General features: G+C 43.8%; 4 protein-coding genes across 4 annotated transcripts in view; 2 read left to right on the top strand and 2 right to left on the bottom strand.

Annotated features, from left to right (window-relative positions):
• Positions 1-4,689, bottom strand: part of LOC310868633 (acidic mammalian chitinase-like) — a gene marked incomplete at both ends in the record, with an annotated part of 6,950 nt that extends 2,261 nt beyond the window's left edge. Inside the window, 8 exons of the mRNA XM_083779090.1 lie at positions 1,246-1,431; positions 2,570-2,693; positions 3,097-3,221; positions 3,316-3,481; positions 3,851-3,904; positions 4,018-4,222; positions 4,308-4,337; positions 4,665-4,689. Coding sequence (XP_083635216.1) covers positions 1,246-1,431; positions 2,570-2,693; positions 3,097-3,221; positions 3,316-3,481; positions 3,851-3,904; positions 4,018-4,222; positions 4,308-4,337; positions 4,665-4,689 — 915 coding nt within the window. The remainder of the gene's footprint in view (positions 1-1,245; positions 1,432-2,569; positions 2,694-3,096; positions 3,222-3,315; positions 3,482-3,850; positions 3,905-4,017; positions 4,223-4,307; positions 4,338-4,664) is intronic.
• A 16,733-nt stretch (positions 4,690-21,422) lies between these two features.
• LOC310868632 (uncharacterized protein) lies at positions 21,423-30,762 on the top strand (the record flags this gene model as incomplete). The annotated part of the gene is made up of 3 exons (XM_083779089.1): positions 21,423-21,544; positions 26,458-27,435; positions 30,629-30,762. Exons 1-3 carry the CDS (start codon positions 21,487-21,489, stop codon positions 30,760-30,762), a joined length of 1,170 nt encoding a protein of 389 aa, XP_083635215.1. The 5' UTR covers positions 21,423-21,486.
• Positions 30,763-89,038: 58,276 nt separating this feature from the next.
• tbc1d16 (TBC1 domain family, member 16) lies at positions 89,039-216,922 on the top strand (the record flags this gene model as incomplete). Its single annotated transcript, XM_083779976.1, has 14 exons — positions 89,039-89,114; positions 116,206-116,427; positions 129,051-129,213; positions 131,508-131,655; positions 132,520-132,695; positions 148,283-148,477; positions 164,274-164,421; positions 167,126-167,290; positions 169,820-169,968; positions 187,137-187,271; positions 198,966-199,152; positions 200,406-200,585; positions 210,537-210,683; positions 216,605-216,922. The coding sequence occupies exons 2-14, from the start codon at positions 116,241-116,243 to the stop codon at positions 216,920-216,922; spliced, it is 2,298 nt and encodes a 765-aa protein (XP_083636102.1). The 5' UTR covers positions 89,039-89,114; positions 116,206-116,240.
• LOC310869563 (E3 ubiquitin-protein ligase RNF216-like) lies at positions 152,282-158,312 on the bottom strand (the record flags this gene model as incomplete). Its single annotated transcript, XM_083780375.1, has 3 exons — positions 152,282-152,290; positions 154,341-155,661; positions 158,287-158,312. 3 exons carry the CDS (start codon positions 158,310-158,312, stop codon positions 152,282-152,284), a joined length of 1,356 nt encoding a protein of 451 aa, XP_083636501.1.
• Positions 216,923-288,358: the final 71,436 nt, after the last annotated feature.

The raw sequence follows: 288,358 nt of genomic DNA, 5'->3' as shown, positions 1-288,358 counted from the left end.
CAGGTTCCAGGGTGAGTTAAATACCTCATAGTAGGCCCAGGTTCCAGGGTGAGTTAAATACCTCATAGTAGGCCCAGGTTCCAGGGTGAGTTAAATACCTCATAGTAGGCCCAGGTTCCAGGGTGAGTTAAATACCTCATATTAGGCCCAGGTTCCAGGGTGAGTTAAATACCTCATAGTAGGCCCAGGTTCCAGGGTGAGTTAAATACCTCATAGTAGGCCCAGGTTCCAGGGTGAGTTAAATACATCATAGTAGGCCCAGGTTCCAGGGTGAGTTAAATATCTCATAGTAGGCCCAGGTTCCAGGGTGAGTTAAATACCTCATAGTAGGCCCAGGTTCCAGGGTGAGTTAAATACCTCATATTAGGCCCAGGTTCCAGGGTGAGTTAAATACCTCATATTAGGCCCAGGTTCCAGGGTGAGTTAAATACCTCATAGTAGGCCCAGGTTCCAGGGAGAGTTAAATACCTCATATTAGGCCCAGGTTCCAGGGTGAGTTAAATACCTCATATTAGGCCCAGGTTCCAGGGTGAGTTAAATACCTCATATTAGGCCCAGGTTCCAGGGTGAGTTAAATACCTCATAGTAGGCCCAGGTTCCAGGGAGAGTTAAATACCTCATATTAGGCCCAGGTTCCAGGGAGAGTTAAATATCTCATAGTAGGCCCAGGTTCCAGGGTGAGTTAAATACCTCATAGTAGGCCCAGGTTCCAGGGTGAGTTAAATACCTCATAGTAGGCCCAGGTTCCAGGGTGAGTTAAATACCTCATATTAGGCCCAGGTTCCAGGGTGAGTTAAATACCTCATAGTAGGCCCAGGTTCCAGGGAGAGTTAAATTCCTCATATTAGGCCCAGGTTCCAGGGTGAGTTAAATACCTCATAGTAGGCCCAGGTTCCAGGGTGAGTTAAATACCTCATAGTAGGCCCAGGTTCCAGGCTGAGTTAAATATCTCATAGTAGGCCCAGGTTCCAGGGTGAGTTAAATACCTCATAGTAGGCCCAGGTTCCAGGGTGAGTTAAATACCTCATAGTAGGCCCAGGTTCCAGGCTGAGTTAAATATCTCATAGTAGGCCCAGGTTCCAGGGTGAGTTAAATACCTCATATTAGGCCCAGGTTCCAGGGTGAGTTAAATACCTCATAGTAGGCCCAGGTTCCAGGGTGAGTTAAATACCTCATAGTAGGCCCAGGTTCCAGGGTGAGTTAAATACCTCATAGTAGGCCCAGGTTCCAGGGTGAGTTAAATACCTCATAGTAGGCCCAGGTTCCAGGCGTGGCGGTGAATTGACCGGCAGGTCCAGGTCCAGTGCTTGGAGCACCGATACCGGTGTTGGAAGAGGAAGCCAGTTTGAAGGTGTTACCGTAGGTGGCGAAACCAACCAGCAGCTTCTCAGCTGGGGCGCCCTGGTTCTTCCAGTAGTTCATAGCGTAGTTCTATAATATGGACAAGGAAACAATATACAGCATACAGTAGCCTTTCAGCACACATTTATTGTCCCCGTGCTGTCCTTGAACACAGTGGTGAGTTGTCTACTACCATCTTCCATCCTTGTATTCTGACATTATCTGACCGACACTCCAGAGCGAGTGAAAATCTTTTATAACCACCAGCAGTCCAGCAGCACCTATCCCCTTTCCTTCAGCACACCCGCGAGTGTGTGCGTGTGTGTGTGTGCGTGCGCGCGTGCATGTGTGTGAGTTTGCATGTGTGTGGATTGTATAGGCTAAGTGAGGAGTTGGACAACGTTAACAACAAACGTTTTCAAATAGTTTTTCTCAGGTCTTTTCTTTTCTTTTCTTTCAGCGTCTGTGTCTCCAGTCCTGTTGTTGGCATAACTCTACTGTACTGTCTATGTCTGCGACGCACGGGTGAGTCAAATTATCAACCCATTCTGACCGGGCACCCATTTTGGTGTCGGCATCATGTTATGCTTTAGCTATTTAAAAATAGCAGATCTACAAGCTCATAGCGCGCCACCGAGTGGCGCGATATGAGCTTGTAGGTCTGCTATTTTTGAATAATCGAAGAACGACTGACATTTTTAGAATCTGATCTCAGGTCAGAATGGGTTCGTCAGACCAGTGTGTGTCCAGCGGAAACCTCGTATGAATCTGATCTCAGGTCAGAATGGGTTAATTAATGCGGGACCTGCGTGTCATAAAAAAACACTGACCCGTGCAACACTAGTGCACACGCATTTCGCCTTGTGCCTGGAGGGACACTGAACCATTTCGCCTTGTGCCTGGAGGGACACTGAAGGTTGCCTATAGCAACCTGGGCGAGGTATAGAGGTTAAAGAGGTATGTGCTTGGCTTCTGCCGGTCCATTTTGATATAAAGGTTCGGCTATCAAAGGGTAATTATGATAACCCGCGGTGCCGCGGTTTCATGGCGACGAGGTTAATTATGAAATTCGGTATGTTTCTCAGGATTCTGCTCTGAAGATGCCCGCCGCCATCGGATTTAATTTCGCAGAAAACGTGTCTTCAAAGCGGTCTGTCGCGGTCCGGGTCTGTACTAGAAACCAATGGGGTTCACTGTGTTTTGAATGTGGAGGAACCTCCACACTCACCACGTTGAAGTACATCATGGCACCCTTGTCAGCTGGGCCCTGCCACACAGGACTGTTCTCTCCAGTAACGTGCGCCCAGGGGCCGTGGAAGTCGTAGGTCATCACATGGAAGTAGTCCAGGATACTGGTGATGAAAGGATGTACAGGAGTCAGGGGGATTTGAAGAAAGTATTAGTGAAAGTGCATAGGACAACCAGGAAGGTCCCAATTGTTCCGAAATCTATGATATCATTTTCTTTTTTTTCTTTCTTTTTTTAAGGTCCCGCACCGACCGCACACTGTCTGGGGAAACTGCTTAAAGGATGCTATTTATTAAATTGTCATTTCTGATTCTGAGCGACTGTAAAGACGAATCGTATCAGCGGGGAAGGAGGCGTCACATCATATTCAGAGCTTTCGTTGCACCAGACTGTATGATGGAAGCATTTGAAAATTGTAGGAGCTCAACAGACACAAATAATCATATAGCCTATAATGCCCATGCAGACAAATACTTGTTTGTATGTTTGTGTGTTATCTATACTGACGCTCCGAGCTGGGAAACTTCGTATCCAGCGTCGATCACTCCCTTGTCGGCAGCTACGGCAGCGGTGAGCATCAGACGAGGTTGGCCGTTCTGCTGACTTTCAGCCTCGAAGGCAGCCAACAGCTCCTGCAGAGAGACAGGAGGTGGTGAAGAGAAAGATTTCCAACATTTCAAGGTGCCATTAAGGTGGTTATGTCTTGTAACATGATAGAAGGCTGACCGCACACAGGACGGTGAAGCGAGACTTGTCCTCAGGTGGGGAGCCACGAGAGCCTGGGTACTCCCAGTCGATGTCCAGACCATCAAAGCCGTACTTACGCAGGAACTGGATCGTGCTTTGGATGAAGGTCTGACGGTTAGCAGGACTGGAGACCATGGATGTGAACCTGGGGGGAGGGGGGGGGGGGAGAGAGAGAGAGAGAGAGAGAGAGAGAGAGAGAGAGAGAGAGAGAGAGAGAGAGAGAGAGAGAGAGATTCATCCAAAAGAGTAAAAGAAAGAGTGCCTTTACAGTAAGTATGTGAGAACTGTTTAAGTGCCAGGGACGTAATCCCGTAACCCCGACGTCTTTGCAAAGAGTGCCAAAGACGACAAGACGTAATAAAAAATAAAAAAAAATATTTTCTTTTCTTTTTTTACATTTTATTTTTATTTTTATTATTTTTTAAACGCCCTCTCTTTTTTATAATGGGAGAATTGGCACTCAGAGCCTAAACTGGTGACCACCAGGTGGCGCTGAAGGAGTTTTAATACTCACTGAGAAGTTCCTACGTTCCATCCACCAACAGCCAGCAGGGTCTTCAGATCGTTGCTAATATTTTCTGAAAATCTAAAATGACATGCACATTTTATGATAAAATATAATGTTTACACTTTCAGAACGTGTGTGTGTGTGTGTGTGTGTGTGTGTGTGTGTGCGCTCACAGGTTTATCTTGAGATTTTGGAGCTGTCCATAGAGCGACTCATCGTTCCACTCAGTGGTCGTGATCATGTTGTTGTCTATTCCAGCGAAGGCATAGACGATGTGGTTACAGAGACACGGGTCGATGTCCATGGGCATGAACTTCCCAGCACCGTGACGGTACTGTCCCCAGTTGGTGACGTAACATGAGAGGATGTAGGAGGATCCTGCAAGGGACGAGTGTCAAAATAAGGGCTTGTTGTTGATGTTTTTGCCGTTTGAGAGCAACACACCAAGTGGACAAAGTCTTACCTAGCTGCACGTGCAGCAGGAGAGCCAGTCCTGCAGAGAGAGAGAGAGAGAGAGAGAGAGAGAGAGAGAGAGTGAGAGAGAGAGAGAGAGAGAGAGAGAGAGAGGAAAAGGAGTGGTGGTTGGGTCAGTAAGGACAAGCACTAAGATTTATCCTCCGGTTATTAATCTATATGACACATACATCCTTCTACTTATTATTATAATCATCAGTTACTATATGGATCATAGCCTACTGTTAAACAACAGTTTGGAACAGAAAAGTAGATCCGTTTCATGGTAAATCTAAAGATACAGTTCATTTCCTCTGCTGCTCGGCACAGAAAAATGTTTTCCTCGATAGCAATTAACTCGACTTACCAACGCAGATGAGAAGCTTGCCCATGGTGCGTCTGTACAACTAACTGAAGGCCAGAAGCCTCTTATATACCTTATATTCCTCTCCATATCTGTAAAACGGTTTGATCTGTTTGATCATGTTTGATAATCTTCGTTATTCTGATAAATCATTTGTTTGGTCAGGAGTTAATTGCCCCTTTCAGTTTTCCACTGGCGTTGTTAATTGTGCCGATAACTTTCAAGTGTTATTCAACAATGATATGATTTGCAGACATTTAGAAGTCAAATGAAGGTTATACAGGTTTGTACACATTCCACCGCACGCACTTTTACAAGGCTGTGAAAGATGATGATGATTCAAGTTTCTTTATTAGGAAAAAAAGACGCCTTGAGATGTAGCATCTCGTTTTCGAGGGGCTCCCAACACAGATACATGTCACAATAATTATTGTACATGTAAACAATAAAACAAAACAAATGACATACAACATACATGGACGAGACAAAACACTAAACATTGCAGACCACATTACGGCATTAAATAAAATAAAATAATGAAATAAAGAAATAAACATATGGCATATTTACCGATAGCAAGAACATACAACATTAAAGTAACACTTTTAAAAACTGTGAATGTTGGGATGGATCTAATGTTAGCTGGTAAATTATTCCAGTCTGTAGGGGCTTTAAAAGAAAAGGAATGTTTACCAAATTCAATACTAACCAAAGGAACAGTAAAGTTTCTGTCCTACAGTGGAGAATAACTATAAATTAGACTAAAGTAGACATGGAAAGGCTACTGATGCACATTAACACAAATGTGGTCAATCTTTTGTTTCATGTTCTTTTTATCTGGATGATAAGAAAAGATAAGCAACACACACACACACACACACACGCACACACGCACGGTGGAGGTTGGGGTGGAGGACGATGGCAAATTTGAAGAATAGCGAAAATAGCCAATCTACAAGTGCAGCTGTACTCAAAACCCATGCTTGGTCTGTCGTGGAGCAGAACAAACAAAATCGTGGGATAAAAAATCTTAAAAAAAAGAGTTTATAAATGAGATTAAAGTAGACATGGAAAGGCTACTGATAACACAAATGTAGTCAATATTTGCTTATCATCCAGAAGCAAAGATAAGCAAACAACACACAATTCAGAAACCACGCCTCATTTGACTGCAGAGTTAATGAAAAAAAGGTCTAGGATTAAATGAAGAAAATATGATAAAACTGGCTCTTACATAATAAATTACTGCTTAATACGTCAAAGTGGTTTATTATGATCTTTGGTACTAGTCCTAAACTCAAATCCATAACAGATTCCTTTACTATAACCAGTGATGATGGCACGGCTTTGCAAAAAGCTGACAACATTAAATATCTCACCGTATGGTTGGACCCAGAACTCGCATTCAAATCTCATATTAACCATGTTTTAAAAAAAGGTTAACTTCGGAATAAATGCGTTATTTAGATCCAGAAACTGCTTTTCACTCAGTGTACGCAAGAAACTGGCTTTATTAGTACTTCCACTATTCGACTATTGTGATGTGGTTTATCAAAATGCCTCGAAATCTGATCTTGTTCCACTTAACACGGCATACAATAGACTGTCGATTTGTCCTTGGCTGTCCTTTTCTCACACACCATTGCATAATGTATGGCAGACTTCAATGGACACCTTTACAGTATCAGAAGACACAAGCACTGGCTTCAACTGGTTTTTAAATGTATTTATTTAAATTATCCTATTTACCTCAAATGCTATTTAACTTTTATTCCTTCAACACAGTTGAAGGAGTTAGATGTGTAGATGACCGTATTATCGGCAAAAAGCTGGGGAAAACTGTGTCTAAAAAATGATGGCAGATTGTTCACATAAATAGAAAAAAGAAGGGGTCCTAAAGTTGACCCCTGGGGCACACCTTTAACACCTAAAAAAGGTTGAACTTCTAGAAGTAATGTTTCTCAACGGGCGGTACAGTCCCGCAGGGGCACAGGTGGTGGTGTGTGCGTGTGGGCTAGAGTTCTCATCTCATCACCCGATGAGAACTCTAGTCCACAGAGGCTGGCAGAAGGACTATGGGAATGGAGTAAATGTTCCCTGCTGGTTCATTCATGGTAATGGAACAGGCCTCCTAGATGGAGATGCCTCAGAGTACATCGTGTCTGGCCTGTTTAAGACTTACTGATAACCTCAGAGTACATTGTGTCTGGCCTGCTTTCTTTTCTAGCTTTTTTTGGTGAGAACGGGGCTTTACGTCAGGGATATTCAATTGGCGGCCCGCGGAGCGCCCCCTTGTGGCCCCTGGAAGAATTTTGAAAAAAAAAAAAAAAACTTTTTTTTTTTTTTTTTTTTTTGAGAATAATAAGAGGGATAATAAAAGTTACAGGTATGGTGTGTGCGATATTAATTGTTTGATTACCATAATGACGGTAATCATTAAAGGACCACTTTTCAACCTATCTTCATATAATAGGTCCTCACTAATAATCATGATAAAATGACACGTTTTTTTCTACTCGGTCTGTGTCACATAGGAGGGCTGTGGGCAGTTCAGAAACCCACCCAACAGTGACATCAATGGAGAATCCAAGCTAATAGAAACTGCAGGCTTTCTAGTCCTGAAAAGTTGCAATGCGAAAATGGAAGCCATCATTCTCACAATAATAAACCCTGTTAGGGTCCATTTGGTTCCATTTGTACACAGTTACAGTTACAGACCCATAAGGGTCCATTTGGTTCCAAACCATCATTTCCCTGGGGACCCCCTGGAACTGCCTCCAGGACCCTGGGGGTCCCCGGACCCCGAACCCCACTTTGGGAATCACTGCTCTATGTAATCTGATCTTTATAGTCTGATAAACTATTCTCACGTAAATAAATCTTGTTTAAAAAACAATCTGCCTAACGATGATGTCACTGGTGGTCGTGGACGGGTTTCTGAACTGCCCACAGCAGAGTGAGTGTGTGTGTGTCTGTTTGTGTGTGTGTGTGTGTGTGTGTGTGTCCGTCCAGTCGTTAATGTCAAAGCAATGCTGTTTATGCACTGTCAAATAGGTCTAGGCCTACATCTATTCTAAGGTGGCATATACCTGTATAGACATATTATCCTGCTCATTACTGTGCGGAAATATACATAAATCTTCGTGTTTGAGCACAAAAAGCATTTTGAGAACCCACAAATTTCCGCGCTTCGCGCGCACACTGTGCGGCCCCCCACACACAATAATTCTACAGTTGTGGCCCCCGGCCTAATCTAATTGAATACCCCTGCTTTACGTCTTCATGTTTCTGGCGTGGAGCATCTGTTGCAGCAACGCAGCGGTCACAGGTACAGTTAACCCTTCATTTACTTTACAGTGGCGTTGAGGACAGCATGGGTTAACTTAGCTCCGTTTGTAACGCTTTTATTTAGCTCCGAGATGAGGTTCCGTGTCAGGATAGTCGAGTCGTCCACAAAGCACAAACAGTGGATTAAACCCTTTTCACAGTATCGTTTCCCTAAACTAATAAAGGTATCAGAACCAATTACAGTTGATTGGGTGAAACAACCACTTACAATACATTTATTTATTTTATGTTTGTATATTCAATTTTGTTCTTTGCCATTGTTCTATCATTTTAACTACTTGTGTTTTATTGTATTATATTTTTGTGTCCTGCCCTGTGAAGCCCTTTGAGCTGCATTTATGTATGAAAGGTGCTATACAAATAAAGTTTATTATTATTATTATTATTATTATTATTACAAAGCAGTCAGAGACTCAGAGTAGACAGTACCATGTTTTCACAATGCATTTTACGGAAGCAGAACTGCGCTTGCGGACGAGGGTTGACTGGACTGCATTTAGAAACGTTTAGCTGTCAGACTTATTATTACACACTGGCGAATTAGCGACGCGATGTGAATAAGCGATCCTAAAAATGCGAAATATTTGCCCGGCGAATTTAGTCGCGTCTGTACACATATAAATGCGACGCGTATTGTGCGATTATATTCGCCACCCCTCCACTCTAGCCCAAACATTTAGATTCTCGTAGAGGTTTTTTTTCGATTCTGGCGAATCTCTCTCTACAAATGCAAAATCTAAGCTGCTTTAAATGTTGCCCCACTTGTTTGTGAGGTGTTCGCAATCAGATTAAACACAGCACAGCTTATATTTCAATAAAAAAGGTATTTTAATCAACTCTGTCTCGGAATCTGGCGGACATCTTGCTTTTCTCTCCATTGTAAATGCGCAAGAGAACCCTGGCCGCTAGGGGCGCGGGCAATATTCTGTTGCGCCGTTTACCGCATTTACAATGGAGGATTCAGAAACAGAGTGGATTAAAATACCTTTTTTATTGAAAAATAAGCATGTGCGGTGTTTAATCTGATTGCGAACACCTCACAAACAAGTGGGGCAACATTTAAAGCAGCTTAGATTTTGCATTTGTACAAGGTAAGAGTGAGTTTGAGGCACAAACGTTCCTTTTCGACGTTAGGGGCGGGGTTATCTTTTAGACTCTCGTAGAGAAAAAAACCTCTACGAGAATCTAAATGTTTGGGCTACCTCCACTCCAGTCTCTTCTCCTCCTCTCCTCTCCTCTCCTCTCCTCTCCTCTCCTCTCCTCTCCTCTCCTCTCCTCTCCTCTCCTCTCCTCTCCTCTCCTCTCCAGTCTATTCTCCTCTCTTCTCCAGTCTATTCTCCTCTCCTCCTCCTCTCCTCTCCTCTCCTCTCCTCTCCTCTCCTCTCCTCTCCTCTCCTCTCCTCTCCTCTCCTCTCCTCTCCTCTCCTCTCCTCTCCTCTCCTCTCCTCTCCTCTCCTCTCCTCTCCTCTCCTCTCCTCTCCTCTCCAGTCTATTCTCCTCTCCTCCTCCTCTCCTCTCCTCTCCTCTCCTCCTCCACACTACTCCTCTTCTCCTGCGTTGTCATTATATTGGTATCCTTTCTTTCATACCCTGAAGAGAAGGCACTCAGGTGCCGAAACGTTGGTCTTTAATAGAAGTGTTTTGTATCGTGATTCGTGACTACGAGCTGTGCAACCGATCCTTCCTACAAGTTTGTCTCCCGTCCCGTGGTCAGCATGCACCTCGATCCTCACTATTGGTGTGCAGCGTGCGCTAATACCTCTTTTGTTTGTATTGGTATTATCCTACTATGTACTATCCTTTATAGTACTTATTCCTTTCCACCACTTCTTGTCTTCTTCACTCCCGTGATGTGGAGTCCAGAGTCATTTGGGATCGACGGCCGGTCGGCTGCTCACCCGTGCCGTCGATAAAATAAAATTATAAATAGGGGGATGTCAGCTAATTTGGGCCACTTTTTGGTAATTTGGTAATTAAACTGAGAAAAAGCAATGCATGACACTAAATTGGGTTTATATGATTATTATTGACTGTTTAATATGTTTAAGTTAAATTTATTTAATAACAAATAATAGTTTAGTCCCAACAGCTTCTGTGTGTGTGTGTGTGTGTGTGTGTGTGTGTGTGTGTGTGTGTGTGTGTGTGTGTGTGTGTGTGTGTGTGTGTGTGTGTGTGTGTGTGCGTGCGTGCGTGCGTGCGTGCGTCTCTCACTGACTCTCTTCCTCTCTTCTCTCTCTCATCGCTCACAATAGTTTTCTAAAGTCTATTTTTTGTACTAGAAAACAAGTTCAAACTTCAACAAGTTCAGCTTCATGCAGGTATTTCTCATTTTGCAAATATTTATTTTGTAAACGTTTTTGCATGAGGCCCGGTCAGATCTTTCTATAGGTTCACACAGAGGTGCTATCTGTGGTTGGTATAAAAAGCATATAGCATTTGCTATAACAACACATTCAAACCTGGACTGAATCAGGGAATTTACTGTACATAAATACATTGCAGGTTTTCAGAGAGCCCACGCAGTTTCTGCAGTTTTGTCTTAGATATTCTCTTTATCTTGTATACTTGCTACTTCTTTGTCTTATCCATACTTTAACCCATTCTGACCTGAGATCAGATTCTAAAAATGTCTTCTTCTACATCCTGACAGTTTTCCATTCTGATCTGAGATCAGATTCTAAAAATGTTGATTTTTCAAAAATAGCAGATCTACAAGCTCGTAGCGCGCCACCGAGTTGCGCGCTACGAGCTTGTAGATCTGCTATTTTTCAATAGCTAAAGCATAACATGATGCCAACACCAAAATGGGTTAAATTAAAGTTTAAACACACTTCATCTACAGAGAAAACCTCAGGTTGACTTTGTTTGTGTACGTTATGTATATTTCAGCTTGGAGTTCCAGATATAAACACAAAACCATATGAAAAGGGTTTCATACTCTGCCTTGACTAAATTAAACGTTAATAGTCAAACTAAAATCGGATTGTGATTAAATCCGATTAAAAAAAACGACTCACATGATATTACGCAGGTTGATGTAAACTTCATCTTGACAAGTGACTGAATGATAAGTTTGATCTGTTTCTTGTTGGCTGCAACGTGCACTTCCTGTTTGGCAAGATGCCTGTCAACAGAACGTAGGAAGTTCACACTGTCTTTTCTACTCAGTCTGTGTCTCATAGGAGGGCTGTGGGCAGTTTAGAAACTGTCCTCCAGTGACATCATCATTAGGCAGATTTTCTTTTTAAACAAGTTTTTTTTAGATTTTCATTATCGTGAGAACGCTGGCTTCAATTTTCGCATTGCAACTTTTCAGGACTAGAAAGCCTGCCGTTTCTATTAGCTTGTATTCCCCATCGATGATGTCACTGGAGGACGGCTTCTAAACTGCCCACAGCCCTCCTATGAGATACAGACCAAGTAGAAAGAAAATTGCGCCATTGTTTTCATGATTATTAGTGAGGACCGATTATATGAAGATAGGTTGAAGTGGTGAAGTGGTCCTTTAATGCTGTATACCCTGATAGCTTGTTTGGCTTGCTTTGAATGTTTTTGTTTTGATTGAATGTGTTATCCTGCTCCCTTTGCGCTTTTCGTTTAATGTTATTTAGTTTCTCTTCATTTCTTTATGATGTTCTTGTTGTACTTTGGTTCGACCTTGGTCATTGTAAAAGTGCTATAAATAAACTTTTGATTTGATTTGATTTGATTTGATTTGATTTGATTTGACTAACTGGGCCCAGTTAGGGCTTTCATTTTTCGGGCCTGTTGAGAACTCTGGGCTGAGACATTGATGCTCAGATAGTACAGCAGGAAAAGGCCCTGGATGGAGTCTACACAAGAATGCTACGAATGACCATAGCTCACATCGGAGAACCACATCAGAAATGTGGACCTGTACAGTATATTTAGGTCAGAGTAATCTAGTAAGAGAGTGGCGACACGCTTTGATCTCGCTGCAAAGCAGGGCTCTATGGGCTATAGTTACAAACATCGAGACAGAATGAGCACTTCCACGTTCCATTACAATGGGAGTCAACGCTAGTGTCGCCACTCTCTTACTAGATTCTGGTCAGACAGGCAGACAGAACTGGTAGTGAGGAAACTATACCACTGTAACCCAATGCACAGCTAGGAGGGGAAAGAGGTGCACCACATGTGCACATAGTCAGAGGCACGCACGCACACACCCACCCACACACAGACACACAAACATACACCCCCACACAGAACCACAGATATAGTAGACTTTTAGGTCATCAGGCTGCAGCTTCATGAATGTTCAATGAGTTAAAATGGGATCATAATACATATTTTATTTGTTCATTTAACAGAGACAAAGACAGTAAATATATGGCATGAGAAATTGTTATAAGATAGTCTATATGTGGTCCATGGGTGGGTTGTCGGTATAGTCCTTAAATTCAGAGCAAAGATCCAAATAAATAGCTAATGTGTAAGCCGAATCACAGTACTACAATATACAGTATATATATATATAAACACACTGCAAAAGTTACAACAAATTAATCTCTGTGTCACCTAGTTCATAACATTATCAATATTATTGGTTGTGGTTGCTGTAGGCAACACACTATTGTTCTACAGTAGGTGTATAGGTCCGAGAACTTTTGTCACCTAAAGTAAACCTGTTTTCCAACCAGACAGGATAAATTATTACATTTATGTGTATGGATTTGCACAATTCATAAAAAGGAAACACACTGTACACACGGTACATATGTAACGGGTATAAGAAATACTCTGATTATTGTAGTGAAATTCCTGCTAAGATATGTGTGTATAGACCGATTCCGTAGCGGTTTCATGGTCGCAGCCTACGTATTTCCTGTAGGCGGAGCCGCCATAGCTGCGGGGGAGACCAGCACGTCTTTCATTACAGTGAATGTAAAGTGTCTTGTTTCCGTTGGCTCACGTTACGCTAATTGATAACTCTACAACGTTACAAAGATGCCCAAAAGATCGGGACGAACGTGTGCAGTTCATGGCTGCTCCAACAGTAGTGGCAAAATCCAACTCTGGAAAGAAACTGAATGTCAAAAACACAAACCTCTACATCATGACGATTGTCCATGCCAAAAGCCATACGGTTTCCACAGATTCCCTGGGCGTGCAGAGGACAATGAAGTGCGCCAGATGTGGATCAAAAACATCAACATAAAGGACTTTGTTCCCACAAAGAACAGCAGGGTAACTTTTGGATACTTTTTGTTAGTTATACCATTAATGCTAGCATGCAGCCCCCATTGAGGAGTGAAATATGTTATCTCAACTAGTTCATCATTGTTAGTAAATAAGTCACCTGTGACGTGACATTATTGTGATTAAATACTAGGTTATTTGCACAAACTATGACAGTCTAATGAACACAAATACTGCAGGACACAGTTGTATGGTAGGGTTCTACACATAAACAAACTTCATGGAAAGTTGGAAACATCTGGGTCTAAATTAGACCCAAGTAGTGAGTCACAACAGTGGCTGAATGTTGACAATCTAGTCTATCCCCTATGAAATGGTGCAAAGCAATGTCCACTCTATGAAATGGCTATGCCACCATTTAGTGGACAGTATTTTCTGAATCAGAATAAATCTTTATCACATCACAAGGTGGGTAAAATTATTAGTTGAGAAGGCGTTTTTGCAGTCAAGATAGAGAGGCATAAAGTGCATAATATAACTAATTGCATAACATGAAACCATTTAGTGGACAGTATTTTAATGCATTATGAGTTATATCTGGTAGCCTAATGAGCATTTGCGCCTGTCGTAGACATGCGCAGAGCAAGTTCAGTCAGGGAACCTCAGTCAGCGCGCCGGCTGTTAATTGGGCCACCGCAGCATCACGCTCTCATCCACATGATTCACTCAGCCAATCACACACTCACCACATCTCATACCGGCTACTTGAACCAGAGGTTTGCATTCCTCTGCCTTCTTGCTTGCTTACACTGCTGCTGTATCAGCGTGCTGCTGTCATACAACCTGCGCTCAATTCTGCTGCTGCTGCTGCTATACTGTATACTCGTGCTGCTGTATACAAGTGCTCAATTCTACTGTCACCAGTCTCGCCACTGCTACAGTGGCGTCCGGGCGAGTAGGCTTGCTTGCTGCTGCTTTTTGTATACTGTGCGCTGCTGTATACAAAGCGCTCAATTCTACTACTGCTGCTAATGTCAACAGTCTCGCCACTGCTGTGGCGTCTGGGCGATTAGGCTATGCACTAAACGTTGCTTCATACATTCTGGTAAGTCAGTGAGTTTAATTGGTTGGAAGAACGTGCACTGCTTTTGTTCACCGACGGAAATAACTAGATCAAGTTGAAGCTGCTGCCTAAATGTCCTCTTCTGTTGCCATTTTTATCGTTGTGCCTCGATCACACCGAGATCGTTTTTTTTTGTTAGCCAATGATTTCACGTCGGGTCCTGTCCTGCTCACAGCACTAGTCAAGGAAGCAGCTTACCTGCGTCTGCTCTGCTTTCCGCCGTTCTTCACATGTAAATCCAGTCCAAAGTTTATAATCAGTTTTATGACTGGTCACGCTTGGTGCGCATTCTTGTCTTGGCTGCTACTAGTCAATATGTGGACGTAATATAGATTCAAGGCAACGGGATTAAAAGCATGCATTTGTCCACAGTGTAGAGTAGGAGAGTGGCAACACGCTTTGTATAGTTCCAACATTGTTCCTTGGCTGGAACTATCCCTTGAGATAGAACGGGCACTTCCGCATTCCATTGTTGCCAAGTGAGTCAACACTAATGTCGCCACTATTACTAGATTACTCTGAGTATGTCCGCATCACGTCTGTCAGGCATGTTGCCACGTCTGCACATTAAAAGCGTCTTGGGCTTGTTTTTTAAGTCACTTGCCGGGTCAACGTTGTTGTTTAAACCCGCGGTTCATTCGAGGCACCCTCAATTTTATATGATGATAAACTTATTTGATGTTGTTGGATTGTTTTCATAATGATTCAAGATAGTTTTGTGGCTTGTTTTCGTTGACCCAGCTGCTTGTCTCTTCCAATATGGCAACACAAGTTCTCTGATCAGAATGATCTGAGAGAGCTCTTGGTTGCATAGGCCCACATGGCACCTGGGTCCCAAGGAATATTTCAGTGTGAATTGTACCGTATCATGCACCTAATGTTGGGCAGAGCCATGCTGGATATTATTATTTTTATTTTGGCTGGAGGAATCAATATCATGCCATTGTTTCATGCTAACTACCTATAAACTAATTGATCCTGCTGTTCAAATAAATGATTTACCTGGCTATAAGGTGGATGCTTGCACATTCAGGAATCTCAATTATTTTTAGTAGGCCTATTATGAGGTATTTAGGATGCTAATTGATAGTGATAGTGGGTGCCCCCCCGCCCCACTGGCCCCAGTGCGGGAGCGCACTCGTCCATTTGTTTGCATTGCACAGTGCGCTATTTCCGAACGCGCCCATTGTGTCAGTGGGTGCTTCAGGCCTCAAGCACCCCCGACTCGATGCCGATGCCTATGCTTGGAGAAATAGGCGGCATGGGTTACAGCAGAGCCATCTAATAGAAGAGTTACGATGAGCGGGCAGAAACCGAGCACTGTTCATGCAGCCTGAAAGGCGGACAAGTGGAGTTTCGAATACATTGTTTTCAACGACGGCAGTGCAAATAAGAAGCTATTTAGGCATGTGTGCAACATGACATGTTTTAAAAGTATTATTCAGGACGACTAAAGTCTCTGTAATGTGTTTGTCTTACGATTACTACAAACAATCTAAAATAAGGGATTTAAGAATACTAAAGCTGGGCTGTTGCCTGGGTCAGGCATTTCTGCCTACTTCCGTCCTTCTACCCATTTGTAGAAGAAGAGCCACGCCATTGAACTGGCCCCATGAAGTGAACTGAGTTTCGTAACTCCGTCTTACTCTATGGGTCTGTTTTAAAGGTAAGTACTTTGGTGCGCCAGGGAAGTGTTTAACTTTAAATAAAATGCACAGTCTGTCTTTAAAGACAGGAATTGGCTCTTGCTAACATTTCTGCTATGCTTAGCCCAGGAACAGAGGCGTGGTGTTTTTCCTATGCTCAGCCAGGTAAGAGGTATGGCGTTACCACGCTGCTAACACTGCTGCTAAATGATTGATTTGAATTCTATCAGTGTTACGGCTTAGATGATACTACACCGTGACTGAAGCTAATTTGCCTTAAAGTCAACTTTAGCTATATCCATGGCATTTTAAAGCGATTCATAGCTGTTCTCATGCTGCTTCTGTCCATTTCCTGAGCGACAGCCCTTTATTCTGATGAGATGAACCTTGGATGCTGGGAAGGTCCTCCCTGTGGGTTGCTGCATACAGTCTTCATCGCAGCTGCAGCCATTATCGGATAGGCTCAAATTGGTGGTATACGTGGATCTGCTGCTACTGAAACCATGAGGCAGGTCATCAGTTAATCAATCCGCATCTTCACCTAGGCTGCTTTTGTTCTATTAATTCTATATTCACATGCAGTCGCTCAGCCACCTAAGTAGTGTTTCGGTTGAAACATCTGTATCCTTGATATGTTGACATGGACGCAGCTCCTTCTACAGTCTTGGGGGAAGAGTATGAAGGGAGATGGGTTGCAGATAAATGGCTGAATTTAATACTTGCCGGCAGATGCAAGTCTTCCGTGTTATTTGAGCTACCTTATAAGCAGCGGTAGCATGCTTTTGGTCGGATAAAAACCTGGAATGGGAAACAGATCAGTCATAATGAAGGAATCTGCATCACCCATCAATAAGGACGCTCCTCTGTTCCATCTATCGACACGTTACTCAGTGGTATAACTTGGACCTGTGTTATGGATTATTTCATTCTAAGAGCTGTTCTAATTCCAGGTTTGTCAACGTAGAGATGCTTGTCTGTTTAATTTCATGTTCTAGCTCAGAGGCCATGCTGATGGTTTCGAAGCTGCCTGGTAACCTTAAATCAAACCATGGTAAATTATTCCTGCCTTCTCTTAATTGCAGCTGCAAGCTCATGAGGTTAAAGTATGTTGCAGGGTCCTATTCATCTTTCCAAGTTGCTTTCCGTGTATCCTATCCTAGTAGTGCTTTTAGTTAATTGTTTTAAATCTCAAGGCATTATAACTGGCGTTCAGCTTTACTCCAGAGCTTCAGTGAGTAATCTACTGGCATCCTATAATATATATATATATATATTATTTTTTATACTTTCTATGTGGTGAATCCTATGCATGATATTTCCACTTCTGACTTTGCTTGGATGCCCACCATAAAATCACTCAAAACAACTAATTTCATTAAGGTATATCTGTGACAGCAACTAACACTGGTCTTGCCCTTTCTCTTCCATGCCTCGTTTTCTGCCATGCTGTCCATCCGCAATGTCATGAGCCCCTATTCATGATGGATTCCGGGAAGCCATGGCCGGTCCTGCAAAAGCTGCTTCTTCTGTGTCAAAGCCTCCTAATCGCTACACGTCACTCTTTAGGATCGGCACAGCAGCACCGAAGTTCCAAATGCTACACTCTACAGCTTTGGGCTGGTGGTCTTCTGCAGCTGTTGAAAGCTATGCTCTGCTAAACTCGAATGCTTTTTCAGGCTCAGAACTAATGAGCTCTGAATTATGTTGGTTACATTGCTGCTGCTACATATATTCATTATTTTGCTCCTTATGCTGCAGGATATTATTAATACTCTTAAAACTGTTTTTCTGCATGATTTTCTGTTTCTTAGGCCGGTGGTCTCTGCTGCTTACGAAAGCTATGTTAGACTAGTCTTGAAAGATATTTTACAGGCTCAAATACTAACTAGTCGCGAATAGTGTGTTATTTGCTACAGATTTTTTCTTTTTTCTTACTTACTACAGAAGTACAATTATTCTTAAAACTGTATTTTGCATATTACTGTGGCAGAACTTGCCGCATTGCAGCGTTGCCGCCGCATCATGATCATGCATGCGATCATGTTGCAAGCTAAAATTTGAAGCTCCAGGTGGTAGACTACTGGGTACTGATTTCAGATATTAATGATAATGATAGAATGTCCCTTTCGGTGATCCTGGTTGAGTTGGGTTATTTGTGCAGTGGGTCATGTTGGTTTTGCAGCGCGCAGCGAACCAGGACTCCGTTTAGGACTCCTGAATTTCAGGGATCAACAGGCGCTGTACTGTTGAACACATTGACCTAGTCATCACATAATGCTAGAACAGCCGCTGTACTGTCGAACACATCGACTAGTCATCACATAATGCTAGCATGACCTATGTCTGATCCATGTCCTATGACCCTTGTCGCTGCGCGGAATGGATATCGGTATGGTCTTCCTGTTACAGGAAACAACAGGTGCTCTGTTGTACACATGTATAGCTTAGGGTTGGTGATGATCTGCTTTTTGGGGGTTTCGGATGTTTTGCGCTGTTGGGGGATTCAGAGTCCCTATGGTTGGGACTGATGCGCTTGACCTGAGTACCTAAAAGCAGATCCAATACATCACCAAACCATAATAAATATATTGCATTGATTATCTTATATTCAATAAATATATATTACATCCTCCTTGAGTTGTCTGACTGAAATGAGCATTTGCGCCTGTCGTAGACATGCGCAGAGCAAGTTCAGTCAGGGAACCTCAGTCAGCGCGCCGGCTGTTAATTGGGCCACCGCAGCATCACGCTCTCATCCACATGATTCACTCAGCCAATCACACACTCACCACATCTCATACCGGCTACTTGAACCAGAGGTTTGCATTCCTCTGCCTTCTTGCTTGCTTACACTGCTGCTGTATCAGCGTGCTGCTGTCATACAACCTGCGCTCAATTCTGCTGCTGCTGCTGCTATACTGTACACTCGTGCTGCTGTATACAAGTGCGCTCCCACCTCCACCCCAGCTACCACCTGTCGTTTTGGATCTACTATTTAGGTACGGGGGATTCAGAGTCCCTATGGTTGGGACTGATGCGCTTGACCTGAGTACCTAAAAGCAGATCCAATACATCGCCAAACCATAATAAATATATTGCATTGATTATCTTATATTCAATAAATATATATTACATCCTCCTTGAGTTGTCTGACTGAACCAGTATTTACTATTCATCCTAATTATTCTATCTTTAGGTGTGTGGAGTACACTTCCCAGATGGGAGGCCAACAAAAGAACACCCGTATCCAGTTCTGCAACTAGGATATAAACATGTACGTTTGATTCTCCCCTTCAAATTGACAGTTTGATGTGATTGTTTTTGGTTCAACAGATTAGGTTTATTTTGAATAAAACAATAACTTGTAGTGCATCGTTTATTTTCCTTTCACAGGGGAGAATGACATCTGGTAGAGCCCCCCCTAAGAGAAGAGGCCTTCAGTCATCAAGCAGCAGCAGCACACAAAACGCAACAACATCAACAACAACAGAATTAAGAGCAGGACCTGAAGACACCAGTGATATCGGAATGGAACATATTGCAGACCACAATTACTTCTGTATCAACTCAAGGGCAAACAGTGCAACACAAACTGATCCTACAGAAAAGGTCATGCCTCTGAAGCGTGATATTGGAATCCAGTGTCCAGAACTTATTACAGATCACAGCTACTCTACCATAAAGTTAACAAACAGTGCAACACAAACTGATCCTACACCATCATTGTCAGCCTATGACCTAGATGACAGAGATGCAAGGTTTCACATGGGCATAGGTATTGCAAGTTTTTGGCAGCTTTTACATTCCCTCATAGCTTTTCACCCACCTCCAAAGATGACCATATTAGCAGTCCATGACCAGCTGTTACTCGTTTTAACTAGGCTACGTCTTTGTTTGATGTTCACAGACTTGGCTAAAAGATTTGGAATAAGCAAGACCTCAGCATGTGTGATCTTTTCACTTTGGAGACCAATACTTGCTAGGTTTATGAGGGAAAATGTGATTGCGTGGTTGCCTAGGGATACTCTCAGAAGAATAATGCCATCATGTTTCAGTAAAAGTTATCCCAAAGCAACCTGCATAATAGACTGTACAGAAATATTTGTCCAAAGGCCAAAACACTGGAACAGTTCCACGTGTGACAATGTGATGCCTGATTAGTCGAGAACATCAGGGGGCCAGACCAGGGACCTCGGAAAAAAATGAAAATAAAGTCAACAGCATTTGAGAAAGATGCAGATGTCATTCAGCACCTCACATCCCCTGAGATGGCTGGTCTATCCAACATACCTGGTACCCTTTTGCATGATCTGTTGACTGCACAGCCACAAACCAAAGAGGTTACTGATAAACTGCATGCCCACATGTCACGAGCAATGTGCTCGACAAAAATGTCAACTTTGCAAATGTATTATTTTGTATTATTATGTGTTATGTGGGAAATGTGAGAGGGAGAGAATTATTGTACAATCCAAGGGCCAGAATAATCAATTTTGGCTAGATCAACGGAAAATAAGAATCACAAGTAGTGAGGCCTCTCAAGTGCCCAAAATGCATTCTCCTCTGTGAAAGAAAAATAAACAGTGCTTACCTTTCTTTTTTTAAGTTATTGGTTTTCAAAAGAAACCAAATATTACATGAAAACAATCACACCAGACAGTACATTTGAAGGGGAAAATTATATTTTTATCCTAGTTGCAGAACTATGGGTGTTCTTTCAATGGCCTCCCACCTGGGAAGTGTACTCAACATACTGTAAAGATAGAACGATGAGGATGAATAGCTGGTACCACATATAACAGACTCAATAACGCATAAAACATATTTTCCACTAAATGGTTTCATAGGCATTTTGGGCAGATTAGTCATATGATGCACTTTATTCCTCTATCTTTTTACTCCCCAGACATTGTTTGGGGATATTTTGGCAGAGATGGGTCTTTTTTCTCAAGTCTCAAGTCAGTGTGGAGATTACCCAGCGGTGTTGCTGCCCAGTGCCCCTCCCCTCCCCTCCCCTCCCGGCTCATGGCTCTACAGACAGCAGCCTCTCCGTTAGAGTGTGAGAGTTAGAGTGTGTGTGTGTGTGTGTGTGTGTGTGTGTGTGTGTGTGTGTGTGTGTGTGTGTGTGTGTGTGTGTTGTGTGTGTGGGTGTGACGTGCATGTGTGTGTGTGTGTGTGTGTGTGTGTGTGTGGAGGGGCGTTTAAGGTTGATCAATGGGGCCCCATGAAGGTTGCTATGACAACCATGCAGCCCTAACCCAAACCAGCTGCTGCTGCTGTGTTCATAAATCAACCCCTCCCCCTCTCTCTCTCTCTCTGTGTCCCTAAGCCCCACCCCTCTCTCTCTCTCTGCCTCTATCTCTGTGTGTGTCTCTCTCTCTCTCTCTCTCTCTCTCTCTCTCTCTGCCTCTCATTGAGGAGTAGTGCTGCAGTGCAGCATAGAGTGAACAGAGTTTGTTACAGACAGACAGACAGACAGACAGACAGACAGACAGACAGACAGACAGACAGACAGACAGACAGACAGACAACACATCAGAGGAGGATGGAGGGAGCAGTGATGCTGAACTTTACTCCAGTGATCAAGTTACACCGAATACCAGGTTTGTTCTGTTTTACTGTTAATATGTTAATGTTACTATATTACTGTTATACCAGGTTTGTTCTGTTTTACTGTCAACATGTTAATGTCACTACATAACTGTTTAATTATTAATAGCAATGGTATAGTTTGAGTTATCGTGTTATGAGTATGTATGTAAATAGCCTTGCCGAGCCATGAGGCCCATAGGGGCAGGAGCCTATCTCCTGTTTCTGTAGCGTGAGGCAGCTTGATGTGAAAGCACACCCCCTGGACATGACGCTAGTATGTCACAAGGACTTACCCCCAATCCAACCCTTGATGCTGAGCAGTGTTGTTTTTGGCGACAAATTTGGTTTTAGTTTTACTTAGACTCTTGAATAGTTTTCATTTCGTTTTAGTCACATTTTATAGTCACCTGGAACGTTTCAGTGTTAGTCTAGTTTTAGTCGACTAAATGTCATGAGATTTTAGTCGACTAAATCTATAGTTGATTTAGTCGACTAAAACTTTTTTTGGCAGGCCTGTTTTTACTCTTGCTGAAATTAGCCGATCTATGGCGCATTGTGATCTTGTAGATCTGCTATTTTCAGCATGCAACTAATTGTAGAATAACTTATGACTTATACTAGATCTCTTGTCCATGTCCACTAGTCCCTTCCAGACCATTGTCAGTATATTTAGTCTTAGTTTTAGTCACCATAGCTTAGTTTTCATTTAGTTTTCGTCGGTGAAAAAAGGTAGTCGACGAACATTTTTCGTCTTAATTTTAGTCGACGAAAACAACACTGATGCTGTGCTGAGTGTCAAGCAGGGAGGCACTGGGTCACATTTTTACAGTCTTTGGTATGACCCGGCCGGGGATCGAACCGCGACCTCCCAGTCTCAGGGCGGACACTCTAACCACAAGGCCTCTGAGCTGGTCCTTATGCTGTTATACTGTTCCATTATTGTTTCAACATTAATTTTAGTCTGATAACTGCAGTGTTTCATTCAGTTTATTCAGTTCACTGCCATATAAATCTATAGTTTTAATTAATGTCAGATATTATATGGAAACTTTGACAGGAAAAGACTCGCCCACCGTATATAGAGTATAGGGTTTCGGTCCTAAGACCCTCGTCAGTGCTATATCACTGACAAAGGTCTTAGGACCGAAACGTTTGCTTTTTAATTGCACTTTGAGCACAGAGCACTTTAAGAGCATGATAAAATAAAAATATATTTTTCCAAGTCTCAGTCTAAGGAGTTTTTACTTCTATGTTCTATACGGTGAGCGAGTCTTTTCCTGTCAAAGTTTCCCTTATGTTTTTGAGACCACCGCTACCGTAGTCAAGTTAGAAAAAAAGCCAGAGAGATCCCATCCTGAGCAAACAGTTTTGTGATTTTACTGTCATTAATATACCTTAGAGCTGTTGTGTGGAGTCCCCCCATTCTGTGTTTCTATACTTTTTATTAGCCTACAGCTGCTACTGCCCACAGAGCACACATGAACGGTAAAGATTGGACAGTGCTATGCAACATGGAAGTAACACTGACTCGAAGCCGTTTATAAATCAGTCAGTGAACGGAGTCCATTTCAATAAACAGGGGCGGACAAGTCAACTTTTCACCGCCGTCGTCCGTCCGCCCCCCACAATCACAATCAGAACCGTTTTCAAAGAGACGAGTAGGATATAAAGGCAGCCTGAAAGGCAAGCATTTGCATTCCAATGGGTGATTGAGAGTATATGGGCACTAAAGGGACACACACAGACAGACGGTTAAATCAGGTGCTATGACAACAGAAATAGTGCGTATTGCATACTAAGGTGGGGGTATACTAGCATTATGCATTCGCAACTTGCATCGTTCCCAAGTAGGCCGGTGCCCGATGGACACAGGTGTCATTATACTAGAGCAGTGGTTTTCAACCAGTGGTCCGGGGACCACCAGTGGGCCTTGAGGAGGTTCCAGGTGGTCCCCAGTTAAATGATGGAGAGTTGGTAACCAAATGGACCCTTATAGTTATTTATCTCTGGAGAGAGTGAAATTAATTTATTTCATTACACTCTCAAGAGTTTTATTATTGTTAGAACTCTGCATTACTTAATTTAAAAAAATGTAGAAGATTAATGTAAAGATACATGAAATGTCTGCCTGTTATCTCTCTAATGGTGCACACCAATACAGCATGGAAATGTGGGCACAATCTGATCCAAAGACAACAACATATTGTTGTTTTGAGTCTGAGAGATATCTGTGTATGTCAGTCTCTGTCCTTTCATGCCCATATATGGAGTTATCTGTATCCGTCTGTCTACCTGTGTCTCCATATATGGAGATATCTGTGTATGTCAGTCTCTGTCCTTTTATGCCCATATATGGAGTTATCTGTATCCGTCTGTCTACCTGTGTCTCCATATATGGAGATATCTGTGTATGTCAGTCTCTGTCCTTTTATGCCCATATATGGAGTTATCTGTATCCGTCTGTCTACCTGTGTCTCCATATATGGAGATATCTGTGTATGTCAGTCTCTGTCCTTTTATGCCCATATATGGAGTTATCTGTATCCGTCTGTCTACCTGTGTCTCCATATATGGAGATATCTGTGTATGTCAGTCTCTGTCCTTTTATGCCCATATATGGAGTTATCTGTATCCGTCTGTCTACCTGTGTCTCCATATATGGAGATATCTGTGTATGTCAGTCTCTGTCCTTTTATGCCCATATATGGAGTTATCTGTATCCGTCTGTCTACCTGTGTCTCCATATATGGAGATATCTGTGTATGTCAGTCTCTGTCCTTTTATGCCCATATATGGAGTTATCTGTATCCGTCTGTCTACCTGTGTCTCCATATATGGAGTTATCTGTATCTGTCTGTCTACCTGTGTCTCCATATATGGAGATATCTGTATCCGTCTGTCTACCTGTGTCTCCATATATGGAGATATCTGTGTATGTCAGTCTCTGTCCTTTCATGCCCATATGGAGTTATCTGTATCCGTCTGTCTACCTGTGTCTCCATATATGGAGTTATCTGTATCCGTCTGTCTACCTGTGTCTCCATATATGGAGATATCTGTGTATGTCAGTCTCTGTCCTTTTATGCCCATATATGGACATTTTGGTGGATTTAACTACTTAGTGACGGGCAGCGCACTCCCCTGACAGGAAACGCTGCCAGAAATCACGCTTCTAGTGGAAGTGGGCGGAGGGAAACATTTAATTGACGGACCACAGTGGAAGCGAGCGTTGTCTAGCGACGGGGTAGATATTAGCGAGGCCAATCTGACTCAATAAAAACCCTAAAATCACGTTAAGTCATGTCAATGGCAACCAATGAGCTTAACATTGAAGTGAAGGGAACCTTTTCACCGACGGACCATTTCCTGTTTATCGATTGCCAGTGGTGGAAAAAGTACTCAATTGTTTTACTTGAGTAAAAGTACCAATACTGCAATTTAGAACTACTCCTTTACAAGTAAAAGTACGGAATTGAAAATGTACTTGAGTAAAAGTGCAAAAGTATCGGCATCAAAATGTACTTAAAGTACTAAAAGTAAAAGTACTCATATTGCAGAATGTCCCACTTCACAAGTTCAAAATGTGTACAAAGTCTATTGAAAATAGCCGATCTACAAGCTCTCAATGCGTCGCGTTGCGACGCATTGTGAGCTTGTAGATCGGCTATTTTCAAATGGCCAAAATGTATTGGGTTGAAGTGGTTAATGTATGTTTTCTAATCAAAATTAAAATCGCCAAAGTAACTAAAGTAACTAAAGTTTTCATATAATTGTAGTGGAGTAAAAGTACAAATGTTGGCTCTGAGATGTAGTGGAGTAGAAGTAAAAGTACTGGAAATTGGAAATACTCAAGTAAAGCACAAATACCTCAAAATTGTACTTAAGTACAGTACTTAAGTAAAAGTACTTAGTTACTTTCCACCACTGTCGATTGCCTAGCAACCGAGGGTCGTTCAGATGGTAGCGACCAGCGTGATGTAACTCAATGTGATTATTGATCATGAAGCTCTAACCAGGTGTGTTATTATTGATCATGAAGCTCTAACCAGGTGTGTTATTATTGATCATGAAGCTCTAACCAGGTGTTATTATTGATCATGAAGCTCTAACCAGGTGTGTTATTATTGATCATGAAGCTCTAACCAGGTGTTATTATTGATCATGAAGCTCTAACCAGGTGTGTGATTATTGATCATGAAGCTCTAACCAGGTGTTATAATTGATCATGAAGCTCTAACCAGGTGTGTGATTATTGATCATGAAGCTCTAACCAGGTGTGTTATAATTGATCATGAAGCTCTAACCAGGTGTGTGATTATTGATCATGAAGCTCTAACCAGGTGTGTTATTATTGATCATGAAGCTCTAACCAGGTGTGTTATAATTGATCATGAAGCTCTAACCAGGTGTTATTATTGATCATGAAGCTCTAACCAGGTGTTATTATTGATCATGAAGCTCTAACCAGGTGTTATTATTGATCATGAAGCTCTAACCAGGTGTTATTATTGATCATGAAGCTCTAACCAGGTGTTATTATTGATCATGAAGCTCTAACCAGGTGTTATTATTGATCATGAAGCTCTAACCAGGTGTTATAATTGATCATGAAGCTCTAACCAGGTGTTATTATTGATCATGAAGCTCTAACCAGGTGTTATTATTGATCATGAAGCTCTAACCAGGTGTTATTATTGATCATGAAGCTCTAACCAGGTGTGTTATTATTGATCATGAAGCTCTAACCAGGTGTTATTATTGATCATGAAGCTCTAACCAGGTGTTATTATTGATCATGAAGCTCTAACCAGGTGTGTTATTATTGATCATGAAGCTCTAACCAGGTGTTATTATTGATCATGAAGCTCTAACCAGGTGTTATAATTGATCATGAAGCTCTAACCGGGTGTGTTTTCTGTTTCAGAAACCTGTCCTACTCTGTCCTCAGTTAAACCAAAACGTTACTGCTGCGACCAGTGTGGAAAAAGCTTCCTTTATCTTTCCGGACTCAAACGACACCAGAGAATTCACACTGGAGAGAAGCCTTACAGCTGTGACCAGTGTGGGAAAAGCTTCACTGAACTTTCCACTTTCAAACAACACCAGAGGATTCACACTGGAGAAAAGCCTTACAGCTGTGACCAATGTGGAAAAAGCTTCCCTAAACTTTCCTGTCTTAAAGTACACCAGAGAATGCACACTGGAGAAAAGCCTTACAGCTGTGACCAATGTGGAAAAAGCTTCCCTAAACTTTCCAGTCTTAAAGCACACCAGAGAATTCACACTGGAGAGAAGCCTTACAGCTGTGACCAATGTGGGAAAAGCTTCACTGAACTTTCCACTTTCAAACGACACCAAAGGATTCACACTGGAGAAAAGCCTTTCAGCTGTGACCAATGTGGAAAAAGCTTCACCCAAGTTTCCAATCTAAAAGTACACCAGAGAATGCACACTGGAGAAAAGCCTTTCAGCTGTGACCAATGTGGAAAAAGCTTCACTTCATATATGAGTCTCAAAGTACACCAGAGAATTCACACTGGAGAAAAGCCTTACAGCTGTGACCAATGTGGAAAAAGATTCACTGAACTTTCATCTTTAAAACGACACCAGAGCATTCACACTGGAGAAAAGCCTTTCAGTTGTGACCAATGTGGGAAAAGGTTCACCATTATGTCTTATCTAATAAAACACCATAGAATTCACACTGGAGAAAAGCCTTACAGCTGCGACCAATGTGGAAAGAGCTTCACCAGAGATTCCCATCTCAAAGTACACCAGATAATTCACACTGGAGAGAAGCCTTACAGCTGTGACCATTGTGGAAAAAGCTTCATTCATATGTGTAATCTAACAACACACCAGAGAATTCACACTGGAGAAAAGCCTTTTGGTTGTGAAACATGTGGGAAGTGTTTTAATCAGAGTAGCAGCTTAAATATTCACCAGAGAATTCACACTGGAGAGAAGCCTTACAGCTGTGACCAATGTGGGAAAGGGTTCAGCAATAGGGGTGATCTAACAAAACACCATATAATTCACACTGGTGAAAAGCCTTTCAGGTGTGACCAATGTGGGAAAAGGTTCGGCAGAAGGTCTGAACTAACAACACACCATAGAATTCACACTGGAGAAAAGCCTTACAGCTGTGACCAATGTGGGAAAAGCTTCAACAATAGAGGTGATCTAACAAAACACCATAGAATAAAAAAACACAAGAAGATCCAGCACTAGGGGTGTAACGAAACATTTGAACAGCGATACGATACGTATCACGATACATGGTTGACGATACGATACATGGACGATATTGGTTCATTATGATACGATACTATACGATTCAATGATTTGAAATTGATACAGTAACTATTTAAAATACATTGACATTATTTTAAACTAAGTAATTAAACCCCTTTTTTCTTCTAAAAATTGCTAAATACCACCCACACACAAACGATTATTTGCATAACAAAACGATTCGATACAGATTGTTTGCATTGCAAAACGATACATTACATAGTCAATGTTGCCGTTTTCATTTCGATATGCTTCGATTCTTGGAATTAAAATCGATTTTCCGATGCAGTTACTATATCGTTACACCCATAGTCAGCCCACTCTATAGTAGGGAGGATTATCCACAAAATAAAGTGATATTTGAATTAAGTGAAATCACTGAATATACATACATATAGACATACTCAACAACTTTATTTTCTCAACCCACATCATCTAATCTTTTCAGTTTAAAGCTCCATCTGATTGGAACAACTTGTCTGTTTCAATTACATCATTTAACATTTTCAAGGCTTCTTTGCTTGTAGACCTGAAACCCATTTTTACTTTGGAGAGAGGTGTGTACTTTAATGCTTGATTCTTCTTTTTATCTTTAACTTTATCTTTATTTCTTATTATTGTCATTATCACTATTATTAGTATTTTGTTAGGTGTTTCAGTTGCTTCTGGTCTTGATGTAGTGTTTGAGTGGTTTGGAGAGCATCTATGTTTTGTTGATGTTGTAAATGTATTGTTCTGTGTCCCCTCTCTAACGAGATGATACATCTCAAGGGGCTATCCTCTATACCGAGATGATACATCTCAAGAGGCTATCCTCTATACCGAGATGATACATCTCAAGAGGCTATCCTCTATACCGAGATGATACATCTCAAGAGGCTATCCTCTATACCGAGATGATACATCTCAAGGGGCTATCCTCTATAACGAGATGATACATCTCAAGGTGCTATCCTCTATAACGAGATGATACATCTCAAGAGGCTATCCTCTATACCGAGATGATACATCTCAAGAGGCTATCCTCTAAAACGAGATGATACATCTCAAGGAGCTATCCTCTATAACGAGATGATACATCTCAAGAAGCTATCCTCTAAAACGAGATGATACCCTTTTGGTTCCATTTCCATTGAATATACCTCTAACTCTGAGCGACTTGGACGTTGCTCTCTCCCCGGTTGGCGGAGCGTGTGTAGAGCCCAGGATTACATTAGATAATTGACACAGGGGTGATAAATGGGTTACAAAATCGTGGGATAAAAATTATAAAGACAAAAAAAGTACTCATATTGCAGAATGTCCCATTTCACAAGTTCAAAATGTGTGCAAAATCTTTTGAAAATAGATAATCTACAAGCTTGTAGATCGGCTATTTTCAAATGGCCAAAATATATAGGGTTGAAGTGGTTAATTATTATTGAACAAACTTTATTATTTGTCATTCATTCGTTAATTCGTTAATTCGTTAATTTGTTGATTCAGTGATTAATTCATTATAAGACCAACATTGGTCACCATGACCAGGCTGAATGCTGAAAGTTCTTATTGTACCTTTATGAATACGACAAATAAATCCCTCTTGATTCTGAATTCCTGTCATTTATTAATTACTGCTACATCTGAGACAATTTATTATTATTATTACATGTAGCCTATGTATAAAATCATGAACTAGAAAGGTGCATATCTCCACCAGGGCGGGTTTGCTACCCGGGACAGTGCGTGAGTGCAATCTGGAACATGTGATAGTATTTTACTGTGAAAAGGTTATACCATACCATACCATACCATCTTTATTTCTATAGCACATTTAAATAACAACAAGTTGTACCAAAGTGCTTTACAATAAAATAATAAAAATCACAACTTCATTTAAAAACAAACAACATACAGTACACAGTGTCACTTTCAACATCAAAAAGCTCATACTATGCTAGGAAAAGCCAAAGAATAAAAATATGTCTTGAGGCGTGATTTAAACACCTGAAGAGTGAGGGCCTGTCTTATGTGCAGAGGCAGCTCATTCCAGAGCTTGGGAGCTGCGACTGCAAAAGCCTGGTTCCCTCTAAGCTTCAGCCTTGATTTAGGCACCACCAGGAGAAGCTGGTCAGAGGACCTGAGGGTCCTTGTGGGAACATACGGTTTGAGTAGTTCAGAGAGATAAATGGGTGCCAAACCATTTAAACATTTAAAAACAAAAAGCAAAACTTTGAAATCAATCCTGTATCGCACAGGAAGCCAATGGAGGGAGGCTAGTACAGGACTAATATGGTCACGCTTACGTGTACCTGTAAGCAACCGTGCGGCGGCATTCTGGACTAACTGTAAGCGAGATATGGAGACCTGGTTGACTCCAATATACAGGGCATTACAGTAGTCGAGGAGGGATGTCATAAAGGCATGGATAACAGTTTTGAACACAGGGCGGGAAAGACAAGATTTAATCTTTGCCAGCCTTCTCAGCTGGAAGAAGCTCTTTCTGACTGTTTTATTGACCTGTTTGTCCATTTTTAGATCAGAGTCTATTTTAACGCCTAGATTGGTGGCAATTGGCTTTAAGAAAGGCTGAAGGGGACCTAAATCACCGGGAGGAAACACATTGTTGTTTGGCCCAAACACCATAACTTCGGTCTTGCCGTCGTTAAAGTTTAAAAAGTTTAAAGCCAGCCATGCTTTTACATCCTCCAGGCAAGCGAGCAAGGGTTTTAAGGAGTCAGGGTTGTTACGTTTCAGAGGCAGGTAGATTTGGCTGTCATCAGCGTAACAGTGGAAGGAAACACCGTGTTTTCTAAAAATAGATCCTAGGGGGAGCAGGTACAACATAAACAAGATTGGACCTAAGATCGAGCCCTGTGGCACCCCGCAGTTGAGGGATGCTGTGGAGGATGTAGCGTCTCCTAGGGTGACACAGAGACTTCTCCCTGACAGGTAGGATCTGAAAAACTCCAGTGCTGACCCTCTAATGCCAACCCAGTGCTCCAAGCGAGAGAGCAAAATGCTGTAATCTACCGTGTCGAAAGCGGCAGTCAGGTCCAAGAGCACCAAAATAAGAGATTCACCAGAGTCCGTAGCCAAAAATATATCATTAAAAATTCGTATGAGTGCAGTCTCAGTACTATGGAGGGTTTTGTACCCAGACTGGAACACTTCTAGGATGCCATGGGCGTTCAGATGGGGCATCAGTTGGGCCAGGACGCATTTTTCCATAACTTTCGAGTTAAACGGGAGCTTGGAAATAGGCCTGAAGTTGGATGGGACAGAGGGATCGAGGTTGTGCTTTTTAAGCAACGGCTGTACCACAGCATGTTTAAAAACAGCTGGTACATCACCTGCTAGGCACCGGTTTAAGATCGATAGGAGATCCGGCCCTGTAGCACCACTGGTCTCTTTAGCCAGCCGAGGGGGAAGGACGTCTACGGGGGAGCCAGTCGGTTTTATTTGGGAAATAATTTCCTCTAGCTGAATAAGAGACACAGGCTCAAAGTGGCTCAAAATGGCAGGGCAGATGACAGCAGTAGACGGGTCATGTGTCGGAGTAGGGATGCTAGCCCTAATGTTAGCTACTTTTTCCATAAAAAACTTTAAAAAGAGCTCACATCTTTCAGGGGAAGCATCTAGACAGACAGGCTGGGGGACGTCAAGAATGTCGTTTATAGTTTTAAATAAAACCTGAGGTTTGTGACAGTTTGTCACAATGATATCTGAAAAATATTTAATTTTTTCAGTTTTGACAATTAGCTGGTATTTACGCCAACTATCACGCAAAATGTCAAACGACACCGTTAGCTTATCTTTTTTCCACTGACGTTAAGCTCGCCTGCATTCTTTTCGGACCTTCCGTGTGCTGTCATTTAACCAGGGCTCAGTTTTAGGTTTAGCTCGCCTGGTTTTAATGGGAGCAACAGTATCAAGTATATAATTATTGTATCACTGTTAAGACATATTTTTCTGCATCAAATTTGAGAAATCTCACTTCAAAATCACCTGCACAGCTCATCACAACTTCACAATCACCTACACAGCTCATCACAACTTCACAATCACCTACACAGCTCCTCACAACTTAACAATCACCTACACAGATCATCACGACTTCACAATCAATTTATTTATGTATATTTCCCCCAGATGGTCTAAAAATTAGTGACTTATCATGATTTGACCCGATTTGACCAATGTATTACCAATCTCGTACACCATTGCTCACGAAAGCAAGATCCCTGACCCAATTATAGCCTGCACTGCATCTAGCTTTTAATTAAAGTAAAAGTAGGCTATATCCATTTTGCTTTTTGCTGTCTTCCAAAACAAACCAGCGCGCGCTACTGTTTGCTACAAAGCGACGGAAGGACGAGGTTTACAGACATACCAAGTAGCCAATCATATGCTGATTAGGCCAGTTGCTATAGCCTACCCGATCAGCGATCACCATAGGGGGCAGCGACAACACACACACACACACACACACACACACACACACACACACACACACACACACACACACACACACACACACACAGAGAGTGGTAGTGTATTGTATAGTGTAGTTGCCATGGTAACAGACCTTGTTGTCATCCATCCCAGTGTTCAGACAGACAGGAGTGGTAGTGTATAGTGTAGTTGCCATGGTAACAGACCTTGTTGTCGTCCATTCCGGTGTTCAGACAAACAAAGTATGTGGTAGTGTATATAGTGTAGTTGCCATGGTAACAGACCTTGTTGTCATCCATCACGGTGTTCAGGGATGTCTCCGTCCAGAACGATCCACTTGGCTCCGTCATGGGCGACCGAGGCCAGCTCCCTCATCGTGGACGAGAACAGACCTGGTAGAGACACACCGACAGAGAGAGAGAGAGAGAGAGAGAGAGAGAGAGAGAAAGTTAAGCACTTTGTGACTCTGCTCTAAACACATTGACTGCCAGCTGCATGTTTTCAGTGATTACGCTAGAGGGCGCTCTTTGTATGAGCGACGCTAGGTTGCTAGGAGACGGATAGGACCGGAGATTAACCGGAAGTTGAAAACGTTTTAGACAGAAACGACGCCATCTGACATAATAATATATTATTATGTCATATCTAGCCTCGGTACCAGGCTTTCATTTTTGTTGGTGCAAAAATTGAAAGCCTGGAGGAACGCATTGGCCGCTCTGGTCTAAAAGTGGGAGTCAACCCTTCCGGGTGGGCGTCGCTCCAAATGATGTGACGTAGCGCTGCACTAGGGGGGAGAGGAGGGGCCGGGGGTGACGGACAGATCGATGAGATCCAATCAGGGTGCGCGTTTTTCTGAGCCGCGACCCTCCCATCTAGGCCAGAAATGTCTAGCGTTAGCTCAGGCTATGTCATATCATATAATCATATAATGACAATTATATGATTGAACACTTTGAAATAGCCGGCGATGTGTTCTTTTAAGTTTCTCACCGTCCGTCCACTCCCTGGTGGCCGGATGCAGGAAACCAAACAGCTCGTCTGTGGTCACAGCCTTCGGGTTGATGTCGTTCCACACTGGCTTCATCTTCAGGTTAGCATACATTCTGTGTAGCGTCTTCAGGATGTGGAGCACAGGTTTGCATAGGTAAGCATAGCTTAGCATAGGTTAGCATACATTCTGTGTAGCGTCTTCAGGATCTGTAGCATAGGTTAGCATACGTTCTGTGTAGCGTCTTCAGGATGTGGAGCACAGGTTTGCATAGCTTAGCATAGGTTAGCATACATTCTGTGTAGCGTCTTCAGGATCTGTAGCATAGGTTAGCATACATTCTGTGTAGCGTCTTCAGGATCTGTAGCATAGGTTAGCATTGGTTCTGTGTAGCATCTTCAGACTATTTAGCATAGGTTAGCACAGTTTAGCATAGGTTAGCATGGCAGGGCTCATTCATTCAGGAAACAGCGCACATGTGTCATATTGATTGTCTTTCCTTTATGGCAACAGAAAGAACACTTTGTGTTAATGGAACCTAACAGTTTATTAATAGGCTACTCACCAAAGTCACTCGCACAGAATGCCTGGAGCAGCTCTGTATCCTATTCTGCTACTTATAACCCCTATGTGTCAGGATACTCCATGACACATTTTAGACTACAACGTCGATTTATGTAATTTTAGTTTATTAATGTATGCCTTTACACAATTTCGCCAGAGCCATAATACCAAAAAGGTTTTTTTTAGGTGATAACAATTTACAATTTACAATTTAGGCATTTAGCAGACGCTCTTAATCCAGAGCGACTTACAATAATCAAGAACAAAAGCATGGGAATACATCACAAAAGCATATATCATAAAACATGCGTAAGCTAAGAAAGTAACAGTGGAATATCTATATTATGAGACTATACATATAAACTATATATATATACTACTATGCTATACATATGTACTATGGCGTGCTATGACTATATACAATGCAATTATAGTGCCGTCTACATAACATGCTATAAGTCTGTATCAGATGCTATCTAAGTCTACAGAAATGCTATCTAAGGGGGTAGGGTAAGTGCTATGGGCCATGATGAAGTCTAAAAAGGTGGGTTTTCAGACTACGGCGGAAGATTGGGAGTGATGCTGCAGTTCTGACTTCAATGGGAAGTGCATTCCACAGTTTTGGAGCCAGAAGGGAGAAGAGTTTGGGACGTGTGGAGCGTTGTCCCGGAGTTTTTAGTGAGGGTACTTCCAGCTTCCCTGCGTTGGCTGATCTGAGTGCGCGGGAGGGTTTGTAGGGTTCAATCATACTTGCAAGATATGGGGGAGCCATACCTAACATACATAACTACTATAAACCTGCCAGTCAGCAAGGTCTATCATATCAAAACCTAATCTAGGGAAGTATAGAAATAAAAAAATCACAACTAGAATGTGCCGCCCCAGGTGGGGACTTGGCCCAAAGACTAGTGTCAGAGTGTTGATGCAGAAAGCAGCACAGGGAAACCTGATTCTGCACCAAATGGATGTTAAAACTGCCTACTTGAATGCACCTTATAGACTGTGAGATCTATATGGAACAACCAGAGGGTAACGAGGTCAAATCCAACAGCAATGAATTTTTTTTTTGTAAACTAAGGATCATTGTATGGGCTAAAACAATCTGGCAGAAATTGGAAACAAGGTTCTACATGGTTCTTCATTTTATACATTATCAAGCCGAGAGATGTGGAGAACAAGCTTGCATCAAGGTTCAAAATGAAGGATTTGGGCAGACTTAGACATTTTCTAGGTATTGATTTTAAGGCATGACAATAACGTAAATGACGACGTCAACGCCCATTTTACCAGGACTAAGACGGACTAAAACGAAAATGTTAGTGGATTGACGAACAAAGTTTTAAATGCATGAAAAAAATGTTCCACCAATAATGTCACAACTCACAAATGCTGCTCTCACTGGCTGCGATCCTCCTCTCCTTTCCTTGTTGGTCAAGCCCATCATGCATGCACGCACACACACACACACACACACACACACACACACACACACACACACACACACACACACACACACACACACACACACACGTCGAAAACGAGAAGACTTGTGGGCATATTTTAAATATAATGTCACAGAGAATAAAACAATGTGCCTCGTACCGGGAGTCGGGGACAAACCATGTGGCTTCAAGTTAGGTGGGAAGAATACCACCAACTTAAAGCGACACCTCAATGCTCTCCACAAAGAGATATATGCGACGGTAAGTTTGCAAACTTTGCAACACAGCCTGTTAACGAAGCATACCTGTATGCATGCACAATGCTAGCATGTTAATATTCTGAATAAAACGTTTAGGGATTTCATGTTTGTGTGACTTCTTGACTGGGAAAAAGACCTGTTGCTGTTACGTTAGGTTCCCTTGAATCCCTTCCCTAATGTGTCTCTGGATAAACAGTAGCAACACACGTGTCTGCTGTAACATTAGCAGCATATGTTTAGCTGTCGTCTATTTGTGTTTATGTTAAATCGCCACGTTGCAATATGTTATGCTCATGAACATTATGAACATCATAAGCTTCACTTTGTTAATTAATGAATTATTAGTAGTCTGCCAGCTTTTAGGCTAAAGCCAAAGCCACAAGGGCAGGGCAGTGACATCACACAGCCCCAGTCAATATACACTGTCTTCCGTATCAAGGTGACGTCACATTCAAATCCAGTTGACTGTGTTGGCGTCTATATCGTGTTTCTACGTAACAGTATGCCAGAGCAATGTAGCTCCAAAGTAACGTGTCGTTTTCTGATTTTACCCGCGTTTCCCCATTGACTTTGAATGGGGATTTTTCGCGTCGTTTATTGCGAATTACGTCGGCACGGTAACGCGAATCGGAAAGAAAAGCACAAGCACACCATTCCCGGCCGAGCCGCACGTTTTGATGTTCATATTGCAGGGCTTTGGTAAATCGTGTGGCCGGCCATAGAGGTCAAAGTTTCTGAACATATATTACGATAATTAAGTATGTGTTGCGGATTTAAACCTGTGTTTCTGCCATTGCATGGCAGTCACCCAGAATGTTTCTAGTTAAGTATGTGTTGCGGATTTCAACCCGTGTTTCTGCCATTGCATGGCAGGCACCCAGAAATAGGGATAGAGAAGGAAATGTAGACAGAAGAGAAGAGAGAGTGACAGGGGCCTCAATCATTCAGTGAGTAGGGATTAGATGGAGGGGAGTCAAGAAAGGATTCCAGATCCAGATTGAATATCCAATTATTATTATTTTTTTAAGATGGTTTTTTTGCGGCTTACGCCTTTTATTGGTTTTTTTGAAGGGACAGACAGTAGGCTGACAGGAAACGGGAGAGAGAGATGGGGGAAGACATGCAGTAAAGGCCGTGTCGGGCTCGGGAGTCGAACCCGCGGCACACTGCGACTGGATTACCAGTCTGGTGCCCAGACGGTTACGCCACCACCTGGGCCATTATCCAATTATTTCTAAGACATTATTTCTCTCAACCATTGGGTGGCTACCCAATGTTTGAGAGAAGTAATGTCCTAGAAATAATACTAGGGTGGTTTAGGTAGACTTCCACTGGAGAGGAAGATGGTAAAAGCAAAAACCCCAAAGTTTGGGAGTGAACCTTGCATAGTCTTCTGGAACTCCAAAGATGGCATCAGTGCTCAGTATGTGGGGAAATATTTGAGATTGTAAATATTTTGGACATTGTGTGAAAGTAATTATTCCAGAACGGACACGACTAAAACATGTGGGTTAAATTCCAGTGTCAAGAATAACGTTTCTCACAAGTATCAGTCACATTAGGATATATTAACAGTTAAGCTTGATACTCTGAACAACATGGCACCCTCAAGGGGAAACCCCCACACCATTTACACAAAGAGCAAAGAGGCATAGAAAATCAGCCAACACCTGTATGATTCAAAAGTCGTGTTTTAATTTGTCACATCCCATACACGGTACACAAGAGTACAATTCTTGCCATTTCGCTACAGTGTAAACATGTCAGATTGCTAATGATCACCTCAGGACAGTGATTACACTCTGCTCAATGCTGATGGAGCATGTGACATTGATTGGCAGTGTAGAAATGCACCATCAATTGACTTTGGTATAGGGTTGAACTTACACAACTTACACAAACTACTACACAATGAGGGATAAATGCATCACATCAATAAAGACAAATATTGCCTCAGTAAACTAGGAACACAGGTAAAGCAAAGACAGTCTACTCTAAACAATATAGCCTACTATCCAAATTATAATTTGTACTTTAAAACCATAGGATAATGTAAACAATGAACCCAGCATCTGTCTAAATAACATTGTTAATAGCATTAACCTTTGCAGAAGTCTGCATGTCCAGACTAGGTCAAGAGCCACAAGAAGGGTTATGTTTTGTGGGCCCTAAAAAAACAAGTGTAAAGTGAGGAGCACTATCATCATACATTTTCACGTCCTCACTTTTCTGTCCTCACTTTATCCTCACATTCCATGCTCAGCCAATCAAATAATCGCTATGGGGTACACAGACACAACATTGAGCATAGGAGGGGCTAGCACCCCTAAAAAATACACACTTATGTGAAGTGAACGGTGTCTTTGGGGGCACCCACAAACAATGCCACAAGTTGCCAGGCACAAAAGCAAACATAACAAGTCCATAGACCTGGCTGCCACATCACGGGGGCATACTTAACCCATTTAGGCCTAAGGCCGATTCTAAAAACGCCTCTAAATCTTGACCTAAGGTTTCTGAAAAACTTCAAATATTTATATAGCAGCATCAAAAAAATTGCATTTTTGAATACTGTACATACTGTCTACACAAAGACGCCTCCTTGCGAGCAAACCGGGACCCTCCCTCCCCTGAGACATGCAGGGGGGGGAGTGAGAAACAGTAGCTGGCGCTGCCTAGCTGGATACGATCGGATTCGGATGTAATGAAATGTGATCTGGCTAAGGGCTAGCTAGTAGCTACGCTCGCAATGGGGCCCGCCATTGTGTGATAGTGAGAATTTGAGCCCCTCCCGTCCCGAGTTTTCAGGAAGGGAGGGGGAAGAGGCATCTTTTTTTGGGGGGGGGGGATCACGTGATCAGAGTGTTGTGCTACCATCCAGTGCTAGTAGGTAAAGTGCTCGGGTGTGTAGAAAGGCGATTGAAAGTTATCAATAAAATAACAGTAAACGTAAATCTCCCGTTCCCGCATCGGACCACTGGGAATCGAACCACGTGAATCTCCCGTTCCCGCATTCAGACGGTTAACAGAATATTCTCCGTTTTCTGCACATGCAATATAAACAACGAATAAAGCACCAAGGGGTCGATGGCTGTCAAGGAGTTTAATCCTTAAATTGGCACCCTGTGTCAAAGAATTGATTTCAAAATACTGCTGGTATATTATACGAAATACAAAATAAATGTCTGATCTTGTACATGAATCACCCAGACACCTCAGGTCTGGTCAGCCTGCATGGTAAACCATCCTGCTCCAGTGAATTCACGCGTCTTCTGTGAAAACGTGGAAGACGCTCAGGTCCCTGTGATTGACAGACGCTGTCTGAATTCACATGACTGGGATGGTTTACCAGGCTAGGAAAGGTCTGCTTGAATGTGGGGAAGCATTCATTAATGTTTAGGCACCACATATCTGGAACAAACACCCAGAAAACAGCATGTGTGCTGCCACAATTTCAATTGACTTGTGTCGTTGTCCCTAGAGCCAATCCATGTGTTGATTGGCAGCTGTGTTCACCTGTGTCTGGTTGTCCCTAGAGCCAATCCATGTGTTGATTGGCAGCTGTGTTCACCTGTGTCTGGTTGTCCCTAGAGCCAATCCCTGTGTTGATTGGCAGCTGTGTTCACCTGTGTCTGGTTATCCCCGTGTCTATATAAACCCAGTTCTTTGTGTTCTCTGTGTTTGCCACTTCTCTAATCCCTGCTGCAGCTCTCTGTTCTCCTGGTGTTTCCAGCATTCACTCCTGCAAAATTTTATTCTCCTATGTGGGGGGATAAGGTTTATTCTCCTATGTGGGGGGATAAGGTTTATTCTCCTATGTGGGGGGATAAGGTTTATTCTCCTATGTGGGGGGGATAAGGTTTATTCTCCTATGTGGGGGGGATAAGGTTTATTCTCCTATGTGGGGGGATAAGGTTTATTCTCCTATGTGGGGGATAAGGTTTATTCTCCTATGTGGGGGATAAGGTTTATTCTCCTATGTGGGGGGATAAGGTTTATTCTCCTATGTGGGGGGATAAGGTTTATTCTCCTATGTGGGGGATAAGGTTTATTCTCCTATGTGGGGGATAAGGTTTATTCTCCTATGTGGGGGGATAAGGTTTATTCTCCTATGTGGGGGGATAAGGTTTATTCTCCTATGTGGGGGGATAAGGTTTATTCTCCTATGTGGGGGGATAAGGTTTATTCTCCTATGTGGGGGGATAAGTTTTATTCTCCTATGTGGGGGGATAAGGTTAAGGTTTATTCATGTGGGGGGATAAGGTTAAGGTTTATTCTCCTATGTGGGGGAATAAAATCTTTGTTGTTTCCAATTCCTGCCATGGCTCAGCCATATATATGTTTTAATTATATATATGTGAATGCTGGTGTTTCCGGTAACGTGTCATTACTCAGAAGGTTCATTGTTCCGAAATGACTATCCCCATCTCTAACCCTAACCTAAACCTAACCGCAAGCACGGGAACAAACCTAAACCTAACCGCAAGCACGGGAGCAGTGCATGTTCGGACTAACGGGACTTCGGATCTATGGGCAGTTCCCGTTGTTTCCAGCATTCTCCTGCAAAGTTTTATTCTCCTATGTGGGGGGATAATGTTTATTCTCCTATGTGGGGGGGATAAGGTTTATTCTCCTATGTGGGGGGGATAAGGTTTATTCTCCTATGTGGGGGGATAAGGTTTATTCTCCTATGTGGGGGGTAAGGTTTATTCTCCTATGTGGGGGGTAAGGTTTATTCTCCTATGTGGGGGGATAAGGATAAGGTTTATTCTCCTATGTGGGGGGATAAGGTTTATTCTCCTATGTGGGGGATAACATCTTTGTTGTTTCCAATTCCTGCTGTGGCTCAGACATATATCTTTTTTAGCTTGACATGCATTAGCCTACGGACCCCTAATTGCATTTGTTTTCTAACTCTGGGACGGTGGGACCCCCAGTTTATAATCAATGTTAATTTAACTCTGAGAGTGTACAAATGGACCCGGCCGTTAGGGTCAATTTGGTTCCATTTGTACACCATCTGAGTTACAAGACCCCATAAGGGTCCATTTGGTTCCTAACGATCATTTAGCTGGTCCCCCTTGAAAGGGAGGGAGGGAGGCTGTCATTACAAGCCATTATCATAGAGAAGAAATCTTTCCCACTTCAGTGGAACTGGTCTGTTGATCTGTTGTTCATTCATCATCATGGAACTGGTCTGTTGATCTGTTGTTCATTCATCATCATGGAACTGGTCTATTGATCTGTTGTTCATTCATCATCATGGAACTGGTCTATTTATTGATCATGTATTTTTGTACGTTTGGGTCCCATGATAGAGACCAAACGTCAGGATGTGTTTTATTGTGTAGTGATATTCACGCTCTGTAGTAGCTATACGGTTAATTAGGATATTAGTTTTTACTTCACTGTTGTGTTCCTTTTATTTTGTAGTATTGCTCCTATAGCAGGTTCCTGTTGTCTGCCCTATAGTTACTGTTACCTGCATTGTCTCGCCTCCCTGTGATTATTATCAGTTATCTCCACCTGTGTCTGGTTGTCCCTAGAGCCAATCCCTGTGTTGATTGACGGCTGTGTTCACCTGTGTCTGGTTATCCCCGTGTCTATATAAACCCAGTTCTTTGTGTTCTCTGTGTTTGCCACTTCTCTAATGTCCTGCTGCAGCTCTCTGTTCTCCTGGTGTTTCCAGCATTCTCCTGCAAAATGTTATTCTCCTATGTGGGGGGATAAGGTTTATTCTCCTATGTGGGGGGGATAAGGTTTATTCTCCTATGTGGGGGGATAAGGTTCATTCTCCTATGTGGCGGGATAAGGTTCATTCTCCTATGTGGGGGGGATAAGGTTTATTCTCCCATGTGGGGGGATAAGGTTTATTCTCCTATGTGGGGGGATAAGGTTTATTCTCCTATGTGGGGGGATAAGGTTTATTCTCCTATGTGGGGGGATAAGGTTTATTCTCCTATGTGGGGGGGATAACATCTTTGTTGTTTCCAATTCCTGTCGTGCCTCCATGCCCAAAAGAACAGTGTGTGGCGGCTGCGTGCGTAGAGAGAGAGAGAGAGAGAGAGGGGGGGGGGGGTCCCAGACGGCACGACACATGCACGTTATGAGTGTAATTTTATCACCATAGATTTCACTGTGTAGGCTATAGTTTATGAATGGAACACATTGATAAAGGTCCCCTCTGCTGCGTTTCCAATTGCTGCGAATGACAGTGTGAAGGCAAACCCCAGCCAATTAAAAATGCAATAATCCCAATTCCCCGCCCATACGGATCTGAGTCTACCGAAGTATTAGGTGAGAATGTGACCTAAGTTACTAAGCCAAGGTCAAACGAGACTGATAACACAGCAGCTGCATGTTGAATTAAAAACAGCGCCGCCTACCGTATCCTAACTCAATGACTGAGAATACACCGCATGGAGACTGAACAAGATATTAAATGGGACAGATGAAAACATATTTTGGCCATAAACATGGATGATCTGACATTAATGATGAAAAGGGGAACAACGCTGTGTAAACAGGCAGTAGGCTAAGAGTAAAATGATGATATGGGAGAATAAGGTGACAATATGAATGACCCGGCCTGGATCAAAGTTCAGGAGGATATGGGACATTGGCCACTGGGCATTAGTTTGTAAACAGATAAGACCTATTTATCTAACACTCCTGCAAAGTTTTATTCTCCTATGTGGGGGGATAACATCTTTGTTGTTTCCAATTCCTGCCGGCTCAGACATATATATATATATTTAATTATATATGTGTGAATGCGTCAGGATGTGTTTTATTGTGTAGTGATATTCACGCCCTGTAGTAGCTATACGGTCAATTAGGATAATAGTTTTTACTTCACTGTTGTGTTCCTTTTATTTTGTAGTATTGCTCCTAGCAGGTTCCTGGTGTCTGCCCTATAGTTACTGTTACCTGTGTTGTCTCGCCTCCCTGTGATTATTATCAGTTATCTCCACCTGTGTCTGGTTATCCCCAGAGCAAATCCCTGTGTTGATTGGCAGCTGTGTTCACCTGTGTCTGGTTATCCCCAGAGCAAATCCCTGTGTTGATTGACGGCTGTGTTCACCTGTGTCTGGTTATCCCCGTGTCTATATAAACCCAGTTCTTTGTTCTCTGTGTTTGCCACTTCTCTAATGTCCTGCTGCAGCTCTCTGTTCTCCTGGTGTTTCCAGCATTCTCCTGCAAAATGTTATTCTCCTATGTGGGGGGATAAGGTTTATTCTCCTATGTGGGGGGGTAAGGTTTATTCTCCTATGTGGGGGGTAAGGTTTATTCTCCTATGTGGGGGGATAAGGTTTATTCTCCTATGTGGCGGGATAAGGTTTATTCTCCTATGTGGGGGGATAAGGTTTATTCTCCTATGTGGGGGGATAAGGTTTATTCTCCTATGTGGGGGGTAAGGTTTATTCTCCTATGTGGGGGGATAAGGTTTATTCTCCTATGTGGGGGGGATAACATCTTTGTTGTTTCCAATTCCTGCCGTGGCTCAGACATATATATTTTTTAATTATATATGTGTGAATGCTGGTGTTTCCACTTTCCATGAGCATTCTCCTTGATGGAAATAAAAATAGGATCCATATTTAATAATGATAATCTAGACTGTAAGGACTGTATAATTTGGAAAAACTGTAAATCTATACCTTCAATAACCCAGCAGGGAGACCAAATACCGTGCTGTATTTACCTTAAAAATGAATTGGGACAGTCACTGTACCAAAAATAGAAAGACCTTAAAAATGATTTGGAGGCAGATGAAATAAAGTTCGAAGAAAGTTTAAGGTTTAACCATTATGTTAGTAGGTATAAAGTCAATTTACATAGAGAATGTGCTACATGGTTCAGAATATTTTAGTATACATCAATATAATTTAGAATAATCAATTGTTGATTCCAAATGAACCACCGAAGCTGAACCCCTCTTCACAGTATTGTTCCAGGCTAAATACTGCAGATCACGTCAGATTTGTTGATATAAAGTTAATTGGCTGTAGCACTGGTTGTCGAGTGCTCATTGGACCAGCACATAGATGATGAGACGCAGAATCCATCTCCCCTGTCCCGCACATGGATGCCCATTGAGGCCTGGGGGGATAAGGTTTATTCTCCTATGTGGGGGGGGGGGGGGGGGGGGGGTGTAAGGTTTATTCTCCTATGTGGGGGGTAAGGTTTATTCTCCTATGTGGGGGATAAGGTTTATTCTCCTATGTGGGGGATAAGGTTTATTCTCCTATGTGGGGGATAAGGTTTATTCTCCTATGTGGGGGATAAGGTTTATTCTCCTATGTGGCGGGATAAGGTTTATTCTCCTATGTGGCGGGATAAGGTTTATTCTCCTATGTGGGGGGATAACATCTTTGTTGTTTCCAATTCCTGCCGTGGCTCAGACATATATATTTTTTAGCTTGACATGCATTAGCCTACGGACCATTGCATTTGTTTTCTAACTCTGGGACGGTGGGACCCCCAGTTTATAATCAATGTTAATTTAACTCTGAGTGTACAAATGGACCCGGTGTATCCGATTTGGATGAAATCAGATCAAAATGAAATGACGTCTTCCGTCGCCGTGGAAACGGCGTCTTCGGCGCAGATGTTCTAACGGCGACAGAATGCGTAGCTGTCCTCGCAAATGCCACTTTTTTTCTGTCACAATGCCAACACATACCCAATCCGTTATCCGATCCGATTCTTGGGCAGACGGACACTCACATTGCGATAGCCACAGATCAGTATAAGCCTGGGACCGAGGCTACTCAGGCTAGCCGTATGTTTTGTTGTTATTAAAACAGGAAGACAACCCCGTCTTCCTGTGACTGTCTATCTCCAACAATACTATAGCTTACCTACGTTTTAGAAATGCACCTATCACCATTGTTGGAGTAGCCTATAGTATGCAGCCCATGTAATGCGTAACAATAAACGCATGAATGAATAAATAAATAAATGAATAAACGTTTGTTTCTGACGGGGTTCGAACTTGGTCCTCCGTTTGTCGGCATAAAGTTCCCCAGTCATGGAGCATATGCCTACTACAGTGAGCCATTCTAGCCATGACAATTTGTAATCGTAATCAAATCATAGGTTATAAAAGCAGCCATCACAACTCAAAACGAACTGGGAATTAGATCAACTTGAAATCTCATTCAGATTCACACCGATTTCCAAAACTGTTTAATAAGCCTACAGATTTGTTTTTAACATCACCATCTCACCATCATCACCTATATAAGTTCACCTTATGGTAATTAATGTTATACAGGCCACATAGAAATAGTAAATATGATGCATGATAGGTTAAAGTAACAATTTCTTTATAACATGACCTAAATATGCCCAAAAGCCACATTACACTGACGTGACTTGGTCAGTCAATGTGCTCCAAATTATCAAAGCGAATGGTGCTAATGTTTCAGTTTCACACACAATATTCTGCCCAATTAAAGCGTCAAAATAAACGCATCAATGGATGACTGAATAAATAAATAATTGTCAACATCTCACAGGATTCGAACTCCTCCCAATGTCAGCAGGAGCACACAGTCTGAAGCATAGCCCAGTGTGCCATTATGTGCACTTCATCTCTGAACAGTAAATAATTCATAGAGTACAAATCCAGTTATCACAACTCAAAACAACAGACAACAGAATAGATTAACTTGAGATATCAACAACACTGAATGACTGAGGCCCCTGGCTTAGGGTGCATACTTAGTTTAGACTAGTCAATGGTCTACTCTAACCAATGACTAGTCTAAACCAAAAACTGTCTAAACTAAGTACTGCACCCCCCTGGCTCCTCTGTCTACCTTTATTCCTTCTATCCCTATTTCTATTTGGTCTTTGGCATCGTTTTTGTTTTCAAAAAGCAAGATTCTGTAGTTTTCAATGTTTTTTTAATATTTTATTTGTTCTCACTTTCTGATTGATTGATTGATTGCAATATTTATTTCAGTTTGCAGAAACTCTGTCGTCGATCCTAAGCCATTCCAGCCTGTCAATGGGCAGGGGTGAGGTGGGTTCAGGGGGTGAGGCCAAGTAGGAGTCTGACCTGTTTTGGGAAGTCTGGAGCCTAGTTTGTGAAGGGATTCGAACCCCTCCCTTTGGCAGCATAACGTTTACTAGACCTGGAGCATAATCCAGCACACCGTTCCTAGCAACAATATTGTGCAATCATATTCAAATGATAGAGTATAAAACCGTGCAGCCATGAAAAAAAATGGGACATGGACCTGTAGATTAAGGTGAGATCTCATTCACCACAGGCACATTTATTTCCAACAAGACTGTTTAATAGCCTACAGATTGGTTGCATATCTCCAACCATCATCATCACCTAAATTCACCATTGGCCTATAGTCATTGTTATACAGGCTGCTCAGAAATAGTAAATAATAAATATGACACGATAGGTTAGATTTGTTTTCAAACATGATACTAAATATGCATGGCAAAGTGTTTGAGAAGCCAATGTGGTACCATTTACAAATGATTGAATATTGACCAAATTATTAAAACTAATGTTAAATTTGTTCTTTGAAAAAATTAAATATTTGTAGACCTATTACAAGTCAAGCACAAAATCAGTGTCAATTCACATCTGCATACTGCACATATCAAGCCAATTCAAGGTACACACGACAACTTTCAATCACCAACACAGGATTGTACTATATTCTTGCCTATTATTTATTATTATTATTCCTAAAGGAGTTTTTAAAAACATTTGTCCATTTAACAGTCCATAGACTTTGGCTGGGATGTACATTTATATACGGGCTCTTTTTTAACAAACATTTAAAGTACATACACTTGGCTGGCCTATGATGTAATTTCGGAAAGCCAGGCATTGGAGTGTCCATCAGAAAGTGAGAATAAATTAAATATAAAAAACATTGTAGCCTACATAATCTTGCTTTTTGAAAACAAAGAATATGCCAAAGACCAAATAGAAATAGGGATAGAGAAGGAAATGTAGACAGGAGAAGAGAGAGTGCCAGGGGCCTCAATCATTCAGTGAGTGGGGATTAGATGGAGGGGAGTCAAGAAAGGATTCCAGATCCAGATTGAATATCCAATTATTTCTAGGACATTATTTCTCTCAACCATTGGGTGGCTACCCAATGTTTGAGAGAAGTAATGTCCTAGAAATAATACTAGGGTGGTTTAGGTAGACTTCCACTGGAGAGGAAGATGGTAAAAGCCCCAAAAACCATAAAGTTTGGGAGTGAACCTCGCATAGTCTTCTGGAACGCCAAAGATGGCATCAGTGCTCAGTATGTGGGGAAATATTTGAGATTGTAAATATTTTGGAAATTGTGTCAAAGTAATTATTCCAGAACGGACACGACTAAAACATGTGGGTTAAATTCCAGTGTGAAGAATAACGTTTCTCACAACTATCAGTCACATTAGGATATATTAACAGTTAAGCTTGAATCTAATGTAATCACACAGACATAGTAGGTTTTAAGATGCAGTTGCAGCATCTTCAAAGGCATTAAGGCAACAACATGTTCACTTAGCCTACAGAGACTTAACAGTTCAGGACGGCACTAAATAAAATCTATCTCAGATACTCTGAACAAACCCCCACACCATTTACACAAAGAGTGAAGAGGCATAGTAAATCAGCCAACACCTGTATGATTCAAAAGTTGTGTTTTAATGTTTCACATCCCATACATGCAAATAGCCTCACCAAAATCAGTGATCGATGTATGGCTCCAGATTTGGTCAAGGTTTTGGGCCAAACAATTGACTTCCATTCGAAAATGAAAGTTATATTCTGTATATAAACATAATGTGAAAAGGTTCTTCTGTGGCCTGCTGGCAGTATCAGCATGCATACGCATTTTGGTGGTACTGATTGGTCCAGCGGTTTGTGAGATTAGGTCCATACAGCGCACACGCACACTGTGAAGTTTTGAACTGTCAGCATCTGTGCACCAGTCAGAAGCAATTTGCAATTTAGGCATTTAGCAGACGCTCTTAATCCAGAGCGACTTACATTAAGCAAGAACAAAAAGCATGGGAATACATCACAAAAAAGCATTTATCATAAAACATGCGTAAGCTAAGAAAGTAACAGTGGAATATCTATAGGCTATTATGAGACTATACATATAAACTACTATGCTATACATATGTACTATGGCGTGCTATGACTATATACAATGCAATTATAGTGCTGTCTACATAACATGCTATAAGTCTCTATCACTATCAGATGCTATCTAAGTCTACAGAATTGCTATCTAAGGGGGTAGGGTAAGTGCTATGGGCCATGATGGAGTCTGAAAAGGTGCAGGGTTTTCAGACTACGGCGGAAGATTGGGACTTTGGGAGTGATGCTGCAGTTCTGACTGCAATGGGAAGTGCATTCCACAGTTGGAGCCAGAAGGGAGAAGAGAGAAGCAACATGTGCATTGTGATTCCACTGGGTTATGTGCAGGCTGGGCACAACCACAAGTGGTCACTTGTGGTTTCAATTCCTACACACACCCAGTAGAACCACAATGCACATGTATCGCATTGAATCTGAAAGAAGATGGATGTTTTGGTTAAAGAAAGCATGTGCTCTCCATGTAAAGAACTGTAATGGTTTCCTACCCAATTATCTATAGATGCTGTCCCCGTGTGGAGTTCCCCACAAAAGCGACACAGATGTGTCAGATCATCTATTCAAAAATATTTAAATTGCACATTCAGTTAATTGAAGTAAAATATTTTGGTTTGATGAAGATGAAATACATTTGATTTAACTCTACCAGAATTCTCCATGAGAATGACCCCCATGCTGCATCTGACTGCATCAATGTCCTGCAGCAGGTCCTCCTCCACCCTGGTGCCCAACACCAACATCTCTGCAAGCTTAAATAATAATAAAGTTAGTGTTAGCCGTGTTCTTTAACAATGCATTACATTGTTAGGAGATATAATCTTACTTTGCACACAAACACCCCACAGGATGTGGGATCCCTTTGGCGGGGATGGGGGATGGTTTCACATCGCCAACGCCCCATGGTTACCCCACGCATCCGGCGCATATAAGCTCTGAAGAAGAAAAAGTTTGTTACTTGCATATCAGAAAACATTGAACATTACAATGAATCTTGATTTACTTGCCTTGTTGCGTTTGCAGCCTGTTTAAGCCCTTTTTCTTGGGCACCCATTGGGTCAATGAAGACCGCGCGGTCCTCTTTGGGATACAGGACCTTCAGCAGATAGGATACTTTATGCAACTATATTTACAACTAAGCCTTTGAAGTTTTAATTTGAATTGATTAATTAAAGGTCACTTACTAGCAGTGTATAGTGGCCTTGCTCACACACTACCCCCAGAATCATCTCCCATTCCAGGGCATCAATCTGCAAGTGATCATTGAATTTGTTAACATGGTGTGATTGTAAGCAACACTTTTAAAAGCAACCATTTATCCTTACTTTTTTCACCCCCTTGGTGGAACTCTTCCACATCTTTGTGGTCTCCTCCACGGATAGGACCTTTATTTGCCTGTTGGCCATTCGGGCCACCCACATCAAATAAGCGTTCAGAATCTACAAAAAACAAACAATCAATTTAATATTACTTTAATATCAAAGAGAGCACTTTGCAAAACAAGACTTACTTCACTGTGTAATCTCTCTCCGGGTGCCAGGCTGTGGAGATCCAAAGTAAGGACCTTGAAATTTGAGAACTTGGCCCACAGAATCTGGCCCTTTGTCGTCCCCTGATCCTCCCTGATGTTCTTTTTGAGGACCCTATCCCCAACTGCCATGACGTCATCCCAGCCCTGCGCGAGCTTCCTCTTCCTGACCTTGTCCTGTTGCACTTGGACATTGCCCTGCACAGCCTCATAATGGCAGGTTGCTTTTTCAGCCCCTCCGAGACCTCCTCTCTCATCATGAGGCCCTCCACTTCTTCTGGACTCACCTATAGTACAAAAACACCAGGTGGGGTTATTGACAGTATATGTTCAACATATTTTCATTTAAGTTCATAAAGTCAAGTATAACTAAATGTGTTTGAAATAAAATAAGTTACTTTTCAGGATTCCAATTAAATAGTAAAACAATAATTCAGGAAATAGCTGATCTATAAGCTTAAAGCTTGTGGAAATATAGTGGCCCGCTCCATCGTCAAAGTTGCCCACCCCTGAAAATCAATATGCAACTGGCATTGACACACCAGAACACCATTTCACAATGCGTTGAGAGACTGTATATTGTCCATTTGTATAAAGGAGGTTAAACTGAGTTGGTGCAATTGAGCCACTTACATTATAGTCCTCCAGGACCTCAGAGGGATACCTGGCCTCCCTGCCAAACATGAGGTAGTATGGTGAGAATTTTGTTGTTAGCTGTTTTTTTGTCCTCAGGGCGAACATTATTGGTTGTAAGTGTTTGTCCCACAGTGTGGGGTGCTTGTTGCACAGTGCAGTAAGAGACCTGAAAATAGCCACATAACATAAGAGCAGACATTCAGACGCTTTTAATGTACACCAGTCATGTTGTAGAGGTGTATCTGACAAGTTGACAGTATGCAATGCACCTCTGGATGGTGCCATTCATCTTCTCTACTAGCCCATTGGTTTGGGGGTGGTACGGGGCGGAAAAGCTCCGCTTTATTCCGAGTGCTTGGCACAGCCCATAATTCACCTTAAATTACATTTTCCATTAAGAATAAATGGGGATTCATAACATTTGACACATTTAAATACATAACACTACAATTAACAACATTCCGATCAACGGTTTGAGTCCCTCCCCAACTATACACAGAAAAAAATGATAGTTTACCAATACAAATGTAAAGTAGCTATAAACATTTTGATGCCATTTAGTCACCATTCAGACAGCGAGCAATTGATTTTACACAGGCACTAGGATGCCATCACAATAATAAAAACTGTAATAGTGGAATAGTGAAATAGTGGAATAAGTGCAATAGCCCTAATAGCGTAATGTGCCAAATTTGGCACATACCTAAATATATATCTGTTGTTTGTGCTAAATTACTTTAATGCTTTGAGTGTTGTACCTGGTTCCGGAACTCGGTCACCTGGTCTGTCAACAGACGCTGGGGGGCCCCGAATTTGTAGACCCAGTCCAGTATGCAGTCTGTCACCACCTGATTGAAATTGGATTAACAGTTTGTAGATTTTTATTTTTTTTGGATTTTATTGCGAACGCAGTGAGCACTAACTATGAGACCCTGCAGATCATGTCTGTCTGTGTGTGTGTGTGTGTGTGTGTGTGTGTGTGTGTGTGTGTGTGTGTGTGTGTGTGTGTGTGTGTGTGTGTCTGTCCTGCTGTGACACCACCCACCCACCACCAGAGGGCGCAGCTGTAGCACACACACACACACAACCACACACACACTCAAACAACCACACACACACAAGCTGCGTTCGCTTCCCGCGTTTGCGCGTCTTACTTGTTGTAGAATGGGTGAAATTCATCAGGAAATTTAAAGACATACAGAAGCAGATACACTTGGGGAAAGAAAAAAAAATATTCATTTTACCTCTGCTTTTTTGTTTGGCAGTGGATATGCCTCCGACCACTTGGTAAAATAATCCACCATTACGCATACATAGGTGTTGCCAGAGGTTGAGGTCTTTAATTTGATTAGGTCCATACCGACCAACTCAAATGGCTCCTTAACCTGAAAAATAAAGAAATTAGACATATGTTGGTAGCCCATCTCAGCAAATGTAGATGCATGCTATATTCAGTTGAACACTCACAGAGATTGGCTGATATTGGACCTTCTCCTTAAGGTTCCCCCTCTTCACCTGGCACTCAGGACACTCCTTTATCTTAAATCAAATTATATGAACATTAATGTATATCACAGGCCTTATTGGTCAAGCACAAACAGTAAGTGAAGGTGATCTACAAGCACATGAATTTAAATTGATGCTTCAATTTGACATTGTTTTCCTAAATTGGCCAGCATGTACAAAGAATATTAATTTGGATGAAACTTGACCCTTCCAACTTACCCATTTGCGGATGTCATTCTGCATTCCAGGCCAGTAATATCGGCGGATCACTGCGTCATGGGTCTTCTCCACACCGCAGTGACCACCGATATCACTGGCATGGAATTCCCTAAAGAGGGCAGAGGCCTCAGCAGCCGATGACACCACCTGCATAGGTAAATAGCATATAGAGATGAGATAGACAGATACTGAAAGGACCACTTCACCACTTTTCAACCCATCTTCATATGATTTATATATAGCCTAATTGCATTCATCCTCACTATATGAAGACAGGTTTAAAAGTGGTTTAGTGGTCCTTTTAGTACGGTAGCTTAGCAAAAAAATGTGGACACGGCTGACAAAAGCGCCACATTTTTTCCACATGTTCTCCATAACCATACGTTTCATTTTGGAAGGGGAGCCACGTCATCAAGATGTCAGAAGGCGGCCATCTTGGCGTTCAAAGATGGCCGCCATGTAATATCTATAAGTGCCACTATCTCAGCTTCTAAGCCACTTAGAAGGTCAATCTTGGTGTCAAAATATACATTATCTGGGTCAAGGAATGCAATAAGGTCATTGAGAATATCACTAGATGTTTATTTGTGCCAATATCAAATAAATAGGTCATTCTAGCAACATATTTACATCATCTTCAACTCTTTTAGCATTCAGATACATTGAAAAATGGAGCATGAAGTGAATGATAACAACATTCAAATTATCTGTTACATTTACAACTGCAAAGAGCTGTGCAATTCCAGTGTGCCTTTTACATGAGCACCTGTAACCTGTCACAGGACTGGCTCTCCTGTGAGAGCCAGTCAGGGCACACTTAAAGTCACACTTAAAGACACATAAGGTTGTGGCGTCTTTAAGTGTTCTTTAAGACCTTCTCAGACTCCTCCCTGCCAGTGGCGGGAGGTTTTCGTTCCGAAACCGAGGTACAGAATTTCATTTATGAACTCAGCACAGGGCATCATTAATGTCCTGTGGGTTTAAGAGTGGTGACGTCAGACGCCCAAAGCCTCAGGGTTTATAAGGCCTGTGTCTGCGTCACCGCCTCACTCGAACACTTTTCCTTCTGCCAAGAGCAAGATAAAAGGGTGTTCAGCGAAATATTTTGCTCACTTACTTAAAGAACCATTGTTACTAAAGTAACCTTCATGTTCTTTTAAGTTGTGTTCGCGAAATATTTCGCTCTATGGGACCTTATGAACTCCCGTATCCTGAACTAGCCAGTGAGTCCTAGGACTTGAGGATAAATAAGGGCTGGGGATAAACCTTAGGTTTGTAGCCCGGTCCCACAGGGTGGAAAGGTGACAGTCTTAGACTGTCAGTGTCTTCCCGGAGCGGCTAACTGGGGTAGGGCGGAGACTGCCCCAGGCAGCCTGGGTTTTATAGAGGGAGGAGGGACGTTGCCTCATTTCCTCTAGAGCTCTTGTGGGATGGACTTATTCGGAGTCCATTTATGGGCAGCTCCCAAGACCGCGTGCGCTAAAGAGGGCACTGCCACATCTAGGTTATAGTAGGCCTATGTGGCGGAGGGGGAGGACCAGCTTGCCGCTGTGCAGACATCCTGGATTGAGACACCCTTGTGGAGTGCCCAGGATGCTGCCATGCCTCTTGTGGAATGAGCCTTTAGCGTTAGCGGGGGCTCCACTCCCTGAGTGGTGTAGGCCAGGCGAATGGCCTGCACTATCCAGTTTGAGATAGTAACCTTTGTGACAGGTTTTCCCATGGTTCTGTCACCCCAGGATATGAACAGTTGATGACCTATCCTTGAGGGGCCTGTTCTGTCCATGTAAGTGCGGAGCACTCTCACTGGGCAAAGGCAGTTCAGCCTCCTGTCCTCTTCAGTAGCGAAGGGAGGGGGGTGGAAAGCCTGTAGAGGTCCACCGGTACGCAAACTGAGAAAGCGGGCCATTGTTGATTGGGCTCTGGCCTTCTGAATTGTTGCAACAACATTCGGAGGGAGACCGGCCTCAGTCAGCATTAGCCTCTCACGGGCCAGACCCATAGGTCTAGGTCCTTGGGGAAGGGGTGGAAGATTTCTCGTCCCGCCTGCGTGAGAAGATCCGCCCGTAGAGGGAGCTGTAGAGGAGGGGGGCTATCTCCGTCCTCCAGACGCCCCAGGCTGGTGCTACTAGTAGTACCGTCAGACCTCGAATCCTCACTCTGTCCAGAGTGGGAAGAATGAGACTCAGTGGGGCGTATAGGAGGGACCTGGGCCATTGGTGTGCTAGAGCGTCTAGCCCCAATGTCGATGGTCCTCCCATGGCGAAGAAGAGAGGGCACTTCGTGTCCTGCTCTAATGAGGCAAAAAGGTCCACCTTGGGTGTCCCGAACCTGTCCCAGATCTGGTTCACTACCTGGGGATGTAACGACCAGTCTGCGTAGCGGAGGGGTCCTCTGGACAGGAGGTCCGCCCCTGTGTTTAGAACACCCGGGACGTGACACGCTGTGATGGATAGTAGACGAGCGTCGCACCACATCGTGAGTCTCAGAGCCAGCTGGTGTAAGCAAGGGGACCTGAGTCCCCCTTGCTTGTTGATGTAGCACATAGTTGTTGTGTTGTCCGTCCTGACCAGGACGTGACAACCTCGGATGCGCGGTTCGAAATCCCTCAGAGCGAGGAATACCGCCATCAGCTCCAGATAGTTGATGTAGCAGGACCGTAGTTGTTCTGTCCACATCCCTCTGGTTGTAGTGCCCTCCAGTGTGGCTCCCCAGCCAGTCATGCTGGCGTCTGTGGTGACGACTTTCCTGGTCAGAGGTCTGCCCATAGAGACGCCCTCTGAGAGAGCCCGTCTGTCTGCCCACCATTTCAGGGCCAGCACGTATTGTGACGTCACTGTTACCCTCTGGTGGCGATGGTGCATAGGTATGCGTCATCCAACGTTGAAAAGGTCTCATATTCAGCCTGGCTAGGCTTATTATTGGTTATGTGAACCACTGAGGCCATAAGCCCCGCCATCCGGAGGCATGCATGAAAAGGAATCGAACGATCCCTCTTGAATGATGCCGCGGAATGTATTATTGCCTCTATTCTCTCTTGGCTCGGGCGAGCTGTGAAAGAGATTGGTATAGTGTTATACCGATGAAGTCTAGACTGTGTCGGAGTTAACATGCTCTTCTCCTGGTTGATTTGAAACCCGAGAGAGGTTGGTGGCAGACGCGGGTCCCTCTGTAATCTGTCCACCATCACTTACATGAGCACCAAAACCAAACAGAATAGGAATACATCAAAGTAAAGTCCAAAAACGAACCATAATTGTGTACATATATTGCCAGAATGAACAAAATTATCTATTATTGGCAGATTTAGTCACTTATTGATAGTCCCTATAGTTATATTGCATTCCTTGACAAAGAAAATTTATATATTGACACCAAGTTTGACCTTTTAGGTGGCTTAGAAGCTGAGATAGCTGCACTTATAGATATTACATGGCGGCCATCTTTGAACGCCAAGATGGCCGCCTTCTGACATCTTGATGACGTGGCTCCCCTTCCAAAATGAAACGTATGGTTATGGAGAACATGTGGAAAAAATTTGGCGCTTTTGTCAGCCGTGTCCACATTTCTCTAAAATATGGCCCTAAGCTACCATACTATTTAAGATTCCTCTTTTGATCAATTCAATTGTTTGAGCACTAAAAGTAACCATGAAACACATTTACCTTTGCGTAGTGGTTCTCCACGTTCTTGCGGCGTTAGCAAAGATAATGAAGGACTCCATCTAGTACAGATGAATGAGAAATGTAAAGCAGAGCTTTCCAAGATACTTTAAGACATTTGATCATCTATGTGAACACCAGTTTTAGAGTTGATCAATTCTGTATTTATACATTTGATATTCTAATCATTACATTTCTAATTTTATAAGACAAATATATTATGTAGAATTGATAGTGTAACAGAATACATACCCTTAAGCATATAGTGCTCAGCCGTCCTCTTGAAATTAAATTTCCCCTGCGGGGTTATGGCACTGGCAGGTGGGATGATATCATGTAGTTTATACGCCATGATGTTATGATATTTGACTGGGTCCACAACTACTATGCTCCTCTAGTCTATACTATGCTCTATACTATACTCTATACTATGATCTATACTATGCTCTAGTCTATACTATGCTCTATACTATACTCTATACTATGATCTATACTATGATCTATACTATGCTCTAGTCTATACTATACTCTATACTATATACTATGCTCTACTCTATACTATATACTATGCTCTAAACTATGATCTGTACACTATCTATATGCTATCTTTACTTAAACTTTGCTCACTCGCTCGCTCGCTCTTTTTCTGTTGTCTGTTGTCTCTTTGTCTTTCCTACTCCCACACAATTGTTTGTTCTGCACCACCTTATATCTGTTTGTTAATCACACCCCAATTACTCAGGTGTAAGTGATCACTGATTGGGCAGCAATGGTTCAGAGGTAGAGTAAACGCATGGTGAACGCAGGGTTGCCAGTTCGATCCCAGCTTCCCCCAGAGTTGGTGACAAAGTGTCTTTGAGCAAGACACTGAACCCCCAATGTGCAGGTTGGTGCCTTGCGGCCCTTGCCTGTCATCGGTGTAGTGAATGTGTGTGTGAAATTGTGAATGTAATAAACAATCAATGTAAAATTCACCATTTACTGATTACTGCCTCCCCTTAAGCCAGGTGCCAGTCAGTCATTCCTGTTTGGCTATCTATTGCTATGCACTGACTTCTGTGGGAACAAGGTGCCCTCCCCATAGGCCTCAGTGTTGAGCACCAAATAAAGTTTGTTTGTAAGCCATTTTAGGGCCAAAACCGCACTTAACTGAAGGCTGGTGTACTGTCATGTAATGTTCAGTGTGTGTAGGCCTACTCTTTCAATGAGTCTTGAGTACCAATGTACCAGACCTTGACTGTTGAGGCTTAGCTCCTTGCTGTGCTTCTAGATTATTTTGAATTATTAGATCATTTTTTGTATTGTATTTCACTTTTTGATTACCCAACTGCCAATTAGCAGAACAGCCCGCTGCCTCTGGGCTCAGGTGTAGATGGGAGAAGGACACGAACATGATGCAACCCGCTGCCACCGGGCTGTGGACTGGGCAAAGGCCCTTGCCTCCCCTTCTTCTTGACCGGGGACTTGACCGGGGACAAGACGGGCACAGCCTCAGGGGTGACAACTACCAGAGATCTCGGTATCAGGAATCGGGTCATGGCGTCGACCCGTCTTCCCGGCACAGATCTTGAGGAGATGTTCCTCCATAGTGGTCTGTCGCACACCCCCAGTGGATGTCGCGGGAAGGGGAGAAGGACGCTTTTTGGAGCCTTTCTTCGGCGCCATGTCGAACTACACTCACACTGCAGTCAACACTATATAAACTAACAGGACACGGACAAAACACTAAACCAACAGACGGACAAACTAAACAGGTAAGAACTAAACACACTAAACTAAACACAAACTAAACTAAACACAAACTAACGATCTATATTCTATACTATACACAGGTAAGACAGAGACACTTTTTTTTTTTTTTTTTTTTTTTACAGACAGACACAGACAACAGACACAGACAACAGACTACTAACTAATAAATCTAAACTAAATCTAAACCTAAATTACTGCTACTACTACTAATACTACTACTACTACTATTACTATACTAAATCAACAAAACTGCTCACCTCGCTCAATAGAATTACTTGCTTACTTTCGACACACACCTTAGACGATCTCCGAACTGTCTCCCCACAACTTTTCCCGGGGAGAAAGCAGCTTTTATAGGAACCGGATGCACGTGTGTCACATGACACGGGAATTCTGGGAATTGTAGTTGATATTTTCCCTCAATCTTTCGTTCAGAGGTCCGGATAGGATATATATATACATAATCATAAAAAACGATAAACACGCCCTGAGGCGCGTTAGGCAGAGTGGCCCCAGGGGAAACAACACGCCCAGAGGGGTGGGAATCTGTCAGAGGGCAGAGATAAAACCAGTGATTCTTGCTCAATGCTACACAAGAGGTTATCATGTCCCCACATCTCAACGAACTGTTCTAGACAGGAAATCAGTTCATAGTAGGCAAACTCTATTCTGACACGAGCTGTTATCAGTCCTTTTGTCATGAGTTCTGGGTCTACTGACCCGGCTCCTTGCATTCTGTTCTTCCTAGTGAGCCAGATGCTCATCTTTACCTGCGCAAGTAAAAAGTTCAGCAGGCCCACTCGTCTCTTTTGTGATGCTTTATACTTTGGCCCAAAAATAAACATTTCATCATTTAGTTCTTCATTAAAACTGTTAAACCATCTCTGTAGCATCGCAAACAGACTACCAAGCCTTGGGCACCTTAACCATAGATGTTCAAGTGTTTCTTCCTCCTGACAGAAAGGACAACTTCTGCTGGCCCTAGAGTCAATGTGTGCCACAATTTACAATTACAATTTACAATTTAGGCATTTAGCAGACGCTCTTAATCCAGAGCGACTTACATTAAGCAAGAACAAAAAAGCATGGGAATACATCACATAAAAACATTTATCAAGAAACATGCGTAAGCTAAGAAAGTAACAGTGGAATATCTATATAATGAAGCTATACATATAAACTATACATCTATACTACTATGCTATACATATGTACTATGGCGTGCTATGACTACATACAATGCAATTATAGTGCTGTCTACATAATATGCTATAAGTCTGTATCAAATGCTATCTAAGTCTACAGAAATGCTATCTAAGGACACATGTCTGTTTGTAGCCACGGCCCCGTGCACTATTCTCCACTGTAGATCCGCTGTGCGTTTCTCCACTGGAGCTTTGTACAAGGACCTCCAGCTGCCCTGTGGGGAGGAGCCTGGTGCAAGTACTTCTGACCACTTCCACTCCCGTACTCCCACCAGTGTGACCTTGTTGATGACCTTGACACTCACAGCATATAGGGTCTTACTGGACAGTTCACGTATGTCTCCCAGCTTTGGTGTTGAAAGGGAGAGGAGTAAACCTTCCTCCTCCTCTCCTTCCTCTACTGCCGCAGAGACCTCTAGGACTGGGAACTCCCAACTCCTTTCATTCTGTTCACTCTCAGGTTCTCTTCCCAATGTCTCTCTGAGTGGGCCGGGCTCACCCAACAGACGCTGCAGGAACCTAACAGACCTCAGACCAGTCTGCTCACTGAGGTTTTCCGCTGTTTTCCAGTCTCTTCCCGATCTCAGATCAGCTATAGTTTCACCAGTCCTGCGCTTATTAATGTTCTTTCAACAGAGGTAGATTTTAGCATCCTGCTCTGGATAACGGGGTTGTAAAACAGTGGTTCCTCTACCGCTTGACTGTAAGTCTGTGTTGCGTTCCTCCGAGCTTTCAGAATTGTTTTCCAAGCTCGTAGAACGGATTGATAAAAAACAGTGGTGCCCGATATATCCATCTTGTCCAGGTCTAGTGTGAAGAGATGTCTGTCATAGCCTACACTCTAAATTTGAACGAGTTGAGTTAACTCAATAAAAGTGCGGAAAGTCATTGCCTCAATCGAATCAAGTTAACTTAAACTCAGAATAGTGAGTTTGTGTAACTTGTTCATTCTGAGTAAGCAGTACAAGTAACTTGAAGTAACTTGTTTATTCTGAGTTAGCAGAACTTGGTTTTTCAGATTGTACACTACACAATGTGTTTATTCTGAGTTAGCAGTACTAGTTCATATTGAGTGTGCAGCACTATAAAACGTGTTTATTCTGAGTTAGCAGTACTAGTTCATATTGAGTGTGCAGCAATATAAAACGTGTTTATTCTGAGTTAGCAGTACTACCTTGTTTTGAGTGTACAGCACTATAAAACATGTTTATTCTGAGTTAGCAGTACTTAAACATATGTAGCCTGAATCCCTTAATTACATTTCCTTTCCTGACAATCTAATAACAAATGCATTCAAATTAATTCTGCAATAAAATTACATCATGCATGTGCAAATCAATAACAATCCAATACAAAATGCATTAAGTACTGTTTATTTTCCAACAATATTTCCGTACAGTAAGGTGCATGTAAATAATACTGTCTGTGCAGTAAACATTACTGTTTTGAACAGTAAACATTAGAGATGTATCGGTATCGGACCGGCCCTTATGGGTCATATCGGTGAAAATGCCAGTATAACCAGATCCGACACAGGGGTAAGGGGTTAACACTATGGCAGGTAAATACAATGTTGGGACATGTGGAATTTGCTTTGGAGTTGGCCCAAACTGCAAGTGCACATTTGAGTGCACTTGTGCTATAAACACAACACGAGATATATAACTAGATAGCTATAAACACAACATGAGATCACAACACTGTCAAGGATGCAGACAGAGTTGAACCCAGGAGCAAAGTCACAACAAACTAGAGTAGAATAATAAAGTATTTAATAAAGAATTACGAGATATCTTACACAGGGGAATGCAGGTAGGAATCAGGCATGAATCAGAATGACATCAAAGTCAACACAGGAACAGGCAGGACATCTGTGACACAGGTTATGAACTGACAATGAGTGTTTGTACTGAGTCCAGTTATATAGTGAGCAGGTTGATTGGAGAAGTGTTCACTGCTGTGCTGATGAGGTAGTTGAAGACAGGTGTGTAAATGGAACTGTGTGAACTGGGTGTGCTGGAATGGGATATGGGAGTGGCCAGTGTGGAGTCACAGACTGAGGGAGAGACAGAATGTGACAGTACCCCCCTCTCAAGGGACGGATTCCAGACGTCCCACAATCTCAATGAGGAACGAGCAGGGTGGGTGGAGGGGGTCCGGAGGAGGGACACCGGGGCTGGGCAGGTGACCTCAGGTGGGCGGCCAGAATGATGGACCAGGGCTGAGCGGGTGTTGTCTGGCGGCCGGCCGGGGGGCCGGGACGTGGCAGAACAGGAGACCTCTGGAGGACGGCCGGGACGATGGCCAGAGGCAGAGCTGCTGACTTCAGGGGGACGGCCTGGAGGCCGACACAAGGCAGAGTGGTCGTCGGGCGGACGACCGGGAGGCCGAGATGAGGCGGAGGGGTCGTCTGGCGGACGACCGGGAGGCCGAGACGAGGCAGGAGAAACTTGGGCTGAAGGCAGGGGTGTCACAGGCTCAGGAGACGACGATGGAGGTGCTGCAGGCTCTGGAGGCGACGCAAGAGGTGCTGCAGGTTCTGGAGGCGATGCCGGAGGTGTTGCGGGCTCTGGCAGCAATGCCGGAGGTGCTGCAGGCTCTGGAGGCGATGCCGGAGGTGCTGCAGGCTCTGGAGGAGACGAAGCTGCAGGCGGGACTGCAGGCACAGACGAAGCTGCAGGTAGAACTGCAGCCAGTGCTGCAGGTGGAACTGCAGGCTGTGCTGCAGGTGGAACTGCAGGCTGTGCTGCAGGCGGAGCTGCAGGCAGAGCTGCAGGCGGTGCTGCAGGCAGAGCTGCAGGCGGTGCTGCAGGCAGAGCTGCAGGCTGTGCTGCAGGCGGTGCTGCAGGCGGAGCTGCAGGCGGAGCTGCAGGCGGTGCTGCAGGCGGAGCTGCAGGCGGTGCTGCAGGCGGAGCTGCAGGCGGAGCTGCAGGCGGTGCTGCAGGCGGAGCTGCAGGCGGTGCTGCAGGCGGAGCTGCAGGCGGAGCTGCAGGCGGTGCTGCAGGCGGAGCTGCAGGCACTGTAGGCGGGGCTGCAGGAAAGAGGTCTGGAGCTGGGGCTGCAGGAGCTGGGGCTGCAGGAAACAGGGCTGCAGCGGCCGGAGCTGGAGCTGCAGGAGCTGGAGCTGGGGCTACTAGCTGGGTCTCAGCAGGCTGAAAACTAGCAGGCTGAGGGAAGGCAGACCGAAGGGCAGGCCGAGGCAGGGACTGCATCACTGGAGACCTGGGAGCAGACACAGGTTGTCGCTGGGCAGGAGCTGACGGCTGACCGAAGATGGCTGGCCGGGTGGGCTTGGTGCCTTGGCGATCCAGGGAGACCCTTCCCCGCTTGTTGGCACTACGGGGACCCCCCAGAGCTAGGCGGGTACCCATATAAGGTTCTTGGACTTGAACAGGGTCAGAATAAACAGGAAGCTTCACACGGCTCCGAAAATAAGAAAACAAGTCGACATAATCCGTCTTCTGCTGCTGGTCCGCAACAGGGCTGGTGGGTTGCAGACTTATCCCTCCAAGCCATATAGGGTGAGGGGCTGGCTGGGAAGCATGAAGCAAGTTGTTTTCAAAGTCTTTGAGCCTCCCACGGACAACATTTAGGTGAGGAACAAAATGGCTAACCCATGGCTTCTCTTTGAACCACTGTTGCAGAATATAAATCTCCTCCTGAAGTCTAGCATGCAGATTAGGGGGAGAAGCCATGAGATGATCAACAACATCTTCAAACTCCCCCACCTTCCTCTTGAATAGTTGTAACTCTGCTGGGTTCATGTTTGTGGTCAGTTCATACTGTCAAGGATGCAGACAGAGTTGAACCCAGGAGCAAAGTCACAACAAACTAGAGTAGAATAATAAAGTATTTAATAAAGAATTACGAGATATCTTACACAGGGGAATGCAGGTAGGAATCAGGCATGAATCAGAATGACATCAAAGTCAACACAGGAACAGGCAGGACATCTGTGACACAGGTTATGAACTGACAATGAGTGTTTGTACTGAGTCCAGTTATATAGTGAGCAGGTTGATTGGAGAAGTGTTCACTGCTGTGCTGATGAGGTAGTTGAAGACAGGTGTGTAAATGGAACTGTGTGAACTGGGTGTGCTGGAATGGGATATGGGAGTGGCCAGTGTGGAGTCACAGACTGAGGGAGAGACAGAATGTGACAAACACTGGTATCGGTATTGGCTAACACAGAAATTCAGGTATCGGGATCGGAAGAGAAAATATATCGGGACATCCCTAGTAAACATAACTGTTAACATTACTGTTTTGAACAGTAAACATAGCTGTTAACATAACTGTTTTGAACAATAAACATAACTGTTTCGAACAGTTAACATAACTGTTTCGAACAGTAAACATAACAGTATTGTTTAGAGGTTTAATGTTCAAAACAGTCCGTTAACTGTTTTGAACAGTAAAGCTCTAAATACTGTGCCTTTTCCACATTATTTTCCATTTTATTTTATACATTGTTTCAATAATACAAAATACTTAAAACTTAAAACTGTTGAAATACATGTTGCCATTTGCCCAAGTTTCACCCTTTTGCACAGCTGCCTATGGGCAGCATATGTACCATTTAAGCGTAACAAACTTTCTGCCTCTAACACTGTAAAGTGACGGGGAAAACATCACTCAGGTCAGACATCTGGGTGACTGAGAGGGAAGCCAAATGGCTTTTACAAGAGCTCATATGCTCTAAGATGATCGTCATACCATGATGTCATAGTTCTGCAAAGAAATGCTATTTCAGTATTGATGACTAAAATATTATCCATGAGGTCCTCTTGCTTGCATACTGCACCTTTAGTAAACTGAGGGGTTTCCCCGTCACCCCCAGTCCAACTGCCGGGACACGGGGGTTCGCAGGCTTCTCTCGGGTGGCTGAAACAGGGAGGGAACACACCAGGATTTAAAAATGGTAGCAGTATTCCATTTGCCCCCAACATACAAATACACAGTTTCATTTGAGCATCAACTTTCAGATCTGGGCACCCAAACATGTGGTCTTTAAGTGGTGGAAAAATAGCAGATCTACAAGCTCGTAGCGCGCCACAGAGCTTGTAGGTCTGCTATTTTTGAAAAATCGACTGACATAGAAACATAGCTTTTTCTGAAAACTGTCAGGATGTAGAAGTCATTTTTTGAATCTGATATCAGGTCACAATGGGTTAAGTGGTGTGCCTGGGGTCATCCTAGGGGCTAGAAGGTCCAGGGAAAGGCCTACATACTCTCCCGAGATGGAGGAACGACATATTGCAATCTGGGAACCCTAGGCCTTTGTTTGCCCGCAGGGCATAAGACTTGAGCCCTCACTGTGGAATGTACACAACGTAGAGTATGAAATAACAGTGGTACTCACCGAGTCGGGAGTTGAGGAGGTGACAGGCCATCTCCTGATGGCGCCTCTTCCCAGCAGCCTTCTTCGAGGCGGTAGCAGGCGGTGCAGGCTGCTCTGCAGGCTGTGCAGGGCTCCCCTCTTCCTCGTCTTCTTCCTCCGTGGATTGAGGGTGTTTCGCCAACCTCTTTTTTTACCCCCACACAAAGCACAATTAGTTGCCTGGAATACAACATGCTTCTGCATTGCAAAATACTGTACTTAAATACAAAAGTCTGTACTTACTTTCTGGGCTACAGAAAGCTGCCTCCTCAATGATGTGTTGCTAGCTTGCAACACCTTGAGCTCCCTCAATGTGCGCTTGCACTCGGGGTTTGAGCACTTGGAGGTTGTAGGCACTGTAGAAGCCACCTCTTTTTCTCCAAATAATAGGTCTGTAACCATCTTTACTTCCTTTTTTGACCGAAGTTAGGCAAGTTTACGCATTGCTGCCTTGTACATGAAAGGTTTTAAATTTTCAATCATTTCTTGTTCCGTTAGGTCACCGTGAACGTTCTTTAGGTGGTGCCTTATGTGCGTCACAACGGCCGGGCAGCCAGGCATCGGACATGGATATTTCCCGTCCTCCAGAGCAACCCTAGACCTGCCTAACTTGCATAATATGTCCTGCTCATCGGAGTTTGCGATAGTATGGTGCACCCTTATTAGGTGGCGGTTTAAATGCAATACGTCCCTGTTGCAGACAGGGCAATAATGCTTTAAATCAGCCTCAGCCATTATTGTAAAACAACATCATTTTACCAAAAACTAACCTCTCGATTGGTGTATGCTTGCTGGGAATGGCGCTCCTCTATGCTTGCTGGGGATGGTGGCGCTCCTGCTCTCTCCTCAAGCTGATCGAAAAGAACACCATGTGCTCCTTGCTTCCCTTAAATACCCTAACCACAGGTGTACCCAATAAGTCATGACGAGTAAGGGGAATGTCTTGGTTATTGGGTGAGAAAATCTATGGAATTTATAGGGTATGGGGGCAACCAATTCCATATCAAGTCCCATTGATTTTTCACCCAATTTCCCAAACTGCTTATTTATTAAAAACCTGCTAGTCTATGGACATAAAAAACAGAAACAGTACAAAAAATCACGGCACTCCACCGTCAATAAAATAGCAGCAGCAAAGCATACTGTCCGTACATTTTATGTATTTATTTGTTTTCAAATTTCAAATAAGGTAGTCCATCGTGGCCGATGATGACTGCTGCTACAATTTGTGGGTCCTTTGATGACTGTATAGTCCGATGCGGGATTCGCACCATTTCCCACAGTCAGGGCAGGGGAAAACCTGACGCGGTGGGGCAGGTGCGGACTTGGCCAACTTCCTCTTTTGACTCTTTGCCAGGCGATGTTTCAGCCGGTTCTCCTCTGCTAGTTGGAGAGAAAAGGAAGAGGAGGAGCGATCCACATCGGCATCTTCAAGGGAGGCAGGCTTGATGCCACACTTCATCCCCCACTGGTCTCTCAGTTCCTGGCTGCATCGAGCCTGCTTGCCATACAGGTCTGTTCTCTTCCGTGTGGCCATGGCCAGTCTGCTCAAAATTTTCCAGCCAGAGTCAGTGTCTCCTATCCGCTCCTCAATCTCAATCCCCAGGCGTTTCTGGTCCAGTATGGCGCTGACCTCGTTGACGTAGATATAGAACTGCAGGACTTTCTTCATCTTGTCCAACTTCTGGTACTGAGCCAGCCGGAAGTGCCCTCGGGCACCAGCCGATGAGGGCACCACATGGAAGTTTTCAGCGCTGTTCAAAGTGCCTGGCTGACACGTTTGTTGAATGTTGTTTGCCCCCCAACAGCGCCTCTGGTGTGTGTGCCACAAGGGCACAATCGTCAGCATACTGGAGCTCCAGTATGTGTACAGCCTGGAGCTTTGTTGTGGCTTGGAGCCTCCTGATGTTAAAAAGGTTCCTATCCAGTCTGTAGTCCAGGGTCACCCCGCTCCTCTCCTCCATTTCCTTGTGTAGAAGTGTTGTTACACAAAGGAGAAATATGTTGAAGAGGACGGGTGAAAGAACGCATCCCTGTCTTACACCAGTACATACTCCGAAGGAGGCAGACTCAAGTCCACCTATCGTAACCTTGGCCCTCATCCCATCATGGAACTGCCGCAGGATGTTAACAAACCTCACTGGGAAGCCATATTGCAGGAGTATTGTAAGCATGGTATTGCTCTAGGGACATTTCCTCAAAAATCATGCAACGTCTTCCTTTGGTCTGCAGCCCACATCCCTATACTAACATATATTGGCACATCAGAGCCAGTGCAGTAGGTTCAAATAATCTTCATAAACAGTTAGCTGGATAGCATAGCATTAGAGGCTTCAGGACATTCATTTTAATTTATTAAATCTTTGCTGCTGACATCTGTTGGCAAATCCCATTGACATATATGGGATTTGCAGGCTGTGACATCACAAAAAGCAGGACAATCAGAGCACTTTGTTTGAGCCAGAAAACCCCAGACCACAGAACATCTACTGAAAATTAAAAGTTCAGTTTCTTTGGGTGCAATTGAGCTCAGAAAACCTAGGAAAAAAATCACACCCTTGTGAAGTGAGGAGCGCACCCTGGGGACCCCCACACAGACATACAGACACAGAGACAGACATACAGGGACAGGGACAGACATACAGACACAGAGACAGACATACAGACACAGGGACAGACATACAGGGACAGGGACAGACATACAGACACAGAGACAGACATACAGACACAGGGAAAATTGATGGTATGACCATTGGGCTTCCAAGAGAATGTGGCTTTTACCAGGACGGTGTTATGAGGATCTTTAATTACCGCAAATTTACCACTCAGAAACAGGTCATGAGGTTCTGGGACCTTTCTGACCTTTCCTGTATTCTCTACCGGGACCAGGAACCTGACGATTCTCTCAGCAAACTCACTCAGAAACGGGTTGGAAAGGTATTCGCTGACCTTTCCAGTATTCCCCACCGGCTTCATGCCCAGGAACCTGTTGAAGCCTGTCAACAGCCTCTTGTGGTCTCATCAAGATCTCCACGACCCAATCATAAGAACGTTCAATCATGTCGTGATGGTTCCAGAAGATGGTTCCAAAGGCTTTCTTGTCCATCTTGATGAACATGTAGTCTCCTGGGTTAATCATTATGGACTTGGGCCCAAGTTCAACAACCTTGATGCTTCCAAGTTCCATCGCTTCCATTCATCCGGTGACGGAGAACAGCTTTAAACTCCTGAAGCGCGGTACTTGGTAACTTCCAAGAAGATACTAGCAGGCACCAGATGTTCATCTCCTGGTCTTCCTGTAGATTACGATTGACTGGTGGATGATCCAGGAATCAGGAATATCCAGCTCCACAGACAACTCATCCATGAAGAATCTTGGTTCATCTTCTTGCTCGCGGTCTTCACCCTTTTCAAAACATTTTTCACAGTCTTCATGTGATTTATCCCGCTTCTGACGCGCTGAGAGGTATGTGTTTTTGCATGTAAACTGGAGCACCAGGTATATTTTTTGCGCCAAGGTATCTTGCGCTCCAGTATTCTCTCCCTTCCACCATGATGTGCTTGATGCATCGCACTTCGACATCCAAAGGCATGACCAGCTGGACAGGATCCGACGACTTGGCGTGGATCAAATCCCAGATGCCCCCAATCCATGGTACTATGCGCTGTGGGTCTCTAAATTCTAGCATGCCAGCCATTCCCTCATCTTCTAGCTTTTCTAGCTCTTCTCTCTGTATGTGGTCTGAAATTAGCTTGATGAGTGCTCTTCGACTTTTACCAGTCACATGCTCAAGTGCTCCTCCTGCTATTAGTAAGAACTCACATAGTTCTGCTAGAGTGTCTCTGGGAAGCTCACATAGCTCTCTGACTATTTCCACCTTCGGATGACGCCATCTTGGTGCAGTGGGTGTGAACCATAGACTGTAAAAAATATGGACAAAGCGTTCCCCGGGTCTAACATGAACGTAAAATGAAGCCTGTTATTCCTTGAATTGTAAGTCGCCATCTTTCTAGATCCGTTTGGGCCCAGCTGGCCCATTGGCTGGCCCAGACAACGAGGTGGAACTTCCCCCCTTCTTCTTAGTTGGTTTTTATTTTGACTCGAGTGGGCGGGGAATCCCGATCATAGACTGTAACGGTAGCCACGCCCCTCAGAACATGCGCGACTTTATGGTCATTTGTTTTATAAATGGGACCATAATTTTCCAAAAAGAATATTATGACATTAGAAATGAGACTTTAAACTAGTGACTGGAAGCAAAAAGTATTCATGAATCATGACCATGTTTATTAAGGTAATACAGTCTAGGTGAAGTTGGGCCCAAATACATGGACTTCTATGGGGCTATGGGTTTTTTTGGGCCCAATGACAGCGCCACAACAGGCCATTATATGAACTTTCAGGAAATCCCGATTTCCTTGTGGCTTCACAAAATATCTGTCTGACTGCCCCCTTGGTGTGAACCTTCAGAATGATACCTCTTCACCTTGGAACGTAGTAGCAGCTCTCCTGGTATGTAGCAATACCTCAGATAGTCTGCCTTCTGCTCACTGAAGATCGGGTTACCACTGTAGCTGGTTCACCACGGTGCTCTCGATGACTGGGTTGACAAGGAGAGATGGGTGACGGCAGGGGACTCAGATGTCTCGGCTGTCAACAGAGTGAGCCAGAGGATTACTGCACACATTGCTTCCGGTGTGGCAGTAGTGAACACTACCTGGCAGGATGTCGAGCAAGAGGACAACAAGGACAGTTTGGAGGTGAGCCTTTAAACGATCAGAAGTCAATCGCACGGGACAGGGAGTGACCAGTGACATGACCATGTCCCAGCACTGTGTGCACTGTGGAAAACGGCGAAGATATGAAGCAATGTGCAAAATGTAAAAAAGGCCCTCTACTGTTCTAGACCTTGTCAAATTAATGATTGGACTGTGCACAGAGAACATTTTTCACCTCTCTCCTGTATGACGATGATCGCTGCCACCCGACGAGAGAGGAAGGCCCAAGTAGCTCCACTAGTGGGTAAAAAGTATCTGATCGACTGTCACATTCAAGGCCAAGAGGTTCAGGCTCTGTGGGACTCAGGTTCTCAAGTGACAATCATTGATGAGCTATGGAAAGAAGAACACCTGCCACGCACAAGACTAAGAGACATTTCTGAGATTTTGGACAGGGCAAACCCTTTAGATATTGTTGCAGCGAATGGGGAGAACATGCCATATGTAGGATGGGTGGAGGTAACTTTCAGTTTAGCTTCAGGGGGAGCACCTACCACCACCGTCACTGTTCCCACTCTTGTCATGAAGGGTAACAAGCTTGGCCGACCAATCATTGGGTCCAATGTCATTGAGCTCATTATAGACAGTGAATTGAAACAGTCCAATACTCCTGAACGCCTGAGCCACACAGTGAGGACAGCATTCACCAACCTTAAACCAGAGCAAGCTCAAGCCTTTGTACAGCAAGTAAGTGTTGAGCAGAGAAGTGAATATACCGTGAAGACAAAGAAGGAATGGATCAACATACCTAAACACATGTCTGTCAAAGTTGAGTGTCACGTACAAATGTATCCGCCACATGAAGATACCACACTCATCTTTGAGCCCGATGTCAACCCCGCTGGACAGAGGGACTGGACATTTGTGACACACTTGTCAGGGTGAGTAAAGACAACAGACCCTCTATCACTGTAAGTGTGCAGAACCCCACAGCCCATGACATAGTGTTGACAGGAAGAACTGTGATTGGAACTGTTCAGAATATTCAGACTGTGCACCCCGCTTCCATCCTGGAGGGGTCCCACCCTCCACCGCCAGTTAGTATAAGTCACATCAGAGACTTCTCCCGGACGAGCCCCCAAAATGTAGTGCCCCTGTAAAAGGAGCAATGTGTGAATATAAATAAACACGCAACGCTGTGTTTCTCTTCCAACACAAACGGTACTGGAGAGGAAACGCCCCAGTTCCCAGAACGGAAACACTGAGACAGACCAAAACAACCGATCCCAGATTCACCAAAACACTATAGTCGATCCTAGAACTATCGATCTATGTGATGTTGTAAGCAATATAATGTCAAACTGTTTTAAATGAACCCACAACGTTATACAAAATAAAGAATATGCTCCAAATACCAAAATAGCTGCTACTCAAAATAAAGGCTTAGTTCAAAATACTTTGGAACAAAATAGCTTAGAGATGTGTTTTTTTTAACCTTGTGACTGACAGTCCATCATTTAATTGTATTATGGCAGAATCGTGATAGTGGCAACAGAGGTGGAGAATCAAGCGAAGGTGCCAATCATATCAATCATACTTCATTCCTATCCTATATTATATCTTCTCTGGCTTTGTTTTCACAGAGAGATGTTTGAACCAAGTGAGCCTAGAATTCCAGCTTCTGGAAGAACCAATTGTGCTGGCCATTCTTGTAACTCTGCTCAAACTGGACCTTTACTTCCCGCTCGGCCTTCCGCTTCTGGGCAGGGTCGAGTAAGGCCGCCTTATTGACCTTCCCCCGGTCCAGGTTGATGTCATTGTTGACATACATTTGGTGACTGGTGGGCATAACGTGCTTGTGGTTGTACACCTTCACAAAGACATTCCAGTGTTTGGAAAAAAAGAAAAAAAGGGATTTAGTGGCGAAGCCCTTGGCTTTTTTTTCCGTTTTCTTTGAGTGTTTGGAAAAAAGAAAAAAAAGGAGTTAAGTGGCGAAGCCCTTGGCTTTTATTTTTAAATAAAATGGAAAGTTACGAAGAAGTGGCTGAGATCAACACCAATAACTTGGCCAACATGTCAGCTCCTTTTAAAGGAAACATGGAGGCCTTCCTCCACAGGCCGGAAAGTGGGGCAGCCGTGGCCATCCACTCCGTCTGTGTCGACGGGACTGTCTGCGAGGACGATCTAAACTTCGAGTTTGACACAGACGGAGTGGTGGTCGAGCTTACACAGCTAAGTGCAATTCAAGGAAGGATGCACTATGTGTTCGTCCCTGAGCGTGTCAGAAGTGGACACGTTTTCCACTGGCCTTTCCTTAAAAAGCACTTGCCCCTGAAAAAATAACACCGCCACTACAGAGAGAGTGGTCAAAATGTCCACGGGTCAACCCTAGGGTATGTGGATGGAGGGTGGCAGGTTCACCTGACCCTTGCCCCCTCCTCCCATACCCTACCCAGTGGACAATTGAACACTGTCCTGCAGGCAAAAACCATGTGCATCAAATTCCAGAAGTCCCTGGCCCTGGAGTTCCAAAATAAATTAACCCAGATCACAACGGCAGACAAGGAGAGGCCTTCTGTCCAAAAAAAATGTTTTTTCGACACAAAATTCAACATACTTTGGCAGGACCAATTTTTCATGCTCGACATCCTGGACCAGGCCATCAAGGAGGTGTCGACCCCAGCCGGGATCAGAGTGATGCTCACTCTGACCCGGCTGGGCGACAAAAGCCCATGCCCGTTTGTGCTCCACGACATCATATATCCTCACCTTCTGCCTAGTGTGACTGCCATTTCAGAGCACGCAGCAGTCAACATACAGTCCCTGGATGGGAAAGTCGACCTGTTGTGGTCGAGATATGGGCTGCACCGGGTCATTGGCAGCCAAAGCAAGGTGTACACAGCGTACACCTTGCATGAGGCTGCCAATGCCCAATCCCCTCTCGACCATCATGGGGTTTCAGGCATGTCACCGAGGTTGTTGGGTGTTTTCAGGGCGGCTGATGTCGGTGCCGTACAGTTGAACTTTGTTCAACTGTATTGTGATGGGCCGCACCGACATCAGTCGCCGTTCTACAGGCACCCAATAACCTCACTCATCCTTTCCATGGGGCTGGTGAAGGTGGAAGTGGCCCGGGCGCTGCACAGGAGGGCCCGTGCATACCTGAGCCACTTCAAAGACCTATGTTTGAAGATGGGTGTCCTGCTGAGCGCCAGGCTGGAGGGCGTGGTGAGAATCGAAAACAACCCGAACCACAAACCTGTTTCCACCGCCCCGGAGGTCATCATCGACCTTCCCGAGCTGAAGGCTCTGCTGGCAGAATACCCCCTCCTCGTTCCAGTGGGGAATGCTGCTGGCAAGGGTCTGTCCCCACAGGTCCGTGACGTGGGGACACACCTTTGTCAGCAGCTGGAAACCCTGCTGGAGACGAGGAAGGAGCTCGGGGGGTATGATGCCGCATGGGGGGCCTTCCAGGCGGAAATGGCCTTAGAAGAACTATTCCACGGACAGCCCAGGGAAAATGCAGACCACTTCTATAGCATATTTCCCTGGGCTGCTCCTCTGTGGCGGCGAGGAGCCTCACGAGGGAAATGGGCTTCCTCGCGCTGGCCCCGTTGACCTCGGCCAGTGCGGGGGAGCTCCCCCCCCCCATGCGTTTCTGCAACTCTGGCACCAAGGACATGGTCCTGCGGATTTGGCGCCTGGTAGACAGCGTCGAAGCCCAGGACCATGTTCTTGGTGCAGAGCTGGTGACAGTGCTCTTGGAAGACCTATACAGTGGCAGCGGCACCGGTCAGGACAGGCCGTACTACCTCGATGAGGAATCCTTCGACGAAACATGCAAAGAAGGATGTGAAGGGGTCCCTGACCTTCCAAGCCCTGGTGAAGGAGGTTCTCCAACACAAGAAGCACTTCCGTTTTGTGTTGGGGAACACCTTCGCCAGGGCTTGTGACATCCTTGTTACACACGGCAAGGATCCTCTGACCATTCAAATGTATTATTATTATTCTAATGGCAGGGTTTAGGGAGCACAGGCTGGTCTGGTTCCCAAAAATAAAATACTGGGGCAGGAACAACCGGTATGACGCCTACTGGGACGCACCGGACATGTTGGTCCTGCACCAGTTGGGGACCAGACCAGCGGTCGAGGTGACCCGAGTGACCTCCCTCACCACCGAGGTCCTCGACAACCTTGTGCGGAGTTCCATTGTATTTGAATTCAAGGTGTCCCTCTACCGCAGTGGTAACCAACCTTTTCAAGCCCAAGAGCCCATTTTATTCCCAATTGTAAGCCAAGATCTACCACTAAAACGTGTTAGAAAAAACACTAGTTTTTTTGCTATTTCTGACAGGCTAACATCCACACAAAGACTAAAGTAAATTAGAATAAATACTTATAGTAAGTTATATTATCAATGTAAAATAATATTAAGACAAATGTATTAGAAATAAAAAATATTAGGACAAAAATACAAATAAACTTCTTTGTTGAGTTTTTTTTTTATAAAACAAAATGCAAAGGACATGAATTGCTTTTACAGCACAATATTTTGTTTCTCATTTCAATGAATATTCACATTGGCAGTTGTTCAAATGACATAGGCATAACATGACCATATATATTTGCACAGATATGGTGACATACTCTCAGGGTCAGCCCACCTTTAATGAGACTGCTGTGACTGCACGTTATCTGCAAGCGTTTTGAAATCTGGTACATATTTAGTGATTGCCAGTCTGAGGGTGTCATTAAGATGTGAGTCAGTCATACGAGTTCTAAACTTGGATTTTATTATTTTCATTTGTGAAAAGGCCATTTCACATAAGTACGTGGAACCAAAGTAGGCATGCAGCTTGAGTGCACACGATACAATCAGCGGATACTTCTCTCTGCTCACAACAGACCAAAATTCCTTCTCTTTAGCTCTGACCTGCAGGTGACAGTCACTTACTAATCCAATAATCTCCATTTCAATATCTGAAGTTAATGCAAACACATCCTGCATTTTATCGGACAGCAGTTCAATGACAGTAGGCTCAGTAAAGAGGAAAGGGTTTGATACAAAAGCAGCTACTTGACTCATGCGTTGTACTTCAACAAATCTACGATCAAATTCAGATGTCAGTTTGCACAGAATTGCACAGAATTGTTCGGGATGAAAGGCTGTTTTCTCTTTGAGGTTTTTTAACACCTTGTCAAGATTCGTGAAGTGATTCTGAAGCCTTCCACGTCGAATCTGTGAGCTCCACAAATCGAGCTTCGTTTTGAACGCATTGATTGCACTAATCATGTCAACAATGTCTCTGTCCTTCCCTTGCAATTCTCGGTTAAGTTCGTTCAGTTTTGCTGTCAGGTCCGTGAGAAAGCCCAAGTCCAATAACCAAGCGTCGTCAGACAGCTGATCATACTCCTCGCCCCTCGACTTGAGAAAAATGATGATCTCTGGCAGTAAATCAAGAAAACGCTGCAGCACTTTCCCCCGACTCAGCCACCTCACGTCTGCGTGTAGAATCAAATCGCCATATTCAGAGTCCAGTTCTTCCAATAAAGACCTGAACAGCCGGTGCTGTAGCGCCTTTGCACGAATTGAGTTTATTATTTTGACAACAACGTTCATCACGTGTGACATGTCAATCGCTTTAGCAGCCAGTGCCTGCTGGTGTATCACACAGTGCTAGTTTACAAACGGCGGAAAGTCTTCGTCTTTTCTGCACAGTGAAACAAATCCAGAATGAACACCAAGCATCGCCCGTCTGTTGTCATTGACACGATTTTACGAAGAGGAATCTTGTACTCACGCACGTAATCCTTGAATGCATTGTACACATCCACACCCCGGGTCCGTTGTTTCAATGGAATAAGGGCGAGAAAGTCCTCTTTGATGGTGAAATCAGCGAAAACCATTCGTACAAACACAATTAGCTGGGCGGTGTCCGTCACATCAGTGGACTCGTCAAACTGAAGTGAAAAGTATCTTTGAAAACTTGCTGCGATACATCTTCAGACAGGGATTCCACTCTCCTGGCGACAGTAGGTGCACCAAGCGACAACGTTTGGATCAAAGCTTTGATTTCCGACTTGTCTTTAAGGTTAGAAAACAAGCAGTCCGCCGCGACATTCAGGATTTCTTTAACCATGTCCCCGTCCGTAAACGGTTTCTTGCGCTGAGCCAAAACATGGCTAATTCGGAAGGAGGTCTCTGTCGCCAGCTTGCTTTTTGCTGTTGTTGGCGGTGCGGTGAAAAGCAGCTGCTGTTTTCGTAGTCCACCTTTCAGTTCATCAATTCGTTTAAATCTTAATGGACTGTTCAGTGGGAAAAGGTCTTTGTATTTAGGATGCGTGGTGGAATGATGGCGTTCCAGGTTTCCACGTTTCGGCATAGACAACGACTTTTGGCATACGAGGCATATAGTGCTCCCATTAGCTGACGTGAAAAAAAAATCATGCTCCCATTCCTGGTTGAAATGATAGGTTTTGTCTTTCTTTTTCGCTGGACCTTCCATAGTAAGAGAGTATAGTCACTGTTCGCCTGTGTAGGTTTAGTAGTGACTGAGTGAGGCCCGTTTAGCTCTGTGGGTTTTTATACTGTTTGTAATGTTTTGATATGCATGCCTATTATGCACAGCACGGTTACCGGAGATAGCAGTGAAACAATGGAACAAAAGAACTCTGCAGACGGCAGTGATGGCCCGAGACACGTCGCGGCCGGGCCATCCCTGCGCGCTATTCTAAATATACGTTATACACGTTCTGCTGTGTATTGTCAGTGATGGCTGGGTGCCCGTCAGTCTGACACTTCGGGATCGACTTGAAAGGCTTCCGCGAGCTACTGGTAGCTCACGAGCCCCTGGTTGGTTACCCCTGCTCTACCGGGAGAGGGGGATGCCTTGGATGGCACAGGTACTGGACCGCATCCCACAACAAAACATCACCAATACTGATCCCATTGCCCATGAGAGACTAATAAACACTCTCACGGTGGTGGCGTGTTCGGGGGTGGCTATGAATTGCGGGTTCATCGACTACACCAAGGTCAGAGAACTGATGATGGACCGCATCATGGTCACAAACCAAACAATGCAAAGTTGGAAGATCCTGAGCCGGTTCACCCAGCAAACCATCAAGGACAAAACACTGTACTCCCTGGCAGAAGACATCTTCTTCAGAGCTACGTCTCCAGAAGAAAGAAAAGAAAAGCCAGGCGAGGAGAAGGAGGAGCCTGAGGCTGTCGAGGTCAGGGACATTGAGGGGGCGGATGCTATTGGGGTTGAGGTTGAGGACCCACAGCTCCTCAACCCCAATGAGGAGGTTCTCAACCTCAGAGACAGGCCCTTCATGTTGCCGGTTGGGAGCAAGCAGAGGTGGACAGAGGACGAGGAAGCCCTGATACCCGTTGTGGGACACGTAGGCATTGCCTACAAGATTTACCAGAAGAGGTGCCATAAACATATGTTTGGAGTGAGGACATTAAGGGCTTTCAAAACCCGTCGAAACGCCCTCATGGCAAAGACTGGTAGGAAGCCCCTGGAGTAGTTTTTTTGTTTGTTTTTAAAGTCACCTGAGGCAGGTCGTTTTATTTTATTTCATGTGTTTATCGTCTGTCTGTCTGTCTGTCTGTCTACGTGGTGAAAAGGGTTACAAATACGTGGGATAACAAAAAAATATATAAAAAAGGGTGAGTGTTTGTGTGTTTGCCATGTGTTTTTTCATTAAGTCACCTGTGATGCAGGTCGTTTTATTTTATTTCATGTGTTTATCGTCTGTCTGTCTGTCTGTCTGTGTGTTTACGTGGTGAAAAGGGTTACAAATACGTGGGATAACAAAAAAATATATAGGGTTAGGGTGAGTGTTTGTGTGTGTTTGATCCAAAAAAATAATAATAATAATCCCCCCACAGTGACTCTGCCTTGACGCGGCGTGGGGGCTTGCGTGCATCTTTGAGTCACATCACAGTCTGTGATGTGACTCAAAGACGCCAGACTAAAGAGTCCAACAATTGTTAACCACACATAAGACACAATCATAAGGCTTGCTGAGACGGCAACAGCAATTTCACCCATGCTTGGAAACACATATCAGCGCGTTCGGCTCGTCGTGCTGGGTCCGAAAATGGTATATTTTTTTTTTCGGGGGGCTGGGGACAGGATGTTAGCTAGTACACCCACTTCCTGACGTTGTAGAGAGACGGGACCACCACCGTTGCAATCGGGGCAAGAAAGTAAAGGCTCATACATAGTCTGGATTTTCGGTGGTTAGGTGACCACCGAACTACAACATGACGTCACGCGCCGCGGTGAAGCGCAAACCACCACCACCGCTCAAGCCCTTCGCTCTGTTTTTACTTACCACCGCTCAACGTTATTTCAGCTCCGGTGGTCAGCTCACCACCGGAGCGGTGGTCACCTTACCACCGAAAATCCAGACTATGAATAGGCCTTTAGTCTGGGGAACCCGCTCCCGTCAAAGTCAAACAAGACTGTTTCTAAATGTTTGAAGCATGCCGAATCCAATGGAATGGGTCTCGTAGCTCTACGACATTGCTAACTCTCCACCAAATCAAAAGAGACACGTTTTTTCAGCCTCAAAAGCTCAATTAATTAATGAATTTTTCAAACACCACTTTTTCTGACTCACTTTTTCCAGCTGGATCTAATGGAATTGGTCCTGTTTTTCGTAGTATTTCGTTATTTGTTTAACCACTTTAACGCTTATAAGTCAAAAACCCTTATATAATACGGGCCCATCTTTTAGTATGTTATATAGCTTGTCAGGACGAACAATCTGATATGTGGTTCGCCACACACGGTCGTGTCGTTTAGGAGCTTAGGGTTACACTTTGGCATGCGATAGCTCCTCCCACAAATGTCGGGAATGGAAGTTATCTGCATCCACGCGTAGCTATCGATGAGACGAACGCTCCCATATTCCTTCCTCCTTGCTGGTACTCAATTTTAAATTTAGCATTTCGACCTTCAATACACTCTTAGGTTCACTAACTCTATAAGCCTTCCGCATTACAGAACAGAGTTAACCCTAGGGTTAGGGTTACGGGCTACGGGGGTTGTCGTGTTGGGATGGATGTATCGTGAACGGGATTTACAATTTTTTCCTCGGCTGACCATTTGCAGGTTTACAGGAGTGGAACTGGCAGAGGGACGCGGTTTTGGCCGTGCACCCAGTAGACTCCACTTATCTTTGGCATCTAGGCACGGGACGGTGGAGTCCAGCTCAGCGGGGGGGCTGAGCAGCTCGTTGACTAAGAGCGCCCATGTCGGCGGGGACAGTGTCGTTTTTGGACCCCCGGAGACCTCTAGTTCCATTGAGTCAGGCTTGGGGATTGATGCGACATCGTTAGGGCAGATGGAGAGCATCTGGTCGATGGTCAGCTCGTCATTGTGGATCTGGTGGAGTGTGTAAATTCTTCCTTCCAGTGCGCTGATCGCCTGGGTCATCCGGGTGATGTATGTAGACCCATGGTGGTGGTGACGATAAGGTATGTGGACCCATGGTGGTGGTGATGATCGCTGGGGGTGAGAAACAACTATGGCCAGTGAAAGTGATTTGATGGAGTTGTGCAGGCTATGTCTAACGGTTGTGAGAAGGTAGTGGTAGGCTTCAGGTTGTAAACATACCGGCGAGGGCTACATAAAGTAGCCCACCGCGTTTAGTAGACTTGAGAGCCCACAGGGGGGGGGGGGTCATCAGAAATCCTGGATTAGAACGACACAATGTCTGGATCCATCTTGTCCCGTTTTCTTTCTTGGAGGCTTAAGCTTGGAGCAACAAGATCACCGAGCCACGAAGCAGAGGAGCAGCCGAAAAAAAGTATAGGGCTGAGCTGTTTGTTTGTTTGTTAGTAAGTTGATGACAAAGCTAAGTGGAACAGCGATGTTCATTCCCACAACTTTTAGTTCCAATGTGTTCAGTAGTTTTCAGTAGTATAGTAGGCTACAAGTTTACAACTCAGTCAATTTTCCTTCTCTGGTGGAATTTGACTTTACTTACAGTACGGTTGAAAAGTGAGAGCCCATTCATAGAGAGAGACTCATACATTTAACGTATGGACGGAGGATAGTATTATGGTCTCTAGTGCTCGACGACGAAGACTTGCCCGACAATGCCCGTGTGTGTCCAATGTATGTAAACGCAAAGTTTTTACGTCAGCCCACGTGTCCATACATACGATACGAATGGCTGTGACCTCCTCGTTGTTTCCCAACACAAGCCTCCTCCTGGTTTGGGAAAGAAAACGAAGGCAAAAGGTTGCACGGCTGCAACAACGGCGGAGTTTATAACTACACTACTTCCCCCTCTCTGGTTTCTCCTGGCTGGAGCTAGGCCTCCATGGGCATTTTCACCCCACAACCCGAACAGGTGTGCACTGGACTGGCCATGTTTGTTTTATCTATTTACCTTATTTACCTAAATATATAGATATGTATTATAACATATTCCTATATATGGATACATATATTTATTAAAGTATTAGCAGCAAACAGTGCCGCCTTCCGGTCGGTGCGTTGAAACGGGATTCCCCTGGCCGTGAGGCCGGCCACCGTCCAGTCGGCGACCGACAGCTGGAGCGAGCTGAAGCTGGCGGCGACCGGGGTGAAGGAACGGGAGGACCGAGAGGAGGAGGAGGACGGAGTGCGGCTGCTGCTTTCGCTGCTAGTGCTACTCGAGTGCGACGCGGGCCTCAGCTGTGCCGGCGGGACCGAGCGCTCGGAGCCAGACATGCCGGTAGCGGGGACGATGGTGTTGGAGGCACGGCTGGAGCTTCCCGTGGCTGGAGAGGCTGCTGTTGTTGTGCCGCTGTTGCTGCACTGAGCGACGCGGGTGGACATGAGGGCTGTAAACAAAGCTAGTTTGTTAGCAGATCTGGTGAAAGGAATTCCTTTGGCGATGAGAGCCCTTTGAAGGCCGACTACGGTCCAGTCTGATACTATTAGCTTGTGCTAATTGTGTTTCGGAAAACTAGTTGTGGTTTAGTTGGGGCTTTTGAGGCTATCACAGTAGCACTAACCGGCAAATATAGTAGAAATTTGTTTCGTGAGTGTAGTTTACACTGAGAAAACTCCAATCCCATTAGATTATTAGATTAGATTTTGATTAAAATTATTCTGTGGCTACATGTACATGTTGAATGTTGTACACCGTCTACATCTAAGACGTCCAACAGATCTGTGGGTCCTAGGGGTGGCCAAATGGAAAGATTGTATTAACCGGTTACCACCAGGACTTGCCGGGCTAATTAACCGTTATCCGTTAAGAAAAGAAAAGCGCTATTTTGCGCATAAAAAATAGACAAATACACCGTTTACACGTGGCCTGCTGTCAATCAGTGCACTAGTGCGCACTGCGTAGGCTACAGTCTTCTATACGCACACATGTATCGCGGACCGGTCGGGAAGGATTAGGAAGAGAGAGAGAGAGAGAGAGAGAGAGAAAGAAAGACGTGTTAGAGAGAGCGTCTCTGTAACGCGCGCAAGCGAGAGAGAGAGAGAGACAACGTCTGAGAGAGAGAGAGGGAGGGGGGGGGGGGTCCCGTCCCGTTAGCAACAAGCTAACAGCATACCGGTACGTTCGTTCTATGATCCATAAAATGACAGATCCACAACGCGATCTGCCGTTTAAGGAACAGGGCAGATCTGCGGGCGCGCAGCGGCGCAATGCTGTGTGTGTGTTTGTCTTTTTTTTCTTTTTCCCTCCTGCTTCCACAGTCCACTACATGCAGTTGTTTTTGTGTTTTTGTTTTGGGGGAAGAAAGTCACGGCACATGCGTGGTCACTGGTTGCACTGACAGTAAAGGTGGAAAGAGGGGCTTGGTGCTTTGGCCGCGGTGCCTGCTCTCGGCGCTTCAAAATATTTATTTTTATTTTTATCGGTAAACCATTAGCCGTTAGTGTTGTCGGAAACCAATTAATTAACGGCTAACGGCTAACGGTTATCGGTTGGACACCCCTAGTGGGTCCTGATGCTTTCCGCGGAAGGAAACATAAACTTCAGGCAAGAATCTGTTACAGGTGCCTTTATGGCAAGCCATTCCATAGTCTCCCCACAGTAAAACAATTCAATACTAGGTGGCTTGGCCATAGGTCTTGAGGTAGCGGGAGGCCTTCGCGAGGGTCGTCGCATACCTCATAGCCGTCCTCGTTGTCTTCCATCCCCTCGAATAAGTTGTCGACTGGGGAAAGGAAATACTGACGAGTTCGCCTCCGGCTGCTTGAGCTTCATGTGATAATCTATGGCTGCGCATTTCTGGCATTGGCCTGGGGCGCTTAGATCCTCCTCTGCGTGCTGCAGACCCAGACAGTAAACGCACGTGTTGTGCGGGTCGATCCCCGGCATAGCGTTACCGCAGTGTTCCACACGGCATCGCTTTTGTGGCAGGGAAACGGCACCCCTCGTGAGTGTAGCTTACACTGAGAAAACTCCAATCCCACCTTGTGGTACCGTGCAACCCGAATAAGGCCACTCGTCCTGTTGAGACAGAATGGACATAACCCATAGTGAATTGAGTCACGAGTAGACTCTAATATAACTCCTACCACATTGGTTGCAGGAAAAAGGTTCCTCCCCTGTGAGTAATCTGTTGTGCGTTACAAGATAGTTCTTAAAGGCGAACCTTTTACCACATTGTTCACAGCCTCACAGCTGTGAACAATGTGGTAAAAGCTGGCCTTACCCTTACACCTTCACAGCTGTAAGGCCAGTATAGCTGAGCTTATGAATCTTTAACTGTAACGATCCATCAAAACTCTTCCCACATTGTTTACAGTCATAGGACCTGCGGTACGACTGCTGCTCTGAGTCCCTATAATAATAATAATAATAATAAAACTTTATTTGTATATCACCTTTCATGACATGAAATGCAGCTCAAAGTGCTTTACAGAACAATGGAGAATAAAAGAAAAGCAAGGCAACGACAAAAAACAAGCAGTAATGCAATACAGTGAGGACATGAATAACAAAAAATAAAAAAATAAAAGATCAATTAAAATAAATGTTGTAGAAGTGGGTCTTGAGCTGAGCTTTAAAAATGTCTACAGAGGCTGCCTGACGAAGGTACAGTGGGAGCTTGTTCCATGCCGACGGCCCGTAGAAGCAAAAAGCTGCTATAGAGCTCTCTGCTGTCTATCTTGTGTGACTGCTGCTCTGAGTCCTAGAACCCTCTGCTAGCCTATTCTAAATACTTTAGACACGTTATTGACCTTATACCAACCTTGAAACATACTTTAGTTACGTCATCAAGAACAGTGGTCCCTTTTTGGCCGGTAGTACAGCGGCTAACAGCCATATTGTGAGAGAACCTTTCACTCGGGGATACAAGCGTGAAATTTGGCATGAACATGCCTCTGGGTCACCTCTTTAACTTTTTCAACCGAGCCAACGCAAATTCCAAAATGGCGGCCATTTTTCAAGATGGCCGCCAAATAAAAAAAAACTTTTGTGGCGGTTCTGGACAACCGTGGGTGCGGCCGACTCGAGACTGGGCACTGCACTCCCTGTGGGTGTGTGGAACGTGTGTGTCGAATTTGAAGTCGGTGGGTTACGTGGATTACAAATGTACACACGCACACAAAAATCCAAAATGGCGGTGCTATTTCAAGATGGCCGCCACATCTAAATGTTAGCCTATGTCTACATTTCTTACAAATGTTAGGAAAAAATTCACCATTATAGATGGATAGATAGATAGTTTTTGTAATTTATTGTAATTATTTTGTAATTTATTTTTAATTCTTTATATTATTTTTTTATTTTTTTGTTATTTTTGTTATTTCTCATACTGAAGTGGCTAGAGCCATATTGGGAGAGAATCTTTCACAAGGTTATACAAGCGTGAAATTTGGCATGAACATGCCTCTGGGTCACCTCTTTAACTTTTTTAACAGAGCCAGCGAAAAATCCAATATGGCGGTCATTTTTCAAGATGGCCGCCAAATAAAAAAGGCCTTTTGTGGCGGTTCTGGACAACCGTGGGTGCGGCCGACTCGAGACCGGGCACTGCACTCCCTGTGGGTGTGTGGAACGTGTGTGTCGAATTTGAAGTCGGTGGGGCGAACGGTTCTCGGGTTACGTGGATTACAGATGTACACACGCACACAAACATCGTGAAATATAGAAGATCATTGGAACGGTTGTTCGCTTGGTGATACAAGCGTGAAATTTGGCATGAACATGCCTCTGGGTCAACTCTTTAACTTTTTTCACCGAGCCAGCGAAAAATCCAATAAGAGTAAAAGCGGCCATGTCTATCCTGGCACCCCGGAGCTTCTATTTTGAAGGAATCCTGGCGCTGATTGTGTTTTAAGGACCCATGTGTTTCCAGGGCTTAAAGTTCTCAGTCCTGGGGACAGATTTCAGTCCTGAGGATTTCATAGGGGTCATTTAATGAGATCAGTGCAGATTTGCAAAAAAAACATTTGCAGTCTTGGGATTTTTTCCAGAAGCAAAGATTTGTGTTAAGAATATTCACTTTAACGCTCCGAATGCGAGAACCGGTTTTCTACGTGGTTCGAATACCAACGGTCGGTTTCATTCGGTGTATAGTATGTATACATACATAGTATGTATACATAGTATGTTAATTTTTAGCCTGTCAATGTCTGACATAAAACGGTCCCTAACTAGCCGTCCTGTTCAAGAAGAGCACGTTACTACAAAAGCATGTGTTACATAAAGGTAAATATCTCCAGAATGGAAAAAAATCTAAAAGAAATTGGAGTGGACAAATTAAGCTTTCTTTTGAGGTATGCGGTGTGCTTGTCGCTATTGGTCGTCCAATGATATCAGCGTAGCGTCAGAGGTAATCAGGCTGCGGTATCGTTAGCACGCGTTGTGTTAAAAAGTAATTTTCAAAAAAATAAAAAAAATAAGGTCTACAAACTAGATGAGAATAGACTAGCTATAGATCACTATGATATTGGCTGCACTGTCCTTTGCTATAGGGTGAGAAATGTCATCCGTGAGGCTCAGAGTAGAACCGCTGCTCCTTGATGTGGAAAGGAGCCCGTTTAACCCATTCTGAACGGGCACCCATTTTGGTGTTAGCATCATGTTATGCTTTAGCTATTCAAAAATAGCAGACCTACAAGCTCGTAGCGCGCCACCGAGTGGCGCGCTACGAGCTTGTAGGTCTGCTATTTTTGAAAAATCGAAGAACGACTGACATTTTTATAATCTGATCTCAGGTCAGAATGGGTTAATCAGACCAGTGTCCAGTGGAAACCTCGTATGAATCTGATCTCAGGTCAGAATGGGTTAAGTGGTTTGGGCATCTAGTACGGATGCAGAAGTAGCAGATGTGACGCGTCGTTGTGAGCTTGTTGTAGATCTGCTATTTTTGCCCAAAAGTTCCCTTTTTTGTAGATAATTTCTCTCTTAACATTCTCTGCACGTCCCTGCATGTGTACTACAGAGCCAGGGACGAGCAGAGAGTCTTAGAGGGAGGCCTGCATGTGTACTACAGAGCCAGGGACGAGCAGAGAGTCTTAGAGGGAGGCCTGCATGTGTACTACAGAGCCAGGGACGAGCAGAGAGTCTTAGAGGCATGTGTACTACAGAGCCAGGGACGAGCAGAGAGTCTTAGAGGGAGGCCTGCATGTGTACTACAGAGCCAGGGACGAGCAGAGAGTCTTAGAGGGAGGCCTGCATGTGTACTACAGAGCCAGGGACGAGCAGAGAGTCTTAGAGGCATGTGTACTACAGAGCCAGGGACGAGCAGAGAGTCTTAGAGGCAGGGGCTGAAATCCCGTAAGAGGGCACTTTTGGAAAAAACATAGCGAAAATAGCAGATCTCCAAGCTCACAACGCGTCGCTTGTAGATCAGCTATTTTTGGGGGTGCAACCCAGCACTTTTTATATACTGGAGATGCCGGTGTACGACATGCAGTGGCGTGCACAGACATTTAGAGGGGCAGGTGCTCAAGTGAAAAAAAGGGCACCTTGTGCAGCGCATTTTGGGACGGGAACCCATTTTGGTGCTTTATAGCTATTGAAAAATAGCAGATCTACAAGCTCATAGCGCGCCACTATATATATATATTTTTTTTTAAAGAGCAAAATTGCCAAAAGGGCAGGGGGTGCTCTAGCACCCCCTAGTGTCTATCTGTGCACGCCACTGACGACATGGATTTCTAAACAAATTAGTTCAACGCAAAATGCTGCGTTCAAGTTCAGGAGACTTCGGGGGAAAAAAGCAATTCTCCCGAATGTTGCCTTCCGGCATGGCATGGAAAGGAGTGGCATTTGCATTTCTTTCACCATCACAAGGACGTCCCACGCTAACATGTAACATGTAACATGTCCCACGCTAACATGCGTGGATGTACTCAAGAGCGATGCAGGAGTGCAAAGTACCAACGAACTGGCCAGATGTATGGAGAACCGGGATGACTGGAAGCGACGATGGAGGGCTCGTCTGAGGACGACCTAAAGAGAGAGATAGTAAATGCTGCACTCGTGGTCTGGAGAGGGTAGTTGTTTTACAGACGGGTGAAAGGGCAGGGGCTGAAGCCCCTTTTGATGTCTATGTGTGCACGTCCCTGTACACAGAGCTGTTGATTACATGATAGATAAATTGTTATCTTGTTTACAGTTTACAATTTACAATTTTTGTGAAGTGTCCAGTCGGACACTTCACCATATCCTGTTTGCCAGGTTAGAAAGGCCATATCAGCCTTAACTTCGGCCCAGCCCGTGTTCCATTGCAGGTCATTCATGTTTGTCACCTTACTCTTCCTTATCATCTTTAACCCTGGCCTATTCCTTGTTTGCACCATGTTTATGACCAAAATATGTTTTTATCTCGGCCCTATAATATCTTATTCACTCCATATTCAGATATCCAGTCTCCATACCCTTGTTTTGATAGGGAAAGAGAGTTATCAGGTCACGATGACAACAGCCTTCAACAACCGGGGCTGGGCAGGTGATCTCAGGTGGGCGGCCTGAATGATGGACCAGGGCGTTGTCTGGAGGCCGGCCGGGAGGCCGGGACGTGGCAGAACAGGAGACCTCTGGAGGACGGCCGGGACGATGGCCAGAGGCAGAGCTGGCAACTTCAGGGGGACGGCCTGGAGGTCGAGACGAGGTCGGCAAGATGTCATCTGGAGGGCGGCCTGGAGGCCGAGACGAGGCAGCAGTGGTTTCGTCTGGGGGACGACAGGGAGGCCGAGACGAGGCGGAGGTGTCGTCTGGGGGACGACAGGGAGGCCGAGACGAGGCGGGGGACTCTGGAAGCGACGCCAGGAATGCTGCAGACTCTGGAGGGAACGCCGGAGGTGCTGCAGGGCTGCAGGCGGAGGAGACGAAGCTGCAGGCGGGACTGCAGACGGAGGAGCCTGGGTCTGCAGGCGGAGTAGACGAAGCTGCAGTCGGGACTGCAGACGGAGGAGATGAATCTGCAGACAGAGGAGCCGGGGCTGCAGGCAGAGGAGCCGGGACTGCATACAGGACTGCAGAAGGAGGAGCTAGCACAGTTTCTTCTGTCTGTGCATGGAATCTAAAGTGTACTCAGACCCACTGTGTGGTGGAAATGAATGTGGGAGTGGCCATGGTGGAGTCACAGACTGAGGGAGAGACAGACTGTGACAAGAACAGGAGACCTCTGGAGGACGGCCGGGACGATGGCCAGAGGCAGAGCTGGCAACTTCAGGGGGGCGGCCTGGAGGTCGAGACGAGGTCGGCAAGATGTCATCTGGAGGGCGGCCTGGAGGCCGAGACGAGGCAGCAGTGGTTTCGTCTGGGGGACGACAGGGAGGCCGAGACGAGGCGGAGGTGTCGTCTGGGGGACGACAGGGAGGCCGAGACGAGGCGGGGGACTCTGGAAGCGACGCCAGGAATGCTGCAGACTCTGGAGGGAACGCCGGAGGTGCTGCAGGGCTGCAGGCGGAGGAGACGAAGCTGCAGTCGGGACTGCAGACGGAGGAGATGAATCTGCAGACAGAGGAGCCGGGGCTGCAGGCAGAGGAGCCGGGACTGCATACAGGACTGCAGAAGGAGGAGCTAGCACAGTTTCTTCTGTCTGTGCATGGAATCTAAAGTGTACTCAGACCCACTGTGTGGTGGAAATGAATGTGGGAGTGGCCATGGTGGAGTCACAGACTGAGGGAGAGACAGACTGTGACAAGTTCGGACACATTCAAATTATTATAATAATAAATAATTATGTAAATGTACTTCCAGATGCGACACATTTCCTTGTAAACTAAAATATTGTTAAAACCTTAAACAATTCTCCTCGTTTTACCTTGCGTCTGCGTCTTCAAATTACTTTGAAAGGTTTTTCTATTCATCCCATGGAATGCATTTAAAGGGCATTTCACTCAAAAGGTAAAAGATATTAATTCATTTTCAATTCAGTGGGGTAGCCCAGGGGTTCTCAACCTGTGGGTCGCGACCCCTCAGGGGGTCGCCAAATTATTCTGGGGGGTCCCCAAAATATTTTCAAAAATAAATAAATTATATATATATATATATATATATATAGGCTGTGATTTTGTATTTTATTTTTGCAACTGAATGGCTGGAAAGTGGAAATGAAGAGTTTACATATAGTACACATACACCTTCCATAATGTTTATATCTGGTCTCAGTATTCATTTATGGTGTATTGTCTCTATTATTAAGGTTATTGTAGCAGTCAGTTTATATTAGGGGGCGGGGCGGGGGTCCCGAGACATTGCCAAAGCATTTCCGGGGGTGATAGCCAAAAACGAAAAAAAGATCCCCTGGGGTAGCCTACACTTTTAACCTCTCTCCAAGGTATTTCATGGTGTCCTGTCTAGTGACAGTTTACATTTTCTGGTGGTCTGGACATTTTCTGTCCTGGTTCAGACTTTTTATTATTCACTTATAAAATATAAAACTAAACATTCTCCTCAAGGTGGATCCATAAACCTATCAATGGCAACAAGCTGTCAGCCAAATGCAGCCCATGGTCTGTTGCTGTAGATTACTCCATTGCCACAGTAATTTAATGAATTATGGGTAATTTGTATTCACTGTCACAAATTAAATTGCCTGGAATAGCTAGTCACATTGTGACCACTTGCTGGGGACAGGCATTTTTGGGTACAGAGCCTGCTTTTAACTAATTCAGATGGAATATGAAAAAATATATAAGAATACACAACTGTATTACATATAACTTTGCAAGTGCTTTTATTTTTATGAATTAATTTATTTTTAACATAAATAAGGCTCTTATGTGTGGGACATGTTTTTTCCACTTTTGTCCCTCATCTCAAGAATGAGTGCATTATGTTCCAATGTTGTTTACAAATCACTGATTTTTTTTTAATGCATTGATATTTATTGAATTTATTGATTTAAAATAACAAGTTATTTGTCATATCTACCCTGTGCAACTTGGTTACGAAGCAAGGCAAACAGAAAGGTATTTTTTATCCATTATGTTCCAATGTTGTTTACAAATCACTGACATTTTTTAAATCTATTGATTTTATTGATTTGCACAACGCGGGAATCATAATAGCCTACATATATTTAATTTAGTAGCCACAAGAAACCCTAGGAGGGCTTAATAAGATTACCTCACCGTTTACATTACATATAATGTATTAATAGGCTGATCATCATCTACCTGTGACGTTTCCTAATTCAATATTTAGGCCTACTAAATATTAAATCAATATTACCACCACCATGGCACTAATGCTGTTTACAATTAACATTTACTCCCTCATCATTCACTGGCCCTGATGATGATGATGATGATGATGATGATGATGATGATGATATGATAATGATGATGACGCGCCTCCCACGCAGAGGCACGAGCCAACAGCGTGCGAGCTTTCCCCACAGTAACCTCTAAACGTCACGCCGTCGATGGATGGAGAAAAGGTCAACTTTCCTTCTATACTTCCCTGTTTTCAGGGGGATGTTATTATTGTCTGATCCGATAATAATAATAGCCTGGCTGTAGCTGCTGCTGCTGGCTAAAATTGCTATTTATTTATTTATTACATATATGTGTTTTGGAGGACAACGTTGAACGTTCTTAAATGCATAGAGGTTTATAATCTTGCCTTCATATTTGTGTTGCGTGCCTGTTTCTTTCCCCGGAAGGGAACAGGGGGTATAGGTATCATTGGCTCCGTCTAATGAGCTAATTTAGAACTTCCTGTCTGAGAGCTAGCTAATTTAAGACATCCGGTTGCCTTCAGAATAAAATAAGGTTATTTAATTCGTTAATTAAATAATTATTACATTAATAAGCCGTCTTTTGTCCAGTGTCCACTTTATAAAGTCCATGCACTCCAGTGAATAGCATTTATCCATTTAGATAACTTTATTATTATTATTATTATTATTATTATTATTATTTAATTACTTATTTTTACACAGAAACATAATGTGCGTCTTATAGCATCATTTAAATGCTTAATTTGTAGTTTTAATGTGCAAATTATACTTTTTTTCAATACTCTAGAGGGTACTCTTATTTTGAAGAGATCGTCCACCGGAAGTCTTAAATCTGTTCATTTGATCTGCTCACTAGACGCTGCTGATATCATTGTGATAGTGGGTTGGCTCTCTCTCTCCTCCAGCACAGAACGTGAGGCTGAGGTGTCACACACACACACACACACACGCTGTCGGGACTAGCAGCAGCAGCAGCAGGGCTAATATACACAGACATTACGGGGCTATAGTAGGCTAGACCCGAAACATATCCACAAATACACAATAAAGCAGCCTGGTTGTTCCACCTGATAGCTGACAGCTGGAGTGGGGGGGAACATAATTATGGACTACTGTAAGCGGGATGGGCTCCACCACTACTAGACCTGTCCTCCTCCTCCGACGGGACTGAAGGTGAGGTAAAATGAAGAACACACCACCATGCGTAATTCATTTATACTGTCTACTATACTCAAAGGCAAAGACAGTGTCGCTTCCCGACCCTTAGCTCGCCACACACACACACACACACACACACACACACACACACACACACACACACACACAGGCAGTCATTCATTCATTCCTTTCCATGTTCGCCGCACGCAAACTCAACGGTGCCTTTGCGGTTATGTTACAGTAGGCCTACTGTTCTTCTTTGGATAGACATGCGAGTTTGTGTTTTTATTTTACATGGTACTATAGCTAGCCTATGCTATGCAGGCATTTACAAACAAACTTTACAAGTTCCTTAATTCTCCTTCCCTTCCTTGGGAGGGATGTGAACACTGTAGGCTACGGGTAACAGGAGGGTAAGGTTGGGGCTAAATGCAGCCCCAGGCCAGCTAGTTTTTAAATATTTATCATGTCCAAAGATGGGAGATAGGAAGCCAGCCTACTAGTAGAGGCTATACTGTTGTAATGAAACCCCTGTCGGTATAGATAGCATGCAGCCAGGTGGAGTATAGACTGCCCTGCCTGCCTGTGTGTAAATAGGGCTGTGTGTTGGCAAGACAAATTCCCTCTCCTCTCCTGATGATACATTAAGGCACAAGCCGTGACATCTTGGCTAAAGCCTTCATGATATTAAAGATAATATTGTACAGGCTGTGTCCTTCATGCAAACTAGCCAACGTGCAGCAGACGGTATATAGGTTCAGGTTCAGGTTCAGGTTTATTTGTCATTTGTACAGATACAGAGTATACATACAATGAAATTTATTTTGCTCAGAGTGTCTTACATACACAGGACATAAACAAACATCTATAGTGCAAGAAAAGACAAAAACAGGAAAAGAAGTGAAGTGAAGTGCAATACAGTTCAAGGTCAGCTGTTCAGCAGCCTGACTGCCATGCTTCGTTCTATGCCTGAGTGTCCAAGCTGCTTCTTTTCACCTGACGGGGGAGAGTTTATCCGGCCGGACGTAGCGCGTGGAAGGAACACGTTATTCCGACCAGTTCCTTTCCCCTCCATCAGGCGCCCCGGTTGGCCAGGGGGAGACCTGTAGTTTTAGAGACCAGGATTATGGCATGTTTTTGTGAGGGTACCTACCCTATAGGGGACACGGGGAGAACATGCAAACTCCACACAGAAAGGCCCTTTCGCCAACCCCCGCCTTTGGGTATGGGCACTGATGACGTGGATGAGGGAACACGCCCCCAGTGCCCACAGCGTCCCCAGCGGGAATCGAACCCAGGACCTTCTAGCTGTGAGGCGACAGCACTACCGACTGCGCCAAGGGTATCGCCCAATTGTCTCGGTCCCGACGTGCCCTTGAGCAAGGCAGAAAATCAACGCTTGGCCAATCACAGAGACCCACAGCATTGATACCAGAATGATGCGATAGCACATGGCTAATTAACATATATTTAAATTAGGACCATCGTATGCAAATTAGCCATGTGGCATATGCCACATGGAAAGAGGTGCACAATGCATAACATAACATAGCTTGTTTCCATTGCATGTCAGATAAGACAACATTGATGTGAGTGAGATGATACAAACATTACTTACAAACGATGCTTGACTTGAATGAATAACATACATACTACCATAAAATACAAGTGTGATGGTATACCATAAAAGAACACCATGTGATATCAGTGATATTTTATTACAAATGCAAAAAAACAAAGCAACAAAAAAAACAGTGCAGTAATATTTTTTATAGTGCAACTTGATATGAAAAGGGTTGAAAACCACTGATGAAATATTTCTGCCTGACAGCAACGATATAACATGCCTATAACATTTAACATAATAAAAAAAACTGTATTACTTACATTTTTAAACCAGGTAGGTTTACTTAAAATAGTGCTTTTTAGCTTGTAAACATAATATAAAATACAACTTTTGAGGTAGTAGAAATAGTGCTTTTTAGCTTGTAAACATAATGTAAAATACAACTTTTGAGGTAGTTTTTACTTATTGTGCTTTTTACTTGTAGCATGTAAATAGTAGCTTGTAAACATAATGCTTGTGAGGAAGTGGTAGTGTTTCTCATCTTATTGCCATTTTCCTTCCTCTTCTTCTCAATGGCCCAACGGCTCTCAGCATACGATGAGATGTACTCGGCGAGTGCACGTTGGTTGCTCTCCTTCTTTGGGTCCTCGTTTATTTTCTTTTTTGCCCCCGACTGCTCCAGTCGCACAGCATTCACCAGAAACGCAGCATAGCCAAGAGCATTTTCAGCCAACCATTTAAATGTCTCGCCTTTGTAAACCCCATACGTCAACACGTATTGCCCCAGAACATTATTTTTGTTGTTGGTGTCCCCACCAAGACGCACAACAGCATCCAGCGCAGCCTGCCTTACTCTCTCTGGTGACAGGGGTCGAACCCATGGCCTTCTCTCCTGTTTGGCTTTTGTGGCTGGCCAAGAGTCTACCAGACACGGAGTGCCATCCCTCTCCTTTCTGAATGAAGGATCCATTCTGCATGCTTGATGAAAGTCAACAACAACAACAAACAAACCAACAATTAGAATATGCTTGGTATGAACTCTTTAGCATATTCCCCCTTCTTACATTCTACCTCAATATGCTCCATGAATGGAGCCTGTGTAAAAGTCAATAATCTCTGCCTGCCATTGCATTGAAAGGTGATCAGATCTGGCTATAAAACAAAGAACTGCATTGCATTAAACTAGTAGTTTTCAACCAGTGGTCCGGGGACCACCAGTGGTCCTTGAGGGGGTTCCAGGTGGTCCCCAGCTAAATGATGGAAAGTTGGTAATCAAATGGAGAGATATTTAAATCTTGAGAGTGTAAAATGAAACCAAAAGGACCCGTACGCGTTTTACACTCTCAAGAGTTACAGTTTTGTTAAAATTCTAACGTCTACACAATTGGAGAATGTAGAACAATTGTTATTTTGATCGTTTGCTATCTCCTAATAGTAGCAACATCAATACAGCATGGTCTTGTGGACAAAATCTCATCCAACAATAAGTTCAAATGGTGGTCTGTGGCTCAAATGCTGTCTAAATAATGGGCCTTGATACAAAAGGGTTGAAACCCACTGCATTAAACTTTGACTATTATGACTGTCTTCTGCTATACTGAGCTACAAATCTAACAAAAATAACTGAAATTGAAATCTGTGTTGTGTCACTCCCCATGCAAATTCAGTCATTAATAGCCTACAGTTGGGGACACCTATTGACTCATTAGCCTAGTACAAAGCATTACACATTACACATGTACTAGGGTGCACCCTTTTAATTTCATCATAACAAGAGACGTACAAATATACAATCATATCATGCGTGGACATGCATTGCACAGGCAGATGAAGGCTGGCTATGTGAGGCTCCTAGAACGTCACATTGTTAACTCAGTTTATTGCACCGAACTTTTGTGCTGAATTAAAACTCCTGAGTTTATAATGTGGCAAACCCCCCGGGCCCTCACCCGCTCTGATGGTCCATTATAGTCATTTATTAGCCCCACAAGTCAGAACCCAATGGTAGTGAAGTTTCTGACTCCATACGTCGGCACGATAGATCGAGCTGACCCAGGGGGTTCCGAGAGGGGGTAGTCATTTATACGCTATGGGCTATGCAATACGCTATGCAAAAGACACAACGTGTCACATTATACAAAACAATAACAATATAGATTTAACTCACGGTCATTCTGACTTAATGATCGAAGCAACAAATGTGATTGTTATTATATGTTATTTCGTTCTCTTGAAGCTGGGTGCTGTCGTGTTGTGGTCACGTGTGTTTTGTTTTTATCCATGCCGTTCTGAGATTCTTGCAGCCGGCATCCGGCATCTTAACCAGGACTGCAATTGGCCGCCCAAACTCGACAAAGAATGTGATTGGCTGACTCTCAGTGCAGGCATTTTTGGTCCCAACGAAAATCCAGGGCCGCGATTGGCTGCCCAAGCTCGACAATGAAGTTACAGCAGCAGGCGCCACCGTGACCATCTCTCAATTTAGGGAGTCTAGGGATGCAGAGTCAGACCCCCACTTTGAGAACCACTAATAGTAATAATAATTATAATAATATCTGGGACTTATATAGCGCTTTTCTAATACCCACATTTGTGTGGGGGGCCGGGGGGAAAAACATGAGAAAATGACAACTTTATTAGAAAAAACAAGTAAAAATAATAGTAAAAACCAATGAAAACACTCAAAACAGTACATGTAACAGGTTAAAAAAAACATCAGCTCGGGAATGCTATTCTGAACAGGTGTGTTTTCAGTGCGGTTTTGAAGGTGGGGAGTGAGGGGGGGCATCCCGGATGTGTGACCACTGAGCTATATAGCAGCCTTTCTTCCACGGCTCATTGGAGTGAGTCACGGGTTGCTTCAATTCAATACAGCCGAATGGATTGCTGGTGTCACTTCTATGCAGCACAAAGGTCCGCTGATGGCTCATGCTGGACTAGAGTAGGCTACAGAGTACAGCAACTTGCAAAGGGCCTGGTCCAGTCATTTCAACATGGCTCAATGGACCAGTGTCCATGTACCTGTCAAGATGCTTCAAAGACGTGAGAAACACCCCCACGGGCACAACAACACCAGCGAGTGTAACCCCCTACCCTGCTTCAAAACAGCCATACATGAATGAATGAATGAATGAATGGACATTTTCTCTTCGTGTCATGCCACTTTGGCCCATCCCACTTGGGATTATATATGACACATTTATCCCATTCTGACCTGAGATCAGATTCATACGAGGTTTCCACTGGACACACACTCGTCTGATTAACCCATTCTGACCTGAGATCAGATTCTAAAAATGTCAGTCGTTCTTCGATTTTTTCAAAAATAGCAGACCTACAAGCTCGTAGCGCGCCACTCGGTGGTGCGCTATGAGCTTGTAGATCTGCTATTTTTCAATAGCTAAAGCACAACATGATGCTAACACCAAAATGGGTTAACACAATAGATAGAAAACAACTGACATTACAATCCTTCCTGTTCATATTAAGTCTTACGTTTTCATATAAGAGCACAGTTTGGCATTTGAACTATAGACAAGTCTTCTAGCTTTGCCAACACAAATGACCCCTCACTGTTTTGACTGTAACTGTACGTTTACTGCTCCTAGTACTGACAATTTCTTGTATAATATAATTATAATTGTACGTCTTTATGAATCGAATACACTAGATTGGTGCCCGGCTGCATATAGAGCACTGAGTCAGTAACGATAGAAGATTTTATCGTTACAGAGGCCAGTTTTGAATTGCAGCCATCCGTAGGTGCCCTTTGAGAGCGGTTTTGAAGGAGTCAAGGGATTCACATGTCTTGAGGTTCTTGAGTTGCGTGCATTACAGCCTTACACACGTACGTATAGACAGAGACATTGTGTATTTATAGATATTACCATGAAGGGATTGAAGCCCCCAGGGGGTTTTATTTAGGGATGTGTAAATGTGTCCAAAATGAAAATCGATTTGTATAATTCAATATTAACAATTAATCGATTAATCGTTTTGGGGTGGGGGGGGGGGTACTTTTTTTTAATGAACCCTACAAATAAAACAAATCTTCCCCCCAAGGGGTACCTAAGTCAAAAAAGTTTGGGAACCCCTGATGTAGTTGATTAACAATAATTGTAACTCTTGAGTTAATAAGGGTCCATTTGGTTACTAACTCCATCTTTTAAATGAGGACCACTGGTGGTCCCTGGACCACTGTTGGTCCCTGGACCACTGTTGATCCAATTGATCACCATAGCAACCCCAGCCTAGGCCTGATTAGGTAAATTCCCAACACCTGCTAAATCCTCCAAACCTGTATCTTGATTGGAATCAATCTCCACTCACACTCCTCTCAGTCATGCAGCTACACAGACACATCCCAGGCACACTTTGGTAGGCCTATAGCCCTGTCCTGTTTGGATGACAATATTGCCTTTCCAACAGATTTTCATTAAAAAAAAAAACAGAAAAAAAACAAAAAAAAAAACGATTATCTATTATTAATTTTCATAATCGATTTCGGGTCCTATCAACGATAATCGATTAATCGATTAATCGGACCCATCCCTAGTTTTATTCCGTGCTATCCTTTTAGCATTATCGTATATATATATAATAACTATATTATCTGCAATTTAAAGTATTCAATCAATGAATTAAAAACCTACACAATGTGATTAACCCATTCTGAACGGGCACCCATTTTGGTGTCGGCATCATGTCGTGCTTTAGCTATTGAAAAATAGCAGATCTACAAGCTCATATCGCGCCACCGAGTGGCGCGATACGAGCTTGTAGGTCTGCTATTTTTTGAAAAATCGAAGAACGACTGACATTTTTATAGAATCTGATCTCAGGTCAGAATGGGTTCGTCAGACCAGTGTGTGTCCAGTGGAAACCTCGTATGAATCTGATCTCAGGTCAGAATGGGTTAAAGTATTCAATCAATGAATGAAAAACCTACAAAATGTGATTAAATGTGTGTCTGTCACGTGGCTGTGAGGACCGGCAGCTCTGACTGTTACAAACATTTTCGCATGTCCTCGTAGGAGGCTGGGACTGAAGCCCTGCACTGAGTCATTTATGTGTTGTCGTTTCCTCATAACTTCTGTTGCTGTCGGGGGGGCAGAATGCTCTTATCTCCATACGGGGGCAGAATGCTCTTATCTCCACATTCTAACTGTTTCTGTTTTGTTACTCTCCTGGGGCGGCGGTGGCTCAGGGGTAGAGTGCCTGGATGGTAACCGTAAGGTTGCCAGTTCGAACCCGGGCTCCCCCAGAGTTACTGTTGAAGTGTCCTTGAGCAAGACACTGAACCCCTAATTGCCTTGCATGGTTTCCGCTGCCATCGGTGTATGAATGTGTGTGTGAATGGGGTGAATGTAATGCACAATCTCTGTAAAGCGCCTTGGATAAAGGCGCTATATAAATGCACTATTTACCATTTACCAATTTAACGGCTGCCCTATAGTTTGATCATACAGCAGTGTCACACAAAACCGTCAGAAGTAGCAGATCTGCAAGTTCGAAATGCGGTGCAAAGTGACACGTTTTGAGCTTGTAGATCTGCAACTTTCTGCAATTTTTGGATTTGAATTAGAATCCTGAACAGTTTTTTGAACATATGAGGTTTCCACCCGTCATAGACGAGAATCACGAGATAGTGAGTTTGATAATAAGTTCACAACAGCAGTGTTGATTTCGTCGACTACAACTAAGACTAAGACTACATTTTTTCACTGACAAACTAAATGAGAACTAAGCCGTGATAACTAAAACTAAGACTAAATATACTGACAATTTCGTCAACAATTAAATACTAGACTAAAATGTTAGGAAGGGACTAGTGGACAAGAGATCCAGTAAAAGTAATTTCACACTTGGTTGCATGCTGAACATAGCCGATCTACAAGCTCACAACACGTCGCGCTGCAACGCGTTGTGAGCTTGTATATCGTTAAGTGTAAAATCAGCCATTACGACGACGGTATCAAGGCCCGCCAAAATACATTTAGACTAAATCAACTGTAGACTTAGTCGACAAAAATCATATGATATTTAGTCGGCTAAAACTAGACCAACACTAAAACATTCCAGGTGACTAAAATATGACTGAAACTAAATAAACTATTGAAGAAACTATGACTAAAACTAACAAAAATAAGCGAAAATAGCCGATCTACAACATTTACATAGGCCTGATCTAATAAGGGTCCACTTGGTTACCAACTCTCCATAATCAACTACACTTTAAAAACAAGCCCAAATAATCAACTACACTTTATTTTTGTCAAATACATTTTTAGTAACAGGTTATAAATTATTATAAAATTGGTACAGTAGGCCTATGCATTATTTTTCTTTAGAAACAAGGCCAACTAATTATAATAAGCAGACATGGCAACACTGCTGGTTGAATAATGGAGGAATGAAGGGAAAACATTGCCCCCTAAAGTCACTCATCACTGCTGAAATCTTAGATGGGCTAATTCTTTACTTTCAGGTTTCCAATTCAACAAGTTTCAAATGGTCATATCTTCTTCATTTCCCCCCCCCAATTTCAATGAGCAATACATCATATGAAAGGTTACAGTGTGCAGTTTCATAATATGCAAAGAACTGAAAAATGACCATGGCCCCCTTGTATATTAAACCACTGGCACTGGTCACATTTGCTACCAAAAACAACACTGCACACTCTTTTTTTCTCCAGCCTCCTCTTCAGCCTGCCTCCCCTCCGGCCAGTGCAGAGTGGTCCCACCAGGGCAGTTCATTACAGTCCCGTCTATTCAGATGTCATCATGACAACTGAATTAATGTCACCGAGGGTGACTTTCAGTGTTGTTGCCAAGTCTGCCTATTTATAAGCGACTTTGGGCTTTCTTCTTCTGCGAAGTCACTTGTAACCAGCAATCTGCTGGTAGCGGATTGCGTTTTTTGGGGGGGGGGGGGTTGGGCAGCGGCTTGTCTATGAAGTGTAGTTGCTTCGGTTTTATCACATTAACCTATACATCACTGTTCTAAAAACAACATTAGACCATGAAGTTTGACCCATCTGCGCTGCCCTAGTCGCCGCTTGTTTTGGGCTTGTTTTCGGAGACCTGGCTGCTGCTTTGTCTCCGATGACACCGGTGGCATTATCTGAGGAGGCTCTCTCCTCCTCACTCAGACACTGAAACATGGCAGAAGTGTCACTTTTTGTTTGACATTGCTGTTGGGTGAAGTCCTGTACAGTAATGATGAAGGCTCTGTTCCATTCGGTGTAGCACAGTGGTTCTCAAAGTTCCTAATTTCAAGGACCTCCATGACTCTGAGAGTGTGCAAAAAATGGTCGTAAAACATGGGGTTCCATTTGTATTAGGGCTGACCCAAAAAAATCGATTAATCGATGTTCAATCGATACGCACGGGAATCGATTTTTAAATTTTGAATCGAATAGTCATTAAAAAAAAAGCGGACGCTTTTGGTCCGCGAGACGGCCCCATTTGGTCCGCGAGCCATGTTCGCGCCTCGCAGCACCGCAACGCCTCCTCCCCTCTCCCCCTCACTACTCGTGGTAACAACAAGGAAGTCAACACACACACACACACGCAGCCTGCCCTGCACTCATGCCGCCACAAAATAAATCTAAAGTGTGGTTGCATTTTAGAATATGCAAGGAGAACAAAGAACAAGTGGTGTACAGTGTCAACTATGTGACAAGAAATTGGCGTATCACATACGGGATGGCGCAAATGGGGAGAAAAATCTGCGAGATTTCACGCATGGGACAGGGGAAAAAGCCCTAGACCTCCTGGGCTCCAGGCGCGCTAATTTGAGCCACGGTCATCCACACTTTTCTACCCCAAGAAAGAGCCTCGTCGGAAGGGTCTGAGAGCGGCGTAGACCGCGGCGCAAATTAGCGCGCCTGGAGCTCCAGGACTGGTGGTTTTTTTGGTGTTTTCACATCTGAGTTTCAATCGGAAGAGAAGCTTTGATTATAGGCTATATATATATATTTTTTTTTAGAGGTAATGCCTGCGTCAGGCAGTTGACTTGTTACGGTCGAATGTTTTATTAAGCCTAATTATTTGTGCGTCACTGCTTTCATGAAGGCTGCAACAGTTGTTGCTTCAATGCTTATCGTTTTAAATAAATGAGACCAATCCAAGCATGCCTTTCTCTCCGCTATTGTTTAAGGTGCGCGCCTCGCATCGCGCACCTCGCACCTCGTATCGCACCCCCCCCCCCCCCCCCCATTGGGTTTCGAAGCGTCGAAGATCGAAACAAATTTATATCGAAGCGTCGATCATCAAAAACGTAATCGAAGGTCAGCCCTAATTTGTATAGAGCCATATGAAATCCGTTTTTTTTTTTTTTTTCAATTCCGTATTCGTTAAATACGTTCATGTTAGACCCGGAGAACGCTTTGTCCATATTCTTTACAGTCTATGGTCCAACCAGGGAAACTCCCCCCTGTCAGGTGTAAAGGAGCAACTTGGACACTCATGAAGGAAGCATGAGTTCAAGTCCGTTGCTCTCCCCTTGTCCCCCATATATGGGGACTAGGTTGCTCTCCCCTTGTCCCCCATATATGGGGACTAGGTTGGTGGAGGGTGTGTAGAGCCCAGGATCACATTAGATGATTGATACAGGGGTGAAAAATGGGTTACAAAATCGTGGGATAAAAAATATATTATAAAAAAAAAAAAAGCCTTGAGGGTTGATTTCACCACAACGGCAGCACCCTGACTCCAGGAGTTAGCCCTGAACGGACACAACATCTTCATTAGTATCATTGGTAACACATGATGCAGGGCCTATTCTGATAAAGGCCCTGATGTGTGAAGTAACTGATCAGCCACCTGTGTGTCTGTGTCTCATTGTGCCACCGAGTCATCTGAAACTATACAACACACACACACACACACACACACACACACACACACACACACACACACACACACACAGCGCTGCCGGGGTCATGGAGTACGAAGAACGCTGCATGGCTACACACACACACACACACACACACACACACACCGAGGTGTTGACTAGATATAACATAGCAAGAGGGCGAGGAGATGACAGCGCAGGGAGCAGTAGTTCTCTCTTTGTTTTGGCTCAGGGCAAGTATGTGTACTCGAATACTATTCTCTTCTCCAATTTCCAATATCTTTTTTACTTTTACACCACTACTAGAACTATTGTATATTTGGATTATTATTTTCTTTCAGCACTATTTGAAAATGACAGATCTACAAGCTCACAACACATTGCAAAGTGACACGTTGTTAGCTTGTTTTCAAATGGCTATTTTCAAAAGATTGTAAATGATTGCAATGAGTCATATGTTTTGATTATCTGACTTTTACTTGTAGCAGACTAGTATTTCTACAGTATAGTAACTTGTAGATTGCCTATTTTCATTTGTTTTGCCTCTTTCTTATACTATTTTACACTATTTGGCAATTTGACCAGTTTTTTTTATGGGATGCAGATTAGTCCGACAGACATGCAGAAACAACGATCAGACATGTGCTGCTCCCGGGCTTGCTGTTAGGGTTAGGTTAGGGTTTGATGTATAGGTCATAGGTCGGTCTAATGACTGTCGGACCAATTGTATGTCTCTAAACTAAAGCCATGACCTACATAGTTCATAGTGCCGCGCTATGAACTATGTAGGTCTAGTGTTTCCTGCAGGAAAAAGCTTTGGCATGGTGCTAATTTGGTGCTAATTTGATTAATTAATTAATTAATTAGATTAATTCATTAGTTAGATTAATAAATTAAGATTAATTTGTATTATTACACTGGGGAGGCACTGCATGGGGAGGCACTGCATGGGGAGGCACTGGGGGACACTGGGCAGGCACTGGGGAGGCACTGGGGAGACACTGGGGGACACTGGGGAGGCACTGGGGGACACACACAGAATACATATAATATTCCTTGACATGAAATAGTTTTGAGAACCATTAGAGTCATAGGTTTTTTCAGAACACATTTGTAGACTCGAGCTCAGGTCAAAACAAAGCCCACAGTCTCTTATAATAAGCAGACATTGCAACAGTGGAGAGAGGAGCCTTAGTAGCAGCCTGAATGCAGTGCGTGCCATCATCACAGTGACCCACATGGCCCTGTAATCACATGCAGTGAGTCTGCAGACCAAAATAACCACTGGGCTAACGGCGAAAGAACATTGCAGTGAACAACATTATTGTTGCCGTTATCACACTGCTGAACCAGCTGTTGTTGTAAAGCCCTGTTTAGAAAGAAAACAACTTTTTTATCATTACGAGAAAGGTGCAACGTACGGCCAGGTGGCGCCGGTTTCTTTCTGTTTCTGTGTTGTCGTTTTTTTTTTAAGTGCTGATGATGACGAGTGACTCTTGGCACCTGTGGCTGAAGGAGAGTCCAGCGCGGTCCGACTGCTATGTGCACAGTTGGAGGAACTACCTGAGAAATGCTTTATTATTAGACAGTATGTAGGACACACAAAGACTGCAGATACTATTCTATTCCATTGTTTCCCAGTGGGATAGTAGGGTTGGGACTCGTATGCGGGTCGCATATTTATTTTTATGGGTCAAAAGTAAAGAAATGTATCCCTTTCTTTGTTATTGTTTAAAAAAAATAACACTCGTGTGAAGTGAGGGGCGCTCTTATCATCATACACAAGTAAGACGCCGAAACGCGCGAAGCGAACGCAGCTTGTATTTAAGTTCTCTTTTTTATTATTATTTCATTTTTTAGTGTGTATGTGTGCATGTGTGCAGTGTTTTTTTTAAGTTTTCTTTAAGGTTTTTTTTAAGTTTTCTTTAAGGTTTTTTTTAAGTGTTTTCTTTAAGTTTTTTCTTTTAATTAAGGTTTTTTAGGTTTTGTGTGTGTCTGTGTGTGTCTGCGTGATACAGCTGCGCCCTCTGGTGGCGGGCGGGTGGAGTTACAGCGTGACACACAGACATGTTCTGCTAGGTCTCATAGTTAGTGCTCATTGCGTTCGCAATCACTGTGTTCGCAATCACATTCCCTGTTCATCCATCAAAATCTAATCGTCACAAATGTCATTCCGGGCCAATCACTTTTGGCGTCTTCGCTTTTCTGCCCTCACTTTTATCCTCAATATGGACTTTGCTCATCCAATCAAATCATTGCTATGGGGTGATCAGCCAATCATCAGCCAATGTTTGTGTTCACGCAAATACACAGGCCTCAGGCCTGGTATGGTAGGCCTGAGGTCTACCATTCTGAAATTAAATTAAATAATATTTAGACAGCTGGACAGCTGACAGTAGGCTCTCTTTACTACTGTCAGCTGTCCAGCAGTCCAAATATGATTGAATTAAATTTCAGAATGGTAGACCTGAGGCCTACCATACCATTGCGTGGCTCATCTATGCACGGAATGTCTATGTTCACAGGCTTCTGTGTGCGGCCTAGAGGAGCATCTGAGCATGTGCAGCACTACAAGTCTTACACCATATGCGTTTGGGAAACCGGGCCAATGTCTATTATGTATACATGTTTGTAATCTGAAACCTATCTTTATTACGTCACCATCAAAAGCCAGTTACTTTCAACGTACAACTTGCATACATGCATGCATAGTTTGCATACATACGTTATACCTGCTACCCAACCCATATTGAAACATCGTAATTACGTCACCATTGACAGCCAGTTATAACCCGACTTCAGTATTTAATTTCAATGTTTTACAGAGAGGCAGAGATTTGAAAGTTCAGAGCGGTCGACAGTACTTGCGAGTGCAGTTTTTATTATTTACTATAGTCCTAATAAATCCCAGGAAATTACATCTGGCCACAGAAGATCACAGGATCTACTGAATGCGAAGGTAGCCTACACATGCCACACTGTGTGTGTATAGGCTCAATATGTCAGTTTGTCACTTTCAATAGATCCCGTGATCTTTTGTGGCCAGATGTAATTTCTTGGGGTCTAGTAGGACTATAGTAAATAATAAAAAAATAAATCGCCATAAAACGTTGTAAAAAAAATACATATTTAGCCCCATGCTCGAATGCCCCCGCCCCCCCGTCAAAAACTGCTAAAATCCCTAAAACGAAAAAGCAGCAAATGAAAGAAAATTTACACTCACCTTTTAGTTTCTCTAATCACAACCTAAAACATGAACCTTGGTTGAGAAAAACTAAATTTGTCCTTTAAGTAGTCGCATTCTTTAGTAAAAAGTATCAGTAGTGTAAACTAAAAGTAACCAAATGCTTCGTTGGAATGTCAAGACAACTGGAATTAGTCAGCAGTGAGTGTAATGGGGCGGCAGTGGAATTAGTCAGCAGTGAGTGTAATGGGGCGGCAGTGGAATTAGTCAGCAGTGAGTGTAATGGGGCGGCAGTGGAATTAGTCAGCAGTGAGTATAAAGGGGCGGCAGTGGAATTAGTCAGCAGTGAGTATAAAGGGGCGGCAGTGGAATTAGTCAGCAGTGAGTATAACGGGGCGGCAGTGGAATTAGTCAGCAGTGAGTATAACGGGGTGGCAGTGGAATTAGTCAGCAGTGAGTATAACGGGGTGGCAGTGGAATTAGTCAGCAGTGAGTGTAATGGGGCGGCAGTGGAATTAGTCAGCAGTGAGTATAAAGGGGCGGCAGTGGAATTAGTCAGCAGTGAGTATAACGGGGTGGCAGTGGAATTAGTCAGCAGTGAGTATAACGGGGTGGCAGTGGAATTAGTCAGCAGTGAGTATAACGGGGTGGCAGTGGAATTAGTCAGCAGTGAGTGTAATGGGGCGGCAGTGGAATTAGTCAGCAGTGAGTATAAAGGGGCGGCAGTGGAATTAGTCAGCAGTGAGTATAAAGGGGCGGCAGTGGAATTAGTCAGCAGTGAGTATAACGGGGTGGCAGTGGAATTAGTCAGCAGTGAGTATAACGGGGTGGCAGTGGAATTAGTCAGCAGTGAGTATAACGGGGTGGCAGTGGAATTAGTCAGCAGTGAGTGTAATGGGGCGGAAGTGGATTTAGTCAGCAGTGAGTATAAAGGGGCGGCAGTGGAATTAGTCAGCAGTGAGTATAAAGGGGCGGCAGTGGAATTAGTCAGCAGTGAGTATAACGGGGTGGCAGTGGAATTAGTCAGCAGTGAGTGTAATGGGGCGGCAGTGGAATTAGTCAGCAGTGAGTATAAAGGGGCGGCAGTGGAATTAGTCAGCAGTGAGTATAAAGGGGCGGCAGTGGAATTAGTCAGCAGTGAGTATAAAGGGGTGGCAGTGGAATTAGTCAGCAGTGAGTGTAATGGGGCGGCAGTGGAATTAGTCAGCAGTGAGTGTAATGGGGCGGCAGTGGAATTAGTCAGCAGTGAGTGTAATGGGGCGGCAGTGGAATTAGTCAGCAGTGAGTGTAATGGGGCGGCAGTGGAATTAGTCAGCAGTGAGTGTAATGGGGCGGCAGTGGAATTAGTCAGCAGTGAGTGTAATGGGGCGGCAGTGGAATTAGTCAGCAGTGAGTGTAATGGGGCGGCAGTGGAATTAGTCAGCAGTGAGTGTAATGGGGCGGCAGTGGAATTAGTCAGCAGTGAGTGTAATGGGGCGGCAGTGGAATTAGTCAGCAGTGAGTGTAATGGGGCGGCAGTGGCTCAGTGAGTGTAATGGGGCGGCAGTGGCTCAGTGAGTGTAATGGGGCGGCAGTGGCTCAGTGAGTGTAATGGGGCGGCAGTGGCTCAGTGAGTGTAATGGGGCTGCAGTGGCTCAGTGAGTGTAATGGGGCGGCAGTGGCTCAGTGAGTGTAATGGGGCGGCAGTGGCTCAGTGAGTGTAATGGGGCGGCAGTGGCTCAGTGAGTGTAATGGGGCGGCAGTGGCTCAGTGAGTGTAATGGGGCGGCAGTGGCTCAGTGAGTGTAATGGGGCGGCAGTGGCTCAGTGAGTGTAATGGGGCTGCAGTGGCTCAGTGAGTGTAATGGGGCGGCAGTGGCTCAGTGAGTGTAATGGAGCGGCAGTGGCTCAGTGAGTGTAATGGGGCGGCAGTGGCTCAGTGAGTGTAATGGGGCGGCAGTGGCTCAGTGAGTGTAATGGGGCGGCAGTGGCTCAGTGAGTGTAATGGGGCGGCAGTGGCTCAGTGAGTGTAATGGGGCAGCAGTGGCTCAGTGAGTGTAATGGGGCGGCAGTGGCTCAGTGAGTGTAATGGGGCGGCAGTGGCTCAGTGAGTGTAATGGGGCAGCAGTGGCTCAGTGAGTGTAATGGGGCAGCAGTGGCTCAGTGAGTGTAATGGGGCAGCAGTGGCTCAGTGAGTGTAATGGGGCGGCAGTGGCTCAGTGAGTGTAATGGGACGGCAGTGGCTCAGTGAGTGTAATGGGGCGGCAGTGGCTCAGTGAGTGTAATGGGGCGGCAGTGGCTCAGTGAGTGTAATGGGGCGGCAGTGGCTCAGTGAGTGTAATGGGGCGGCAGTGGCTCAGTGAGTGTAATGGGGCGGCAGTGGCTCAGTGAGTGTAATGGGGCGGCAGTGGCTCAGTGAGTGTAATGGGGCGGCAGTGGCTCAGTGAGTATAATGGGGCAGCAGTGGCTCAGTGAGTGTAATGGGGCGGCAGTGGCTCAGTGAGTGTAATGGGGCGGCAGTGGCTCAGTGAGTGTAATGGGGCAGCAGTGGCTCAGTGAGTGTAATGGGGCGGCAGTGGCTCAGTGAGTGTAATGGGGCGGCAGTGGCTCAGTGAGTGTGATGGGGCAGCAGTGGCTCAGTGAGTGTAATGGGGCGGCAGTGGCTCAGTGAGTGTAATGGGGCGGCAGTGGCTCAGTGAGTGTAATGGGGCGGCAGTGGCTCAGTGAGTGTAATGGGGCGGCAGTGGCTCAGTGAGTGTAATGGGGCTGCAGTGGCTCAGTGAGTGTAATGGGGCGGCAGTGGCTCAGTGAGTGTAATGGAGCGGCAGTGGCTCAGTGAGTGTAATGGGGCGGCAGTGGCTCAGTGAGTGTAATGGGGCGGCAGTGGCTCAGTGAGTGTAATGGGGCGGCAGTGGCTCAGTGAGTGTAATGGGGCGGCAGTGGCTCAGTGAGTGTAATGGGGCAGCAGTGGCTCAGTGAGTGTAATGGGGCGGCAGTGGCTCAGTGAGTGTAATGGGGCGGCAGTGGCTCAGTGAGTGTAATGGGGCAGCAGTGGCTCAGTGAGTGTAATGGGGCAGCAGTGGCTCAGTGAGTGTAATGGGGCAGCAGTGGCTCAGTGAGTGTAATGGGGCGGCAGTGGCTCAGTGAGTGTAATGGGACGGCAGTGGCTCAGTGAGTGTAATGGGGCGGCAGTGGCTCAGTGAGTGTAATGGGGCGGCAGTGGCTCAGTGAGTGTAATGGGGCGGCAGTGGCTCAGTGAGTGTAATGGGGCGGCAGTGGCTCAGTGAGTGTAATGGGGCAGCAGTGGCTCAGTGAGTGTAATGGGGCAGCAGTGGCTCAGTGAGTGTAATGGGGCGGCAGTGGCTCAGTGAGTGTAATGGGGCGGCAGTGGCTCAGTGAGTGTAATGGGGCGGCAGTGGCTCAGTGAGTGTAATGGGGCGGCAGTGGCTCAGTGAGTGTAATGGGGCAGCAGTGGCTCAGTGAGTGTAATGGGGCTGCAGTGGCTCAGGGGTAGAGCAGCCCGGATGGGAACCACAACGTTCCCAATTAGATCCCGGGCTCCCCCAGAGTTGGTGTCGAACTGCACCCCTAATTGCTCCCAATGTGTGCTTTGCATCCACCATTGGTGTATGCATGTGTGTGGGTGAATATGTACTGTAAAGCGCTTTGTATAAAAGTGCTATAGAAATGCACCATTTAACATTTAATGAAAGTAAGGACTTCACAGTGAGCTAAACATGGACCAATACATTGGTCTTGTTTATTATAGAGTACAGTTGGTGTGAGAGAAGAGGAGGCAGAGGACAGCTATAGGGGAGATGGGGGGGCAGATGATTCAGCCGAAAGAAAAAGATCTACAAGATCACTACACCTCGCATTGCGAGCCGTTGTGAGCTTGTAGATCGGCTATTTTCTAAATGTCTGCCTTGACAATTTGGCCAGTTTCTGTCAGTTTGTTGAATAATTTTCTTTTTGGGTATTCCATTTTTTTCTTAAAACTCCTTTTAATTGTCACTTCACTCACTGTCATCTGGGCACCCCCCCCCCCGTATTTATGTGTTACCATACAGGCAAATGTTGATCAAAATAACAAGTCTACATTCTCTAATTGTGTAGACTTCTCGTGAATTAAGTAATGCAGATTGTTTAACAATAATGTTACTCTTGAGATATAGCTTTAAGGGTCCATTTGGTTACCAACTCTCCATCATTCAGCTGGGGGACCACCTGGACTCCCTTCAAGGTTGAGAACCACTGCATTACATCACTGATGATGATGAAAATATGCTTTTCACACTTTTCACAGAATTTGCCCAAATTCAAAAAAAAATGTTTTTATATCGAAAAGTCCATACAAATCATTTCTGAGTGATACAACAACTCCAAGGAACAGCAATGTCCGTGTCCTGTGTTCACCTATTTATGTGTATTAACCCATTCTGAACGGGAACCCATTTTGGTGTTAGCATCATGTCATGCTTTAGCTAGCTATTGAAAAATAGCAGATCTACATGCTCATATCGCGCCACCGAGTGGCGCGATACGAGCTTGTAGGTCTGCTATTTTTTTTTAAATCGAAGAACGACTGACATTTTTTAGAATCTGATCTCAGGTCAGAATGGGTTAATCAGACCAGTGTGTGTCCAGTGGAAACCTCGTATGAATCTGATCTCAGGTCAGAATGGGTTAATGAGCACGAGTATGACTGAGTACCAGTAGGGTCGCTGTTTGCCAGAAACAGAGAGAGGGAGAGATGGTATTAGTGCTGCACTGTTGCCTGCTGAGAGAGAGAGAGAGAGAGAGAGAGAGAGAGAGAGAGAGAGAGATGCACCACTCAGTTCACACGGGTGTGATTTTTTTATGACTTCCTGAAAATGAAAACGTGCTGCGTGAAGACGTGTCGAGGCACACATCAATAAAAATTAAAAGCTCACCAGTTTGATTCCCAAATCTGCGCGTCCGTCAGAACACAGGTGCTACAGATTACAGAAATCCTCTGTTTTTAATCCAATTTGAAGATGACAAACATGCAGTGTATTGCTTGTTTTCAACCGAATCATCACGCTAAAATATGTATGTATATATAGGTTGTGTACAGGTTAGAAAAACATCCCCATGGCTTTTCTGCCGTCTCTCTGTCACTTTGTAAACAAACACTGTGCATGAGACGGACCTATAGGACCCATAGCCTGGAGGGATGCAAATGAATGCAACGCAACGCTCTGATTGGTTCGGAATCTTCAGAGCCAGCATTTCCAGCATAGACGAGCTGAAACTTCAAAATAAAATGCCCACCCTTTGGGTTTCACTGCCCCTTTAAGTGTCCCCCGGGCTGTTAAGACTTCCTGTCTGGGGCCTGGCATTCAGGAAGTGGCGCTCTGGTTTAATCAGGCGGACGGTAGGTAAACAGGTCTTCTGAGGTAAGAGGAAGAAGGAGGGAGCGTTCCACACACGCAGTGGTGGAAAGTAACTAAGTACTTTTACCTAAGTACTGTACTTAAGTACAATGTTGTTACTTGAGTATTTCCAATTTCGGAGCCAAAATGGGTGCTTTTACTCCACTACAATTATTTGAAAACTTTAGTTACTTTAGTTACTTTGGCGACTTTTGATTAGAAAACCTACATTAACCACTTCAACCCTATACATTTCGGCCATTTGAAAATAGCCGATCTACAAGCTCACAATGCGTCGCACTCGCAACATGACTCATTGTGATCCTGTTGATCTGCTATTTTCAATAGATTTTGTACACATTTTGAACTTGCAACTAAATTGCAGTATTGGTACTTTTACTTAAGTAAAACAATTGAGTACTTTTTTCCACCACTGCACAGATGACTGACTGACCGGGCGGGCGAGGCGGCGTGGGGTGGGGTGGGGTGCGGTGCGGTGGTGGTGATGACATACACTGCTCTGCTACAGCACAGAGGATGAGGTCGCTCGAGGGCAGAAAGTTCACAGAGGCAAAGTTCTCAGTCGCCACGGCTGATTTGGGTCAGTTGGACTCCGTATAGAAGCCAAAGCAGCATGCATGTCTTCTATGGAGGACTCCGTATATGAGTCAAAGCAGCATGCATGTCTTCTATGGATGACTCCGTATAGGAGTCAAAGCAGCATGCATGTCTTCTATGGAGGACTCCGTATAGGAGTCAAAGCAGCATGCATGTCTTCTATGGAGGACTCCGTATATGAGTCAAAGCAGCATGCATGTCTTCTATGGAGGACTCCGTATATGAGTCAAAGCAGCATGCATGTCTTCTATGGAGGACTCCGTATAGGAGTCAAAGCAGCATGCATGTCTTCTATGGAGGACTCCGTATAGGAGTCAAAGCAGCATGCATGTCTTCTATGGAGGACTCCGTATATGAGTCAAAGCAGCATGCATGTCTTCTATGGAGGACTCCGTATATGAGTCAAAGCAGCATGCATGTCTTCTATGGAGGACTCCGTATAGGAGTCAAAGCAGCATGCATGTCTTCTATGGAGGACTCTGTAGAGGAGTCAAAGCAGCATGCATGTCTTCTATGGAGGACTCCGTAGAGAAGCCAAAGCAGCATGCATGTCTTCTATGGAAGTTCACCATTTACACCATTTACATCATTAAAGGAGCATTCAGTGGTTTGGATAATTTGGAAAGCCTCCCCGGGTCCACCCCGGTAGCAAGATGTGCACAACACATGCACGCTCTACAGTGGGGGGGGGGGGGGGAATACAACAGGCCAACAGCACGCACACCAAGGCCCGCCCCCGCTCGATCATGATTGGCGGAAGGCCCCTCTCGATCCTGATTGGATGAAAATCTAGGGTTTTTTTTTTTTTACCCCCAGGGGGTTAACTGGGGACAGGGAGGAACTCCTTATATGGTCAGCACACTCTTCTATAGTAGGGAAGATTATCACAACAAAGCAAAACAAGAAGTGATATTTGAATTAAAGGTATATTCAGTGATTTCCCTTAATTCAAATTCTTTTTTTTTTGTTTTGTTGTGATAATCCTCTCTACTATAGAGTGTGCTGGCCATATAAGGAGTTCCTCCCTGTCCCCAGTTAACCCCTGGGGGTCAAAAAAACGTAGGTTTCGTTTTTGGCTCTCTATCCTGATTGGATGAAAGGCTTAGGTCCCAGCCAAAAATGAAACCTAAGGTTTTTTGAGTGAAATCACTGAATATACCTTTAAGGGAAATCACTGAATATACCTTTAAAACTACAAATCCCATGAGATTTAAGTGCTAGAATGAGAAGTCAGTCCTATAATCATAAACGCCGCTCAAAATGTTCATATGAATATAAAGTTAACGGCTTTGTGTTAAAGTTAATGTAGTATGTGTAATCATACTACGTACTACTACTATTACAATGTGTTAATGCAATTCAATCTATTTAGTAGATTTTAACCCATTCTGACCTGAGATCAGATTCTAAAAATGTCTTCTACATCCTGACAGTTTTCATTCTGACCTGAGATCAGATTCTAAAAATGTCTTCTACATCCTGACAGTTTTCATTCTGACTTTGTGTTTGTGTGGCAAAGCATTGAGGCGGCCATGAAACACAGGCAGAGCACAAGACATTTGTTCTCTGTGTGTACGAAGCCATGAAACACAGGCAGAGCACAGGACATTTGTTCTTTGTGTGTACGAAGCCATGAAACACAGGCAGAGCACAGGACATTTGTTCTCTATGTGTACGAAGCCATGAAACACAGGCAGAGCACAGGACATTTGTTCTTTGTGTGTACGAAGCCATGAAACACAGGCAGAGCACAGGACATTTGTTCTCTATGTGTACGAAGCCATGAAACACAGGCAGAGCACAGGACATTTGTTCTTTATGTGTACGAAGCCATGAAACACAGGCAGAGCACAGGACATTTGTTCTCTATGTGTGTACGAAGCCATGAAACACAGGCAGAGCACAGGACATTTGTTCTCTATGTGTGTACGAAGCCTTAAAGCCTGAATGACAAAGTAGCAGTTTGTACTGTACTGTGGAGAGAGACCAATTCTCACCAAACAATAAACAAGTCGTAATAATCCCCCCCCTCCCCCCCCCAAAAAGTGTGTACAATTCCTGTTTAAACATCATCTCTCAACGTGGGGCTTACTGTCGGTTTGCCTTCGAACCTGAATATCCACACGAGAAGGAAGTGCCACGTCGGGATCAGTGTTGCCATGTCTGCTTATTATTATAAGCGGCTTTGGGCTGGGTTTGTCAGTATAGGCGCTTGCATATTCAGAAACAGTGTTTTTTGTTTTGTTGTCAAGGACCCCCAGGTTAATATGTATTTGTCCATGGAACCCCATCTGAAAATATGTTGTGCTGTGTGTGGACCCCCCCCCCTACGTAACACGTAAAAAAAAAAAAACCTGAGCCCCTTTTCTCTCTTGCAGAATGGCCGGAATAATGCCTTTCAGTTTGTCTTCCGTCGGTGTGGTGACACATGTTTCTTTTCCCTCCTTTTCATTTGTTCTTCTTTGCGTGTGTGTGTGTGTGTGTGCGTGCACGTGTGTGTGTGTATGCGTGTGTGCCATGTTCAGTTATGTTCCCGTTTGATGACTCGCTGGAAGCTTCACACATGCAGGTGCAGTGAGCGTGTTTGCACAGTGGTGTGTGTGTGTGTGTGTGCGCGTGCGAGGTAGGTAGAGAGAGTGCATGTTTGCATAAGGCGGGACAGACATTTACCTACCTGTACACGGTGCTATAAGCTACCGTTCAGGAAAGGTACAGTAACTTTGTGCATACATGTGTGAATGTGTGCGCGACTGCGCAGCCTGTGTGTACGTGTATGCATACTGTGTGTGTGTGTGTGTGTGTGTGTGTGAGTGAAGAAGACGTGGCACAAGGAAAGTCCTCGCCATGTAGGACAGAGGTACGCACAGCTGACCTCTCTCCTATAAGGACACTGCGGTGGTGAACAGTCAGTGAACACATGTTGTACAGAACAGACCTCTCTCCTATAAGGACACTGCGGTGGTGAACAGTGAACACATGTTGTAATAAGAACAGACCTCTCTCCTATAAGGCCTAATAAAAAAAAACTTTGGTTTCCGGTTGCCGACCGACTCTATTAAATATGCGCGACTCATATTATTTTATTGGCATTTGGTGAAAAAAAAAAAAAAAAAAAAAAGAAGCTCAGAATGCGACCGAGTAAGACCCAAAAGGTCTTTATTAAAATTAAAATTATCTTTGATGAGACCATTGGGACGCGCGAAGTCAAAATAAAGTTTTCTTTCGTCTAAAATATCACGTGCGCAAATGTTTTGGAATGCGTCATCGCGAGGAGACGCACAACACAACAGTGACAACATACAGCATGGACCTGTGCACGGTGTCTGTGACTGTCCACTGCCCGTGCAAAGCACCGCCACAGATCATACGATTGAGTACAAAAACATTTGAAGACATAATTAAGGAGGTGAAACCGTGCCGGTGTCGGTTTAAGTCCGCAGAAGGGAGACACGACCGAGCGGATAAATGGACTATCATCTCAGCCGACATACTCTCCCCCCCCACCCTGGAGCCTCTAGGCGCCCAGGCTGGGTGCGTGCTGGGCATGTTTGACTTTTGGTATCTATAGCCCTGAGATGCGAGGAGGAGGAAACCCATTCGGCTCATGCTTCTACCCCGTCAGAACGTTAGCTAACGTTAGCTTAGCCCCATATATGTGCTCGGAGCTACAGAATGAGCGTAGGGAGAGGAGAGGGCACATATGGGGCTAACGTTAGCTATGTTTTTGTCTTTTAATAACTAGCACTATAGCTATGTTGATGCCAGCAACACGTTCTAACTTTTTATGTCAAAACATGAATGGGCGTAGGGAGAGGAGAGGGCACATATCATATATGGGGCTAACGTTAGCTATGTTTTTGTCTTTTAATAACTAGCACTATAGCTATGTTGATGCCAGCAACACGTTCTAACTTTTTATGTCAAAACATGAGCTGGAAAGCAGAGGTTGTTTTACGTTAGGTGGGTTGTTGCTGACACCACCGTTACCTAAAACTGGATGGCCAATAAATGAAGTACACGTGATTTCACAATGTTTACAAGCATGAAAGATTCATGCCACCCCAAAACACAGGCGCAACTAAATAAAATAAGGGGCTTGCAAATGTAGTCTTAGACCTGCCATGATTCCACAGTTCAAATGAACTGATTTGCAGGCAGGAGGAGGGGCAGCAGTTTGACGTGACTGTGCATTTCATTACTGTCAGAGCCTTCTAGTTACTGTAAGACAGTACAATTTACAATTTAGGCATTTATCAGACGCTCTTAATCCAGAGCGATTTACATTAAGCAAGAACAAAAAGCATGGGAATACATCACATAAAAATAATTTATCATGAAACATGCGTATTAAGTATTCAACCAGTGTGTGGACATTCTATTCAAAGTTTTCAAATGTTTAGCTGTAGGCATGTAGACGTAGTGTTATGTGTACTTGAACCATTCATTATTTAAAATATGGTATTTCAGGCAAATATTGAAGTTATTAAAAAAGAAGCCTATCCATCATTGCCGTAGGAAAAAAAAAAAAGTTAAAAAAAATCCTCACTACCCAACTTTCCCACGAAAAATAAAATAAAAAAATAAAATAAAATAAATTCCCTACCTACTCAGCCCAAAAATGACAGCCAATCGGAAACCAAAGTTTTTTTTTTTTAGGCCTAAGGACACTGCGGTAGTGAACAGTCAGTGAACACATGTTGTACAGAACAGACCTCTCTCCTATAAGGACACTGCAGTAGTGAACAGTCAGTGAACACATGTTGTACAGAACAGACCTCTCTCCTATAAGGACACTGCAGTAGTGAACAGTCAGTGAACACATGTTGTACAGAACAGACCTCTCTCCTATAAGGACACTGCGGTAGTGAACAGTCAGTGAACACATGTTGTACAGAACAACTTAACCCATCTCTGTCTCTGTCTCTGTCTCTCTGTCTCTCTCTCTCTGTCTCTCTGTCTCTCTCTCTCTCTCTCTCGCTCTCTCGCTCTCTCGCTCTCTCGCTCTCTCGCTCTCTCGCTCTCTCGCTCTCTCGCTCTCTCGCTCTCTCGCTCTCTCGCTCTCTCGCTCTCTCTCTCTCTCTCTCTCTCTCTCTCCTACTCTGGGGGTGACTTTGGGTCCGCCTTGGGCCAAAAGGGACCACATCTGTTTTATTTTTTTACTCCTATTGCATAATGCGTTATTAACAGTTTTGCCAAAAAGGTACAGACGTACAGTGTTGTGAAATAAAGATTCTCCCTCAAACTACGTGTGGTGAGTGAGTGATGCTTCGGTTTGAGTGATGAGCTCAGTGTAGTATGATTGATATGTAAAAGCATCATGTTATACTTTAGCCATTGAAAAATAGCAGATCTTCAAGCTCGTAGTGCGGTACTCATTGCTGCGCTATGAGCTTGTAGTTGTAGGTCTGCTATTTTTGAAAAATAGTGAAAATGTGTCTCAAATCTTTGCTTCTGGGGAGGTCCCTGGAACAACATATTGTGAGATGGCGGGGCAGAGGCATATTACATTATAATTTGTGGGGTCCTTGACATGAAATATCCAGCACCACTGACATAGAAACGGGTATTTCAGAAAACTTTCAGGATTTAGAAGACGGGTTTAACGGGTTTAATCCAGAGCACTTGACAGTAAAGCAAGGACAGACGGCGTAAAGGTAATGCATCAGATGCATAGAAACGGTCATTTCTAAGGATCAGAAGCAGAGCGATAATCTCAATGTGGTGTGATTTGTGTCGTGTTGGCTGCCACTGTACCTCCCTCGGCCTTATGAAAATAGATTTCTCAGGGGGACTTTGCGGTAACGGTAAAGGTCAAATACAACTATCTCTCACTCTCACTCTCTCTCTCCCTCTCCCTCTCTCTCTCTCTCTCTCAGTTCAGTTCAGTTCAATTCAAAGGAGCTTTTGCATGAGAAAACGTACGTTTACATTGCCAAAGCAGAAGTTGAACAAGACAATCAAAATAGAACAATGTATTTACAAATACATATTGGATATAAATAGGAATTAAATGAAGGTGTAAACAGAGCTGTGTCACATTAGCACTTTGGGTAATACTATCTTGTGAAACTATAAAAAAAATGCTTTTTCTGTTAGAGATAGTTAACCCATTCTGACCTGAGATCAGATTCATACGAGGTTTCCACTGGACACACGCTGGTCTGACGAACCCATTCTGACCTGAGATCAGATTCTAAAAATGTCAGTCGTTCTTCGATTTCTTTCAAAAATAGCAGACCTACAAGCTCGTAGCGCGCCACTCGGTGGCGCAATATGCCCGGTCAGAATGGGTTAAATGAAGGTGTATAAACAGAGCTGTGTCACGTTAGCACTTTGGGTAATACTATCTTGTGAAACTATTAAAAAAAAGCCTTTTCTGTCAGAGATAGTTATACAATATACACATCCATATGGGAGACGTTAGCTTTATACTGTTGATAAGCATTGTACGTACTGTACACACAATGGTTTGTATTCCTTACGGTGCTTGTATTCCACTCGACATCCTTCTGCTGTCACAGCAGCTCACACATCTCACTGCTGCGTTTTGCACATTGTTGTACTTCATATCCAACAGATATGGGAGGTTTTTTTTGTCATTTAGGGCACTTTCACACCCAAAGTTTGCTTAGAAGGTCCAAATATTTGCATTATTAGATTTTGGTCCGTTTTGGTGTTCACACTGGACTTTGTAAAGCGTACCAAATATGTAAACAAAATGACACGTGGACATGTTAACCCATTCTGACCTGAGATCAGATTCTAAAAATGTCAGTCGTTCTTCGATTTTTCAAAAATAGCAGACCTACAAGCTCGTAGCGCGCCACTCGGTGGCGCGCTATGAGCTTGTAGATCTGCTATTTTTCAATAGCTAAAGCATGACATGATGCCAACACCAAAATGGGTTCCCGTTCAGAATGGGTTAAGCGAACCAAATGGTGAAAAAAAGAAAAGAGGTCGCATCGCAGGCTCCGTCATAACTTTGCGTGGTGGTGGCAGCGGCGCATGCTTAAAATAAACCGATCTAAAAGCGTACATAGTGTACCATACCGTACGCATACCATTCCGTGTCGATAACTTGTACATCTGTTATTTTTGCGCATGTGGACCTCGTACGATGCCATTAAAATTTCACTGCGCCCCGACAGACATATAAGCGTCTACTATTAGAATCAGACAGCTTAGCTGTCATATCAATAGTGATCCCTGACATGCCTTTATAACTAATTATTTAATCAGACCAGTGTGTGTCCAGTGGAAACCTCGTATGAATCTGATCTCAGGTCAGAATGGGTTAATCAGACCAGTGTGTGTCCAGTGGAAACCTCGTATGAATCTGATCTCAGGTCAGAATGGGTTAATGCAGCCTCACAACTGCCGACGCCCGACGGCTATTTTGGCTATCGTCCTGTATTTGGTCCTCTATAAAGTCCCAATGCGTTCACACCAGTAACGAACCGCACCGTGGGTGATTGTAATTCTCTCTCTGTCTCTCTCTCACCAGAGGATGGGCGCAGCGTCCCCGAGGTGCTTGCGGAGATGTCTCTGGGTCGGCTGCTGCGCCGCGCCTCCTCCAAGGCCTCCGACCTCCTGACCTTTAACCCCGGGGCCGGCGGGGGCCTGGCGTCGGGCCGCTCGGGCCTGGACGGAGAGATCATCTTCTCCAAGAACAACGTGTGCGTCCACCCCGCGGAGCCGCTGCCCGGCCTGGCCGAACACCACCCAGGTACACCATATACCGCTTTTAGTCTGTGTGTGTGTGTGTGTGTGTGTGTGTGTGTGTGTGTGTGAGAGTCAGTCAGTCAGTCAGTCAGTGGGGCAGCGGTTGATATCGGAAGGTCGCTAGTTCGTATCCCTGGACCGGCACGTTAAAATTACCACCGCTGAAGTGCCCTTGGAGCAAGGCATTGAACCCCTACCATGAAATGTTCTATGAGCAGGGCCTGGCTGTAAACAAGTTCTTGAGCTTAGTCCAGTTACCCTGGGTAAACATAGTACCTTTCCTTTCCTTAGTCCAGTTACCCTGGGTAAACATAGTACCTTTCCTTTCCTTAGTCCAGTTACCCTGGGTAAACATGGTACCTTTCCTTTCCTTAGTCCAGTTACCCTGGGTAAACATAGTACCTTTCCTTTCCTTAGTCCAGTTACCCTGGGTAAACATAGTACCTTTCCTTTCCTTAGTCCAGTTACCCTGGGTAAACATGGTACCTTTCCTTTCCTTAGTCTCTCTCGCTCTCTCTCTCTCTCTCTCTCTCTCTCTCTCTCTCTCTCTCTCTCTCTCTCTCTCTCTCTCTCCTTGACCCATGCCCTCCTCTCTCCCAGTCCTTCACTCTGTTATCTTTCACCTTTGAACCTTGACCGCAGCTCCCTAATTAATCCTCTTGTTTTCTTGTTCACCTCCTGTCGTCTAAACTCCGTCTCATCCGTTGCCGTTTATCATGTTAACCAGTGGTGTAAAGTAACTAAGTACTTTTACTTAAGTACTGTACTTAAGTACAACACTTGAGTACTTTTTCCACCACTGATGTTAACCACGTGTGTACGGCTGCTTGCTAAATAAAAAAGAACCTTGACATTCCACGTCGTGGAAGAACACTTCGCTCCCACGCACACACACGCACGCGCGCGCGCGCACGCACGCACGCGCGCACACACACACACACACACGCACACGCGCACGCGCACGCGCACGCGCACACACAGACACTCCACTAGAAGGCCAGAACCTGTCAGTTCTCCACTGTTCTGAAGGGGAAACAGAGCACTGGCACTGAACCCGAACAACCAAATGGACTTTCACACTGTCACAGTCATGAGTCATGTCAAGACGAGGGCTCCACGGCTTTCCAACCTTTAGTGGATTGGAAATCCACAATGCATTGCTGCAACCATTCTTGGCTCAAATGTGAATCTCGAATTGTCCTACAATAATTGAGATTCTCACACAGTTCTCATTTTGTCCATGAAAATATTTATTGTATTTAGTTTGCTAGTTACTACATTCAAAATGTGGCACCTGGGGGGGCACGGTGGCACAGTTGGTAGTGCTGTCGCCTCACAGCTAGAAGGTCCTGGGTTCGATTCCCGCTCGGGGCGCTGTGGGTGCTGGCGGCGTGTTTCCTCCTCCGCGTCATCAGTGCCCATACCCGAAGGCGGGGTTGGCAAAAGGGCCTTTCTGTGTGGAGTTTGCATGTTCTCCCCGTGTCCCCTAGGGTCGGTATACCCTCACAAAAAACATGTTGTAATCCTGGTCTCTAAACTGCCTCCCCCTGGCCAGCCGGGGCGCCTGATGGAGGGGAAAGGAACTGGTTGGAATAACGTGTTCCTTCCACGCGCTACGTCCAACCAGGGAAACTCCCCCCCTGCCAGGTGTAAAGGAGCAACTTGGACACTCAGGCATGAAGGAAGCATGAGTTCAAGTCCGTTGCTCTCCCCTTGTCCCCCATATATGGGGACTAGGTTGGTGGAGGGTGTGTAGAGCCCAGGATCACATTAGATGATTGACACACGGGTGAAACATGGGTTACAAAATCGTGGGATAAAAAATATATAGAGAAAAAAAAGAAAAAAAAAGTGGCACCTGGAGCCATAACTACTGTGACTTTAAACGGAGACAAGATTCTAAAAATGTCTTCTACATCCTGACAGTTTTCATTCTGACCTGAGATTAGGCTTGTCACGGTGTAAGAATGTCTACACCGTTTTCACCGTTTGCTTTAACACCGGTTATACCGGTAACACCGTTTCCAACCACTAGATGTCCTCAGAGTCCTCACCACACTCATCAAAACCTTAATCGACGTTAGTAATGTATATATATATATCATCATATATCAATGCATTTCATTCATTCAATTACTTCCCCTTTGAAAAAATACAAAATAGGTTGGTTCATATTGTTTTATTAAGAAACCTGTATGAAGTTATGAACAATGAAACAAAGTGCACACATTTCTTACTGCAGTGCTTTTTTTTTAACATGAACAGTCGGCAGGGCTCGACGCTTAGCATTTTTCCAAGTAGCACGTGTGCGCCTAAGTTGAAAAATATAGTAGCACACAAATTATTTTAGGAGCACGATGAAAAATGATGTATTTTTCCTATATACAGGCTGTCACACATCTCAAAATGAGCCATTGACAATCAACAGAGAAATTACGTCAAAATTCTGCTAAATATGACATAAATTTAACGCCATTGACATTGAACGGAAAATGTATGTCATATGTAAACGAGCAAATCAGCTAACCAATCACAGGCAACAGGCATTCTGATTGGACAGTATGAGATGATATCTGATGATGTATGATGACAAGAGCGCCCCTCACTTAACATGGGTGTGATTTTTCTTTAATGAAGTGATATGAGGTAGGGGTGGAAAATAATATGTCAAAATATTATATCACTATCTTTTCAGCAATTATCACAAAATAGTGATATTCATCATGATATCATTGTTATGTTTGTTTTCATATAATCTATATAATCAATTTGTTTTATGCTAATACTTTGTAGATAGATCGATAGTAGCTCTGTTCCATACCTCTAATACGTGCAACACATTAGAGCTATGGGCCAGAGCTAGATAGATATCTCATGGATGGATAGACAGGCTATCCGTTTTTATCCTGCTGTTCTATCATGTTAGTGTGACATTCAGACAGTGCAGAGGCTGCTCGATGGTGAATTAGTATTGTAACATTCTCCTTGGCTTTGACTGACTGACTGATATTAATACGGTAATCCAGCCAGTTCGGTCATTCACATTATCATTTATGCTGGGCACACGCTTTTGTAAGCAAACGCTAAGCAAGGGTTGTTTTTGATAAACATCAATCCGTCCACTACATGTGGTGTGTGTGCGCGCGCGTGCGTGCGTGCACGGCTGCACGCTGTTTCACCCGCGTTTGGTTAAAAGTAAGTTATGTTTGAACTTTGAACATTACAAACAAACTTTGCAAATAACGTGTCGGGATCCAAGCAATTCCTTCTGAATCTGTGCTATCATGCTAATGCTATCCCGCTGAGTTCGCTCTGACTTATTTTCTGTCTGCCGCTGCTGACAGACAGCAAGCAGCGACAGGGGAAAGAGCAGCGACACAGGGAGGGCGGGGCGGTGGGAGCAAAGGGGACAGATCTTCAAATGAACACCGCATTGAGCCTCGACACGTTGTTAGCTTGTAGCTCTTCTCTTTTTGGCGAACGACACCGCCGTTCAGAAATATAAATGTAGTTATAGAACCAGGACTATAGAATGTGCACTTGCTGTAGACAGAGACTTGTCTTTATCACGATTGAATGGTCAAATCCTGTAGTCGCACCTGTGCTACAAATTTAATTTTACAACTCACACGGTGGTATTTTTAGTCGCAAATGCGAGTACCTAGTCGCACTGTCGAGCCCTGACAGTCGGTAGTGCTTTTTTTTAACATGAACAGTCGGTAGTAGCTCTCCGTCAGTGCTTTTTTTTTACATGAATAACAGTCGGGACTCGGAGTCGGTAGTACCTCTGCTCTCTGAGCAAACTGTTAATAAAGTGACACAAGTTACTTCAAGTGATCAAAAAAGCCTCTTTGATCCAAAACTGTAAACAGCCGTCGTTAACCCCGCTAACAATGACATGAATACACGATCGCAATCGCATCATTCACATTTCACATGCTGCAATAGCAGACTTGCATAACTAACACACACACGCACAATGTCGCATATACACATCTTAAACAACCGGCCTGCATACTGTGCAATTTAAATTAAGCTGCCAACTCTTAATGACCAAATCAAAGTGTCATTAAATGAGAAACTGAAATAAAAAAACTGCCCGACTTAAACAAATAAAATACAGAATAAAACGTCACATAGGCCTAACATTGGCCTTAATTGGCTGCAGACAGTAACAGTAGGCCTAGTAGTAACAGATCTATATTTCCACTTATATTTTCGCTACATATTCTTTGCCAGGAAAACTAACTGGTTTACCTTTTGTGGGCTCAGCAGAGATCTAATGGGTGTACATATGTTGCCCGCTGTGCTGAAGAGCCTTTCTGATGCGCAGCTTGTTGCACAAATGCACAGGTATTTTCTGGCTACGTTTGCCAACAGGGGAAACGAGTGTTCATTTGTTTTTCACCAAAGGAGGGGGTTCTCCTCTAGATCCAGGAGTGATTCTTGGCAATATTTTGCCAACTCGGCATCCACCTTTTCCGGAATTGTCGGCCGATGACGACGGCTTCTTCCTTTATCTCGATCTTGGTCTCTTCCACATTTGCATCATAGTCACCCTTGTAGCGTGGGTCCATGAAAGTTGCCTTGCGCAGCAGGTCCAGACTTTTTTCGGGTAGAGTTGGAGCTTCGTATTTTTCCTGCAAAATCGTTACGATTCCGAGGCTTTGAACGAAGCTGTCAGTGTGGTGTCGTCATCACTAGGGCCTAGCGTCTCATCTCTGATCAGGTCGAGCACAGGTAGTAAGGCTGAGGCGGTGATGCAATTCTCGCTGGACAAAACATCTGTGAACTCGCTCACTGGCTTTAGCGCCTTGTTCATAGACTCCAATACTTCCTGGGTTTGCCAGTCAATTCTTACATCTGCTTTGTGATCTTCAGAAAGAACTCGGTTTATTGCCCGCCTCTGTTCCAGCATTCTGTCGATCATCTGTTGCTTGCTGCCCCACCGAGTTGGACAGTCCTATAAATATACAATGAAAAAGAAATAGTGTTACAATAAAATACATCTTATCCTATATTTATTTATATTATTACATATTATATTCATGTATTAGTATTCTTTAACATCCCCAGCAGTAGGAAATAATGTGTCCTTTCCTCAATACACTACAAACTAATATTAATTATATTAAACGTACCGTCACTAGCTCGTGCTCGTCGATTCCAAGCTCTCTCTGCGCCGCTTTTAGATCGCGTCTTCTTTTCCAGCTGTGGGAGAACAGTCCATTGATTCTGCGACAAACAGCCAGGGCATGATCGGTTCGGGTTTTCTCAGTCTTGCTGATTGTGTTGGTCACGGCGAGGTTCAGGTTGTGCCCGAAGCAGCTCATCCAGGGCACGTCTAACTTTCGAGCAGCGGCCTTTATGTTTGCCCCGCTGTCGGTCGTGAGACAGGACAAGTTATCGATGTTTAATCCCCATTCTTCCAGAGCAGTCAGCAAAGCATCTTTTAAGTTATCGGCAGTGTGGTCCTCAGGCAAAAAGCTGGTCTGTAGACATTTGGCTTCCAGGCTCCACTCTTTGTCGATGTAATGAAAAGTGAGAGACATGTAGGGTGCCATTTTGGGGCTGGACCACAAGTCGGTGGTGAGGGCATAGTAATCAACCGTTGTGATGACATTCTTCAATTCACTCCGAATACTCTCGTAGGCATTTGGGACGGCGGTTTCAGAAAAATAATTCCTTGTTGGAACCTGGTACTGGCAGTCGAATGTGGCCAACATGTCTCTGAACGCTCTCTTTTCAACTGTCCTGAATGACACCATGTCTTTGCATATGTACCTGGTCACGGCATCAGTGCATCTCTTCCACCGCACACTGTCCTGCTTGTATCGTTTTTATTGCTCCAGCAATCGACGGCTGTGTGTGTGAAGCAACTGCCATGATTTTACGCCGGGCAGCAAGACCCAATTTTGCAGCCGCAGTCTTGTGTTTCGCTACCAGGTGAGCCTTTAGATTAGAGGTGTTGCCTCCAGAAGCTGCCACTTTAGCGAGGCACAGTTTGCAGACAACCTCGTCGGGATTTTCAGGTTCCCTATCAGCATTGGGTATGAAACCAAAATAACGCCAAACAAGTGATTTTGCCTTGGGCTTTGCCACCAAATCCGCCGCGCTCGTAGCCTCCGCCATGTTTGTTTGTTTGTAGTATTCTCCTGTAACCTGTTGTAACCTGTCCTAAACCAACTCAACTGCATGCGGCCTTCTTTCACCCTCCCCCAGTCCCCCCACTCTCGTCATAGGCTTCTGTGATAGGCTTACTCAGTGCCTGCTGCAATTTACTTCTATGAAGAGCAGGCGGAGGAGAGTTGAAGACACATTTGTACTACTAAACATCGATAACAAGATAGTTAGTTTATCGTAATTTAGTAATTTACAGAATGTGCAACATAGAATGGATGCAAATAAAAAAATACAAATTAACTTTACTTTTTTTTTTTTTTTATATAAACGGTATAATCGGTGCGCAATTAAAGTACTCGGTGGTGTGCCCGCCCACCGGTAACACCGGTAACACCGGACACCGTGACATCCCTACCTGAGATCAGATTCTAAAAAAAATCTTCTATGTCAGTCGCTCGTCGATTTAAAAAAAATAGCAGACCTACAAGCTAGTGGCGTGCTATGAGCTTGTAGATCTGCTATTTTTCAATAGCTAAAGCATAACATAATGCTAACACCAAAATGGGTTCCCGATCAAAATGGGTTAAAGTGCACAACTTAAACCTCTCTTAAAGTCTCTCTTGTAGCAAAAACCACAAGAGTAACTAACATGGAACGGCCATCTAGTGCTGCACGATTCTTGCTCAAATTTTAGAAACTAGATGTCTGGATCTATCTTTATTTTCAGGACATGTCATGATCATTGATCAATTCACCATTTAGGCATTTTTTGCAGAAGCTCTTGATCCAGAGCAACTCTGGATCAATGAATAGTTTACGGGCACTAGATTTGCCCGTAAACCTCAAGTTTAGCAGGCATATACAGTTAATATACGGTAATATGCAGGTGTTATGGTACAATTCGGGAGTTTACCAGAGTTTGTTGGGAAGTTTCCTGTAATATACACATCCGTATTCCATGCTTTTTGCGCAGTGACATCTTGTTGCAACTGCAACTATTAGGCAGTATACTTTAAACTCCTATTTAGCCCTATCCCAATGAAAACTCCATTTTGAAGGCCATGAGAGTGAGAAGTGATTCTACAAATGTCTTCAAAATCATGAAAAATGTCTTTCTATATCAGTGATTTTCAAACTATGTCATGTCAAGGACCCCAAAAATGATATGAAGTTGGCCGCTGACCCCCATCTATCTGAAATGTTGTGCCCCCAGAAGCAAAAGATTTGAGTTAAAGATTTGAGTTAAAAAAGATAAGTATATATTTTCACGATTTTTCAAAACATAGCAGATCTACAAGCTTGTAGCACGGCACTGGGTGCGGCGCTATGAGCTTGTAGATCTGCTAATTCTCCAATAGTATATTTCAAAGTATAACATAACGCTTACAGGGGTTCACGTTCTGAATGGGTTAAAACATATCCCCTACAAACTTTGGAGAATTTATTTTTTTATTTTTATCTAAACAATAAAGACCGTAGGACACCAGCCTGAAAACTAGGTAAACACATTATAATAATAATAATAATAAAACAATGTTTCATCCGAAAGAATGTACCAAGAAAGACCAAAGTCGAGGAAAAGGAAACAAAACGGATGCTCTGCCTTTTTTAGAGTGCAAAAACATTCTCTCCTATCTGTTGGCAGCGTTCCCTGTTGTCCACCCCACCCACACTACAGAACACACTCTGTAGACTGCTCAGGAATGTCCTGTCGGCCTCTTGCAGTACTTTGCATAGGTTTTTCAGAAAACTGTTTGGATTTAGAACTTATTTTTAGAATCGTCTTCAGGTCTACATAGGTTAAAACGGCACAATTCATGAATAAATGGAACATGCCGTTGCCTATAGTGACAGGCCACTATGTGGACGTCAGGGTTAAAGTGCAGTATTGTAATATAAAGACTGTCTGTGTAATAATGTATGACAAGCTGTTCACACATTATGTCCACTGGGGGGTGCTGTGGGTCTACTTTACACACCTCTAGCTATGTCTTTATTGTCACATACTGTAGACTAGAGCATGGGTTCCCAAAGTGGGGTCCGGGGACCCCCAAGGGTCCTTGAGGGAGTTCCAAGGGGTCCCCAGCTAAATTATAATTAGGAACCAAATGGACCCTTTATCCATTTGGTTCCATTTGTACACTCTCAGAGTTAAATTGACATTTATTTTACAATATAAAACATCCCAGAGATAATAAATGGGGGACCGTAGACTAATATGAATGTCAAACTGGGGGTCCTTGAGATTAAACGGGTTGAGAATCTCTGCTAGAGCCGTAAAAATATCCTCTTATGAGGCTGTCCCTGGCATCTCCTTTCAAATGGGGGTCTGCGGGCTAATTGGTGTCCATTTGGGGGTCAATTAGGCTATAGCATTTGATAAATAGACATTGGAAATGTTTGAGGTATTTTGAGGTTAGTTCGTGAGTTATTCCAGATTCACACTCGCCATAGATTCGTAGATCGGCTATTTCCGGCTCACTCTTCTCATAGTGCATGTGTGGCTGCATTTGATCTCCAGGTCAATAAGGCATTTTAACCCATTCTGACCTGAGATCAGATTCTAAAAATGTCTTCTATATCCTGACAGTTTTCTAAAAAAAATATGTTTCTATATCAGTCGTTCTTCGATTAAAAAAAAATAGCAGACCAACAAGCTTGAGCTTGTAGATCTGCTATTTTTCAATAGCATAACATAACACCAAAAGGGGTTCCCACCCAAAATGCTAAGGTATGCTACTCTGTCATTCCTTCTCCCATTTAGGCCTGACGTAAAAAAAAAAAGTCTTCTGAAAGAATATATATTCAAAGATTTGTGCCGCATTTTCACGATTTTTCAAAAAATAGCAGACCTACAAGAGCTTGTCTATTTTTCCAATAGCTAAAGTATAACATACTGCTTTATGCTAATAGTTAAAACACCAAAAATGGGTTCCCGCCCAGAATGGGTTTTAATCCCACTGTTGGTGTGTATGACGGTGGCTGATGGCCCTCAAAGCAGGGTCCAGGTGGCTGATGACCCTCAGAGCAGGGTCCAGGTGGCTGATGGCCCTCAGAGCAGGGTCCAGGTGGCTGATGGCCCTCAGAGCAGGGTCCAGGTGGCTGATGGCCCTCAGAGCAGGGTCCAGGTGGCTGATGGCCCTCAAAGCAGGGTCCAGGTGGCTGGTGGCCCTCAGAGCAGGGTCCAGGTGGCTGGTGGCCCTCAAAGCAGGGTCCAGGTGGCCCTCAGAGCAGGGTCCAGGTGGCTGATGGCCCTCAAAGCAGGGTCCAGGTGGCTGATGGCCCTCAGAGCAGGGTCCAGGTGGCTGATGGCCCTCAGAGCAGGGTCCAGGTGGCTGATGGCCCTCAAAGCAGGGTCCAGGTGGCCCTCAAAGCAGGGTCCAGGTGGCCCTCAGAGCAGGGTCCAGGTGGCTGATGGCCCTCAGAGCAGGGTCCAGGTGGCTGATGGCCCTCAAAGCAGGGTCCAGGTGGCCCTCAAAGCAGGGTCCAGGTGGCTGATGGCCCTCAAAGCAGGGTCCAGGTGGCCCTCAGAGCAGGGTCCAGGTGGCTGATGGCCCTCAAAGCAGGGTCCAGGTGGCTGATGGCCCTCAGAGCAGGGTCCAGGTGGCTGATGGCCCTCAGAGCAGGGTCCAGGTGGCTGATGGCCCTCAAAGCAGGGTCCAGGTGGCCCTCAAAGCAGGGTCCAGGTGGCCCTCAGAGCAGGGTCCAGGTGGCTGATGGCCCTCAGAGCAGGGTCCAGGTGGCTGATGGCCCTCAAAGCAGGGTCCAGGTGGCCCTCAAAGCAGGGTCCAGGTGGCTGATGGCCCTCAAAGCAGGGTCCAGGTGGCTGATGGCCCTCAGAGCAGGGTCCAGGTGGCTGATGGCCCTCAAAGCAGGGTCCAGGTGGCTGATGGCCCTCAAAGCAGGGTCCAGGTGGCTGATGGCCCTCAAAGCAGGGTCCAGGTGGCTGATGGCCCTCAAAGCAGGGTCCAGGTGGCTGATGGCCCTCAGAGCAGGGTCCAGGTGGCTGATGGCCCTCAGAGCAGGGTCCAGGTGGCTGATGGCCCTCAGAGCAGGGTCCAGGTGGCTGGTGGCCCTCAGAGCAGGGTCCAGGTGGCTGATGGCCCTCAGAGCAGGGTCCAGGTGGCTGGTGGCCCTCAAAGCAGGGTCCAGGTGGCCCTCAGAGCAGGGTCCAGGTGGCTGATGGCCCTCAAAGCAGGGTCCAGGTGGCTGATGGCCCTCAGAGCAGGGTCCAGGTGGCTGATGGCCCTCAGAGCAGGGTCCAGGTGGCTGATGGCCCTCAAAGCAGGGTCCAGGTGGCCCTCAAAGCAGGGTCCAGGTGGCCCTCAGAGCAGGGTCCAGGTGGCTGATGGCCCTCAGAGCAGGGTCCAGGTGGCTGATGGCCCTCAAAGCAGGGTCCAGGTGGCCCTCAAAGCAGGGTCCAGGTGGCTGATGGCCCTCAAAGCAGGGTCCAGGTGGCTGATGGCCCTCAAAGCAGGGTCCAGGTGGCTGATGGCCCTCAAAGCAGGGTCCAGGTGGCTGATGGCCCTCAGAGCAGGGTCCAGGTGGCTGATGGCCCTCAAAGCAGGGTCCAGGTGGCTGATGGCCCTCAGAGCAGGGTCCAGGTGGCTGATGGCCCTCAGAGCAGGGTCCAGGTGGCTGATGGCCCTCAGAGCAGGGTCCAGGTGGCTGATGGCCCTCAGAGCAGGGTCCAGGTGGCTGATGGCCCTCAGAGCAGGGTCCAGGTGGCTGATGGCCCTCAAAGCAGGGTCCAGGTGGCTGATGGCCCTCAGAGCAGGGTCCAGGTGGCTGATGGCCCTCAAAGCAGGGTCCAGGTGGCTGATGGCCCTCAGAGCAGGGTCCAGGTGGCTGATGGCCCTCAAAGCAGGGTCCAGGTGGCTGATGGCCCTCAGAGCAGGGTCCAGGTGGCTGATGGCCCTCAGAGCAGGGTCCAGGTGGCTGATGGCCCTCAGAGCAGGGTCCAGGTGGCTGATGGCCCTCAGAGCAGGGTCCAGGTGGCTGATGGCCCTCAGAGCAGGGTCCAGGTGGCTGATGGCCCTCAGAGCAGGGGCCAGGTGGCTGATGGCCCTCAGAGCAGGGGCCAGGTGGCTGATGGCCCTCAAAGCAGGGTCCAGGTGGCTGATGGCCCTCAAAGCAGGGTCCAGGTGGCTGATGGCCCTCAGAGCAGGGGCCAGGTGGCTGATGGCCCTCAAAGCAGGGTCCAGGTGGCTGATGGCCCTCAAAGCAGGGTCCAGGTGGCTGATGGCCCTCAGAGCAGGGTCCAGGTGGCTGATGGCCCTCAGAGCAGGGTCCAGGTGGCTGGTGGCCCTCAGAGCAGGGTCCAGGTGGCTGATGGCCCTCAGAGCAGGGTCCAGGTGGCTGGTGGCCCTCAAAGCAGGGTCCAGGTGGCTGGTGGCCCTCAAAGCAGGGTCCAGGTGGCCCTCAGAGCAGGGTCCAGGTGGCTGATGGCCCTCAAAGCAGGGTCCAGGTGGCTGATGGCCCTCAGAGCAGGGTCCAGGTGGCTGATGGCCCTCAGAGCAGGGTCCAGGTGGCTGGTGGCCCTCAAAGCAGGGTCCAGGTGGCCCTCAGAGCAGGGTCCAGGTGGCTGATGGCCCTCAAAGCAGGGTCCAGGTGGCTGATGGCCCTCAGAGCAGGGTCCAGGTGGCTGATGGCCCTCAGAGCAGGGTCCAGGTGGCTGATGGCCCTCAAAGCAGGGTCCAGGTGGCTGATGGCCCTCAGAGCAGGGGCCAGGTGGCTGATGGCCCTCAAAGCAGGGTTCAGGTGGCTGATGGCCCTCAAAGCAGGGTCCAGGTGGCTGATGGCCCTCAGAGCAGGGTCCAGGTGGCTGATGGCCCTCAGAGAAGGGTCCAGGTGGCTGGTGGCCCTCAGAGCAGGGTCCAGGTGGCTGATGGCCCTCAGAGCAGGGTCCAGGTGGCTGGTGGCCCTCAAAGCAGGGTCCAGGTGGCCCTCAGAGCAGGGTCCAGGTGGCTGATGGCCCTCAAAGCAGGGTCCAGGTGGCTGATGGCCCTCAGAGCAGGGGCCAGGTGGCTGATGGCCCTCAAAGCAGGGTCCAGGTGGCTGATGGCCCTCAGAGCAGGGTCCAGGTGGCTGATGGCCCTCAAAGCAGGGTCCAGGTGGCTGATGGCCCTCAGAGCAGGGTCCAGGTGGCTGATGGCCCTCAGAGCAGGGTCCAGGTGGCTGGTGGCCCTCAAAGCAGGGTCCAGGTGGCTGGTGGCCCTCAGAGCAGGGGCCAGGTGGCTGATGGCCCTCAAAGCAGGGGCCAGGTGGCTGATGGCCCTCAGAGCAGGGGCCAGGCCAAGTGTCCTTGAGCAAGACATTGGACCCCTAATTGCTCCCGTTGTGCAGCTTGATGCCTTGCACGCTTTCCTCCTCCATCTGTGTACTTTGAATACGTGAGCGAGCACAACATTTATACCATTTTGTTCTCTGTCTCTGTCTCTGTCTCTGTGTGTGTGTGTGTGTGTGTGTGTGTGTGTGTGTGTGTGTGTGTGTGCACGCTTGCAGGCTACCTGTGCGTGCACGTGGAGAAGGACGAGAGTCTGGGCAGCACTCTGATCCTGACCTGGGTTCCAAACTCCCGCATCCAGAGGCAGGACGAGGAGGCGCTGCGCTACATCACCCCAGAGAGCTCCCCCGTGCGCCGCAACGCACGCCACCGAGCACGCAGGTGAGCTTGTAGATCGGCTATTTTCAATAGATCTTCTACACATTTTGAATTTGTGAAATGTGACATTCTGCAATATGAATACTTTAACTTTTAGTACTTTAAGGACATTTTGATGCCGATACTTTACTCAAGTACATTTTCAATTTCGCTACTTCGTTACTTGTAACAACGTAGTTCTACGTCAAAGTCGTACGATTTGTCACACACGTTACCGCAGTGAAATTTGTTCTCCGCATTTGACCCATCTCTTGGAGCGGTGAGCCGCAGCTCGGGTATCATTTGATTAGTAGATTTGACCCCCCCAATCCAACCCTTTGATGCTGAGTGTCAAGCAGGGAGGCACTGGGTCCCATTTTTACAGTCTTTGGTATGACCCGGCCGGGGATCGAACCGCCGACCTCCCAGTCTCAGGGCGGACACTCTAACCACAAGGCCACTGAGCTGGCATTGCAGTATTGGTACTTTTACTTAAGTAAAACAATTGAGTACTTTTTCCACCACTGGAAATGACCAACAGAACATCGGCGCTATTAACCCATTCTGACCGGGCACCCCTTTTGGTGTCAGCATCATGTTATGCATTAGCTATTGAAAAATAGTAGATCTACAAGCTCATATCGCGCCACCGAGTGGCGCGATACGAGCTTGTAGGTCTGCTATTTAAAAAAAATCGAAGAACGACTGACATTTTTTAGAATCTGATCTCAGGTCAGAATGGGTCAATCAGACCAATGTGTGTCCAGTGGAAAACTCGTATGAATCTGATCTCAGGTCAGAATGGGTTTATCAGAACCATGGAGAGCGCCATAGACTTAGAGTTATGAGCAACCTTTGTCGGCAGTGTGCATCATGCTCGTAGCCGGGTATTGGATCGCTGAAAAAGGAAATAAATAAAAAATAAAACAATAAAAAAATATTTTTTATAAAATGGTTTGATATCAATAAAAAGGACCTAAAGACGCCTACACACACCCAAGTGTACACGTCATTAGCATAACTAGTGTTAAAAGGCAGTGTTGTGACTAACGCCCTTACATGCGTTACGTTACATAACGTAATTACTATTTGCAGTAACTTGTAACCTAACGCTTTACATTTCCCCATTCCATAACGGCCTTATAGTTATTGTGCGAGCGTTACCCGCGTTATGGCGTTATGTCAACTTATGTGATCAGTGAAAAGTCTCGCAGTTCCGTGAGTCTATCATACATCATGCGTCTCTGTGCTGCTGACTGCAGTGCAGAGAGAGAGAGCGCTCTCTGTGTTGACAGTTTCGTTTGTGCTGCCTCTCATACTAGCCTGAGTCAGCCACATGGCTTACACCCTAACTTGATAAAAGCACGTCGCAGAAGAGGTCATTGATTGGCTAACGTAGGGACAGATTTCAGGGTAAGCCAATCAGAGACAGTCTACAGGGTGGGCGGGCTTACTGCGTTTTGTAAACAGTAACAGATTTATTCACAGACACACGAACCCTTGTAACACATACATAGATACTATACACAGACAGAAATCGCCGGTAGAACGAAAATCATAATACAGTACCACACGCTAAAATGGCAAATGCGGATCATGACAGCGAGATCGGTTGCTTTGGGAGTTGGAAATTTAAACACTATTTTGAGTACTTGCGACCCAAGGACGACAAAAACATTGAGGTGAAATGTAAATTGTGTGGCGGACATAAAACATTGTCCTCCAATTGTTTTGAAGGCAAGTTGAGGCTATACAATAAAGATGCCTGTCAAAATTCCTGAACATGTTTTATTGTTCCACTACATTTCATAATGTTAGGAGGGAGTTGTGTTTTCTCTTACTGTGCGAAAAGTAAAGTAAAGTAAAGTAAAGTAAAGTAGTTACTTTCATAATTTAGAGGTAAAGTAAAGTAACAAATTACTTTTTTAGATAAGTAACGATAACTATAATTCCTTACTTTTTAAAAGTAACTTCCCCAACACTGTTAAAAGGTGAAGCTTCCTCTGTAAACCATGTAAACAAACCGCATGTTATATCGATGCATTGGTGTATTAAAAGAAATATATATATATATATATATATATATATATCATGTGAAACATTGAGAGCTTGTTTAGACCTGCTTTTCTTTCTCCACTATACACTAGACATTTAAAATGTTGTTAACCTTTCGCATGACATAACCAACGTATTATTGATTATAATATGGCTAATGTTGTGATTACATCAACGGTGCGATGAACTCTCGCGCCCCTAAAACAAGCAGATCGGTGTTGTTGAAGAGTGTGTGTGTGTGTGTGTGTGTGTGTGTCCTCTAGGCCCCACCCCCGCCCCCCCGCAGCCCAGGAGGAAGAGGAGGACGAGGAGAGGAATCTGACCACCAGCAGCACCACCACCGCTGAGGGCCAGCAGCTCCCCCTGGTGGTGGAGGCCGGCATAGAGCCTTCACCCACCCAGCACAACAAGGTTGATATTATTGTTATTGTTATTTATAAGAAGTTTACACATTTAGAGAATGTAGAAGAATTGTTATTTCTATCAACGTATTGCCTGTTATCTCTCCCAAATGGTGCCATGTCTACACAGCATGGGATCGGGGACAAAATCTGATCCAACGACAAACAAAATAGTCTTACATTTTGCGTCTGAGCAGTTTTAAATGATGATCTCACGTGGCTCACATGCCGAACTAATGATGGACCTTGATATGAAAAGGGTTGAAAACCACTGGGTTGATATAACTATTTTCATGGTGGAGGGGAAAGGAACTGTTTGCAATGACGTGTTCCTTCCACGCGCTCCGTCCAACCAGGGAAACCTCTCCCACTGTCAGGGTGAAAAGGTGCAGCTTGGACGCTCATGCATTGAAGGAAGCATGAGGTCAGTCCGTTGCTCTCCCCAGTTTGGCAGAGGCAGTGTGTAGAGCCCAGAATTACATGATTTAGATAATTGACATTGGGTGAAAACATGGGTTACAAAATCACGGGGGATAAAAAAAATATAAAACTATAAAATAAAGACATTTTTTAGAATCTGATCTCAGGTCAAAATGGGTTATTTAAAACCCATTTTGGGCGGGAACCCCTTTTGGTGTTAGCATCATGTTATGCTTTAGCTATTGAAGAATAGCAGATCTACAAGCTCATAGTGCGCCACCGAGTGGTGCGCTACGAGCTTGTAGGTCTGCTATTTTTGAAAAATCAAAGAACGACTGACATAGAAACATAGCTTTTTCATAAAACTGTCAGCGTGTAGAAGACATTTTATTAATCTGATCTCAGGTCAGAATGGGTTATTTAAATGGGTATAAATACCCCTTTTTTCCAGCAGCAGGACCAGGCCCCCGGAGCCTCACTGGAGGAGGGGGACGAGCTGTCTGACGAGGTGAGCCGCGACAGCACCATGGGCTCCGACTCGGACACCTTCTCCTCGCCCTTCTGCCTGTCGCCCGTCAGCGAGGCGCTCTGCGAGAGCCAGGGCTCCGTCTTCATGGACAACGAGAGCAGGTCAGACAGGAGGCTCTGTGTGAGTGTGTGTGTGTGTGTGTGTGTGTGTGTGCGCACATTGTGTTTTTTGGCATTGAAGATTGCCTTTCAGGCTTCGTTTTTTTGACAGGCAGGCCAATAGGCGGCAGGCCCCCAGGAAAGGTCCGGGCGTGCTGCCATTCTGCCATCATGATAATGTCACTGTGCCTGTATCAGTGAGTGACAAATAAACCCTCTACGAAGGGTTGTGTAGTTGTCTGTTGGTTTGTATCATTTATTTTAGGCCTATGTTGTTCTGTAAAAGTGGTGGTATTAGGGCTTGTTTGTTTGTGTGTGTGTGCCGCGATGGAGCGGGCGGTAGAGTTTCTGCTATCTATCACCCTGGGCAAGACCTAAGCTGAAAAGACTATCAGCGGAAGTTGCGGGATTTTAGCGGAAGTGAAATCGTTGATGCTTTACAAATCAGTTTACATTCTCCGCGAATGAAACAAGTGTTGTGATTGGTCGGGAAAATATCGTATCCGGGGGAAATACATTTGACGGCTGTTCCGGAGGATATACATCCGCCGATAGCTTCTCTGCCTTACGTTGTGACCAGGCTTTTCTTTATGCTTCTCTGCCTTACGTTGTGACCAGGCTTTACTTTATGCTTCTCTGCCTTACGTTGTGACCAGGCTTTACTTTATGCTTCTCTGCCTTACGTTGTGACCAGGCTTTACTTTATGCTTCTCTGCCTTACGTTGTGACCAGGCTTTTCTTTATGCTTCTCTGCCTTACGTTGTGACCAGGCTTTACTTTATGCTTCTCTGCCTTACGTTGTGACCAGGCTTTACTTTATGCTTCTCTGCCTTACGTTGTGACCAGGCTTTTCTTTTCGCAGATAAGTAAGCCTGGGACCGAGGCTAGCTATCTATAGGGTAGCACGGAGTTAGTCGAACCACAGGGCAAGACGAGCCACCGCATGTGGCACGGAATCCAAGAGCAATATGCAGTATGTAACACAGTACCAATGATATTTGCTATATATGACAAATACAGCCAGAGCAGGCCCCACGTACAGGCCAAACCGTTTCCTGCCAGTGTTGTTTTCGTCGACTAAAACTATGACAACATTTTTTTTCATCGACTACCTGTTTTCACTGACAAAAGCTACATGGAAACTAAATTAAAACTATTCAAGAGACTATGACTAAAGCGTAGCCCTCAAAAGACATTACATTGAGCAGCAGTGACAATGCTTTCCTATCATGTCAAACACATTTTTTTTTCTCTGAATTTTTTAAGCTAATTAAAGGTATATTCAGTGATTTCACTCAAAAAACCGTAGGTTTCGTTTTTGGCTAGGACCTAAGCCTTTCATCCAATCAGGATAGAGAGCCAAAAACGAAACCTAAGGTTTTTTTGACCCCCAGGGGTTAACTGGGGACAGGGAGGAACTCCTTATATGGTCAGCACACTCTATAGTAGAGAGGATTATCACAACAAAACAAAAAAATAAGTGATATTTGAATTAAGTGGAATCACTGAATATACTGTTGTTATGTGCAGTGATGTCTTCCCTTTGTATTTATGGTTTCTTCCTGGAGGCTGAAACCATTGACAGTCAAACGTGCAGTAGAAATAACAAAACGGTGATATAGTGACATCACAATATCATCCCCTCCCCTAACCCCTCCCCCTTTATCGTACAACAACAGCTGTGGGCGCGGCTTCAGTTCAGGTGGATCACCACCCATCACCACCCACCAGGCAGACCAGGCATACTTAAAGGTTTTATGACATTCATTTTCATTTATTTTTCTTTTTTCTTTTAGGTTTTATGACCTCAATTACACCCAAAAAACCTGAACTTTGAACATTCAGTGGATTTTCTGTGGTCTGAAGTTTTCTTTGGGGTTTGGAAGCCTTTTGAGCTACAATGAAAACAGGCAACACAGTGAAACAGTGACATCTGCTGGCAAATCCCATTGACATATATGGGATTTGCAGTAAGTGATGTCACTTACTGCCGGCAAATCAGAGCACTTGTTTGAGCCAGAAAACCCCAGATCACAGAAAATCTACTGAATGTTAAAAGTTCATGTTTTTTGGGTGCAATTGAGATTAGAAAACCTAAAAAAAACAAGAAAACCTAAAAAAAACAAGAATTAATGAACTGGTGGGCGTGTCCACATAAACACGACGTTTAAACAAATACTGTACACCTTTTTTAGAAAAAAAACAACTGCACGGGCATGTCATTGAGGTTGTCATCTGGTCTGTCCGCACACATGCACACACACACACACACACACACACACACACACACACACACACACACACACACACGCACACGCACACGCACACACACACACACGTGGGATCTGATATCTCGGCCAACAGAAGCAGTGAGAGAGTGAAGGAGAGAGAGAGAGAATGCTAAACAAACCTACATGGTAAACATATAGACAAAGAGGCCGACTGAAGCTAGGAGAGAGAGACAGACAGACAAACTATACTACAAAAAATCACACCAGTGTGAACCAAGTGGTGCAACTCCCGTCAATTGGTTCTCTGTATCGTTCCAATTTCTTCTCTGTATCGTTCCAATTTCTTCTCTGTATCGTTTGCGTCCAGCAGGTGGCAGCCATGTCACATACTTCTCTCGTTCCAATTTCACGCATGTGCACACCACTCGTGCTCACACAGGTACACACACAAACAGGTACACAGCTACACGGACATTGCATGCTGGATGTAGAAGTGGTTGCACCACTTAAAAACTGGTCAAGCACTGGCCAAATGATCAAATTATATCTACTGGTGTGTTATCTAGACGCAGGGTAAAGGGTAAAGGTTATATCCAAGTCCTGTACTATTTTCAGCTTCCATTGTTTCCTTGACTGTGTCGGCATACGACACGCGATGGCTGCACGGTTCATTGACATCATACGACACGCGATGGCTGCACGGTTCATTGACATCATACGACACGCGATGGCTGCACGGTTCATTGACATCATACGACACGCGATGGCTGCACGGTTCATTGACATCATACGACACGCGATGGCTGCACGGTTCATTGACATCATACGACACGCGATGGCTGCACGGTTCATTGACATCATACGACACGCGATGGCTGCACGGTTCATTGACATAAAAACCAGTCGGTTAAAGAAGCCTCTTGGTGTTTATCCCATTCTGACCTGAGATCAGATTCTATAAACGTCTTCTACATCCTGACAGTTTTCTGATAAAGCCATGTTTCTATGTCAGTCGTTCTTCGATTTTTCAAAAATAGCAGACCTACAAGCTCGTAGCGCGCCACTCGGTGGCGCGCTACGAGCTTGTAGATCTGCTATTTTTAAATAGCTAAAGCATAACATGATGCTAACACCAAAATGGGTTCCCGTTCAGAATGGGTTAAAGCATTATGGCATACTTTAGCTATTGATAAATAGCAGATCTACAAGCTTATAGCGCTGCACCAAGTGGCGTGCTATGAACTGCTATTTTTGAAAAATCGTGAAAATGTGGCGCGAATCTTTGAATATACATTCTTTCAGAGCGAACGTTTTTGAACTCATCTTTGCTTCTGAGGGGTTCCTGGAATAACATATTTTCAGATGGGGGGGGGGTCGGCGGCCGATTAGACATAATTCTAGGGGTCCTTGACATGAAATATTGAGCACCACTGATACAGAAACATAGGTTTTGCATTTCGATGTCGGGCCTAAATGGGTTATATAGAGTTTTTCTTCTTTTTAACGAGATGTTGTGGTTGTGGAAAAATGGATAAGGGGCCGTCCTGCTGCGCGCCAAGAAGAGGCCATTAAAGATTATGATGATGTGTTCTGTCAAGGAATATCCTCCCATCAGTCAGGATGTCAAGGCCAGCGGAGACACTTAATGTTTTCCAAGATGGAAGGTTATTATTACGTGAGCTCAGGGGATGCGAGGAGGAGTGCGTTAAACAGGGCAAGTCGGCGGTGGAACCTCTGAAAGCAGGAATAAGACCATATAGTTGCACACATGACCCATTCTGAACGGGAACCCATTTTGGTGTCAGCATCATGTTATGCTTTAGCTATTGAAAAATAGCAGATCTACAAGCTCATAGCGCGCCACCGAGTGGCGCGCTACGAGCTTGTAGGTCTGCTATTTTTGAAAAATCGAAGAACGACTGACATTTTTAGAATCTGATCTCAGGTCAGAATGGGTTAATCAGACCAGTGTGTGTCCAGTGGAAACCTTGTATGAATCTGATCTCAGGTCAGAATGGGATAAGAGGGAATGCTTTGTGACGGAGCAGTATTCACATTGTCAGAGAACACATAGCGTTGATGTCGAACTGAAATCCTGCATATCATTTCATGTTTATTTTGCAAAATAATAACGTACTTTGTCTGTTTTATTCGGTGTATTAATAACCTACTTGTACTGTCGTACAACAGTTTCACAAAAGTACTAAAGGGATTGTGACATTAAAAAAAGGTTTTGGAATTGTTCTTGTTTTTTTTAGGTTTTCTAATCTCAATTGCACCCAAAAAACATGAACTTTTAACATTCAGTAGATTTTCTGTGATCTGGGGTTTTCTGGCTCAAACAGGTGCTCTGATTTGCCGGCAGTAAGTGACATCACTTACTGCAAATCCCATACATGTCAATGGGATTTGCCAGCAGATGTCACTGTTTCACTGTGTTGCCTGTTTTCATTGTAGCTCAAAAGGCCCAAAAAACCCCAAAGAAAACTTCAGACCACAGAAAATCCACTGAATGTTCAAAGTTCAGGTTTTTTGGGTGTAATTGAGGTCATAAAACCTAAAAGAAAAAAGAAAAATAAATGAAAATGAATGTCATAAAACCTTTAATTTTTTTCTCCATTTCCTGAAAAGTAAGTATTGTGTAGGAGTCATTCTGTAAGTACAGTAGGCCTATGTATGTAACCTTTTAGTAGGCTACTGAAAGGCCACTACTACACTGGCACATCACACATACTGTTATACTACTAGTTCTAAATGTGATGGAAGATTAATCGGGAAAACTCATCGGTATCGGTCGATTCTAGTTGTTTTTAGATTAATCGGCATCGGTTCGATTAATCAATCGGACCGATTAATTAATCGGCCAGATTAATCGGTCTGTCTTTACAGATAAACAAGCCCAAAGTAACAGCTTGAACAGATTTACAAGCTCACAATATTATATACACCTTATATATATATATATATATATATATATATATATATATATATATACCTTACGTTATATCTGACTTGCCTAAGCCTGCAGTGCAGACACACTGTTACATGTATTTTTTCAGAATGGACAAAATTATTATAAATCTTGAGATCATATCGACATTGGTAATTTCGGTTATCAGCCATAACGGCAATTAATTATATCGGATATCGATAACGGCCAAAATGTCTCATCGGCACATCCCTACTACTAACTACGCTGGCACATCCCACACATGTGTTATACTTATGTGCAGTGTTGTTTTCGTCGACTAAAACTAAGATGAAAAATGTCTGTCGACTACCTTTTTCCACTGACTAAAACTAAATGGAAACTAAATGAAAACTAAGCTATGATGACTAAAACTAAGACTAAATATGCTGACAATTTCGTCAACAAATAAAAACTAGACAAAATTTTTAGGAAGGGACTATAGTGGACAAGAGATCCAGTGTAAGTCATTTTACAATTGGTTTCATGCTGAAAATAGCTGATCTACAAGCTCACATGTTGCGCTGCGACACTTTGTGAGCTTGTAGATCGGCTTTTTCCAGCAAGTGTAAAATCGGTCATTACGACGGCATCAATGCCCGACAAAACTAAAATGTGACTAAAACTAAATATTCAAGACACTAAAACTAAAATTGAAATTTGCTGCCAAAAACAACACTGCTTATGTGTATGGGAGGGATGTGCCTAGTCTGGCTCCCAGGCGGGCAAACGTCCAATCTCTCTTTTGGGTCTCGTCCTGAAAAGCTTTGGAACTGACCGCTCACTGCCGTAGACTCCCCATCAGGAAGCTTGTCAAAGTGACATCTCAGACCTGTTGGAACGTAGCAAATACAGTAGGGCTGGAACCCAGGCTACACAGAAGCAACTACACTTAGACCTGTTGGAACGTAGCAGATACAGTAGGGCTGGAACCCAGGCTACACAGAAGCAACTACACTTAGAAAACAAACCCCCCAAAAAGAAAAAAACTGCAACTAACTAACTTTTAGAAAAACCCACTCTTGTAAAGAGTTGCTGTTAATCCAGGTGTTTGTTTCTGCTGTATTATCTGCTTTCATGCTTTCAAAAAGGCTGCTTGCAGGTGATACCTGTCACCACATGAGGGAGCCAAAGAGAAGGGAATTGGGGGTGTGTGTGTGTGTGTGTGTGTGTGTGTGTGTGTGTGTATGTGTGTGTGTGTGTGTGTGTGTGTGTGTTGCAGTGATGGTACAAGTAGTACACAAAGTGAAAAGTGGGTGTCTGTCTGTGGGTTTTTTTTAAATAAATATTTAACCAAAGAAAAATAGAGAGAGAAGAGAAGAAAAGTAAGTGATGAACACGGGTCATTTCTTTTCCATTCCCAGTTTCAGACATGAAAGGTTTCCACCTGAAAGTAGGCCTGTCAAAAAATTATAATGCCGTCCGATTCAGAATCGATTCTCATTTTCCAAAAATCTTTTTTTTTCTTTCTTTTTTTTCTTTTTTTCTTGCACAAATGTACCTGTGCATGCAATGCATTATGGCCTGGGTTTCTGCATAGTGCATTTACTACCAGCTAAGCTAAGCCTGCCAATTGTATTCATTTTACACCTGTTTTAATACTAATGTATTGTTCTGGTATTGAGTGAGAAGAGATTTTGTAACTTTTGTACTGGTTCAAATTTGTGCAAGCTAAATAAATGAGACATGTTCTTACTCTTGGATTTAACCTTTGTGTGTTTAAATCATTCAGTTGATAAAACCTTTACAATTATACAAGCTTTTTACTAAATGTACTCTGCTTTCATGCCAGAAGACTGGAGTAGATCATGCTAAAATTCTATTTAATTGTTTTTAATAATAAAAAAAAATGCTTTAGAATCGGAAAAAATTTTTTTTTGAATCGAGAATCGGAAAAATCGAAAAGATCACCCCAAGAATCGGAATCGAATCGAATCGTGGGACACCTAAAGATTCGCAGCCCTACCTGAAAGCGTGCGATATATCACTCCACCCTCCTCTGTCCTGGTCTGTACCATCGTATATATATATATATATCGCTCCACCTTCCTCTGTCCTGGTCTGTACCATCGTATATATATATATATCACTCCACCCTCCTCTGTCCTGGTCTGTACCATCGTATATATATATATCACTCCACCCTCCTCTGTCCTGGTCTGTACCATCGTATATATATATATATATATATATATATATATATCACTCCACCCTCCTCTGTCCTGGTCTGTACCATCGTATATATATATATATATATATATATATATATATATCACTCCACCCTCTTCTGTCCTGGTCTGTACCATCGTATATATATATCGCTCCACCCTCCTCTGTCCTGGTCTGTACCATCGTATATATATATCGCTCCACCCTCCTCTGTCCTGGTCTGTACCATCGTATATATATATATATATATATATATATATATATATATATATATATATATCACTCCACCCTCCTCTGTCCTGGTCTGTACCATCGTATATATATATATCGCTCCACCTTCCTCTGTCCTGGTCTGTACCATCGTATATATATATATATATCACTCCACCCTCCTCTGTCCTGGTCTGTACCATCGTATATATATATATCGCTCCACCCCCCTCTGTCCTGGTCTGTACCATCGTATATATATATATCGCTCCACCCTCCTCTGTCCTGGTCTGTACCATCGTATATATATATCGCTCCACCCTCCTCTGTCCTGGTCTGTACCATCGTATATATATATATATCGCTCCACCCTCCTCTGTCCTGGTCTGTACCATCGTATATATATATATATCGCTCCACCCTCCTCTGTCCTGGTCTGTACCATCGTATATATATATATATCGCTCCACCCTCCTCTGTCCTGGTCTGTACCATCGTATATATATATCGCTCCACCCTCCTCTGTCCTGGTCTGTACCATCGTATATATATATCGCTCCACCCTCCTCTGTCCTGGTCTGTACCATCGTATATATATATCGCTCCACCCTCCTCTGTCCTGGTCTGTACCATCGTATATATATATATATATATATCACTCCACCCTCCTCTGTCCTGGTCTGTACCATCGTATATATATATATATATCGCTCCACCCTCCTCTGTCCTGGTCTGTACCATCGTATATATATATATATATCGCTCCACCCTCCTCTGTCCTGGTCTGTACCATCGTATATATATATATCGCTCCACCCTCCTCTGTCCTGGTCTGTACCATCGTATATATATATCGCTCCACCCTCCTCTGTCCTGGTCTGTACCATCGTATATATATATATATATCGCTCCACCCTCCTCTGTCCTGGTCTGTACCATCGTATATATATATATCGCTCCACCCTCCTCTGTCCTGGTCTGTACCATCGTATATATATATATATATCACTCCACCCTCCTCTGTCCTGGTCTGTACCATCGTATATATATATATATATATATATATATATATATATATATCACTCCACCCTCCTCTGTCCTGGTCTGTACCATCGTATATATATCGCTCCACCCTCCTCTGTCCTGGTCTGTACCATCGTATATATATATATATATCGCTCCACCCTCCTCTGTCCTGGTCTGTACCATCGTATATATATATATATATCGCTCCACCCTCCTCTGTCCTGGTCTGTACCCGGCAGCCATTCTTCTTGTCTCGCCGGCGTCCCCCCCCCCTTCGGGAAAGCGTCTCGTGTCATTTTCGATATTTTCTTTTTGAGTTGCAGCCATCACAAAAGATTGCAGATTTTACCAAGCTTGTATAGATCTGCCTTTTTTTTTTTTTGTGTGCGAAGATAACTTGCTCCGCTCCACTCTACTGTACGTACAGTGTGCAGTCTGCCTTTCTGCTCTTAACGGGCTAATCAAGGGAGCCATCTGGAGCACTACGGTGTTGCTTTCCTGACCTCATGGCCGTTTGACTTTACGAGTCCCTCCGAGGTCGTTTAAGCATTCACGCACGCACGCACGCACGCACACACACACACACACACACACGCACGCACGCACGCACGCACGCACGCACGCACGCACGCACGCACGCGCAGCGTTTCAGGCCAAATTGCTGTGTGTGTGTGCGTGCCAGTGTGTGTTTAAGTCTTTTAAAGGCTCTAAGAGCCAGTCAGTATGTGACTTGGCAACTTCTCTCTCTCTCTCTCTCTCTCTCTCTCTCTCTCTGTACAGTTTGCAACCTTTAAATGTCTCTCTCTCTCTCTCTCCCTCGTTCCCTCATCGTTGAGCCTAACGTATTCGACCTGCAACCGCGTTGCTCGCCCAGAATAACTTAACTGCCTCTCGTTTTTACGAATAACCCCGGAGTGCCTCTCGCCCAGTTGCCATGGCGTCGGGAGGGATGGCACTGATTCTCAGAGCGGGGGGTCCTTGAAAATACCCCCCGCGGGGGGGGGGGGGGGTCCTTCAGGGAGGTTTCAGGGAGTCCCTGCATGCAGCAACAACCCAGGAACAGTTTCAGCTGCATTTTTTTCTGCTTTCTTTTTTTTTCCTTTTTCAAAAACATTTTGCCTTTAAAGGGATTGTGACATTAAAAAAAAGGTTTTGGAATTGTTCTTGTTTTTTTTAGGTTTTCTAATCTCAATTGCACCCAAAAAACATGAACTTTTAACATTCAGTAGATTTTCTGTGATCTGGGGTTTTCTGGCTCAAACAGGTGCTCTGATTTTCCGGCAGTAAGTGACATCACTTACTGCAAATCCCATATATGTCAATGGGATTTGCCAGCAGATGTCACTGTTTCACTGTGTTGCCTGTTTTCATTGTAGCTCAAAAGGCCCAAAAAACCCCAAAGAAAACTTCAGACCACAGAAAATCCACTGAATGTTCAAAGTTCAGGTTTTTTGGGTGTAATTGAGGTCATAAAACCTAAAAGAAAAATAAATGAAAATGAATGTCGTAAAACCTTTAATTCTCTTATGGAGGGGGGGGGGGGGGTCCTCCCTGGCACAAAATGGTTTCAAATAGACGGTCCGTGCGTGGGCCAAGATCCATGGATTTGGGAGGTCCTCGACATGAAGATATTGGAGAACAACTATTTCTGCATCTCAGAAGGCCTCCTGCTGCCGGAGCTGTCCCCCGTCTGTCTGTCTCGTGTCTGTATATCGTGTCCTCGATGTTCTAGCTCAGCCATATCTCTCCTCTCACTCTCATCTCTCTCTCTCTCTCTCTCTCTCTCTCTCTCTCTCTCTCTCTCTCTCTCTCTCTCTCTCTCTCTCTCTCTCTCTCTCTCTCTCTCTCTCTCTCAGGAAAGTGGAGCCATGTCACTTGGAATGATTCACATGGGTGGGAGAGAGAGAGAGAATACAGACAGAGAATATAGGCGTCATTTCATACAAACTACATGGAGAATAATCATCTTAGAATCGTCTCATTTAAGCAGTGCGGGTCCAAGATTAAACAAACTACTGACAACAAATATTGCCGGGGGAGGCGTCTCCGTATCGCTTATACGACGGCCAGTCACTCATATTTGATATAGTTTGGTTGGCTCTCGCAGAAATGTAATAACTTCATAATCCGTCCGTGTACGAGTCAAAACCGCCGGCCGGGATCTCCAGAGGGAGAGATAGAAGCCCTCTGCACCCTCTCTGAGTATTTTAACGAGTCTCTTTAAACAAGTTTACAACGATATAACAAGCCACGGTGGATTGTGTGAAGGACTCGGACCTCGTAACGCCACGCGGCCTGTGATGCACAAAGAGGGTCTTGTAGAAGAATTTCATTGACGTTCATGTTACTTTTATATGGACGGTATATTCGAGGTCACACGCGCCCGGAAGGCTGAGTTTGTGGGTGGCTCTTGTGAGGGTTTTATTTTATTTTAATAATAGTAGTACTTTTTTTAAGTAGACGATGAATTGACACGCAAACAATTGAACGTGGCAGAGCAACTTATTTTCCCATCAGGTTTATTTATTTATATATAATTTGTCCCAACGTACTTCATCAAAGTAGTATGTAAACAAAACAAAACCTCTACGGAGTCAGTTTACCGCCCATAGGGACCCCCCGTAAGAGAAGATTTGTCCGGATGAAGATATTTCCAAAATAGCCCAAAAACATTAAACGGGCTCATGTGTTCTCATATCCGCCATTTTGTTTCGGGACCCCCTGGAACCCTGCCACAGAACCCTGGGGGTCCCCATTTATATATTATATACTATATATATATATATATAAAATATCCCCAACAGTTTCCTCCAGTCTCAGTTAGGAGGCTAACTGAGGGCCCCTGGGGGCCTCTGTAGCAGTGTTGTTTTCGCCGACTAAAACTATGACGAAAAATCAACTGCCTTTTTTCATTGACGAAAACTAAATGAAAACTAAGCTATGCTGACTAAAACTAAGACTAAATATGCTGACAATTTCGTCAACAAATAAAAACTAGACTAAAATGAGGTAAGACATTCCAGGTGACGAAAATGTGACTGAAACTAAAGAAACTATTCAAGATGACTAAAACTAAAATCAAAATGTGCTGTCAGAAACAACACTGCTCTGTATGACCAACAGTCAGTTGCTGCTGTACAGTGGTGGAAAAAGTACTCAATTGTTTTACTTAAGTAAAAGTACCAATACTGCAATTTAGAACTACTCTTTTACAAGTAAAAGTACGGAATTGAAAATGTACTTGAGTAAAAGTGCAAAAGTATCGACATCAAAATGTACTTAAAGTACTAAAAGTAAAAGTACTCATATTGCAGAATGTCCCACTTCACAAGTTCAAAATGTGTACAAAGTCTATTGAAAATAGCTGATCTACAAGCTCACAATGCGTCGCGTTGCGACGCATTGTGAGCTTGTAGATCGGCTATTTTCAAATGGCCAAAATGTATTGGGTTGAAGTGGTTAATGTATGTTTTCTAATCAAAATTAAAATCGCCAAAGTAACTAAAGTAACTAAAGTTTTCAAATAATTGTAGTGGAGTAAAAGTACAAATGTTGGCTCTGAGATGTAGTGGAGTAGAAGTAAAAGTACTGGAAATTGGAAATACTCAAGTAAAGCACAAATACCTCAAAATTGTACTTAAGTGCAGTACTTAAGTAAAAGTACTTAGTTACTTTCCACCACTGCTGCTATAGCTCTCAGGGTGGAAAACAACAGCTCCACTTTCCTCAGGGGAGAGGAGTGTTGTTCTCTGGGCGGCGAAACGTCTCTCACCCTATAGGCGTGGAGGGACGCTGTGTTTATTAACTATGAGACCCTGCAGATCGTGTCTGTCTGTCTGTCTGTCTGTGTGTCTGTGTGTCTGTCTGTCTGTCTGTCTGTGTGTCTGTGTGTCTGTCTGTCTGTCTGTGTGTCTGTCTGTGTGTCTGTGTGTCTGTGTGTCTGTGTGTCTGAGGCCCATTCTATAAAATGGGACGCACGCGCAGATTAGACACGCCAAACGGACCGACATGCAGAGACGACGGTGGGACAGGCGCTGCTCCGTTCTCGCGGTTATAGGCTTAGGTTAGGGTTTGAGGTAGGTTCTCTAGTTTATTTTTATTTTTATCCCACGATTTTGTAACCCATTTTTCACCCCTGTGTCAATTATCTAATGTGATCCTGGGCTCTACACACCCTCCGCCAACCTGGGGAGAGCAACGGACTTAACTCATGCTTCCTTCATGCCTGAGTGTCCAAGTTGCTCCTTTTACACCTGACAGGGGGGAGTTTCCCTGGTTGGACGTAGCCCGTGGAAGGAACACGTTATTCCAACCGGTTCCTTCCCCCTCCATCAGGCGCCCCGGCTGGCCAGGGGGAGGCAGTTTAGAGACCAGGATTACTGCATGTTTTTTGTGAGGGTACCTACCCTAGGGGACACGGGGAGAACATGTGAGGGTACCTACCCTATAGGGGACATGGGGAGAACACGTGAGGGTACCTACCCTAGGGGACACGGGGAGAACATGTGAGGGTACCTACCCTAGGGGACACGGGGAGAACACGTGAGGGTACCTACCCTAGGGGACACGGGGAGAACACGTGAGGGTACCTACCCTAGGGGACACGGGGAGAACACGTGAGGGTACCTACCCTAGGGGACACGGGGAGAACATGCAAACTCCACACACAAAGGCCCTTTCGCCAACCCCGCCTCGGGTATGGGCAAAATTTATATATATATTTGGCCCCTCATTGAAAATCCGTTGTGCCAGGTCTGTGTCAGGGACACAGCCCGAAAAAGCCACCATAATATGTCAATGAGCATTATGAGGACCCATTAAGATATAGGTTGAACATTTGGCGAAGTCGTCCTTTTAATCAGACCAGTGTGTGTCCAGTGGAAACCCCGTATGAATCTGATCTCAGGTCAGAATGGGTTAAGTATGTCTATTAAAAGCATGCACTTTTGGCATAGTCAAGTGTTTTCAAGATCACGTATATATACTCCAGACGAATTTGACCGAGGAACCTTCATACTGTATATATTATGTCCAAAACCGTTTGTTACTTTTTTCCAAGGTTGACACTTTTTTTTCCAACGGCAAAAGCATCCGATCCACAGACGCGACACCTGGCACCACGGTTTGAGGTCGTAGATCTGCGACTTCCGACGCTTCTGCATGTGTGTGGCGCCGTAGTGCGATCAAGTAGGGCGTAAAAAAAAAGTGAATATGGAGGTTTCTAAGTATCTATACTTTGAAGTTAACGGGAGCACAGTGCTAGAGCGTGTGTGTGTGTGTGTGTGTGTGCGTGTGCGTGTGCGTGTGCGTGTGCGTGTGCGTGTGCGTGTGCGTGTGTGTGTGTGTGTGTGTGTGTGTGTGTGTGTGCACGTGCAGTCTGGTCATGAGACAGAGGGGGTGTAGTAAATCAGCAGGCCTGGCGTAGGAAGGAAAGCCTGGCAGCCTGGATTTATCAGCCCGGTTATTTTCTCATCTGTGAACAGGGAAATTATTAGCTAGAGACCGATTGATTCAGGTTGGAATGGATCGGCTCTCTCTCTCTCTCTCTCTCTCTCTCTCTCTCTCTCTCTCTCTCTCTCTCTCTCTCTCTCTCTCATTGACTTTGCTCATAAATGATGATTTCATATTTGTAGGGACGCCAGCCCCTCCTATATGCAGATATTAGTGTATAGATGTCGACCGTACACAAACATTACATTCCCATTGACGATGAATGGAGAATGTACGTCATGTGTATCCGAGCCAATCGACGTCATGCTGATGTACGATGATAAGATCTTTATAGGCTTACGGTTAAAAGAAATGCCCCAACATTGTAAGAAGGCCGTTTGGTAACATTGCTTGTATAGTAGTAGTAATACACGCCTGTGGGCGCGTGCGTGTACATATATACGGGCCAGAAGCGTTGTGTGTCTTATTTGCCCGGGTGTGGGGTGTTATTTTCAATCTCGTATGAATTCTGAGTGAGTGCGTGCGCGTACCCCGTGCTGCAGCAGAAGGAACCCCCCCCCCAAGCTCAGGTTTCAGCAGTGGCGTGCACAGATAGACACTAGGGGGTGCTAGAGCACCCCCTGCCCTTTTGGCAATTTTGCTCTTCTTACGCTTCTACTATATTATTTAGGCCCCCACAATCTAAAGCTATGTTTCTATGTCAGTGGTTCTTCGATTAAAGAAAAATAGCAGACCTACAAGCTCGTAGCGCGCCACTCGGTGGCGCGCTATGAGCTTGTAGATCTGCTATTTTTCAATAGCTAAAGCACCAAAATGGGTTCCCGCCCCAAAATGCGCTGCACGCGGTGCCCTTCTTTTTCACTTGAGCACCTGCCCCTCTAAATGTCTGTGCACGCCACTGGGTTTCAGTGTGGGAAACATCATGCTGTGCGTGTGTGTGTGTGTGTGTGTGTGTTCTGGCCTCCATGCATTCCTCCCGTCCGCGGCCTCTTTGGAACCACATTGAGACATCAGACAGCAGTGATCTATGGATGAGCCTGTTAGCCTGTCTGTGCGTCTGTCACTGGGCTGACCCAGTGGTTCTGTTAGCCTGTCTGTGCGTCTGTCACTGGGCTGACCCAGTGGTTCTGTTAGCCTGTCTGTGCGTCTGTCACTGGGCTGACACAGTGGTTCCCAGAGTGGAAGTAGGGGTCCTTGAGAGAGTTCCAGGGGGGGTCGCCTGCAGCTAAATGACCCAAACGGGACCCTTATGGGTCTATAACTCAGAGTGTACAGATGTTTACATTTAAAATAAATTGCACAACAAACATACTGTGCATAAAAAAACAATGTGACTCCAATCTGGTTCAGGTCACAAATCAGATTTTGTCTGGTTTTAGGCTGCCAGTCTGAATTGGGCCAAACATCTCCAATCTCCAATGTCCACCCCCTTAACAGCTATCTCTCTCTCTCTCTCTCTCTCTCTCTCTCTCTCTCTCTCTCTCTCTCTCTCTCTCTCTCTCTCTCTCTCTCTCTCCTCGCACTACATTTCCCAGGGAGCTGTGCGACGAGTCCATGACCCACTCGGCGAGCTCCGCCTCCAGCCTGGACAGCCACGCCCCCTCGGAGGGCAGCGGCCAATCGCAGGGCGTGCGGTGGGAGGAGCAGCAGAAGGTTCTGGCTCTGGAGCAGCTGTGCGGCGTGTTCCGAGTGGACCTGGGTCACATGCGCTCCCTCAGGCTCTTCTTCAGGTGTGTGTGTGTGTGTGTGTGTGTGTGTGTGTGTGTGTGTGTGTGTGTGGGTGTGCGCGCGTATGTCTACCTGTCCCTATGGCCGAGTATGACCTATCGACCTATTGACCCTGCTGTTTACACACACTGATGGGTCTGTCCGAGCACGGAAATAGCGTTTGGTTTGTTTTCACAACCAAGTGTCACTGGTGCCACACACACACACACACACACACACACACACACACACACACACACACAGACAAACACACACCCTGCTCAGTCAGTGCACACGTTGGTATGATTGTTATTTATTTATTTTGCATATCAAGGAACCCCCCCCAGTATGGCCTTGGACCCCCATCCTTAAAGGTAGGGGGTGTATCTTTACCGCTCATGTATGCTCAGCAGCAGCAGCTGTAGGCTATTTTGTCACGATCACGCTAATCAAACCAACCGCTACACGGTGGCTAATGAAACCAACCGCTACACAGTGGTGGTACAGGATTATTACTTCATGTCGAGACGAAAAGATGATGTTATTATCCAGGTAAAGTAGTGGCCTAATGCCTAATGTGTCACTCTGCATGTTTAACTATACGTTTTCCACATGTTAAAAAATCATACTATCATTGTTGATAATGATATAACGTCCTTTAAGTCAATGATGTATAACAATAATAGGCCTATAGCAGCGGGTAGCCTATTTAAGGGCCAGTCAACTGTCTTCCATGAGAACATTAAGGTTTTGGTACGATGACGTTATAAAAATGAACACAAAACAATATCCTATACAGACTATACACCGGATGAAAGCCCTGAATGTCTACTTTTACGAGGAAAAAAAGTACACATTGATCCCATCTACCCTTCGTTGGTAATTGGCTTTTGTGTGAGCTACAGAATGAGCATAGGGACTGAGGGAACATATTGGGGCTACGTTACTACTGTTTTGTTTATTTTGTATGATGATGATGATCATGATACGATCATCCCCTCCCCTGAATCAAACAGGAGGGGAGGATGGAGAAACCGGAGGAGAGGTGGAGACTGCAGCCGATCGAATGTTATGCCGGGTGATTCTGTTGACTGGAGTTGTATGCTCGCATGGGTGCTGCCATTACGTTTACAGAGACTATTCTACACAATGTGCTCCTCCCGTCCTGTTTTCAGGAAGGCAGGGGAAGAGGCTTTTTTATTTTTTTATCACGTGACTGGAGTGTGATGAATCGGGGCTGCTTGATCTATTGTCCGGGTGTGTAGAAAGACGATTGAAAGTAATCAATAAAAACATGCGCTAAACGGAGATCTACGTGTCGCGCATCGGACCATTGGGGATTCGAACCACGTAGAAAACCGGTTCTCTCATTCGGAGCATTAAATAGGAGCTCCCTGCACTTATATATTTTTGTTTATTGACTTGATAAATGTTCTTAACTTGTTCCGCACCGGCCCCGAGAAAACTAGATAAATTCACCTTTGCAATGGATGCCATGCCCGGCATCCCGAGATACGTTTTATCCCCCATTATCCAGTGGTAAAAAATTTGCATGATGACGGACCGGGACCGTGATGTTTACCCAAAATCAGCCAAAATACTCGCGTGCACGGACGTTCACGCACACGCACGGTCTGTATGTGCATTATGGATCATAATATGCTTAACAGGTTCTATACATAGGACGTCTGAGAACGTCATAAGGATCCCGAAATATTAGTACTATTGACGTGTGAGGACGTCCTAGCGACGTCCCAGCGACGCAGGGCGAGATAAGAATATTCAGAATTGTTCCTATTTTTTTTTTTGGCATTTCGCTTTTCGCTTGCCGTATGCTAACGCTCAGTGCAACTATTAGCTTGTCATTGACTCCCATGTTAGCGCGGCGGAAAGAATGACTCGTATCTCCTAATCCAGGGCGCTCTCCGTGGTGATGAATGGATCGATATGCTGGCGCTTCATTTCTGCTCCTCATCCGTCTCTTCCGCAAAATATGAACGCTTTTTGGAGCGTAAAACAATATATTAAGATGATCGGGGATGTGAGGTCCCTTTGTAAAGTCAACTTTTTTAGGCAAGTGTTTCCTGTTTCATGGCTTTCAAAGTAAAAGCGATCAGACAACTCTGGCACTCTATAGCCTTTATTTTTAAGGCACTTCCTGTACTAAATGTGTTAAAATGCGATATTCGGGGCTTGATTAGAGCTTAATTTGACTTTGACTTAAAGGAGAATTCCATACTAAAAGGCTTTCTTACCTTTCTTTGTAGTTGTTACGTCCCCACCAAAGAGGTCCAGGTGTTATTTTGTGCAAAAGCTCCTTATTGGCTATTTCCCCTACCATAAGCCGTAAATGAATTGCATTGAATTGAATGGGAATTGGATGGGGCTATGGGGTGTTGTGCTAATTCGCTTATTTCCATCACTCAAAATTATAATTTCTTTGTATATATCCTCTCTTCATAATGTAAATAATATCCCAAGCGGCACACTTTACCACTTCTTTCGATGGAAATAAGCGAACTAGCATAACACCCCATAGCCCCATTCAATTCCCATTCAATGCAATGCAATTCATTGAGGGCTTATGGTAGGGGAAATAGCCAATAAGGAGTTTTTGCACAAAAAAACACCTGGACCTCTTTGGTGGGGACGTAACAACTACAAAGAAAGGTAAGAAAGATAAGAAAGCATTCTAGCATGGAATTCTCCTTTAATGTGACAAAAACAATTATTCCCCGATCGGCTCACATCTCCACCTGACCTGTGAAATAGCTAGTGGATGTTGTGTAGTGTTTGAACCGTAACTTATTGTCGGCCATTTTATGAGTTTTTTTCAAAAACGCCTGGCACTGGTATCGGTCAGGAATAACCCATTTTGACGATGGAAAGGCGGGCCACTATATTTCCACACTCACTCCCTAGGGCCATATATTACTGTCGATCTACAAGCTCAAAATGTGTCGCGCTGCCACGCATTTTGTGCTTGTAGATCGACTATTTTTGCTATATTCGAATTGAAATCTTGAATTATTTTTTGCTATTTTTGAATTGGAATCCTGAAAATTAACATTTTCATGTAATTTCAAATGCCTTTAATTATACTTGTGTTGAGCATTGAGCTACTAATTTAGACTGAAGTAATTCAAGCGGGGTCGTGTTTGCATGTTGTGGAATTGTAAACAGCTGAAACCAATACTATATCAGCATTCTGACATTAACCTGACGGCCACATTTCTTTGTTTTTGTATTGCAAGTTTCCATGAAAGCCACATTATTAGCACCAAAGAAATAGGTTTTGGCTCTAACTTCTGAACCAGATAAGCTAGAAATGCAAACTTGGTGTCTATTTCATGGTTTCTGACCATGAGAGACTCGATGGAATACCTATTTTTATTATTGGGTGTGTCTGGACCCTTATTGTGCATATTTACAAGATGGTGGCTATACCCGAAATAGTGCTTTACCATGATTGTTGACTGTTTTGGCAAACACAAGCAATATGGTAAATGGTGCATTTATATAGCGCCTTTATCCAAGGCGCTTTACAGAGATTGTGCATTACATTCACCCATTCACACACACATTCATACACCGATGGCAGCGGAAACCATGCAAGGCACCAACTAGCACATCGGGAGCAATTAGGGGTTCAGTGTCTTGCTCAAGGACACTTCGACAGTAACTCTGGGGGAGCCCGGGTTCGAACTGGCAACCTTACGGTTACCATCCAGGCACTCTACCCCTGAGCCACCGCCGCCCCAATATTAATCCATTGGCTAAGATTCATGGCACAGAATGGACATATATATGCCTGAGCTTGCATATTGTCAAAATGGCTGCAAACATGGAAAAGAAAAGAGACATTACATTTCCTGTCAGATCCTATTATTACCCAGGTGGGCAAACCATGCACCCATTTTTTGGATACCTGCATTTGCCATAACATCAAAGGTTGTCCACCAGAAATATCTATGACCCAATAGAATCACAAGGTGTACAAGGTGAATTAAAAAGCACTTTTGAATATCTGAGTATAGTTTCAGAATCGATTTATCCCGTAGATTAACTCTAGTGAAGTGGCTGAAGGGATTGGGCTACGTTCAGCGCAGCCAAGGCTGACCTACACCCCTGAAAAGAGATACCGTTTAGACATGAAGGCAGTGTAGAACTTAATGTTTGGGTAAGATTGAGGTCATATTGATGACATCAGTGTGAAACGCCATATTAAGACTAACATAACATTGCTGTCAGGAGGAAACCACCTAATTGAGCAAATCGACATGTTACATTATGATGTACGATAATAAGAGCGCCCCTCACTTCACACGGGTGTGATTTATTTTTAAACTTTTGGTTCAAGAAATACTGTTAAATAGGAGCTCCCTGCACTTAGGCTATATATTATTTTACATTTTTGACTTGATAAATGTTCTTAATGCATTTAAAAATGCATTTTTGTTAATATAATTCTTCACAATTAAAAATATATATAATTTAAATGAACTAATACATATCTAATTCGGTTTTAATATCGTCTATCGGTTTTAATCGGCTTTTCATATGGGCTATCAGCCTCTATGATCACTAGGTATCAGCCCAGAAAGGCCCTTTCGCCAACCCCACCTAGGGTATTATATGGGGTATTATATGGGGTATATATATAGGGTATTATATGGGGTATTATATGGGGTATATATAGGGTATTATATGGGGTATATATAGGGTATTATATGGGGTATATATAGGGTATTATATGGGGTATATATAGGGTATTATATGGGGTATATATAGGGTATTATATGGCGTATATATAGGGTATTATATGGGGTATATATAGGGTATTATATGGGGTATATATAGGGTATTATATGGGGTATATATAGGGTATTCTATGGGGTATATATAGGGTATTCTATGGGGACGCTGATGACGCGGAGGAGTCTGGAACTATAGCCCCCATGAGCTGAGTAACGGAACGTTGCCTTTTCCGTTCACGAAAATATATTTTAAAATATCTTTACATTTTCTTTTTGTATGTTATCTTCTGCTAAGCAACAAGTTATAGCCTTAGATGATTTACTTTTTATATTAGAATACATCTGCGCGACTGTAAAGATGAAACGGAAGTGGGGAGGAGGCTCCACTTCCGCTTTATCGTTTACGCATGACAGCTCTTCCGTTGGTCCAGACTGTATGATGAAAGCATTTGGAAATTGCAAGAGTCAACAGTCTGCCAACACGAGACTAGCTGTGAGGTATTGGCACTACTGACTGTGCCATCCTATCCACCTTTTTCCTGTAACCCCTAAGTCTTTGTATTGCGTTTGTGTGTGCATAAGTTCCTCTATCTCTTGCTGTGTTCCCAGTTTTGCAAGAGAAACAAGTGGGCCAGGTCTATGAAAACAACCACAGATGAAAATGGCTGGCTATATATATATTTTTTTTTTACTTTTTAATAAAGGCACAAATCATTATTAATCATTGTCTGTGGACAATTACATATTAATCTGGGGTTCCTTGATGTGAAGAAATGTGTGAACCACTGGTTTAAACAACATTAGCAAGCCCAAATAAGCAACTACTGTACACTTTAGAATCAAGCCCAAAAAAACAGCAACTACCAATAATTTATAATAAATAAATATTACGTTTTTTTAATTTTTATCCCACGATTTTGTAACCCAGTTTTATTTTCACCCAGTGCCAATTATCTAATGTAATCCTGGGCGCTACACTTCCTCTGCAAACCAGGGGAATAATAGTATTAATATTAAGTTAAGCACAATGATCATCCCTGGGGATTCATTCATATGACTCATAGAAAATATAATCATACAAATAAAAAATATTAAAATAATTACTAATGCTGCTAAATATTGTACTAACTTTGTTAACCCAAGTAAGCTCTTGCTCCGGAGGAGGACCGACCCGCTTCCGTGAAAGATGAGGAGGACTCTTTTCGCTCAGCTCTTCCTCGCCCTCCTTCTGGAGTGCCTTAATGGTTTGCTCATCATTTGTCTCGGGGCTAGCCGACAGGGAGCACTTGTCACAGCGACTGCAGATTGTGCCTACTAGTGCCCAGGCCCCGCACCTGCAGAAGTGCCCATAAGGGTCTCTCATTTGCTTTCGGCAGACGTAGCACATGTGGCTGCCACAGCGGCACGTCATGTGGTTGCATCCCTCAGTCTTGACCAGACCCGCACCGCACTTCACACACTTCCTCACCCGCGCTGCCGTCATGCGCTCCTCAAAGAGCACCCTAGTCCTGACCTCGTCCGTCTCCACCTGCTCACACGTCTTGCCCACATGGTGGTTCCATCGGACGCGACACTTCTTGCAGCTCTCCTTGCGGCATTGCGGGTTGGGGCAGCTGAACACGGATATATCTTTGTCCAGCAGGGCTGGGAAGTTGCAGGATGGACACCGTACAAGTTCGTCACCGCAGGCGGCAGCGACCGCCTCCTCTGCTTGTCTCTCGTAGTATTTACACAGGATGTTCTCTGGCAGGACTTTCTCCAGTTCACGCACTGGGTATGAGCAGGTGCAGCCGCCCTGCATGCAGCTCAGCTCTGACTGCCCAGAGCCAAAGACCGCCTCCCGGGCGTATTTGACCAGGCACTCTTTACAGAAGAGATGACCGTCCGAACACTGGGTCATCTTCTCAAACACAAAGTCTCCATAGCAGCAGCCACACTCTATCAGCTGGCCTTCCTTTTTATATTCATCCTCATTGACCTGCAGTGCCAGCAGGAAGCCCTCGTGCTCTGCCCACTGCCTGAGCTCCCTCTGAACGGAGGCTTCCAGTGCTGCATCGGTCTGGAAACACCGCCGTTCGCTTTCAAGGAAATACATTATCCTGTTGAATTTCACTGAGCCGTGCTCAAACTGGAAATCTATGAAGCCGCGTTGATAGGACAGTATACTCCACCATCGCGGCTTTCCTGAAGGTTTGCCTGATTCCTGCCACTTCTTCAGAGCTTCAGTTAAGGCCTTTCGTGTGAGTGCATAGTGTCCCTTGAGAGCACCGAGAGCCCATCTGATGTCGTGGCAGCTGAGCATCCTGAAGTCGGCCATCAGCAGGTGGACAGCCTGCTCCATGGCCTTTCCACCCACTGTCCCCAGCTTGCTGTAGTCAAACAGGTCCTCGGTGCCCAGAGTCTGTGCGCACTCTGGCGGGACGCCGGTGGGAACTCCTTCAGTCTCTCTCCTGGGATACAGTAGATTACAAAGGAGGTTTGAGAGACGGGCCCTTGTGTCCTCCATCCTGGGAATGTGTGTTGGGGCTGGAGGGACCACAACCGGGCTAGCTTGGGCTGGGCGGCGGTGCTGGAGCCAAAGTTAGAGAGGGTGGACTGTGGTGGGGGTGTGACGCCGGGGACACAAGGTGTACAAGGTGAATTAAAAAGCACTTTTGAATATTTGAGTATAGTTTCAGAATTGATTTCTCCTGTAGATTAACTCTAGTGAAGTTGCTGAAGGGATTGGGATACATTCAGCGCAGTCCAGGCTGACCTACACCCCTGAAAAGAGATACCGTAGAGACATAAATACGGTTAATGTTTGGGTAAGATTGAGGTCATATTGATGACATCAGTGTGAAACGCCATATTAAGGCTAACATAAAGTTACTGTCAGGAGGAAAGCACATAAATACAGCTCTTTGTCATAACTCGCGTCACATTTGCCAGTCATTACGTCATTATGCATTATTTTTCTTTAGAAACAAGGCCAACTAAATATAATAAGCATGCAGACATGGCAACACTGCTTGTTGACTAAAGGGAGGGATGAAGGGAAAACAGCGCCCCCTAAAGTCACAGATCACTGCTGATATCTTTGATGGGGGAATTCTCCAATTTGACATTTCTGGTTCAACAAGTTTCAAATGGTCATATCTTCTTCATTTCCCCCCAAATTTCAATGAGCAATAGATCATAATTATGAAAGGTTACAGTGCAGTTTCATAATATGTAAAGAACTGAAAAATGAACATGGCCCCCTTGTATATCAAACTACTGTCCCTGGTCACATATGTGTCTGAGCAAATCGGCTACACAACAAACACATTAAATGCCACTGACCATGAAAGGAGAATTTACGTCATATGTGTCTGAGCAAATCGAGTTAAATTAACATTGATTTTACAATATAAATTGCGGTCCCAGGGATATAAAAGCCTAATCCAGGTCACACCAGGGGCCCTTGAAATGAAAATGGTCACTGCTAGAGTCGTAACAATCGTCTCTTATGGGGGTCCTTGGCATTTAATTTCAAATCGGGGTCCGCAGCATAATTAGTGTCAATTGGTTGGTCCTTGACATGAAAGGGTTTGGGAACCACTGGTCTATTTGACTGTAGCAATAATAATAATAATAATTAATAAACCACTGGTCTATTTGACTGTAGCAAGGCACGGTCTTGAGTCCAGGCAGTGGTGGAAAGTAACTAAGTACTTTTACTTAAGTACAATTTTGAGGTATTTGTACTTTACTTTAGTATTTCCAATTTCCAGTACTTTTACTTCTACTCCACTAGATCTCAGAGCCAAAAAAATTACTTTTACTTAACTACAATTATTTGAAAATACAATACAAAAACCACTTCAACGCTATCAATTTTTGGCAATTTGAAAATAGCCAATCTACAAGCTTGCAATGCGTCGCAACGCAACGCATTGTGAGCTTGTAGATTGTCTATTTTCAATATATTTTGTACACATTTTGAACTTGTGGACATTCTGCAATATGAGTACTTTTACTTTTAGTACTTCAAGTACATTGTGCCGCTGATACTTTTGCACTTTCACTTGAGTACATTTCCAATTCCGTACTTTTACTTGTAGCAAAGTACTTCTAAATTGTGATTCAACGTTTGCCAAAAAGCGTGGAATTGTAGACAAAATCTCATCCAATGACGACAACATATTATTTTAGTTGTGGGCCTGAGAGGCTGCATGTCATCTAATGGTGGCCTGTGGCTCAAAAGCCAAATTACATAATAGTCCACTTGCCAGAATGTGAACCCAGTCATGCTGAGTACAACGTACAAACGTTGAGTATGGGTCCCCAGCATGTAGAAACTGACGGATGCTAACTTTCGTATGTTGAGCCATTTTCATAATTGGCATAATATGTGACCATACCATTAACAACCTAGAGAAGGCAAAACATTCCAAATGTCATCATGCTTCGCATGTCGACATGTCAAACTAGGGGGTTTTCGTGATGCTGAATTAATTCCAAGCATTCGTTTTTTGCACAAAAAACACTGCTTGGGCTAAAACGGCCATGGCCGTTGTTAGGTGCTTGCACATATATGCACACATGGCATCAACGCATGGTGTTCTGTGCTGGCACACTATACACTCTCTCTACTCATACTCTATCGTCTGTCTATTCTGTTCATTAATGTTACTCTGTCTTAGCCTGGTTAATAAACCAGACCGAATCAGCCGTTGGCAAAAATAAATTGCCTGCCGGTGGATTACGGTCTGGAGAGGCTCAATTGTACGCCCATTTCCTACACCAGAGAAATGGGGCGGCCAATCGGGACACGGTATGCAATATGGGCGGGCTTTGGTACAGTGACTTTCAATGCTTGAGACCTTTGACTGACAGTAGCTCTGACCAATTGCGTCAAAGAGAAAATGTTTCAACCCGCTCCCCTGGAAATGAAATCCAAGCTGAGCCTCCCCAGACTAATATCCCGCGGTCCGTGTGATATTAGTCTGGTTTATTAACCAGGCTAACTCTGTCTTTCTGTTGTAGTGCCTGTGATATTGCTGACCTCTGCTGGTCTAAATAGACACCTGATGATGACTGGGCTGCCATACCCTGTGTCAGCTGTTCCTTGTTGCATGATTAGTAGCAGGCTATAAAGAGGAGCTGTGGAGAGCAGCTCATTGTAAATGGTAAATGGTAAATGGTGCATTTATATAGCGCCTTTATCCAAGGCGCTTTACAGAGATTGTGCATTACATTCACCCATTCACACACACATTCATACACCGATGGCAGCGGAAACCATGCAAGGAGCCAACTAGCACATCGGGAGCAATTAGGGGTTCAGTGTCTTGCTCAAGGACACTTCGACAGTAACTCTGGGGGAGCCCGGGTTCGAACTGGCAACCTTACGGTTACCATCCAGGCACTCTACCCCTGAGCCACCGCCGCCTTGTCTCCGCCATTGTCTCCCCAACACCCCATAGTTGTGTTCCGTTGCTCTTGTTTTCTTTATTTCAGTTACTGGGCTGGTCGTAAGTATTGTTTGCCGTTTGGTTTTTGGTTAGTTTAGTTCTTATGTTGGTTTTGGTAGTTTACGGGGAGTCTGGGGACTCCGACATGCACACAGTGCATAGCTCCTCAGGCTCCCCCACTTATTAGTTTACCAGCCCATATTTTTGTTAGGATGCCTAGTTAGGTCTTGAGTTTATCATTTACTAGTCCTTACCCGTTGTGAGATATTTGCCCCCCCCCCCCCCTTGTGGCCGTGAAGGGTACTGCGCCCGGGTGCGTTTGTAATTGACTAATACATTAATTAATAATCATGTGTCAAATCGGAAAAAGGGCTTCGTTACGCCCTCCATATGCATATGGTCAATGCCTGTGTGAACAGTGTGTGATTGTGGGAGTGATTTGTGCAGGCAGTAAGGAGTTACGGCACTGTTTCTGACAGACAGACACACGGACACAGACATTCGGTTAATTATAGTATGATTATTGTTTTCGGCATTCATTAATTAAACCCTTTATTTATTCAGTGTCTCCTTTTGTGGTACATTCATGGCTTGTTTGGGTGTTCAGTTTCTTGACATTTAATGCTTTAATTTTAAATATATTTAGTATATTTCTGCACACTTTTGACCTGACTTTGTGTCCTTTGTTATTGTTGTGGCCCTTGGTGTTCGAGGGGATTTTAGAGGGCCGTCATCACAAATGTGAATATGGCATCACATTTGGGCTAGTGGCTATGGCCGTTTTTAGCCCAAAGGGGTGTTTCTTTGTGCAAAGCTAATGCTTGGAATGGATCCCATAATGGACCATTCTCAGTTCTCACATGTCCCAGGAGTGGGTGGACCTAAGGAGAATTTCCTAAATCCATTGTTAATAATATCCACATTATTCACTGATTTGTGCCCTCCCATGAGGGTTGTTTTATTGCTTTGAGTACCTCGTTGTATTGCATGTACTTCAATAAACGTTGATGATAAATATATTTTTATGGAATATATTGCATTTGGTAAAATATACCTGAGTTTAGTGATCATGGTTTGACAAAAGTCTTTAGTGTTCTAGGTTAAAGGTTAAGACCACTTTTTTAGAGGTTTGGGTTGTTTTCTTACCTTGTTATAGGCAAACTAGTCCATTCCATGAATTATTTCACTCCGTTGTGCAGTTTATTAGCCATTTCAGAAATAAAAATAGGGTCTCATTGACTTACATGATAACGGGGAAACAGTTCTCAAAGTCACTCTTTTAGCACATAAACGAACGCAACAAAAGCTGATTCTGACAGTTTATGACATCAGGAAAACTCACACGGTTTTATTTCCATCTTTTAAGATAGATTTATAAAGGTACTATTTTGGTTGGAGATGTATGAAGCGGTACTGCAGCCTTCCCAGCTGTTTCCACGCTGTCTCCACGTCCAGCAAGTCTCCACGCTGTTTGAGATGCACCCAGCTGCAGACTATAGCAGTCCCAGACACAGACACTTCTCCTAAAGTGTCTTCTAAAGTGTCTCCCTCAAACACGTCCATTGTGTGTGTTTTTTAGCGACAGGCGGACGACATCAAATCCATTTGTACTTTGTTTACATCCCTGTAGTGGCTCAACAGCATTCCAATAATACGCTTCAGGAGTGGGTGTACATATTTGGACCAATCAGATCGTTTTTTACTTGACGCGAACAGAAGTGATTCGGTCGGCATAAGCATACCTACTGGATCTTCTTTCTACACAAATGAGTCAAAACAGTTAGTTTTGACTAATTTGCCTTTTGTTAAGTTAAACTTTTTGCCTTTTGTTTTACCATTTTTGAATTGTTCAAATAGGCTCACATGGTGTAGATCGGCTAGTTGAACAACTTTAAAACTTTTCAAAATGGTAAAAAGGCAAGGAAGTTTAGGGATAAGGACAATGACGAAAATGGGGCCCTAATGTTTGTTTAGGACACTTCAAACAAACTGAGTAGCAGCCAAGTCTATGAACTTTATATTGTTTAGAGCACTTCAGTAGCAGCCAAGTCTATGGCCTTTCTATTGTTTGTTAAGAGGTCGCCCCTCACTTCACACAAGTGCAATGTTTCACATTGTAGTTTGCATTATTGTGTTAGTTCTGGAAGGGGGCCGACATAGCCTGGTGAACGGTCACAGAGTCACCAGGCTGGTTACGCTAGGCTAGGACCGACACGCTTCCCCGAATGACGCGGACTGTTCTTGTTCAGCGCCGCCTCGGCCTCCTTCTGGATCTCCTGGATGACTCGATCGTCGTCCGCTGTGGTGTCAGAATTCTGTCGGCACTTGTTACAGTGACTGCAGACTGTGCAGGGGAGGCCTTTCGAGAGCCCGCACTCGCAGAAGTGGGTTGAGACATCCATGGGTCCTCGGCACACGTAGCACATGTGGCTGCCACAGCGGCAGGTCATGTGGTTGCATCCATCGGACTTGACCAGACCCGCGTTGCAATTTGCACACTTCCTCACCAAGGCTTCCGTCATACGCTCCTCGAATTGCACCCTGGTCCTGATCTCGTCCGACTCCAACTGCTCACACGTCTTTCCCGCATGCAGCTCCCATTGACCTCCACACTCCCTGCAGCTCTCCTTGAGGCATTGCAGGTTGGAACAGCTGAACTGCAATATATTATCTCTGGACTTGAAATCGTCCGACCGGGCTGGGAAGTTGCAGGACGGACACCGTACTAGTTTGTCACCGCAGGCGGCAGCGACCGCCTCCTCCGCTTGTCTCTCGTAGTATTTACCGTCCGAACACTGGGTCATCTTCTCAGGAAGGATCTCGACAGGGCTTCAGAGTCTAGAGTCTCGCGTGTCAATAGACCTCTAGACCTCTTCGGATCCTTCTTTTATATGGTTCTACTAGACGCGTGTCATGATGACGTCTCAAGATTTGCCATTGACCGCGGTAAGACAATTCCGGTCAAATCTCCGCTATAGTCCCCGCCCGTCTCACGTTTTGCCATTGACGATGAACGGAGGAATGACGTCAGAATTCCGCGAAATATGACGTAAAATAAACATCCAAAACATTAAACGCCATTGACACTAAAAGGAAAATGTACGTTGTATGTAAACGAGCAAATCAGCTAACCAACACTTTTTTTTCCTTCTTTGTAATCCAAAATCCAAAATATTGTGTTGTCATGATTTGTCACGACAAGAGTTGGATTTGTACGACGCTTATAAGGTCTTTAAATAAATACGTTTTGAAATGTCAATGGGAAAAATGCATTGGGAACTATTTCCCAAAGGGGGAGGGACTGCGACGCTCTATAGCCAGTATGAGATGATGATATATGATAAGAGCTGATAATTCCGCTAAATATGACGTAAATTAAACATCAAAACTAGAGATGTCCCCATATTGTATCGGTATTTCGTCTGGTTTCCAGCCATCGGATCGGCCCTTTTTTGTCATATCTGTTCATATCGGTATCGGCAAATATGCGTTTAACCACAGCACAGATCCGACACAGGGTTAAAGGGTTGACACTATGGCAGGTAAATGAAATATTGGGGCATGTGGAGGTTGCTTTTGAGTGAGGAGTCTGCTATGAACACAACATGAGATATATAGCTAGATAGCTATAAACACTATTCCCAGTCGGTGGACTTTAAAATAAGATATTTCTTATTTTAAACATTGTATCATGGTTAAATTATAATGACATAAATGGATGTACGAGAACAAGAGTCTAACCTACCGCCGACTTGCCACCAACTGCCACTGGTCTCAAGTCTAAAGGCTCATACATAGTCTGGATTTTTGGTGGTGAGGTGACCACCGCACTACAACATGACGTCACAAGCCGCGGTGAAGAGCAAACCACCGCCACCGCCACCGCTCCAGCCCTGCTCTGTTTTTACTCACCACCGCTCAACGTTATTTCAGTCCGGTGGTCAGCTCACCACCGGAGCGGTGGTCACCTCACCACGGAAAGTCCAGACTATGAATAGGCCTTAACCGACCGCCGACCTGCCACCAGCTGGTCTCAAGTCTAACCGACCACCGACCTGTCACCAGCTGGTTTCAAGTCTAACCGACCACCGACCTGTCACCAGCTGGTTTCAAGTCTAACCGACCACCGACCTGTCACCAGCTGGTTTCAAGTCTAACCGACCACCGACCTGTCACCAGCTGGTTTCAAGTCTAACCGACCACCGACCTGTCACCAGCTGGTTTCAAGTCTAACCGACCACCGACCTGTCACCAGCTGGTTTCAAGTCTAACCGACCACCGACCTGTCACCAGCTGGTTTCAAGTCTAACCAACCACCGACCTGTCACCAGCTGGTTTCAAGTCTAACCAACCACCGAACTGCCACCAGCTGGTCGCAAGTCTATTGTAAATATTTGCTGTCTCAGATTTTCATGGCCTGAAAATACAGTTTCAAGTGGCCTCCATATATGGGCATGTTGGCTTTATGGTTTTGGGACATCGTACATGCGTTAACATCGACACTAACATTGACTCAGGCGGTGCACGAATCTGAAATGAACCGACTCGGATGAATAACGAAGGAGGTCAGTTGCTGGATGTTAGTTTGGTTTTATTTTTATAAACCCAGATCTAGCTTTTGAAATTATGTCATATGGCAGCCAAGTCTATGGACTTATTTTATGTTTGTTTAAAACACTTTAAACAAACAGAGTAGAAGTTCGCCCACAACAAAATTGAGTTGTGGGTGACCAATCAGAGCCCACTATTCAAAGAGAGAACCGCCCCTTGAAAATAGATATTCCACAGCGAGGTTCCAGGCTATTAGCTATGCAGTCTGGCCATGCCAGGCTAGCCAAGGCTATGGACTTTTTAAATGTTTTTAGAGCACTTTAAACAAACATTACCGGGCGCCCCTCACTTCACACGAATGTGATTCATTTAATTTTTTTATTATTTTTGTAAAGGCTCGTTTTTTGAGCGGCGCTAGCCTCTCCTATATTGTGATAGGCTGATCACCCCATAGCGATGATTTGATTGGCTGAGCAAAGTAACATTATTGAAGATAAAAGTGAAGACGGAAAAGTGAGGACACAAATTGTGATTGGCCAGAATGAGATGATGTATGATGATTAGAGCGCTGCTCACTTCACACAAGTGTGATTTTTGCCTATTTTTACAATGGAAGGAGAAATTGGGTCCAGCAGGGCTGGGAAGTTGCAGGATGGACACCGTACTAGTTTGTCACCAAACCCTAACCTCGGTCTTAACCGGCCATGTGGGTCACTAACCCTAACCTCAGTCTTAACCGGCCATGTGGGTCATTAACCCTAACCTCAGTCTTAACCTACCACGTAGGTCGGTCCGACTACCGGGAGGTCGGACTTTCGACGGCCAAGTACATATATATATAATTTTGGGGATCCTTATGACATGAAAATGTTTGAGAACGACTGATATAGAAAAATACGTTTATTTTTTCAGAAAACTGTCAGGATTTCGAAGGCATTTGTAGAATCGGCCTCAGCAGGTCTAAATGTGTTCAGAGTGTCTGCTAAATGCCTAAATTGTAAATGTAAGATATTTGCGAGAAGCACTGTTCTGAAGGCGGACATGTCGTTGTTGTTGTTGTTGTGTTGGCACAGTGACGAGGCCTGTACCAGCGGCCAGCTGGTCATCGCCAGCAGAGAGAGCCAGTACAAGATCCTCCACTTCCACCACGCCGGCCTGGACAAGCTGGCCGAGGTCTTCCAGCAGTGGAAGTGTTGCCGTGAGACGCAGCTCAAGGACCAGGTATTAACTACACCCATAGAGTTATGAAGGTATTAATTACACCCATAGAGTTATGAAGCAGCTCAAGGACCAGGTATTAACTACACCCATAGAGTTATGAAGGTATTAATTACACCCATAGAGTTATGAAGCTCAAGGACCAGGTATTAACTACACCCATAGAGTTATGAAGGTATTAACTACACCCATAGAGTTATGAAGGTATTAACTACACCCATAGAGTTATGAAGCTCAAGGACCAGGTATTAACTACACCCATAGAGTTATGAAGCAGCTCAAGGACCAGGTATTAATTACACCCATAGAGTTATGAAGCAGCTCAAGGACCAGGTATTAATTACACCCATAGAGTTATGAAGCAGCTCAAGGACCAGGTATTAATTACACCCATAGAGTTATGAAGCAGCTCAAGGACCAGGTATTAATTACACCCATAGAGTTATGAAGCAGCTCAAGGACCAGGTATTAATTACACCCATAGAGTTATGAAGCAGCTCAAGGACCAGGTATTAATTACACCCATAGAGTTATGAAGCAGCTCAAGGACCAGGTATTAATTACACCCATAGAGTTATGAAGCAGCTCAAGGACCAGGTATTAACTACACCCATAGAGTTATGAAGCAGCTCAAGGACCAGGTATTAACTACACCCATAGAGTTATGAAGGTATTAACTACACCCATAGAGTTATGAAGGTATTAACTACACCCATAGAGTTATGAAGCAGCTCAAGGACCAGGTATTAACTACACCCATAGAGTTATGAAGGTATTAATTACAGGTATTAACTACACCCATAGAGTTATGAAGGTATTAATTACACCCATAGAGTTATGAAGCGGCTAGCCTCGGAAACCCAGACGTTTTTCTTAGTGATGCGCCGGATATTCGCCCGCAGAAAATATTTGGCCGAAAATGGATATGAATGCATTTTCAGCCTATTCGGTTTTGGCCACGACTATGCCGAAAATATATCACTGAATAGTGTGTGCAATTAATGCATTCAAAAGAGCTGAATAAAGGTTTTATGGAGCCATAATAGTGGCTCCATAAAAGTTGCTGTCACGGCCATGACAGCAATGGTAGGAAAAGATATATATAATATTAATCATATTCGGCTATTCGGTTTTCGGCCTAACTGTTTCCTATATTCGGTATTCGGTTTCGGCCAAGAATTTCCCTTTCGGTGCATACCTAGTTTTTATTTCCGGGGAGAAAAAGAAAGTCTGGTACCGAGTCCACCAGTCAATTCGGCATACAGTATAGCGCAAACGTCGATCACTCTCTGCTGATTTCTGATCGTCTGCACCTTTGTTAAATTGACGCACACACGTACACACCCGTACACACACACACACACATTCCTCTCTCTCTCTCTGTTGCTCTAATTAGTCATGTTGCGCAGCTGCGTCTCGATTCTCCGGGCGGATTCTGCCGGGAGCTGCCTATAATTATGCCATAGAAAGCATAGGTGGACCCCATGCAGGCTATAAAGCAAAAAAAAGTTATATATATATTTATTTATTCTTCAAAAGGGCACATTGCCAAAAGGGCGTGCACATATGGGTGCCCATATGTGCACGCCACTGGTGAAAGGTGCCATTATGTGTGTGTTGGTCTCTCTGTGTGCCTCATGGGGGGTCCAGGTGTCATTATGTGTGTGTTGGTCTCTCTGTGTGCCTCATGGGGGGTCCAGGTGTCATTATGTGTGTGTTGGTCTCTCTGTGTGCCTCATGGGGGGTCCAGGTGTCATTGTGTGTGTGTTGGTCTCTCTGTGTGCCTCATGGGGGGTCCAGGTGTCATTGTGTGTGTGTGTTGGTCTCTCTGTGTGCCTCATGGGGGGTCCAGGTGTCATTATGTGTGTGTTGGTCTCTCTGTGTGCCTCATGGGGGGTCCAGGTGTCATTGTGTGTGTGTTGGTCTCTCTGTGTGCCTCATGGGGGGTCCAGGTGTCATTGTGTGTGTGTTGGTCTCTCTGTGTGCCTCATGGGGGGTCCAGGTGTCATTGTGTGTGTGTTGGTCTCTCTGTGTGCCTCATGGGGGGTCCATGTGTCATTATGTGTGTGTTGGTCTCTCTGTGTGCCTCATGGGGGGTCCATGTGTCATTATGTGTGTGTTGGTCTCTCTGTGTGCCTCATGGGGGGTCCAGGTGTCATTATGTGTGTGTTGGTCTCTCTGTGTGCCTCATGGGGGGTCCAGGTGTCATTATGTGTGTGTTGGTCTCTCTGTGTGCCTCATGGGGGGTCCAGGTGTCATTATGTGTGTGTTGGTCTCTCTGTGTGCCTCATGGGGGGTCCAGGTGTCATTGTGTGTGTGTTGGTCTCTCTGTGTGCCTCATGGGGGGTCCAGGTGTCATTATGTGTGTGTTGGTCTCTCTGTGTGCCTCATGGGGGGTCCAGGTGTCATTATGTGTGTGTGTTGGTCTCTCTGTGTGCCTCATGGGGGGTCCAGGTGTCATTATGTGTGTGTGTTGGTCTCTCTGTGTGCCTCATGGGGGGTTCAGGTGTCATTGTGTGTGTGTTGGTCTCTCTGTGTGCCTCATGGGGGGTCCAGGTGTCATTATGTGTGTGTTGGTCTCTCTGTGTGCCTCATGGGGGGTCCAGGTGTCATTATGTGTGTGTGTTGGTCTCTCTGTGTGCCTCATGGGGGGTCCAGGTGTCATTATGTGTGTGTGTTGGTCTCTCTGTGTGCCTCGGGGGTCCAGGTGTCTGAGGAGAAGTCGTGCATGCAGTTCTCCATCCGGAGGCCCACCCTGCCCTCGGCAGAGACCCACCCCGAGGAGAAGCTCTACCGCCGGCTGGACGTCCCCACCTGGCTGCGACACCTCAACCACAGCGGCCAGGTGGAGGAGGAGTACAAGCTACGCAAGGTACTAGTGTACGCCCTCCTCTGTGTGTGTGTGTGTGTGTGTGTGTGTGTGTGTGCGGAGAGAGAAATGCACTGCTTGTAAATGCGCAGTGTTTGATGTCTCAGTTGAAACGCTAGATTAACCTTTTCTCTTGTGTGTGTGTATATATATATATATATATATATATATATATATATATACACACACACACACACACACACTATGTACAGTTGTAAATGGTGAATTTGTATCGCGCTTTCATCCAAAGCACTTCACATAGATTGTGCAGTACATTCTCCCGTGCAATTAAGGCACCGGCCTTCTCATCGGGAGCAATTAGGGGTTCAGCGTCTTGCTCAAGGACACTTGGACACTATACTATCTCTATCTCTGATGCTGAGTGTCAAGCAGGGAGGCACTGGGTCCCATTTTCAGAGTCTTTGGTATGACCCGGCCAGGGATCGAACCCCCGACCTCCCAGTCTCAGGGCGGACACTCTAACCACAAGACCACTGGAACTGCCACCCTAGCCCAGTAGTATGTACAATATATTTAGGGGGACAGCGTGAGTCATCTGAGCTCTTTGGGAACTGGTTCACTGCAGTGTTGTTTTCGTCGATTACTAAAACTGTGTTCGTCGAATACCTTTTTATCCACCGACAAAAACTACATGGAAGCTAAAAAACATTTTTGTTTGATGGCTGTGTTGTGCCCCCTCCCCCGCATCAAACTAAAATGTTTTGTCAAACCATGTGACTTCCATTGGAAATGCATTGGGGAGCGGCCATTAATCAGACCAGTGTGTGTCCAGTGGAAACCTCGTATGAATCTGATCTCAGGTCAGAATGGGTTAATCAGACCAGTGTGTGTCCAGTGGAAACCTCGTATGAATCTGATCTCAGGTCAGAATGGGTTAATCAGACCAGTGTGTGTCCAGTGGAAACCTCGTGTGAATCTGATCTCAGGTCAGAATGGGTTAAACACGGACGAGACACAAGACAAATGTTGTATGCATGTTGTAACAGTGTGAGTGAGGCCTTACACAACACCGGCTACATTTGTAGGATCTGTCTAACAATTCGTCTCTATAGAGCGTCACAGTCCCGCCCCCTTTCATGACGACGCCAGGCCCAGGAAATGAATCCCAATGCATTTTTTCCATAGACATTTCATAAAGTATTTATTTAAAGACCTTTTAAGCGTCGTACGAAGCCAACTGGAGTCGTGACAAATCATGACAACAAACACAATATTTTGGACCAAACAAATAATTACAAAGAAGAAAAACAACAAAAGAAGTGTTGTAACCTGCCGTTTTTTTCCTACTTTGTAAATCTTTGTTTGGCCCAAAACATTGTTTATTGTCATGATTTGTCACGACAAGAGTTAATTGGCTTTGTCCGCGGCATAAAGGTCTTTAAATAAATACTTTCTGAAAAGTCTATGAGGAAAATGAACGTTCATAGCGCGGCACCGAGTGCCGCTCTACGAGCTTGTAGATCTGCTATTTATTTTTAATCGTGAAAATGTGTCTCAAATCTTTGAATATATATTATTTCAGAGCAAATGTTTTTAAATCAAATCTTTGCTTCTGGCGGGGTCCCTGGAACAACATATTTTCAGACGTGGTTCGGCGGCCAATTTTTGAGGGTCCTTGACATGAAAATGCTTGAGAACCACACAGAAACATTTAGGTTTGAGAACAACACAGAAACATATAGGTTTGAGAACCACACAGAAACATATAGGTTTGAGAACCACACAGAAACATATAGGTTTGAGAACCACACAGAAACATATAGGTTTGAGAACCACACAGAAGCATATCGGTTTGAGAACCACACAGAAACATTTAGGTTTGAGAACCACACAGAAACATATAGGTTTGAGAACCACACAGAAACATATAGGTTTGAGAACCACACAGAAACATATAGGTTTGAGAACCACACAGAAACATATCGGTTTGAGAACCACACAGAAACATATAGGTTTGAGAACCACACAGAAACATATAGGTTTGAGAACCACACAGAAACATATAGGTTTGAGAACCACACAGAAACATATAGGTTTGAGAACCACACAGAAACATGTATAGAATCGTCCTCGGGTCAAAAATGGGTTAATCAACATTAAATTAACTGTGTCACTCGATTTGCCATTCACGTCATGCATGTGACGTCACGTCATACGGGGCGACTGTGGCTCAAGAGGTAGAGCAGGTCGTCCAATGATCCATGGGTCGGCGGTTCGAATCCCGGCTCCTCCTCCTGTCTACATGTCGAAGTGTCCTTGGGCAAGACACTGAACCCCTAATTGCTCCCGATGTGCTAGTTGGTGCCTTGCATGGTTTCCGCTGCCATCGGTGTATGAATGTGTGTGTGAATGGGTGAATGTAATGCACAATCTCTGTAAAGCGCCTTGGATAAAAGCGCTATATAAATGCACCATTTACCATTTACCATGTGCATACCCTCTATACGGGCTTCTAGTTTTATTGCAGTTTTCTTTTTGTATGAACCGTTGTTGCCCCCCCCCCCCCCCCAGGCCATCTTCTTCGGCGGCATCGACCCGGCCATCCGCGGCGAGGTGTGGCCCTTCCTGCTCCATTACTACAGCTGTGACTCCACCTCGCTGGAGAGAGAGGCCTGGAGGCTGCAGAAACGCTCACACTACCACGACGTCCAGCAGAGGAGGTGAGTACCACTGCGCTGCGCTGCGCTGCACTGCACTGCACTGCACTGAGTGTCTTAGTGTTAGTCTAGTTAGTCTAGTTCGACTAAACATCATCAGATTAACCCATTCTGACCTGAGATCAGATTCATACGAGGTTTCCACTGGACACACACTGGTCTGATGAACCCATTCTGACCTGAGATCAGATTCTAAAAAATGTCAGTCGTTCTTCGATTTTTAGCTAAAGCATAACATGATGCTGACACCAAAATGGGTGCCCGTTCAGAATGGGTTAATAGTCGACTAAATTTACAGTTGATTTAGCCGACTAAAATTAATTTTGACGGGTGGCTTGATGCCGTCGTGATGACAGATTTCACACTTGCTGAAAATAGCCGATCTGCTGCGACGCGTTGTGAGCTTGTAGATCGGCTATTTTCAGCATGGAACCAAGTGTAAAATGACTTGTGTTTTACACTCTTGTCCACTATAGTCCCTTCCTAACATTTTAGTCTAGTTTTTATTTGTTGACGAAATTATCAATATACTTAGTCTTAGTTTTAGTCATCATACCTTAGTTTTCATTTAGTTTTCGGCAGTGAAAGAAAATTGTCGACGAACATTTTCGTTCTGATTCCCTGCTTTCATATGACATTCAAAAAGATCCAATGGCAGTCCCTCAGTCAAATGTAGTCACATATGTAAGGCAGCCTGAGAGGCAACGGGATTAAGACAAAAAAATGCAATCCTGACAGAGAGACATGTTGCTGTTGTGACATGTGATGGAGCAGATCCACTGTCACTCTATACCGCCTGCAGTGATGGCTGCCAAACGTGCACGCACGCACGTACTATACACAAACTACACACATACACATTTGTATTAAGTACTTGTGAGGTCCACATCTCAAAGGGATAGTTCGCCCTCAAAACGACCGTTTCTCTATCGATTGCTCACCCTATTTTCAGCATATTGACACCCACCGTGTATCTATAAATCAGACGTAACTCCAACCCCTAAATGTAAACTTCAAAAGGCTTAACCGTTTCAGTTCGTAGGACGCATGAGGCCGTCATAAGGATCCCGAAATATTAGTGCCTACGACGTCTGTGGACGTCCTAGCGACGTCCCAGCGACGCGGGGCGAGATGACAATATTCAGAATTTTTCCTATTTTCTTTTTTTGGCATTTCGCTTTTCGTTTGCCGTACGCTAACGCTCAGTGCAATAATTAGCTTGTCATTGACTCCCATGTTAGCGCGGCGGAAAGAATGACTAATCCAGGGCGCTCTCCGTGGTGATGAATGGATCGATATGCTGGCACTTCATTTCTGCTCCTCATCCGTCTCTCCCGCAAAATATGAACGTTTTTTGGAGCGTAAAAAAAATAATTAAGATGATCGGGGGATGTGAGGTCTCTTTGTAAAGTCAACTTTTTTAGGAAAGTGTTTCCGGTTCATGGCTTTCAGAGTAAAAGCGATCCGACAACTCTGGCACCCCGGAGCTTCTATTTTGATGCACTTCCGGAGCTAAATGTGTTTTAACCGTGATTCCCAACCTCAGGCTTTTTTCTTTGTTGTAAACCGAACTCACCAAGTCATTGTTTTAACACATGAAATGAAAATGTTTCAGATGTCAACAATGTCTGAGATGATAGAATGGTGATGAATGATGATGGCCGTGGAATAGGAACCTTCTGAAAGCTTCATGGGCAAAGATAATAAACTTCAAAATCTAAAAGAAAACAGACATGCTAGTGTTAACCATTATTTTATACTATTATAAAATATATACTATTTCAATATATCTATTGAAAAAGAGCACACAGCGTGGCACTTGCTATTTAGAAAAATCTTGAAAATTGGTCGCAAATCTTCGAATATAAACTTTGTTTTAAAGCAAACAACACTGGGTTGGCAGTAAAATATATACAATTTTGAGGCTCCTTGACATGAAAAGGTTTAACACTTATACCGCCATTGCCGAAGTCCTTTGTCAATTGAAGCCTAATTTTGATACTAACGCTTAACGCCATTGCCGAAGACCTTAATTTGTCAATTGCGCTTTTATAGTGCATTTGATGGATCGAGCCATAATGCTACTTACGTTAGCCAGTTAGCTAGCTGTGTTGTTAGCACAGCACTGGATCGTCCATCTTAAGCCCACCACACAATGAACCTATCGCACACCGGCTCCGTCCGCCGCGTCGCGCCAAGTCGCCTGGCGCGCCGATAGAACACAGTTCTATTTTCCAGGCGGCGCCGCGCGGCAACGCGTCGCGCCGCAGACGGTCGCAGACGGTGTGTGTCGGGCTTGAGATCGCCGTCGCCATAATAATCCATTATATTCTTTCGATCGCCTGTATCTCCTATTCCTTGTCCCAGGTGGCATTTTGGTCAAAACAGCGTTTCTTTGACGGCCCAGAACCGGCAATGAGGAGCACTCATCGTGCACTGGCATGGACCCATATTGTAAACTACAGTTGAACGGGACCTGTTAAAGTTCCTAGGATAAGCTCCCTACCGGAAGTCTGGAACTGTGGCTTTTCAAAATAAAGAGCTCAAATTTTAAAAATGCTGGCGTGAATTAGATCCGAATTTTTCAATAAATGCTAGCGCTAAATGGGTTAAGAATAGCTGATATAGAAACATAGGATTTAGAAGACATTGGTACTGTAGAATCGGCTTCAGGTCTTACTGGGTTAAGGCCTTCACAAGTATAGTAAAACAAGTGCACGCACGCACGCACACACGCACACTCACACACACACAGTGCTCTGCGGCTTTCCGTGGCGGCGAACGGAGCAATCAATAGGGCCAATCAGATGGAAGTGTTAAAGGGGAAGCGGCGCGGGGTGTGAATTAACAGCTCTGTGGGGAATAAACATGTCAGCGCTTATCAGATCATATTCTCACATCAATAGAGGAACACACACACACACACACAGCGCCCTGGTTATATCTACACACACCCCCGTGTGTGTGTGTGTGCGCGTGTCTATTATGTGTGCCTTCATGCGCGTGTGTGTGTGTGTGTGTGTGTGTGTGTGTGTGTGTGTGTGTGTGTGTGTGTGTGTGTGTGTGTGTGTGTGTGTGTGTGTGTGTGTGTGTGTGTGTGTGTGTGTGTGTGTGCGATTGGAGGTTATGATTTCATCAGTGCTGTACAGTTGTCTCGGTGGTAGTTGTGTACAGCATAGCTGCCATGTTCTCAGTATATGTGATCCTGTCTGAGGCTCCGCTTGCATGGTAGAGAGACAGCTCTGGTGGATGGATGGTGTCACTCAGAGAGAGAGAGCCTCCGCTGAGCTGTCTTAGCTCTGTCTTAACCCATTCTGAACGGGAACCCCTTTTGGTTTTTTAAGCATTATGTTATGCTTTAGCTATTGAGAAATAGCAGATCTACAAGCTCATAGAGCTTGTAGGTAAAGCTTGTAGGTCTGCTATTTTTGAAAAATCGAGAAAATGTTGTGCAAACCTTGAATATATATTCTTTCAGAGCCAACATTTTTAATTCAAATCTTTGCTTCTGGGGGGGGTCCAACATTTTCAGATGGGGGTCGGCGGCCAAATACATTATTTCTTGGGGTCCTTGACATGAAAATGTTTGAGAACGACTGACATAGAAACATGGGTTTTTTCAGAAAACTGTCAGGGTTTAGAAGGCATTTGTAGAATCATCCTCAGGTCTAAATATGTTAACTCCGCTGCAGTACGAACCGGAGTACCAGACTGTACTGTACTGTGTGTGTGTGACCTACTTACCGAACAGACTTGGGCAATAAAGTGCTCCTGGATTTTGTAAACTTTCCCTCGTTTTCTCCCCAGTTTAGCCCGTTTCCCAGCGTATTCTTCTAGTCCTTCCACTTCCCTTGTCACTGCTCAAAACTCCTAGAGTTGGAGGGTTGGTCGCCGGGGAGGGAGAGAGAGAGAGAGAGAGAGAGAGAGAGACACAGAGAGAGAGAGAGAGAGAGAGACAGAGACAGAGAGAACAGACGAGCACAGGTGTCCTCCGACAACGACACGCATGGCGTGACGGCTGCCTCGTATCGCCTGATGGAGATGAGTTTCACTGAGAGCAGGCCGTCCCCCGCGCTTAAATTAAAATTAAATTAATTAAAATGTATTTTTTTCATTAACTTGAAAATATATCTCGCCGAGAATGCTATATGAGCATGTAGTTTCTAGTGCATTCCTGTCAGAAGTTATGATTATTTAAAGAAATACCTCCTGACGTGTCTCTCTCTCTCACACACACACACACACACACACACACACACACACACACACACACACACACACACACACACACACACACCAGCATGATCTCTAATAGGGGGAACCGTTCTTACTATAGCAGCCATAATATATTAGCAGGGCTGCACATAAGTGGTGCGCAGGTGCGCATGCGCGGTAAAAATTAAAAATGCGCTGTCAATCAAGCGCCGGGAAGCGCTTCTGCGTACCAACAGCTGGGGCCGCCCAGAATGATTATTATGGCCAGAATACTAGAAAATGTTGTGGCGAGAGCATTTCCCACCGACTGCCACTCAAAGTGGCTACTGGCCCAATCACAGCGCGTCCTTACTCATAAGGGGGAGGATCCATGCTTCTTTCTGAGTGCTAGGAGCCTGGGAGGAGGCGGAGGGCGGTTGACAGGAAAACCTTATAGTTTCGTCTTCTCTTCTCCGTTTCAGATAGCAAACTACTGTAGTCCCCGGTGTAAAAGGTCATGCTTTGGATGCTTTGCACTCTTCCCATTTGCCGCTGTGCTTGTGTTTGTTTTCCGGCTGTTGGAGCAGCATGGTTGCTCGTGTGCGATGCCGTCTCAAAACCCGAATCCGAGGCAGAAACCATATTAGCGTCTCTCACAGCCTAGGCACCGGCCACCGACTTTTTACGGGTACTAAGGTTTTAGTTCCGACATAGTGGAGTGGGAAGAGTTTAAAGCATTGCGGACTGGCACTGCTGCTGCCCAACATGAACACCGTGTCTCGACATACTGTCCCTTATTATCGTAAAGTCGGGTAGTGTACACTGTTTATTTTTTTCACCGAGGAGCCATGTGTGTGTGTCTGACTGTCTGACTACGTACGTCGCCTCATCTAAAAACAAAAGGGAACTAGGGAAGCCTGATGTATGATTCGCCGTACGATGTGTCGCATGTTAAAAAAATAGCTGATCTGCAAGCTCACAACGTGTCGCAACACGTTGTGAGCTAGTAGATTGGTTATTTAAATACAAAATAATACAAAATCTAAATATTGCTTTGATGCTCATATCATATTATCCTTAAGTTGTTAACTTGTTTTTATTATAATATGCATTCCATAGGGCTGGACCACACATGGACCTAGATTTTAGCAAATTTATATATTTTTAATAATGGGATGAATCTACAACAAGAGCCATTCTAGGGCTAAATCTAGAGTTGCAATACCCTCCATTGACTCCCCACTCATCCAATAAATATTGTTTTGCTACAAGTTATTCATCCCTCTTTTATCCATCCGGCGAGACGGGTCGCCGCATTTTAGGAGCACCAAGCAACTCCTCCAGGTGCTCTTCTGAGTACTAGACCAAAAAAGTTGTGTGCAGCCCTGTATATTAGCATACAGTATGCTCTCTAGCATCACATAGCCTATTGCCAAAAAGCAGTGAACTCTGATCATTGTTAAAGCAAAGCGGTCACGGTGACGGAGGTTCTGCTTTTGCCCTGTGCCCACTTCAATTCATACCTTGAGAGTACACAGGTGGAACAAATTAACGAGTGACAGCTAACGAGCAAGCTATGCATGTAATGCTGTCGTCTGGAGAAGTGTCTGGCTGCAGACACTATTGGGGGAGTCTGCCTGCCAGCAAGCAGCAAGCAAGATCAGTTTTGTTTTCGCGGAGCCAGTGACACAGTGACGGTGTGTGTGAGATTGATAAAGATAAAGAGATTGATAAAGAGCGGGGGAGACGCGCTGCACTTTGATCGAGACGGAAATATCAAAGGTTATTTTTTCAGCAAATGGTCCGGATGTTTGCTCGAAAATTAAAAAAAAATAAAAAAAGGTCTAGGGTACAGCCTTAACACACACACACGCACACGCCATGGAGAGGAACATGCTACCATACCTACTGTACAGTATATAGAAAAATAAAATACTGCACCATCCGCACACTGCTAAGAATCTATGTGTGTACAGTAAGTGTACATACAGTACTGTCGTAGCAAAAATAGCGGATCTACAAGCTCAAAACGTGTCGCAGCATGACACGTTTTGAGCTTGTAGATCGGCTGCCATTGGATTGTTTTGAATTTTCGTTTTGTCATCTCATATGAAAGCAGGGAATCATAGCTTCAAATTGACATTGGCTGTTCAGCTTTGAACTCATATCTTTGCTTCTGGGTGGGTCCAAGGAACAACATATTTTCAGATGGGGGTTGGTAGCCAAATACATAATCCTTGACATGAAATAGTTTGAGAACCACTGCATATGTTTTTCAGAAAACTGTCATGATTTAGAAGACTAAATTACTATTGCTACGTATCCCTTTGGACCATGCTATTGACGATATTCAGACCGCTGCCATCTTGTGCCAGCAAGGTGCTAACTAGGTGCAACTTCCCATAAACATCTAATTGGATTAAACAATGCCAAACTCACCGACAATCTCTTTCTCCTCTTTCAATCTGTAACGTTTTTGTTTCATAAAAATCCACCAAAGACATGCTATGAGCTACTTTCTGTCAATTCTGTGCAGGTTATTTGTCAGAGTTTGGGAGTGCTTGTTGAATATCAGTTATATAACAGTTCATGAAACAAACACTTTGCAGATAGAAAGAGGATAATTTAAGCTTTTGTTGTTGGTGAATTTGACGTTGTTTAAAACACCTTCAGTGCACGGGGGGTCATTGGTCAGGGGTCACGGATATGCCCGGATTTCAAAGACAAAACAGGTTTTTGGATTTTTTTAGAATATTCTCTGTTTGAGCCTCGTGCACACGGCATATATTCAAAATTTACGTCAAGATGCTGGCTATGATGAAAAGAATAATAAGAGTGGATAGGATGTCCTGGTATGTAGTTGTGATCAATCAAATTCAGCTTGTTTTCACAAAATACAGCCTTCTCAGAAATAGAGTTTCAAGAGTAGTCTTCTATGTGTGTTCTATGTGTGTGTGTCGATACCATAGACTGTAAAAAAAATATGGACAAAGCGTTCTCCGGGTCTGATAAGATGAAGCCTGTCAGTAAATCGCCATCTTTCTAGATCCGTTTGGGCCCAGCTGGCCATTGGCTGGCCCAGACAACGAGCCAGGACTTCCCCCCCCTTCTTCTTCGTTGGTTTTTATTTTGACTCGAGCGGGGGGGGGGGGGGGGGGGGGTCCCGATCATAGACTGCAACGCTAGCTACGCCCCTCAGAACATACTCGACGTTATGGTACTTTAATTAATAAATGGGACCATAATTTTCCAAAAAGAATATTATGACATGAGAAATGAGACTTTAAACTAGTGACTGGAAGCAGAAAGTATTCATGACCATGTTTATTAAGGTAATACAGTCTAGGTGAAGTTGGGCCCAAATACATGGACCTCTATGGAGTTTTGTTTGGGCCCAATGACCGACAGCGCCACAACAGGCCATTATATGAACTTTCAGGAAGTCAGGATTTCCTACTGGCTTCAGACTATTGGCTTCATTGCCCCCCTGGTCGATACCCAAGTTCTCGCTGAAGTGCAGTCAGCACATGAGAAGCTGGAACGGTTCCGCACTGAAGGGAATCTACTGTGGCTGCCAGTCACTCCATCCTTCATCAGTAGAATGAATCTACTGTGGCTGCATCAGTCACTCCATCCTTCATCAGTAGAATGAATCTACTGTGGCTGCATCAGTCACTCCATCCTTCATCAGTAGAATGAATCTACTGTGGCTGCATCAGTCACTCCATCCTTCATCAGTAGAATGAATCTAATGTGGCTGCATCAGTCACTCCATCCTTCATCAGTAGAATGAATCTACTGTGGCTGCATCAGTCACTCCATCCTTCATCAGTAGAATGAATCTACTGTGGCTGCATCAGTCACTCCATCCTTCATCAGTAGAATGAATCTAATGTGGCTGCATTAGTCACTCCATCCTTCATCAGTAGAATGAATCTACTGTGGCTGCATCAGTCACTCCATCCTTCATCAGTAGAATGAATCTAATGTGGCTGCATCAGTCACTCCATCCTTCATCAGTAGAATGAATCTACTGTGGCTGCATCAGTCACTCCATCCTTCATCAGTAGAATGAATCTACTGTGGCTGCATCAGTCACTCCATCCTTCATCAGTAGAATGAATCTACTGTGGCTGCATCAGTCACTCCATCCTTCATCAGTAGAATGAATCTACTGTGGCTGCATCAGTCACTCCATCCTTCATCAGTAGAATGAATCTACTGTGGCTGCATCAGTCACTCCATCCTTCATCAGTAGAATGAATCTACTGTGGCTGCATCAGTCACTCCATCCTTCATCAGTAGAATGAATCTACTGTGGCTGCATCAGTCACTCCATCCTTCATCAGTAGAATGAATCTACTGTGGCTGCATCAGTCACTCCATCCTTCATCAGTAGCTGGCCGCTGCTTCTTACGGCTCTGACTGTAGCAACGTCCACCAGGCTTGTCACCATCTGTGAAGTATAGGAAAATGTCACCACTAAAAAAAAAATATATATATATATAATGTTAGGTAGGGACTAGTGGAGAATAAATAGAACTAATCTAACTAAAATAAATGTAATTTTATGATTGGTTGGGCATGCTGAAAATAGCAGATCTACAAGCTCACAAAGCACTCACAAAGGCTCTGTAACTCTGAGTGTGTACAAATGGACCCAACGGGAGGATTAAAAAAATAAGTGTGAAATAGATTTCTACATCAGTGGTTCCCGAAGTGGGGTCCGGGGACCCCCAGGGGTCCTTGAGGGAGTTCCAGGGGGTCCCCAGCTAAATGATAATTAGGAACCAAATGGACCCTTATGGGTCTGTACCTCTGAGAGCAGACCCATAAGGGTCCATTTGGTTCCAAACTATCATTTAGCATTTAGCTGGGGACCCCTTGGAACTCCCTCAAGGACCCCTGGGTGTCCCTGGACCACCACGAATTAGCCCACGGACCCCCGCTTGAAAATATATGCTATAGACCCCCATAGGAGAAGATTTATAAGGCTCAGAGCTACAGCAAAAAAAGAAAGTGTTGTAACCTGCCATTTTTTTCCTTCTTTCTAATTATTTGATCGGCCCAAAACATTGTGTTTATTGTCATGATTTGTCACGACAAGAGTTGTCTTTGTCCGCGGCGTAAACGTCTTTAAATAAATACTTTCTGAAAAGTCTATGAGGAAAATGAACGGGCGGGACTGCCACGCTCTATACTGGTAACTCCACTATACCTCAGAGACATACAATTACTTGGGAAATCTACTTTACAGATTTAGATTATCAATTCAAGCCGTACATTAACCATTTATGTAGCATTTACATCATTAAAGGTATTATGACATGATTTATAACATAATTTTAACAACATTAAAAGTCTTGGCCATGGTCCTTCAAACGTGTCTAAAAAGTTTGAACACTCAACTCCACTCCAGTATTTCTTGACACGAGTTTTTGTGCATGTGTAAAGTTCATCCTGAGAAGCCATGGAAAAACACATTATTTTAGCCTGTAGATGTCGGTAATTCCCCCTTTCCTGTCAACCCAAGATGCGCTTCTTTGACAACGTGGTAGGAACGTCGTCAAAAATAAAAGAGTCATCTAGGCCAGTTGGTATCCAGTGTAAGTTGGTATCCACAGCCAACAACAGAGCAGATTGATTTTTCTCTAGAAGACATTATTAGTAAGTATTACAAAGAAACAAAGTCGCGGTTGACAATGAGGAAGCGGAGAAGAGAGGGTAGGCACTAGGCAGGGAGCAGAGTGGAGGGGGCGGAGATTTAGCCGGGATCTACGTATATCCCTGCCGTCCAACCAGATGAGACATTTTTGCATAATTATTCACAAGAGTCCAGACAGCAGAGAATACACTGAATGTTCAAACTTCGTTTTTTTTTTGTGAAATTGATGTCAAGAAAAGCCAAAAAATCTACAAAAATGTGTTTTAAATGTCACAATCCCTTTAACTACTTTTTTCTTATTACTCAAAAACAGCCGGTATAAGCTCCCAACATCTATACGGTGTGACCTTATACAGTGTTGAAGTCCTAGGATTTGTCACACATGTTGCCGCAGTGGAAAAATGTCCCCACGTTTGCGCCATCTCTTGGAGCGGTGGGTCACGGTGGCACAGTCCGTGGTGCTGTCGCCTCACAGCTAGAAGGTCCTGGGTTCGATTCCTGCTGGGGACGCTGTGGGCACTGGGGGCGTGTTCCCTCCTCCGTGTCATCAGTGCCCATACCCGAGGCGGGGGTTGGCGAAAGGGCCTTTCTGTGTGGAGTTTGCATGTTCTCCCCGTGTCCCCTATAGGGTAGGTACCCTCACAAAAACATGCAGTAATCGTGGTCTCTAAACTACCTGGCCAGCCGGGGCGCCTGATGGAGGGGAAAGGAACTGGTCGGAATAGCGTGTTCCTTCCACGCACTACGTCTGAAGCAACGAAAAGAAGCAGCTTGGACTCCTCATGCATAGAAGGAAGCATGAGGTCAGTCTGCTGCCCCCCCAGGTTGGCAGAGGAAGTGCAGAGCCCAGGATTACATTAGATAATTGACACTGGGTGAGAAAATGGGTTACAAAATTGTGGGATAAAACATTAAAAAAATAATAATCTATTGGAGCGGTGAGCCCCCTCCAAGGAGCGGTGAGCTGCAGCCGCGCCGCCCGTGCTCGGGAATCATTTTATTGGTTGATTTGACCCCCCGGCCAATACAATTTATGCTGAGTGTCAAGCAGGGAGGCATTGGGCTAAGTTTTACAGTCTTTAGTATATGACCGACTAATTGTCGACTAATACTATGACGATAAACGTTCAACTACCTTTTTTCACTGACTAAAACTAAATGAAATCTACATGAGAATCTATGTTGACAACAAGCTATGTGAACATATACTATGTGAGCTATGAGCTTGGGAACTGCCCATAGATCCGAAGTCCCGTTAGTCCGAACATAAGAGCTTATATAAAGGCCTAGCCAAAATGCATTTCAGACGACTATATCAACTGTAGAATTAGTCGACTAAAATATTATATTTAGTCGACTAAAACTATTCACAAGACTATGACTAAAATCTAAATGTGCTGTACAACACTGAGTCATTCACTGCGATCGAGACAGAGAGTCATGGACACACAGGTGTGTGTGTGTGTGTCTCGGGGGGGGGGGGGGGGGGGGGTCCAACCACATAAACAACACAGGCTCATGGAACTTAACAGTTGCGTGGCGTTGCATCAGGTGTGTACGTTCATTCTGTTCCTCCTGGGAACGCGGCGCTGGAACACAAACACTTTTTTTTTATATTTCATTTTAATTATTAATTATGTTTGTTTGGAGCCGAACTGAGCTGGAAGCACCGCCGAGAATTGAAACCCCAGGTCTTTCATGGCATTCATTTAATTCCTTCATAGATTACATGTTTAACCAGTTTTAAAATATTACAGCAGTATAACTTAAAAAAAGCTATCCTAACCGATCTAGAGTAGCTATTTTAGCTATGTTCCGCCTTAGTCTGAAAACTCACCGTCAGACACCACCTTAGCCTTAGTCTGAAAACTCACCGTCAGACACCACCTTAGCCTTAGTCTGAAAACTCACCGTCAGACACCACCTTAGCCTAGTCTGAAAACTCACCGTCAGACACCACCTTAGCCTTAGTCTGAAAACTCACCGTCAGACACCACCTTAGCCTAGTCTGAAAACTCACCGTCAGACACCACCTTAGCCTTAGTCTGAAAACTCACCGTCAGACACCACCTTAGCCTTAGTCTGAAAACTCACCGTCAGACACCACCTTAGCCTGCAGCATTTGAGAATGTGTACTTTTGGATAGTTCCCTCCACTATTATTAGACAATTTTTCAAAGGAAAATATTGTACTTTCGACTGAGGAATGGAAAAAATAGTGAAAATAGCTGATCTACAATCTCACAACGCATCATTGATGTGACATATTGTGAGCTTATAAATCTGCTATATTTACAATTATATTAACATTCTTTCTCCCTTTGACCATTATTCTATTAAAATCCAACCGTTGTCTGCCATCTCCAGAAAGTGACTGGAAATGACCAATTCCGGTTGGCATGGTGGCAGTTATCTTGTTAATATGTTGTGGATGGTGGCAGTTATCTTGTTAATATGTTGTGGATGGTGGCAGTTATCTTGTTAATATGTTGTGGATGGTGGCAGTTATCTTGTTAATATGTTGTGGAGATTTCTCTGAAGATTCCAAAAGTCATTTGTAAAGTTTTAACTCGGAAATGCATTGATTAAAAAGAAAATGAGCTTTTTGCTTGTACTTTTTGGTTGCATAAAGCAGTACTCTTAACTCAAGTACAAATTTGACATTGCAACTTGCAACGGGTGCAGTACAGTTTTTGGTTTAGACTAGTCATTGGTTAGACCAATCATTAGTCCTACAACTACAACCTATCTCAAACCCTAACCCTAACCTCCCATGGGGCAGCACACCTAATGGCTCGTACACAATGCCCGATATTTGCTCTGATTGTGCTGTCGGGGAGCATTTTTGGCCCTCGCCGACAAAACCCCCAATATGACGTAAAATCGGGCTTTGATCGGCGAGGTTTTGCTCGCTGTGTGTGTGAAAGGAGCTGCGAGAAGATCCAGCGCCGATAAAAGCGCTCGCCGACGCCTCCCCGACTATTTCTGAACATATAGTTTGATATTTGACTCTGTCGCCGACTGGATATCATACAGTATGAACTGGGTTGCGACTGCGCCCCGATAAGGCCTGTATTACAACCAATGAGAGCACACTGCTGTCTATCTGTCTGTCGACTGTATAGATGATCAGATATACCTACCTAATATATACCGGTAACCTTCATTCCGTCGGTAAATCCCTGTAGGCTACCCCAACCCACATATTGGTAGCCTATATTAGTCCAATATTGCCGTTACGCATTTCACTTGAATAATGGTCAATCGGAATCATCAGTGCAGAGCAAACTTTTGGTTTGGACCTCGTGTGTGTGTGTGTGTGTGTGTGTGTGTGTGTGTGTGTGTGTGTGTGTGTGTGTGTGTGTGTGTGTGTGTGTGTGTGTGTGTGTGTGTGTGTGTGTGTGTGTGTGTGTGTGTGTGTGTGTGTGTGTGTGGCTGTGCGCGCGCTCGCTCGCCAGAGTTATTTAATGAAACTCAAGATTATAACGTCCTGTCTCGCTATAGCGTTATCACAAACATGCCACCCTGTGTGTAGCCTGCATGGCTATTCCTGTATGGCGAGAGAGAGAGAGGGGCGCCCTGTGTGGGTCTCGCGCTTGTATCACGGCATCCTGCACGTGCATGTCAAAATGAATTGGAATAAAAAAACAAATGATGTAGCCGCTGCCTATATGGATCGTATCTTGGTGAACTCTTGCAGTGTGTGATCCCTGGTCGGCGATCAATCGTTTAGTGTGAAAGCCACAAAGATATAATGACAGAAAAAAAGACTCCTGCAGTGTGAAATGCACAACTTTAAACCTCCTACAGTATAGGGGCCATAAACCTACCCTTAACCCATGTCTAACCAATGACTAGTCTAAACCTAACCTCCCACGGGGCAGCACACCTAAACCTAACCTTAACCCATGTCTAACCAATGACTAGTCTAAACTAAGTATGCACCCCGAGGATCACCGCTGGGGATTCACGGCGATCAAGGCAGAGAAGTCATCGCATCGACACACAGGTGTGTGTGTGTGTGTGTGTGTGTGTGTGTGTGTGTCTGTGTGTGTGTGTGTGTCGGGTAGGCATGCCACGGTTTACAGAATTTCGGTAATACCGCGACAGGAACAGCCACGGTGTTGATACCGTGAGATTTCCGAGCTTACGGTATTTGAATACAGCGTCGGTGGGCGTGCTGCGCATATGGAAAGCAACTCCACTCGCAGAATAAGGCAAAACATTTATTTTCACCACACAGATGCAGTAGATTGAAAAGTTGCTTCCTACCTTTGAGTTAGTGTTGCTGAAAGACACACAGATCCAATTGTATATTCCATATTTCCATATGTACTAACTAAGTGTGGACTGTCAACACAGAGGCGCACAGTGACAGTTGTGAGCATGCGCAGATTGCACCACCTCTGCTCCAGCGTAGCGGGTACAAAACGGCCATTAGGGGGAGCCATAGTACAGTGAAATACAGTGGGGAATAGCTATTGATTAATTGATTGAATACTTTATTGGCAGAAATGTAATCAGTATAGGGTACAGTCAAACACATGTCCAAAGGGATCACTGATAAAAGTCCTTGCTGTCTTGTTTCCATTCGGTCCTGGGTAATCAATTCATAATCACGATAAGTCGCACATCATTATGATATATATATATATATATATATATATATATATATATATATATATATATGTATATGTGTATGTAGGCCTGCATGTTGGGGAACAAAGAAGGGCTTAGAAGGAGGTGGAGGTAGTCACTAGACATAGGTGGGGGGGCAATCCTTTTTTTTTACTTAAAAAATATATATAAATACCGTGGAATACCGAGGTATAGGTTATCAATACCGGCACCGTACCGTACTGTAAAATCTCATACCGTGGCATGCCTAGTCTCGGGGGAGTGTCAAACCACATAAACAACACAGGGTCATGGAAGTTAACAGTTGCGTAGCGTTGCATCATAGTGTGTACGTTTTGTCTGTTCCTGGAACGATAAACGCGCTTCATTAAATCCCCCTCCGACTATAGCCATGAGCAGTGTTGTTTTTTGGCAGCAGATTTCTATTTGCAAATTGTAAAATGACGTATACTAGTCCCTTCCTAACATTTTAGTTTTTATTTGTTGACGAAATTGTCAGCATATTTACTCTTGGTTTTAGTCGTCATAGCTTAGTTTTCATTTAGTTTTCATTTAGTTTTCGTCAGTGGAAAAAGGTAGTCGACGAAAGATTTTCGTCATAGTTTTAGTTTTTTAGTTTAAGAAATCTGATCTACAAGCTCTAAGCGTGTCGCATTGCGGCGTGTTTTGAGCTTGTAGATCTGATTATTGTTTTGCTGCTTTTGTCACACTGTGATATGACGAAGAAGGGCATTGATTTATGATAAAACGTGAAACAGTTAAAATGGGGATATAGGAGTTTTCTGCCCGACAACAATGATCTATTTATTACCACACACACAGACACACACATAGACACACACACACACACACACACACACACACACACACAGACTCTCACACACCCACACACACACACACACACACACACACACACAGACTCTCACACACCCACACACACACACACACAGACTCTCTCTCACACACACACACACACACACACACACACACACACACACACACACACACACACAGACTCTCACACACCCACACACACACATATACACACAGAGACACACACACACAGACTCTCACACACGCACGCACACACACAGACACACACACACAGACTCTCACACACGCACACGCACACACACACACACACACACACACACACACACACACACACACACACACACACACACACATACGAGACAGTGTTTTGCACTGTCTCGTATGTGTCTCTCTCTCTCTCTCTCTCTCAGTCCCAGACACTCACACGGCTGAGGGTTTTATGATATTTCACGGTTGTCTTGTTGTGTAATAACTCCTTCAGATGGTGGTTCTTTTACACTAGAGGTAAAGAAAAATAAATAACTTAGATAATGCTTGATTGGCTAACTACCGGGACGTGAGAGAGCGAGAAAGAGAGAGAGTGTAAACGGCAATTTATCCAAATGGTTGTTTATATAAAAGTGTCAAAAATGTCAACACTATCGCTGTCACTGTACAGACGTGTTAGCTGTGCTATTGTACTACTCTGGTCCTCTGCACAGTATAATCTGGTGTGTTAATGTACACTCAGAAGAGTCCATTTGTACACTTTTTATCTAATGTTGTGTATTGACGATATGTTTTTACTTGTTAGTTGGGTGGATGGATGGAATGGGTGGGAACTGATGTCTTGTATACTTTTCTGTTTAAAGTCAACAACCTCAGTAATTGTTAGTGTAGCTGTATAGTGTAGTAGTGTGATCAGGTATAGAGCGTCACAGTCCCGCCCTCTACCAGGGCCCAGGAAATTATTCCCCGTTCATTTTCCTCATAGACATTTCAAAAAGTATGTATTTAAAGACCTTTTAAGCCTCGTACAAAGCCAACTCCAGTTGTGACAAATCATGACAAACACAATTTTTCTTCTTTGTAATTATTTGTTCGGCCCAAAACGTTGTGTTTGTTGGCGGCGTAAACGTCTTTAAATTAATACTTTTTTGAAAAGCCTATGGAGAAAATGAACGAGGGACTGCGACGCTCTATGGGGCATTATTTACAACGACCAACAAAATCACACATGTGAAGTTAGAGGCACTTGTTTGTTTAAAGTGCTGTAAACAAACATTCTACAACAGGTCGTTAAGAGGAAGCAACCTAATTGGTTGAAACGGTTTCTATAGCCGTTGATCAAACCAGCAACGTTCACCACCTAAACAAAACAAAGAATTCAGCCGCGCTGTTTTCCCAGAGCGCTAGCAAACTCGTGGCTAGGCTAGCTAGTTTCTTTGGACATTTGTGGTCGTAGTGACTACATCTGTCATTATTTATTTATTTTTTCAGCGATTTTCTTAGTTTTAAGGGTAACTGTTGTAGAATTGCAATATTACACAAGAGGATGTGTGTAAAGCTTCAGTGATGCTTCAGTGATGCTTGCGGACCTCGACTTGGTCTCGTTCCCCGTACCGCATCACTGTCGTGGCAATAATCACGTTAAACAACACTCTCTCGTGTAATATTGCTTAATTACAAGTCCATATACTTGCTGCCATATGACGTCATTTCAAAAGCCAAGACGTTGGAAGTGGCTAGCGCCCCTCAAAAATATTGATAGAATTTGCATTTTATTGAATTGTCTTTTCTTCTCTCTCTCTCTCTCTCTCTCTCTCTCTCTCTCTCTCTCTCTCTCTCTCTCTCGCCCCCAGACTGTCCATGAGTCCAGAGCAGCACAGTGAGTTCTGGAGGAAGGTCCAGTTCACGGTGGATAAGGACGTGGTGAGGACGGACCGCAGCAACGTGTTCTTTAGAGGAGACAACAACCCCAACGTGGAGATCATGAGGTCTGGCTTTACTCTTCTTTGTTTAATTATCTGTTTGGTCCAAAATATTGCGTTTGTTATGATTTGTCACGACTCCAGTTGGCTTCGTACGACGCTTAACCCATTCTGACCTGAGATCAGATTCTAAAAATGTCTATTACATCCTGACAGTTTCATTATTAACCCATTCTGACCTGAGATCAGATTCTAAAAGTGTCTTTGATTTTTCAAAAATAGCAGACCTACAAGCTCGTATCGCGCCACTCGGTGGCGCGCTATGAGCTTGTAGATCTGCTATTTTTCAATAGCTAAAGCACAGCATGATGCTAACACCAAAATGGGTTCCCGCCCGAAATGGCTTAAAAGGTCTTTAAATGAATACTTTTTGAAATGTCTATGGGGGGGGGAAACTGCATTGGGAACTATTTCCTGGGCCTGGCGTCGTCATGAAAGGGGGCGGGACTGGGCCTGGCGTCGTCATGAAAGGGGGCGGGGGCTGTGTCCGTCCGGAGTACGGAAATAGCGTTTGTTGACCACCAAGTGTCACTGCTGCGCAGCCTAACACACACAAATAAATAAATAAATAAATAAATAAATAAATAAATAAATAAATAAATAAATAAATAAATCATAGGATATGAGCAGGAAGAAAAAACATTGTTACTTTATGTCCATATTGCACGTGGCCCAAAGCACAACGTTTCTGTGGCGGTAACCCCTTTTTACAACAATTAGCCAACATTCATCTGCATAGTATAACTAGCATCTATCGAATCTCTCTCTCTCTCACTCTCTCTCTCTCTCTCTCTCTCTCTCTCTCTCTCTCTCTCTCTCTCTCTCTCTCTCTCTCTCTCTCTCTCTCTCTCTCTCTCTCTCTCTCTCCCCCCCCCCCCCCCCCCTCCTCCCCACCTCCCCACTCCAACGGTGTTATCTCTGCCATACCAGAGCCTGCTCGGTGCACACACGCACATGCACGCACACACACACACAAACACACAGACAGACAGGAGTACCTGCCTATTCATTTCATATTCTGAACCCCCGGGGGGGGGGGGGGGGGAGCCGCAAATGAGTTTCATGCTTTATTGACTCTGGCTAAGCCGCTGGAGCACTTGTGATGCGTACACTCATAGCTAATGGCTTCTGTGGAGCAGGAGGGTTTAAGCCATTTGGACCTGATCATCATCATGACAGTTTTCAGGAAGAAAAACTCTGTTTCTATGTCAGTGGTTCTCAAACATTTTCATGTCAAGGACCCCCAAAAAATGTGTAATTGTAATTGTAATATGTAATTGGCCGCCGACTCCCATCTGAAAATATGTTGTTCCATAGGGACCTTTTCACTTTGAAAGAATATATATTCAAAGATTTGCGCCACATTTTCACGAGTGTCGCGCTACGAGCTTGTAGGTCTGCTGTTTTTCAACAGCTAAAGCGTAACATGATGCTTAAAACACCAAAAGGGGTTCCCGCCCGAAATGGGTTAAATAGCATGTTATTACTTTACTTTGCTTCTCCTCCTCCTCCTCCTCCTCTTCATCATGGCTCCTGCTTTATGTCTGGGGTGGATGATGCAACGGCCGCAACTGTCCATTATTTTATTAGCAATTATTAATTTGCTTATTTTTGTTTTTTATCAATTGAATAACCGAGAAGCACATTTCTTTGTCTAATAAGCAGCGAAACTTTTACATGTATCGGCTAATTGATGCATAACAATTTAACATATTTCATACTTGATCCAAATTGCCAAAAATCTAATCTAATCTAACGAAGAAAATAAATATTTTAAACAAATCTAAATCGATTCTGGATTTGTTTAAATAATTGATGAAGTGAAAGCCCTGTTGTGTTCAGTGACACCCTTCACCTCAACAGTTACGGCTCAATGTGTTTCATGACATTACAGTAATTCTTATAGTGTGGTACAATGCTTCTCAACATGGGGTCCAGGGACCACCGGGGGGTCCAAATGGACCCTTGCAGGGCCCCAGAGCCTCACCAATATCAAACCTGGTGGTCTTTGGGGTTGAATCCCACTGACGTGCTATACTAATATGTATGTTATGTACGCTGCTTTAGTATTCTAAATCACATGGCCCGGTGCTTCACAAGGAATCCCAGACTCCATCATGGTCTCTTTGACTCTTGAGTTTCAACAGAACTACAGAAATAGGCTTATCAAACAGTATTTATTATTATGTCATTATTCAAGTTGTGTTGCTCTGAGGGAATGAGGAGCACGAGGGGTGTGGTATTAGTTTCAATAGGGTTGTTGTGACTGTACTTTTATTCAATGCTTTTTTCGAATGCTAAATAATGAACAAAACCCACATTTCTTCCCACTGGTTAAAATGTAAACAGGCTAAATGATGCTGGCTGATGCTTCATTCACTGTAGACAATGCATTCAAATGCAGAGATTAAAGGTGTTAATGGCCCCTGGTTGTCTGGCATTGGACAGATCACCTGTTAATGATCACATTATGGATGAACTGAGACTGTGCTGTAACTTGTAAGGGATATGTTTTGTTAAAATAGCTCCAGTAATCAGTTATATTGTTTGTTCAGTAACAGAGATCTTCCCTCGTCTCCATACCCATTTAACAGGTTTTATTTTAAAAATGCTCACGTGTGCTTACAACATACAGTATATCAGTGTTTCTCAACCTTTTTTGTCCCGGGGCACACTTTTCATAGCCTAAAAATCTCGGGGCACACCTAGATATATATGGTGTGTGTATATACTGTATATACCGGTGTATATATATATACATATAGTAAATATATATATATTATATATAATATAGATATAATATAAATATATATTATATAGATATATTATATATATATATATATATGAACCCAATATACTTTTAAAAACACACATGACAGCACTCGTCAAATAACTTAAAGAGAAAGAAAAGGACAGAGACAATGCCTCAGTTTCACCAATTTATTTTTGAAAACTCATACAAAATGTAGCACACACATGTTCAATTTGTCAATGCAAAGTAATACTTCTAAATAAAAAAAGGAGTTGTAAAAACAAGAACAAAAATATTTTGCCACAATACAATGGTCTTAAACTTGAGAACTTTTGTACAAAGAAAATCGTAAAAAATAATTGATAAAAAGAAAAGTAAATATGTTTGACAAGTTCTGTCTTAGTGTGAACCTTGAGCTTGTCTGCGGACAGAAAGCACTTTAATTACTCCCTCAGTTCATATACACGCGACAAAACCTTTCCTCTGGAAAGCCATCGAACCTCGGTGTGCAAAAGCAGAGTTTGATGTTCCGCCTCAATTTCCTCGCACAGTGTGGAGAACAGCCTGCTTTTCAGTGGTCTTGGCGTCTTGCTTTAATAAAGTTAACGACTCTTACTGCATTTTCCAACAGAACTAACAGGTCAGGATTAATCTCTTTCACTCGGCTAACAAATCCCTTGTATCGCCCGGTCATAGCTGCTTGTTGTTGTTGCTTGCTGTTTGCAAGCTTGAATCCACAAACTATACACAGCGGAATCGGGTATGTTTTATCCCCAGTAAACGTGAAGCCAAACTTCATGTAATCATCACGGTACAGTCTGGCAGGGACCGCTTGCGTGCCATCATCAGATGCATGTGACATGGCGGCGCTGTCTGTGCTGTCGGGTTCTGGTGGTGTCTTTCTGGAGGGAACAAAATGTAGCGTCTTCCACACACATCACAATCATTTGGGTTTCTCTCCAGTGTGAATTATCTGGTGGCGTTTAAGGTGTGCCATTGTAGAGAAGTGTTGTCCACACGCATCACATCCATAGGGTTTCTCTCCAGTGTGAATTCTCTGGTGTATTTTAAGGCTGTGCATTTGAGAGAAGTGTTGCCCACAATGATCACATCCATATGGTTTCTCTCCAGTGTGAATTCTATGGTGTCTTTTAAGGTTTTCCATTTGAGAGAAGTGTTGCCCACAATGATCACATCCATATGGTTTCTCTCCTGTGTGAATTCTCTGGTGGATTTTAAGGCTGGACATTCCAGAGAAATGTTGTCCACACTGATCACATCCATAGGGTTTCTCACCAGTATGAATTATCTGGTGAGATTTAAGATTTCCCATTGTAGAGAAGTGTTGTCCACAATCATCACATCCATAGGCTTTCTCTCCTGTGTGAATTCTCTGGTGTATTTTAAGGCTGTGCATTTGAGAGAAGTGTTGCCCACAATGATCACATCCATATGGTTTCTCTCCAGTGTGAATTCTATGGTGTCTTTTAAGGTTTTCCATTTGAGAGAAGTGTTGCCCACAATGATCACATCCATATGGTTTCTCTCCTGTGTGAATTCTCTGGTGGATTTTAAGGCTGGACATTCCAGAGAAATGTTGTCCACACTGATCACATCCATAGGGTTTCTCACCAGTATGAATTATCTGGTGAGATTTAAGATGTCCCATTGTAGAGAAGTGTTTCCCACACTGATCACATCCATAGGGTTTCTCTCCAGTATGAATTCTCTGGTGTGTTTTAAGATGTCCCATTGTAGAGAAGTGTTTCCCACACTGATCACATCCATAGGGTTTCTCTCCAGTGTGAATTCTCTGGTGGTTTTTAAGGCTGGACATTCCAGAGAAGTGTTGTCCACAATGATCACATCCATAGGGTTTCTCACCAGTATGAATTATCTGGTGTGTTTTAAGATTTCCCATTGTAGAGAAGTGTTGTCCACAATCATCACATCCATAGGCTTTCTCTCCTGTGTGAATTATCTGGTGTGTTTTAAGATGTCCCATTGTAGAGAAGTGTTTCCCACACTGATCACATCCATAGGGTTTCTCTCCAGTATGAATTCTCTGGTGTGTTTTAAGATGTCCCATTGTAGAGAAGTGTTTCCCACACTGATCACATCCATAGGGTTTCTCTCCAGTGTGAATTTTCTGGTGTATTTTAAGGCTGTTCTTTTGAGAGAAGCGTTTTCCACACTGATCACAGGAGTGGCATTTTTGCTTAGTCACGCTTCTTTGGTCATTCACCTCTGGTAGAACAGGGAAACCAGACTGATGCAACACTGAATTGGAAACAAAAACAAAGGAAATGTTGTTTAGAGGCATTCCTGGACTTAAAATAGCAAAAACTAGTATGAAGTTAATGTACCCAATTATCAATTTAGCATCCATTTATAATTTGATTCTACAATTGTGTTATATTTTAGAAAATACATAAACAGGTAGTCAATACTAAAATAAATCAAAACAAACAAATGACTAGATAAAAAGCATCCTTATGCCATGCTGTATATCCATATAGACGCAGTAAGTAACTTACAGAGGTCTTGGTGATCATTGGGTCCTCCCTGTTGAGCAGAATCGTTTGAGGTGGTGTTGAGAGAGTCCATCTTCGCTTCAAGTCTGGAGTCCACAGTCAGATGTGATCAGAAATGGTTGATATCCTGGAGGAGTTGTGGAGAACTGACAACTACAAACTCTGCTTATACTAGAGAGCCTGAGGTGGAGCCACTAACTGCTTGGTGTTGATTGGCCAAAGAGTGGAACAATAGAATAATCAGCCACCAATCACAACCTAAGAAACGGCTGCATGTCCTCCACCCCTCTCTGACTCCTCCCCCAGGTCATGCTCTCTATGCAACAGTCTAGAAATAAACTGCTAACTGTGAGATTTACAATTTAGGCATTTAGCAGACGCTCTTGATCCAGAGCGACTTACATTTAAGCAAAAACAAAAGCATGGCATACAGTACATCACATATATAAAAAAAAATAATATGATAAATAGTTATCATGAATCATGTATAAACTAAGAACGTAACAGTGGAGTATCTATGTCAACTATACATACTATACTATATTATACAATATACATGTGTACTATAAAATGCTATGACTACATAAAATGCAATTCTAGTGCTGTCTACGTAACGAGCTATAAGTCTGTCTAAAATACTATCTAAGTCGACATAAAATGCTATCTAAGGGGCTAGGCTAGGGCAAGTGCTACGGGCCATGGTGGAGTCTGAAGAGGTGGGTTTTCAGACTACGGCTTTGTAAGCTTCATATTTAATATATGAATCTATCTATACCCAATATAGAGTATCTGACTATCTGGATATGTACAGTCTAACAATATTGAATAAGTGGATATTAATGAAGTGTTACTGCAGCAGAGCCATTAAGAGGATTGCTCCATATTCTTTCAGTAACATAGAACCAGCTCTGGTGAAGAAACAAGAAAAACAGTTTTCCAAAACAAAAACTGCCATCCCCTAAAGTTATTGCAAACAGTCTTCATAAATAGTACACAAGCCTTCACATCTTGTCTTTTACAAGTATACTACAGCACACCCTGTACTTTTATTTTGTATTGTATTACGTTGCAATGCAAGTTCAATTTGTTTCGACTTTAGAAGACAGTGGTGGGGTTCTGTACAGGACTGGTCAAGGCCTAACAACAAATTAGTATATTGTCAAATCCTCAAAGTCTCATATCCTATTGTGCAGTAATGTTCTCATTTTCTTTTGTGTCTATATTTACAGTGAAATCCCATTGTGTGATATGTAGGCCGAAACATGTGTCCATAGTGTAAGCCATTATTTCTTAAGTATCAGGATGAATCAGAATAATTCATTGAGATTATAATAATCATATCCTCAATCCGTCATCCAGGGACCACCGGGGGGTCCAAATATATATATGCAGTCAACAATATTGAATAAGTGGATATTAATTAATTGTTACTGCAGCAGATCGAGCCATTAAGAGGATTTATCCACATTCCACAAAAAACAGTTAGGCCAACTGCCCTAAAATGATTGCAAACAGTCTTCATAAATAGTACACATTAAGGCCTCACATCTAAGTAACAAGTATACTACCGCATCCCCTGTACTATTATTTTTTATTTTATTTATTTAAGTTGCAATGTAAGTTCAATTTGTTTCCACTTTAGTATAGAAGACAGTGTGACAGCCTGACAACAAATTATTATATTGTCAAATCCTCAAAGTATACTGTGCTCTATTGTTCTCATTTTATTTCTTATATATATTTACAGTGAAATCCCATTGTGTAATGTGTAGGCCTGTGTGCAGAAACATGTGTCCATAGTGTAATGTTCATTCATGATCAGTCATAAGTCAGGATAAATCAGGATAGGTCATTCTTATAATACTCATATATCCTATATTCATGGGAAACGAGTCAAGATATTGTTCAGGTTGTGTTGCTCTGAGGGAATGAGGAGCACTCGTGGAATTAGTTTCAATAGGCTTGTGGCCTAAATGGTGAACAAAACCCACATTCTTTCCCAGGTTAAACATGCTAGATGATGGCTTCATTCACTATAGACAATGCATTCAAATGCAGAGATTAAACGTGTTAATGGTCACTGGTGGTTTGGCATTGGACAGATCACCTCTTAATGACCACATTATGGATGACCTGAGACCATTTTACACCTCTTTGACTCTGATGAGTTTCAGCAGAACTACAGAAATAGGTCTATCATCCCATGGAACTTGTTATTATCCTTTGTGAAATGTTAATGGTGTTGTAAGGCATATGTTTTGTTAAAATAACTCTAGTAATCATTGATAGGCTATATTGTTTGTTCAGTAACAGAAGTCTTCCCATGTCTCCATACCTACTTCACTAACATCATTATTATGCTTTCATAATGTGATAATAATTATAATTATTCTCTCTCAGTTGGAATGCAGACAAATCTGTATTGGTAACCAGATAACTGGCCATTTGAACACTACTACTGGCTGAGGAGGGGAGAAAGACCTTATGTTCTGTGTCACTAATCATACATCACAACATTCACTTAGTTGTGCCACAATGTCTAATATAAAATGTCTAATACAAAGTGTCATATACATTACTAGTAACTAATATTAACTATCAAGTGCATTATTAAATATAAAATGTAAAATAAATACATATAATAAGGTGCATGGTCAAAATGGAAATTAAATTAAAATGGCTCATCTCCAAGTAGAGAAACATTTGCAGCAGAAATGAACAGCAGCATAATATAGAATCACAGTCTGTTGTGCAGGTGAGAGACAACACTTAGCAGCAGATAATATCACACATGTAAGTGTATACATAACGGATAGCATCTATTAGCAGCACTGCAGCAGCAGTGTGTATAGTATATAGTCATATAGTAACAGTCAGTTATATTGCATGTGTTCTTAAAGAATATACAGGGTAACTACTAAGAGTACAGTGATCACAAATGGTACACACCATGGGTCACACATGACCTTTGTTTTAGGTAGCATAGTGTCCTGTCTGGATCAGTGTTGACCGACATCACCATTTTGTGGCGTTGTGTTCTGTGTAATACGACTCTGGTTCCTGGTAAAACACAAAACGAAACATTTTTAATTAATATCATTACTAAAAGCTTTTCACACTAATCGAACATTGCAGAGATTAAGTTGTTACAGTCATACCTTAAATCTCCATGTATCGTCGTCCTGAATGAAAAAGCTGCCGGCTGTTTGTCCAGCATCCAAGATGGATTGCTCTGGCATACCAAGCGCCAAGAGGATGGATTGAACCTGTAGAAAAAACACAGGAAATTTCACATTGAGAATATTCCATTAACAGTGTTAGGATATAACTATGGATTAATAATAATAATAATAATAATAATAATAAAACTGTATTTGTATAGCACCTTTCATGACATGAAATGCAGCTCAAAGTGCTTTACAGAGCAATGGAGAAACAAAGAAAGGAAAAGCAAGGCAAAAACATTAAAAAAGCAGTAATGCAATACAGTGAGGACATGAATAACAAAAAATAAAAGATCAATTCAAAGCAAGGGTGTAGAAGTGGGTCTTGAGCTGTGCTTTAAAAATGTCTATTTTTCAACAGCTAAAGCGTAACATAATGCTTAAAACACCAAAAGGGGTTCCCGCCCGGAATGGGTTAAATAGCATGTTATTACTTCACTTTGCTTCTTCTCCTCCTCCTCCTCCTCTTCATCATGGCTCCTGCTTTATGTCTGGGGTGGATGATGCAACGGCCGCAACTGTCCATTATTTTATTAGCAATTATTAATTTGCTTATTTTTGTTTTTTATCAATCGAATAACCGAGAAGCACATTTCTTTGTCTAATAAGCAGCGAAACTTTGACATGTATCGGCTAATTGATGCATAACAATTTAACATATTTCATACTTGATCCAAATCTAATCTAATCTAACGAAGAAAATACATATTTTAAACAAATCTAAATCTATTCTGGATTTGTTTAAATAATAACCTCAACAGTTACGGCTCAATGTGTTTCATGACATTACAGTAATTCTTATAGTGTGGTACAATGCTTCTCAACATGGGGTCCAGGGACCACGGGGGGTCCAAATGGACCCTTGCAGGGCCCCAGAGCCTCACCAATATCAAACCTGGTGGTCTTTGGGGTTGAATCCCACTGACGTGCTATACTAATATGTATGTTATGTACGCTGCTTTAGTATTCTAAATCACATGGCCCGGTGCTTCACAAGGAATCCCAGACTCCATCATGGTCTCTTTGACTCTTGAGTTTCAACAGAACTACAGAAATAGGCTTATCAAACAGTATTTATTATTAAGTCATTATTCAGGTTGTGTTGCTCTGAGGGAATGAGGAGCACGAGGGGTGTGGTATTAGTTTCAATAGGGTTGTTGTGACTGTACTTTTATTCAATGCTTTTTCGAATGCTAAATAATGAACAAAACCCACATTTCTTCCCACTGGTTAAAATGTAAACAAAGCTAAATGATGATGGCTGATGCTTCATTCACTATAGACAATGCATTCAAATGCAGAGATTAAAGGTGTTAATGGCCCCTGGTTGTCTGGCATTGGACAGATCACCTGTTCTTGATCACATTATGGATGAACTGAGACTGTGCTGTAACTTGTAAGGGATATGTTTTGTTAAAATAGCTCCAGTAATCATTGTTATATTGTTTGTTCAGTAACAGAGATCTTCCCACGTCTCCATACCCATTTAACAGATTTTATTAAAAAAATGCTCACGTGTGCTTACAACATACAGTATATCTTCATGCTACACTTGGTTATTTGGATTTGCTGATGTTTCTCACCCGCTCTAATGACATGATGTTCACACTAAACAGATCCATCGTTCATATGTTCATGACATTTTCGGTGGCTTGAATTAGTAAAATTATTCGGGTGCATTACTTAATTTAGACTAGTCATTGGTTAGACCAGTCATTAGTCCTACAACCTATCTCAAACCCTAACCCTAACCTCTCACGGGCATCACACCTAAACCTAACCTTAACCCTCTCCCAACCCTTGACGCACCCCTCACCAACCTTAATCCGGTCGTCTTAACGCACCCCTCACCAACCTCAATACGGTCGTCTTAAGGCATCCCTCACCAACCTTAATACGGTCGTTTTAACGCACCCCTCACCAACCATAATAAGGTTGTTTTAACGCACCCCTCACCAACCTTAATACGGTCGTTTTAACACACTTCTCCCCAACCTTAACACAGTCGTTTTAACGCACCCCTCACCAACCTTAATACAGTCGTTTTAACGCACCCCTCACCAACCTTAATACGGTTGTTTTAACGCACCCCTCACCAACCTTAATATGGTCGTTTTAACGCACCCCTCACCAACCTTAATCCGGTCGTTTCAACGCACCCCTCACCAACCTTAATCCGGTCGTTTTAACGCACCCCTCACCAACCTTAATACAGTCGTTTTAACGCACCCCTCACCAACCTTAATACAGTCGTTTTAACGCACCCCTCACCAACCTTAATACAGTCGTTTTAATGCACCCCTCACCAACCTTAATACAGTCGTTTTAACGCACCCCTCACCAACCTTAATACGGTCGTTTTAACGCACCCCTCACCAACCTTAATCCGGTCGTTTTAACGCACCCCTCACCAACCTTAATCCGGTCGTTTTAACGCACCCCTCACCAACCTTAATCCGGTCGTTTTAACGCACCCCTCACCAACCTTAATCCGGTCGTTTTAACTCACCCCTCACCAACCTTAATCCGGTCGTTTTAACGCACCCCTCACCAACCATAATCTGGTCGTTTTGACGCACCCCTCACCAACCTTAATCCGGTCGTTTTAACGCACCCCTCACCAACCTTAATCCGGTCGTTTTAACGCACCCCTCACCAACCTTAATCCGGTCGTTTTAACGCACCCCTCACCAACCTTAATCCGGTCGTTTTGACGCACCCCTCACCAACCTTAATCCGGTCGTTTTGACGCACCCCTCACCAACCTTAATCCGGTCGTTTTAACGCACCCCTCACCAACCTTTTATCCAAAATGAGTTAATATCACAGGCAGACTCTTCACATACTAGAGCATGTCTGAAATACATTTTAGAGTTGAAATCGTAAAATATGAAATAAATGCTTAAACATCTAATATTAGAGACCACAGAAGTGAACCTTTTTCTGAAGCCTGTTTTCTCAACTCGCTGTTTCTTTGCAAGACATTACTCTATAAGCCATATCTCCAAAACTGGTGGGTCAAACTGAACAATCAATGTCAATTTGAAGCTATGATTCCCTGCTTTCTTATGAAAAAAAAATAAAAAATAAAAATCGAAATCCAATGGCAGCCCCTCAGTCAAATTTAGTCACAAATGCTACAGTAGGCCTATGTTCTATTTTCTTAACCAAAAGGATGCCTCCCCTCCAGGCGCATCCTGTTGAACTACGCGGTGCTGAACCCAGACATGGGCTACTGCCAGGGCATGTCCGACCTCGTGGCTCCGCTGCTCACGGAGGTCCAGGACGAGAGCGACACCTTCTGGTGCTTCGTGGGACTGATGGAGAACACCATCTTCATCAGCTCCCCGAGGGACGAGGACATGGAGAGGCAGCTGGTGAGGAGAGTGTGTGTGTGTGTGTGTGTGTGTCACTTGTTTTTGGCAGCAAGTTTCTATGTTAGTTTTAGTCATAGTCTCTCGAAACGTTTTCATTTAGCTGTAGTCACATTTTAGTCACCTGGAATGTTTTAGTGTTTAGTCTAGTTTTAGTCGACTAAATATCATAAGATTTTAGTCTACAGGTGATTTAGTCGAACAAAATGTATTTTGGGCGGGCCTTGATGCCGTTGACGAACTTGTCAGTATATTTAGTCATAGTTTTCATATCAGAACCATCAGGCATTTGATGGATAATACTGTATATGGGAATGATTAAATGATGCATAACATAATTATGCACTAATGCAAATGGATTAAATCGATAACTTGTCACAGATTTAATTAGTTCATCATCAGTGCAGACAAATGGCTCTGTGATGTGTGACATGTGACATGTGACACACTAGTGTTCATTCATCGCCATGCCAGGTGTGTGTTTTTAGTTCAACTAAATCTGCAGTTTTAGTTAGTAAATTGTATTTAGGCAGGCCTTAGGTGGGCGGCGTCATAATAATTCCTGATTTATACTTTGATGTGTGCCGCCGAGAATAGCCGATCTACATGGTCACACTCGCAATGCACCCGCGGCACACCGTGATCTTGTAGATCGGCTATTTTCAGAGTGTGACCACCCGTGCGCAAACCAAGCATAATGTAACATTTTCACATAGTTTATTTGTTGATGCAATTGACAGTAGCCTATATATTTAGTCATCTTTTTTTTTTTTTCATTAAAAAGGTTACTTTTCAGGATTCCAATTCAAAAATGGCCACAAATTATTCAGGTTTTCAATTAAAATATAGCAAACAATAGCCGATATACAAGCTCAAAACGCGTCGCAACGCGACACGTTTTGAGGTTGTAGACCATCAAAGTTGCCCACCCCTGCTCTAAGGCCTTGACCTTTAACCGAGTGGCACGCTACGAGCTTGTAGGTCTGCTAAAAAAAAAAAAAATCGAAGTACGACTGACGTAGATAAATAGCTTTTTCAGAAAACTGTCAAGATTTAGAAGACATTTATAGAATCGTTCCCAGGTCAAAATGGGTTAAGGGCTGCAGCGGGCGCCCCGATTTGGGGGTTTCCTTGACAAGAAAAAGGTTTGGGAGGGAACCAACCAGTGCTCTCTGTCTCTCTCTCTGTCTCTCTCTCTCTCTCTCTCTCTCTCTGTCTCTCTCTCTATGTCTCTCTCTCTCTCTCTCTCTCTCCAGATGTACCTGCGAGAGCTGCTGCGTCTGATGCTGCCCTGCTTCCACCAGCACCTCACCCTGCTGGGGGAGGACGGCCTGCAGCTGCTGTTCTGCCACCGCTGGGTCCTGCTCTGCTTCAAGAGGGAGTTCCCCGACACCGAGGCGCTGCGCATGTGGGAGGCCTGCTGGGCTCACTACCAGGTAATACGGTAACACTGCCGGGCTCACTATACCAGGTAGTACGGTAATATACTGCCGGGCTCACTATACCAGGTAATACGGTAACACTGCTGGGCTCACTATACCAGTTAATACGGTAATACACTGCTGGGCTCACTATACCAGGTAATACGGTAACACTGCTGGGCTCACTATACCAGGTAATACGGTAACACTGCTGGGCTCACTATACCAGGTAATACGGTAACACTGCTGGGCTCACTATACCAGGTAATACGGTAACACTGCTGGGCTCACTACCAGGTAATACGGTAATATACTGCTGGGCTCACTACCAGGTAATACGGTAACACTGCTGGGCTCACTATACCAGGTAATACGGTAACACTGCTGGGCTCACTATACCAGGTAGTACGGTAATATACTGCTGGGCTCACTATACCAGGTAATACGGTAACACTGCTGGGCTCACTATACTAGGTAGTACGGTAATATACTGCTGGGCTCACTATACCAGGTAGTACGGTAATATACTGCTGGGCTCACTACCAGGTAATACGGTAATATACTGCTGGGCTCACTATACCAGGTAGTACGGTAATATACTGCTGGGCTCACTACCAGGTAATACGGTAATATACTGCTGGGCTCACTATACCAGGTAGTACGGTAATATACTGCTGGGCTCACTATACCAGGTAGTACGGTAATATACTCTTGGGCTCACTACCAAGTAATACGGTAATATACTGCTGGGCTCACTATACCAGGTAGTACGGTAATATACTGCTGGGCTCACTACCAGGTAATACCGTAATATACTGCTGGGCTCACTATACCAGGTAGTACGGTAACACTGCTGGGCTCACTATACCAGGTAATACGGTAACACTGCTGGGCTCACTATACCAGGTAGTACGGTAATATACTGCTGGGCTCACTACCAGGTAATACGGTAATATACTGCTGGGCTCACTATACCAGGTAATACTGGGCATGTAACGATATATCGTATATATCGATATTTATCCAGACGATATGAATCGATGTATTGAAATAAATAAAAAACGAAAAAAATGAATTATGGTGTGATGTGAAATGTGAGCTTTAGTCATATTCCATCATATTCAAGTGCTTTTGGAGAGAAATGAGTCACTTTCAGTAGTAGAGCACTGTAGAGGGGAGCTGTGTGTGTGTCTCTGACTGTGCCCAGGTGATGGTCGTTGATGCTCATCAAGGAAGGCAATTATGTTTGGAAGATAAATTATATTAAAAAATATTTTTTGAAAAATATTTTTGTTTAGAATACCGTGAACCTCGTGATGCTAATCGTATTGTGAGTTGAGTGAATCATTACATGCCTATAGGTAATACTGACTCCCACTGAGGCGCTGCTAGGCTCACACTACCAGGTACTACTGACCAGTGTTGTTTTTGTCGACTAAAACTAAGACGAAAAATGTTTGTTGACTGCCTTTATTCACTGACAAAAACTACATAAAAACGGAATGAAAACTAAGCCATGATGACTAAAACTATGACTAAATATACTGACAATTTGGTCAACAAATAAAAACTAAACTAACATGTTAGGAAGGGACTAGTGGACAAGAGATCCAGTATGAGTCATTTTACACTTGCTGAAAATAGCCGATCTGCAAGAAAGGGCCTTTCTGTGTGGAGTTTGCATGTTCTCCCCGTGTCCCCTAGGGTAGGTACCCTCACATGTTCTCCCCGTGTCCCCTAGGGTAGGTACCCTCACATGTTCTCCCCGTGTCCCCTAGGGTAGGTACCCTCACATGTTCTCCCCGTGTCCCCTAGGGAAGGTACCCTCACATGTTCTCCCCGTGTCCCCTAGGGTAGGTACCCTCACATGTTCTCCCCGTGTCCCCTAGGGTAGGTACCCTCACATGTTCTCCCCGTGTCCCCTAGGGTAGGTACCCTCACATGTTCTCCCCGTGTCCCCTAGGGTAGGTACCCTCACATGTTCTCCCCGTGTCCCCTAGGGTAGGTACCCTCACATGTTCTCCCCGTGTCCCCTAGGGTAGGTACCCTCACATGTTCTCCCCGTGTCCCCTAGGGTAGGTACCCTCACATGTTCTCCCCGTGTCCCCTAGGGTAGGTACCCTCACATGTTCTCCCCGTGTCCCCTAGGGTAGGTACCCTCACATGTTCTCCCCGTGTCCCCTAGGGTATAGGTACCCTCACATGTTCTCCCCGTGTCCCCTAGGGTAGATACCCTCACATGTTCTCCCCGTGTCCCCTAGGGTAGGTACCCTCACAAAAAACATGCAGTAATCCTGGTCACTAAACTGCCACCCTCTGGCCCGGCCGGGGCGCCTGGCGGAGGGGAAAGGAACTGGTCGGAAAAACGTGTCCCTTCCACGCACTACGTCCGGCAGGGGAAACCCTCCCCTTGTCAGGTGAAAAGAAGCAGCTTGGACTCCTCATGCATAGAAGGAGGCATGAGGTCAGTCCGCTGCCTCCCCCAGGTTGGCAGAGGAAGTGTAGCGCCCTGGATTAGATTAGATAATTGACACTGGGTGAAAAAATGGGTTGCAAAAAAATGATATATATATTATTTTTTAAACAGGCGCTAGCGACACAACCCTGTCCATGAGCAGACTCCCAGCCACTGTGACGTGGCGTTCCTGAACTGGGTTTGTCGAGTTAATATTCCGCTAATGTTTGACTTTATGACGTCCATATCTAACATATACAAATATTATACGTCTTTGTCTGGAGAGCCACATCCAGCAGGCATAGTGCTGTTCTGTTCACTGGAAGATAAAACAATAACAATTATGATATAATAAAAAGCAATAAAGGCTGGTTGTTCTCGAGAAAGGTTGTTCCCTTTCCCACCTTTTAAAAGTAATCAATTTGTTTTAAAGTTAAAAATGTAATTAAAAAAAACTCCTTTGTTTATTACAATGTAAACATTTAGCAGACGCTCTTAATCCACAGTGATTTACAGTAAGCAAGAACAAAACACATACGTACGCTAAAATGCTATCGAAGTTGCATGAATTCAATTCAAACTTTTATTTATTCTCGAGACTCATTGAGGTTTCCCTCAGTTGCAGTGTCGTCGAGATACAGTAACAACATATAATACAACATTTTCAAAGCAATAAACAGCTTGTAGGTCTGCTATTTTCGAAAAAATCGAAGAACGATTGACGTAGAAGACATTTTTAGAATCTGATCTCGGGTCAGAATGGAAAACTGTCAGGATGTAGAAGACATTTTTTTAATCTGATCTCAGGTCAAAATGGGTTAAGCTGTAAGTCATTAAGTCATTCCAAGGCTGTTTTCCCCACTTCTGTGTTTACATTTGGAGCCTTTAGCGTGAGCCAGTAACTGGAGCGTGTCCTACTGTCCTACGATTACAATCCATGCAGAGCTTTAATATACAACGCCCCCCCCCCCCCCCCCATCTGAAAATATGATGCTCCAGGGACGCCCCCCATGAGGCAAATATTTGAGTTAAAAAAACATTCGCTTGCGCCACGTTTTCACGATTAACTTTTTTTTAGCAGATCTGCAAGCTCGTAGCGCGTCACTCGGTGCCGCACTATGAGCTTCTAGATCTGCTATTTTTCAATAGCTAAATTATAACATAATGTTAAAACACCTAAAGGGGTTCCCGCCCCAAATTCGGTTAAAAATAAATGGATACCAATGTTTATTTCGGCCAAGGAAGGCCAGCCCACTCTGTCATATTAGGACGCAGTGATGATCGAGTTCTATAAGATTCACCAGGTATAAATCGCAGAGCAGAGAGTAATAAACTGCATCCAAGGGCTTGAGGACAGCTTTTCAGTAGATGACCAGATCTCCATAGTCCAATACAGAAAGAAAGACTGCTGGAGTTTGCATGTTCTCCCCGTGTCCCCTAGGGTAGGTACCCTCACAAAAAAACATGCAGTAATCCTGGTCTCTGATGGAGGGGAAAGGAACTGGTTGGAATAACGTGTTCCTTCCACGCGCTACGTCCAACCAGGGAAACTCCCCCCTGTCAGGTGTAAAGGAGCAACTTGGACACTCAGGCATGAAGGAAGCATGAGTTCAAGTTCGTTGCTCTCCCCAGGTTGGCGGAGGGTGTGTAGAGCCCAGGATCACATTAGATAATTGACACAAAAATGGGTTACAAAATCGTGGGATGAAAATAATTTAAAAAACAAATGAAATTATTCTCCGTTCATTTTCCTCACAGACATTTTAAAAAGTATTCATTTAAAGACCTTTTTAAGCCTCGTACAAAGCCAACTCTTGTCGTGACAACTCATGACAACAAACACAAATCTTCCGGGGCCGAACAAATAATTAGAAAGAAGAATAAAACGGCACTTTCTTTTGTTGTTTTTCTTCTTTGTAATTATTTGTTTGGTCCAAAATATTGTGTTTGTTGTTGTCATGATTTGTCACGACTCGAGTTGGGTCTTTAAATAAATACTTGTCTATGGGGGAAAAAATGCATTGGGAATTATTTCCTGGGCCTGGCGTCGCCATGAAAGGGGGCGGGACTGCGACGCTCTATTGTACTGTGGAGTAATAAATGACCACATTAAAAAGCAATAAAAACCAGTAGTGTTAATGGGAACAACCCAGTTGCTCCTTTTCCCACCTTTTTTGTTTTAATTTAAAGGGATGTGACATTAAAAAAAAGGTTTTGGAATTGTTCTTGTTTTTTTAGGTTTTCTAATCTCAATTGCACCCAAAAAACATGAACTTTTAACATTCAGTAGATTTTCTGTGATCTGGGGTTTTCTGGCTCAAACAGGTGCTCTGATTTGCCGGCAGTAAGTGACATCACTTACTGCAAATCCCATATATGTCAATGGGATTTGCCAGCAGATGTCACTGTTTCACTGTGTTGCCTGTTTTCATTGTAGCTCAAAAGGCCCAAAAAACCCCAAAGAAAACTTCAGACCACAGAAAATCCACTGAATGTTCAAAGTTCAGGTTTTTTGGGTGTAATTGAGGTCATAAAACCTAAAAGAAAAAATAAGAAGAAAAATAAATGAAAATGAATGTCATAAAACCTTTAAATTGCTGTACGTCAAAGGGCAGCTGTACAGACTGAAATGTGTGTCAGCCCATGTCCAAGTGCAGGCGGCGACAGTAACACTGACTGCCATAAAGTGCAACATCTACATTAGTGTACAGCGAACTGTGAACGCTTCCATTTGTACATTCCTGGGAGTTACATTAATACTATGGAATGTACTGTGTAGTGGCGTTTATGTGTAAGGCTATACACTCAATGTATACTTGTCTTGTTTCTAATTTGCTGGTGAATTATGCACGGTGAGTCAATGCATTCTCAGCTGTGAGCTCACGTTTCCACAGCAATGTGTCACTCTTGACTAATAATTACATTTTCTCATGGAGATTTCTCACCCAGGCCCAATGTACAACAAGGCAACATATGTTGTGGTGCGGGTGTACTTCCAATTGCATTTTGGCTCTGTGTCGGGTCAAATTTGGGATCGTTTGGACGGTTTCTGCCATGTTTTTATAAAATGGGGCTCCCGGGGCTCCCCCTACAATCATAGCCACTCAGAATCTGAATATTAATTAAATATTAATGATTTGTTTGTCACCCACACGACTCCAGGTGATAACGTCTAGCATATTTTGTCAGTTTTGGACAACATTTTTATTTTTATTTGGTTTATTTAAATTTTATCACACGATTTTGCAACCCATTTTTCCACCCAGTGCTAATGATCTAATCATGTAATCCAGGTTGAACGCCCCCAGGTTGAACGCCCCCAGGTTGGCGAGAACCTGGGGTTGGGCAGCGGACTGACCTCATGCTTCCTTCAATGCATGAGGAGTCCAAGCTGCTTCTTTTCACCTGACAGGGGAGAGTTTCCCCGGCCGGACGTAGCACGTGGAAGGAACACGTTATATTTTCAGAAGTAGTAGTGACTGAAGAGTTGCATCACGATGCAAGGAAACATTTTTGTTATTTTACAAACCTAGGGTTCAAGAGTTATGGTGCCAACATGTAAAATGGGATGTTATAGCGCCACCATTAGGCATTTTTTGAAAACTGTGGGGTTGGTCTACTGAGAGTGTGCGCTCAAATAGTGTGTGCACAGACTACACACACACACACAAACAGAGACTGATGGGGGCAGGGGCAGATACATGCTCTGTGCCTCTTTGCCTGTCGGCAAATTCTCAACTTCACAAGTCAAGTCCTCCTAGGGTCTGGGTTTACGAGGCTAAGTCCTCCTTGACTTGGACATTTGGAGATGTCGCTACGGTATCCGTTTCATGTCTTCTGGAATCTATACTGTACAAACCGCCATGAGAATGAAGCCAGAAACACCAGGCCATGAATCTGTGAGACGACGAGCAACAGCGTGAAGTTTGTTCTCAAAGAAAACTGCATGAGCAGAGAGCTAGTGTGAGCCAGAGAGAGAGAGACACACACACACACACACACACACACACACACACACACACACACACACACACACACACACACACACACAGAGAGAGCCAGAGAGAGAGGTAGGCCTATACACAGAGAGAGACAGAGAGAGAGATAGAGAATTGCAGCCAGACACAGAGTGAGGGTTTGGACCGGGAGAAGCAGCATAACTCTGCTGTCAGCCAGTGTCTTTCTTTTTTCTTTTCTTTTTTAAGTGGTGCAACCACTTCATTAAGTAGCTTTGTGTGTGCCTGGCTGCCTGGCTGGCTGGGTCTGAGCACGAAAATTGCATTTGGTTGGTTTTCAAAACCAAGTGTCACTGTTGTGCAGCCTAACACACACATACATAATTAACTGTATGATTTCAGGTCTATCAGTACAGTACCCCCCCCCCCCCCACACACACACACACACACACACCACTTACTTTGGCAACCCTTACTTAGTTTTTGTTATGCCACTTTGTCGTATGACAGTGTTGCACAAAATTAGCGGAAGTAGGCTATAGTATAAGTCTGTGCAAGGATTTAATTAATGTCCTCCTAACGAATAAAAAGTATAGGCTACTAACCAGAGCTTGTTCAATCGGAAACAAAGGTTCTTTCTTTTTTTGTAAAAGAAAAAGGTTTTGATCATGCAAAGGTTCCCATCTAATCCGACGGAGACGGTATAGACGCAGCTGCGTCATGAGACTCATGAGACATCATGAGACTAATTAATTAGAGCGACAGAGTGAGAGGAGTGTGTGTACGGGTGTGCGTGTGGGCGCCAATTTAACAAAGGTGCAGACGTTCAGAAATCAGCAGAGAGTGATCGACGTTTGCGAATTGAAGTAGTATTCAATGCCGAATTGAAGTAGCCTCGCGTTGCGATACTAATAGGCTAGAATTGAAGTGGACTCGGTCGGTCCCAGCCTTTTTTTCTCCCTGGAAATAATAAAAACGTCTGTGTTTCCGAGGCTATAGCCAAGCAGCAGTGGAGGAGAATGACGTGAGGAGACGAGACACGTAGAGATGTGTATGCGTGTGGAGTTGAACACATCCACATTCCACACACACACTGCCAGTTGCATGGTGGAAGGATAAAGTGGCAAATAATACCATGATGTGGAAATACTCTGCAAAAGTCCTTTGCTCAAAATGTTTTTTCAACCTACCGTCATATAATTGGTCCTCACTAATGTTCATGATACGATGTGTCTCATATAGGAAAAGGCTTTGGGCAGCTCAGAAACCCGTCCACCAGTGACAACATCGCTGGGGAATCCAAGCTAAGAGAAACAGGCTTTCTAGTCTGCAATGCGATAATGGAAGCCATCGTTCTCCCGATTCCCGAAAAATCTGCTTAACGATGATGTCACTGGTGGATGGGTTTCTGAACTTACCACAGCCCTCCTGTGAGACACAGACTAAGTAGAACAAAACGTTGTGGTATTTTATCATGAAGGACCAATTATATGAAGATATGTTGAAAAGTGGTGATGTGGTCCTTTTAACTTGAGTGAAAGTACTAAAGTATTGGCATCAAAATATACTTCAAGTTCCAAAGGTAAAAGTACTGATAATTATTGCAGAAGGTTCCATTTCACTTTCTAACTTTGTCAGAATCCTTCGAAATAGCACAACAATTTATTGTAGTTTGGATCATTTTCAAATACCCAAAGCATACTGTAGGGCATATGCATGTTTTCGTAATAATGATCTAAAGCTGTAAAGTAACTAAGTAATGTTTTCAAATTATTTGAGTTGAGTAAAACGGTACAATGTTTGCCTTTTGAGATCGAGATGTACAGTAGTGGAGCAGAAGTTAAAAGTATTACAAATGGAAGTAAAGTTAAAATGATGTACTCAGAGTTGTACTTAAGTAAGTTTACTGTCCTCCGTTGCAAACTGGATCTCCTGAACAATGAACTGGCTGAGAAACAAAGAAATGGAGAATTCACTCAAGAGGAAAATAAAAAATTCTCCTTTTGAGGGAATCCCAAGTAAGGCCCGACTCACACCTTTCGGTCTAGCATACAACATTGATGCATGCTAGATGTATACAAAGGGTGTGATACATCTTGCCCCAAATGCATTTCCAATGGAAATCACATGGTTTAACACAACATTTGTGTTGTACGGCTTTCGGCTGTGTTTCGACTGCCCCCCACCCCCCCTCCCCCTCACACAACGCAAATGTGACTCCCATTGGAAATGCATTGCGAGCTTGCGTCAGCTATACATCTCATACGACAAGCGTAAGTCAGTCTGTTGTGCAGGTGTGAGTCAGGCCTATAGGGAGAGAAGAGAGAGTGAACGCTGCTGGCAGGGAACTGACTCGACTGGAAAGAAAGAAGATGAAACTCCTTCAACAGTGTCTAGGATATGGTCTCTGAGCTCTTTACGAGGCCAGGGAGAGGGGGGGGGGGGGGAGAGAGAGAGAGACAGAGAGAGAGAGAGAGAGAGAGAGAGAGAGAGAGAGAGAGAGAGAGAGAGAGAGAGAGAGAGAGAGAGAGAGAGAGAGAGAGAGAGAGAGAGAGAGAGAGAGACACACAAGTCAGAAACCTGATCGATTCATGTTAGAATGTGCAGTGGAAAAATCAAATGCATCTCTCTTCTGGGCTCTGGCTGAGAACTGGACAGAAATAACAGACACAAAATATAATATTATATGTTCCATTATTTGAGGAGGAGACGTGACTTGTGGTGCATGGTGGTGGTGTGGGATTTCCCATTACATTCTTCAGTTGTATTCGGAGAAGATTGTTGCACTTTCATTCCAGATTGTTCACCTTCTTTTTTTTTGGTTTGAAAATTCCACAGCTGTTCTTTCATGGGAAATGTTTTGGCGGCCTGAACTACAGGACATATTGTTCAGTAGGCTACCAAACGGCTGGCGATTGATTGATTGATTGATTGAATCCGTTTTTTACAGTACAGTCAAAGCTTGTATGCTGAAAGCAATAACACAAAAAGCCCTACATGCACGGGGCTTGTTTCCATTCATCAGTAATACGTATGCAACGCCCCGGGATTCCAACCCCCGGTCTCCTGTGTGGAAAGCCAACATCTTAACCTACAAATTAAGAATAAAGGGAATTCCCCCATAATAATCCAGGGGAGATATTATTATCAGAGCATGTAGGTCTGCTATCTCTTTTTTAAATCGTGAAAATGTAGCGCAAATCTTTGAATATATATTCTTTCAGAGCGAATGTTTTTGACTCAAATCTTTGCTTCTTGTCTTGGGGTGTGCCGTAGTAGAGGGACCGGCACACCGTAACGCTGTCATTTCTCTACCGTTTCGGACGCGGGGCGGCTCGCTGGAACCGGGCCGGCACCCTGCTGGGTGTGTTCCTGTGGGTCTGGAACTCCCCCCCGGGAACCCCCACACGGAGTTGCACCACTCACTTCACACGGGTGTGATTTTTAGAATCTGATCTCAGGTCAAAATGGGTCAAGTTCCCGACTGATCTCTCTCTCTCTCCCCCCCCTTTCTCCCCCTCTCTCTCCCCCCTCCCCCTCCCCCCTCCCCTACAGACAGACTACTTCCATCTCTTCCTGTGCGTAGCCATCATGGTCCTCTACGGCGACGACGTCACGGAGCAGCAGCTGGCCACCGACCAGATGCTGCTGCACTTCAGCAACCTCTCCATGCACATGAACGGAGAGCTGGTGCTGCGCAAGGTGACCGCGCGCACGCACACACACACATACACACACACGCGCGCGCACACACATACACACGCACACACACTAGGGCATTCACTTCTAGTCATTTTTTACTAGTTGACTAGTCGACTAGTCGTTTAACTATACCTACTATATATATACTGTATATATATATATATATATTCTTTTTTGTTTCTTTTTGATTTTTTGGAAATAAATATTTGTACATTGAAAAACTGTGAACATTGGTGACTATAACTATAATCTACCTGGTCTTTTATTTATTTATCAACTAGTCAACTAGTAGTCTACCAACAAGGTCGACTAGTGGATTTACTATAGTCGACTAGTTGCTTAATTAATGCCCTAACACACACACACACACACATACACACACATATGCAAATACTTATACTGTAATAAATTCCATTTGAGGCCATAATATGGCTGAATAGAGGGTATGCGCATGCTTAAAGTGAATGGCACTCGAAGGCGGGGTTGGCGAAAGGGCCTTTCTGTGTGGAGTTTGCATGTTCTCCCCGTGTCCACTATAGGGTAGGTACCCTCACAAAAAACATGCAGTAATCCTGTTCTCTAAACTGCCTCCCCCTTGCCAGCCGGGGCGCCTGATGGAGGGGAAAGGAACTGGTTGGAATAACGTGTTCCTTCCACGCGCTATACGTCCAACCAGGAAAACTCCCCCCTGTCAGGTGTAAAGGAGCAACTTGGACACTCAGGCATGAAGGAAGCATGAGTTCAAGTCCGTAGCTCTCCCCTTGTCCCCCATATATGGGGACTAGGTTGGCGGAGGGTGTGTAGAGCCCAGGATCACATTAGATGATTGACACAGGGGTGAAAAATGGGTTACAAAATCGTGGGATTAAAAATATATTAGAAATCGAGTGGCAAATCGAGTGGCAAAGCAACATGCAAAGTCAGTTGAACATTGTTTAACGTTGTTTAATGCAATCAGATAAGGACTTTTCTGTTTGGATGCATGGGCTGTCGAGGCCAGAAAGAAGTTTGTCGCCATGCACTCAGTGGGCATTCCTGCATAACGTCCGGGTTTGATGGCGATGTCACGCGCAGAGAGCCCACCTTGGGAACCCAGAGGTCACAGGTTCGATTCCAGGACTCGGCAATGTGTTGAAGTGTCTCTGAGCAAGATGCTCAAGATGCTTTTTGACCCCTAAAATGCTCCCTGAGCATTCCACCAATGACCGTCCACTTATAGGATGGGGGGGGGGGGGAATGCAACGGACAAATATTACTATTATACTTGAGTCTACTACATCTCAAAATATCATGCTTTTTGCTCCACTAACATGGTTTGATCATAATCAGGCTATGCAGCTATTATTGACCCCCAATCGTCCGCCGTAGTCTGAAAACCCACCTTTTCAGACTCCATCATGGCCCATAGCACTTACCCTATAGATAGCACTTTATGTAGACTTAGATAGCATTTTATACAGACTTATAGCATGTTACGTATAGACAGACTAGAATTGCATTTTATGTAGTCATAACACTTCATATTATATGTATAGTATAGTATGTATATTTAGTTTCAGTATATAGATATTCCACTGTTACGTTCTTAGCTTACACATGTGTCATGATAACTACTTTGATGTATTGCCATGCTTTTTTGTTCTTGCTTATTGTAAATCGCTCTGGATTAAGAGCGTCTGCTAAATGCCTAAATTGTAATTGAGTAATTTTGGCAGACTTAGGTCACATTCTCACCTAATACTTTGGTAGACTCATGCGTATGGGCGGAGATTTTGGGATTCTTGCATATTTCATTTGCTGCGGTTTGCCTTCACACTGTCATCCGCAGCAATTGGAAACTCAGCAAGGGGGACCTTTATCAATGTGTTACATTCATAAACTAGCCTACAACACAGCCTACAACACAGTGAAATCTATTGTGATAAAATTATACTCATAACGTGCATGTGTCGTGCCGTCTGGGACTGGACCCCCCCCCTCTCTCTCTCGCTCTCTCACTATACGCACGCAGCCACACACTGTTCTTTTGGGCATGGAGGCACAGCGCTGAGCGCACTGATATAACAGACAGCAGCGCAAAATGTTTACACGTTTATTGAGATGAAAGTTTCTACTCCCCACCCGTCCCCACACAGTGACAGCACTCCATGTTTACGGCACGCACAGACAGACAGAATATTCTGTAGGCTATAATACTATTACACTGCACTGTTTATGTGTTTTCTTAAGCAATTGATTAATGTACTCGTCCTCATTTCGATCAGGGCTTCAGTCTCCTCATTCGACCACATCTATCCACGGTAACGGGACATCTTTGCGCTGCGTAAAATATGCCTTCTCCGTCTCCAACTGTGTTCAGCTCCTCACCCGCCACATTGTTTGCTTCATTTCCTTTATTTACTGCGGATTGCATTCACACCTGCACCGAATCGTAATCGAGTGCGATTGGAAGCGAAGCGAAACCCCTGTTTTTGCTCTGAGCAGAATGAGGTCCTTTGATACGCATTAGGATTCGAATGAGCCTTAATTCACACCTGCCAAACGAAGTTCACTTTCTGACAATGTGCAGCAGGATTCGTTTTAATCGCAGCAAAGCTCTCTGGTATGAATGGGACCTTAGATCATTACAAAACATACCAATACCGATTAAGCCCTAGTTTGTACTACAGCTTTTCCAAAAATATCCCATCCAACTACTGTAACTCACAATGCGTTAGCTTGGTAGATCTACAGTATATTGGCATCATTTTTGACAAATTGAAAAAAAGGGACACTCATGCATAATGATGACTGTACGTACTGTATAGTTTATTGCTAACACATGTGTTCATTAGTCAAATTTAGAATACAGGACTTGTATGCTGTATCCCTGCCTTGTGTAATGTAGATGGCACGCACTGTGACTGAATCAGTGTTGGTTTAGGCAGCACATTTCAATTTTAGTTTTAGTCATATAGTCTCTTGAATAGTTTTAATTTTGTTTTAGACACATTTTAGTCACCTGGAATGTTTTTGTTAGTCTACTTTTAGTCGACTTAAATGTCATGAGACTTTTGTCGACTAAATGTCATGAGATTTTAGTCGACTAAATCTACAGTTGATTTAGTCAAACAAAATGTATTTTGGCGGGCCTTGATGCCGACTGTTTTTCCACTTGCTGAAAATTGCTGTTGTGAGCTTGTAGACCGTCTATTTTCAGCATGCAACTAATTGTAAAATAACTTATACTAGATCTCTTGTCCACTAGTCCCTTCCTAACATTTTAGTCTAGTTTGTATTTGTTGACGAAAGTCTAGTTTGTATTTGTTGACGAAATTGTCAGTATATTTAGTCTCAGTTTTAGTCACCATGGCTTAGTTTTCATTTAGTTAGTTCACCAAAAAAAAGTATGTGTGTTTATTTTGTGGACTTACAAGGTCTCCACCCAACAGGCGATAATGCGTTATGGTGATGTGAGTCGACATTATACCATCATTCATTGTGAGTCAGTGTAGCGCAGTGCTCTTGCTCTCTCTCTCTCTCTCTCTCTCTCTCTCTCTCTCTCTCTCTCTCTCTCTCTCTCTCTCTCTCTCTCTCTCTCTCTCTCTCTCTCTCTCTCTCTCTCTCTCTCTCTACTGCTTGATAGACTGTAGCCTCACAGCGGCCTTGAGATTCTGAATGGTTGCTGCCCTGCCATGCCCACATTTGTGAGCTGTGTGTGTGCGTGCGTGCGTGCGTGCGTGCGTGCACACATGCAAATTCATGGAGATTCTTTTGTTTTTGTCGCATTCCATTTCCAAATTCGACGGACCGGCTGTGTGTTTGCGGTGCCGGTTCAAAGTTTGGGTGAACCATATACTCCCTTAAAGGTATTATGACATGATTTATAACATAATTTTAACAACATTAAAAGTCTTGGCCATGGTCCTTCAAACGTGTCTAAAAAGTTTGAACACTCAACTCCACTCCAGTATTTCTTGACACGAGTGTTTGTGCATGTGTAAAGTTCATCCTGAGAAGCCATGGAAAAACACATTATTTTAGCCTGTAGATGTCGGTAATTCCCCCTTTCCTGTCAACCCAAGATGCGCTTCTTTGACAACGTGGTAGGAACGTCGTCAAAAATAAAAGAGTCATCTAGGCCAGTTGGTATCCAGTGTAAGTTGGTATCCACAGCCAACAACAGAGCAGATTGATTTTTCTCTAGAAGCCATTATTAGTAAGTATTACAAAGAAACAAAGTCGCGGTCACAATGAGGAAGCGAGGGTAGGCACTAGGCAGGGAGCAGAGGGGAGGGGGCGGAGATTTAGCAGGGATCTACGTATATGCCTGCCGTCCAACCAGATGAGACATTTTTGCATAATTATTCACAAAAGTCCAGACAGCAGAGAATACACTGAATGTTCAAATTTCGTTTTTTTTTGGTGAAATTGATGTCAAGAAAAGCCAAACCAGTTTTAACCCATTTATTAGACCTGACGTCAACATTGGAGAAAAGAAAGTCTTCTAAATACTGACAAGTTTTCTGAAATACCTTTTGTTTCTAGATCAGTCGGTGCTCAATATTTCATATCAAATTTCGTTTTTTTTTGGTGAAATTGATGTCAAGAAAAGCCAAAAAAGCCAAAAAATCTACAAAAATGTGTTTTAAATGTCACAATCCCTTTAAGGGTTGAAAATGGCAATCGTGAAATCCTCATCCCTTTTTAATGTTGATGTGATATGTCCCCCCACCACAAGAATAGCATAGCGTGTGCGTGCGTGTGTGTGTATACATGCACTTCCTCATGTTTATGCATTGCCATGTGTCAGCCAGGTACGGTGAAGCAGTGCGGTGCTGCTGGTGTTGGCATGCTGTTGCTGTTGTTGTTGTGACGGGGTTTTGCATCTGTGTAGTTCTGTTTTGCGACGGGGTTGTGCGCCTGACATTTTGCATACATGAGTGGTTCCGCGGAGCGGACGAGCTTAACCCATTCTGACCTGAGATCAGATTCTATAAATGTCTTCTACATCCTGACAGGTTCATTATTAATACTCCAGAGGTCGTATAACGCATCAGTGACTTTGTGCCCGTTGTGTGACCTATTATCTTAAAAACCTACACACACACGCACATATTAACTGCATATATGATGATTTCGGTTGTGCCAGTACAGTACAGTAGAGGGACCCCCCCACACGGTAACTCTGTCATTCCTCAACCGTTTCGGACGCGGGCGGCATGCCTGGTTTGGTTTGATTTGGTTTGGTCTGGTCTGGCCTGGTCTGGCCTGGTCTGGTCTGGTCTGGTCTGGTCTGGTCTGGTCTGGTCTGGTCTGGTCGCGGTGACACCACTGGAGCCAGACTATAGTCTAGATTAGAACAACGCCACCAGTTTTAACCCATTTATTAGACCTGACGTCAACATTGGAGAAAAGAAAGTCTTCTAAATACTGACAAGTTTTCTGAAATACCTTTTGTTTCTAGATCAGTCGGTGCTCAATATTTCATGTCAAGGACCCCCAAAAATGATGTATTTGGCCGCCAACCCCCTTCATAGACGTTTTCTTCTTTATTTCTTTTTCATTTAACACTTAGGTTTTTTTTTTTATCCATAGTGTATCAATCTATAACATCTGTGCTTTTTTTTTTTTGTTTTATCCAAAAAAAAAAACAGGAAAAAGTAAAACTGCAATTCTCCCTTTTCGTTGTGTGTCAGGAACACACAGTTAAAAACCGTTCCCTCTGAAAGAATATAATTATTCAAAGATCTGTGCCGCATTTTCACGACTTTTCAAAAATAGCAGATCTACAAGCTCGTGGCGCGGCACCGAGTGCCGCGCCACGAGCTTGTAGATCTGCTTTTTTATTTTTTATTTTTTAAGGAAAATCGATAAACATGAAATATTTTGTTGTTGTTGTTGTTGTTGTTGTTGTTGTTGTGTGTGTTTTCCTGCCACAGGCGCGCAGCCTGCTGTACCAGTTCCGCCTGCTGCCCAGGATCCCCTGCAGCCTCCACGACCTGTGCCGGCTGTGCGGGCCGGGCATGTGGGACAGCCGCTACATCCCCACCGTGGAGTGTTCGGGCGAGCACGCCGACTCCCAGAGCTGCCCCTATGGAGGCACCTCCACGCCGCAGCCCGCCTCCTCGCCCTCCTCGCCCTCGCCCACCCCCCCCTCGCCCTCCTCCACCACCACCACCACCACCCCTCCGCCCGTGGGAAAGAATAAGGCCTCCAAAAAGGCCCGGGACATTTTCACCTTCCGGAAACAGTCGTGAAGTGAGTGTGTGAGTGACTGAGTGACTGACTGAGGCCCGCGGAGGATGTGTGTGTGTTGTGGGTGGATGTCGCTCAACGGCCTTACCCGTTTCGCCATCGCCATCTTTAAGGGAGGATTTGAAGGCTCTTTTCCGCTATATGAGAACTTCTATAAGTGAACCTGCTGTCGCGTCGCTGTGGCTTGCGTTTCTTTCCGTTCGTATATATGCTGTTAAAATGTTTTGTGATAAAATAGCAAATCTACAAGCTGCTCATAACGTAATCGCACATTTGCAATTTTTCGCTTCCCCTAAGTTCCTTTGAGTTTATTTCTTTGTATGACATTATCTCCGCCTTCAGGGGTGGTTTACGGGTTACAATGTAAACGGAAACAAAGATCTATATATATATATATATATATATATATATATATATATATATATCCCTAGTCTAAAACTAAAACATGCAGATGACTAAAATATAGGACTAAAAGTAAATGGAAAAAATTATTCAAAAGACTAGATGACTGAAACGAAATAAATGTTTGCTGTGGGAAATCAACACTAGTCTGAAGGAGGAGCAATGCATTGTGCTTTTTAGAAGTGGGAAAAGAGCCATTTGATTGTTTGGCGTGGTGTGGCGTGGCGCGGTGTGGCGCGGCGCGGCTAACCACCCTGCCTCACCAGAATGTATTCGGACATTCGGAAGTGATTGTCGTGTGACTCCCCTCCGCGGGGGGGGGGGGGGGCATTTACCCATAATGCTCTGCTGCTGGACGGGAATAACCTTGAGCTTTTTTTTTTCTTCTTCTTCTTCTAATATATAAAGAAAGAAAAATACTTTTTTTTCCCTGCTGGAGGACAATGGACAATCATCCTCCATTCTGCTGCTCCTAAAACAAGAACTTCAGGTTTTATATAGCCTGTGCGCTGCCCCCCCCCCCCCCCCCCCCGCTGTAAACTTGGCGCGCTTCCAACGTGGTCATGGGAATGGGTCGGGGGGGGTCGGGGTGGGGGGGGGGGGGGGGTAGGAGGGGAGGGGGCGACTGGACTGGATTCAACACGCAAAGGGTTCAACACGAGACTTTGTGGAGGATTGATTCACTGAACATTATAGAAGTCGTCCTCATATGCTCACAATGGAATGTTTGTGTGAATAATCAAATTATGTGTGCATATCTCGACGACGTTTTAGTGCACGGCACGGCCTGGGCCCTTTTTTTCTTTCATGAACACGAGATGAGGTCAGAGCTCCCCTTCGATGTTTAAAACCCATTTTGACCCTGGGAACGATTCTACAAAATTAAAAAACGAATTCTGACAGTTTTCTGGAAAAAGAAAAACCCTATGTTTCTATATGTCAGTGGTTCTCAAACAATTTCATGTCAAGGACCCCCAGAATTATATGTAATTGGCCGCCGACCCCCCCCCCCCCCCCCCCCCCATCTCGAAATATGTTGTTCCATGGACGACTTTTAAAAAACAGCAGATCTACAAGCTTGTAGCGCGGCTATGAGCTTGTAGATCTGCTATTTTTCAATAGCAGGGGCTGAGACCGACTCGCAAATAGGTTTATGAGATGAATTATTTGGTGCATTGGAGTTTCTTTTGTTTCTTTCCTTTCGTTGGTTTGTTTCTCTTACTTATTTTTTATTTATTGTTTTCTTCATGTGTGTATGTTTGCGTTTAGACTTCAGCACTTACAGAATATTTAGCGATATTATACGGCTATAATCCTTGCATGAGCAATTTGTCACGTACTGTATTATAGAGATTACAACTTGTTTAGCTGAAAAACACCCACAGTCAAAAAACGATACATTTTTTGACGTCGTTTCTGGTTTGTTTTTTACACCACAAAATGCTCACATCAGAATACATAGGTTTCCTTTGGTATAGCGGTGGTTTCCTTTGGTATAGCAGTGGTTTCCTTTGGTATAGCGGTGGTTTCCTTTGGTATAGCGGTGGTTCCCAAACCTTTTCATGTTAAAAGGACAACTTTAGGTTTTTTTTTTCAACCAAGGTTTATTTTTTAGGTTTTTTATTAGAGAAAGTAAAAGATGACACACACACACACACACACACACACACACACACATACACACACACACACACACAAACATCTTTGGTCCAAATATTTCCAAAAATAGTAGGCTATAGGTCCACAATCCACAATCTCACGACGCTTTGCAATGTATACAGAATTATAACACAGGGTTAAAGTGGCTTTAGCTGACGACGCCCCTATAGCTGGAACCTGAATTTCTTTTCACATTTTTGGAACAGTATCTTTTTTTTTTCTCCACACCGTCAGAGCTGGTATGAATGAATGTGGACTTGTCTTGTTTGAAGATAATAGTCCCGACATGTTGCATTAAATCAAAATCACAACTTGCCTATAGTTCAAAAATATTCAACAATGTGTTTTATTGGGCAAAAAAATTCTACAACCTCATAAAGTGTCGCATTGCGGTGCATCTTAATTGAGCTTACTGATCAGACATTGTTCTTTGTGCTATTTGTAGTATACTGTGTGTGTGTGTGTGTGTGTGTGTGTGTGTGTGTGTGTGTGTGTGTGTGTGTGTGTGTGTGTGTGTGTGTGTGTGTGTGTGTGTGTGTGTGTGTGTGTGTGTGTGTGTGTCAAGAAGGGGGGTATCTAAAGCATTAAAGGTTGGTAAGCGGTGGCCCTGCTGTAGTGTTTACATGGCTGTATGAATGTGACACCACTGAATGCTACCCAGACCCATATCGGCCCTCCTAGTCAGACCCATATCGGCCCTCCTAGTCAGACCCATATCGGTCCTCCTATAGTCAGACCCATATCGGCCCTCCTATAGTCAGACCCATATCGGTCCTCCTAGTCAGACCCATATCGGTCCTCCTAGTCAGACCCATATCGGTCCTCCTAGTCATACCCATATTGGCCCTCCTATAGTCAGACCCATATCGGTCCTCCTAGTCAGACCCATATCGGTCCTCCTAGTCAGACCCATATCGGTCCTCCTAGTCAGACCCATATCGGCCCTCCTAGTCAGACCCATATCGGCCCTCCTAGTCAGACCCATATCGACCCTCCTAGTCAGACCCATATCGGTCCTCCTAGTCAGACCCATATCGGTCCTCCTAGTCAGACCCATATCGGTCCTCCTAGTCAGACCCATATCGGTCCTCCTAGTCAGACCCATATCAGCCCTCCTAGTCAGACCCATATCGGTCCTCCTAGTCAGACCCATATCGGTCCTCCTATAGTCAGACCCATATCGGCCGTCCTAGTCAGACCCATATCGGTCCTCCTAGTCAGACCCATATCGGTCCTCCTAGTCAGACCCATATCGGTCCTCCTAGTCAGACCCATATCGGTCCTCCTAGTCAGATCCATATCGGCCCTCCTGTCATACCATTATCGGTCCTCCTGTTCTCAGCTCATTGTTTTTGGTCTGCTGTGTTTAAAGGTTTTATGACATTCATTTTCATTTTTTTTTCTTTTAGGTTTTATGACCTCAATTACACCCAAAAAACCTGAACTTTGAACATTCAGTGGATTTTCTGTGGTCTGAAGTTTTCTTTGGGGTTTTTGGGGCCTTTTGAGCTACAATGAAAACAGGCAACACAGTGAAACAGTGACATCTGCTGGCAAATCCCATTGACATATATGGGATTTGCAGTAAGTGATGTCACTTACTGCCGGCAAATCAGAGCACCTGTTTGAGCCAGAAAACCCCAGATCACAGAAAATCTACTGAATGTTAAAAGTTCATGTTTTTTGGGTGCAATTGAGATTAGAAAACCTAAAAAAAACAAGAACAATTCCAAAACCTTTTTTTTTAATGTCACAATCCCTTTAATCACCCAATGTCCACCCTGCAGTCCACACAATGTCCACACATTGTCTGTAAGCGCCATTTGTGTCCACACAATGTCCACACTGAGAGACTGCCATTGACTTTTTTGAATTTTCGTTTTTTTCATGTCAGGGAATCGTAGCTTCAAATTGACATATTGGTTCAGTTTGACCCACCAGTTTTGGAGATATGGCTTATAGAGTAATGTCTTCCAGAGAAACAGCGAGTTGGGAAAACAGGCTTGAAAATGTTCACTTCTGTGGTCTCTAACATTACACCTAGCTACATGTTGACATTATTTCATATGTCAATTTCAGCTCTGACATTTATTTCAGACATGCTCTAGTATGTGCAATAATCTCATTTTTGAAAAAAAAAGAAAAAAAGTTTTTCTCCTGCTGGAATGTGCGCGATGGCATCATGGCAGGCTCTCAGTCAAATCTGGTCACTGTATCTTTATGTCTTGCTCCGCCCGCCTCTATGCTGTACAATGTGCTTCAGTGTGTGTGTGTGTGTGTGTGTGTGTGTGTGTGTGGTGCGTGCGTGCGTGCGCGTGCACCAAATTTCAAAGGATTGTAGAATTTATTTTGAAGGACAAAATTCCTGGACCTCACAATCGTTTGGCTTAGTTACAGTTAAGGAAGATATTCAGGTTAGAATTATATGATAAATATACAGGTTAGAACTATAGAATTATAGAATATAAATATTCAGGTTAGATCGATTGAATTATACATTTTCGACTAGAGTTTATGTTTAGGGTAAGTTCACAACGTGCCGCCACTGGGAGGCATACTATCATCCGACAGAGCATTGCTCCGAAGGAGTAATTCTCCGAGGTGCGCTGCAGGTCGGGAGAGGGTTGCTGTTAGGTTTAGGTGTCTGCCCCGGGGGAGGTTAGGGTTAGGGTGAGGGAGGAGGTAGGTTGTCGTTCGGACCAATGATCCGTCGGATGAAAGTACTGCACTCGTCGCCACTGTGATAACTTTTTGGCTTTAGGGCTATAGGGTTCAAAATGGCCATCCTAAAAATGTGGTGATGTCCTCACCACACCATAGATATATATATAGGCTAGATGGCTCAAGGCGGAGTCTCTGACGTAGCTCACCCGGCGGCCATCTTGCTTCGGGGCTACAGTACGGTATATGTTCAATGGCAGCTCAAACAAAAACAGTCACAACTCGCTCAGATCTTGACGGATTTACAAACGGTGTGGTGTATTACAGACGTCAACGTGGCTATGATTCAGGACGCTTATTCTGCTTCATTTTGTTTTTTTTACATGAACGTCGTATAAAAGCAGCACAAATAAGTATGCGGACGTCTCTGACGTTTATAACAAACCCATTCTGACCTGAGATCAGATTCATACGAGGTTTCCACTGGACACACACACTGGTCTGATGAACCCATTCTGACCTGAGATCAGATTCTAAAAATGTCACAGTCAGTCGTTCTTCGATTTTTCAAAAATAGCAGACCTACAAGCTCGTATCGCGCCACTCGGTGGCGCGATATGAGCTTGTAGATCTGCTATTTTTCAATAGCTAAAGCATAACATGATGCTAACACCAACATGGTTTCCCGTTCAGAATGGGTTAAAAAAGCCACGTAGCAACGTCGCTCTCCATTGGCCAGAGCGCGGGTGAGCCGATCTAGCGTTCTTATATCTATGGTCCTCACGAGTATAGTAATGCAAACTGCGTGCACGTGCGTGTGTGCGTGCGTGCGCTGCAGTGACCTCCAAACATCTGGTAATGAGTTGGGGAGCAGCCTGTAGAAGGCCTCCTCCTCCTGACCAATCTACTTAATTATACCACTCATCAGAGAGAGAGAGAGGGAGAGCACCACTCATCACACAGAGAGAGAGAGAGGGAGAGCACCACTCATCACAGAGAGAGAGAGAGAGAGAGAGGGAGAGCACCACTCATCACAGAGAGAGAGAGAGAGATCAATACTTTGGACCTATGAGTCTCTACGGCAGAACCTGGCTCAGAGAGAGAGAGGCACTCATAAAGGGAACAAGCGAGAGAGGGAGAGGGAGAGAGCAGTACTTTATTCCAGCGCGTCGCTGTCAGGTGGAAACCTTGCGTACAAAACCCTTATTTTTCTAGAAATCGTGGACAGAAATAAAGAATGTGTGTTCTTCCAAATGAAGCAGAGTAGTTTTATTCAGTGACAGGCTCTTTGTTAAAGCTGCACTATACTGTATGTAACTTTCCTTTACCGTTTTACCTTTGCGCTAATGGAGCAGGCCTGACCTTGCAGGTCAAAGGTCGTGCAGTCACCCTACATGTGTCTATAGGTGATACCGACTTTTCACACAACCTACATGTCTCCAATGAGAGCAGAATACACAATACAACCACCCCAATTGTATGAGTTGTATTGTAATAACGTCACTCATCACCAGTGGTGGAAAAAGTACTCAATTGTTTTACTTAAGTAAAAGTACCAATACTGCACTTTAGAAGTACTTCGTTACCAGGGGGGCAGTCAGACAGATATTTTGTGAAGCCTGAAACTCCTGAAAGTTCATATAATGGCCTGTTGTGGCGCTGTCATTGGACCCAGAAAAACCCATAGCCCCATAGAAGTCCATGTATTTGGGCCCAACTTCACCTAGACTGTATTACCTTAATAAACATGGTCATGAATACTTTCTGCTTCCAGTCACTAGTTTAAAGTCTCATTTCTAATGTCATAATATTCTTTTTGGAGAATTATGGTCCCATTTATTAAAAAAATGACCATAAAGTCGCGTATGTTCTGAGGGGCGTGGCTACCGTTACAGTCTATGATCGGGATCCCCCACCCACTCGAGTCAAAATAAAAACCAACGGAGAAGAAGGGGGGAAGTCCCACCTCGTGTCTGGGCCAGCCAATGGCCAGCTGGGCCAAAACGGAGCCAGCCAATGGCCAGCTGGGCCCAAACGGATCTAGAAAGATGGCGACTTACAGTGCAGGAATAACAGGCTTCATTTTACGTCCATGTTAGACCCGGGGAACGCTTTGTCCATATTTTTTGACAGTCTATGTTCGTTACACGTAAAAGTACGGAATTGAAAATGTACTCGAGTAAACGTACAAAAGTATCGGCATCAAAATGTACTAAAAGTAAAGATATTCATATTGCAGAATGTCACATTTCACAAATTCAAAATGTGTAGATCATGTGTAAATAAATCTATTGAAAATAGCCGATCTACAAGCTCACAAAGCTCACATACGCATTGTGGGCTTGTAGATCGGCTATTTTTTATTGTATTGCTGTTTTTACTTGAGTCGCTCTGAATATATCCTATGAAATGCCTATAAATTGTGAATTGAATTCATAAATTAGGCCAGTGGGTTTTCAAGCCTTGTCATGTCAAGGACCATAACTAAATAAAAACGAATCTATGATGACTAAAACTAAGACTAAATATACTGACAATTTCGTCAACAAATAAAAACTAGACTAAAATGTTAGGAAGGGACTAGTGGACAAGAGATCCAGTATAAGTCATTTTACACTTGGTTGCATGCTGAAAATAGCAGATCTACTAGCCCCATATGTGCCCTCTCCCTACGCTCTTTCTGTAGCTCCGAGATGAGGTCACACACTGGGCCCCTCCCACCGCGTTTCAGAAACGGCGCAAGTTTCCGCAAACATCGTTTCTTATCCCTACCAGACCATTAATCCAAAACGTGTAGGGCCGATGCAGGTTTACACTAATTCAAACTTAGGATCGGCCCAGAAAATCCAACTCGCCATTTGAACTGAGCCCTTACGTCCCGTCTTTTGTCAGTCGCTTCCATGTTTATCAAGGAAGTTTAAAAGCTTTAGCGCCTCCCCTGGTCGAAAATTTCCAACTGACTTCAGTTCACTCGACATGCACGCGCACACGCACACTTCCTTGATAAACATGGAAGCGACTGACAAAAGACGGGACGTAAGGGCTCAGTTCAAATGGCGAGTTGGATTTTCTGGGCCGATCCTAAGTTTGAATTAGTGTAAACCTGCATCGGCCCTACACGTTTTGGATTAATGGTGTGGTAATGGTAATGGTCTGCGTCGTTTCTGAAACGCGGTGGGAGGGGCCCAGTGTGTGACCTCATCTCGGAGCTACAGAATGAGCGTAGGGAGAGGGCACATATGGGGCTACAGATCTACAAGCTCACAACGCGTCGCAGCGCGTTGTGAGCAGCACATCGGGAGGGGTCAGCGTCTTGCTCAAGGACACTTCGACAGTAACTCTGGGGGAGCCCACAGGGATCGAACTGGCCACCTTGCGGTTACCATCCATGCAGCCACTCTACCCCTGAGCCAGTCCCGCCCCCGACCTGTCATGACGACGCCAGGCCCAGGAAATGATTCCCAATGCATTTTTCCCCTCATAGACATTTCAAAAAAGTATTTATTTAAAGACGGTTACACCACGGCCAAAGGCAACTCGAGTCGTGACAAATTATGACAATTAACACAATATTTTGGACCAAACAAATAATTACAAAGAAGAAAAACAACAAAAAAAACGTTGAGAACCCCCTGCTCTACAGCACTAGAGTACAGTATAAGGTCTTCCCCAGTGTGGGAGATACAAGATTTCTGCCTGACAACAACGATATAGGCCTAATACAATAATTTACGTCTTGTTTTACCAGACGTACGTTTTGGACTGAGGTCGATAAAAAAAAGAAGGCTTCTAAATCCAAACATTTTTCTGAAAAACCCATGTTTCTATGTCAGTGGAGCTCAACCTTTTTCATGTCAAGGACCCCCAGAATTATCTCCGTTGGGCCACGGACCCCCCATCTCAAAATATGTAGTTCCAGGGACCCCCCCATAAGCAAATATTTTAGTTAAAAATGTTCGCTCTGAAATATATATTCAATGATCTACGCCTCATTTTAACGATTTAAAAAAGAAATACCACACCTACAAGTTCGTAGCTCGCTATGAGCTTGTAGATCTGCTATTTTTCAGGGGTTCCGGGAATGGGTTAAACACTTAAAAATCCAACCAGAACAACGTGATCTTGTTCTCATATTTAGTTTAATTTAAAAAAATATATGAGCGAAGGCTTGGCCACACGGTTATGGCAGCCACCATGCTGTTGTTTGAGAAAAATACGCAAAAATGTTATTTGAGTGAAAGGACTAAAAGTATTGGCATTTAAATATAGCCTACTGTATAATTGGAGTACCAAAAGCAAAAAAGTAGCCTATTCTCATCAGTGTTGTTTTTGGCAGCACATTTCTGTTTTAGTTTTAGTCATATTATAGTCTTTGGAATGGAACTTCATTTAGTTTTAGTCACATTTTAGTCACCTGGAATGGTTTAGTGTTAGACTAGTTTTAGTCGATTGAATATCATAAGATTTTAGTCGACTAAATCTACAGTTGATTCAGTCGACACATTTTTCAGTTGCTGAAAATAGCCGATCTACAAGCTCACAACGCGTCGCATTGTGAGCTTGTAGATGACTTGCACTAGTCTAGTTTTTATTTGTTGACCAAATTGTCAATATATTTAGTCTCAGTTTTAGTCGCTTAGTTTTCATTTAGTTTCTATTCAGTTTTGGCCAGTGGAAAAAGGTAGTCGACGAACATTTGTCGTCTTAGTTTTAGTCGACAAAAACAACACTGATTCTCATTATGCAGCACTTCTCTGTGACACAATTTTGTTTAAAAACTCACATTGTGGCATGCCGTGATACAAGCTTGGAGATCTGCTATTTTCTATAGTTGTATATGTTGTCTATAGTATATGTTAATACAATATAACTTATAAAATCACACCTGTGTGAAGTTTACAACATAATGTTTGTTTTTAAAGCAACGGGTGCTAATGTTTGTTTTAGTCCTCAAAACAAACATTACATTTCTCTTTATTGTCTATGGTGGTTTCTTAAACGACAGCTGTGTATAGGAGGGGCTGCATGGCGACCCTTAACAATCTCTGGTAGTGTAAGTTAATACAATATAAATGATACATTTAGTTCGTAGTAGTTTGTCCCCCTGCTCTTCTATTGAGACATTTAGTTTGTTGTAGTTTGTCCCCCTGCTCTTCTATTGAGACATTTAGTTCGTAGTAGTTTGCCCCCCTGCTCTTCTATTGAGACATTTAGTTTGTTGTAGTTTGTCCCCCTGCTCTTCTATTGAGACATTTAGTTCGTAGTAGTTTGTCCCCCTGCTCTTCTATTGAGACATTTAGTTTGTTGTAGTTTGTCCCCCTGCTCTTCTATTGAGACATTTAGTTTGTCCCCCTGCTCTTCTATTGAGACATTTAGTTTGTAGTAGTTTGTCCCCCTGCTCTTCTATTGAGACATTTAGTTCGTAGTAGTTTGTCCCCCTGCTCTTCTATTGAGACATTTAGTTCGTAGTAGTTTGTCCCCCTGCTCTTCTATTGAGACATTTAGTTCGTAGTAGTTTGTCCCCCTGCTCTTCTATTGAGACATTTAGTTCGTAGTAGTTTGTCCCCCTGCTCTTCTATTGAGACATTTAGTTTGTAGTAGTTTGTCCCCCTGCTCTTCTATTGAGACATTTAGTTTGCCCCCCTGCTCTTCTATTGAGACATTTAGTTTGTTGTAGTTTGTCCCCCTGCTCTTCTATTGAGACATTTAGTTTGTAGTAGTTTGTCCCCCTGCTCTTCTATTGAGACATTTAGTTCGTAGTAGTTTGTCCCCCTGCTCTTCTATTGAGACATTTAGTTCGTAGTAGTTTGTCCCCCTGCTCTTCTATTGAGACATTTAGTTCGTATAGTAGTTTGTCCCCCTGCTCTTCTATTGAGACATTTAGTTTGTTGTAGTTTGTCCCCCTGCTCTTCTATTGAGACATTTAGTTCGTAGTAGTTTGTCCCCCTGCTCTTCTATTGAGACATTTAGTTCGTAGTAGTTTGTCCCCCTGCTCTTCTATTGAGACATTTAGTTGGTTGTAGTTTGTCCCCCTGCTCTTCTATTGAGACATTTAGTTTGTTGTAGTTTGTCCCCCTGCTCTTCTATTGAGACATTTAGTTTGTTGTAGTTTGTCCCCCTGCTCTTCTATTGAGACATTTAGTTCGTAGTAGTTTGTCCCCCTGCTCTTCTATTGAGACATTTAGTTCGTAGCCAATCAGGCCATCGTGTCACAGGATCTGACACGACCTTTGACCTGACAGGTCGAGATTCAATTTATCCCCTGAGCGAGCATGCAGGCATGAGGCTCTATTGGCTCAATGGTAACACATTTCAGCGCTGGCGCAGGACGCCGGGTTCGAATCAGGTAGAAGAGGAAAGTTACAGCTTTAAGTACAGTACTTGAGTAACTGTACTTATTTTAGTTTGCTGTCAGAGACAGCTGTTCGGATTAGGGTGTGTGTGTGTGTGTGTGTGTGTGTGTGTGTGTGTGTGTGTGTGTGTGTGTGTGTGTGTGTGTGTGTGTGTGTGTGTGTGTGTGTGTGTGTGTGTGTGTGTGTGTGTGTGTGTGTGTGTGTGTGTGTGTGTGTGTGTGTGTGTGTGTGTGTGCGCGCGCGCGCGCGCGCGCGCGCGCGCCAGGTGGCCGGGTCCTCCAACGCAGTCAGGAAAACACTTGATCTGTGAGGGTTGCCAGGTTTGCTTTGTTCCTGCTGGCAGGAGTGGCTCTTCCCGTAAACATGCCGTATCGTCTGTCGGGGTGGAATTTAACCTTCTAGTGCCTGTGTGTCCAAAACTGGTGCTTTGGGGGGAAAACAGAAAACAACCTCTTCCAAATATGCCATGTCCAATCCACTTGATTTATAAAGCACATTTAATACTACAGAGTTGAGTCAAAATGCTGTACAGATTAGTACCAAAACAAGAAATACAAAACATACTAACAATACTAAAAGAATACCAAAGGACAGAAACAACAATACTTAATAAACAGGGCAACACAAAGACGTAATGCAGTGGAATCTAGGGCATTAAGCAACTAGGCGACTAGTAAATCCACTAGTCGACCTTGTTGGTACTAAGAAAAAAGGAAAAGAAAAGTATTTTTTTTAATTTTTCCCCTGATTGTGTAGGCCTCAAGATCAGGTAGATTATAGTTATTACACAGTTTTTAAATGTACAAATATATATATATATATATATATATATATATATATTTACATAATAGGTAGTTTATTTTTTAAATAATAGGTAGTTTACTAGTCAACTAGTAAAAATGACTAGAAGTGAACGCCCTATAGTGGAAACAACAGCAACTCTTAGGGCACATATTCACACTATGGTCCCGGATGTGCACTCCAGACCACACACATAGACATCAAAGAGGGCTTCAGTCCCTGCCCTTTTACCCGTCTGTAAAACAACTGCCCTCTCTCCTCTCCAGACCAACGAATGCAGCGTTCACTACATGGTGAAAGAAATGGAAATACCACTCCATTCCATGCCATGCCAGAAGGCAGCATTCAGGAGAATTCCCCCCCCCCTCCGAAGTCTCCCGTACTTGAACGTAGCATTTTTGCGTTGAACAAATCTGTTTGGAAATCCAGGTCGTACTACACCGCATCTCCACTAGCTAAAGAGTGAATGATGCATGAGGCCCGAAAATAGCAGATCTACAAGCTCTCAAAAGTGCCCTCTTTACGGGATGTCAGCCCCTTCCTCTCTTTAACACTCTGTGCACGTCCCTGACCTCTGACCCCTTTTCCACCGGTTGGTTCCCAATGGGAACCGGTTCAGTTCTTTTTGGTTTTTAGTCCATGAGCCAGAGCTCCAAAATTGGTGGGCAAACTATATATTAAATTGTTTATAGGATCAATACAAGCAAATTAATACATGATAACCCTTCCACAGTAGTAGCTTTTTCATATTTTCGATTATTTTGCATATTTTCCTACATAACTCCTAATTTGCATATTTAAAAATGTAAAATGTGTAATACAATAAATCATTGTCTTCGTGTAAGTACTCAACTGGGGAAGGTTAATGGTGATAACAATTAGGGATGCACCGAAAGGGAAATTCTTGGCCGAAACCGAATACCGAAAATAGGAAACAGTTGGCCGAAAACCGAATACCGAATAGCCGAATACATATTTGTTGTAAAGCTACCTGATTATGGCAAAAGACATGATTTTGGCAAAACCTAACTTAAACCTAAAAATAATAAACACTTATGGGTCCATTAAAAAACATATAATTAATTGGAGGCTTTGTGATTAATTAATCTCAATGAATCACATTTGAATCGCATATCAATAGGCCTATTTGCAGTGAGCTTTTTTTTCTACATAAGCATAGGCAATAAAACAAGTAGTAATAATAATAGTGATAATATTATTTATATAAAGCTTCTCTGAGTACACTTTTCAAGGAGAACATGAGAAAACAAATAAAAACAACTTTATTAGAGAAAAACTAAGACTATGGAATAAAATAAATTAAAGTGGAATGAGATAGCAATATTCCAGAGGTGGGTTTGAATTTATAGGTGGTGGCATGTCTCTGAGTTTTGGGAAGTGCATCGTTTTGACAGGTCTGCCTGCTAGTGAAAGTTGTGGAACCCTTCATGACCATTAAACATGGGCAGACGCAACGATACAGTATCATTGTGTGACAGATGGAAAGTACTGTTAAAACTAACGTTAGCTCCCATGCTATTGCTAGCTATAGCTTCCCTCGTCAACACCACCCGTCCACAGATCGGGTGGAAGAGCTGCTGATATCACGTTGCTTGTGCCCGTGGATGGGAAATAAGATTTAAAAGGCTATGGAAGCTTGGATGAAAGCACAGATGTATGTAATAAAGTTGTGTCGGATCTGTCTGTGCATTGAAGCATTCCGTGACTGGCTGCTGCTCGTGTGTGTGTTGTGTTGTGACTGCTGCGCTGATGCAAGTGCAAGAGCGTCATAAGCATGCGCCCTTCCTGCGCTGAAAGTAGCAGATCTACAAGCTATCTACCCGTCGCAATGCACAGCGCGTTGGGCTTGTACATCTGTGTTTTTCCCGCAGTTTAGTTCGATTCACAACTTTAGGACCACTACTACTATTCGGTGATATTTTTCGGCTTATTTGAGCCGAAACCGAATAGGCCGAAAATACATTTTTAGCCATTTTCGGCCGAATATTTTCGGTGGCCGAATTTTCGGTGCATCCCTAATAACAATCTAATTTACCTACCCTAGGGGACACGGGGAGAACATGCAAACTCCACACAGAAAGGCCCTTTCGCCAACCCCGCCTCGGGTATGGGCACTGATGACGCGGAGGAGGGAACACGCCGCCAGCGTCCCCAGCGGGAATCGGGAATCTTTTTTCCACTACTCCTGCAAGACGTGATAAACATGATATCAAATTATATCAAATCTGGTCACACACACACATATCTATATATATATATATATATATATTATATTTATATATATATTTATATATATATATATATATATATATTATTATATATATTATTATTTTTTTAATTATTTTTAAGAGTAAAGAGAGCCTACTGTCAGCTGTCCAGCAGTCCAATATTAAGTTAAATTTCAGAATGGTAGGCCTGGCACATCTATGCATGGAATGTCAATGTTCACAGGCCTATAGGGCATCTGAACATGTTCAACACCATGCCCCTTACACCATGTGTGTCCTTTGGGAAACCGGGCCAAGGTTTGTGAAGCTCTAACACGACTTAAGCCATAAGTAACTACAAGTAACACCACTGATAAATGCTCAATGCTCCGCAAGGACGTCGTTTGTTTTGACCTTCTTGGTTAAATATTTGTAAAGCCCCGGAGACGGACTTAAAATAACTTTCACTTCAAATTGTTGTGTGTGTGTGTGTGCGTGTGTGTGTGTGCGTGTGCGTGTGTGCGTGTGCGTGTGCGTGTGTGTGCGTGTGCGTGTGCGTGTGCGTGTGTGTGCGTGTGCGTGTCACTGTTGTTTTTGGCAGCAAATGTATATATTTTCGTTTTAGTCTCTTGAAACGTTTTCATTTAGTTCTAGTCGCATTTTTGTCACCTGGAATGTTTTAGTGTTTAGTCTAGTTTTAGTCGACTAAATAACATACGATTTTAGTCTACTAAATCTACAGTTGATTTAGTCGTCTAAAATGTATTTTGGCGGGCCTTGATGCCGTCGTAATGACGTTTTTTTTTCACTTGCTGGAAATAGCCAATCTACAAGCTCACGATGCGTCGCAGCACGCCGCGCTGTGAGCTTGTAGATCGTCTATTTTCAGCATGCAACCAAGTGTAAAATGACGTATAGTGGATCTCTTGTCCACTAGTCCCTTCCTAACATTTTAGTCTAGTTTTTATTTGTTGACGAAATTGTCAGTATATTTAGTCTTAGTTTTAGTCATCATAGCTTAGTTTTGTTAGTGTTGGTGCACGCATGCAATTTACAATTTAGGCATTTATCAGACGCTCTTAATCCAGAGCGACTTACATTAAGCAAGAACAAAAAGCATGGGAATACATCACATAAAAGCATTTATCATAAAACATGCGTAAGCTAAGAAAGTAACAGTGGAATATCTATATAATGAAACTATACATATATACTACTATGCTATACATATGTACTATGAGTCTATGACGTGCTATGACTACATACAATGCATTTATAGTGCCGTCTACATAGCATGCTATAAGTCTGTATCAGATGCTATCTAAGGTCGCATTCATACCAGAGAGCTCTGCTGCGATTAAAACGAATCCTGCTGCGCATTGTCAGAAAGTGCGCTTCGTTTGGCAGGTGTGAAGGCTCATTCGAATCCTAATGCGCAGCAAATAACCGCATTTTACTCCGCCCAAAAACGTGGGTTTCGCTTCGCTTCGAATCGCACTTGACTACGATTCGGTGCAGGTGTGAATGCAATCCGCAGTAAATAAAGGAAATGAAGCAAACATAATGTGGCGGGTGAGGAGCTGAACACAGTTGGAGACGGAGAAGGCATATTTTACGCAGCGCAAAGATGTCCCGTTACTGTGGATAGACGTGGTCGAATAAGGAGACTGAAGCCCTGATCGAAATGAGGACGTGTACATTAATCAATTGCTTAAGAAAACACATAAAAACACTGCAGTGTATTATAGCCTACATAATATTCTGTCTGTCTGTGCGTGCCGTAAACATGGAGTGCTGTCACTGTGTGGGACTGGGGCGTTATATCAGTGCGCTCATGCAGCGCTGTGCCTCCATGCCCAAAAGAACAGTGTGTGGCGGCTGCGTGCGTAGAGAGAGAGAGAGAGAGGGGGGATGTCCCAGACGGCACGACACATGCACGTTATGAGTGTAATTTTATCACCATAGATTTCACTGTGTAGGCTATAGTTTATGAACGGAACACATTGATAAAGGTCCCCCCTGCTGCGTTTCCAATTGCTGCAGTGTGAAGGCAAACCGCAGCCAAATAAATATGCAAGAATTCCATTTCCCCGCCCATACGGATCTGAGTCTACCGAAGTATTAGGTGAGAATGTGACCTAAGTCTACAGAGATGCTATCTAAGGGGGTGGGGTAAGTGCTATGGGCCATGATGGAGTCTGAAAAGGTGGGTTTTCAGACTACGGCGGAATGCTGCAGTTCTGACTGCAATGGGAAATGCATTCCACAGTTTTGGAGCCAGAAGGGAGAAGAGTTTGGGACGTGTGGAGCGTTGTTGTCCCGGCGTTTTTAGTGAGGGTACTTCCAGCTTCCCTGCATGCGTGCGTGCGTCCGTATATGTTTCTTCTTTCCTTTACTTTTGTGTGATGAAGTAGTATAGGCCGGACCAAAGTGCTTCACCGTAGATACAAGGTTTTGATCGACTGATTGAATAATGTACATTAGTCATGAAAGTAAACAACACGAGTTAGGAAGGCTATAAGTTTATAACACACACAAAAAGGTCCTCCTGTGGACTTGTTTGTCTCCGTGCCAGACATGCAGTGACGCTGCAGTATATCGAATGAGTCAACTCATTCAAAACAGTTCCTCGGAAGAAAAGGAAGGAACACGAATTACTAGGACAAATACCTCTCTTTCCATGGAATCCGTCTCCTCTTGCTTCCTTCCAAGAAACTCTTCGAACCGACAAAACAATATCCTTTTCTTTTTTTTGTATGTATGTATGTATGTATTTATTTTTCTCGAATGCTTTGTAGATGTGTGTGTTTGTTCTTCTTTAAACGGTCTCATTTGGTCTCTCCATTCAGGCTGTGGGCCCTTTTAGACGTACGTATCTGTGACCTGGCTGATGAATGCAAGAAGTGCTTTGGACGAATATAATCACTTTGAGTTGTACATTACTCCTAACCCAAACCATAAGATCACCCGGGGCCATGGTCCTCTCTCTCTCTCTCTCTCTCTGTGTGTGTGTGTGTGTGTGTGTGTGTGTGTGTGTGTGTGTGTGTGTGTGTGTGTGTGTGTGTGTGTGTGTGTGTGTGTGTGTGTGTGTGTGTTGTGCTATACTTGTGAGGGCCAAATGTCCCCACAGGTATACAGCAGACTTTTGAGAAAGCATCGTTGTGAGGACATTTCCCCTGATCCTCGCTACAACGTGTATGTTGTTTAAAGGTTTACGCGCTACTATTAGTAACAGATTGAGGTTGTGGTTCAGGGTTATATGGACACTTTAGAGGTTATACGTTTAGGGGTCTATATGCCCGATATCAACGTATATACCGCCCGGCGTTGCTCACCGAAAAAAACCTGATCTACAAGCGACGGACACGTTGTGAGCTCGGTTATTTCCGGCTTTAAGGTTGCGTTTAAAGTTGTAAAATAAGGATAACGCCCAGGATGTTTCCGTCCTGAAATTGTTGAAGTCCTCACAAGTACAGCAATCCAAACATGCGCGTGTGCGCGTGCGTGCGCGTGTGTGTGCGGTGCAGTGTGTGTGTGGGTGCACACAGCCCCTCTGATGTGGGAGCCTAGCGAGCCTGCGTGTAATTACAGCCCATTAAGCCCCTGATTGATAGCCCATCTCTGGCCTAATGCGTTCCAAGAGCACCAAAACCAGATAACGGCAAAATGACAATAGACACATAAATGAATAAAATGCCATTCCTCATTACTCATAACTCCAGGCCTCTTAATTCAGTGTTGATTTCGTCGACTAAAACTATGACGAAAAGTGTTCGTCGACTACCTTTTTTCCACTGAGGAAAACTAAATGGAGACTAAATTTAAACTAAGCTATGACGACTAAAACTAAGACTAAAATATATTGACAATTTTGTCGACAAATACAAACTAGACTATATCATTTTTGGAAGGGACTAGTGGACAAGAGATCCAGTATGAGTCATTTTGCACTTTGTTGCATGCTGAAAATAGCAGATCTACAAGCTTGTAGATCGGCTATTTTCAGCGAGTGTAAAATCAAGTCATCAAGGCCCGCCAAAATACATTTTAGTAGATTTAGTCGACTAAAATCTCATGACATTTAGTCAACTAAAACTAGACTAACACTAACACATTCCAAGTGACTAAAATGTGACTAAGACTAAATGAAAACTTTTCAAGAGACTATGTGACTAAAATTACAATCAAAATGTGCTGCCAAAAACAACACTGCTCTTATTGTCGCTAAAGAATAAACCCTGTGAGAAAAACACTACGGTGTTGATTTTGACAAGGTTTTATAGTTTTAGTCATTGTCTTTTGAATCCAATTTTATTTAGTTTTAGTCGTATGTTTCAGTCATCTGAAAAGTTTATTTTTAGGTTTTACTCGGCTGCATATAAGATTTTAGTTGACTAAATATAAGTTTTGGCGGGCCTTGATGGCGCCATAGCCTAATGGCTGATTTAAAACTTGGTTGTGTGCTAAAAAAATATCCGATCTACAAGCTCACAACGTGTCGCAACACGACGCCTTGTGAGCTTGTAGTTCTGCTATTTTCAGAGCGCAATCAAACATCAATCTTTTAATTCTGCCGGATTTCCACTAACATGTTTCTGTTTATATTTGTTGACACAATTGACAATGTATGTCGTCTTAGTTTTAGTCATCATAGTTTAGTTATTATTTAGAATTTCGTCAGTGAAAAATGATAGTTGGCATTTTATATAAAAAATGTTGTCATCGTTTTAGTCGACAAAATGTACACTGCTATACACTCATAGGATAGCCGAAATAAATGATTGGTCAGCACTATAGAGCGTCACAGCCCCGCCCCCTCGAGAGACCCGGAAAATAATTCCCCGTTAATTTTCCTCATAGACTTTTCAAAAAGTATTTATTTAACCCATTCTGACCTGAGATCAGATTCATACGAGGTTTCCACTGGACACACACTGGTCTGATCAACCCATTCTGACCTGAGATCAGATTCTAAAAAATGTCAGTCGTTCTTCGATTTTTTTCAAAAATAGCAGACCTACAAGCTCGTAGCGCGCCACTCGGTGGTGCGCTATGAGCTTGTAGATCTGCTATTTTTCAATAGCTAAAGCATAACATGATGCTGACACCAAAATGGGTGCCCGGTCAGAAGGGGTTAAAGACGTTTAACGCCGCGGACAGAGCCAACTCTTGTCGTGACAAATCGTGACAATAAACACAATGTTTCGGGCCGAACAAATAATTAGAAAGAAGAAGAAAAAAACGGCAGGTTACAACACTTTTTTTGTTGTTTTTCTTCTTTGTATAATTATTTGTTTGGTCCAAAATATTGTGTTTGTTGTCATGATTTGTCACGACTCCAGTTGGCTTCGCACGACGCTTAAAAGGTCTTTGGGAAATGTCTATGGGGAAAAATGCATTAGGAATAATTTCCTGGGCCTGGCGTCGTCATGAAAGGGGGCGGGACTGTGACGCTCTATAGCAAGCGACACGATGAGCCATGCGTCACCATGGCTTTCCACCTCGGAGTTAGTCGTCTGTTGGTTTGTATCATTCATGTTCTGTAAAAGTGGTGGTATTAGGGCTTGTTTGTTTGTGTGTGTGTGCCGCGATGGAGTGGGCGGTAGAGTTTCTGCTATCTGCGCGCAGCTCGCTTGGTCGCTTGGTCTTCAACCAGCCAAAATTCTCCAGCCAAAATTCTCACATGTCTCCCCCCTGCTCCGCTCCCTCCCGGTCGCTGCGCGCACAGAATACAAAACTCTGATGCTGGCATTCAAAGCAACCAAAGGCATGGCTCCCCCATATCTTGCAAGTATGATCAAACCCTACAAACCCTCCCGCACACTCAGATCAGCCAACGCAGGGAAGCTGGAAGTACCCTCACTAAAAACGCCGGGACAACGCTCCACACGTCCCAAACTCTTCTCCCTTCTGGCTCCAAAACTGTGGAATGCACTTCCCATTGCAGTCAGAACTGCAGCATCACTCCCAATCTTCCGCCGTAGTCTGAAAACCCACCTTTTCAGACTCCATCACATGGCCCATAGCACTTACCCTACCCCCTTAGATAGCATTTCTGTAGACTTAGATAGCATTTGATACAGACTTATCGCATGTTATGTAGACAGCACTATAATTGCATTGTATATAGTCATAGCACGCCATAGTACATATGTATAGCATAGTAGTATAGATATATAGTTTATATGTATAGCTTCATTATATAGATATTCCACTCTTACTTTCTTAGCTTACGCATGTTTCATGATAAATGTTTTCATGTGATGTATTCCCATGTTTTTTTGTTCTTGCTTAATGTAAGTCGCTCTGGATTAAGAGCGTCTGCTAAATGCCTAAATTGTGAATTGTAAATTGTTGGTTGTGGTGGGCTGGTCTGGGCCAAATTCGCGCGAAAATGAGCGGGCCGAATTTTTGTCCCATGAATCCTGGAGTGGATTAATTAATTAATTAATAACAAGGCGGAATAAGAAAGTATATTTACCCATGATTCATAATACTGATTCCTGCCTTGTGTTTGTTTCCTGCCAAGATGACTACAAATCATTGACTACAACATGTAGTCCCGTCCGGACAGTGGCGTGCACAGACATTTAGAGGGGCAGGACAGTGGCGTGCACAGACATTTAGAGGGGCAGGACAGGGGCGTGCACAGACATTTAGAGGGGCAGGACAGGGGCGTGCACAGACATTTAGAGGGGCAGGACAGTGGCGTGCACAGACATTTAGAGGGGCAGGACAGTGGCGTGCACAGACATTTAGAGGGGCAGGACAGTGGCGTGCAGCCGTGCACAGACATTTAGAGGGGCAGGACAGTGGCGTGCACAGACATTTAGAGGGGCAGGACAGTGGCGTGCACAGACATTTAGAGGGGCAGGACAGTGGCGTGCACAGACATTTAGAGGGGCAGGACAGTGGCGTGCACAGACATTTAGAGGGGCAGGACAGTGGCGTGCACAGACATTTAGAGGGGCAGGACAGTGGCGTGCACGGACATTTAGAGGGGCAGGACAGTGGCGTGCACAGACATTTAGAGGGGCAGGACAGTGGCGAGCACAGACATTTAGAGGGGCAGGACAGTGGCGAGCACAGACATTTAGAGGGGCAGGACAGTGGCGAGCACAGACATTTAGAGGGGCAGGACAGTGGCGTGCACAGACATTTAGAGGGGCAGGACAGTGGCGTGCACAGACATTTAGAGGGGCAGGACAGTGGCGTGCACAGACATTTAGAGGGGCAGGACAGTGGCGTGCACAGACATTTAGAGGGGCAGGACAGTGGCGTGCACAGACATTTAGAGGGGCAGGACAGTGGCGTGCACAGACATTTAGAGGGGCAGGACAGTGGCGTGCACAGACATTTAGAGGGGCAGGACAGTGGCGTGAACAGACATTTAGAGGGGCAGGACAGTGGCGTGCACAGACATTTAGAGGGGCAGGACAGTGGCGTGCACAGACATTTAGAGGGGCAGGACAGTGGCGTGCACAGACATTTAGAGGGGCAGGTGTTCAGGTGAAAAAAAGGGCACCTTGTGCAGCGCGTGGAACCGGGCCGGTTGCCTAAATAGTGTGAGATTTATGGATTTTGGGTCATAAATAATGTATTAGAAGCTTTTTTTGTATCAAGAATTGATCAATGTCACCTGCATGGTCCACATACTGTACAAAAAATTTATTTATTTTGTGCTGCTCTCTAGCACCCCCTAGTGTCTATCTGTGCACGCCACCGGAGCATAATCACGGAATGGAACACTGCCCAGGCTATACCTTCGGGGAGGAACAACAAACATGTCTCTCCAGTGACCATTCATAAACACAACCTGTCGCTATAGAAAGGGCAAAACCTCCATATATACAGTATTATATATACCTCCGTCACAGTGAGCCTGGGGTTGTGATATCCAGGTTTTAATTTAAAACCATCTGTTCCACTTATATAGCAGCTCTGCTGCTGTAAGCTATATAGCCAGCCTCCACTCGATCGATTTGCACCACATTTTCACAGTTTTTCCCCCAAAAAATAGCAGACCTACAAGCTCGTAGCGCGGCACTCGGTGCCGCGCTATGAGCTTATAGATCTGCTATTTTTAAATAGCTAAAGCATATCATAATGCTTAAAACACCAAGGTCTGCCGCCCAGGGTGAGCTGTGAGGGCCACAACTCATTTAGACCCTGGGAACGATTCTACAACATGTCTTCTAAAAATGCTGACAGTTTTCTGAAAAACCTATGTTTCTATGTCATGAGTTTTTCATGTCAGGACTCCAAAAACTATTATGTAAATTGGCCGCCGACCCCCCATCTAAAAATATGTTGTTCCAGGGACCCCCCTTCCCCAGAAGCAAAGATTTGAGTTAAAATGTTCACTCTGAAATAATATATTCAAAGATTATTCAAAGATTTGCGCCACATTTTCACAAAAAAAAAGAAAGTATCACACCGGTGTAAACGTAGTGGTGCAACTCCCCCCCCCCCCCCCCCCCCCCCACTCCTCTCTCTCTCTCTCTCTCTCTCTCTCTCTCTCTCATTAGCAGCCAACAGTGCAGCACTATCTCTCTCTCTGTTTCTGGCACAACAGCGCCCCTACTGGTACTCATAGTCATACTGGTGCTCATTAACGTCACATAGGTGGACAAATAGGTAGGTGAACACGGACATGGCTGTTCCTTGGAGTGGTTGCACCACTCAATAGCAGATCTACAAGCTCGTAGCGCGGATGAGCTTGTAGATCTGCTATTTTTAAATAGCTAAAACATAACATAATGCTTAAAACACCAACAAGGGGTTCCCGCCCCCAAAATGGGTGAAGTATGAAATGTCATGATGTGACGCACAACATATATACAGTATAGGCTACAACAGCAGTGACAACACACAGGTGGAATCAATTGGCATACATAACAACTAAATTGGCGAGGAAAAAGGGGGCAAAAAGCGACAGGAAAACAAAAATCACATAAAAAAAAAAAATTGTCCGGACACTGTTGGGTCTCTGATCAATACATGTAAAGTGTCTTGACAACTTGTTGTGATTTGACACTTTATTAATAATGAAATTGAATTGAAAATCAATAGCCTACTGTGTACAGACAAGGAGGCAAATATATATAGGCATACAAAAGACATAGGCCTACAGTGTGCCTACAGCTGAAAGGCACAAAGAAACATTAACCCATTCTGACCTGAGATCAGATTCATACGAGGTTTCCACTGGACACACACTGGTCTGATTAAGGACACAAATGTCAGTAGTGGAAATGTAAAACAGTAAATGTATAATACAGATCAGGCGTGTGTGTGTGTGTGTGTGTGTGTGTGTGTGTGTGTGTGTGTGTGTGTGTGTGTGTGTGTGTGTGTGTGTGTGTGTGTGTGTGTGTGTGTGTGTGTGTGCGTGTGTGCGTGCGCGTGTGTGTGTGTGTGTAGATTTCCATTATCGTGAGAATGATGGCTTCCATTTTAGGTTTTTAGGTTTTATTTTCCCATTGTAACTTGTCAGGACTAGAAAAGCCTGCTGTTTCTATTAGCTTGGATTCCCCATTGACGATGTCACTGGTGGACAGGTTTCTGAACTGCCCACAGCCCTCTTATGAGACTGACAGACGAAATGGTGCCATTTTACCATGATTATTAGTGACTAGTAGGCCTATATGAAGATAGGTTGAAAAGTGGTGAAGTGGTCCTTTAAAACAACACCATCTACAACCTAAATAATATATGCAAATATAAACACTTGCTACTTGCCATCAACCTCTTAATCACTAGTTCTTCATACAAAACAGCTGATCGACAAGCTTAAAATGTGTAGATATGAGATCCCATCGTGAGCTTGTATAGATCACCTATTTTGACTATTTACAGAGTTTTATAACATTTGAAACATTGCTTAAAATATAGACTAATGTAGGGTTGATGTGGTTAAAATATTTGTATAAATCCAGTAAACAATTAAAAAACATTATACAAACATTATAATGAATTAACATTTTGAAGGCAGTACAGTAACAAAACTATGCTAAAAGGATAACACAAAAATCCCCCGCGGGCTTGTTTCCATTGTGGTCCATACTGTACTCAATTCATCATCATGACATACAATACATTGCATTACATGTCAGCAACAACTCTAAGAGCAATACTAGATATATTTACAGAAAATAAAGAAGAGTGTGTGTGTGTGTGTGTGTGTGTGTGTGTGTATATGCGTGTGTGTGTGTGTGTGTGTGTGTGTGTGTGTATGTGTGCGTGTGCGTGTGTGTGTGTGTGTGTGTGTGTGTGTGTGTGTGTTTCTGTGTGTGTGTGTGTGTGTGTGTGTGTGTGTGTGTGTGTGTGTGTGTGTGTGTGTGCACACACATGCATGCGTGCGTGCGCTCATGAATGTGACACATGCACATGCATTTTGAGTGCACATGCAAATTGGTTGTGTGCATGCTTACAGTAGGTGTGTCCAATTGCCCTTGGTTCTTGCATTTATATGGTATACCCTACCTACATAATTGTTTTGCTTGTAATATCCACAACAATGACTTTTGTTACGGTCATTTACATTCTATAGGTCTCATGTATAACGCCCGATTGAGGAGAGAGACACAGCTGTGTGAAGCCTGATGTATGATTCATCGCATGACAGTGTTGCACATCCAAAATATCCTATCCTAAATATCCTATTAGCAAAGAACGAGATGCGTTGAGACGTGTTGTGAGCTGGTTGTTCGGATACGTTCGACGTGCAACGATGTAATGTGAATAGGCTGATCTGGGATCAGATATAACTGCAGTGCAACTACAGGCAGCATGCAGGTTCACATTGAACTTTAAATCTAGTTCTAAAACTATGCATTGCAATGTTGTGTCACGTTCTCCAAATTAGAATAATAATAATAATAGTCTAAGTAGCCTAATATCTCTGCTGTCGGGAAGAAACCACCGAACTCCAAAATGTTCATTTTTCAGGAAATGAAGAAAACCTTATTTCAAAACAAAGCAATACTGCCTCACCAAGGTTGTTGTTTTGACTTTATATTATTGTCTATACTTGAATGAGAGGGGGAGAGGTTGTGGAGTTTGAGGGTCCAAACAGTTTCCGTGCCGGGAATGGATTACTCCAGGTTAATTTCGCTGCCAACCCCGCTATACCCGCCTTTTGTTTTATGTGTTTAATCCGCTGTATTGTAATAAATATAAAGAAAATCCGTCTTCGTCGCGGAGATAGAGACTAGATGCATTCGCTTTGATGACGAAACCAGAAATCGTCACATGCTGTGGGCTGCTAGGGCTTCTGGGAAATTGAGGCCAATGGAAATGCATGGGGTGCAACGCCTCATTGAGACCAGTCTTGTGTGTGTCTTCCGGGTGCACCAAGATGGTGGATGATACGCTCGGATCACAACAAACCACGGGAGCTTTTTTTGCTGGATTTTCACGGATCAAAAGCCCAAATAATTCAGCGTATGCTCTAAAGGTAATACAACAATCTCTGCAGTGAAGGGGGGTTGATTAAAATGCGGTTTAAGCGTGTAAAACAGTCAAACTGTTAAGGTTTTGTCCAACGCGTTTTTTACCTACTTTCCATTGGCTCAATATTTTCGAAACAACACACAGACGTAAAGGGTGTTCAATATAGTACTGATTTATGCAAAAACTCCTCAAAAATGGAGTTAGGTGGATTCCTCCCGACAGCAACGATTATAATGGTAAATGGTAAATGGTAAATGGTGCATTTATATAGCGCCTTTATCCAAGGCGCTTTACAGAGATTGTGCATTACATTCACCCATTCATACACAGATGGCAGCGGAAACCATGCAAGGCACCAACTAGCACATCGGGAGCAATTTGGGGTTCAGTGTCTTGCTCAAGGACACTTCGACAGTAACTCTGGGGGAGCCCGGGTTTGAACTGGCAACCTTACGGTTACCATCCAGGCACTCTACCCCTGAGCCACCGCCGCCCAGTAATAACATTCCCCAGCCTGATATATTTTTATTTAATGGTCAATTAAAAATGCTCTGGGTCAATGGTGGATATATAGTGGCTAACGTAAACCTTGATGCAGATCCATGTGTCTTTATCCACGTGTGGTGTTGGGTTTGGTTTTTCCTACACTGTATTTGAGGAAATGAAACAGAGTTACAGTACAGTAACATTTTAAAACAGGACACTGTACCATTAAACATGCAGTATAAAACATTAGTCTGCCTTTCAGTTTTTAATCATTCGTTACGTTCTCAAAACGTAAGTACCTCGATCTGCTCATTGGAGTTGAAATTCACTCAACAAAAAAAAGCGGATCTACAAGCTCACAGCGCGTCACTTCGTGCCACACTATGACCTTGTAGATTTGCTATTTTTTTTTTAGAATCGTGAACCTTTCTAACAAATCCAATGAATCTGAACCTACGGTATTGACTCTCCTAACATGAATGTTGCACAATAACATGAAATGAAACCAGATTTAAAGGGATTGTGACATTAAAAAAAAGGTTTTGGAATTGTTCTTGTTTTTTTTTTAGGTTTTCTAATCTCAATTGCACCCAAAAAACATGGACTTTTAACATTCAGTAGATTTTCTGTGATCTGGGGTTTTCTGGCTCAAACAGGTGCTCTGATTTGCCGGCAGTAAGTGACATCACTTACTGCAAATCCCATATGTCAATGGGATTTGCCAGCAGATGTCACTGTTTCACTGTGTTGCCTGTTTTCATTGTAGCTCAAAAGGCCCAAAAAACCCCAAAGAAAACTTCAGACCACAGAAAATCCACTGAATGTTCAAAGTTCAGGTTTTTTGGGTGTAATTGAGGTCATAAAACCTAAAAGAAAAAATAAAAATAAATGAAAATGAATGTCATAAAACCTTTAAATAATTTGATTGGATGTTTTAAAAAGTGTATAGTTTACCATTTGCATATACACCATCAGGTTGGTTTATCTGTGACTCAAGGACTCTGAAATTGAAATATGAATAGGCATCAGTGATGAAGAATAAACCAATATGTAATCCACTGCTGTCATGTTGGTGAATATAACAGATCAATACTATACCATACCTGACATAAGCTGGATCTGTGAATTAAAAACAATATGTTATAATAACATCAATAGTTGAAATGAAATGAAAACATTCAGCTATAAATGTTTATTAGTCAGTGTCTTCCTCATGTTAACCCAATCTGGGTCATTTAATACTTTTGGCAATTCAAAAAATAGCAGATCTACAAGCTCATAGCGCGTCACTGCGTGCTATGAGCTTGTAGACCTGCTATTTTTGAGAAAAAAAAACACACTAACAAATCAAATGAATCTGAACCTGACAATGAATTGACTCCCCTAACATGAATGTTCAAGAATGACACGAGATGGAACCAGATTTAAATAATTAGATTGGATGATTAAAGAAGTGTATATACTGTACCATTTTCATAGTCATCATCAGGCTGGTTTATCACCCCATAGACGCTTGTGTCGCCTACAAGTAAATGACATGCATTAATGTGGTGCTAAATTTAATTATTTCACTGATGGTTCCTATTTAGTTAATGAATGAGGAAAAACAAACACAACTGGACTTCCAAAAAGGACTTTAAATTAAGATGTATTTCATTTTAAGTTAGACAAGAATTGATTCAAAGTAGAAGCAGTTGTCACAAGTGTCCTTAAAGGGATAGTTCAGATTTTTTTTAACTTAACTTGTATGAAATACTTGCCATTAATATAGTGGTTGCAATTGTATTAATTGATAGTCCCGTGGTGGGAGTTCTGCTCTGGTTTTAGTGAATATCAAGTAGTTCCGGTCATTTTGTGGAGGGGCACTGGGGGCCACGCAGTAAAAGTAAATTAACCCACAAAACGAACGTAATTAGTATTGTTGACCTATTTATAAAATATTAGCGCAACTTTCGTTCAACTTTGACCCCTCCATCACATGGAACTATTTTTGGGCGTAGTGATATGGACACAAAAAACATAGTTCTGTGTGATAGAGGGGTAAAAAAAAGAACGAAAGTTGCACTAATATTTTAGAAATAGGTCAACAATACAAATGACGTTAGTTTTGTGGATTAATTTACTTTTACTGCGTGGACCCCAGTACCCCCCACAAAATGACCGGAACTACTTGATATTTCACCAAAACCAGAGCAGAACTCCCACCATAGTGGTTGCAACTGTATTAATTGATTGCCCGAGTCCCGTGGTGGGAGTTCTGCTCTGGTTTTAGTGAAATATCAAGTAGTTCCGGTCATTTTGTGTGTGTGGGGGGGGGGGGGGGGGGGGGGGGGGCACTGGGGCCACGCAGTAAAAGTAAATTAATCCACAAAACTAACGTCATTTGTATTGTTGACCTATTTCTAAAATATTAGTGCAACTTTCGTTCTTTTTTTTACCCCTCTATCACACAGAACTATGTTTTTTGTGTCCATATCACTACGCCCAAAAAATAGTTCCATGTGATGGAGGGGTCAAAGTTGAACGAAACTCGCGCTAATATTTTAGAAATAGGTCAACAATACTAATTACGTTCGTTTTGTGGGTTAATTTATTTTACTGCGTGGCCCCCAGTGCCCCTCCACAAAATGACCGGAACTACTTGATATTCACTAAAACCAGAGCAGAACTCCCACCACAGGACTCGGGCAATCAACTAATACAGTTGCAACCACTATATTAATGGCAAGTATTTCATACAACTTAAGTTAAAAAAATCGGAACTATCCCTTTAATGAACGTGATTGGTTGAAAGACTAACCGTGCTGCAGTGGGCAATACACATCATCAGCAGACGCACTCTTGGTCGTCTGGTCTTTAGCTGGGTTCTGATTGGTTCCCTGAGACCGGGCGTGTCTGCAATTAAAAGACCCATATTTATCAGCAGTAATGAAGTATATAAAAGAAGATGTAATATATTACTGCGGTCATGTTTATGAGTAGACAGAGTAATACTTAGCAGAACTCACCTGACACCACATGGATCTGTAAATGAAAAACAACACCTTATAACATAAGTATTTAAACCTTCTAATTATCATGTCATCTCAATCATTGTAATCTAGATACAATACAATGTAATCTATAGGTAATCCATGGAGTGCAATCAAGTGTTCATGTAATCCATGTACACCTAGACACAGTCTGGTCTGGAATACAGACAACACGTTGAACACAGTCTGGTCTGGAATACAGACAACACGTTGAACACAGTCTGGTCTGGAATACAGACAACACGTTGAACACAGTGTGGTCTGGAATACAGACAACACGTTGAACACAGTGTGGTCTGGAATACAGACAACACGTTGAACACAGTGTGGTCTGGAATACAGACAACATGTTGAACACAGTCTGTTCTGGAATACAGACAACACGTTGAACACAGTCTGGTCTGGAATACAGACAACACGTTGAACACAGTGTGGTCTGGAATACAGACAACACGTTGAACACAGTCTGGTCTGGAATACAGACAACACGTTGAACACAGTCTGGTCTGGAATACAGACAACACGTTGAACACAGTCTGGTCTGGAATACAGACAACATGTTGAACACAGTCTGGTCTGGAATACAGACAACATGTTGAACACAGTCTGGTCTGGAATACAGACAACACGTTGAACACAGTCTGGTCTGGAATACAGACAACACGTTGAACACAGTCTGGTCTGGAATACAGACAACATGTTGAACACAGTCTGGTCTGGAATACAGACAACATGTTGAACACAGTCTGGTCTGGAATACAGACAACATGTTGAACACAGTCTGGTCTGGAATACAGACAACATGTTGAACACAGTCTGGTCTGGAATACAGACAACATGTTGAACACAGTCTGGTCTGGAATACAGACAACACGTTGAACACAGTGTGGTCTGGAATACAGACAACATGTTGAACACAGTGTGGTCTGGAATACAGACAACATGTTGAACACAGTCTGGTCTGGAATACAGACAACACGTTGAACACAGTCTGGTCTGGAATACAGACAACATGTTGAACACAGTCTGGTCTGGAATACAGACAACACGTTGAACACAGTCTGGTCTGGAATACAGACAACATGTTGAACACAGTCTGGTCTGGAATACAGACAACACGTTGAACACAGTCTGGTCTGGAATACAGACAACACGTTGAACACAGTCTGGTCTGGAATACAGACAACATGTTGAACACAGTCTGGTCTGGAATACAGACAACACGTTGAACACAGTCTGGTCTGGAATACAGACAACATGTTGAACACAGTCTGGTCTGGAATACAGACAACACGTTGAACACAGTCTGGTCTGGAATACAGACAACACGTTGAACACAGTCTGGTCTGGAATACAGACAACACGTTGAACACAGTCTGTTCTGGAATACAGACAACACGTTGAACACAGTCTGGTCAGTTAAGTGACATTGTGTGTTAGTTTACAGCTGACATGTTGTTTATAGCTAAATGACATTGTGTGTTAGTTTACAGCTGTCATGTTGTTTATAGCTAAATGACATTGTGTGTTTCCACTGATGAAAACTAAATGGAAACGAGACATGAAAACTAAGCTATGGTGACTAAAACTAAGACTAAATATACTGACAAATAAAAACTAGACTAAAATGTTAGGAATGGACTAGTGGACAAGAGATCCAGTATAAGTCATTTTACACTTGGTTGCATGCTGAAAATAGCTGATCTACAAGCTCACAACGCGTCGCACTGCGACACGTTGTGAGCATGAAACTGAATGAAAACTATTCAAGAGACTATGACAAAAACTAAAATGTAACAAAAACAATTGCTGCCAAAAACAACACTGGTGCGTGCGTGTGTGCGTCCGTGCGTGCATGCGTGCGGTGTACCTGTGTATTTCCTCCACAGACACAGAGCCAGGCCCAGCAGAAGGATGCAGACTCCAGTCCCCACCAGAGGGTAGACGAATGGAGGCACAGAGGAGGGAGGCTGACCCTGGGCTGGAAAACGCACAGTGAGACACACATTATTCGATTTTTTTTTAAATCGCATTTTAAATGAATTCTCATATTGACATTTAACATGTTCACATTTTGAATAGTAGGACCTCAGATTGGGTTCATATTTATTATTTTTCATCCGCTGCTACAGTGAGACTGTTATGTTATGTTATGTTGGAATCTGAGGGCAGACGATGTGGACCAGATGGTAGCCTATCATATTTTATTTGGTCGCTACAATATGTGTGATGTAGCGCTGCAGCTAGTGGGGCTTTTAAACTAGCCTATGTGTGTGATGTAGAGCTGCAGCTAGTGGAGCTTTTAAACTAGCCTATCTGTGTGATGTAGCGCTGCAGCTAGTGGGGCTTTTAAACTAGCCTATGTGTGTGATGTAGCGCTGCAGCTAGTGGGGCTTTTAAACTAGCCTATGTGTGTGTGTGTGTGTGTGTGATGTAGCGCTGCAACTAGTGGGGCTTTTAAACTAGCCTATGTGTGTGTGTGTGATGTAGCGCTGCAGCTAGTGGGGCTTTTAAACTAGCCTATATGTGTGTGTGTGATGTAGAGCTGCAACTAGTGGGGCTTTTAAACTAGCCTATGTGTGTGTGTGTGATGTAGCGCTGCAGCTAGTGGGGCTTTTAAACTAGCCTATATGTGTGTGTGTGATGTAGAGCTGCAGCTAGTGGGGCTTTTAAACTAGCCTATGTGTGTGTGTGTGATGTAGCGCTGCAGCTAGTGGGGCTTTTAAACTAGCCTATATGTGTGTGTGTGTGTGTGTGATGTAGAGCTGCAGCTAGTGGGGCTTTTAAACTAGCCTATATGTGTGTGTGTGTGTGTGTGTGTGTGTGTGTGTGTGTGTGTGTGTGTGTGTGTGTGTGTGTGTGTGATGTAGAGCTGCAGCTAGTGGGGCTTTTAAACTAGCCTATATGTGTGTGTGTGATGTAGAGCTGCAGCTAGTGGGGCTTTTAAACTAGCCTATGTGTGTGTGTGTGATGTAGCGCTGCAGCTAGTGGGGCTTTTAAACTAGCCTATGTGTGTGTGTGTGTGTGTGTGTGTGTGATGTAGCGCTGCAGCTAGTGGGGCTTTTAAACTAGCCTATGTGTTTGATGTAGGGCTGCAGCTAGTGGGGCTTTTGAACTAGCCTATGTGTGTGTGATGTAGAGCTGCAGCTAGTGGGGCTGTGTGTGATGTGAGAGCTCTATACCGACTGAGCTATGCAGACACAGTCAGTTGACTCATTCTAAACAGTAACGTCATCACTGTCAGAGGATGGTTGACCTGGTGTCTGCTCTTTGGTCAGGCAGTGGAGCGTGACATCACTTCCCTCTGGCACAGGAAGTTCAGGACTCTGTAGGTTTACATCCCCATCTAGAAGAAACATGTTGAGGTCTTGACTTATGTTATCACCACTTTACCTCAAATACAGCTCAATGTGTTCTTATATTATCACCTTTACCTCAAATACAGCTCAATGTGTTCTTATATTATCACTTTACCTCAAATACAGCTCAATGTGTTCTTATATTATCACCTTTACCTCAAATACAGCTCAATGTGTTCTTATATTATCACTTTACCTCAAATACAGCTCAATGTGTTCTTATATTATCACCTTTACCTCAAATACAGCTCAATGTGTTCTTATATTATCACTTTACCTCAAATACAGCTCAATGTGTTCTTATATTATCACCACTTTACCTCAAATACAGCTCAATGTGTTCTTATATTATCACCACTTTACCTCAAATACAGCTCAATGTGTTCTTATATTATCACCACTTTACCTCAAATACAGCTCAATGTGTTCTTATATTATCACCTTTACCTCAAATACAGCCCAATGTGTTCTTATATTATCACCACTTTACCCAAATTAATACAGCTCAATGTGTTCTTATATTATCACCACTTTTTTTTTTGAAAGCACTATATTTCTAAAACTATGAAACATTTCAAAGATTCCTTTTCAGGCACACATGTCCACCGTAGGATGAACCTAAATAGGTTTGAATGGGGTTTCTAGGTGTAAGTATGTAGGACTAGTAGTGGGTGAAACGTTACAATGGTAATATGTTGTAAAACAATGAGTAATGGTAATATTTAGTGATTTTCACTTTTACAAAAATAATAAAAAATAATATAATATAATATAATAATTCTTCTTAACCGTGCACTTGCACGACAGCAAACCTATTCATGGGGAACATTCACCAAAAGCAGCTGATCTACAAGCTCACAAGCTGTCATGATGTTGTGCAGCCTATATATTTTGGTTATTTGATTTTAAGTAGTGCTTAAATTAGTCCTTTAATGCAGACCGATACAAATAAGGCAACATAAACCCATAATAATTGAATAAATCTGGAAAACATCATTGGTTTGTGATCAGTTTGACTGCTTAATGAACAGTAAAGACATCAGGATTAGGTTAAACCTGGCTGTTAGCCTGGTCCAAAGCATTAGTTTCCATGGTAACTTATGTAGCATCACTTTCATGAAACCGAATCAAGCCTCAACATATCCAGGTTAACTGGTTAAGTTAATCTGGCAAGATCAACCAGCTTTCATGAAACCGGTTAAGCACTGATCCAGGATATATTAAGCCAGGATATGTGTTAAAGCCCGGCTTAATCTCTAATCCAAGTTTCGTGAAATAGGCCCCTGGTTTATTCCGTTCCACTAAAGCCAAGCGAGGTTTAGACTAGGTGGATTTATCGAGCCAGGATCATAAAGCCTGGCTGAATGCAGAGCCTGGCTTTTCCTCTCTTGAAATAGCACCGCCATATTGGATTATTGGATGGCTCGGTTAAAAAAGTTAAAGAGTTGACCCAAAGGAAGGTTCATGACAAATGTCACGCTTGTATCACCAAGCGAACAACCGTTCCAATGATCTGCTATATTGCACAAATTTTGTGTGCGTGTGTACATCTGTAATCCACGTAACCCGAGAACCGTTCGCCCCACCGACTTCAAATTCGACACACACGTTCCACACACCCACAGGGAGTGCAGTGCCCGGTCTCGAGTCGGCCGCACCCATGGTTGTCCAGAACCGCCACAAAAGGCCTTTTTTATTTGGCGGCCATCTTGAAAAATGACCGCCATATTGGATATTTCGTTGGCTCGGTTAAAAAAGTTAAAGAGGTGACCCAGAGGCATGTTCATGCCAAATTTCACGCTTGTATCACCAAGTGAAAGATCGTTCCTATTATCTGCTGTACTATGTTGGAATCTGAGGGCAGACGATGTGGACCAGATGGTAGCCTATCATATTTTATTTGGTCGCTACAATATGTGTGATGTAGAGCTGCAGCTAGTGGGGCTTTTAAACTAGCCTATGTGTGTGATGTAGCGCTGCAGCTAGTGGAGCTTTTAAACTAGCCTATATGTGTGTGTGTGATGTAGAGCTGCAGCTAGTGGGGCTTTTAAACTAGCCTATGTGTGTGATGTAGCGCTGCAGCTAGTGGAGCTTTTAAACTAGCCTATATGTGTGTGTGATGTAGAGCTGCAGCTAGTGGGGCTTTTAAACTAGCCTATATGTGTGTGTGATGTAGAGCTGCAACTAGTGGGGCTGTGTGTGATGTGAGAGCTCTACCGACTGAGCTATGCAGACACAGACAGTTGACTCATTCTAAACAGTAACGTCATCACTGTCAGAGGATGGTTGACCTGGTGTCTGCTCTTTGGTCAGGCAGTGGAGCGTGACATCACTTCCCTCTTGCACAGGAAGTTCAGGACTCTGTAGGTTTACATCCCAACCTAGAAGAAACATGTTGAGGTCTTGACTTATATTATCACCACTTTACCTCAAATACAGCTCAATGTGTTCTTATATTATCACCACTTTACCTCAAATACAGCTCAATGTGTTCTTATATTATCACCACTTTACCTCAAATACAGCTCAATGTGTTCTTATATTATCACTTTACCTCAAATACAGCTCAATGTGTTCTTATATTATCACTTTACCTCAAATACAGCTCAATGTGTTCTTATATTATCACCACTTTACCTCAAATACAGCTCAATGTGTTCTTATATTATCACCTTTACCTCAAATACAGCTCAATGTGTTCTTATTGCGAACGCAGTGAGCCACTTACTATGACAGCAAGGGCTGAATGTCTGTGTATGTGTGTGTGTGTGTGTGTGTGTCTGTCCCGCTGTTACACCACCCGCCCACCACCAGAGGGCGCAGCTGTAGCACACACACACACACACACACACGAGCTGCGTTCGCTTCCCGCGTTTGCGCGTCTTACTTGTATTATCACCACTTTACCTCAAATACAGCTCAATGTGTTCTTATAGTATCACCACTTTACCCAAATTAATACAGCTCAATGTGTTCTTATATTATCACCACTTTACACAAATTAATACAGCTTATATTATATTGATTGACTAGATGATGTAATTCTAATGGTTGTACCAGAGATGACGGAGAGGCTGACAGAGGGGGTGCGTTCTCCTGATGTGGACTCACACCAGTAACGTCCAGTGTCCGAGGTCAACAGGGTTGGTATGGTACAGTTGTCTTCTTCTATACACACAATCACAACGACAAGTACGAGCGATTTTAGTTGAAAGTACCTATCCACGCACGCACGCACGCACACACACACACACACACACACACACACACACACACACACACACACACACACACACACACACACACACACACACACACACACACACACCTTTGACTCCCCAGTGAGTGACACAGGCTCCACTCCTCGTACTGTCTTCTACTTGTCTCATCACAGTCCAGCCCTCTACAGAGTCCATCTGGTCCTCACAGCTCAGTGAGAAGGATTCATACTGGAAGAACTGACATCTGTGAGGACGCACTCTGATGGACACTGGGAGAGAGGACGGGGAGGGGGGGGGGGGGTGGTTGGTGCGACGAGAATGAAGGAGAGATACAGTAGATTGTAAACATCTCTTCATCAGATCTGTGGCCTGTTTCACGAAACGTGGATGAACTAATCCAGGATTTAAGCCAAAACCAGGCTTGTTACAGTAAATCCTGATCTGTACAACCTGGTTTATTCCGTTCCACTAAAGCCAAGCGAGGCTTAGACTAGGTGGATTTATCGAGCCAGGATCATAAAGCCTGGCTGAATGCAGAGCCTGGCTTTCCTCTCTAGACCCATTAGGTGGAACACAGATTTACAGATCCTTCTTCTTCATGGGGTATTATGGCAGTTGGCGTCCTTAATAGTTGCATTACTGCCCCCTTCTGTATATCTCAGTATGTTTACTAATCTATTCCAGACTTACTGATACAAGGACTTAAGCTTCTAAAATAAATACTGCTGCTGTAATTAAAGAGAGAACATACTCTCAATAGTTGATAGACTGAATGATTAACTACCCCAAACATAGTCTACATTTTACCACTACTCTTAACTTAAAACTTCATAATGAAATCGTCATAATAAATGTAACAGAATTCTTAATATTGTAAGCATAATGATATTGTAGCATGGTGATATTTGACCATAACTCCCTCCTCTGAGGGAGCTACCTTTGGGGAAGGGGGTTGTTGCCCAGACAGGGGCCAGACTGGTGAACCGTGGGTCATGGGTTCAATAGTGGGTGAAATGTTACTATTTTTTAAAATAATATAACAATTCTTCTTTACCACTTGCACCACATCAAACCTATTCTGGGGAACATTCACCAAAAGTAGCTGATCTACAAGCTCACAAGCTGTCATGATGAGGTTGTGCAGCTATATATTTTGGTTCTTTGATTTGATATAGTGCTTAAATTAGTCCTTTAATGCAGACCGATTAAAAGGCAACATAAACCCATAATAATTGAATAAGTGTGGAACAAATCATTGGTTTGTGATCAGATTGACTGTTTAATGAACAGTAAAGACATCAGGATTAGGTTAAACCTGGCTGTTAACCGGCTAAATCCACAGCATTAGTTTCCCATGGTAACTAGTGTGGCATTGCTTTCATGAAACCCAATCAAGCCTCAACATATCCAGGTTAACTGGCAAAATTAATCTGGCAAAATCAATCAGCTTTCACATGAAACCGGTTAATCGCTGATCCAGGATATATTAAACCAGGATATCTGTTAAATTCCGGTTTAATCTCTAATCCAAGTTTCGAGAAACGGGCCCCTGGTACTATATCTGACACTATAAATAAGCAATTATTTATGTATAATATCCCCCCCACACACACCCATGACTTCTGAATTCCACTGTTAAGTGACTGACTAAAAATGCTCACACTTGATTGATTGAATTTTCATATTTTTCCAAGCGTTTACTGTGCTATTAATAACACAGTTTGGTGTTTTGCTTTGTTTTCTATACTAAGAGTAAACTATGTGGTTTCCCATGTCTATATCCATGGTTCCTCATTAAGTGTTATTAATTATAATTCATATTATAGATTGTATTGTAATAAAGTTCCATTATAGAGTGGAGGAGTTTGGAAGCGCTCGTTGTAAATCACTCAACCGTCCTGCCGTACCACCTGTTTCTAAATGTCACATAATGCAGGAGGCAGCAAAATGTTGTGTTATTGAAAACAACCACTTCCAAACTCTGACACTTAAAAATAATCAAATGCAGGGCATTTCTTGACAGAAAGTAGCTCATAGCGTTTCTATGGTGGATTTTTATGAAACAAAAACTTTGCAGATAGAAAGAGGATAATTCAAGCTTTTCGTACAGCTGCAATGTTGGTGAGTTTAACATTGCTTAATGCAATCAGACAGGACTTTAATGTTGGTGGGTTTAACATTGTTTAATGCAATCAGACAGGACTTTAATGTTGGTGAGTTTAACATTGTTTAATGCAATCAGACAGGACTTTAATGTTGGTGAGTTTAACATTGCTTAATGCAATCAGACAGGACTTTAATGTTGGTGAGTTTAACATTGTTTAATGCAATCAGACAGGACTTTTCTGTGTGGATGAATGGGCTGTCAAGGCCAGAAAGGAGTTCTTTGCCACTCAGTAGGCATTCTCGCATAACTTCCAGGTACGATGATGTCACGCGCATACCCTCTATTGACTGTATGCCTAACATTTTGTTTTAAGTGAGAAAAGTGACATTTTGTGCGCCGCGCCGCACTCGGGAATCATTTGATTAGTAGATTTGACCCCCCAACCAACCCTTTGATGCTGAGTGTCAAGCAGGGAGGCATTGGGTCCCATTTTTACAGTCTTTGGTATGACCCGGCCGGGGATCGAACCCCCGACCTCCCAGTCTCAGGGCGGACACTCTAACCACAAGGCCACTGAGCTGGTCACACTCTTGCCCTGAGTGTGCCACCATGCCTGACTTTGCCCCTCTGTTGCCTCCCTTCCCCCTGCTGGCTGATTGTGAGACTGCATCCCACCCGTGCTTCTAAGCTGAAGACTTTGGTTAATGAGTTTGGAGGTATATTAGGGACTCTGTGTTATTGGTCCGGTTGCTCCATTATAATGCTGTGTTTCCCCAGACTGTAAGTTATGTTATATTGCCCTGGGAGGGCTTTCTGAGTTAATTAAAAGGAGTGTTTGAGTGCAAGTCGTTGTTGCCTGGGTTATTCTGCATAAGGGTCCAAATACTGAGGTGTTCCTGACACTAGTATCACGGATGTACATTTAGCTGTTGTGTTTCTGCCTCTTGGCCAGTTCACTTCCCACGTGAAAAAGAGACGCCGTCTCGATGTGTTTTTACTAAATAATAAAATGTGAACTTCCCCAAAACAGTTTCTCTGCAATCAGAGAGAGACTGCCTGCCGTCAGGTCTACACTACCCATAATGCAATGCAATGACGTCATCTCACCTTCTGGTTGAACAGGACCACAACAGATGAGGAAATACACCACTGTGGGGGGGGGGGGGGGGGGGGGGAGAGAGAGAGAGAGAGAGAGAGAGAGATAGACAGACAGACAGACAGTTCAAGAGTTTTCCAAAAGTATTCTAAGCTAGCTGAAGAGTAAAATAGGGGTTAAACTTATTTTTATGCTGTATTAGCTCGTTTAACTGACGACCCCCTGGGACCCCATCAAGGACCCCTGGGGGTCCCCACATCCAGTACAACTGCTCTAGCATTCAGATAGGCCTCCACAATGTAACCATATCTGGCTCGGTTAAAGGACAACTTTAGTTTTTTTCAACCAAGGTTCATTTTCTTTCATTTGCTGCTTTCTTTCGTTTTTGGGATTTTAGCAGTTTCTGACAGGGGGGCGGGGGCATTCGAGCATGGGGCTAAATATGTATTTCTTTACAAAATATTATGGTGATTTATTTTTTTATTATTTACTATAGTCCTAATAAACCCCAATAAATTACATCTGGCCACAAAAGATCACAGGATCTACTGAATGTGACAAACTGACATATTGAGCCTATACACACAGTATAAACCTTCCCCCAGTAGGCTACCTTCACATTCAGTAGATCATGTGATCTGCTGTGGCCAGATGTAATTTCCTGGGGTTTATTAGGACTATAGTAAATAATACAAAAATAAATCACCATCAAATTTGGTTAGAAAATACATATTTAGCCCCATGCTCGAATGCCCCCGCCCCCCTGTCAAAAACAGCTAAAATCCCTAAAACAAAAGAAAGCAGCAAATGAAAAAAAGATTACACTCATCTTTTACTTTATCTAATAACAACCTAAAACATGAACCTTGGTTGAAAAAAACTAAAGTTGTCCTTTAAATAAATAAAGTTACTACTGTGATGTAGGTTTCATGTTGTATAGTATATTTATATATTGTATAAATAAAGTACTCACATGCTGTGATCGTGTGATGTATAGTTTCATGTTGTATAGTACATTTATATATTGTATAAATGAAGTACTCACATGCTGTGATGTAGGTTTCATGTTGTATAGTTAGTACATTTATATATTGTATAAATAAAGTAATCACATGCTGTGGTGTATAGTTTCATGTTGTATAGTACATTTATATATTGTATAAATAAAGTACTCACATGCTGTGGTGTAGGTTTCATGTTGTATAGTATATTTATATATTGTATAAATAAAGTACTCACATGCTGTGATGTAGGTTTCATGTTGTATAGTATATTTATATATTGTATAAATAAAGTACTCACATGCTGTGATGTAGGTTTCATGTTGTATAGTATATTTATATATTGTATAAATAAAGTAATCACATGCTGTGATGTAGGTTTCATGTTGTATAGTATATTTATATATTGTATAAATAAAGTACTCACATGCTGTGATGTAGGTTTCATGTTGTATAGTACATTTATATATTGTATAAATAAAGTACTCACATGCTGTGATGTAGGTTTCATGTTGTATAGTACATTTATATATAGTATAAATAAAGTACTCACATGCTGTGGTGTAGGTTTCATGTTGTATAGTACATTTATATATAGTATAAATAAAGTACTCACATGCTGTGATGTAGGTTTCATGTTGTATAGTACATTTATATATTGTATAAATAAAGTACTCACATGCTGTGATGTAGGTTTCATGTTGTATAGTTAGTACATTTATATATTGTATAAATAAAGTACTCCCATGCTGTGATGTAGGTTTCATGTTGTATAGTTAGTATATTTATATATTGTATAAATAAAGTACTCACATGCTGTGATGTAGGTTTCATGTTGTATAGTTAGTACATTTATATATTGTATAAATAAAGTACTCACATGCTGTGATGTAGGTTAGTGTAGGTGTCATGTTGTCAAACTGACTGACTGACACTGACTGAGAACAGAGCTGTGTGTGTGTGTGTGTGTGTGTGTGTGTGTGTGTGTGTGTGTGTGTGTGTGTGTGTGTGTGTGTGTGTGTGTGTGTGTGTGTGTGTGTGTGTGTGTGTGTGTGTGTGTGTGTGTGTTTTTTCACACAGACCTGGGTGGGTGAAGAGACCATTTCCTTGTTGGTTAAGATGCTCTGACACGCACGCACACACACACACACACACACACACACACACACACACACACACACACACACACACACACACACACACACACACACACACACACACACACACTCACACACACACACACTCACTCACACAACGGTTAAAAGATAACAATAAAAACTGTGTCAAACTGACATACAGTGTGGCTTCATAGGCTACCTTCACATTCAGTAGATCCTGTGATATTTTGTGGCCAGATGTAATTTCTTGGGGTCTAGTGGGACTATAGTAAATCATTTAAAAAAAAAGAAAACAGCTAGGCCTGAAATCCCTAAAACGAAAGAAAGCAGCAAATGAAAAGAAATAACAGTCATCTTTTACTTTCTCTAATAATAAAACACGAACCTTGGTTGCCATTAAGAGCAGATTTTTGAGGGGTGCTGCGCCCCTCCTATATACACAGGTTTAATGTTTGTCTTTAGTTCAATGTTGGTTTTGTAAACGCCATTGACGATGAAGGGAACATTTACATCATAATGTGCCTCATTACGTCACATTGTCTCTTTATAACTGCGTCAGCTCAACATCCCCCCACTTCTCATACACTGGACTCACAGCTTCCTGAGCAATAGACCACAAACAGTTAAAGTAGGTACATCATTTTCATCAACTGCCATCACCAACACAGGGGCCCCTCAAGGCTGTGTCCTCAGCCCCTTCCTCTACACTCTATACACAAATGACTGTATTAGCCCCTCACCCACTAACATCACATACTTTAAATACACCATGACAATAACTCTATTACGGTCTATCAGAATACCACACAGTGGTGCACTGACAACTATCTAGAGTTGAATGTGGTCAAAACAAAAGAACTGGTCATTGAAACAACAACCCACACTGGACTTATAATTAACCCACTCCTCATTAATGGTAAAACAATAGAACAGGTTGACAGCTTCATATATCTTGGACTCACACTGGACAATAGACTTAGGTTTGATCAACACATTACATCTATCCAGTCACGCTTTCAGCAAAGACTCCATGTAATCCATAATCTGTTGCTCCTCATCTTCTGCTATTATTGTACCAAAGCATTATTCAACCTGTTCTGTTGTACTGTTCTGCATGTTTCTACACCATACTGTCCATGCCTAATAGGAACAAACTTTTCAGTATCACCCGTATTGCTTCCAAAATCATCGGACTTCCCACACCCACACTTTCTGATATGAACAATAAGGCCGTCACACGACTAGCACTCTCGATATCAAATGACACTGACCATCCTCTGTATCGCTTCTTTAACCTCATGCCATCAGGACAAAGATACAGAACCTTACCCTGGAAAAAGGTCCGTTTCAGTAGGAGTTCTGTCCCCTCAGCCATCAGGACAAAGATACAGAACCTTGCCCTGGAAAAAGGTCCGTTTTAGTAGGAGTTCTGACCCCTCAGCCATCAGGACAAAGATACAGAACCTTGCCATGGAAAAAGGTCCGTTTTAGTAGGAGTTTTGTCCCCTCAGCCATCAGGACAAAGATACAGAACCTTGCCATGGAAAAAGGTCCGTTTCAGTAGGAGTTTTGTCCCCTCAGCCATCAGGACAAAGATACAGAACCTTGCCCTGGAAAAAGGTCCGTTTCAGTAGGAGTTTTGTCCCCTCAGCCCAGAGGTGGGGACTTGGACTCGAGACTCGAGACTCGACTTGGACTCGAGTCCCGATTTTGATGACTTTAGACTTGCTTGATCAAATCAAAAATAGACTTGGACTTGCTTGGGACTTGAATGCCAAAGACTTGAGACTTGACTTGACTTGAACGCCAAGGACTTGAGACTTGACTTGACTTGAGCCCTCTTGACTTGAACATTTTCAAGTCACTTAATACCTTACAGCATCTGATTATCTTTTTTATGACATGTAAAATAGTTTGGTATTTGTATATAAAGGGATGCCGCGGATCGGATATCGGGTCGATATCAGCCAAAAAACGTGATCGGGATCGGATCGGACTACAGCGAAAATGACCGATCCATTCCAAGCACTGCAAGCACTCCACTCCAGTCCATTCTAGTACTCCACTCCAGGACTTTATTCCTCCAGCAGTGTGCGCTACAGAGGCATTGGCAGCCCCAGTCACACTTCACATTGGCAGTCTTGCACAGTGCAGGCTGCTAGGCTAGCCACTAGCTATTACTGCGCGCTGCTACTCAGTGTGGAGAAAGCCACATTGACAGCCGCTCCCGCATGGGAGTATTATATATTCTAAAACAAAAAAGACCCAACAGCCGAGTGCAAAAATGGATTCGCCACCGTGGCAACAACAGCAGCAAAGTTTCAGCCTTAGCTCCATGCAAGCTAATCTTTAGCATTGATTAGCGTCAACATCTTAGACGAGAGACGGAACAGCGCAACAAGCTGACAGCTGAGCATGACGACATGCTCATGTTCTTAAAATGATATATCCCCACAGTCCCCAACAGTTGGTTGACAAATATGACCGCTGTTTGTCAATACTTATGTGACAAACCATGCTATGATGCTAATAACTGCTTAAGTGCTAACCAATGCTTAAATAAACAGACACTATTTCCATTGTCACGGACAGACAGTGTGCTGTGTAGCTGTAGGACAGTATGCACGGTTTGGGGATCAGGGGTCCCCACTCCCAGCCAAATGATAGGTTCCATTTGTACACTCTAAATTGACATTGATTTTACAATATAAACAAATACAAAATAATAATTTGGGGTCACAGAGATACAAATTGCTGGGTCCTTAAGATTTTGTGCATAATGTGCATAATACTAATAAATAGTATGGATAAAAAAAGGCATAGAATACAATAAAATAAATTTGTCACTAGAACACTTCCACATTTGAAGTATAGGCTCAAGTTGTTAAAAATAAATGGGTCATTTATTCTCAACCTATACTCATGTGGAACTTGTTTGTTGACTATTATTCTGGGGAGGTGTTGTTCTCTGTTTTGAGTAATAATATTATCACTTGATCAATCCTGATTCAACATTCCAGACTATAAAATCTGTAATAAAAGGTAAAGATAAAAAAATGTCTGACAGATTTGGGAAAGCATAGAGCGACTTAAATATGTGCTGGATCGGATTGGATCGATATCGGATCGGTATCAGTTATCGGATCGGTTTTGATGATTTTAGATCGGTATCGGATCGGGAGTGGAAAAAGTGGATCGAGGCATTATGTAACATTCCTCTTCTACCCTGGATTTGAACACCTTTTCAGTGCAAGTAATGACATTTTACCATTGTAATAATAATAGCCTGCTTGCTCAGGGGAAACATTTAATTTGTGTCAGATCCTGTGTCTCGGTGAGACATGACCTTTGACATGATCTAAATGGCTCAATAGATGCTCATGATTTATGTAAATCTTTACATATCATTAATTAGTATTATGTCTTGGTGGGACTTGTTTGGGACTCGAAACAAAAGGTAAGGACTTGGTTGGGACTTGAAACAAAATGCTTAGGACTTGATGGGACTCGAAACAAAAGGTAAGGACTTGGTTGGGACTTGAAACAAAATGCTTAGGACTTGGTTGGGACTCGAAACTAAAAGTTCAGGACTTGGACTTGCTTGGGACTTGAATGCCAAAGACTTGAGACTTGACTTGACTTGAGAGCAAAGACTTGAGACTCGACTTGGACTTGCAACATAGGGACTTCCTCCCACCTCTGCCTCAGCCATCGCGGCATTAAACAAACTGCCCCGCCGATAGGATGGTTCTGTACACAGTGTACAGTATGATAGGATGGTTCTGTACACAGTGTACAGTATGATAGGATGGTTTCTGTACACAGTGGGGACCTCATGTTTTGTTTTTGTACGTCTTGGTGTTATGTGCTCTGTGTTGTTTTTGATGTGGGTGTTCACAGATTGTGAAGACAAATATCCTTCGGGACAATAAAGATTATTATTATTATTGTTAAAGCGTAAGACCACTTTTTAGCTGTTTCCCCGTTACAATGGAAGTCAATGAGCGAGCCTTTTTACTTACCCTTTAATGGCGTTTGTTTCAGTGGAAACCCTTGGCCAATAAGGGACCACGATTCTTATAAACAGCTATCTTAACCATGATTAGCGTGCCCCTCACTTCACACGGGTGTGATTTTCTTTTGTTATATAGAACTGTAAATTAATTTGTCTCTAAATGTTCTGATGAATTGAACAAGGTGGACCAAATAGTGACTATTTACTTCAGTGTAGGCCTGATGCTTGATGGTGTGGTCCACAGTTAAGTGTTTTTGTATTGATGAATTGAACAAGGTGGACCAAATAGTCCTATTAGTCCAAATAGTCCTAATAGACTATTTACATCAGTGTAGGCCTGATGCTTGATGGTGTGCTCCACAGTTAAGTGTTTTTGTATTTGAGTTGTGCTTGAAATGTACCACTGCTATTCTGCATACTGAAATACTTCAATCAATCAATCAAGGCCCCAAATTCGTAGCCCTAAGTCAATTTATATTTCTAAATTACTTCTAAATGATCTATTCTACACGCCCGCAATTGTGCAATTTTGTACACACACATATGTATGCACATGTGCGTGTGTGTGTGTGTGGGTGTGTGTGTGTGTGTGTGTGTGTGTGTGTTTGTGTGTGTGTGTGTGTGTGTGTGTGCGTGCGGGCGCTCCACAGAACCTTATCAGCCGCTCGTAAAATGTAAATGGTGACATATTGGAGAGTGACATCGACGCGACCGCTTTGCTGGTCAAACAAAGAGTTAACAGTTAAAAGATTGAAATGAATGCAGAGTGGAGTGGTATATAATCATGCTGCACCTGTGCGTGCGTGCGTGCGTGTGTGCGTGCGTACAGTATCTGCAGGCTACGTGTGTTGGGAGGTTGAACATGACACGACGTGGGACTTTCACAGAAGCTTATCGGCCGCTCGTAAAATGCAAATGGTTGACATCGGAGAGAGTGATTGTTTTGCCGTGGCCGCTTTGCTTAAAGCGACAGACAGGGGTGTCATCGAGAGGCCGTCGAGCAGCACACAAGCTGTGCTGATTGCGATTAGGATCTGTGGTCTAACAGCAAATGTTACTATAATCTGATATGTGCCCGCATGCAGACAGAATGCATTATGCAGACCGCATGGCACATGCTATATAGGGCCCTGCACGGGCACGGCCAATGCTGGGACTTTGTGCCCCTCTGCTGCTCTGCTATACCCAGCAGCTGTATCAAATCTTATCTCATTCAAATAGAGTATAGTCTTCAACCGTTTTCTAGGGCCAAGGGCTAACTTCCTACTGGCTGGATGGCTGGATGGATGGCTGGCTGGCTGGCTGGCTGGCTGGCTGGCTGGCTGGCTGGCTGGCTGTCAGTCAACAGGCTTTCGGGAAGCCACCTCACTCGCACCACCCTTCCACCCACCCCTCCCCATTCACTCCTATTGTCAAAATACAACCCACCCCCTCCTCCTCCTCCTCCTCCTCCTCCTCCTCCATTCTATACTTCATTCCCTGCTCTGAGTGACAGTGTGAGCCCCCCTCCCCCCCCACACACACACACACACGCACACACACACACACCCCATGACGTGAGGCCTCCATTGACCGCTGGCTTATTATTGCCCCCTAATTATCAATTACATGGCCAGATTTCCCCCACCTGGAGCCCCCTGAGCCCGCCCGGGCCTCATGCCTGCGAATGAGCTTCAGTGCATTATTAGGAGCAGACATGCAGACCCCTGGCTGGGGCTGTTTATGGCTGTTGCCGGCCCCCCTAGCCCCCCCCCCCCCCCCCCCCCTGCCGAAGGAAGCCTGGAGGTGCTAATGGATCTGCCATGTGACGGAGACCAGGCCGGGCCAGGCCACTGAGGCCAGGCCAGGCCAGGCTGGCTGTCACATCCAGTGGGCTGCTGAACACTTTACCTTAGAAGCCCCCCCGTGTTTTAACCCACTTTGGGCATTATGTTATGCTTTAGCAGCTAAAGCATAACATAATGCCCAAAAGCTAAAGTTTAGCTGTTGAAAAATAGCAGATCTACAAGCTCATAGTGCCGGCACCGAGTGCCGTGCTATGAACTTGTATAGGTCTGCTATTTTTGAAAATGTGGTGCAAACCTGTATATTTGCTTCTGTGGGGGGGGGGGGTCTCTGGAACAACATATTTTCAGATGGGGGTCGTCGGGCCAAATACACATAATTCTGGGGGTCCTTGACATGAGGTTTTCAGAAAACTGTTAGGATTCAGAAGACATTTTTAAAATATCGACGTCAGGCCTGAATGGGTTAATGCCACTAAAGACCTGCATGAGGTCGAGTCTAAACATGCCTTCTAATTTAGTAGTTCGCAAACGTTTTTGTGCCAATAAGGACCCCCACAATGATATTCATTTGGCCGCCCTGCGGACCCCAACCTGCGGACCCCAACCCAACACCCAACACATACTAGATGTAGGCCTACAATTATTTAAGCTTCTAGAGGAGAACCAATATGTTTTGTGTGTGGGACGCGAGGCTGAAAGCTGAAATGTGTTTGGGGCCAGGCTGCAATACCTTCATTCGGCCACTATGTCCATTTCGCCTCAGGGTTTCCTCTGGGTGCCGTCTCTATAAATATATATACTCTAAGGTTCAGACGCCTGGCTACCTGCAGTGACATCATCGATGGGGAATCCAAGCCAATGGAAACTGCAGGCTTTCTAGTCCTGGGAAGTTAGCATGCTACAATGGCAACCATTATTCTCGCATTAATTCAAATTTAAATAAAATACGTTAAAATATCTGCCTAATGATGTCGTCACTGGTATAGGTGCTCTCTGAAGTATACACAGCCCTCCTATAAGAGACGCAGACAGAGTCAATAAATTATTTTCTTTTTTCCCATACCATTTCATCATGCAGCATTAGTGAGGACCAATTATATGAAGATAAGTAGAAAATGGCTGAAGTCATCCTTTCACATATCTAACATAGAAGCTTAGTAATGCATGGTCTGCCATGGTGGCTTACTGGAATATGTTCCTGTTAATGTCCTGATAAACATGCTTGAGGAGACTATAGCTCAACATGGAGAAAAAAAAGAAAGCCTGATATCTCCCCTGGCCAAGCGGGCGGACTCAGACGGTATAGATGTATATGGTTTCACACACGGCCCGGGAGACCATGGGTTCCAATCCGGGAGCCATCCCTGGGTTTCATTTGACCGCAGAGTGTCAATTTACAATTTAGGCATTAAGCAGACGCTCTTAATTAATCCAGAGTGACTTACATTAAGCAAGAACAAAAGCATGGGAATACATCACATAGGCTACATAAAAAGTATAGTTATATCACGAAACATGCGTAAGCTAAGAACGTGGAATATCTACATAAAATGCAATTCTAGTGCTGTCTACGTAACATGCTATAAGTCTGTAGCCTATATGAAATGCTGTCTAAGTCTACAAAAAGTGCTATCTATAAAGTGCTACTTCATTCCATGACGTGTTGCATGATTGGGTCGGCAACCTGAAGTGCCGTGTTATTGAGGGGTGCTGTCATAGCGTGGCACGAGCTTGTATAGGTCTGTCATTTTTGAAAAATCATGAAAATGTGGCGCAAATCTTTGAATATATATTCTTTCAGGGCGAACGTTTTTAACTCAAATCTTTGATTCTGGGGGTCCCTGGAACAACATATTTTCAGATGGGGGTCGTGGCCAATTTATAAATTTTGGGGTCCTTGACATGAAATAGTTTGAGAACCACTGACATAGAAACATAGGTTACTCAGAAAATTGTGCAGGATTTAGAATTAAGACATTATCTGGTGTCAGGTCGAAATGGGTTAAAATGCCATTGACAAATGAATGGACAATTTGTTTGTGCATTAGAGACAAGTGTTTGTGAGAACGCAAACATTGCGTAACACAAACGGAGCAAAGCGAAGGTGAGCACGCAAATTGTTATGTGGCGGAATGAGATGATGTATGATGATAAGAACACCCCTCACTTCACACGGGGTGTGATTTTTATTTTATAATCCAGGTGGTCAGTGTGCCAACATTAAGGTTTTTATGAATGACACCACATCAAAATCAAATATTTCCAACCGATTTGTGATTGTCCATTTTCATGGTGGATTTGATTTTACGACCGCACATGTCCAGTGTTGTTTTTGGCAGCAAATTGATTTTAGTTTGAGTCATACTCATTTTAATCTACAGTTGATCTGCCGTAATGACAGATTTTACAATTGCTGAAAACAGCTGATCTACAAGCAAGTTGTGAGCTTGTAGATCTGCTATCTTCAGCATGCAACCAAAGTGTAAAATGACTGCATCTCTTGTCCCTTCCTAACATTGTAGTCTAGTTTGTATTTGTTGACGAATGTCTTATAGTTTCAGTCATCATGGCTTAATTTTCATTTAGTTTCCATTTAGTTTTCATCAGTGGAAAAAGGTAGTCGATGAACATTTTTCGTCTTTTTAGCCGACGAAAACAACACCGTCTGGTCCAAACCTTTTAGAGACTGTGGGCTGTATTTTGTGTGTCTTAAGTATCAGGTCTTATTCCCTAACTTGAGTAAACTAAAGACCTGGAGGCGTGATCAATGCCATTTGGCTATTCTGAGTGGCCAAAGAGCATTGACCACGCCTCCAGGTCTTTAGTTTACTCAAGTTAGGTAATAAGACCTGGTACTTAAGACACGCAAAATACAGCCCTGTGGCCATTTTGATTCTTCTTATTATCTTTTGGTTGAGTGTGTTGTTTTCTGTTAGATTTTAATTTCTTTCCCTTTTTTTTTTACAATTCAGTTTGACATCCTTTGTCCCTTAACTTGTTATGTTACAGCCTTTAAATCCCTATAGTCAAAGGGTCATATTATAACAACGCGACAGTGTGTTGTGTCGTTGGGAAGAGCAAAGCGCACGTCGTCCGCCAAACAGAAAGTGAAACCTATATGATATCACCCCAGACCGCAGTCTGCGGCGCTCTGTTCAGACGCCAACATGATTATCGAGCTCCGTCTTTGGTCGATCGTGATCCCGTGTGCGATACACGATACTCTCTCTATTGCACATCATCATCATCTGTGTAATTATGTTTCCCTTAAGGCGTTCTGTACGGGAACCCCTTTTGGTGTTTTAAGCATTATGTTATAATTTTGCTATTGAAAAACAGCAGATCTACAAGCTCGTAAGCGCTTACGAGCTTGTAGATCTGCTGTTTTTGAAAAATCGTGAAAATGTGACGCAAATCTTTGAATATGTATTCCTTCAGAGATAATGTTTTTAACTCAAATCTTTGCTTCTGGGGTGGGGTGGGGTGGTCCCTGGAACGACATATTCTCAGATGGCGGCCATGAATTACATACTGTATACTTCTGGGGCTCCTTGAGATGAAATATAGTTTGAGAACCACTGATATAGAAACATATTTTTTTCTGAAAACTATCATGATTTATAGAAGACATTTTGTAGAATCTGGTATCAGGTCGAAATGGGTTAAGAGAGGCACGGGGGGGGGGGGGTGGGTGGTGGGGGGGGGGGGACTTGATCTTATATTGGATATCGTTGCTCATGTCAGCCAAGAGAAGCCCCTTATCTCCATATTTGAGGTTTTTTGTTGTGGGTCTTTGTGTGTAAATTAATTGGTTATTCGCATGGCGTCCTTTTACGTTCGTTTCGAATAGGGGCGTGGCACAGCTGCAGCTCACCGCTCCAAGAGATGGGTCAAATGTGGAGAACACATTTCACTGCGGTAACGTGTGTGACAAATCGTATGACTTTGACTTTGACTTTGAGTATTGCAGGAGCGGATGGGTGGGTTGTATAGTGGCGGTGATGATATAGCGGATGGGTGGGTTGTATAGTGGTGGTGATGGTAGCTGCATAGCGGATGGGTGGGTTGTATAGTGGTGGTGATGGTAGCGGATGGGTGGGTTGTATAGTGGCGGTGATGGTAGCTGCATAGCGGATGGGTGGGTTGTATAGTGGCGGTGATGGTAGCTGCATAGCGGATGGGTGGGTTGTATAGTGGTGGTGATGGTAGCTGCATAGCGGATGGGTGGGTTGTATAGTGGTGGTGATGGTAGCTGCATAGCGGATGGGTGGGTTGTATAGTGGTGGTGATGGTAGCTGCATAGCGGATGGGTGGGTTGTATAGTGGTGGTGATGGTAGCTGCATAGCGGATGGGTGGGTTGTATAGTGGTGGTGATGGTAGCTGCATAGCGGATGGGTGGGTTGTATAGTGGCGGTGATGGATGGGTGGGTTGTATAGTGGTGGTGATGGTAGCTGCATAGCGGATGGGTGGGTTGTATAGTGGCGGTGATGGATGGGTGGGTTGTATAGTGGTGGTGATGGTAGCTGCATAGCGGATGGGTGGGTTGTATAGTGGCGGTGATGGATGGGTGGGTTGTATAGTGGTGGTGATGGTAGCGGATGGGTGGGTTGTATAGTGGCGGTGATGGTAACTGGCAGTCATGGCTGTGTTCCTCCTGTGTCTCTGCAGTTGTCTCTGTTCTTCTGGCAGTCCTACTTGATCGCATCTACAGCTCTCCAAGCTTTACTGATCAGCTACTTCCAGTGTTTTTGAGGGGCGCTATAGCCCCTCCTATATTCAGCCTATAGTGTCGATTTTTGTCCTGACACAAACATTGAATTCCCATTGACAATGAATGGAGAATTGACGTCATACGAAGACGAGCAAATCGGTATTTTTGGTTGAATTCCCATTGACAATGAATGGATAATTTACGTCATATGTGCAAATCGACATGTTACGTCATGATGATGTACGACGATAAGAGCGCCGCCTCACTTCACACGGGTGGCACAGTCCGTAGTGCTGTCGCCTCACAGCTAGAAGGTCCTGGGTTCGATTCCCGCTCGGGACGCTGTGGGTGCTGGCGGTGTGTTCCCTCCTCCACGTCATCAGTGCCCATACCCGAAGGCGGGGTTGGCGATAGGGCCTTTCTGTGTGGAGTTTGCATGTTCTCCCTGTGTCCCCTAGGGTAGGTACTAGAGCACAGCACGGGTCCATAAAATTGGACCCGGCCCGGAACGGACCCGGTGATATCAGAACCGAACCGATCCGGATCCGAGAACATTCTAATTGGCCGCACCCGGTCCAGAACCGGACCCGAAATAATTTGACCCGGTCCGAGCAGGAGCCGATAAAAACAGGTTCGGATCCGAAAAAAACCTACCCGTTCCGAAAGACCCGACGACCCGTTACACCCGTGGTGTGTCCAATCCTATATTATGCTCATTTTCACTGTGATTATGAGACTGAACGTCAGCAATGCTGCATGCATCACCCCGTCCTCAACAAATGAGCGCTGAAAAGCGCCAATCTACAAGCTCGCAATGCGTCGCATGGTTAAGTAGGCCTACAGTTTGTGTCTTGCGTTGCACAATGTGTACAATCAGAAAGGACGACGTGCTGTAATAATTAGGCTTTATTCCAGACTGCGGTGGATCACTTTCACATCGGAAGGCTGACTTCACACAACTGACTGTGTATGTGACCGGCCGCGCACACACTGTGACACACCCACCACCAGTGGATACGTTCCATTTCCAAATCCTCGAGGCGTGTATTTTAGAACATAATCATTACAACCGTAACGCATAACCATAATATCATGTCTATTTTCAAAAACTATTTTTAAAGTTGAAAGGTTATATATATATATATATATATAGTGTAGCGGCCAGCTATGGCTTTAGCCAATGGGACTGTCTTGGGGGTGGGACTCCCGGGACGGAGGAGTGAGTGACGCGGCATGTGAGCCTGTGAGAGGCTGTGTTGGTAGTTAGGTTGAGAGCGCAAACCTGGCTAGCATGTACACACACAAATGCTGTGGTTATATGGATGATTGTTGAACTATAATAAAGAGAGATCTTTATCATTGGAACTACGTCTCTGCCTCCGGTTCCTGGGATCGTTACAATATATAATAAAGCTCGGGTCCTGCACGGGTATTTCGGGTATTCTGCATTTCAGATACCCGAAACGAGATCCGCAGCTTTGAAATGGAACCGCCCGTTCCCCGACGGCACGTCAATATTTTGCACCCGACCCGGCTCGGTTCTCGGGTCGGATCTCGGGTATTCGGGTCTGGGTGGACCCGTGCTGTGCTCTAGTAGGTACCCTCACAAAAACATGCAGTAATCCTGGTCTCTAAACTGCCTCCCGCTGGCCAGCCGGGGCGCCTGATGGAGGGGGAAGGAACTGGTCAAAATAATGTGTTCCTCCCACGCGCTATACGTCCAACCAGGGTAACCCCCCCCCCCTGTCAGGTGTAAAGAAGCAGCTTGGACTCCTCATGCATAAAAGGAAGCATGAGGTCAGTCCGCTGCTCTCCCCATGGTTGACGGAGGGTGTGTATAGAGCCCACTGGATCACAGTAGATAATTGACACAGGGGGTGAAAAATGGGTTACAAAATTGTGGGATAAAAAAATAAGTTTAGAATATGGAGAAGAGGTTTATTTCGGAACAGCTGCCTCGTTAGCAGCGCCAGCGTGCCTCTCTCTCTCTCTCTCTGCAGCGAGAGAGTCTGACGAGACGAGAAGGGACAGTCACAGCGGCGTGCATAGCGCGGCCGTGGTGAGATGTGTCTCACACTGTGTTCCACCGCACTGTGACAGTGTGTGTCGTTGCTGACGTGTTCCCACACAATGCATTATTAAGAGATGCTGTGTCGGAACGGGAGGACGGTGTGTGTAAGGTGAGCCCCACTGAGTAAGATGAGCTGGGCCGGGTTTCGGGGAATAAATGCCTTAGTGTGGGGAGGGAGGGACCCCCCCACCCCCCAGGGGCATCCTCAGAATTACTGCACTTCACAGTTCATGTGTGTGACGCTCATGGGATCTTTTTTTTCCTCTTCTACATTAACCACTTGATGTCACGATACCAGGAATGCAGAACCCAATTGCAGAGCCAAAAGCAGAAAATGTATCAAATTAACTTATTTATTAAGGCATGCAGCAATAAGTTACAACAAAAATAGGGAAATGCAAGGAGTAAACTAGGAATTCCAAAAAAAATGCAAAAACTCAGGAGTCCAAAAGCTTAAAGGTATATTCAGTGATTTCACTTAATTCAAATATCACTTATTTTTTTGTTTTGTTGTGATAATCCTCCCTACTATAGAGTGTGCTGGCCATATAAGGAGTTCCTCCCTGTCCCCAGTTAACCCCTGGGGGTCAAAAAACCTTAGGTTTCGTTTTTGACTCTCTATCCTGATTGGACGAAAGGCTGGGTCCCACAGCCAAAAACGAAACCTAAGGTTTTTTGAGTGAAATCACTGAATATACCTTAAGCTATGCAAAACACAAATACCTCTTAGGAGCCCATAAACACACACGAGGAGTCCAAGGCAGAACACTGGAACAAGGAAGTATGTTCTGACAGTGTGTTTGTGGAATGAGTCCAGTCTTATATAGGGAGCAGGGTGATTGTATGTACTGACGGTGTGTTTGTGGAATGAGTCCAGTCTTATAGGGAGCAGGGTGATTGCATGTACTGACAGTGTGTTTGTGGAATGAGTCCAGTCTTATATAGGGAGCAGGGTGATTGTATGTTCTGACAGTGTGTTTGTGGAATGAGTCCAGTCTTATAGGGAGCAGGGTCATTGTATGTACTGACAGTGTGTTTGTGGAATGAGTCCAGTCTTATAGGGAGCAGGGTGATTGCATGTACTGACGGTGTGTTTGTGGAATGAGTCCAGTCTTATAGGGAGCAGGGTGATTGCATGTACTGACGGTGTGTTTGTGGAATGAGTCCAGTTTTATAGGGAGCAGGGTGATTGCATGTACTGACGGTGTGTTTGTGGAATGAGTCCAGTTTTATAGGGAGCAGGGTGATTGCATTAGTGTTCTCAGGTGTGGAATGGGCATGGCTAGCCATGGTTCATGACTCTCGTATTCATACGAGAGTCATGAAGAAACTTCACCCTGTTTTTTGCGCTCGCTGCATTTACAAGATTTCCGTATATATAAACATTCAGATTTCAAATATAAAGTACTCACAAAGTGTCCCACGGGTGTTAGTTAGTTGCAGCTCCAGCGATTAGAATTTCTGCATCCCGCGTTGTTTAATAAAAAGCATTTTTATCCGAGGTGTTATTTTGCCATTGGCTTTCAACTACGCGCCCCTATCGGTCGGGAGGAGGGTGGCACTCGGTGTGTTCGATATAGGTACGCTGACCGCCCTGCCAATACAGACTAATAGGCGAGTGCGCTCCCGGTGTGCAACTGTGGATTTCCCAAACGAACCCCGTTTGAAAAAAGTAGCCGGGGAGCTCGGACAAAAATGCTTTTTATTAAACAACGCGGGACGCAGCAATTCTAATCGCTGGCGCTGCTACTAACTAACACCCGTGGGACACTTTGTGAGTACTTTATATTTGAAATCTGAATGTTTATATATACGGATATCTTGTAAATGCAGCGAGCACAAAAAACAGGGCAAAGTTTCTGCATGACTGTCATGATAATCATTATGGCAGTCATGTTCCAGGGCTAGGGCATGGCACTGTTGGGCTGAAGAGGGGGTGGAAACCGATGTGTGACAAGGACTGAGAGGGGGAATGGAGAATGGGAGTGGCTGATGTGGATATATGGTCTGTAGAGCAACAGACCATGACACTTGAACCCGAGCATCCTTATATTCTGACGGGAACATTATAGCTGAAAATAGCTTACATGGCGCTGCCTGGCTAGGAGGTGTTGTTAGAGCTTTCAAATTGTCTATTATATTTCCAGCAAAGAGGGTTTGTTGTAGAGCGGAGCCAAAGGTCAAGTTTGTATTGTGTCAAAAATACACAATAACATGAATCCTATTAAAACTGTGAAAAAAAGTGCCATGAGGGACGTTATCCCGTCTTATTGCCGTCTTTGTAATGGATGCCACGGGCGTTAAGACGTCTCTCCCTTGGGAATTAATCATATTATATTCTTCTTCTTATTATTTTTTTTCAACCATATTTTGAAAATTCCTCTAATCTGGTGTACAGGTGATGGCATGCACATTACATGCATAATAGAATTACAAATTATTTATTTCTTTATAATGGGAGAATTAGCACTCACAACACTGATGGTAAAACATGTTGTCATGCACAAGTCTATGAAGCTATCTACGGAAATCTATGGAAAATGTTACAATGTGTGGCAACGCGACGTGACGCAGTGTGAGCTTGTAGATCTGCTATTTTCAATAGATTTTGTACACATTTTGAACTTGTGAAATGTCACATTGCATGCACAATGAGTACTTTTACTTTTAGTACCTTTTTTGATGCCGATACTTTTGTACTTTTACTCAAGTACACTTTCAATTCCGTTCTTTTACTTGTAACGAAGTAGTTATAAATTGCAGTATTGGTACTTTTACTCAAGTAAAACAATTGAGTACCTTTTCCACCACTGGCCAGCGGGCACCCCACATTATGACTCCCCATGAGGGGGCTGGAGGTCTGTGTGAGGTGGTCTCACACATCAGGTTACTTACAATCTGAAGTTACAGATTAGGTGTCTTGTATGTAGTCGTTTTGATCGTGGCTAAAATGAGCTACTGGTGTGTGTGTGTGTGTGTGTGTGTGTGTGTGTGTGTGTGTGTGTGTGTGTGTGTGTGTGTGTGTGTGAGAGAGAGGGGGGGATTGGAAAGCACATTGTTTTTGTCAGTGTGAAGTTTGTAGGAGAAAACTTTCGCACGCCTAGAAATTAGGCGTATGCACTGCAGGTGCGTAGGCCAGTGGACATCAATGAAAGCTTTAAGGTAGGGGAGAGCCGCCACGATTGTAACGCGTCATGGTTGTAACATGAACGTTATCTCTTGATTGGTCAACGCCATCATGACGCCATCGCGTCAGTATGTGTACAGCAACGTACTCTACGTGCCCAGGAAGTTTGAAGTGTTTACCTTCATCCTACGGGGAGCTATTGGCGAAAAACTGACTTTTCTCAAAAAACACTAAAATTTATTTCTTTGGTGTTGGTGAATAAAAATCCACATGGATGTCTTCATGCTTATGTTCATTAGTTTGCATCGTGTTTAGACGGAATGCACGTTCATTCTGGTCTGTAAGCAACGCCAAACAACAACTTGCAAAAGTGGATCAATTGTAACACACACCGGCTCCATTCAATACCATTATAGGTCATATTTACACAGTTGACATATTGGCCAATATTATATGTTCAGTCAGCTGTCTTCATTACTGAGTGTATTCTAAAATTAGTGTAGGGTTGTATAACATTGTACAACTCAATCAATCAAACGTTTGTTTAATCAATGTATTTTCCCATTGAACTGACTCAAGCGCCCAAACTGGTACACCCGATACTATTTAATATTTCCCTTATTTTTGATACATTTTCTTATCACATCCATGGTATGAAAACAATGCTAAGGAGTTGCTTCAATGAAATATAATTGCTTTAAGCTGAAAACGATATGTTTAATGGTGTTTTTTAGCGTTTATTTATCATGCATGCCGTTACAATTAATCCGATATGCGCAGCAAATGTAACACTGGAACAGCGTCCACGTTCGGTTTAATAACTCCCGACCTGTTTTATGAAAAAAATAACTTGAAGTGGTTTATGGTAGCAGACATGTGTAGGTCCGTTGCCTGACAATATTACATGATGTAGATGAACGGATCTCTGAGTAAAAACATGAAACGTGCAAAGTGTTACATCCTTGGCGGCTCTCCCCTACACCACCGCACACTGTGTATTTGCTCTGTACATGAGTCTTGTCTTATTTAATGAAGCTGCGTTTCGGTCCCTCCGGACCTTCCTCAGGCATCACAGTGTGCCTTATTGCTTTTATCAGTGTGAAGTTTAAATGATCTAGGTTGAAATATTTCATTTTCCAGATGTGAAGGAAGGGCAAGAATATAGTTTTAATTATGTATTTATATAGAAATGTAAGCATGATGCTTACAGTCAGACATTATTAAGGCTAACACAAAATAGTCCTGGGGGGACTTACATAAATGTACACAATAATACACTTAAAGGTATATTCAGTGATTTCACTCAAAAAACCTTAGGTTTCGTTTTTGGCTGGGACCTAAGCCTTTCATCCAATCAGGATAGAGAGCCAAAAACGAAACCTAAGGTTTTTTGACCCCCAGGGGTTAACTGGGGACAGGGAGGAACTCCTTATATGGTTAGCACACTATAGTAGAGAGGATTATCACAACAAAACAAAAAATTGTGATATTTGGAATTAAGTGAAATCACTGAATATACCTTTAATACAAAACACTATAGACGTACAAAGGGGAGAAAAGGGGAAAACGAAGGGCTCCATTCGATGGGAATTTACATGTATCTCCCCTTGTGGTCTCCTGATAGATGTTGTTTCAAGCCACGTTCGAATATATTGTTTCAGCATTGCATTGTAAGTTTTATTTTTTTCTAATAATAATGGGAAAAAAGCTGTCTCATCTTTACCCCATTCTCCTCTTCCTAGAGCGTCGCAGTCCCGCCCCCTCGAGAGACCCGGAAAAATAATTCCCCGTTCATTTTCCTTCAAAAAGTATTTATTTAAAGACGTTTCACGCCGCGTAAACTCTTGACGTGACAAATCATGACAATAAACACAATGTTTTGGGGCCGAACAAATAATTAGAAAGGTTACACTTTCTTTCTTTTGTTGTTTTTCCTTCCTTGTAATTATTTGTTTGGTCCAAAATGTTGTGTTTGTTGTCATGATTTGTCACAACTCGACTTTTTGAAATGTCTATGGGGGAAAATGCATTGGGGATTCATTTCCTGGGCCTGGCGTCGTCATGAAAGGGGACTGCGACACTCTGGGTGCGACACTCCGGAAATGCGCACCGGTAATGTGGTCAGTTTGTTGAGTGTGGTGGGCGGTGACGTCACAGAGTGCGTTCAGTGTGCCTTATTTACGAACGACCACAGCTGTGACGCATTCACACGAATCACACCGGACAAGCTGCAGGGTAGGGTCGCTCAGTGCGGGCACCCGGTGCGCAGCTCATTCACTGGATTTTCGAACGACAACGCTCCGAGTGCACTGAATAAACGAACGACGAGAGTGCGTTCAGGGCGCATTTTCCGAACGCAGTCTCTGTATTTATAACTGATGTGGAATTACAAGCTGTTGCCTCTGGAAGCCAAACACCTGTAGAGGTATATATACGTTCAGAATCATTCATGGAGGTTGAGCTCTTTCTATACATACTCAAGTAGGCCTATGACTGAGGATGACACCCCCCCCCCCCCGCATCACCCCCGTCCATGTGCCTTCGATTCACGTTGAGAATGAGCACGGAAAATGCACACATGTCTTCTCGCACACGCCGGATGTGTGCAAAATTGATTGACTCCCATCGGCCTCGGGGAGCGAGAGAGGGTATATATATACCATCACAATACCTTCTATTCAAGTGTGTGGGGAGAGAGAGAGAGAGAGAGAGAGAGAGAGAGAGAGAGAGAACATCGTGATCGTTTAGGTGAAGAAGAAGCCATCTTTTGTGACAGTGACAGTCACGCGCCGGTATCCTATATATAGGGGGGGGGGGGATTGGAACGTCAAATGAGGCACTTCTCAAAATAGCTGTGGCCGTGGCGGCTTGGAACGGCCGCGTTCAGCCTATAGCCCTTTCAGGACGGGAACACCTTTTTGGGCGATTTAACCCATTTACGCCCGATGTTGAAAAAAAAAAAAAAAAAAAAAAGGTTCGCTCTGAAAGAATATATTCAAAGATGTGCGCCGCATTTTCATGATTTCTCAAAAATATCAGACCTACAAGCTCGTAGCGCGCCACTCGTAGCGCGCCACTCGTAGCGCGCCACTCGGTGGCGCGCTACGAGTGGCTATATGAACTTGTAGATCTGATATTTTTCAATAGCTAAAGTATAACATAATGCTTAGTTAAGACACCAAAAGGGGTCCCCTTAATGAGTTAAGCATTGTGTTATACGTTATATATAGCTATTGAAAAATATAAAAAGAAAAAATGTGTCGCAAATCTCTGAACATATATATTCTTTCAGAGCGTTTTTTATAGGTCAAATCTTTGCTTCTGTCGAGGGTCCCTGCGTGAAACTACATATTTTCAGATTGGCGGTCCGCAGCCAAAAAGGATACAGTTGCAGGCGGGGTCCTTCTTGAACGTGAAAAAGGTTGAGCACCAGAAACCATGCAGAAACATCACATCAGAAAACTGACCTCTCTCTCTCTCTCTCTCTCTCTCTCTCTCATTAGCAGGCAACAGTGATCCCTCTCTCTGCTTCTGCACAACAGCGCCCCTACTGGTACTCATTAACCAACACATAGGTGAACACATACGAACATAGAGCACCGAAGTCCTGACGTAACTCGCTCATCCCTTCCATTCCCCTGGTTCGCGGAAGTAATGTCTCTATGGAGAATAACATGGGGTGATCTTAATATTATCGTCTACTATAAGCGTTGTGGTCCAAAAATAAACAAGCTGTCTCGGCGTTATTGTCAGGGAGGTGTCTCTGTATCGTTTGAGACAGTCAGTCACTCATATATGATACAGTCTGCTTCTAGCGAAAATCTAACTAATTCAGCAGCAGTAACAATAGCGTTTTCTCTCAGTCAGTTGATTCTTCATATCCATATGAGTGAAGCGGCCGGGATGACATGTTTATTTTTCAAACACAGTTCTTATATGAGGCGATCTAAAATCCTCCCCTATGGGGATTACAATGCAAATAAAAAGTACATGAACCTGTGGATTTGCGCCCTCTACCGATATTGACGTCAGACTTCGGTGCTCTGTTGCTGTTCCTTGGAGTGGTTGCACCACTCAAAAATATAAAATAAAAAGGCGAAAAAGCCACAAAAAAACATTAAAAAAAAGAAAGAAACTGATTATTTTGTTTTAATCGCCCTCCGATCTAGATGGGATACAGAGGGGAGGAGGAGGAGGAGGAGGAGGAGGAGGTGACGGAGGTGAAGTTATGTGCTGTGACTGGCTGTGAGTTTTAACATCTATATACCCATGGCTGCCTGGATCTTTAGTCACGCTGCAGCGCCTCGCGGGTATGTCGAGAGGTGTCGGAGTGGAGAGAGAGAGTATGGAGCATGACAAGTATTAACTTTATAATGGGTTCCCTCTCGCTCCCTCTCGCTCTCCAAAGTGTGTGCGTGCGTGGGTACGCGTGCGTGCGTGCGTGCGTGCGTGCGTGCGTGCGTGCGTGTGTGTATTTGTCAGACTTAATTGTATCAAGATTTGTCGGCCCATATATGTCAGAGAAGCAGACTGTGTGTGTGTGTGTGTGTGTGTGTGTGTGTGTGTGTGTGTGTGTGTGTGTGTGCGTGTGCGTGTGTGTGCGTGTATTTGTCAGACTTAATTGTATCAAGATTTGCAGGCCTATATGTGAGAGAAGCAGACTGCACGCACGCACGTCACACGCACGTCGCACGCACGCACGTCGCACGCACGCACGCACGCACGCACGCACGCACGCACGCACGCACATACATACAAACAAATAAAACACTTGAAGTGGGTTCTCTGTGGACTTGTGTTCTCCTGTACTCTGTGAGCACATCGTTACAGCGTTACGTTCTCCTGTACTCTGTGAGCACATCGTTACAGCGTTACGTTCTCCTGTACTCTGTGAGCACATCGTTACAGCGTTACGTCTCCTGTACTCTGTGAGCACATCGTTACAGCGTTACGTTCTCCTGTACTCTGTGAGCACATCGTTACAGCGTTATGTCTCCTGTACTCTGTGAGCACATCGTTACAGCGTTACGTTCTCCTGTACTCTGTGAGCACATCGTTACAGCGTTACGTTCTCCTGTACTCTGTGAGCACATCGTTACAGCGTTACGTTCTCCTGTACTCTGTGAGCACATCGTTACAGCGTTACGTTCTCCTGTACTCTGTGAGCACATCGTTACAGCGTTACGTTCTCCTGTACTCTGTGAGCACATCGTTACAGCGTTACGTTCTCCTGTACTCTGTGAGCACATCGTTACAGCGTTACGTTCTCCTGTACTCTGTGAGCACATCGTTACAGCGTTACGTTCTCCTGTACTCTGTGAGCACATCGTTACAGCGTTATGTCTCCTGTACTCTGTGAGCACATCGTTACAGCGTTATGTCTCCTGTACTCTGTGAGCACATCGTTACAGCGTTACGTTCTCCTGTACTCTGTGAGCACATCGTTACAGCGTTACGTTCTCCTGTACTCTGTGAGCACATCGTTACAGCGTTACGTTCTCCTGTACTCTGTGAGCACATCGTTACAGCGTTATGTCTCCTGTACTCTGTGAGCACATCGTTACAGCGTTATGTCTCCTGTACTCTGTGAGCACATCGTCACAGCGTTACGTCTCCTGTACTCTGTGAGCACATCGTTACAGCGTTATGTCTCCTGTACTCTGTGAGCACATCGTCACAGCGTTACGTCTCCTGTACTCTGTGAGCACATCGTTACAGCGTTACGTTCTCCTGTACTCTGTGAGCACATCGTTACAGCGTTACGTTCTCCTGTACTCTGTGAGCACATCGTTACAGCGTTACGTTCTCCTGTACTCTGTGAGCACATCGTTACAGCGTTACGTTCTCCTGTACTCTGTGAGCACATCGTTACAGCGTTATGTCTCCTGTACTCTGTGAGCACATCGTTACAGCGTTACGTTCTCCTGTACTCTGTGAGCACATCGTTACAGCGTTACGTTCTCCTGTACTCTGTGAGCACATCGTTACAGCGTTACGTTCTCCTGTACTCTGTGAGCACATCGTTACAGCGTTACGTTCTCCTGTACTCTGTGAGCACATCGTTACAGCGTTACGTTCTCCTGTACTCTGTGAGCACATCGTTACAGCGTTACATCTCCTGTACTCTGTGAGCACATCGTTACAGCGTTACGTTCTCCTGTACTCTGTGAGCACATCGTTACAGCGTTACATCTCCTGTACTCTGTGAGCACATCGTTACAGCGTTATGTCTCCTGTACTCTGTGAGCACATCGTTACAGCGTTACGTCGCAGGTTGTATCAAACCGCCACATTTTCAGCGTGAAATGTGGCAGCTTTGTGGCATTATATACAATTTACAAATGTAGGCATTTAATCCAGAGCGATTTACTGTAAGCAGGAATAAAACATGGGAATACATTATTACAATTTACAATTTACAATGTAGGCATTTAGCATGACGCTTGGTATTCAGAAGGTGACTCACTGGTTCACCTCCTGTCCAGTAATGCATGTTGAAGTGTATATAGAGTATAGGCGGTATAAAACTCTCTGAAATGTAACATGACTGTTATGTAAGATGCAGGTTTTCATATAGTAAATGCAACAACACAACACCCTGCATGGCCCAATGCTCCACGCGGTAACAAGAAGACTCGCCCCGGTGCGTGCCCGTTTTTCCTCCCGGAATTTTCCCCAGTGAGGGGGATAACTTTGTAATATGCTATTGGCTGTTTGTATTCTTTTTGGAAAAATATAAAAAGATACTCCTGTGGAAAGGCTATATTATATTACTTATATTGACCCTATAAACAATTTAGTATTATTTAGTATTATGTAAGGTTTTGCCCCCTCAAATGGTACCTCGTCAGATAATCCCCACATATCCTACAACAACTTCTGTTAACAGACTTCACTGTAGTAGCTTTTCATAAATTATATTTGTACTTAGGCTGTTCTGCTGTCATGAAAGTTTATAGTTAGAGAAATTCAAAATCCAGCCGTCTGCTGTCCAGCCTCTCCCACCCCTCACTGGGGAAAACTCTGGGAGGTAAACAGAAACGGGGTGAGTCTTCTTGTATTCCTCCACGCACCCTAGACCCCTTCTCCCTCCTGGCCCCCCAACCTGTATATAGGCACGCACGCACGCACGCACGCACGCACGCACGCACGCACGCACGCACGCACGCACGCACGCACGCACGCACGCACGCACGGTTGCACCCTTGTATAAAACACCACAGTCTGAATTTTATATTGAAGACGGCAAACAGTCAGAAAACAATCCTCTCTCAGTATCATCTTTACAGCCGTCTTTATTGTCTTTTATTCATCTTTATATCGTCACGCCGAGCAGGTTTTTATGAGCGCGCGTAAACAAACTTCAGCCATCTCTCTGGCGGCCGTTGCAGCACGATTGCATCAGCAGCAGAGTCTGGAAACATGACTCATCGTCCTCGGCGACCTATTAAAAATGCAGCATGTCCACGGCCGTATACTGTAGTACAACGTACATTATACTGTAGACGGTATGCCGTTTACTGTAGAGCAGGGCAGGGGTGGGCAACTGGCGGCCCGGGTGGGGCCACATGCGGCCCCCACCTTCAGTTAATGTGGCCCTCATAAGGTTAATGTCAGAATACTGATATAGTATTGGTTTCAGCTGTTTACTATTCCACAACATGCTTTAATTACACTTCAGTCTAAATTAGTAAATTAGTAGCTCAATGCTCAACACAAGTATAATTGAAGGCATTTGAAATGACATGAAAATGTTAATTTTTAGGATTCCAATTCAAAAATAGCAAAAGATTATTCAAGATTTCAATTTGAATATGGCAAAAAAAATTGAGCTTGTAGATCGGCTATTTTTTACAGTAATATATGGCCTATAGGGAGTGAGTGTGGAGATATAGTGGCCCTCTCCATCGCCCACCCCTGGTGTAGAGGGTTGATGCATTAGTACTATAGGCTCAGAGCAGTGTTGTTTTTGGCAGCACATTTTTTGTTTTAGTCATAGTCTTCAATAGTTTTAATTCAGTCACATTTTAGTCACCTGGAATGTTTTAGTGTTTAGTCTCGTTTTAGTCGACTACATATCTATTATAGTCGTCTAAATGTACAGTTGATTTAGTCGACTACAATACGCCCATCGTAATGACTGTTTTTACACTCTACGCGTTGTGAGCTTGTAGATCGTCTATTTTCAGCATGCAACTAATTGTAAAATGACTTATACTGGATCTCTTGTCCACTAGTCCCTTCATAACATTTTAGTCTAGTTTTTATTTGTTGACGAAATTGTCAGTATATTTAGTCTCAGTTTTAATGACCATAGCTTAGTTTTCACCTATATATTTCCAAGCGACACTAAATCGACCCAAAGTTTCTTATAATTAGTAGACTTGGCAACACTCCTGCATGCATGCATGCATGCATGCATGCGCTGGGGCCCGTGGGATCCGGACGCTGACGCAAACAGCAGGCCCCACGTGGCAAAAAGGCTCGCACAGTCCTGCAGGTAAATAAGCCTGCTGTCAGGTGACAGTGTGTGCTGAGCCCAGCGAGGACACACACACACACACACACACACACACACACACACACACACGCACACACGCACGCTGCACGCACACGCACACACACGCACACGCACACGCACACGCACACGTGCAGGCGCACGCACACACAGACACACTTGATAAGATTAGATAAGAAAACAAGGCTTATTGACCCTCGTGGGGAAGTTCAGGTGTTGTTGGAGCAGCACTGCCATTAGTGTACAGTATGTACAGTATGAACAGTATGTACACACATGGTGCAACACCGTAGGAGAGATAAGATATGAGATCATAACATGACGATGATAATAAAATAAATAGACCGTGGGGTTTCTCAGAGCTGCAAGTCCAGGAGTCAGGACACTTGTACTGATATTTGGGATTCATCAATATCACTTAAGACATGTTTGAATAGTTAAAATACAAGCTCACAACGTGTCGATGTAGATCGGCTATTTTAACTATCCATACATGCTTTGAATAGAGTCTCTTCACCAAAAGATCTACAAGCTCAAGACCTTATAGATCTGCTATATTTGGTGAATAGTCAAAAATAATATACACAATAGTATAAAAGTTATTTTCAGTCTGTCCTATAATGGAAACAAATATTTTCTCCAGTTGTCCTCGTGACATATACTGTATCTTTGGGTAAAAGATACAGTATATATATATATATATATATATATATTGTTTTTTACCCAAAGATACAGTTTATATACAGATTATCCCACGATGTTGTAACCCATGTTTCACCCCTGTGTCAATTATCTAATGTGATCCTGGGCTCTACACACCCTCCACCAACCTAGTCCCCATATATGGGGGACAAGGGGAGAGCAACGGACTTGAACTCATGCTTCCTTCATGCCTGAGTGTCCAAGTTGCTCCTTTACACCTGGCAGGGGGGGAGTTTCCCTGGTTGGACGTATAGCGCGTGGAAGGAACACGTTATTCCAACCAGTTCCTTTCCCTTCCACCAGGCACCCCGGCTGGCCAGGGGGAGGCAGTTTAGAGACCAGGATTATAGGGATTATAGGAAAACCGATGGAGAAACGCCGCTAAAAATCTGAAAAACGCGCTCGGTGTGTGGGGACCTTTAATGTGGCATAAGGTGTTATAAAGTAACAATGTAATTCAGGTGGTGCCGTGCATGAAAAGGTTCTTTTTTTTGTGACCAACTTTTTGGTCATGAAAAGGTTCTTTACAGGAGGTGACCTGAGCCAAACATGCATTGAGAACCACTTGTGTACATAATAGTGTACAGCTAGAGAGTATACCGGTATAGGAATGAGATATACAATAGGCCTATACAGTAATGATAATAAAATAAATAGACAGAGTGCACTGGTCTGCTCGGTGTTATAACTATCACTAGAATTAACCACATATCTCCATATTACGACTTTGTATGTTTTATTATAAATGCTCCTCATGCAAGAGTTACACAAAAAGCAGTGAAAATAACAGATCTACTGCACGGGGGAGCTCACAATGCGCTGCGACGTGTTGTGAGCTTCTATAGATCGGCTATTTTCAGCATGCAACCAAGTGTAAAATGACTCATACTGGATCTCTTGTCCACTATAGTCCCTTACTAATTTAGCTTCGTTTTAGTCATGATACCTTAGTTTTCATGACTAAAAACAACACTGCTGCGGTCGTCCTGTGGTTGTATAATGTTACAATTTACGCTCTTAATCCAGAGCGACTTACATTAAGCAAGAACAAAAAGCATGGGAATACATCACATAAAAGCATTTATCATAAAACATGCGTAAGCTAAGAAAGTAACAGTGGAATATCTATATTATGAGACTATACATATAAACTATATATATATATATATATATATATATACTACTATGCTATACATATGTACTATGACGTGCTATGACTATATACAATGCAATTATAGTGCCGTCTATACATAACATGCTATAAGTCTGTATCAGATGCTATCTAAGTCTACAGAAATGCTATCTAAGGGGGTGGGGTAAGTGCTATGGGCCATGATGGAGTCTGAAAAGGTGGGTTTTCAGACTACGGCGGAAGATTGGGAGTGATGCTGCAGTTCTGACTGCAATGGGAAGTGCATTCCACAGTTTTGGAGCCAGATGTTCTCAACCACAGCCTGTTTCCAGTCACTTCATTTACCAGGCTGTGGTTCTTTCTGAGCACCTGGCCTCTGTCTGTCACATGACGTCCATATATGACACTCCCATTGGTGGTATACAATTACAAAACTAATTACATTTCGATGTTGTTGGGGAAAAAAATATTTTATCTCTGTGTTTTTTGTTTTTTTTACCGTAAATCAACGCCATACTTGATCATACTACACACGGAAGCATCAAAAGTATAGCAGATCCGCAAGCTCAAAACGAAGAATACTTGTATACTTTCACTCAAGTGCAATTTTTAATACGGCACTCTAAGGTAGCTCTCCATCTCATCAACAGCGGTGTGTTGGAAAGCGTCTGAAGATCTGAGCGTCGCATTCCCGCAGTCCCCCTACCAGGGCCCAGGAAATGATTCGCCGTTCATTTTCCTCATAGACATTTCAGAAAAGTATTTGTTTAAAGACGTTTACGCCGCGGACAGAGCCAACTCTTGTCGTGACAAATCATGACAACAAACACAATTTTTCGGGCCAAACAAAGAATTAGAAAGTAGAAAAAAACTACAAAGAAAACGTTCTTCTATGTAATTATTTGTTTTGTCCAAAATATTGTGTTTGTTGTCATGATTTGTCACGACTCGAGTTGGCTTCGTACGACGCTTAAAAGGTCTTTAAATAAATACTTTTTGAAATGTCTATGGGAATAAAGCATTGTGATTCATTTCCTCATGGGCCAGGCGTCGTCATGAAAGGGGGCGGGACTGCGACTGCTCTATACTGTTGAATGGGTGGTGGGTGTAGCCTACACTGTGTTGAATGGGTGGTGTGTAGCCTACACTGTGTTGAATGGGTGGTGGGTGTAGCCTACACTGTGTTGAATGGGTGGTGGGTGTAGCCTACACTGTGTTGAATAGGTGGTGGGTAGCCTACACTGTGTTGAATGGGTGGTGGGTGTAGCCTACACTGTGTTGAATAGGTGGTGGGTGTAGCCTACACTGTGTTGAATGGGTGGTGGGTGTAGCCTACACTGTGTTGAATGGGTGGTGGGTGTAGCCTACACTGTGTTGAATGGGTGGTGGGTGTAGCCTACACTGTGTTGAATGGGTGGTGGGTGTAGCCTACACTGTGTTGAATGGGTGGTGGGTAGCCTACACTGTGTTGAATGGGTGGTGGGTGTAGCCTACACTGTGTTGAATGGGTGGTGGGTGTAGCCTACACTGTGTTGAATGGGTGGTGGGTGTAGCCTACACTGTGTTGAATGGGTGGTGGGTAGCCTACACTGTGTTGAATGGGTGGTGGGTAGCCTACACTGTGTTGAATGGGTGGTGGGTGTAGCCTACACTGTGTTGAATGGGTGGTGGGTAGCCTACACTGTGTTGAATGGGTGGTGGGTGTAGCCTACACTGTGTTGAATTAGGTGGTGGGTGTAGCCTACACTGTGTTGAATGGGTGGTGGGTGTAGCCTACACTGTGTTGAATGGGTGGTGGGTGTAGCCTACACTGTGTTGAATGGGTGGTGGGTGTAGCCTACACTGTGTTGAATGGGTGGTGGGTGTAGCCTACACTGTGTTGAATAGGTGGTGGGTAGCCTACACTGTGTTGAATGGGTGGTGGGTAGCCTACACTGTGTTGAATGGGTGGTGTGTAGCCTACACTGTGTTGAATGGGTGGTGGGTGTAGCCTACACTGTGTTGAATGGGTGGTGGGTAGCCTACACTGTGTTGAATGGGTGGTGGGTGTAGCCTACACTGTGTTGAATGGGTGGTGGGTGTAGCCTACACTGTGTTGAATGGGTGGTGGGTGTAGCCTACACTGTGTTGAATGGGTGGTGGGTGTAGCCTACACTGTGTTGAATAGGTGGTGGGTAGCCTACACTGTGTTGAATGGGTGGTGGGTGTAGCCTACACTGTGTTGAATGGGTGGTGGGTGTAGCCTACACTGTGTTGAATGGGTGGTGGGTGTAGCCTACACTGTGTTGAATGGGTGGTGGGTGTAGCCTACACTGTGTTGAATGGGTGGTGGGTGTAGCCGCCCTACACTGTGTTGAATGGGTGGTGGGTGTAGCCTACACTGTGTTGAATATGTGGTGGGTGTAGCCTACACTGTGTTGAATGGGTGGTGTGTGTAGTCTACACTGTGTTGAATGGGTGGTGGGTGTAGCCTACACTGTGTTGAATTAGGTGGTGGGTGTAGCCTACACTGTGTTGAATGGGTGGTGGGTGTAGCCTACACTGTGTTGAATGGGTGGTGGGTGTAGCCTACACTGTGTTGAATGGGTGGTGGGTGTAGCCTACACTGTGTTGAATGGGTGGTGGGTGTAGCCTACACTGTGTTGAATGGGTGGTGTGTAGCCTACACTGTGTTGAATGGGTGGTGGGTGTAGCCTACACTGTGTTGAATGGGTGGTGGGTGTAGCCTACACTGTGTTGAATAGGTGGTGGGTAGCCTACACTGTGTTGAATGGGTGGTGTGTAGCCTACACTGTGTTGAATGGGTGGTGGGTGTAGCCTACACTGTGTTGAATGGGTGGTGGGTGTAGCCTACACTGTGTTGAATGGGTGGTGGGTGTAGCCTACACTGTGTTGAATGGGTGGTGGGTAGTCTACACTGTGTTGAATGGGTGGTGTGTGGCCTACACTGTGTTGAATGGGTGGTGGGTGTAGCCTACACTGTGTTGAATGGGTGGTGGGTGTAGCCTACACTGTGTTGAATGGGTGGTGGGTGTAGCCTACACTGTGTTGAATGGGTGGTGGGTAGCCTACACTGTGTTGAATGGGTGGTGGGTAGCCTACACTGTGTTGAATGGGTGGTGGGTGTAGCCTACACTGTGTTGAATGGGTGGTGGGTGTAGCCTACACTGTGTTGAATGGGTGGTGGGTGTAGCCTACACTGTGTTGAATGGGTGGTGGGTAGCCTACACTGTGTTGAATGGGTGGTGTGTAGCCTACACTGTGTTGAATGGGTGGTGTGTAGCCTACACTGTGTTGAATGGGTGGTGGGTGTAGCCTACACTGTGTTGAATGGGTGGTGGGTGTAGCCGCCCTACACTGTGTTGAATGGGTGGTGGGTGTAGCCTACACTGTGTTGAATGGGTGGTGGGTAGCCTACACTGTGTTGAATGGGTGGTGGGTAGCCTACACTGTGTTGAATGGGTGGTGGGTAGCCTACACTGTGTTGAATGGGTTGTGGGTAGCCTACACTGTGTTGAATGGGTGGTGTGTAGCCTACACTGTGTTGACCAAGTCACCGAGCCGACGGTCGAATAGCAGCATGAGGCTCGTTGTTGAAAAATACATCTCCTGTATAGCCATACTATAGGCTATTTTTAGCACCATAGTAGCCGTCCGTCGCTGTCTGCTCTCTCAGGTGCATTCAACAACTGTTTTTCCCACACCTTCCAACCGACTTCATTCGACTGCCATGTCTGTAGCACGTGCACTAGCCTCGGTGACCTTACAGGCGTACGCAAAGGCAACATTATGTACAAGCATTTTATGTAGACTAGACATACTCTGTAGTGTATAGTGTAAACTCATAGAGTAGTTTCATTGTACAGGTATCTACGGTTACAGATTTCTTAGCTTGCTTATGATTCTTGATGACTATTATGTATTTGATTAGCTATGTGTTGTTCTTTCTTACTGTAAACATTTGCTGCGTGTCTCTCCCCTTATCTCTCTCTCCCTCGTTCCTCATGTCCGTCTTCACGGTAACTATATCAAAAGGCACAAAAACCAAAAGACTAAAAGAAAATCTTTCTTAAATTGAAATTGTAAAATTGTTGTAATCTTGTTAGTCTATTTGGTGGAGAGCTGCCTTGTTGTTACCTTGTGACAGAGTATTTCTACACGTTGTGTTATATTGTTTATAGAGTATACTCCCCCGCCCCCCCGGTTCCTGTCAGTTCATTGGAAGTCTGTGGTTTGGTCGGGCAGCACCTGGCACCCCTCTCATGTCCACATGACTCTGCTATCTGTCATAAAACCATGCCAGCGTAACAGAGATATGGTCTGTCATTCATTCCCCAAGAATGTCCTCAGAATCCCCCTCTGTGGCTTCTGGTCGCTTTGTAGCCACCCCCCCCCCCC

This window comes from Protomyctophum parallelum (genome assembly GCF_964188405.1).
Source record: "Protomyctophum parallelum genome assembly, chromosome: 13".
Lineage (NCBI taxonomy): Eukaryota > Metazoa > Chordata > Actinopteri > Myctophiformes > Myctophidae > Protomyctophum > Protomyctophum parallelum.
The sequence above is the reverse complement of the archived record's forward strand: the minus strand, read 5'-3'. Positions and strand labels throughout refer to the sequence as shown.